We start from the raw sequence: 281,459 nt of genomic DNA on the forward strand, positions 1-281,459 counted from the left end.
AGTACGTGCAGACAGCTGAGGAGTGACACTCAGTTGCCCTGGAGGGCATGCATGACTCCATGATGGAGGCCCTTTGCCTAGAACCCATTCTATTTACAGAAGATTACATATAAGGAGATACTTTCTGATAGTGTGATCCAGCTCTGGGACATGAATTTAAGGGAGTGGTGAATGCTCCACCCTGAAGATTGTGATATGTTTTGGAAAAGACTGTCCGGAGTGAGCAGTTAAATATGAATAGATGACCTCTGGTTTCAAGCTGGTGTAACAGAATTGCTCAGCCCTGGCCACTGGACATGGGGTGGGGTTTTGGTAGCTTCAGGAGGAAGGACTGGGTCCTCTATGAATGGGTGTTGGGGTTGGATACATAGCTGCCACTTCTCTGCACAGCTCCTCACAGCTTTGCCTCATTTGCAAACATCTGAGGGATCAGTAAATATTAGTACATATGTATTGTCAGTAAATAGACTTTGTGAGAGCTGCCAACACCCGCTGGTGCTTTGTGCTTGTGCTGCTCCCTGGATCTTCCTCTCTGCCTCCTTGTCCTGAAGCCTCTTGGCATGGATTTGGGGACAGCCAGCTGTACTGAATGAGGGCTAGAAGACAAAGGAGAAAGGGGAAGGTAGCCTGCAAGGGATGAGCAAGTAGGTGTTGTAGCTGATTCCATTCTGTGCAGGAGATTCTCTTGCAGGATGTTTTTTGGAGATGGAATTTCTTGATCTGCATTTCAGTCAAAATGGATGTGGATATGAGGAAAGAGGGGAGGATGGCACATGATTTAGACAGAGGTGATCTAAGGTTGGGAAATGATACCACCCACAAATTAGGCCAAAATTCAACATTATGGTTATTAGAACCATGAATTTATATTGTACACTTCAAATTTAGCACAATTTCTTTGCTCTGTATCTTAAATAGACTCAGTTTTATTAAAATTTTTGTGATAAAATATTCACAACATAGACAATACCATTTTAACCATTGTCACATGTGCCATTCTGTGGCACTAAGTACATTCACGTTGTGTAACTGAGTCCAAGCTCATAGTGCTCACCACACGACAGGCCAATAAATCGAGAGATGAGTTGTTGGGGCGAGAGATAGCGACTTTATTTGGAAAGCCAGCAGACCGAGAAGATGGTGGACTAGGGTCCCGAAAAACCATCTTGCCTGAGTTAGAATTCAGGCTCCTTTCATACTAAAAGGGAAAGTAGCAAAGTCCTGGTTCTGGCCAGGCTCCAGAGGGCATGCGTTGCTTTCTTCCTTCCTGCAGTCATTCCCAGGTGGGCCTGGTCAGGATGTTTCCTGTGAGCTAAACAAAGATATTTTAGCTTAATGCCCATTACCTGGGAGGCAGGGTTCCAAGAGATGGGCCATTATGTATAATTTAAGCTTGCAGGTAGCATCCCTGTAGTGATTAACTTGTAGCAAAAGCAGAGATTACAAAGGTTAAAGTAAAAGAGATCCAACACGGAGTCAGGCTTGTTCTTCTCTATTACAGTTGCTGTGTGACCATCACCACCATCCACCTCCAGAACTTCTCATCCTCCCGCTCTATACCCATTAAACATGAAATCCCTATTTCCTTCCCTCTTAAGCCCCTGGCAACTACCATTCTACTTTCTGTCTGCATGAATTTGACTACTCTAGGAAACTCGAATTACAGGAATCATACAATAACTACCTCTTTGTGACTGGCTTATTTCACTTGGCATAATGTCTCCAAATTTCATCCATGTTGTAGCACATGACTCACTGTTTTTTTAATTAAACTATTTTCATAAGAGTGTCCTGCAAAACCTTATTTCTAGAAGTATCTCTACGTATAGATGAAGTAGATATCACCTCTAGTTTATACTGGAAGAAACCAAATTGTCTCCCTTCTTTCTTTTGGCAAGTCCCCATTTTGTTCTGGTATTCACTGGCCAGTTATGCACACAGGGAAGGGGCTACTCTTGGCCCCAGGAGTAACTCTTAATGCATTTGTGTCAATCACAGTAATTTCAGTTCTTTTGCCAATGACTAGTTTAGGGGATTAGTGAGTGATACACTTTTGGCTTATGAAACATGAGAGAAAGCTGATGCAAGGATTCTAGAAAGGGTTTCTTTGCTTTTACGAATACATACTTCCTGTTTTCTGCTTCTTGATATGGTGACCATGTATGTGGTTGATGCCTGGCGCTCAGCAGCCATCTCGCCACCACGAGACGAGTTAACCAAATCCCCCAGATGATACATTGAAGATGGCAGAGGGAGAGATGGAAGGAATCCGGATTCTTTATGATATGGATGAGCTTCTGAATTAATTAACTCTGGGACTCCCCAAGTTGCTATTTACATGAGATTATAAATTTCCTTATTATTTAAGCCACTTTTGAATTTTCTGTACTTGCAGCCAAAAGCATACAAATGACTTGTGAAGGATTGAAGCTAAACAGGAACCAGTGGGAGGGTAGAGCTCAGTGTTAGGGTGTGTGCTTAGCATGCACAAGGTCCTGGGTTCACTCTCCAGTGCCTCCATTTCTAAATAAATAAATAAACAGACCTAATTATCTCCCTTCCCACCAAAAAAAAAAAAAAAAAAAAACTAAACTAAACGGAACCAATGCAGAGGCCCCAGGTCTCACATACTTCTCCACTGGATGCTGCTACTGCCTCAGCATTGGTCTTTTTGCTATGAGATATCCCAACCTATTATATTTCTGATAGATATAATAGATGTAATATATTTCTGATATAATACAATATATATTTTATATATATATATAGGAACTGTTGGCTCTGGGAAGCAATTTCTGGAAAATTGAGTTTGATTTTGAGAAAAGAAAGGGGTGTAGGCACTGGATTAAATGAAGAAAGACACAACTAACAGAGTGACAATTGCCTAGTGAGTTGCAACCAGAAGGATGGTGAAAATGATATTTGGGAATGGCCCTTTGCATCATGATGGTCAGGTGGGGTGAGAAGGAATGAGAGAAAAAAAGCCAGCCAGTATGGCTGTAAGAGCCAGGGAGATTTTCTCTCCAATAGGAAACCCAGTAAATCTCAGAGGTGGCATGTGAGAAAGTGGAAGACAAGGGCATGATGTGCAGATGACCAGGTAAAGGGCTCTGAAACACTGCGAGGACAGAATGCTGATAGGGAACTGACATAATTATGATCGCACACTGAGCTTTGGTGCTCACTTAGGTTAAACCTGTTTCTTTGTTTCTTTGTTTTGCACTTTAAAAAAAAAAGAATATGTGCAAATGAACTTTTCAAAACTTGTTCATATTTGATGGCTGTAAGGGCTATAAAGTAACTTGATTGGGGTATTTTTCCCCCATCATATTAAATTTAAAAACAAAATACATCCCAAGCATTGATAGTGGGTAAGTATTTTTAATGAAATTGGTGGTTTTAGGAAGTAAACTTTTGTTTTGTTTGCATGTCCATTTTTTTTTTAATTTTGATGTTTGTCCTTTTTGCTTTACTTTATTTTATTTTAATTTCACAGTAGTGGTCATCAAAAGTTATGTTCCTTTGCTCATTTCATTTTTTTTTTTCCTCTGATAATTCAAGACTGGAACAAAAGTTTAAATGTTATTTATTTCAAGCAGTAATTTTTTTCTGTGTTGTTTTAAAATATGTGTTTGAAGTAATTATTCCACTTTTTTTCAGTGATCTTTTTTTATTCATCTGAATCCTGGAAGTTGATTCTCATTAATTATCAGATTCCATTGCTCTTACTTCCTCATAGATAGTAGGTACCAATGAAATGAAGCATTTGTGTTCTGATATCTAAGGCCGGTTACTATTCAGTTCTTCTCAGAGCATTTGGAAAGATTGTCTTAAATGGCTACCTAAGTTGAAACCCTATATAGAAGAAAACTATAATTGCAAGTAGGACGGAGTGGCCTAAATGGTATAGGAAATCAGACAGAATGCAGACTTCATAGTTTTGTGATTTTCCGTATATAAAATCTGTCCATTCCTACCTGGACAAGTCCCATGAAACAGTGGAAGCTTTTAAATAATTCCCTTACAGATGTTTTATTTAAGCAGGTAGCACAATCTACTAATGTTGTTTGATCTGTGTTTGTTATACTGGTTGTAATTAATTTTTTTAATTCATGACTAGCAGAAAATTTATTAAATTAACTAACTACATTCACCTTGTAAATTACTGTATAAAACTTGTTGACAATGCACTGACTTTAGAAAGATGTGAATGTATATAAATAGAGTGTAAATAAAATAGTGTTGATGTTCTGAAATATGAACTGTATAAAAAGTATTGGTAATTGTCTATGGAGTGTATCTGTTTATCTGTAACTATTATCCAAATAAATTAAATACTGTGGATGCAAAAAAAAAAAAAAGATTGCACTAGCTATTCTTTGTAGTCTACCCAGCAGACTTTCTTTTAGGCACGTGAGCTGGGCATGTGATTCAGGTTTGGACAATTATAGTTCTTCATCCTGCAGGCAACTTCCATCAGTCCAGGTGGTAAGCACATAACTCAAGGAAAGGCCAAAGTCCTTCCCTAGGAAATTATATACAGACGCTGAGAAAAACAAGGTGTTTTTTGCTAAGAGACAAAGAGAAGCAGAGATGAGCAAAAATGAAAGACAGATGAAAAAGAGGGAGATGGCCTTGAGTTCTCTGTGTTAGACCTCAAGGCCTAGGTTCCTACAGCCCTTGCTTTAAATCCATGAGCTATCCCAGTGTGGCAGGTTATATTTTCCAGAAGTGTCCACCACAATATATACTCTAATTACGGTGCAACACTGACCTTCCTTCCGTGGAGTGGTGGTGTCTATGTCCCCTCCCTTTGCACCTGGGCAGACCCTTGTGACCACTTGGAGCAAAACAGTATGGTGGAAGTCATGCCATGTGACATCTGACACTCAGTCATAAAAATGCCACACACCTCTGCTTTATTCTCTCGGGACATCTGATTTGGGAACCCAGGCACATGCTGAAAGAAGCCAATAGCCACGTGAAGAGGCCATGTATAGGGTCATGCCAAGAGCCCTAGATGAGGTCCCAGCAGGCAGCCAGCCTCAACCACCAGAAATGAGACATTTCCAGTTGAACCTAGCCATCAAATCATCCTTAGCCTTTGAGTCTTCCCAACTGAGGCTCCAGGCATCAAGGCACAGAGACAAGTTATCCCTAAGTATCCTCAATTTCTGACCTAAAGAGTCCATAAGCATAATAAAATGATAGTTTTATGCCACTAAGTTTTGGGATGGTTTGTTATGCAGCTATAATTAACAGGTGTGCCCAGTGTCCTCCTTAGCTGTATGAACCAATAAACTCTCTTTTTTGCTTAAGCTAGTTTGAATTGAGTTTCTATCGCTTGCAACTAAAAGAATCACGACTCATAAACCTTCTGGTCTGTAGATATTATCCACTCTTGCAAATCAGTTTCTCAATTTACAAAAAAAGTAATTTTTTTCACATGGTCTTCACAGAAAAAAGTGCAGAAAGGTAGCGAAAAGGAAGGAGGAGTCCGAATTAGGGCAAGGGCCTAAGAAAAGGGCCCTTTTCTTGTTTTCTTCATCTCATGACTCCATGGGAAATGACATGCACTATTTCCTCACTTGAGCAATTTCATTTCTCCGCTCCGGGCCGGGCGCCGGCCACTGACCTGCTGCGTGGCCTGGGACAGTCTCTGTACCTTGTTGGGTCTGCTTCCTTTTTTGAAGGGTAGTAGTGGAGGGCGCGACTTCTTTACCAGCAAAATGGGGGAATGGAGCTAGGTGTGATATTTATTAGTATTCCTTTTTTTTTAAGTTCTTCTGTTTCTTTTAGGTTTTTTTGGGGGGGGGTGATTAGGTTTATTTATTTGTTCTTAGAGGAGGGACTGGGGATTGAACCCAGGACCTTGTGCATGTCAAGCATGCGCTCTACCGCTTGAGCTATACCCTCCCCCACAACTAGTACTAAGCATTATGTTAGGTGTGGCCCACATATTCTCATTTGATCCCCACCATGTCCTTATGCAGGAGGTACTATTAGTCACTTCATGGTCCTTTCCTGGACTTTCTATCAACACTTGCTAAGCTCCTTCTCTTGTGCCTCTTACTCTCACACACTCGGAGGACACGACAAGGCACATGTGACAAATTCCTTCTTTTCAAGAAACTTATGTTCAGATTGGAAAGGTCAAGTGAAACTAGATGTTAAATCGTTATGATCTAAACCGAGCAGCACTGATCGCAGATGCAACAGGAGCCACATTTACGATCGATTGTCATGTGACAGATTACTGCAAATTTAGCAGCTTAAAACAACCCACATTTATTATCTCACACCATTCGTGGTCCAAGAATCCGGCTTCAGCTTTGCTGCGTCCTCTGCAGGGTCTCACAAGCCTGCAATCAAGGCACTGGCTGGGCTACGTTACTTAGCGGAGCCCAAGATCGCCTCCAAGCTCATGAGGTTGTTGGCAGGTTTTCTTGAGGACTGAGGGCCCCATTTTCTCTTGTCCACTAGGGGCGAGTCTCAGGCCCTAGAGGCTCCTGCAGCTCCCGGCCATGGGCCTTCTCCACTTGCAGTTCACAACATGGCAGCTTTCGTCTTCAGGGCCAGCAGGGGACCCTCACTCCAGTCAGCCAAGGAGTGTTACATAATGTACCTGCAACCCTGGGAGTGACACATCTTCACTTATTCTATTGCCTGGAAGTGAATTACAGGTTCCACCCACACTCAAGGGGAGGGGATTACACAAGCGTGTGAGTCACCAAGGGGAGATGGGGTCACTGGGAGCTGTATTTGCTGCAGGGATTTAGACAACAGAGAGGTCGGGGTGAACTGGAATCCTCAGGGGAGGCTTTATGGAGGGACTTAGGCTCGAGCTTGAAGGATGAGCATTTAGACCAGCAAAGAGGGAAGGAGAAGAGGCAGGACATCTAGGACCAAAGGACTACATGAGCAGTGGTGCAGGGTGGGGCTCTCCTGTACAGAAAACCAATGGAAGCCTGCTGACTCTGTACATCACAAAGGCAAGAAGGAACTGTGTTCTCCTTTAACCAAAAGGAAGCTGGATAGTGGAGAGACTTTCTGACTTTGGTGTCAGAAAATCTGGGTTCAAGATTCAGTTCTGCTATTAACTAGCAGTGTGCCTGGGGCCTGCCTAGTTTCTCATGAATGCTTCTGTTTACCTGGTTATTGTGAAGACTAGACAAACCCTTGGATGGCAAGTGCTCTGCAAACTTTCCAGGTCCTATTTCCAAAGGCAGCTTCTTCAACTTTGAAGGTCCCACTCTCTCTGGGTCCCCCAGCTCTCTGACTCTTCTTTCTCAGTCTCTCCCCTTTTCCTCTTGAAGTCTCCTAAATGGGGGGAAGAGGACATTCTCTGCATTCTGGCCCAAGTCGTTCTCTCATTTCACTACAGCTCTGCTTTGGGGCTCTCCACCACCAGCCAGGTCTGATGGCTCCCAAATCTGTGCTCTGGCCCAGACCCTTTTCCCTGATGCCGAACTCATGCATCTGACCAGTTACTGATCAATTCCTCTTGGATCTTCTGCAAGCCCCTCAAATCCAGCAGACCCCATACTGAATTCATTATCATCCCCCTGAAACCTTTTCTTCTTCCTTTTCATGCCTAGTCTTAACAAATCACACTGCCAAGTCAGGAATCTTGCATCAATCGTTCCTCCCCCATGCTCACACTGAGAGCCAAGGGGTTACTGAGTTTTTTCTCCAGTGAATCCTCCTCCATCACCACTGCCCTAGTTGGAGTCTCATCAATTTTCACCTGAATCACTGCAATCACTTCTTAACTGATCTTTCTGTCTCATTTTGTCTCCACACTTCCAACAGAATGAACTTTCTGAAGCACAACTTTGATAATACTGCTGCTCTGCTTAAAAGTGTCCAGAGGCCCCCAAATACTTTGGCATGAAATCCAAACTCCTGAGCACGATACTCAGTATATGAAGCCCTCCTGGATCTGATTCCTGCCCTCCTCCCGTCCCTCGGTGCCCCTTCCTCCCTGTCCCCTCTGCTCCAGGTTGCTGTTCTCTCACTCACTACGTTCTTTCAAATCCCTGGTGCCCTCACACCACTGTCCTCTGCCTGGGCTCCCTCATGGATGGATGATCCCTCAGCTCAGCTGTTCCGTTTTAAAGGCCTCTCCTATGTGCACTCTTAGCAGCTTGTTCAGGCCTCTGCACGGCTCTCATTACTTAGGAGGGCCAAGGCCTGTAGTGTAATTGCTTTTTTGTTTGCTGTCTCTCTGGCTAGATTGTGAGTTCTTGAGAGCAGGAACGGTGTCTCATTTTATTTTCTTATTTGGATGCTCCGATCACCTTTTCTTCCAATCCAATCCTTTCTAAGTATTTTCTGTATTTACTTTTTGAATAGGCAACACATTCATCTGTCTAAAAATTCAGAAGTTACAAAAAGGTAAAAGGTATAGTGAAAAGTCTATCCTGTCCTCACCCCACCGTTGTCCAGTCCCCCTCCTCAGAGGCAATCAGTGTTATCAGTTTCTTGCGAATAATTCTAGAGATGTAAACATATCTGTGGTTCCCTTTTATACAAAAGCGGCATCGTGTTCTGCAGACCGTGCTGCATCTTATTTTTGTTTAATTACGTACGGTGTCCATGAGATCATTCCACTTCAGTAAAGAGCTTCCTTATTCTTTATTTACAGTTATTCAGTTTTTCCTTGTGGCTATATCGTAATTTAACCAATGAACATTAAGTTATTCCCAATCTGTTGCAAATGCTAACTTCTGTTACAACGACTAACTTCACAAAAATGTCATTTCACACACGTGCGAGTGCGACAGGAGAATGAACTCCTAGAAGGGGCATTAACAGATCAAGGAGTACGTGCATTTGTGAGTCTGACCACGTCACACTGCCCTTGGTGGACCTTGTAGATACCATCTTATTTATCTTTGGATCCCTAGCCGCTATTACAGCACGTAGAACAGAGTAGGCATTCAGGACATTTTTGTTAAATAAACAAACAAAAAACCCAATTCTTTTAGTGGAAGCTCCCTTTTTCCTTTCTGTGATGCCTGGCTTTGTTGGATAAGTTCCTTTCCACCCAACGCTCAGTTCAAACCAAACTATTCAGGTTCAATCCAAATGCCATGATTAGTCTGGAGCAAAATTCTTATTCCAGCTTGTATTAAGTTTCATATTTGTTTAACTAATCAAGACCCCTCTTCATTAGCTTTCTTATAAAATCAGGTTATATTAATTTAATGTTCTAATATAATAATGTTGAATTCTCATCGCACGTTTTGTAAAACATCTTAATTATTCTACTGGGTTCCCCGCCTCCCTCACTGAGCAATTCCTGGAAACTTTTACACAGTCCATAAATTCTTTTAGGGGTTGCTTGTTGCTTTTACAAGTCATCAGGCCTCTGCAAATTAACTTTCACTGTTTTTTAACTATGTGTCCTTGTTGTTTTTTCTAGATTCATAGCTTATTAGCTGTGTGAGCTCTCTATGCTGGTTTATTCATCTATAAAGTAAAGGCCATTGAAGGGTTGTGAGGGTTAAGCAAGATTTTAAAGTGCTTAGAATAGTGTTTGGCACATAGTAATTTTGAGAGAGACAGTCCTTCATGGGTCTTTCATGCTTCTACCCATCTTCCTGGGTATGAAAAGAACGCAAGGCCCTGACTGCTCTTTACCAGGGTCATTTCTCAGGGTTATGTTTACAGTGAGCGACCTTCAGGGATGAAGTAATCTCTCTCTCCAGGACAAAGAATGGGATTGCTTACTGCTTCCTATAAAGTGATGGGTTCCCCAAGCTCAGTGTTCCTTAGCTGTCATGTAAGTCCACCAAGTGCACAGCATTCATCTGAGCCCTTCTGGTCATCTCCGTGGGACTTTAGTGGGTGAGAGAAATTGATACTAAAGTGTTGAAGCTCAAGTTGCTTCCCATGCTGTGAGTAATAGTCCTTTGTCTCTGGCCCAGGAGTCTTGCGTCTTTTATCAGCATCCACGGAACAGTAACAGACTAATTTATTAGCCTGTCAATAGGATAAAATCAAATACTAAGCTTGAGCATAAGTGTTTAAGAAAGCTATTTTTCATTATTTTTGCTCTTGCTCTTCTTACTTGCCTTTGTCAGGCAATCTGTACAGTATCTTTTAAGTTTGTGTTCAGGTAGGTAGCCAAAAAACATCAATTGCTGCCATTTGCAAAGAACTCTACTGGGCTGTTGGGGAAAACAAAATGAATTTCAAATAAAGATAACTGCAAAATCATTGCTCATACTGTATGTTACCACTTATATGTGGAATCTAAGAAATAAACTAGTGAATATAACAAAAAAGAAACAGACTCACAGATACAGAAAACAAACTAGTGGTTACTAGTAGGGAGAGGGAAGTGGGGAGGGGCAAGAGAGCAGTAGGGGATTAAGAGGTACAAACTACTATGTATAAATAAATAAGTTACAGGGATTTATGGTACAGCACATGGAATATAGCCAAATATTTTATAATAACTATAAATGGAGTGTAATCTTTAAAAATTGTGAATCACGGCTTATATACCTGAAACTTACATAATATTGTAAATCAACTTATATTTCAATAAAAAACATATATATGGATATTTAAAAACTACCCCCCCCAAAAAAACCCCCAAGTCATTGCTTAATTTATATTATTACTTTGCCACTCTAATATCCAGGTCTAAATCACTGAGAACATTGTTTCCTCTCCATATGATTTTTGCATAGTTGGGGCAGTTTTTATGTAGTTGCAATATATGAACAGAAAGTTGTGCAAAAATAATTGGGCCTTAGTTCCTGTTACCTAATAGCTGGATGACTTTGGTTCAGTTTCCTAATATATGAAATAGAGAAACGAATTCATGATCCAGTTGTCTCACAAGAATGTTGGGCCACGGAATAAAGTAATGTATGGAGACACGAAAAGTGCCGAGCAAACAAGATGTTATAATTTAAGACCTTATTGAATCACAAACGTAAATTTGTCTTAATATTACTGCTTTCAGAGGCTACGAAATGAAAGGAGAAAAATAAAACTTGCCGCACATCAACAGCTGAATCTGTCAGCTGCACTCAGGGCTAGGTTAGCAGCTCACCTTCCAACAGGAAAACTCCTAATTAGAGCAGAAAAGACGAACTACAACTCCCATCAGGCTTTGCGCCCGAACCGCGTTATATAACCTCACCTCCGGCCCGGGCCCAGCCCTCTCCCCGCCACTGTCCAGAAACTACATCTCCCAGGAGGCTCCACGGGGCCTAACCGTCCTCTTTTCCTCCCCGCCCCCTCCCTACCCTTTACCCGCGCCCGCGGCTCCTTGGCCAACTCGGGTCCCGCGGTCGGCGGAGCGGGCGCGCGCGCCGGGGGTCGCGCGGCTGCCGAGAAGGGCGTGCGCGCGCTGAGGGAGTGGAGGCGTAGGGGGGTGGGAGTACGGCTCGCTTGCTCGCAAGATGGCGGACGAGGACGGGGAAGGGATTCACCCCGCAGCCCCTCACAGGAACGGAGGTGGCGGCGGCGGTGGGGGTTCTGGGCTCCACTGCGCCGGGAACGGCGGCGGCGGAGGCGGTGGCCCGCGGGTCGTGCGAATCGTCAAGTCCGAGTCTGGCTACGGCTTCAACGTGCGGGGCCAAGTGAGCGAGGGCGGGCAACTGCGGAGCATCAACGGGGAGCTGTACGCCCCGCTGCAGCATGTGAGCGCCGTGCTGCCCGGGGGGGCGGCCGACCGGGCCGGGGTGCGCAAGGGGGACCGCATTCTGGAGGTGTGAGTATCGGGGCTGCCCGCCGCCCCACCCCACCCCATCCCCTCCGCCTGTCCGTGCATTTCCCCTCTCCCCCTGTCACCCTCAGGCCGAGCCGGCCCTCCCGACCCCCGCCCCTCCCTGGGGGTTGACCCTTTTACCTCCCCACGCCCTGGGTTTCTGGGACTCCCACCTCCCTCTCTATAATCTGCAGTGTCTGTCCCTGCGCCCCTACTGCTTTTACCCCTGCCTCCATTCCTTTGGCTTCTTTTCTGCCCCTTTGCGTCCGCCTTTGGCATGCTGCTTTCTGCTCCTCGGTGCCCCTCGCTTTCCTCATAATGAACCTCTCTCCTGACAGCATCTCCTTTTCTGACCCAGCCACTGTGTGTCATCCCCAAGTTCTCATCTTGAGCGTCATAGTTTGTTGTTCTCTACCACTCCTTTCAGCCACCGGGGACCGTCCGTTCTGCCCTCTAGACCAAGTGGGCAGGACCTTTGGTCTGCTCCTACTTTTCCTCCGAAAACGTCATCGCTCCACGATGCACTCCTGTTTGTTGGTTACCCTCTCCTTATGGTTAGATTTTTCTATCCTACCATGTGTCCCTTTCTTCCTCTCCTTCTTGTATTCATACTTCGAGAATACCTTCTTTTCTGACCCTGGCTGCTTTTTGGGGGGAGGGTGGTGGTGGTGGTGGTGATGGTGATGGTGTCTTTGACTATAGTTTCTCTTCACAGTAGTCCCCGTATTACAGCAGGATTTTGAATCTAGTGTCTCCATCTCTACATCTCTCTGAGAGCATCCCTGTTCCGGCCCCCGTCTTCACTCCTGCACGATACTCACACTTCTTTTTAGTCAGATTTATGGTAAAGCTATCCTTGGCTCCTGCTTCCCCACAGCCCCCCTTTTGGGTCTTTGATCTCCCCACTTTTTCAACACATGCCGTTTTCATTCTCTCTCCTACTCTGTCCTCTTGAGATCCCTCCCACGCCTGACTTTATCCAGTTCTTTCTCTCCTCTAGGTTGCTTTCCCTTCCTTCTCTTTTTAGGCCCCTTCTGCTGCTGCAACCCATCCTCTTTCCCTGCTGCAGTTCCTCCCCCTTCATACTCCTTCATCCTTACTTCCCTGCTGCATCCGTTAAAGCTTTGGCAGGTTGCTGCCTTGTCTTGCAGTTTCTTTGTAGACCTCCTCCACTCTTCTAACCCAGGTGTTACATTTGTGTTTTCATACTTTGTATTAAGGTTTATCTAGTGATTGCTGATTGGTAGGTGGTGCGTGCTCTCATTACCTCCATTCTCCTCAGAGGTCTTCCATCCTGTATCTCCTTACTGAATCTATCTTGTATATTCTTTTTTCACACTTTTGCCCTCATGAAGTCTTTCTCATTTTTAAATATTATTTTAACCGTAATTTCCACATCCTTCAGTCTTTCCTCTAGTAGAACAGTAGGTTTGCTCAAGGTTTCAAGGCGATAGTATTTTGAAGGGCCCATAGTGGAGTCTGCCCCTTCCTACTTCGCTGATGCCTCCTGCCCTTGTCCCTGACATTCTTACTCTGTGGTATACATTCGTTCTGTTTCCTCTGACCTTTCACCTCTAGAAAGAGAGCTCACCAGAGCAAGTGTTGGAGTTCTTACAGCTTTCCCCTGTCCTCTCTGTAAATAGATGAGTTCTTTTTCTGTTGATGTGCTACATACTCTTTTCTAGTATGCTTTGGCAGTGTATTCTTAATCTTTTGGAGGTCAGGGCATTCAGGTATAGAATGCGGTGATGGTCTTTTGCTTTGTATGTGGGCACCTAATTCTTTTCTTTCTAGACAACTCAAAACCTGTGGTTGGTGTTTTCTTCTGATAGATGCTCTTGGGATTGTCATTTTCCTTTCCCTTTGGAAGCTAACTTTGGATCCAGCTGTTTATTTTTAAATTTAAAGCTGAAATATTTATTTAAACTTATAAACTTCTAAATCATTTATTCTTTTTTGGAGCTAAAGGAACTAAACTGAAAGCTAAAGAAACTAAACTAATTCTGTAGAAGACAAAAGCTAATGTGATCAACCATTTCATATGTATATGCCAGCTAACATAGTTGGTGGCATCTTGCCTTTACTGCGGTTTTTGCATCAGAGTCCAGGTATAAACTAGGTACTGTAAAGGGGACCTCAGATGATTTCCAAGACAGGTAGAAGTTCTTGCATCAGGCCCAGGTTCCAGTCTAGGCTCATTCCTCCTTCTAGAGAGAAGACATTATTACATTTTGGCACATCCTTGTTGGTGAGTAGGGAACTTTATCTCTTTTAGTGGGCAGGGGAAAAAGAACACTCTGCTTAGAGAACCTTTCTCCGGAAGATAGTGATGATTGGACATCTGGCAATGGTTTCTCACCTTCCAGTTGTATTTTGATTTCCAGATTCTTTGAAGCTTCTCTGCTACTATAGTGAAAATAGTGATAGTTGCAACACAGAGCCAAGTGACTTAGTAAATTCTCTGGGTCCTTAACCAGGCAGGTTCTTTCTTTTACTTTCCCTTCTTCCAAAGTCTACATCTTCTCCTTAGGTTTTCAAGTAGGAGGAGGAAATCAGAGACCAAAAAGACATGATTCTTGAAGAATATCTGTGTCTGCTGCTTGTTTTGATCTTGGTTAGGTTGACGCTGACTTTCCTAAAGCATTCTTTAGGCAGTGCTTTTCTCTGTCTCTCACCCAAGTTCCTTAAATTAACCTCTCTGTTGTCCCAGGGAAGCTTTGCATGTTGATGAAGTGCCAGGCAGGGTCAGAGTAGGCATAGCTGGATTATTACTGCTGTGTAGATGTAGTTTGTATTGAGTCATAGGTGGATATCTGGACTTGATAATTGCTGTTTAAGACTTTGCTCTATTTTAGACATTTTCCTCCAATACATGAATTATTTTATTACAGATTTCATATATTACAGTAGTTTGGACAACTGAGGGAGGTTTGAAAGAACAGAGTAATTTTGAGATTTAGGAGAATACAAGCTTGGACAAAAGTAAGAGCATTATTTCTTTGCGTTTCTTTTAAAGTCTGCTTACCAAGGCCTTGTCCTCATTGAATCTTGAAACAGTTGTTAAACTAACCTCAATATGGTTTGGTTTGTCCTTTCTCCCTTCAAAACTGACTAGATTGTAACTGGTTTGGGAGTCGTGTTGCAGGACTTGGTACTGGAGTGTGAACAAGCCTTCTGGGCTCTAAATTTTACTGTAGGTGGAAAGTTTTCTTGAATAGCAATGTCAGTCTCCACCTTATAATTTTTTCCCAGTGTAACATAGTGAGTGCTTTCCCTTTGATGTGTGTATACCTGGAGGCTAATGCCTGACGGATGCTTTCAACAAACAGAAGCAAAATAAATATGTCTTTGCACTAATTATATAGTATGTGAAATAACATTTGACTTCAGGTTAATTTTCTTAAGGTTTAAGTAGTTCCAAAGGCTCTTGATTAATTTCTTGAGAGATGCCCTGAGGAGGGCTTAGGTGTGCAGTGGGTATGAGTTTGGTACTGTCTATATTTCTGAGGGCTAGTTTGCTCTGTCTCTGGTATTTGGGTAATGTGGTCTTTAATAAGCTCAGACTCTTGGTTGGCTTGCAAGCAATATAGTGATGGTATTTATGCTAGGCAGACAGTATATGCCTTATTTCTTGATAGGTGCAAGATAATGTACCTTCCCTTTGTTCAAGTTAAGTCATAAGAAAAATTACAGATGTGTGTGTCAATATATATATTTGTTGAGAGTTGATTTCAAAAACAAAAATCTCATGGGCACTCTTTTTTGTGGGGGGCTTCATTTTATGTAAAAATTTGAAGATCGTTGAATAAAAAGAGATTGGTGCTACAAGCAGTATTTTTACAAGTTAAAAAGTACCTTCTCAAGAGTTGCTTTCTCAACTGAAGCTGAATTGTAGTTGGTTTGGCTCTTCCAGGTAGACTTTGGAAATGGTGTTTGAAATCATGGTTATTGATCAAAGGAAGTTTTGATGGCAGTGATTCTCAAGCTTTAGTGAGCCTAGGATCACTGCTATGCTTGTCAAAATTATGGATTTGCGGGCTCACCCTTTAAGAGTTATGATTCAGTAGGTCTTGCATGGGGCCTAGAAGTTTATTTTTTTACTCCCTTACCAGGTATAGGTAACGCAGCCCCCGTACCCTCCCCAAACCTGAAGTGAAATTACGGGCCCTGAACTCTCAGTTCCTTTTATTGTCATGGTTATATAGAAAGTCACTAGCTAAGACTACACTAACAGAGTAATTTGTTAGGCTCTTGAAATGCCAGCCTTCAGGAAAATCACTTCAGTGGATAGTGGACTATTATATCAGATCATCTATACTTTATTTATTGAATCTTGCTTGAGCTGTTGTAATAAAGATGGGGTTGAGAGGTGGAACAAGTTAATAGTAATAATCATTTTACCACTTTGCAGTTTTTGTAGTATTAAAGTTTGCACAGTGTTTTGACATTTGATTTTTCACCATAACCTTGTGAGATGGGGAAACTGTAAGCTTCTTGATTGCAGGGACTACATCTGTGTTGTTTCCCTGGTCAGATACCTAGTGGCACATAGAAGGTATTCTTCCATAAATGCTTGCTGATTGAATGTTTAAGTATTACCTCTGTTTCATAAGAGAGGAAACTGGGTGTTGCAGTAACGAATGTTAACCAGAATTAATCCAGGTCTTTGGATTCTAAATCCAGTGTGTGTTTTGTTTCTTTATTTTCTCAGCTGGTCTTGACTGCTAATGGCCAACTATTCTTGACTGAGTAGTCACGTAAAATTCTTAAAATTCAGTCACATCTCTGTGAACTTGGATAGCAGCTGAACTTTGGTTCTGTTATTTTGGAATACAATTATGTTATATCTTTACTTACCCTGTCTCTTTTGCAGTGTTAAATTGGGTGGTAGACAGGAGACCATAACAGTCATTCTTTGTCCTTATATGTTGCTATCTTTACTCTGTTGGTTATCAGTGAAGAGAGCATGACAGTCACAATTGCAACCCCAAGAAATACTTTTAATTTCATAGGTAGTTGGGGTAGCAAAATAATAAAATAAAATTGAAAACAGCATTACCTTCGCCTTGGAAATCACTTGTGCAACATTGCTGTGAACAGGAACAAATCTTTTATTAGTCATATGAAGATTTGTCTGGGTCATTTAAGTTACTATGAAGAACAATTCTCTTTTCAGCCACCACTTTTCAGTTTGTTTCAGGTGAGGGTTTGTTACCATGCTCTCAAGGAAAATTATTGTGTAAGATAAGTCCCATTGGGAATACTTATGATCTGGTAGCTAGCAGAGAGACTCAGTTGACAAGCAAACATTTACGATTTATGATCACTGCACAGTGCTTTGGGAGCATGATCTGTGGTGAGTTTATTAGATGCTGGCATTACTGACAAAAAGGCTACTGTGGTGGTTTAGGTTAGAGTCAGCTGAGATCATTCTGTTCTTTAACTCTGCTACATAGATAATTTCTGTACTTCACTTGGGCAGTCCAGTGAGAACCCATGTTTGAGTGGTACAATTCCAGACCTGCATTTGTTTTGTTTTCTGAATGCTGATGGTGGCCCACTGCATTAATTTCATGACTCATTAAGTTGTAATCCACTGTTTGAAAAACAGTGATTTAGGGCATCGCTTTTCTGATACTGGCTCACTGATACCACCTCATACTCAGTTTGGTACCACAGTTAAGCACAACCTATGTGTAAAGTGCTTACTTGAGGCTCACGTGAGGTGCAGAGTCCCTGCACCCCTGCACTAGAAAAGCTCACACTGCAGTGGAGGAGGAACACGTAAACAATTTACTATGTTTAAAGCGAAATGAAATAATGGAGATAAATGAAAGACACAGTGGGAGTTTAGAGGTAAGAGTGAATATGCTTGAGAAGATTGGTGGGTAGATAGGTCATAGAAGGCTTTTAAACTGCGGTCAAAGGACAAGTATAATTTCAGTAGGCAGAGAAGGGGGCAGGATTTTATAGGCTGAGGAAACTGTGACCAAAGGGAGGAAGATGTGAAAAGTTCTTAGGATAACAAGGAATCTAAAGCTATTTGTTTGTAGACAATTGTGCTTGAAGTTAAATCAAACAGGGTTTTGATGCAGTGCTAAAAAGTTTGAATTTTATTCTGTTTTTGAGGTCAGAACAGAGTTGTATGTGCATTGATACCAAGTACTCCTGTGAATTTAGGTTTATTTAATTATTTACCTGAAGAGGTTGAATAACATTTCCAAGGCCAAAGAGGAAAATCACTGTTAGAATTAGAAGAATGTCAGAGCATCCACTCTCTTGGGCTGTCTTGTACTATATAAAGAAGGGAACTAAAGACAACTGAGCTCTAATGCCCAGAGCTGGGAACAGCTGCTGATGAGCTGGTTGCCTTTCACGTGTCTGTGTCCCACCTCACAGAGCAGTTCAGCCTCCCAGACACCCGCTTCTCTTTCTCTTATGTTTCACGTGACTGTGCTTACCGTTGTGTTTACATTTGGCAAGTTTGGTCCTTTGTGCTGCGGGCCCACTGTGCCCTGCCCTGCCTATTATGTTCTGTTCCAGCTGTACTTTCCTGCAAATCCATTCCTCTGATTTGAAGATGCCTCCTTTAATTTAAATCTTTAGTTTCAGCAAACAGCATGTTACTGAAGAGTTGAGGGAGACTGAAGACAGACAGGGAACTTAATATAGTACTTAGATTTATACCTGCAGTAAATCTGAAGGTATTCAAAATGAAAATTTGTACAAAGATCCTTTAAATTAGTTTAAGAATTGGTGGTGACCACAAAGTGAAATTTTGGGGGTTGGGGTGGGGGGAGGTAATTAGGTTTTTAAAAATTTATTTATTTTTCAATGGTGGTACTGGGAATTGAACCCAGCTCTACCAGTGAGCTACACCCTCCCCTGCACGGCAAAGTGAATTTTTGCTTTCTGTCAGTAATGTGAGGGGTACTTCAGAATTAAATTTTTTGATATGGTATTAGTCAAATGCTAGGTAGTACAGTACGTGTGTAGTCTCTTTTGTTTATTATTTATTGCTCCCTGCTAACTAACAACGTTCTCATACAACTGATGAAGTACACCTACCTGCAAGGGATTCAGGTTGCGCAGTGAGGTGCTCTATTTGAGTACTCTCATGTGTACTTCCTTCAGTGAACTTCCGTTGTTAGGAAAACATCTTTTAAAAAAATGATTTGTTTTTGCGTAAGCTATCTGAAACTGTGAGTGAGCTCTCAGAGCAAGACTAGAATGGCAGGCCTAGGTATTCTGTGGGCTTGAAACACACATAATTAGTTTACTTCTCTTTGGAAAAGTACAGAGCGGTCTTAGAGAGTCAGCTGCTCGCGTGGATTTTCTCCCAGCTGCATTCAAGAGGCTGATTACTCCTAGAACTATTCAGTGAGATTAACCAGGAAGTTGTCTCTCTCCCCTCTACCCACCAAGTGCCAGAGTACTTTTATATCTGTGTGTCTATCTAGCTCTACTTATTTAGTAAGTTTTGAAAATTGGGAGATTGAGAAACTTAATATTTGGAGATCTTGGAAAATGTGATGACCTCTGTGAAAGTTTTAGCAACTCCTTGCCCTCTTGTTGGTCAGTCTGATCATCTATAAAGTTTGTAATTTGTAAAGTGTATAGTGGGTCTGCTGAATGGACCATGCTGGTTACTTAACTCTTTTCACCTAATATTAGGATCACTTTGATTCTGGTAGGGTTAAAAAACTGTGTTTTAAATTGTTTTCTCAAGATATGTAACTTATATTTCTGTTTTCTTAGAAATGACAGTGAGTTTTGTTCTATCTGATGTTTTGAATCCAAGGAAATGTGACATTAAAGTTTCCTTTATGAATTATGTGCTGATAGATTATTTTAGATTTCCCTGTCCTACCCAGTTATCCTTTATGTTGCTGATTTGAAAAAGGTCTTACTGTTAACTTCTTACTCAGTGTGTTGAAATAGACTACAATTTACAGAAGCTGTGGTCTGTGTTCCTCAGCTTCCGAAAGAAATTGCCCAAATTTAATTTGGATTGAAGGATGGTATTTGATTGCTAAAAAGCCATATCACTTCATATCTCTCTTGTTATTAATCTCTAAGGCTGTCTACCATAGATGAAGGTATTTTGAGCTATTTTTCAGTAGTAGTAATAGATGTACACTTCTACTCACACTCAAATATATTACCTCTTTAAACTAATTGAATATTTAGGAAATGGGTGTTGGGATAGAGGGTGCAGGCTGTCACCCCAGAACAAACTTACTAGATCACACAAGGAATCATGCTTTCAATCACATTATTATAGTAATTTAGAAATAGCATTGAAACAGAACTTAAAAAAATTAAGATTCCTTCGTAGGCAATTTACCTGACTTTCAAACTAAGGTTGTTGATAAAGCAAGTAGATTTTATTCTTTAATTAACTTTCACTGCATAATACCAAATTAAAAACATGTGGGTGTTGTGTTTAATTTGGCCGTATAGGCAATGGTTCAAACTGTAGCAGATCTCAAAGTCTGAATTGATGTTGGGAAGTGATTTAGAACTGATTATATTTGTTTTGCTGGTGAATAATTGGGGGGCCCTCAAAAATAGTATGCGTAGGAGGCGAATGAGTTAGTCAGGTTAGGGAAACCATTATGGCTATCAGCAACTTTCCTATCTTTAGCTGACATTCAGTAGCCCACAGTGTGAAGAACCAGCCCAGTGTTTACATCCGGCTTTACATTTAAATTGAACTGTAGGATTGTTATATGCTGATGAAGTTTTTGAAGACAAAAACTGAGAAGTAAGCAAACAAAAAATCCCATCCAAACTAAATAAATTGATGTGTATTTGTATAGTGTCAGTATCAGAGCTTTCTTTAAGAGTGTGCTGGTGATACTTCAGCCTCTGCTGTGTGGGAAACCCATTGTGCTTAAAGTTCTCCTTCTGAGTGCGGTGCATTTAGTTTTTATGAGATAAAACAGTGTAATTACAATGGATTATTCTCAGAATTAACATAAAATAAAGGCTGCTTTTTAAATGTCAGCATATTTTCTGTCTTATTCCTTCTTACCTCATTTTGCTATTCTTGGAATCAATTTTTTTTAATTAATAAAAACAATTTATGTTTATTTTCTGTATATTTCAGTAAGAGAAAGCATAGCCTCACTTTGAAATTGCTTACATAATTGAATGCCATATTTTACTCTTAAGCTTTTTTTTTACATTTTTTTATAGAGTTATAGTCACTTTACAATGTTGTGTCAATTAAGCATTATTTTTACTGCTTCCTACAGTAGAAAACAAAATGATCACTAATACTAAAGTTTGAAAAAATGTAGAGGTTACATAATATTTTTAGTACTTCCCTCTAAAAAGTGAAACCAGTGTAAAAGTAAAAATAAGAGGAAATTATGGAGCCACATGAAGAAAAACCATTATTGTGTTTGTGTGCTAGCCTAATAATTTTTCTTCATTCATTCAGGGGAAAGTTTTAGTGAATGCTTACTACGTGACACACATGGTATTTAGACACTGGGGATAGGAAGCTGAATGACATGCAGTCCTCGCCCTAATGAATTTTAGGTTTGGTGGGGGATCCAGCAGCCTAAGGTCATTTGTTAAGCCCAGTTGACCTGAAGCCTCATTCCTCCTCCCCTAACCTCTTCCTCCCTGCCTCCCCACAGTGGGATGAACAAATTTAGAGCAGTTCCTCCAAGTCCCCATGAGTTCTGCCTTTAGTTGTCTAAACTAGTACATGCAAGTGCCCAGGGACTGTGTGCATATTAACAGGAGTCTCCCAGATGCAAAATGTACTAAAACTAGGAGGACTGTACAGTTTATCACTCAAACAGACATTTTTGAAAGTGAAAGGGGCCTGTTAATTATGCTGGGATAAAAGGTGTAAACTAGTGTCCTGGCAACCTAGAACACAGATCTATAGCCTTAATAGTTTTAATGTAGGAGGCTGTTTTAAAATTCTGAGACTGAAATTTTATATTCATTTAGGAGAGAAATGAACAAATTTGTTTTTATCCTTGGTTTTAAGTGGTTGCATTGGCCTTATAGGTTATTATCAGATAACAAATGAACTTTTCTTCTGAATAGCTTGATTTTAATTTAATTTTTATTTTTTAAATATCTTAAAGCCTTAAGCTTTATTATACTTTTTTCTTGAATGACAAATAAGATTCATTTATTAAGACATAAACCTACCTGCGTAGATTATATTTGTATACTATTACCTTGAAACTAGAAGGTTTGAGGAATCTATTACTCTTTCCCAAGTGATAAACCCTTGTTACTTGTGGCTGGAGATACTGAGTTTGAAGGACAAATGACCCTTATTTGTGCTTTTCCTGCCTCAGGCAGCGTTGTTTGTGAGTAGAACACCTAGCCAAGGGTGAAAAGTCCTGCTGGTGGTAAGCAGCTTATTTGACAAGCTGTTTACTCTTCCCCTCTTTGGGAAGGCAGGATGCTGATTGACATACCTCCCCATTTCTCAGCCCTGCCAGGGCCATACTTTATTGTTACTAACCCTCTTGTTTTGCCTGGTGTTAAATTTTTGGATGTAGGTACTTCAGAATATTGGTATAAATATTAAATGCTACTTTTGATACTTGAAAAAGTCAACAAAGGATTTGTCAAGTAGGGCTGTCCATAGAATGCGTAGCCTCCACTGTTACAGACATCCCCCACTACAGGGTGCATTTGTTACAATTGATGAGTCAACATTGACGTAACATTGTCCTTCAGAGTCCATAGTTCTAGAGTTTGCTCTTGGTGTTGTGCATTCTAAGGGTTTGGACAAATTTGTAATGACATGTATGTGCCATTACAGTATACAGAGTAGTTTCACTGCCCTAAAAATCCTCTGTGCTCTGTTTATTCATTCCTCCCATCAAGCCTTCTCCGCTACTGATCTTTTTACTGTCTCCATAGTTCTGCTGCTTCCTGACTGTCGTATCGCTGGAATTTTACAGTGTGTAGCCTTTTCTAGACTATCTTCTTTCACTTGGTAATACACATTTAAGTTTCCTTCATGTCTTCTCATGGCTTGATAGCTCATTTCTTTCTAGTGCTGAATAATATTCCTTTGTCTGGATCTACCAGTTTATTTATCCATTTCTCTACTGAAGGACATCTTGGTTGCTTCCAAGTTTTGGCATTTATGAATAAAGCTGCTTATAAACATCTGCGCAGGTTTTTGTGTGGACATTAAGTTTTTCACTCCTTTGTGTAAACACCAGGGAGCACAATTGCTGAATCCAGGTGGTAAGATACGTTAGTTTTATAGAAACCACCAAACTGCCTTCCAAAGTGGCTGTACTGTTTTGCATTCCCACCAGCAATGCATGACAGTGCCTGTTAATCCATACCCTTGCCAGCATTTGGTATTGTCAGTGTTTTGGATTTTGGTCATTCTAGTAGGTATGTAGTGGTATAAAATTCGTTTTAAAAATTATAATAGTAATATGTTAGTAATGTTAGAGAAAATTTGAAGACTTTTAAGGAGAAAAAAAATCACCCATTAGCTTGTCCTGACACAACTACTTTTCATATTTTCCCTGTCCTTTCTTATGCATTTGTTATGAAGTTAAAATCATACTGTTATATATAATTTGTAAGATTTATAGACTATTTTCTAGAACAGTTTGTGATTTACAGAAAAGTTGAACAGTAGTATAGAGAGTTCACACATATACCTCCCCTACCCCTGCCATATACAGTTTCTCCTATTATGAACATCTTACATTAGTATGGTTATTTATTAAATGTTTAACATTTGTTAAAATAAATGAACCAAAGTTGATGCATTACTACTGATTGAAGCCCATAGTTTATTCCAGTCTCCTAATGTCCTTCTGTTCAGGGGTCCTCACCAGGATACCACATTACTTAGTTGTCATTTCTTCTTAGGGTGATCTTGGCTGTGATGGTTTCTCAGTCTTCCCTTGTTTCTGATGACCTTGACACTTTTGAGAAATTCTAGTCAGGTAACATTATAGGATACCTGACTATTAGAATTTGGGTTTTATTTTTCATGATTAGACCGGAGTTTTGGGTTTTTGGAAGGACAGGCACAGAGGTCAAGTACCATTTTCATCAGTGCGTATGAAGGGTGCGTGCTGTCGTCATAACGTATGACTGCTGACCTCGGTCATCTGGCTGAAGCAGTGTTTGTCAGGTCTCTCTGCTTTAAAGTTATTCTCCTCTTCCTCTACCTCCTGTCACACTGTGCCCTCTGGATAGGCGTCACTGATGCAGCTCGCACTTAAGGAGCGAGGAGTTAGGCTCCCTCCTGTAGAATGTAGTATCTGTATGTAATTGGTTTGGAATTCTTCTGCATAGGAGAAGAATGTCTCTTATTAATGTATTAATGTATTGTCATTTATTTTCATTGGTATGGGCTCGTGGATATTTATTTTATACTTCGGGTTACATCATCTGATGCTGCCACTTTGTTTTGCTGCTCCAGTTCTAGAATTGGCCAGCGGTAGCTCGTTCAGTTGGTATCTGTGCCCTTTCGCCATACTCTCATCAATGTGTGTTTCTCTATTTTGTTTTGTTTCTGAGCACTCCTTGCTTTCTGGTAGTACAAAATGCTTCAGGCTCATACCGTATATTTCCTGCCCTGGTCCTAGAATCAACCATTTCTCCAAAGGGCACTTTTTCTTTTTACTGGAGAATGTTATTAGAAACCAAGATCTGGAAATTAGATTTGGTTCTTGCTACTAAGGTGTAGTTTCTTTCAGGCCCTCTCAGCTGACAGGACATAGAGATATATGTATTTATTAACCCCTGTACATATACATATCTATAAATGTTTCTGTATGTAACCATCTGTATTTGTGTTAAGTTAGACACAAGTTCTTACTGATGTCTCTGGCTTCACTTCATTACGGTATGGATGTTTTGTCCCCCTCCCCTTGACGATCTGTACATTTCCACCCCAACTGTGAGAAACCTGGTTCCCCACCCCCATCCACCATTCATTTACTTAATTGTTCAATTCCAGTATACGTTTATAGCAGTATCAGAATTGGTAACCTGTACCCCTGTGGGAAGCAATTGTTATTGACTAGAATACAGTACTTATGTGTGTGTGGCCTTTAATCTTACAGAATTATTCATTTTCAGTTACTTAAGCCTGTACCTTTTCCCCTTCAATGAGGTTTTTTGAAATAGATTTGAAATACAGTTAGATTCTCTTGTCACAACATAGAATTCTCTGAACCTACTGATTTTTTAAAAAGAGATTTTGCATGTATTCAGGTTTGCTCTTTGTGTTGTAAAGCTCTGTGGGTTTTGAAATGCATCATGTCATGTATGCAGTGTTACAGTATCATACCAGTTTCATTGCGGTGAAAATCCCCTGTGCTTCCCTTATTCGTCTTCCACCTCCCTCCAAGCCCCTGGATTAAGATTCCCCCATGTCTTTTTGTGGTTTGAGAGCTCATTTCTTTTTATAGCTGAATAATATTCCATTGTCTAGATGTACCCCAGTTTTGTTTATGCATTCACTTACAAAGGACATCTTGGTTGCTTCCAGTTTTTGGTAGTTATGAACAAAGCTGCTATAAACGTTCATGTGCAGATTTTTGTGTTAATATAAATTCTCATCTCAGTTGTGTAAATACCTAGGAGTGATTGCTGGATCTTGTGGTAAGACTATGTTTAGCTCTTTAAGAAACTGTCAAACTGTCTTCCAAAGTGGCTATGCTATTTTGCATTCCCACCGATAGTGAATGAGTTGCTGTTGCTCCACATCTTCACCAGCATTTGATATTATTGTGATTTTGGTTTTTTGTTTTGGATTTTAACTGTTTGAGTAGGTGTGTAATGGTATCTTGTTTTGATTTGCAATTGTCTGATGTTGAATGATGTTGAGTAACTTTTCCTATGCTTATTTGCTACATGTATATCTTCTTTGGTGAAGTGTCCAAATCTTTTGTCCATTTTTAAATTGGCTTGTTTGTTTTCTTATTGTTGAGTTTTAAGAGTTCTTTCATATTTTTTATACACATTCTTTATCAGATACGTGTTTTCCAAATATTTTCTCCCGATCTGTGGTTTGTTTTTTCATTCTCTTAACAGTGTCTTTTGCAAAACAGAAGTTTTAAATTTTAATGAATTTCATCTTAGCAATTTTTTTTTCATGGATCACGTTTTTATTGTCTAAAATCTCATTGTCATATTCAACATCGTTTAGATTTTCTCCTATGTCATCTTGTAGAAGTTGCATTTTTATAATCCACTTTTTAACATGGCATTGGCTCAAACATATTTCTAGATTATTTTATTCTTCATATTTATAATTTTTGTGATTGCTTTATAGTTAATCAAACTGTTTTGCAATAATTTTATTGACCATTCATTTTCACCTGTTGTTGGCTTTTTCTAAGAACAGAAATTTGGAAACAACTTAAATAATGATGAATATATTTTTGTCTTGCTTTTTCTGTGTTCAGGGTTATTTTATTTATTCTTTCAATAAATACTTGAGAGTGTTGTACAGGCCACTGCAAAGTTCTTGCCCTCACAGAGCTCATATTTTGATGATTTCCTTAGGATAAATCTTCAGTAAGGCCATTCTGAGTTGAAAGAATATGAATATTTTTATGATTTTAGGTGCATTTTACCAGTGAAATTGCTTTCCAAAGGGATTTTGCCGATTTATATAATCATTATCTCATTTTCTATGTAAGTTAACGTTAAATGTAATTGAGATAATAATTTTGTGCTTTTAAAATTATTGACCAGATTTGCTGTTCATTAGAAAAAGTGCAAACATTTTAGAGACCTTTGGCCATTTACTTTCTCTAGTTATACTTCTCTTATCCTGTCAATAAATTAGGTGTTTCAAAATGTAACATGCAAAATGTTATTTTTGAAACAAAATTCCAAAAAGTTCTTGATATTTAGTGGTCTGGAATTATACTTAGGTGCAGACACATTCAAGCTTGACTTCCTTTGTCTGTTTTCATTGCTTCTGCATGTCTGAATTGCTTATCTCAAGAGTTTAAGGGCAAAGTACAACATGATTGCTAAGACAATTAGTCAATAAAAATTTCTCTGACTTGATTGTTTGCCTAAGTAAGATAGCAAGGAGGCAGAGTTAAAGGAAATGGAGCCAAGTTAAGCCAGTCAGATGATTTAACTGCAAAATTAAAAAGGACACGTCTTTACATTTCAGTAGAGTGGTTTCTCCTTTTTTATAGTTTGGTGTCTAGTATAGCTGTACCCAACAACTGGGCAGTGAACCCGTGAAAAGTCAAAGGAAGTGTCTTTCTTTTGATGTGTCAGGGGACTGTTTCTCTCCAACTTGTAAGGTCTTCACCCAGTTTCCAGGAAGATATATTACAGAGAAGTTAGGGAGTTTGTTTAAAAGCTTGTATAATTGAAAATTTCAGATAGAAAAGCTATGTTACATTTGAAAAATTACCCGTAGTTCCATCCATAGTCACCCTAACTTAACTATTTTCATATTTTACATATTGTGCCTTTTTATGGGCAAAAATATCTCGTGTTCATAATCACAATGGACAATATTTTTATCTTTTAAAGGCAAAAACCCCAAACAATGTGTAGTCTTTGTTTTTTGCATATAACATAATATAGGGACTTTTTCATATTTACATATAGGCTTCTTAAATATTTTTAAGAGTTATATATATAGTCCATTTGCTTCATGTATTTCAGTGTCATTAAAAGTTTCCCTAATGTTAGATATTTGGCTGGACAAATTCTTTTTCAAATACTGTCAGAAGAAAATGCTTTACAGCCTTGTATGTTTAAAACAAGAGGATTCTAGGACTCTGAAAAACAAAATCTGAATTATATTTGCGATGTGATAGAATGGTGTTAATCAAGTACTGAGTGAATTTGACTTCTGTTTCTCACATGGCTTTAATAAACTTGAGAGAGATGCTGTTGCTCTCTGGCTTAACTTGACAGTCATCTGTTGCTGAGGTTCTTAACTACAGTAGGCTCGAAATATGTGTCGTCTTGTTTATGGGAGAAGAGGACAAAGGAGTAGTAGGGGTAAAACTAGCTCTAGCTTAAGTTTCTCTTCATTGCTTCCTTGGAATGGGCTTGTAAGACTTGGAAGTGTTGAATGTTTAGCTTATTTCCCACGAAGATACGAGAGGTGAAGGAAAAAAGATGTACTTTAATATCCATCAAATAATTTTGTGCTGTAGATATGTGTAGAGATTCATCTACTGGGCTCTTCCTAAAAACAAAAAGCATTCAACATTCAGAGTAACCTAGAAGTGGAATAGGGGTGGTTTCACTCTGCTGATGGGCTACTATTTTATGTTTACAAATGAGGATATTATATAATTTTATTTTAAAGTCAACTTTATTGTTTTAACTTGCATACAGCCAAATGCACACCTTTTAAGTGAGAGTTTTAAGTTTGAGAAAAGTATAGATCTATTTAACCATCACCCCAATCAAGATATAGAACACATGTGTTAGTTTAGAAAGCTTCCTTGTGTCTGTTGTTCCCCCTGCTCCAACCCCAACCCCTGTCCCAACCCCGACCCCTGTCCCTGACAACCACAGATCTGATTTCTGTCATTGTAGAATAGTTTTGTCTATTCTGGAACTTCAAATAAATGGAATCAAATCAATCAGACTCTTTTCTGTCTTGCTGCTTTGCTCAGTATGTTTCTGAGATTCATCCGTGTTGTAGATATCAGTAGTTTGGTCCTTTTTATTGCTGAGTAATACTCCATTGCATGAATATGCCACAATTTATCTGTTCACTTTTTGATAGACATTTGGCTGTTTTCAGTCTTGGACTGTTATGAATAAAGCTTCAGTGAACATTCAGCTACAGTTGTTTGTATGGACATGTTTTCATTTCTCTTGGGTAGACACCTAGGAGTAGAATTGCTAGGCCTGTAGTAAATGTTTGTTTAACATTACAGGAAACTGCCCGATTGTTTTTGCTTTATGTTCCCTTTACCAATGTGTGAGAATTCCAGTTTTTCCACATCCTTGGCAAAACTTCGTTTTCATTTTAAGTGTTCTACGAACATGTAGCCATTGTGTTTTAATCTACAAAATTGAAAAGTATATCCTACTGTTTGTAGTTGTAGGAATTTATTGTCTGTTTTTTACAGGCTTTCTGTGAGGGACTGATTACACTTTACTTTCTTGCGTGTCACAGGGCGTCAAAATAATATTCTGCTTACCACATAGAGTGATTTTTTCCTGTGGTATGTATAGTGATTGGCTCTGTCATGTTGCCATCCATACTTAGTTTCATTATGTACAACATCCTTCACAAACAGTATGTAAATCCCAACTATTTAGAGCTTTATTCTTACTTCTTGGGAGTGTCTGTATTAGCTTTGCAGTTTCCCCAGCTGGCTAACTTCAGTTGAATAAGACTTTTTTTTTTTTTTTTTTTAAATACCATAGATTGGATGGCTTAAACAGCAGCATTTGAATAAAAGTCTTTTTTAAAACCACTTCCTTGAGCTAAGTGAAAGGCTTTCAAATTTTGGTTTCGTGTAAAAAATGAGGGACATTTTATTAAAATTATCAAGTGTATCCTTACAGTGCTGAAGACACAGAGTAAATTGGGTATCATCTAGTTGCCTAAGGAAGCAAAAGTTTGGTCTTAGTTGAAGACTGTTGGATTTTTTTTGATAGCCTTCTCCCCCCTCACCTCCATTTCATTATGGAAAATTTCAAACATTCAGAAAAGTTCAAGAAATTGCACAGTGAATACCATATATCTACCACCTAGATTCTATAATTAACATTGTGCTGTATTTGTTTAATCACATATCAGTTGAAGATGTTTTGATGGTGTGTTTAAGCTGCTGCTTTTCTTTGTGGAAGAAGTCTAGATGCGTAGAACCGACTGGGCGGTAGTTAATTTTGTGAAGTGTAGGACTCGGTGGTTCTCTGATGTAGTACTTCTCTTAGGAAGGTGACTATCTTGTGATTTCTGTTATCATTGGTTGAGAGCTTAATCATTTATTTCCAAATGAATTGCACCTAGATTATGTTAGAAAGACAAAAGAAAAGCAAGGGAAATTGGCTGTAGAAAGTGTATCATCAGGAGGCCAAAATACTACCAACCTGCTTGCCCAACTGGTAGCAATACTATCACATGAGCAATTACCATTATTGAGTGATTACTGTGTTCCAGAGCTTTATCTCATTGTGGTCTTACAACAACTCCATTAGCTAAGGGTATTTTTAGCCCCATTTTATGGATTAAGAAACTGAGGCTTAGTAAGATTGAATCATTTACCCAATGTCTCATCTGTTAAACGGCACAATTGGTATGCAAACCCGAGTCTCTCTGACTCCCAAACCCGTGCTTTGAACCAGAAGTGTGTACTGCTGAAAGATTCCCTTTATTGCAGAATTTATATTTTTACATTCATGTCTTCAGAATTGGTCAAATTGGGCCACACCTAATTTGAGCCTGTTGTAGTAGTGTACTTGTGGAAAAGGGGATATCATATAAACCTTTTTTATGACTGTGAAGGCCTCTTAATTCTTGAGGAGGAACGGCCCTTTTTGAAATCAGATATCCTGGGGTTTTTACTGACCGCATTTCAGTTTCTGAAGAATGAAGGAATTTCCAGATTGTATTTAATTGTGGAATGTATAACATTCCTTCTGTAGTTAAACGAGATAAGTATTAGCAAGTATTTTTAGAATATGACACTGGTAGCTCTTTCCTGTTTTTTGGTTTGTTTGTTTTTGTTTTTTTTCAAGTGAAGGTATTGGGGATTGAACCCAGGGCCTTGTGCATGCTAAGCAGGTGCTGTACCACTGAGCTATTACCTTTTGCCCTTGTTTTTGTTTTTTAAAAGAGGATTTAGGGATGATAGCCAGTTAGAAGCTTGGCCTTAGTGATAAAGAAGTGAAACCTAAGTAAGTTTCCTTGCTCCTTGGCTGCTCTTGGAGTAAGCCTCACTTAAGTTTCTCTGCTGATTTTCAGGGCTTATTTCTGTGAGTGACCCAGGGAGCAGTGTATTCTAACTTGAAAACGGAATGGGTGGAAGTGTGCATTGAAAGCAGTAGTTCTTAACCTTCCTGGAGATTGCATACTCCTTTTTAAAATATTTTAAATTTAAATTTTATTTTTTAAGTGCAGGTACTGGTGATTGAACCCAGGACCTTGTACATGCTAAGCACACTCTCTGCCACTGAGCTATTACCCTTCCTTCTGCGCACGCCTTTTTGAAGCTGATGAAAACTGTGGACCTTCTTCCCAGAAAAAAAATGCACATATGCTGACTGGGACATTGTGCTGTACACCAGAAATCGACACATTGTAATTGACTGTACTTCAATTTTTAAAAAAAGCGTATATGCACACAAACATAATTTTACATACAAATTCTGTAGGTATTCATTGCCCCCCCCCAAGCCTTTCGATAGAGTAGCCCAGATTTAAAATTCTTTAAAGAGGAAAAATTAGGGAGCTGAAAAATAAGATTTGAGAATCAGTTCTTAAACTTTTTTCACAAACATACACCTCGTAAAATTGATTGTGCTAATATAAAAATTATATTTTAGTATCCAAAAATTATATTTTGTTCCATCTCTAAAGTGTTTTCCCCACTTTGTTAAGAAAAAAAATTAACAAGGATATTTGTCAGTAAGCTAAGATTCCTAGTGATAGATGAAATTCTCTATGTTGATTTTTAACTTTTGCTTTTTCAATTTTATTTCTTCTACCATCAAAACATTTTCTCAGAACTACTAATTAGATCAAAGATTTAGATAAAATCCCTTGCCATTCCCCAACTTTAGGTTTCCATTTTTTCTTTAACCAAAATCTCTTCATAACCAACAGATACATAACCCTTCTTTCCTTCGTATACCTTCTGAGTGAGTGTTCAGGCATTGTTCTTGGCAAGGTACATGTTTTATTATATTAATCTTCACAACAACCCTGTTAGGGACTTATTATTGTTCCTGTTTTATAGATGTGGAAAGCAGTGCTAAGAAAGGTTAAATGACTTGATTAAGACCAGTTCTGATACTAAAAGTCAGGACCAGGATTTGAACCCATGTAGGTCTAGCTCCAAAGCTCATTTTCTTTCTGTTTCACCATCCTGCTCAGTGATCAAAGAGCTGACCTTTTTTTTCCCCCCTGGTCACTGGTCTGACCAGATCTGAACTTTAAAAGCCCAAATTTCCATCAGTGGAGGGAACTCTTTATTTTCTTCTGTAGCAAACCAGTTGTAAAATTGCTGAATTTTTTTGTGTGTAAGTTAGACTTTAGGTTGTGAAATGTCAAGAGTGCTGAATTTACTGGCTAGATTGTTAAGCCTAAAATAAGGAAGGAGGCTTAGCTGGGTGATTTTTGCCTGTTCTGTTTATATAAATGGATGTTTCAGATACCATCCTCTGACAGGGACAATTCCAGTGATTGAAAAGTTTTGTGGAAGGCTTGTTATTAAACTTAGCATCATTTTCTGGAAGGAAAAACCTTAATAGTTTGGAACAGGACTGAAAAAGCGTATAACTCTGTAAAGAGTAGATGAGCTTTTATCCAACTGACTAAAGGCCAGGTGTGTATTTCCTAACCCTCCTGGGATAGCCATGGGAGGAAACCTCCAGGTCAGCCGCTGCCTGGTGGTTTTTGCTGAGATAGCTGGCTGGGTCAGCATTCTGGGAAGGCAGTGCAGTTTGCCGAGTGAATTTTGTGAGACTCAGCATCTCTCTTGACAAAATTATTGTTCTCCCAAACCTTGTCCTTTTCCTGGTTTCAGCCTTTATATACACAGTGGAACAGGAAGGAGAATGCGTAGGTTGGTTTACTATGTAACCTTAGCTGTACATTTTTTAGTTTGAACTGATTGCACAGGGCTTTAAGTGATAGGAAAAAAGAGCAGAAAAGAAGATAGATAGAATCCTAAGGTTAATTGAAGTGATTGGGAGAGCAAAGGGAGTTGGGTCAGATAATACAATTTTAGAGAGGTTATATTCTTGCCTTTTAGGAGAACCTAGTGTGTATGGAGATGTATACCATTTAATTCCCAAGGTGATGAAACTTGATATGAAGGAAAATTAAGTTGACTGATTTGAAGATATGGGGGAGAAATCAGATGTAAATGTAAAAGAATTATTCTAAGTCATACTTTTTTGAGTCTTTACAAATTAAGGGAGTGCATTTTGTGAAAATTTTCTTTTCACAGAATTCCTGATTCCCAGGAGGTTTAAAAAGGACAGAGAAGAGTTCAAATAGCAGGACTGTTAAAAGCCACATTATTGTCTTGTATACATGCTTAGTTAGGATGAGGAAATGGACTGTATAGCTTTAAAGGCTTTGTTTCCTCCTCAGCTTCACCCTCCTCATGTGTTTTCCTGAATCTGTGTGTGGGGTTCTAGCACAGAGGAAGGGTAGGTCCTCTCACCTGTTTCCATTTTTTCCCCCTGCCATAAGTTCACAGACACTTTTTCACATTATGGTTTGTAAAGACATAACAGCTTTTCTGGAACCAAATTGATCTTTTGATTTTATGGTTCATACTTCATGACCCTGGAGTGGGGGCAGGAGGGTAGAGATACAAGGTGTTTGGACCCTTCTGGTTTATGGGATTGTCTTTTTCCCTTTTTCCCCTTAGGAACGGCGTGAATGTTGAGGGGGCGACACACAAGCAGGTGGTGGACCTGATCCGAGCAGGCGAGAAGGAATTGATCTTGACAGTGTTATCTGTACCTCCTCATGAGGCAGACAACCTAGATCCCAGTGACGACTCGTTGGGACAATCATTTTATGATTACACAGAAAAGCAAGCAGTGCCCATATCGGTCCCCACATACAAACATGTGGAGCAGAATGGTGAGAAGTTCGTGGTGAGTGTCAGCCCAACTCGATCCTCAAACATCTAGCTTTTGTTTCTCTCAGTCTTATCACTTGTGATATGTACTAGCGCTAGAATAATGACTGCACCTAGGTTAGTTTGCCTACGAGGAAAGTCACGCACAGATGAAGGACACTGACCCTGATTTATTTCAGGGTTTGAACTACAGTAATGAAGAAGAGTCCTGTTTCTACTTAAGTATAATTCTGTTTGCTTGTAGACAGTTTTAAGTTTGCATTCTGGTCTGCTGTAATCGTGTGTGTGTTTGTTCTGTTTGTTCTTTGGTTGGTTGTCTGCCTCTTTGTTGATAGCAGTATGTTACTTACTGTTGACTCTATAAAGCTATACAGCAAGATTAATTTTAAAAGGTGGTATCTTTCAAAATATTTGGGTAATACAGAGTTTGTCCACGTCAGAACCTCATACATACCCCCCTCCACATCTTGTTCTTTTTCATTTTCTTTGGCAATATCTGTGTAAATGACTAACTCTGTCCTAATTATATTCTGAATGCAATTCACATGGGCTCTTTTCTACATTTCCAGTTTCTTGCTGTTGAAGATATGCAGGAGAGCCCATTTTGAATTCTGGATGATAAGTGCCAGTCCCTTTCCTGGATGCCTTTGTTTATTCTTCAAAACTTAATTGCAACTGATAGCCCAGTCTACTTAATTTTTCTCTTGGTTGCAGTATTCTTTATTTGCCTTTGATTATTTTGGGAGTGGTGGTATAGTGAGAAATTAATTAATCTTTGTGGAAGATGCAGTGGGTTCGTTAGAACGGATAATTGGCAGACAGACTGCATGTATTTAAAGCTGATCTGCTGACTGAAAGTTGCCATCTCTGAAACTGAGATTCGTCCCAACTATGGGAATGAGCCTTTGACTTCCTCAGTGACCCATTGGTAGTGGAGTAGCATATTGTTTAGCCCTCGTGTGTTTGTGTCTTTTGCAGTTTTTTCCTTGTTCATTTCATAGCATTGTGGTCAGAAAAGATGTTTGATATGATTTCAATCTTAAATTTACTGAGACTTGTTTTGTGGCCTTGCGTGTGATATGTTTTGAAGAATGTTCCATGTGCACTTGAACAGAATGTGTATTCTGTTGCTTTTTGATTAAATATTCTCTCTATATATTTGTTAAGTCCATCTGGTCTGATGTGTCATTTAGGCCAGTGTTTTATTATAGATTTTCTGTTTGGATGATCTGTCCATTGATGTAGGTGGGGTGGTAAAGTCCCCTCCTGTTACTGTGTTACTGTCAGTTTCTCCCTTTATGTCTGTTAATATTTGCTTTTTGTATTTAGGTGCTCCTATTTTGGGTGCATATATATTTATAATCGTTATATCTTCTACTTGGAGTGATTTGTTTATCATTATGTAATGTCCTTGTTTTTCTCTTACTATAGTCTTTGTTTTAAAGTCTGTTGTGTCTGATGTAAGTATTGCTAACCTGGCTTTCTTTATTTTCATTTGCATGGAATACCTTTTTCCATTCCTCACTTTCCATCTGTGTATGTCTTTAGATCTGAAGTGAGTCTCTTGTAGGCAGCATGTATATAGGTCTTGTTTTTGTATCCATTCAACAACTCTGTCTTTTGATTGGAGCATGTAGTCCATTTACATTTAAAGTAATTATTGATAGGTATGTACTTACTGCTATTTTATTAATTGTTTTGGGGTTTTATGGCTCTTTTTTATTCCTTCTTTTGCTCGCTTGTGATTTGATGACTATCTTTAGTCTTATGTTTGGATTCCTTTCTTTCCCTTTTGCATTTCTGTATCTATTATAGATTTGTGGTTTGTGGTTACCATGAAGTTTATGTATAGCAATCTATATATATGTGTGTATATGTGATTATTTTAGTTGCTGATCTATTAAGATCGAACACATTTAAATACTGCATTTTTACTCCTTGTCACATTTACTGTTTTTGACATCATATTTTACATCCTTTTTTTGGTGTGTATATATCCCTTAGCTGCTTATTGTGGATATAGATGATTTTGATACTTCCGTCTTTTAACCTTCCTACTAGCTTTATAAGTGGCTAATCAACTACCTTTATTGTATATTTGCCTTTATCAGTGATATTTTTCCTTTCATTATTTTGTATTTCTAGTTGTGGCCTTTTCTTTTCTGCATAGAGAAGTCCCTTTAACATTTCTTGTAAAGCTGGTTTCATGGTGCTAAACTCTTTTAGCTTTTGCTTGTCTGTAAAACTTTTATTTTTTATTGAAGTGTCGTTGATTTATAGTGTTTCAGGTGTACAGCAAAGCAATTCAGTTATACAGATACATACATATTGTAAAACTTTTGATCTATCTTTCACATCTGAATAGCTTTGCCAGGTAGGGTATTCTTGGTTGTAGGATTTTTTTCTTTCTTCACTTTAAATACATTGTGCCACTTCCTCCTGGCCTGTGGAATTTCTGCTGAAAAGTCTGCTGATAGCCTTATGTGAGTTCCCTTGTACATGACTGGTTGCTTTTCCCTTGCTGCTTTTAATATTCTCTCTTTGTCTTTATTTTAATTACAGTGTGTCTTGGTGTGATCCTCTTTGGGTTGATCTTGTCTGGGACTCTCTGTGCTTCCTGGACCTGGATGTCTGTTTCCTTTCCCAAGTTAGGGAAGTTTTCAGCTATTATATTTTCAGATATGTTCTCTGGACCTGTCTCTCTCTCTTCTCTTTCTGGGACCCCTATTAGGCAAATGTTATATGCTTGATGTTGTTCTAGAGGTTTCTTAAACTGTCCACAAAACAGCAATTTTTAAAAATTCTTTTTTCTTTTTTCTGTTCAGCTTGAGTGATTTCCACGACACTGTCTTCCAGTTTTCTGATGTTTCCTCTGTATCATCTAATCTACTATTGAGTCCTTCTAGTGTATTTTTAATTTTAGTATTCTAAAATTTATTCTTTATCTCTAGTTGGTTCTTCTTTATATTTTCTAACTCTTTGTTAGGAACTTCTGACTTCTCACTGTGTTCATCCAATCTACTCCCAAGTCCTTTGAGCATCTTTATGACCATTACCTTGAACTCTTTATTGTATAGATTGCTTATCTCCACTTCACTTAGTTCTTCTTCAGAGGTTTTATCTTGTTCCTTTGTTGGGAACATATTCCTCTGTTACCTCATTTTGCCTAATTCCATGTCTTATTTCTGTGTGTTTGGTAGGTTAGTATGTTTCTTGATCATGGAGAAGTGACCTTTTGTAGGTGATGCCTGTGAGCCAGCAGCATACTCCCCTCTGATCACCAGACCTGTATCCGTGGGGTGCCCTCTGTGTGGGCTGTGTGGGCACTTCTGTTGTGGCAGGCTGACTACTGTGGGTGCACTAGTAGGCATGCCACCTCCCTCCATCAGGTTGGTTGGCAGGCCCTGCCTAGTGCAGAAGCTGCCAGCTGCTGATGGGCGGGGCCGTGTCCTGCGAGGATTCTGGGGCTGATGTCAGCTTTCTAGTGGGTGAGGCTGGTTTCTGACTTGGCTGGCTGTGGGGTCTGGGGTTTCCCAGAGTTGATGTTGGCCCACTAGTGGTTGGGGCTAGATCCCTGGGCAACTGGCCAATAAATATATGAAGAGATAATGACCAACTTCTTTAGTAATTAGGGAAATGTAAATTAGGACCACAGTTAGAAATCTTTTCACACACACATTCCATTGGCAAAAATTAAGAGGATCTTTTTATATTATTACTGAAAGGAGTATAAATTGATGTAACCACTTTAGCTACAGTTTCGCATTATCTCTGTAGGTTGACTGTTCGTATACTTCGTAACCTTGCAGTTCCTCTCTTAGGTATATACCCAGGAGAGTCTCTGATATATGTACTGAAGGAGCATATGCAGAAATGTTCACGGCAGCATTGTTCACGGTAGCCAAAACCAAGAAATAGCTAAAACCCAGAGACACCCCAAAAGCCTGCCAACGGGAGAACAGCAATTATTTGAAAAGCAAAACAACAAAGTGTTATAATAACTTTTAATGAAAAAGAATATGAAAATGAATATATGTATATATGTATATATATGTGTGTGTGTGTATATATAGAAGTGTGTGTGCATGTGTGTGTATATATATATACGCGTGACTGGGACATTATGCTGTATACCAGAAATTGATACATTGCAACTGACTATACTTGAATTAAAAAAAAAACAAAAACAAAAAACAAAGTGTTAAATACAACAGGATAAACCATAAAGGTATATAACATTGTAGATGAGACTAAGTGAAAAAATAAGTCCCAAAGGGTCTCATTCTGCATGTAACTTTTTTTATAAAACCAAAATACCCTTTAAAAATTAAAATAAAAAATAAGAATATAAGGGTTACATATAAATGCAGGAAAAAACTATAAAAAGAAAAACAAGGAAATGATGAACCTCTTTGAGCATAATTTTTGGGAGTTAGAGAAGCAGGGAGATAGGATGAAGGAGGAAGAAACTTATGGTTAGAAATAAGTTTTTGTGAAGGTCTTAGCTTTTAGTTTACTTTTTACAGTGTTAAAAATAACTAAATTAAATATCCAAAGTCACCAAAATGAGATTATTATGAACCAAGGATTATGATTAATTCAGTTCTGTACACTTGAGGTCCAAATAAAACAAAGAAAATAGATATCATTTATGATCCACATTAGGGAAAACACACACACACACACACACACACACACACACTCACACACTCACACACTCTAAACCTAAGTAATTTAAGAGCGTGTTGTTGCCTTTATGCTGTTTTTCTTTCCAGGAAGGAGCCTAAATGCTTCAACATTTGAAAAAAAATCCTTAAGTTAAGGATCGCACACATTTCACCCAGAAATCAGCTAAGTGTGCTGTGTCTCCTTTTGCTGTTATGAGTAGCTTGTGAATAGCAAATGATGTGTCCTTTTGAAAATGAATTTTCAGCTAAAAGCACAATTAAATGGCAGGGTGGCATTGGAAATAATTTGTTGGTCATAATGTACATTGAGGATTCATCCAGATCAATATCATGAACCAGTTCAGTGTCTATTTGACATTTGGAAGCTGAACATGGGTGATATTGTCATGGCCAAAATGTCACCATTCTTTTTCTAATCACTTTTGAATTATATAAGAAGATTCTCTTTTGTGTGTTCAGTAGCACAATTCCTGTTGCTTACTAGAGGTTTGAGAAAATGAGAATATTTTAATATTCAGATCCTACATGGAGTGAGACATTACCATTTAAAAGCCTTAAAAAATCTGTAGATGGGGATTAAGGAACCAACAAAATAAAGATCTCTGATATCTGGAATTTTGGTTGTTGCTACTGAGTGCAGAGCCCAGGTGTTACTAGAGTTGCTTTCCCTGCAGTGGTTTGTGCCAATTGAAGAATTTATGTTACCATCTTCTGGCATTCACTCCACAAAATAAAGTCACAAGGATAAAGAGAGAAATGGCACGGTCTAGATTTTCAACATTTACATATTGAGAAATTTAGGAATTATCTCAAAGCTGAATTTTGAAACTTTGACTTGCAGAATCCAGAGAGACAAAATTAGATCACTGACCAGATAAGTTTTACACTTTCCCTATTCATAATTTATCTCTTTTCCTTGATTGGAGTCCAACTTAGCAAAGAGTATCTCAAGAGGGTCAAAACTTGTTACCCTCAGAAGCTGACTGCAGTCTAAACATTCCAGCTTGAAGTCTTGCAGGATATGGTCAGTTGGAGAAGACAGTGACCGGTAATCATTAAATTCAGTGTGCTATTGCAAGCTAGACAGATTTCTTCTGGTTCCGTGTATGAGCCAACCAGTTTGAGGGTTTAAATTAAGATGGAAAGATCCTAGAAGCATTGCCTGCCTGTGGGTATCTTTAGTTCCTATTTGATTGTATTCCCTTTCAAGTCCAGAGTGTGTGTACGTATGTGTGTGTGTGTGTGTGTGTGTGTGTATAATTTTTTTTTTAGTGGAGGTACTAGTGATTGAACCCAGGACCTTGTGCATGCTAAGCATGCATTCTGCCACTGAGCTGTCCCCATCCCCTGGAGAATATATTTTTTTAGCAGACATTTTCATTTGTAATGAGGCTGTGGTCATTTCTCATGGACCACGGACATTCATGAGTTGACTCAGCAGGGACTCAGTCATTTTCTTTGCAAATGGGTGTGTCTAAACCAGGGAAAAGAATACTAATGGATCTTGGTTAATTGTAAGGACAAGTGAAGAACAAAGCAGTCTCTGTTGTGATCTCTTTTTGTATGTTCCTCATTTGCTCAGCACAGTTAATTTAAAAATGGCTTGGCTTTTGTGGGAGCCATGCCTGCCTGCATTAAAGTATTACTGAATTGTTAGGCATCCTATTTATACTCCGTTCCCTTTGACGTCACATTTAAATGGGGAGGTGGGGTAGGTGAGAGGCTGTTTGATGTTACTCTTCTCACCTTATAAGAAACTAAAAGTTGAATTAATTTTTAGGGTTGAAATTGCCATAAAGGCCTCTCAAGTTGTAGGGTTCTTTCTCCCCAAGGGAGTGTTGTACTAGACTTGAGCTCATTTGAGTGATCAGCATTGAGGAAATGCGGTCGTCGTCTTTCTGTGCATCGTCAAAGACCTAAGTCTCCTCTTCCTTGGAAAAAGACATTGGGGAATGTCTTTAATCCAGCAGTGCCACTAAGCTAGATTTACCTCTCTTCCTTTTTCCTTGTGTGAGGAACTCACTAATTTTTAATACCAGAAGGGTTGCAGACTTGCTTTTTAAACAAAGGAATAGTGATGTTATTGAGAAACGTGGGAAATTTAGTTTGAGAATTAAGTATATAAGGCCAGATTGACTGAATAAGACTTCTTGAGACTGCCTGCCCTTAAAAGAACGTGTGGTCTTATCTGAGGGGAGGAATACTGGCCTTTTAATGCTTTTGAACTTTAGAAGGCAGTGATGGGAATACCTGGTAATATGTGTGATTCATTATAATCAGTTACAAATTTGAGTGAAAATCACAAGAGGAGAACTCATTGATCAGGATCATATACATTCCTGGACACTATTTGATAGTGATTAGAGGCTTTGCTTTTAAGTGGGGAACAATCATAGGAGGAGAGTTGTGGGAGAGAAGTTTTGAATGACTAAATTACTTTATTGTTGCATTTAATTCATACTTCCTAAATCACAGGAGGGAAAGATTTGAGGCTGAAGGAAAGGCTTTGGTGTATGCATTCTCAGGGACTACTCTTGATTACATGAGTAGATAACCTGTTCTGTGCACATTTTAATTTTTGAATGATTTTTACTAAGCCAGGAAGTGTGATTTGGGGCTAATTTTTCCATCTGCGTAATTTGATATGTTCTGAGAATACAAAGTCACTTAGATTGTTTGATGTTTTTGGATTATGCATCCCTCCACTTTCCTTTATGAGGGCACATATTTAAGAATTGCACATACATACATTCATTTCTTCTTCACATATTTACTGAGTGCCTACTATGTGCCAGGCCCTGTTCTGGAAGCTTGGCATGTATCTGTGAAGAATAGGCAAAAATCTGCCTATCTCCTTTTGAGGATTATTAACTGTTTATTGTTATGAGGAGGTCCTTAGGGTACATTTATTCTGCAGCTTTTTGTTAATCTTGTTTTAATGGTGGGAGGGAAAAGAGCAGAACTAGGGATATCTGATTTCAGGAAAGGACTTTTCGTAAAAATGATCTATTTGGTAACAAAAATGCTTCTATTGCTTGCATCATTTTTAGACCTTTTCTTTGGAAGTGTAAGTCACACACGAATATCAGTCACATTACTTTATAATCAGTTCTAGCTTTTTATATCTCTCTCCAAATTTGCTTGCTTGTTCATTCACTATATTTACCACATTGGCTTTGAATGATTTTTAACATTCTGAAAATAAAATATACCCATGAAAGTTGATAATTGCCTTTGAAGATATTTAAAACAGTGTGTTGGAGGTAATTTTAATAGTAAAAATAAGATCATGGTCTCTTAAAGGCAGTAGCCCTCTTTTTGTGCATGTAATTTCTGGCACGTTTATTAAAAGTAAGTCTTGTCTTACGGTGACCTTAAACATATATTCTCTGTAAAGTGCACAGCAAAATACACCTAACCGGCATCAGTCTGAGCCTGACTCTGGGTGATTCTGTGATCTGATCTGTAGTAAGTAAGCGTTTTCTGTTGTTGTTCCCCGTCACCAGGTATACAATGTTTACATGGCTGGGAGGCAGCTCTGTTCTAAGCGGTACCGGGAGTTTGCCATTCTGCACCAGAACCTGAAGAGAGAGTTTGCCAACTTTACATTTCCCCGACTTCCAGGGAAATGGCCATTCTCTTTATCAGAACAGCAGTTAGATGCCCGACGTCGGGGGTTGGAAGAATATCTAGAAAAAGGTAAGCCAGCCTGTTAAACTCCACTTTCTTGAGTAAACATGGGGTCTAGGTATGCATCACAGCTCCTAAACTGCAAGCTAAGGTTCCTGAAACTCAATAGGGAAAGTCAGTCAGGTTTTTGACTGTAAGTGTTGAATGATCTAAGCTTTGAAGCCAAGACTGAAATACTGTCTAGTACAGCAATTAATAGCCTATTTTTTGATGCTCCTAACACTTAACAATAGAAAAATGTGTAATTATTTTTAATGCATTAAGAACCTTTATTTATGGGGTTTATTATTTGCCAGGAAATACATACAGACTCATCAATATGCTGAATTGATTTGGGAATTAGGTGGGCAGTATTTAAGACATTTTTATTAAAATGATTCTTGGTTCACTGGCATATCCTACTTGAAAATTCCTTATTCCTCTTACAGGTGTGCACGGATAGGTTTGCTGAGTTGTAGGTAATCTAAAGTCTCCTTGTTCTATGCAGTTTATAGTTAGATGTATTAAAACTTACTTGTTATCTCAGGACTTCCAAACAATACATCAGGAGTCTGTGAACATGGATGCTGAAACATTCGTTTATCTAGAAAGGCAGGGAGAAATGACACAGATCTGAATAAGATGGTTCAGTTCGTGGCTCAGAGAGAGACCTTACTTTGCTACATTATAGAGTTGTGTAATTTGCTAGGTATGCAGTAGGCTTTTCTTTAAAATACTAATTTAACAGAATAATGGTCTTAGGTGGTACTTAGTAATTCTGTGTCCTTGTGTCCTTGTATAAGAACTAATTGACCTAGTTGAACTTTTTTTTTAAACTTTGCTGGAGAGCCTTATCCCTGAAGAAAAACCATTTCCCCTGTAGAAGGTAGTGAGACTTCATCTGTTTTTAGCTTTTTTCTAACATGGAATGGCCTCCAACATAGCCCTTGGGAAATGAAAAAGGGTACAATTTTTTTTTTAATAAAATGAAGCAAAATCATCAGTGTAATTTTCTATCCTCATGAGAGTATCAAGAAATTAACTCTCTTAGATTTAGATGATTACCTACCTTCTGCCTGTTTTCCTTTCCTTTCTCCTTCTCTCTCTCTCTTCTTTAGTTGTCATTGTTCTGAAGCTAAAATCAGTAAGATGAGATGAGGATGTGCTCAGCTTAATACTTAGTTACCTACCTATTTTTTTCCAAAGTGGCTTTAAATGCTTATGATGCTCTTATTGGCCTGCTCTTAGGCCAAATAGATATTTTTCTTTGTATTTTAATTTTGTGTTTGATTTATTCCTAATTCACCTTACCCTTGATCTGTTGTCTAGCTTGTTAGTAGTTAACACAAGACTATAAAGTTACTTTTATTTCTCTCTTTTTGGTGACTTCCTTTGTCTGTGTTTAATATTTTTAGCAATCTGTGTATTTTCATCGTATTATTCCTCTGTTTTAGTTCATGTTTATATAAATAAATATATATGTATATATTATAGTGCCTTTAAATATCATATGTCAGGGATGGCGTACTATCTCTAGCATTGTCTGCTACTGGGGATTTATACTTAGACCTTGATATGTTTTTGACTTTATATTCTTGATTTTAGGGCCTCATGCCAGATTCTGTCTTTGTTTTCTGTAGTGTGCTCAATACGAGTCATTGGTGAGAGTGACATCATGCAAGAATTCCTGTCAGAATCAGATGAGGTAGGTGGATGTCCACTACAGGGACTGTTTACCTCTTGGCACTTTGTGAGTGAAAATGAATTAAAGGTATCAGTCATGGATTGACTTTCCATAAATTCTCCAAATGACTATTTTTTCAGCTTCCCTTTCTTACGTGTCCTGCTTATCCTTCAAGGCCTAGTGCTAGGTCCACCGTCTCTTTGAATCTTTCCCTGATATTCAAGTCATCGATTTTTCACTCCACCAAGGACTTCTGCAGTCAGTACCGCTCAGTTATCACCTTGTTGCTGTCTCATTCTCTAATTTTTTATACATTTAATCAGATTATAACTTTGTATTTTTAGTTTACTAGAGTGAGCTACCTGTAGGTAAGAGCTAAATCTTTTTTTTTAGCTTTATTGAGGTATAACTGACAAATAGGAATTTTATGTATTTAGATATGCAATCTGCTATTTTGTTATCTGTATACATCGTGAAATGACCACCATAATCAAGCTGATTAACGTTACCATTTCTTCCATCACCTCGTTACCATTTCTTCCCCTCTTCTTCTCTCCCTCTTCCTTCCTTTCTTTCTTTACTTAAGATCTACCCTCTTAAGCAAATTTCAAATATCCAGTACAGTATTGTTAACTATGGTCACCATGCTGTACATTAGACCTTTAGAGTGAAAGCTAAATCTTGATCATCTTTATATTCCCTGTGCCTTACCAGAATGTCAGGCGTGTTGTAGGAGCTTAATAAATATAAATTGAATGGAAGGATGACTGTGTAATGCTACTACATTAAATAGTGTGTTATCCATTAATTATTTTAGGGTATATTTTAATTTTCCCAACTAGATTATAGATAGTTTCTTGCAGACAAGGGCTTATAACAAAGTAATGCTTAGGATGGTTTTAGGCAAAGAATAGAACTTTTTTTTCTTTCTTTTTTTGTTTTGTTTGTTTTCTGTTTTGAGGGGGAGTGGGGGAGGTAATTAGATTTATTGATTTATTAATATTATTATTTTTAATGGAGACACTGTACTGGGGATTGAACCCAGGACCTCAAGGACCTCATGCATGCTAAGCATGCGTTCTACCACTGAGCTATACCCTTCCCTCAGAACTTCTTTTAAAGTGGTAAATGAAGATGGACTTTTTCCTAAATAGTTTTTCTCTCTAATAAAAATTACAAGGTTGCAAATCTGTTACAGGAATGTGTTAATTATCAAAAGCAATAAGGGAGAAAGACTTATTTTGAATTAAGGAGGATAAGAATTATTTACTCTTTGCTAGAAGAGAATTGGGCATCACACTAATCCAGATTCCTGAGTTTCATCAGTTTTTCTTTCAAAAGTGTCATGATTATTTCAGGGTTCCAAAAGTGACTTCGGGGATAGCACGTGACCAATCCAGCAGGCCTAACCATTTAAAACCAGAGGTTATTTGTTGAAACTGCTGCTTTTGGTTGTTTTCTCTTCTCATTTGTGAGTTCTGAATTTTTGAAAGTAAGCCAAAAATCTCATCTGTGTTTGACCTAAATGCTTTCACATGTTTTCTGTTTTGAAATAGGAACACGCTGATGTCAGCATATTTCTTTCCTCCCTGTTCATCTTAAGGGTTAATGTCTGCTGCAGCCTAAAGTCAGCTTTATGACTTGTAATGTATTGACTTATGTCTTTTTTCCCTTTTTCAATGGAACTCACTTTCTCTCTCTCACAAGTTTAGTTGTTGTTTAGCTAGCATGTTGCAAGGAGAGTGAGGTCATAAATTCTTTTTCTGTGTCTTTTTCCCCAGAACTACAATGGCGTGTCCGACGTAGAGCTGAGAGTAGCATTACCAGATGGAACTACAGTTACAGTCAGGGTTAAAAAGAACAGTACTACAGACCAAGTATATCAGGTAAATTGAACTGAAACAGTAGGCTTGACATTGGATGGTTTAAATAAAGCTAAAGAAGGTGGATTAAATGAGTTAATACATATCAAGTGCTTGGAGTATCTGGCACATAGTAAGTTTATTAAATGTTAGCTACTACTGCTGATGTTATTATTAATGTGGAGTGCTTTGTTCTCACTGAAAGAAAGATGCAGTAAATATACCAAGTTGTAATGGTCATGATTACTCACCCCCCCACACCTTTTTAGTTGTAAAAAACTTAATAATGTACAAGAGATAGAATAGTACAATGAAGCTCTGTGTACTCATCACTCATTTAGTAATCAAGATTTTGCCATATTTGTGTTAGACATTTTTTCCCTTTTCCTTTGTTTAAATCTTTTAAAGCAAATTCTATTTTATTGCACTCTTGTATTATTTCAGTATACATCTCTAAAAAATATGGGTATTTTTCTTACATAAAAAATTAACAGTATCCAAAAAAATTAACAATTTCAAACCTAAAAAATTAACAAGACTTCCATGGTATTAACTAATAACAAATCCAGAGCCCAATTTTCCCAGTTGTCTAAAAGTGATTTTTAATAATTGGTTTGTTAAAATCTGGATCTACACAAGGTCCTTATGTCACATTTGGTTTTTATGTTTTTTAGTATCGGGCAGTCTCCCTTTCCCTCCCTTTCCTTCCCCAGCGTTTTTCCCCCATGTTACTGTTTTATTGCATAAATTGAGTCCGTGTCCTGTGGAATGTCCCACATTCTGAATTTATCTGTTTGTTTCTTTTGTCTGTTTGTGTCATTTAATAAGGCATTCTGCCTCTTACATTATCTATAAAAGGAATTTTGCTCTAGAAGCTTGATTAGATTCAGGTTCAGCCTCTTTTTATAAGAGTACTTCATAATCAGCGCTGTATACTTCATATTGCTTCTCAACAGGAAGAACGCAATATCTGGTTATCCACTTTTGGTGGTTAATCAGTAGTTTTAGGTGGTGATAACCTGATACACGCACTGTTCAGTTCTCCATTGGTCTTTTATCAAATGAGTGTATCACTGATGATTATGACCTTAGCTAGTGGCTTCATTAAGGGTTGCAAAGTGCTGATTTTCCAGTTCTCTCATTTCTTCACGGTTACTAACTAGAATTCTATGAAGAACTTTTCCTTATCAGCTAAGGCTATTTAGTTACCCTGAAATATAGTTTGTAGGAAAGAGGATAAATATTTAATTCTTTCCTTTTATTGCCAATTTTTGGCATAAAGAATTGGTGCCCTAGTTGATTCCAATGATGTCCAATGATATAATTATTTTACCTTTTAATATCATGTGGGGTTTTAGATGTACAACATGAGTTAATCAATAGCATGTATTATCTTTGTGGTGCTCACGTTGTCCTGTCTTTGATCAGTGGAAACTCCATGTCTGCTCCTATACTCTTTTGATGCCACCCATTTGTCTATGATAGAATCCTTGCTTTTCAGTACAGCAAGAAGTTCTGGGCTCTTCTTTGTATATTTCCTACACTAGCTCTAGAATTAGCCATTTTCCCGAGAAGTCTTGTTTGCTTTCGGTGAGAAATGGCACTTAAAGATCATTATCTGGGTGCTGGGTGTAATCATTACTTTTAGGCTTTTTCATTGGTCTTTAATCCTGATTTGATCAAGATTTTCAGGGAGACTAGCAGGTTTCTGGATATTAATGCTTATTTTTCCTTTGTAGCAAACACAAAATTTATCCCTCAAACATTTACTCGTTAACTGTATACCCTGGCAAAGGATAGGTACAGGATCTGAGATATTTCAGAAATTATAAAATGATGGATCGATTGCAAAGAAAATAATTTTATATAGCTTGCTGATGTTTCTGGGGTTTTTTGTTTTTTTCCAGTATTTTTCTATCTAGCAAGGCCTAATCTTTTGCACTTCTCCCCTTAACCCTGTTACTTAGACTTCTAACTATAAGCCATTTTTCAAACCTTGAGATGATTTCCGTTTCTATCCAGTGCAGTGTAGAATGGTAACTTAGAACACTGTCCATCTCCTACTTCACATCAGAGATGAACCTAGGTTTGATATGTGAGCAGATAAAGGAAGAAGGATGTACTCATACTTGGTTTACTGAGACACTGATACTCAGCAGTTTTCTCTTGTTTAACTAACACCTTATTTATACATATTGGGATTGATCTTCAAAAGAAATTTTGGTACTACTAGTTTGTGTTTTTTGCTTTGTTTTGTTATTTGTATGCAATTTTTTTGTATGTAATTTGTATGTAATATGTATGTCTTTTATTTCCATGTGGAGTCTTTCAATTTCTTTTTATTTGTCATGTTAGGACCTTAATTCCTAGAGAGAAGGACTAATACTTACTTAAAATGCCTCTGTTGTCCCAACATTTTGCTATTTTCATGTGGATAAAGATGATGGTAATTCTTAGGAAATGGAAGTCCCTGGCCTGAGACATGGATCATCTGAAAAATAAACAAGAATAATTTGTGAAGCAAAAAAAAATTGATAAGCTCAAGAACCAAAGAGATAAATCTTGTATGTTAACAGCCTATATTAAATGTAGGCTGGATATGTGAGTCTGTGTATTTAAGAATTTATGTTCTTCTTAAGATCAGTCCTTATAAAGCACATTTCTTGTAAGTTCTGTTAAAAAAGACTTACGAGATAAAGTCGTATTTCGGAGAGGAAAACCGATATTTAAGGAGAGACTATTATCAGCTTGAATTGGAGGGGAGAAACTCATATTTAGAGATCATAGCTGTGTGGGTAAAGACAGATTATTTTTCCCTCTTATTTCATGCATATGTGTGCATGTATACATACATGCATAGAAGAGTAGCTATGGACCATGAGTTTAGTTTGTATAAAACCAAAATGGCTACCAGCGAGGATGAGGGGTGTAGACACTCATTCTTATGGCAACTGTAGTGAAGATTCCAATTATCTGCTCCTGAGGATCACAGCCTCCAAGCAGCAGTCTGGGGGCCAGTGGGGTTTCCCCAGAACCTCATTTTCTCTAGTTATTCTTCCTGTCTGTGTATCATCTGAGCATAATTCCCTAATCATCCTGGAAGTTGTTATAAACCACCTAATGCCATCTAACAAATCCCTTCCTGCTTAAAGTTATGGGAATTAATTATGAGGACTGTAAATAAGTTCTCTGAGAGCATGTCTGAATAATATTTAGAAAATGATAAGACTCTTAGCCTTTCTTTGAAGGGAAGAATCATATCATACTTGTATTTATTGATTGATTTCAAAATACAGTAAGATCCTCTTGAAAAACAAAGCCTCTAAATAAGATTGTTGAACCTCTGTTTTATTATCAGCACAGGTATTTTAAGTTAAAGCTCTTTATTTTCTGGATAGAGGCTGGAATAAACTTCTTATCAGGTATAATTGAAAGTGAATTTAAAATTTACAATCACTCTTTTTTTTTAGTTGTGTGCTTTCTTGTCATCTGCCCTCATTCTCCCTACCCTCTCCAATCCATATCTGATGCTTGGAGTCAAAATAAATATGTCTATACAAGTTAAAAAAAAAAAAAAGAAACCAAGATGGCAGAAGTCCTCCCTTCTCCCCACTGTCTTGTCTTACAACACTGTCTGATCTAGTTTCCCTGAAACTAATCTGTCCTTCTTACACTTCAGGCTATTGCAGCAAAGGTTGGCATGGACAGTACAACAGTGAATTACTTTGCCTTATTTGAAGTGATCAATCATTCCTTTGGTAAGTGCCAGCGACTAATACCAAGTTTTATTTGGGGGTATTTTATTCTAATACTAATAGACTGAAGCTCCCCAAAACTGTCAAATTGAAACTGTTTGCCTAGAGAAGAGCTTGATGACAAGAGGCAATCCCAATGTTTCTAACAAGCAGACAGGATGAACCCCATTAAATCTAGGTGTCCAATCACTTTTTTCCTCCTTTGTAAGTGTAAGTTACTCGCACCCACACTGAAGCAGATACTTTCATGAGGTTCTTTTAAATTAGAGGTTCAAAATTAATATATTCCAATGAAACAGCCTTAAAAAGAAGGGATTTTCTATTTAGCTGTAAGTTGTTTTAGTGTACTTTATGCTTTTTGAAGATTTTTAAGAATAGCATTTTGTTTTCAGGAGTTAGAAGAAGATACAGTGATTAAAAGCCATTGCCTTAATGCATGTGTTTAAATTTCTGTGTGAATAGATACCCTCTTTGGAAGTTTTATTGCATGGTAACAGATTTTCTCTTATATATTATTTTATAAAAGCTTGGATGGTAGTCACGTTGGTTGCAATGAGACCACAAAGGGATGAAGTTGGAAGGCTTGCTTTGAATGGCATAGATTTCCTGTGGTTTGTGGGTCTTTCCCACATCATACATGCCAGAATGACAGATAATATTAATTGATCAGACCTTCCTCATAGAGAGAGAGGGATGAGGAAGACAGAACAATTTAGATTCCCCGTAAAGCAGCCATCGCCCTATTGTTCTTTATCTTCCCAACTCCCTACAGTCCAGTTAGGCAGATGTAAATGTTACAGATTGCCAAGGAATCTGGACACTTGGATTCTAATCTTATCCTTCTTTTCTAAGCTTTAGTTAACAAATAAAATAGGAAATATTAAATCTGTCTTTTGCAGTGTTATAAAGTCAAGTAAACATCAGTAGAAGAAAACAGCCTTTTTAAAGAAAAGCAACATAGGAATTAAAAGTGCTAGTGTTCTTCTAACCCCCATGCCCCCCCCCAAATAAAAACAATTTAAAAAAGTGCCAATGTTTTATCCTGTTGTGCCTTGTTAGGAAGAGGAAGTAAGTGTTACTCAGAGGACTCTTTTCACTTTGATAAATGTCTTAACTTGGGAGATGGGGAGAGCCTTTCAGTTCTTAACAGTAAAAGCAGTTCGTTGAGAACTGCCACTCTGAATGCACCATAGCTGGGTAAGAGGGGAGGCTTGCCTTAAAGATATTCAGTGGACATGGTGGTAACTTACCAGATAATGGATCAGATATTTTAACTGACTTTGGAGTAGGTGCTGTCTGCAGAGCCAGCATGCTGACTGAAGGTGTGTCCTTCAGGTGATAGATTTCAGTTAGTTTGAGGCTGGACTGGCCAGTCATAGCTAGAAGGCGTAGATTTGGTTAGACAAGTGGTCGTTTATGACCCCAAGGCAGAGCCCCTTGATGGATCTGAGCTGATGTTCTGGTTAATAATAACCTGCCATTCTTGATCTGATTTACACAGTTCATCCTAGGGAAATGCCCTATATATTTTTTCACTCTGGCTTTCTTTGTTTTGTCTTCTCTCCAGTTCGTAAGCTGGCACCTAATGAATTTCCTCATAAACTCTACGTTCAGAATTACACATCAGCTGTGCCAGGCACCTGCCTGACTATTCGAAAGTGGCTTTTTACCACAGAAGAAGAAATCCTCTTAAACGACAATGACCTTGCTGTTACCTACTTCTTTCATCAGGTGGGTGAACTGATCTTGCTGGAAAGGCCTGATTTCTTTTTCTGTTTGTATGTAGTGGGTAATTTGCCAATCCAGTGTGGATCTTTGAGTAAGCCGTTTGCCTCCTGGATCTTAGTAAAGTTTGTAAAATGTTCTACCCCATTTCACAAAATACAGGTTAAGAAGTGAAGATATTCTGGAGTTCAAAATGTATTTATAATTTTTTTAAAACAAGAGCAAGTGAGCATTATGGTGAGGTACCTTTTCAAAAATTTTTCGCCAGAAGTATACATACGCAGAGTTTAAAGCATCAAATGGTTCTACACAGGTTATTATGGAAAATGTCGGTTGCTCCCACTTGCCTTCTTTTTCTCTCTTTAGGCAGCTACTTTCACCTCTTCTAGCTTTGTTTTTTGTTGTTTGTTTGTTTTTACTTTTTTGTTGTTTGTTTGATTTTGTTTCATAGGTGCTTCCCTGTCTCTGTTACAACTTGCTTATATTTCTCCTGCTTGATGTTTCGGATCCTCGAAGCGTCCCTTCACCTCCTGCTGTAGACCTCAGCTCCATTTCCTCCCCAGCTCCCGCTGCAGACTCGTGCCTTTTCATCTCCCCTTTCCTGCTGTAGCCTTTGTAGCAGTATCTCATACCCAGCAGCTTTTCTGAACTCCCCTGTTGCTTCAGACAATTTTTTAAACAGTTTTGAGGTATAACTGACATACAATAAACTGTACATACTTAAATTTTATAATTTGATGAGGTTTTTTTTTTACCCTATTAACCGTTTTTAAATGTACAGTTCAGCAGTGTTGAGTATATTCACACTGTTGTGCAATGGATCTCCAGAACTTTTTCATCTTGCAAAATTGAAACTCTCTACCCATTAAACAGTTCATTTCCTACTCCTCTGCATCTGGCAACCACCGTTCTGCTTTCTGTGAATTTGACTACTTTAGATATCTCATGTGAGTGGGGTTGTACAGTATTTGTCTTGCATATTCCATTTAGCATATATGTCCTCAAGGCTCATTCATGTTGTAGCATATGACAGGATTTTCTTCCTTATTAAGGCTGAATGATGGTATTCCGTTGTATGTGTATATCACATTTTGTTTATCTGTGGATGGACATTTGGATTACTTTACCTCTTGGCTTTTATGAATAATGCTGTTATGAATATGGTAAATTCCTCTTCAAAATCCTGCTTTTAATATACCCAGGATTGGGATTGCTGGATCATATGGCAATTTATTTTTAATTTTTTGAGGACCCACCATACTGTTTTCCATAGCAGCTGCACCACTTTACATTTTCAGCAGTGCACAACAGCTCGAAATCAAAGCTGTTCAAATGAAAAAATGGCTTTTTGATTGACTAGGTAAACAATTGTGCCTTTTGGAAAATAATATTAAATTTTTTCACTTAATTTTAGTAATTTTTATATCACATTTTGATGGTGGGACTATCTCATGCATTACATCAATTCGAAGATGCCATCAATTGTAAAATGCACTATTATTTTATGTATTGCTGAGAGGAAAAAGCTACCAATTAAACGACATAGCATTGATTGTAAGATGCATCCCAATTTTAGGAATGACAAAATGTGTACTTTAGAATTGAGCAAATGTTAGATAATGAGCCTTTTCCTTAAAAAATTAGTAAGTTCAAAATCTATAGTAGGATATATTTGATTTCTGGCTAAACCTGGCAGATTAAACATACATTTAAACTGCTTCTTCCTGAAAGCTTGCTAAAATAATAGTAATGGATTGTAAGAAGTGTAAACCTGCAAGGACAATGAGAACAGGAGAGGAGACACAACAGATGAGAACGGTCAACAATTTTTAGAAAATGACTATTTGAATCAATCAACAAGGGTTTGGTGTTTGGTTATTGTGGAAGAATGGTGAGAGGCATGTGGAAAGTTACAAAGAAACGTGAGGTAGTTAACATCAGAGATAAAGAATGTACAAGAAAGGAAGTCCTAGTACAGTACATGACGAGGTGTGACCAGTGTCTGTATGCTTACAATAATGTACTGATTACAGTAATACTGAATATTGATTACAGTAATGAATACTGAATACTGATTTAATTATTATTGAGATGTTTCAAGGAAGAAGTAGTGAAGGTGTAGGGGTGATGTAAGAAAGCTAAAACTTAGTATTTTCAACACAGCAAATCAGCATTGTCTAAAATTGGTAAGTTAGGAATTAGCAGAATTAGGAATTTAGAATTATAAAAAAAATCACAAAAAACTGTTCACAGTGCTTAAAATATCTCTGGAATGAGACTGCGGGATCAGGAGATTGCGTATTACCAAGAAGTGCCTAATAAAAACATTTTTTAAAAACTATATACATCTTTTACTTTAAAATTTTTTTAATTAAGGGAAAAAGGAGTCTAGAGTGGCAGTATTTACGTTTCTCACTCAGGGATAGTCAAGCAATATAACCGTGATTAGAATGAGAGGATAGAATACTTTGCTGCCCCCCGACATGCGGGTAGTTCACGCAGAGTTGCTGGAGTAGATGTTCCCTCTGACCCACCTCTGCCCTGGGGAGACGTTCATCAATGTTTCAGTGCTGTTACTAGTCAGACCCAGTTCTAGGTATTGCGGAAACTGAATAGATAAACCAGTACTTATGTGTTTGTTTTCCCTCTTTACTTCTCTCCCAGCTTTTCAGTAACTGGTTTAAATGTGGCCTAGAGCAGCCAGGTCTTTTGGTGATATGTAACAGTGTTAGGTTCTTCAGGGCACTGGTGGCAGTTCTTACTGAGAATCCCCTCTGAATATAATCCTCTCTGCCTAAGTGAATCCTCACTTGAACGGCTTGGACTGGGGAGAGACTGGCATAATCTTTCCATTAGGCAGTCCCAGGCAGGACATTAATGTCCTTGTGTGGTTCTGAGAAGAATTTAACAGCTAAATGATGTTAATATCGGTGATACTAATAATAACTGTTTATAGGTACTTTACAAAACTGTTAACATCTGTTATCTCATTTTGTTGTCTGTCTACAAGGTGAGTATTATTCCTGTTTTATAGACTGAGAGGGTTTAAGTGACTTACTCAGGTGCGTATTGGCAGGTGACAGAGCTAGAAGTTGAACTGGTCCCTTGACTTCAATCCTTAATTCATTCTGTTATGCAGATAATCTCCCTGATAAGGCTATGGGGAATGATTTCTGCCTTAAGGAAATAGGCGGTCTTCTGATAAAGGCTCAGGTGGGCCCCTGCCTTGTGTCTGCACAGAGTTGTCCTGTCAGTAACTCCCTGTGGTTAGAGTCTAAATGCCCTGGACAAATGATTCTTTTTGTTCTTTTTTTCTCCCAAAGATCAGTTTCCCCTCCATTAGATTTTTAAAGTTGTTTGGGGGTGGAGCAAGGCTGAGCGGGAAGGGGACTTACGTTTCATGTAGCTGAGCCAGCAGTGGGTCAGAACTAGCATGTCAGATCTGGGCACCTTCGTGCCCATAAAAAGTCCTCTGGTACTTTTTCAGTTTGTCTTCTCAGATTTATCACTTTTTGTCTTCCAATTGCTACCACCCTAGTTTGAGATCTTGTTTCACTTCATGCTTAAAGTACCACGACATCGCGGAGCTCTCTTTATTTCATTCTCTCCTTGGTTTAAATCATTTAGCCCTCATACACAGATCAATCTTTCTTTAAAAAAACTATTTTTTATTCTTCATTTTAGCTCCCTACTGTCCTTAAGTCTAAATGCCTGTATGTGCTGTCTAGGATCCTTCACAATCTGTTAACCTGTCCATCCGGAATTATTTGTCATTGTCCCCTAACATGTATACTTTATTTAAATCAGGCAAATCTGTCTCTTAAATATACTATTTAAATTCAAACCCGTTTCTGTTTCCTTTCTTCAGCTTTTAGTTTCTTCTATTCAACCTACCGTTTGGGGTCCAGCCAAGACCTCCCTGATAAGTACGGTTAGCAACAAGCTCTCCTGTTCTGGGTGCATGCATCCCTCACTGTCTGTGTCACACACTTCTGCTGCTTCGTTGTTACCTTTAGCACAGTATTACATACTGTTCTTCAGTGTTCTCTAATTGTTTCATATGTATAAATCAACTGGAATTTAAATCTCTTAACACAAGAAACCAGATCCCTCATGTGTAGAACAATCCTTGATCACATACCAGACATTCTTTAAATGTTAGTTATTCCAGTAAATACACCTGTGTGGCAGAGTTCACTGGTGATGATGGTGGTCCAAAAGGATAGGAGTTACTCATTTCTGAAAATGAATCTGTGTATCTTTATTTTTGTCAAGGATGTACATGATAATAATTTTTACATTTCTTCCTTCCTTGCCTTTGTTCTGGGGAAAGGCTGTCGATGATGTGAAAAAAGGCTACATCAAAGCAGAGGAAAAGTCCTACCAGTTACAGAAGCTGTATGAACAAAGAAAAATGGTCATGGTAGGTTTATCTCTTAAGCCTGTTGGTCTAGTCATTTTTGAAGGATGTTGCAACCTGGTCAGTGGCTTAACTAATTTTAAAAAAGGGAGAGTTCATTTGTAAAGTCCATTGTGTTCCTCCATTTAGCACACAAAGAGTTTATTGTGTTACATAGAGGTATGTAACTTTATTATTAGTAATAACCAAACAGTATTCTTTTTGATTAAAAAAGTCCTAGAATAAAAGATGTGCAAAACATTAATGTGATAAAAATAAGATTCTGAATGAAGGTTTAGATGTTTAACATTAGAAATTATTTTAGTTGTGATTTAGCAATCGCGAAATCATTTGTTTTCACAACTCTCATCCCTGCAGTTGCTTTAACATTTATGCTCAATAGTGCCCTTGGTTAGTATGATGCCCTGGAGCCGTGCCATTTGATTCCATAGCTGCTAGCCTCTTGTGGCTATTTTAATTTAATTTTAAATTTAACTTAAATAAAATTTAAAATTTAATTCATCAGATGCACTTGCACATTTCAAGTGTTGAATAGCCATACGTGGCTAGCAGCTGCCATATTGGACAGCTCGGATGCAGAACCCTTGCATAGTTCTGCTCTGTTAAGTGCTGTGTCTCTGCTTTAATAACTGTCCTGTTTTTGACTTTACCTATCTTGTTGAATATCGAACATTTATAAACTATCCCAAGCCGTACCTGTCCTCTTCTCTTGCCTAAGGTGGGCCATCGTCTGAGTGGTGTGCCAATCACAGGAGGTAATTTAGGATATGTATTTAGCTACTCAAAATTTAATATGAAAGGAGAGTAGACAGGATAAGTTTATGTTTGAAATAATATAGCTACATCCTTATGCTAATATGTTTGAAAACAAATATTCCCTTTCCTTTTGGAAATTCTGTGTGTATGTACAATTTTAAGCATTTCTTCTCTATGCTTTAGGCAAATCCAGGAATGTAGAGATTGCCCACTTAAAGCTGAGAAATGCAACCTGACCTGAGAATCTCTGAAAACCTGAAGTGTCCCCGATAACACTTTACCTTAATGGAGCCTTTAAAATTACTGTTCACAGCTGTCATTTATTGAATACTTAATTATGTACTAAGTACCATGCTGGATATTTTTAAAGCTTACAGATAACTGTGTGGTATAGGTGCTATTATTATTATTTCCCTTTTTACAGAAGAAGAAACTCAGGCTCCTAGGGTTTAGTAATCTGCTTGAGTTCAAATAACTTGCTTCCAAGGTTATGTGGTTAGGAAGTGGTGGGGCCAGGATTCAAGCCCAGGGCAGTCTGAGAGTCAGTAGTTCAGAGAACTCTCTGGGTTAGTCTAGTAGCATTGTACCTGTGAGGGTCATAAATGACTCTTGATTTTGGTCCAGATGCTTTTAAGGAGACATACATGCTGTAGACCCAGGGGACAGTGGGGCTGAATGGGGACTGGTTGGTAATAGAGAAAGGCTCTGAGTTTCTATAAAATGACTGACTTTTCAAGTTTCCTTCAGCGTAAACATTTTATGAATCTGAGATTTGGAGTAGCTCTGTCCTCATCACTGAGGTCATTCTAACTTTTGATTAGGGAATACATGCGAGACACTAGCTCACTTTTCTTAGTTATAAGGATAGGTTCAGTTTCTACCCCTTAGGTACAGTGAAGTAGAGGGCTGGACTGAGTGGCATTTGGAGTTTTCTCTAGTCCTAGGAGTCTTGGTTGTAGTGTCTCTTCTGGCTTCATTTATATATATATATATATATATATATATTTTTTTTTTTTTTTTGCAGTGGGAGGTAATTAGGTTTATTTACTTTTTTTTTTTTAATGGAGGTACTGGTGATTGTACCCAGGACCTTGTGCATGCCAGGCATGCATTCTACCACTGAGCTGTAACCTCCCCCATATATCGTTTTTAAGTAGAAAAAACGAGCAGGATTGGAAGTATGGAGGTGGAAGCTAGAAGTAGGGTACAGAATCGTCTCAAGAGCCCTGTCGCAATGTAAGTGATGGATGCGAGGCGAGCATCAAGGTCTTCAGGCTGCTGAGTGAGAGGACTCGCTTTTCTTTTGTGTCGTCTCAGCAGCTCTTGACGGCGGTTTAGTTCCGTAGCAACACTGTCCCTTTCCTCTTTTCGTCTAGTACCTCAACATGCTAAGGACCTGCGAGGGCTACAATGAAATCATCTTCCCGCACTGTGCCTGCGACTCCAGGAGGAAGGGGCATGTAATCACAGCCATCAGCATTACGCACTTTAAACTGCATGCCTGCACTGAGGAGGGACAGCTGGAGGTGAGAGTTCGTGTAGCATGCATCCATCTGGGAAGTCGGGGGGCTGGGCCAGGAGCACTGGGGAGACTTTGATACTCAACTTGCTATGTTTTAGTTCCTACTTGGGGGGGGAAATGAAATCAAAACTGTTTTGACTGGAGTAGGTAAACAGGCACTGGATCCGCACTGTTCCTCACCCTGACTGGCTGCTTACACTGACTTTTCTTCTTCTGTCACAGTGTTTTCCCTGAAATGATGTAGACGTCTGTACTCATTTCTTTTCTGCTGCCTGGTTCAGAGCCATCCTATCTAAGCTCCCAGCGTTCTCACATGTGTGCTCTTGTTCTCGGTTGTTTAGAACCAGGTAATAGCATTTGAATGGGATGAGATGCAGCGGTGGGATACAGATGAAGAAGGAATGGCCTTCTGTTTTGAATATGCACGAGGAGAGAAGAAGCCTCGATGGGTTAAAATCTTCACCCCATATGTGAGTGGTGGATGGGGAAGCATGTTTGGGGAAAGTAGATTGGGCTTAAAGTTCTCCGTAAGCTAAATGCACAAGGGGAGATTGCTGTGCAGATGGCGGTTGTCTTGAGATCAGAACCTGTCTGAATCCCAGAGCCCCAGGTTCTTCCTGTCTTTTTTTTTGCTCAGGCCTGGGTAGGATTGCCAATTTCACATCCCTCCTGACTCACAATTACCACTAGAAGGAGCCAGAGAATAGCAGATGAGCCAGGCCTGGATTTTTATGGGGCTTGTTAAGGCTTTTCTCTAGGCTGAGCAAGTTTGAAAGGTGGAGTGACTGGGGCTTGAGTTCAAAGGCGGGTCCTGTGGTGTCTGGTCTTAAAAAGTCATTGAGTATGGTCCTTTTTTTTTCCAGTTCAATTACATGCATGAGTGCTTCGAGAGGGTGTTCTGCGAGCTCAAGTGGAGAAAAGAGGTAATTTCTAAATAATCTTGAATTGACTTTTTCATCTTTGTTTTTAAATTTATAGTCCTGTAGCCAAATACCTGGGACTCTCTCACCTCCATTTTTCGAGGAATATTAGTTGAGACCAGTTATCCCATGTGAGCCAGGAGACTCTTCCAGAGAGGTCATTAGCCTTGGATGCTAAACTGGTCAAAAAAGCCCTGCTGCTGCTGGTCTAGAGGGTGGCTCTTGGCTGCAGGCTGTTCCGTCTCATGACTCCGTGGACCCTCCTCAGCCTGTTTTTTTAATCAAATCTCCCTCCATGTTGTTCCTGACCCAGAAGGGCAGCTGTCCTCGGTTTTAGCCGTTCTGACCGGATGAGTCATGAAGGAGGTGTCTGGGCTAACCGCGAGTGTGCGTGTGTGAGGCGTGTTTGCTGCTGCTTTCCTGCTGTCGGTATATGCCAGTGCGGGAGCCGAATTTAGAAGATTCTGAATAATTAGCTACTTACTCTCAAAGAAAATGTTTCTGACGTTCAGAATGTAAAGTCAGGAACATGAAAATTTATATTCTTGATGTAGTAGAAAGAACACTGGGCTCGGGAATCAGACCTGGGTTCTCTCCCGGCTTTTTTTCCTCTCTGTGATTTTGGGCAAATCAGCTCCCCTGGCTCTCAGGTTTCTCATCTTTTCTCCCCTGTAAGAGGGGAAGGCCGAACCGAGTAATTGATATCCTAGGTCCTCAAAGGCTGTGATTCTCGGCGGGACATTTGATCAGGTGAAGAGGCCAGTCAGAGCGAGTCATGCAGTCGCACATTTCCCCTGTGAGGCGTTGTCTCTGGATGGGAGGAGATGTGGACACCGGAGGCTTCCCAGTAACTCTTCTGTTTTTCCTTTCAGAACATTTTCCAGATGGCGAGGTCACAGCAGAGGGACGTGGCCACCTAGCCTTTCGTTATTCTCTTCCCTTCTCTTCACCCTCATCCTCTTACCCTGTTCGTCTCCCATGTCAGACAGAGTAACCATTAACACAAAAGAAGAGAAAAAGGAAAAAAGTCATTATACTCAAAAGCCCTAAACTAAATATGATTAATAATCCCCTGAATGTCATGTCTCTGGAATTGAGCTGGTAGAGAACCACAGGCTGGTCAGCGCCAGGCGCCACCTGAGTTAAGACAGGAAGAGAAAGGAGCCCAGCCAGCGCGCCGGCGGCGGCTCTGTCCTCGCGCCTGGGCCTCGCACCAACACGCTCTCCTTGTGCTATATTTTTAAAACTGGAACTATGAACTCCATCCATTTGCACTGTTCAGACATATATATGTATGTATGTAAAAATTATATATACACAAATTAGCTGCACGTATATACATATATATATTTCTTTTTAAATTTCATATTGATGGCAGTACCTTTTTTAGCTTGTGTTTTTACACACCTTTCACTAGAATTCATGACTTCTCTCTTGCTCTCTTTATTTTGAAACAAACTTTAAAAAGGAAAAAAAAATTTACAGGGAAAATACCTCTCCTCATGAAGGACTCGAAAAGTTTACAACCTACTTGGGTTTTTCTCCCTTTTTTTGTATCGAGTGAAGATTCTGGATCATGGGTTGCCACAGAGTCTGAGGAGCAAGGAGCATAGTTTCTTTATCTTCCAAGAGGCTGCTGGGGAGGAGAAAGAGGTGTGTTTCTCAAGGACAGCAAGGCTGCAGATCTGCAGGGAGAGTCTAAGCACGGAGTGTGGTCTCTTGATTCCAAAACAGCTTTCCTGGCCCGTCTCTCTCTCTCTTCCTGCTTCCTGAGGGCCCCTTGTTTGCTTTCCTGCAGCTGGCCTAGAGCGACGGGGAGGGTGGGCTCGGGAGGTTGATGCCACAGGAACCTGAAACACTTTGTGGTTGTGATTTCTCATTTCCCTGCCATTTCTGAGGCAGGGATAGTGCCTGGGACCAGAGTTACAGCTGATACCTTTAGGCACGACGACTGGACTTGCATAGGGAGAAGGAAGGAAGAAATGCCCTGTAGTACATAAGCTTTTCCCTGCTCCATTCCTGACCAGTAACCACCCATAACTATTACATTCTCTGCGACTTCCGTGAACAGCTGTGTTGGGGAGGGATCTGCCGACATCTGCAAGGCCTTGGGGAAACTTGCAATGGGTCAGTGGTCTGTGCCGACCAAACCAGAGCCCATCCGAGCCAGCTGAGGACTCAGGAAGGAGTAGTAGGAGTGTGGTTGATTTGGGTTGGATCTCAGCTTTTAGTTAAAAGGAGACTGAAGGAAAACTTTTTTGTCCCTCAAAGAACTTCTCATCTGACTTTGCATTTAGACCTTGTGAGACCCAAGAGCTACATCCCAGGGTCTGGGGCCAGGGCTGACGGTGGTGGGGCAACCCCTAGGCTCCAAAGAGCTGGAGTCAGGCTCTAAGTGGGAGCTCTAAGTCAGGCTCTGATGCATCTGAGACACATTTTTGAGTCTTCTTTTCTTTTTTCCTTCTAAACAGAAACCTCCATAGGGTGATGTCTTGCTTTGTCTAACTGGGAGGCAACCGTAGTTGGTTTTAGTCAACTCCACTGAGCAGTGTTGGAGTGGTTTGACGTTTCTGTTTTTGTAACTTGTTTTGGCAGATCATCGTGAGGCCACTTTCTTTTTCTCACTCTGTCGTCCTGGCAGTCGCTTGCCCCAGGGGGTGTGGGATCATATAGGACATCCTGTCTTCCCTCCCCTTCTCCAAATCCCGGTGGAATCAGAGTGCAAAACGTAAGAATGCCGAGTGTTGAAAGCTGCATAGAGTGATCTCTGATTCGGAGGCTTTGACACAGAATTAACTTCTGACTTAAATGAATTTAACAGGGAGCCAAAGGGCCCTGGAAAGAAGATAGATTGATTGCCCTCTCCAAGATGCTGAAGAGACGTTTGGCACCAGCTTTGTTCAAACTTTAAAAATAGCAGCAGTTTGCTCCTATTCCCTCAGAGTGGGAGAGGAATGAGCAAATCCAGGAGCCCAAGGGAAACCCAGATGCTGGCCTCTGATGCGAGAGTAGCAAGGATACCCTCAGCGCGGACAGAGGCTGCTCCGATCCTGTGCTGACCCGGAACTCACTGGGTGCTTGGAGATCAGTGAGGGGCCTGTGGGTGGTTAGCCTACCGGCAGAATCTGTCTGGGAACAGCCCGTACTTGTTAGTGGCTGTACCACTAACCAAGCCCCCAGCTACAGTGAGAAGGGAGAAGGCGGGAAACCCTGGCGGACAGTACCTGCTTCTCTCCCACCAACGGCCCTGTGCCCTGCGCCGGAGGCCAAGCTCGGGGCTGTGGGGCTCGTAGGGTCAGGCTCTTCTTTGCAGGAAGCGGCGTTAGTGCGGTGCCCCTTCCCCCTTGTCTGTGCTTCCTTTCTCGCATCCCTACTGCCTTCTCAGCCCTGGGTTCTGCCCAGGGAGGCTTCTACTCAGTCTTCGTTTGCAGTTTGTCTTTGAGAAATGGAGGGGCTCTCCTTCTCCCCTGCTCTGCCCCAGCAGGGTCTTCCCGGTCTCCTGTGGTCCTTCCCTTCACGACGAAGACTTTTCTAACTTCTTTGGTAAAGGTTCAGAGATTTTTATGGATCAGGAAAAAAAGGGGGGTCCCTGAGAAACCTACCCCTGCAGGTAGAGCCCTGCTTTGGGTTTTCTGCTCTTTACATTTTTATTCTTCTCTCCGTTTTTGTGCCCTCCCCTTGAGCTAGGCCTGAGCTCGGCACAGGTGGGTGCCCAGGGCAGCTCCTGGGCCTGGACAGAGCTCTCAGGGCGGAATTAGATAAATGTTCAACATCCCCAGGCCTGGCCCATCTGGTTTCACCCTTTAGTTACCCAGGCCAGTAGCTTTGGGTCGTCCCCTCTTGTAGCCCCAAACCCAATGCTGGGAGCAGCAGTGTAGGCCACTAACAGGAGGTGACACCTCTCTCAGTTTCAGAATTTGCCAGCTTAGGGGCCTGGCTCTAAAAGGCAGTTTTCTTAAAGGGGACTGCTCCCTGGGTGACCTGGAGGGACAACTGTGCCCTCCCTTCTCTCCCTCGTGTTCTCTGGCTGGATTGCTTCAGCTGTAGAAACTATTTGTTCTTTTGGACCCCAACATACTGCTAGGTTCCTTCCAGATTCATTGTGTCACATTAGCTTCCTTTGGAGGGAAGGTTATGTTGACGAACACTCCAAGAGAGAGCAGAAGCAATGGAGGTGCTTCTTTGACTCCCCATCTTCCAGCTCCACCTTCTACCTTCCTCTTCCCCTAAACCTGAGCGCGTCATGCCAGGCCTCACTTGTACAGGACTGCGTCAGCTCACTCCTCAGTGCAAATCTAGGGTGTGTGGGAAGCTTAGGGCTCGGAGGGAGAACAGAATCCAAGAGGGGAGTGATACAGGGTGGAGGCACTTGGCCAACTGCTAAACTTGGACACCAGTTGTATATCATGCCCCCTTTTTAAGCCGGTGAGCTGGGCTTCAGTTTTCCCCAGGTCATGCACACTTTTAATTTATTTGAGAGAAACTCTAATTGTATTTTCACTGCAGTATCTTGTATTTTTTATTTGTGATTTAAGAAATGTGAAGAGAAAATACACCAACACATAATGGCTTAACAGTGTTTCTTTCATTCCTTGTTCTAGAGCTAACCACTCTAAAATTGTTTGGTAATGTCACTTAGTGTAATTAATTGTAACATATTCTTTTAAATAAATTGATTTATTGATGAAACTATTCTTTGGTTTCCTAGACTACAAATCCTTTGGGTTGTGTGGGAAGAAATGAAGGGGGACATCTGAGATTTGAGTTTGAAAGGTCAGTCTGAAAATGGGAAGGAGCGTCTAGCCAATTCTCCTGGGCGACTGGTGGGGTCGTCGTTTGGGGGCAGGCGATGGGGAAGGGTGGGGAAAGGAGAAGCTGGGAGGCCCCTGGGCCCACGTTCTCTTTCCAGTGGCTACTTTGAAAGTTTCTCCTTCTCCCTCAGCTCTCTGAGTCGGTTGCACCAGCCCACACAGACTCCCATGTTAAGGCTCACAGGACTTCCCTCCCTCAGCCTTGTCCAGTTAGGGCCTGGCCGAGCCCTTGGAACGGATCTTAGCACTGCCCTCCTGCCCCCAGCAACTTCTCTCTGGAATCTGAAATGGAAGATACATATTACCCCTTACAAATGCCAGCTCAGTGCTGTGCACCCTGGGCGGGTGTAATCGTGGCCCTGCGTGTTCTCTGCTTTTACCGAGGAATCTCAGACGCTGTGGTCTGAGTACCTGCTCTGCTCTGTGCACTGGTTTATGGGCTGAATCTGCTCTGGAAAGCTCAGCATTTGTGTTAGGCTGGATATTCTAAAATTATTTTTATAATCCTTCCTGTTTTATTATTTTACTCTCCTAGTCATGTGCCTTTGCTCCTTGGTTGAAGACTTTCAGAGCAAGGAGTAGCCTGACATTTTGTTTGGCAGATCGAGGGGAGACGCTGCTGTGGGCCTCTCCCTCGGGCATAGGGACTGAATAACTGTAATCTGATAAATATTACTATGCTAATGGGGGGAAGTGTTTTTTCTTCAACAAGGAAAGAATCCACAGAGAAGTAGAAAGTGGAACTCCAGACTTAGAGTTACAGAAGTTAAAAGTCAAATATTTATAGAATACTGTGTGCAGGGCATTGTGTTAGATACTGCAGTAGTACAAAAGCAAAGACAGAAACATTCTGCTAGCTTTCAGCCTCACAGAGGAGTGACCGTGGACCCCGCAGTGGAAGGGCTGAGTGCCGTAAGGCCTAGAAAAGAAGGGGAGAAAGACCTTTGGATGAAGGCACATGAGGAGATCTTCATGAAGAAAGTGGTGTTTCAGGTGAACTGTTTAGAAAGAGCAGGCTTTCGACAAGAAGGCACTCAGCACACTTTACTGAGCCATTATGTGCCAGACAATAGTAACTGGGGACGAAAAGACATTGTGGGGCGGGGAGGAGGGGGAGAAGCAAGCTTGTCCAGATGAACGGCAAATAGTCCTGTCTGATTAGAACGTAAGGTGTGGGTAGGAGTAAAACAGAAGATGAGCCTTTGGAGAGCCTTGAATGCCAGGTGAAGTGCCCTGCAGTAAAAGAAGAAAGAGCCAGAGCAGTTCTGTTGTTTTTCACCAGCTGCGGTTTAGAAACACTGATGTGTCAGGATGCACGCAGGAGGCTCGGTCTGTGAGCAGTGAGGGAGTGAGCAGTAAGAGGCCATGATGGCTGAAACAAGGGAAACGGATATGAGGGAAATTGTGGAAGTAAAATCCTTGGTGACTTAATACTAAACATTGAATTTATGTGAGAGTAGTAAAAGGCTCCTAAGGTTTTATGTCTAGGTGACTAAGAATGCAGATAATATTTAAAGTTGAAACTTTGGGGAAGAAAATACTTTAGCTTTGGACCTATTATGATTGAGGCGTGGGTGAGAAATCTAGATCTCAGAGTCCTGCAGTTAATTAATTATTTGCTGAGCACCTTCTAATATTCTGGGCACTGACCAGGATGGGGAGGGTACAGTGGTGACCAAGGCAGAGAAAATACCTGTGGATGAATTTGTAGAAGACAAGCGGCTTCCATGGAGAGCAGGTCGTGGGGGAGCGGGAGGGGAAATGGGGAGACGGGTGAGGAGGACGCTTCAAGCCTCAGTGGGTGGGGGTGACCTGGACGGTGCTGATGGCAGAGGAGACGGAGATGGAGAGTCAGATGTGAGTCGATCACCGACACGTTTGAGAGAACCAGTAGGGCTTTGCAGCTGGGCTGCGTATGAGAGGTGAGAGAAAGGGTGTGATCAAAGCATTGGCTGGAGTAGCCGCACTGTGGTGCTGCTTACTCGTGAGGAAGGCGGAGGGGGGAAGGCACGACTGAAACTGAGTTCAGGAGAAACATTAAGTTAGAAACACAAAGCTGAGGGTCATTTTCATCGAGCAGATGGGAGGATGCAACCCCGTTTATGGGGCGCAAGAGGAAGCTGAGAGACTGAAAGAGGGGCCAGAGAAGAACCCTAAGAACCAAGAGTTTGAACCAGGGCTGCTCAGATTCTCAGGTCTGGAGAAGAGATGAGTCTTGGCCATGAGTGGGAAATCCCTTCAGTCACAAATACAAGCAGCCAAGGCTGTGAAAGGCTTCGAAATTGTAGCAGGAGAACTGCAAGGCAAAGGAGACCCTGAAAGTCAGAGGGCATTAAGCTCCTGCAGGTCCAGCCCTTAGGAAATGGGGACACCTTGCGTAGCATTCATACATTTCAAAGCTCTGAAAACACGGGAGGGGGTGGGAATGCACTGAAGGGGTGATGGGGCTTTTCCTCTGCCACGTGCTCATCACCAGAGCCCCTCTTCACTGAGGATGTTTTTCTAAATGTCTGTTTTTGTTTCTAAAACTGGAAGGCTTCTCCCAGTCCCTGCTATTAACCTGTCAGCTCCACTCTTCTGCTCGAGAAGTTATTTTCCTTTACTCTTCTCTTTGTGCCGCCATTAACACGTGAACAGTAACTAGATTATTTTAGAAGAAACCGGTGCTGAGTTTCATCTTGCTTGGTGTGAAGTTAGGGGATCCTACTGTCATCATTTCTTGTTTCATGTGTGTTTCATTACTGAGGCCTCTTCTGCTCAGAAGAGATCTTAGTGAACTTCGGTAGCTAACAGAACTACCCCTCCTTTATATCCTTCCTACTGTATTTGAAGCCAGTATTATGCCCGAAAAATCTGTCTCCACACAAGAGACAAGTTAGGAGCCGCCTTTCCTGTCTCAGATGGCCTCTTGTGTTTTGCCATCAAAGGACCTGGAGAATCCCTCCCTGCCCAGAAGTTTTTTTTGTTTCCCCCAAAAGACCCTTCTGTGTCTTTTCCACCCCCATCATTCAGTATTGCTTCTCTGGAGAAAATCTGGCTGCAGCCTTGCAGTGAGCAGTGACAGACAATAAATGTAGTCTTCAGTGTTTGTGTGAGAGACTGCCATACTGAGGGGCTGTCTGAAATCTGGAAAGACACCAGGAAGGAGGAGACTTCCTAGTCCTTCCACCTCCCACATCCCAGGAGAACCCACCAGCCAGTAAATCACGCTGGGAGGTGCCCTTTGGTTTATACTCCACCTTCCATCTTTCTGTCCTGACCCACAAACTGTCATGAAGCCACAGTAAGCATCTCAGGGGAAGATTCATAATGTTAACACCAACTCCTGTTAAGGTCTTCCTCCTTACACACATCTCTTCCCATCTCTGACCACACACGCCCGCACGCCACGTGTGCTCACGCCCCCTCTGTCTCTGTTGAATTGAGACTGCAGGTGCTGCGTACTTGGCTCAGAACCCTGACTGGATTCTCTTCCTTCCCAGGGACTCCCATCCCTGATCTGCACCAACCCAAGAGGCTTTTTCCCCTGAAACAGTGTCTGCAGATACGTCTATGGTGCTGCACATGTTGCTTCTCTTTTCTAACTCTTCCCAGTTTGGGGCAGTTTAGGAGAAGGCAGAAGTATGCGGTGGAGGTGGGGATTCACCCATCCTTGTGCTCTCGCAGAGCAGCTCTGATGCGAGGCCAGGTCGGGGCTGGAATATGAGCAGGTTTATAAGCAGGAGGTGATAAGGGTGGGGTAGCAGGTAGCTGCCTAGAAGCACATGGCCCGTGTGTTGGGAAGTCAAAGGTGACACGTGTGAGCCCCTGACCCTCGCCCAAAAGCAGTTCACCGAGAGGAGTCCAGAAACTGGAGGGACCTTAGGTCTTACGCGTCCACCTTCTGCTTGGTCAGGGTCACCGCTCCAGCCTGCTGGGTGCTTCCTGGGACCTTTGCCTCGGGTCAGACACCAGGTATCTGAAGCTGTGAGGCAAGAGCGTCACCTGCCCTGCGGCCTGGGCTCCCCTCCTGCAGCTATGGCTGCCTTAGTCCCTTAGTGGTCCCAGGTAAGCTAACTGACCTCCAGACTCTCCATTTCTGTGTCTGTAAAATTATATCCTGCCTCACGGGGCAGTTGGGAGGTTAAGTGAGGAAATGCACGTTAAGGGCCTAGAACAGAACTACATGCAGAGCAGCTGCTGAGTGACAGGCGGCGGTGCAGCTAGCTCCTGGTCTCCCCGCTGGCCGCCTGCCGGGACAGCTCAGCGCGAACGAGGGGGAAGTGGGGTCCGGGATAAGGCTGCACACCCCGGCCTGCAGAGGGGCTGGGCTGGATACGAGAGAGAGGCCTGCTGAGCTGCTTGCTTCCCTCTGTGCCCAGCTCTGCAGAGCACTCCAGAATTAAGCCCCAGAGAAGGGCAGGATAGGATGACAAAGCTGTGACCCCGGCCTGGACACTGCTCAGAGGCAGGGATTGGGCCCTCCTGATGGAGTTTTCTCTCCCAAACCTCACTCCTCACTCACCTCCCCGTCCCCGGTGTGCACAGTCCCTTACCTTCAACCTTCCAAGACTCTTATTTGGTGCTTTTAAACTTTTTTCTTTATTTAGACAGAAAAGACCAACTCTTTAAAAGTAAAATGCAATAAATAAATAAGTTAAGCATAGAGAAGTGTCTGAAACTGACTCCCCGCTCTCCCCTTAACCACTCCCACCCCCACCCCATTTCTTTTCCCTAAAACCTCTTTCTAAAGAAAATGATCAGGTAATAAACCCCTTTAGCCCTCCCCACACCCCTCTTCCCAAATACCCAGTTACCCCCCAAAGCAAAGGGAGAAATCAAGAGAGAGAAAAAATCCAAGGGAAACATTGTCTAAACTCCCAGAAAGAGAGATGGCAGCGTCCGGCCGGGCCGGGCTGGGTAACGCACGGGTGGCAGTGGTATTTACACGGAGGGAACCAGCAGAGACTGTAAACATTTTTAGGGATTTGGGGGAGGTCTTTTCCTCGGAGGAGGAGGGTCTCTGTGGCTGACTGGCAGAGAGGCAGCCCTCAGGGCTCCCCCACACCCTCCTTAGAGGGGGCCCTTGGGGGAGGCAGTGAGTTTTAGGGCCGGGAGCCCAGGGTTCAGGGATATCCTACCTCTAAGCTGAGGGTGGCAGGGAGTGTGAGGACCAGCGTCTGAGAAGCCCCTAACGTGGGGCAGAGGCTGGGTGAGGGCTGGGGGGGGCGTGGGGGAGGCCCCGCTGCCCTCAGGGGCCGCATGGGTGGGACAGGCCCGCTGGTGGGGGGGCAGGTGCGAAAGCTGGGCACAGAAAGCCCATCACAGGAGCTCCAGCAGAAGGCAGGTACCCCCTGGAGCCTTCGAGCCTGTTCCTTGCTCCCTCACAAAGGCCAAAAGGGCACCTGGGAGGAAACAGGCCCTTCAGGGGAGGCAGGGTGGTGGGAGTGGGCCGGTGTCCTGTGCCCCCAGGGCCATGAAGCAGCGTTTGCCCCAGCACCCGATCAAGGCCCAGGGCAGATGTGCAGAGAGGGCTGGGGCCAGTCGTGGGGAGAAGGGGTGAGGTGCCCCTTCCTCTGGTGTGTCCAGACCTGTGAAGGAAGGAAACATGGGTGAAGCTGTGGGGAAGACGACAGCCACTGCAGGTCACAGGCCCCAGGGGGAAGAGTTAGCTGGGGTGGCTCAGGAAGGCAGGTCATCGGAAAGGCCTCAGTCCAAACTGAACCATCCGGCTCCCCAGCCATTCGACAAGGGGCAGGGATGGAGGGGATGGGACGGAGGGACTAATGATTCAAGAAACCAAAAGGATTAGGAAGGAGATATTCAAACAGCCCGTGAGAAAAAGAAAGACTGAAAGATATGGAGACCAGGACTCGAGGGGGAGAGAGGCAAAGAAATGAGACAACAAACAGGCAGGCAGAGGTGACTCGGAGGAAGGGAGGGGCACAGTGTATGGGCAGACACCTGGAAAAGAGCAAAGGGGCATCCGCAGAAGGGCGGCGGAGCAGGCCAGGGTGGAGCCAGGGCTGGGCTTGGGGCTGGAGTCTCGGGGGGGGGGGTGAGACCCCCCCCAGCCCCTAGGGGGTGCTCTCATTCCTTTTAGGAAAGGAACAAAGAAGCAAGAGAGAAGTGCACGGAACACAGACCACAGTCACCAACCACTGTTGACCAAGCACATCCCGCGAGCTGCCCCCAGCCCTGACCCTGGGCTGGGGGGGCGCTTCCCTCCGCGGCCCCCTCCCCAAATAACAAACAATCGGCTCCAAAGACAACACGCTCGTTCCATGCAACTTACAGGGGCCCGGAGCAGGGGTCCGGGGATGGGGGCTTCGGCCGACAATGGACACGGGCCCTGGGCTGGGGGGCCCCCAGGGTGGGGGGAGTTAAGCAGCCAGGATTGGGGGGAAAGGGGGAAAAACAGAAAATGTGGGTGTTGTTCTTGGGTTGTATTTTTTCAGGTGTTTGGTCCAAAGGAGAATTAAACAACACAAAAGTAATCAAAGGTCACAGCTCTGTAGCCATGAGCGTGGGGTGGCGGCAGGCAGCGGGGTGAAGGGGACCTGTTAAGTGAAATTCACAGGCAGTCCAGCGCTTCAGCCACCTCCACCTGAACTGAAGCTGCTTCCCAGAGGCCTGGTGCTCAGGCTCCCCCTAGTCTGCTCTGCACTGCCCACTGTCTCATGGGTCTACTGCTGTATGAGGGAAATCACCTGGGGTCCAGGGCGCTGGGACCTGATGTTCCCACTTCTCAGGAGAACAGATAATCCAGGAGCCGGTGATTCTAGGACCCTCTAGTACCCTAAACCAGCCCCCATTCCCCAAACCCTACTCCTCTTAACTCTACTCCAACCCAAAGGAAAACCAGAAAGAGAGACATACAAGACACATGGACACTGACCAGACAAACGAGACCAGATATTGGGGAGATCTAGGGAGTGGACACAGATATACACAGACTTGGCTCTCTCCGGGGTCAAGTGTGTATGTGTGTGTGTGTGTGTGTGTGTGAGGGAGAGATGGAAAGAGGAGGTGGGGGTTGGGGAGAGAGACTTGGATGATTGAAAAACAGCTGAGGAAGCTGCTCCAGATCCCTCCTTCAAGTGTCCAGAGTGAGGGGTGGGCATCCCTGCGAGTAGTGGGAAAGGTGGGGGGCAATCCAAGTGAGGGGCCCTGGCTGCAGTGGAGGGGCGGGGGGGCTGGAGAGGCCACGGGTTGGGAGCATGACCCACCTGGAGGCCCTCAGTAGGGCCGGTTGGCATCCTTAGGCCGCTTTAGCTGGACTTTGAGGCGCTTCATGCCAATCTGGAAACCGTTCATGGCCTGGATGGCAGCCTGGGCACTGGCCGGATTGTCGAAACTCACAAAGCCTGAGGTGAGAGGGGCATAAGGCCTGGCCCAGCCCCCTCACTCTCCTGTGCTTAGGGCCAAAGCCTGCTCTTTGCTTTCCGATCACCAGCCTACTTCCTCCAGGTCTTGAAACCCCAATGTCTAGAAGACTGCCCAGCACATCGTAGGCATTCAGTAATTGTTGATTGACAGTTGAGTGACTGAGTCCTGTCCAGCCTCTCTCACACCCCGGAATGTCCCTTTCAGCATTATTTTGAGAAGCAGCCCCTTCCTCAGCCTTGGTAGCTCTGAACCTGCCTTTTGAAACCTCCGCTCCAGACCTTACATGACTTCTAAAACCCAGAGGACAAGCATGTTCCCTTTCTCTCCCGAGGGGCTTTCAAAGAGTGAAGGCAACTGATCGCTGCTCCCTAAGCCTTCCTTCTGAAAACAGGACTTCCCCAGTTTCCGAGACTCTTTCCGCCCTCGTAGAGCATGGGTCTGACCAGTTCTTAGGGAGAACAGATGAAGCTGTGGTTTTCTGGAGGAAGAGATGGTCCTGGGCAGCAGCTGGTATGGAATGTTTGCAGGGTAAAGAATGGTTCTTTCTGACTCTTGGACAATCTGGATTTCAAATATTGGGCCCATTGCAACCATATTGCAACCATAAGTGCCTTCAAATGCATCAGACCTTGTCCTCACCTGGAGTTTGGCCAAAATGTGCCGTATTTTATCTTTTGAGTAGGGGAGGTAATTAGGCTTTTTCTTTCTTTCTTTTTTTAATGGAGGTACTGGGGATTGAACCCAGGACCCCATGCTTACTAAGCACTCACTCTACCACTGAGCTATACCCTCCCCACCCATATTTTATCTTTTGGATCATCATATTCTTACCAAAACACTTGCTCTGATTGGTGGCCCGGTCAACAAAGACTTTGGCTGAGATGACATGGCCAAAGGGGACAAACATCTGGAGGATCTCTGAGTCCGTGAACTCCTGGGGCAGGTGGTAGATAAAGATGTTGCAGCCGTCAGGGCCTGGGTGGCAGCAGAGACAGAAGGAAGGGCTCAGTGATTGAGAGACAGACTCAAGGTGCCAGGGACCAGGGAAGGCAGCCGCCAGCATGTGAGCCAGGGCGCCAGCCACCTCGTCCCCACCTGCTTTCATCCCCACATGTGGGGCCAGAGCTGGCCTTGGAGCCCACGGCAAGGGAGCCCCGTCCCGAAGGCGCTTGGCTGGCGGGCCCGCTCAGGCCATACCTTCCCGCTGCTGCTGCTGCTGCTGCTGCTGCTGCTGCTGCTGCTGCTGCTGCTGCTGTTGCTGCTGCTGCTGCTGCTGCTGGGGGGGAGGCGGGGGCTGCTGGGCCACCAGGGCAGGGGGCTGTGGGAACGCAGGCGCCACCAGGCTGTAGGCGGCTGGGTAGGCTGCTGGCAGGGAGAATAGAAAGAGCTAATGGGGCTCTGGGATGCCTGTGGCCCTGCCCCTCCAGCCAGCTCCGTCTCCCTTTCCCTAGCCCGGGCTGGTGGAGTGGACAGGGCTGAGAGGTGTCAGAAGAGCAGCTGCCTCAGACCCTGGATGCCCTGCTCCTATGGGGCATCCTCACAGGTGTGTCCTGTCAGTGAGTCTGAGCGGGTGGTTGGCCGGGAGCATGAAGCCCAGACCCCACTTCCGGGCGTCTTCTCCTCTCGCCATCCCTGGGCCAGCGCCTGGGCTGGGGCTCCTCACCTGTATAGTGCTGCATTCCCGCGTAGGCCTGCTGCAGGGGGTCCACCGGGGCCGCGGGGCTCTGGGCTGGGGAGAGCAGCACTGACCGTGAGAGTGGGGCTGGGCCACGGCTGGGAGCCCCACCAGTGCCTCTCAGAGCAGAGGCCAGGCAGGCCGGGAGGAGAGCCTCATCTGGGCACGGGGTGTGAAATGAGAGGGTGGGAATGCGCAGAACCGTGGGAAGAGGGGCGAGCCTGCATTAGCAAGATTTGAGTGTGTGAGAGGCTGTGAAACCCTGGATGAACCATTTCGCCTGTCTCAAGACAGAGCAGAGGAAAGCACCTTATAACCCCAACACCTGGAGAGGGAAGGCGTGTCATGGCTGCTGGCTGTGGGAGCGGTGGCTGGGATGGCTGCTGGGGAGAGGACGGGGCAGGCAGAGAACCCCACCTGGGTAGGGGTGAACCCCGTTGGGATACAGAGCATCAGGGGCAGGCTGCCCAGCAGGCTGGGTGGGCACCGGGCTGTAACCGTTGACGCCCAGGGCGGCAGGGATTGCAGAGACAGGCGTGGCGGCAATGGCAGGAGGGGTGCTGGTTCCTGGGGAGGAGAAAGCGGCAGAGACAGAGCAGAGAAGCAGACACACACACAAATGCAGAGAACCAGTCAGCAAGTCTGAGGACAGAGGGGAGGAAGCAGGCTGCTCTCTGAGCCCAGACCCCACGGCTTCCCTGAGTGATGCCCTGTGAGCTACCTCTCCCTGCCCCAACCAGGGGAAGCTCCCACACCTACCCCATTCGCACCCGGCCCAGCCCAGCCTGGGCCTTACCTGAGGATGGGGTGATGGGGGTGGCGATGAGGCCATTGGCATTGATGGCGGCCATGTGCTGCATCTGCACAGCAGCCATGGTGGCCATGGGGCTGAGGTAGGCACTGTGAGCCGCTACCAGGGCCGCCTGCTGCTGCATCAGCTGGGGCAGGGGGAGAGAGGAGAGTGGGGCCAGACCCCCTGCACCCGGGCCTGAATCCCTTCCCAACCCTGGGCCTTGGCTTTGGGAGGGTGGGGGCAGGACACAGGAGGCCAGGAGGAGATGGGGATGGGCATTGCTCACGGCCTGGGTGTAGGCGCTGTAGGCTCCAAACTGGAGAGCGATGGGGCTGAACATGCCCAGCTGGGTGGCCACCTGCTGCATTCGGCGGAGACCTCGCTCCTTCTCCGTGTCAGCAAACTTCACCACCAGGCTGGACGAGGCACCCTGGGCACGCGCCCCACATGCGGTCAGACGGAGAGAGTCAGGGTCTCTCCTCCCCAGAGCCCTCAGGACCTGGCCTCAGGTCCACCACACATGGCTTAGCCTCTTTGGGAGGGCAGCCATCATTAGGCCTATGTCAAATGGGGAGATTTTCATCCCACCCTCCCCCTGTGCCAGGGTGTGCAAGAGACTAGAAAAGGTGAAGGCATATTCTTGAAAAGGGAATGCAAAGGGCATCACTGGCTTCTCCATGAGGATTCTGAATTGGAAATCATCCCCAGGGTGCATCAGCCACAGCAAACAGTTTAATCTCAAGCTCATCTTGCCTTGTGGCTACCCCATGCCCTTAACTTACCCCCTGCCCCCATGCCCTAGTCCTCATGGTGTGCTCAGGGGGTGCAGCTCAAAGTTTAATGCCAGCCTATGCCAAATAAAAGCCAGCCTGGAACATTTGCGAGGATTGTCGTGGAATCCTAGGATCTAGAGTGCAGTTCTTTATCTGATGCTACGCCCTCTAGTCCAAGTCTCGCTGAGTGCTTGCCCAGCCTCTGCTGGAGAACCCCTGAGCTGTGGGAAGCTCACCTCCCTGGGAGCCATCTAGTTGCGTGTGAGAGGTTTGCCCTGCTGGGGAGCCCTCCACGAGAGCCATCAGTTGACCCACTGCTAATGTGCGGAGACAGCAGGATGAATGTGCAGAGGGCATGTGAGGCCTTGAAGCGACTGTCCCGATGCCCAGCCAATGCGGGTGGTGGGTACGGGAAGAGGTGAGAGATGAGGGAGAAGGCTGAGGGCTGGAGGAGGCAGGAGAAGAGAGTGAGGACATTTGGACTGAAGATGAGGGATAAGAGCCTGGGAGATGGTATTTGAAAGGTAAAGCTGTCCCTAAGATGTTTGATTCTTCCGCCAGAAACTTCTTGAATAAATTCAAAGACCCTGTCTAGAATGGGCTGCCCTGCCTGAGCCACAGTCTGGCGGGGGCCCAGTGAGACTGGAAGAGGCCGGAGGGCAGGGGCAGCAGGGCTCACCGGCAGAGTCCGGCTGCTGTGAAGGGTGTTGATGGCTGCTTGGGCCTCGGCGTGGGTCTGGAACTTCACAAAGGCGCAGCCTAGAGAGTTCAAGAGGGAGGAAGAGAGGGTGAGAGCCCACCCTGGAGGGCCCCTACAGTCCCCATTGCCCAAGGGACCAGGTGGGGCAGGAATGCAGAGGGCTTGGTGAGGGAGGGGGGTCAGTGGGCTACCTTTGCTGGTGCCATCTGGCCCCCGGAGCACAGTGCACTCATCTATGGTCCCAAAAGGCTCGAACATCTTCCGGACGTCTTCATCTGTCTGCTGCTTCCCTAGCATCCCCACAAAGAGCTTCCGGTCTTCTAGGGGGTAAGGCAGAGGAGAAGGGGCAGGTTCAGGGCCTCCTGGCTGCTTTCCCAGCCCTGTTCCAGCTTGGGACAGGCAGAGACCCCACTCCTTCACCTTCAGCTCCTCCCTGGAACTGCCCTCACCTTGGGGACAGACGGCTCTGGGCTGTGAACGGGGTGATGGTTAGGGAGCGGGGCACAGTTACGTAGGATGTGTATCCCAGTTCTGAAGGACTGACTTGCACGACACTCTGGGCCTCAGTTTTGCCATCTCTACAATGGGTTGGATCACATCCCCTCTGGCTATGCTGACTCCTTTGCGCATCTTGACTGGAAACCCTTCAGAATTCTCAGACTTTCTTTTTCAAGAAAGACTGCCTCTCAGCTACTTCAGGCCCTGGGCTTGAGGATCGAGGGAGGAAGACTGAGTCAAGGTACAGAACCTACCTCCTCGGCTCTCGCTGTCGGCTGGCTTGACCTGGATCGGCCTGTTCATCTAAAGGAAAGAAGAGAAGGCAACTGCTGGGGACCTCCTCCGAACACCCCAAGAGCCCTCCTGGGGCCAGGACCTGCGGAGAGGCTACAGGGAGTGAGCCCAGGCCCAGCCCCCTAAACTGCTAATGAGAAGGAAAGAATGGGGCTTGATCTTGTTTCGGATTAGGCCCTGAGGGGATCAAAGGTGGTGGAAGGAGAGGCTGTAGAGGAGGATGCTTATGGGGTACGACCCCAAGCTCAGGTGAAACCCCAGAAGATTTGGCCCAGGAGAGCAGGGCTGCCCACAGGACCCAGATCCTGAGATAGAGTTCAGCCAAGGGCTATTCAGCAAGAGCCGCCTCAGTTCTACAAAGTAGGAGCAACAGAGGCCACCCCATCAAGCAGCCCCAAGGAAGGCTCTAGACTGAGGGAGACCCCACAGATGCCCCAACTTCCTTCTGACCCCTAGAGGTGTGTCTGCCTCTCTTTCTGCCCCTCTACACCCCTTGACCCCAGGGGGAAGGCACTTGGGCAGCACAAAGGGAGCAGATGCCCAGTCTCCGTGGCAACGGGAGAATGCGCGCTATGGCAACCGCCCACTCAGCCTGATTTATCCGTCCCCGTCGCCCTGGCGACCGTGGTGACGTCATCACTTCTGCTGCTTCACACACCCAGAGAAGGAGTGGGGAGGGGGGTGGGAACAGGGTATGCTGTGGGGGTAGGATTTGGTGGGGGCTGGGAGGTGGGGGAGGGGCCCAGGGGAGCTTCCAGATCCTGGAGGGAGGTGGTGAGCAGGCCCTGCCCGGGCCATGCTGTCCCGGCTCCTGCCTTCCTCCTCCAGATCAAATCCTTGATGTCTCACTGCTGAGACAGCTCTAAAAGAGGAATTGCTGTCCCGTGCTCTTTTGAGATTCTCTCGGTATCCGGAAGTCCTCCAGAGATCTACCCTCTCCCCTACTCCTGAAGCATCTCCCTTTGTTCGGCCTCCAGTGGAAATGCAGACAGCCCCAGTTCCGCTTTCCATGTTCCTGACTGGTGAGAGGACTTGGGAATGACTCCTGCAGGTTGATTTCCTTAACCAGAGTGGGGAGCATCTTAGGAACTGGAGAGGGAGGGGAAGGACTCAGTATCTCATGTCTGAATATATTTTGCTTTTGAAGACTTTGACCGCTGGGGTCACATCTGGTCACCCAAATCATCTGATGGCGGAACGGCACTAGTTCTAGTGACCAAAAAGAAACAAACAAACCGAAGAAAACTTTCTTTTACATTCTGAGAGTGGGGCCAAAGTTACCCTCAGGAAAGGCACTGGACTTCCAGGACTGGCCCTGCCACTCTTGGACAAGTCATTCCTCTCCTCTAGGCATCAGCTTTCTCATCTATAAAATGGGCTGGATCAGGCGGTCTTGAGTCAGTTATTCTAGCCTTGGAGACTTTGGAGGTCAGCACTTAGCACAGAGAAGTGCAGAAATGATAGTTGCCCCTGCCCCTTCTCACACTGCACCCAGTCCCCAGGTGTCAGATCATGCCAGTTGGCCTGACTGGACTCTGCTGGTGAGGTATCCCAGCCCTGGATCGATCTAGGCCCCACCTCGACCAGTACTCCCTCCCTGGCCACCCCTCCCCCCAATCTCTGGATCTGAGAGCAGCTGGTGGGGGAGGGGGTAACAGTCACACAAATCCGCTGGCCAATCTGCCCCAGCTTTATCCTCCACCAATCTGGGATTATCCCATCGTTGGTTCTATCTCCTCAGGAGTGTGTGTGTGTGCATGTGTATGTGTGTGTGTCTGTGTGTGCAGCAAGGGGTGTACGCCTTCTCTCCTGTACTCTTGCCAAAGCAATTAGGAAGTCCCCTCACAGGCATCTGAGCAGCCAGCCCCCCAGCCCCGCTGCAGGAGAGGCCAACTCTGAACAGGAGGCATGGAGTCACGGCATCAGGGAATTCTTCTGCTTGTATTAACCCCTTTCCAACAGGCCCCTGGGGATTTACTGTTCCAGTTGGGGATGGGGGACCTGGGACCCAGAGAGAAAGGATGGCGTTCCCTCCCTGCAAGGCTCCTGGGCACAAAAATAGCGTATCAGTAAATCTCCACAGCTGATATGGATTCACACAAACACACACACGAGTGCACAGATCACAGCCCAGACCATGTTGGTGGAAGGCTCCCCTGACTCCCTCATGGACAGCCTCCTCCCTCAATGGCCTCTAGTGCCCGGTCCCCAGCCTCTCTTTTTCTGGCCTGGCACTTCCTGTGGGAAGCTCAGCCTTTGTTAGCTTAGCTGGGGCACACCTGCCGCCTCCCCTGAGTCCAGCTGGGCCCTGTTTACCTGGCAACCTGGCTCTGGGCGCCTCTCTTCCCTAACTACCACCCACCAGGTGATAAGCCCTCCCCAGGGCCTCCCAAAGAAGAGGAGGCTATTTATACTCCAATCTCTGAGACCCTTCACCAACACGGTCACTTGTAAGTCTTTCCCTGTCACCAATAGCAAAGACCCCACTGCAAAGAGCTCCCCGCACCCACAAAATCTAATTCTCCTGAGGGCACAGGCCTGGTACCCTGTCACTCTCTTGTGCCCAGTGTCCCAGGCCACATACGGGTCCTCTCCACTGAGCCAGAGTCCACCTGCTCAACAGTGAGCTGACGGGGAGGCCCGTGCCCCGAGAGTGGGTTTTTGGCCCTAGTAGAGGAGGGAAGGGCAGGCCAGACAGGGGGCGTCCCTCACACCGCCACCTCCAGGAGGCCACATTCTGCTTGCAGGGAGAATCCAGGGACCTGTGACAGAGCCTCTCCTGGAAATCTTAGGGGAGAGAGAAGGAAATGGGGCCTGGCTCCCCTCTCCCTGTGGCCCAAAGCAGCACCTGAATATGGTGGCACCTTCCGGATTCTGGGGTGACCAAGATGGGGAGGGCATGAAGATTAGAGGGACTAGGAGGGACTTCCCAACACAATTGTGCGAAAGATGGCACATTGGACGGACACACACACACACACACACACACACACACACACACTCAGTGACTGTCTGAGGGGAAACAATGCTGCCAGGAAGGCAGGTGGCTGAGAAAAGACCTGAGGGCACAAAGGGTCAGGCCGAGCTTGGTTACAGACATCTGTCCCTTAAACTACCCTGCTCTGCTCCCCCAAACCCCCAGTATGGGGGCCCCTTGGAGGATGGAACCCCTCACTGCTTTCCTACTAAAGCCTCTGTCAGGTGCTGCTGGATTCTGTCCCCTGGGGCAAGGGCCAAAGTGGAGAACGCAGCATCACCTGGGAGCTTGGGGCAGGGCTAGACAATTTTTAACCCCGGGCACCCTTCTCGCTCTCCTCTGGCCCTGGGCCTCACTTCCTCAGGAAGAGGAAGCAGTGCCTTTCCACACTCAGGATGGAGCCCTGCCTGAGCCACACAGGCGGCTGGAGGGGGATGGAGCCAGGGCAGAAGCCCCCAGCTGGCACAGATGTTCCCCCTGCAGTGCCCCCGTCTCTGCCTTCTCCTTCATCCTCTCTGGTTTCCTCAGGAGCTCTGAGAGGTAGGAGGACAGCAGACACAGACAGAGGAGCAGCAGTGGAGATGAGAACTGTCGATTTCTGAAGGGCCTCCCCAGACGAAAGGAGAGTAAGGAGAGTTGCGAGGTCGTGCGATGGGAACCAGGCTTCCCAGGGATGTGTGTGCACACGTGCTCACACACACCGCGCGCTCACACACACATGCACGTGCTCCTTGGAGCCTGAGCCTACTCACACATGCACGGATCCTAAATTCTGTGGGCGATGGCTGTTCTAGGCTGCCTTGCCCCCAGCCGGGATAATACAGTGGGGTAAAGTCAGGATGCTGGCAGTGGGTCTGCTTTCCCAGTGGTACTCGGGGTGGGGGGCCACAGAGGGGCAGGTCACAGACTGATGGAGGGTTCGAAGGTGAGAGTGGTGGAAGTAGTTCTAATTTTCTTAAATTCCCCCCACCCTCTTTCCCATCTGTTTTGTCTGTTTCCCTCCCAGGAAATGCTGGAGAATCAGCCTTGATCTCCATTTCCTACAAGGGGGAAGGAGCAGAGGATGTGACAGGTGTGTCTCCGGCACTCAGACTGTGTTTAGCAAATGCTGGCTGGAGGGAAGGATGGAGCTGGCTCTCAGGAGGTACTTTCTGAGGGAGACAACAGAAGCAGGTAGGTACTGAAAGGGAAGAGCACAGCCTTTCCCCCCAGGATGCAGAACTGAGGGGCAATCTGAGATTCTTTATTCCTGCCCTTGCCAGCCCAGGTCTGGGACAAGCTGCAAGGCTGGCTGGGAAGAAGACAAAGAGCTCTGACCTTGTAGGTGGGAGGCCACATCAGAGGCCACGCCTGCTTCCCTGGGCACACTTGGCGGGGTCAGGCCTGACCCTCCGCAGTGATGTCTGCCTCTGCCCTTGCTTGCCGCCTCCTTCCCTACAGGGCTTACTCCCAGCCCAGGCCCAACAGGCCCCGATCCACCCTGACGCCCTGTGGCACTGTTCCCGCAGCTCTTCCTCAGGGACGCGAGGTGAGCCTGTCCGAGCTCAGAAGTCAGCACAGAGATGCCAGTCCAGCAGGCACCAGCTGCCCATCTCAGGCTGCAGGCACCCTTCCCCCATCTCACAGATTTCCTCCCCAGAGCCACAAAAGAGTGCCTAGCGCCTCCTGCTCACTCTGCCCCACACTTGGTGTCCAAAGTCTTCTCCCCACGCCTCCCAACCAGCTAAGTCCTCCCTCTATGTGTTGTCCCAAGGGCAGCTGGAAAGTGGGAAAGGGGCCGCCTCTGTTCTTTGCGAAGGTCACGTTTACTCTGCTAATCGCTGTTTTCCTTCTCTCCTGGTGAGGAGAAATGCATGCAGCTACAACAAGGAAGGGGGGTGCTAGAAGGAGGGAGGGACTGCCTGGTGATGAGAGCAGGTGGAAAATACACTCAGTGTCTTGGGAAGGCGGTGCCCCTTCTAAGGCCCTTCTCAGCCCCCTGGCCCTGGAAAGGCCGGGACTCACCCCTGGAAGCGTCTTCTGTTCGTGCAGGGCGCTCTGGGCCTTCAGGGCTGAATCGCGGGCACAGTATGTCAGGAAGGCACATCCTGAGGAGGAGCAGGGGCAGAGAGACCGGGTCGGGGGGGGGGGTGAGTCCTCGGTCTCCCCTCCCTAAGAGGCTCCCCTCCACGAGACTGAGGACTGGGAAGCTTGTCCCTTCTTGCCACCTTCTGTCTGTTGGGGTGGGGAGGTGTCTGAGGGGGGTAAACATTGTGCCCCAGGGGGTCTCTGGGCTGATGAGCGTGGGGCAGAGACCTAGAGACCAGGAGGCTTAAATGGAGGGGGTGGTGGAAGAGGAAGGATGCTTGGGCTGTCAGGAGCCCGGGCTTTGTGTGGGGGGAGGAGAAAGGGGCATGTGATCTCAGACAAGTACTTGTAGTATGGTTTTCTCTCTTCCTTAGCTGATCTCCTTTCCCCTTTCTCTTCTGCCTCCACCTCCCTCCATCTTGGTCATCATCACCCCTCTCCTCCCCCATTTTCCCTATTTCCTCCTCTCTCTCCAGCTCCACGGGAGGCAGTGGCGGGTGAGAGTGGAATAGAAAAGGAAAGAGAAGAGCAGGTAGTGGGAACTCCCTGGGCGGGTGGAGGGGAGGCGGTGTGGCCCCTCTGGCTCCCAGCGCAGGGAGCTGTCCAAGTCCTGACCCCGGGGCCTGACCCTGCTTATCTGCACAGCCCTTAGGCCTGAGGCATATCCTCTCTTCACCCCCAACTCTCTTAACTTTCGAGTCCCCTACACTTTCCAGATTGATCTTTACCACCCTCTGTCCTTCGTACACTGTTTCCCAGGTCCCTTTCTTTAGTTCTGGAGCTGCCCTGCCCAGTCCACGTCCATCCACTCTTTCCAGGTTGAGGTCCACTCTGTGTCCTGACCCCCATCCCAATAGTATCTGAGGCTACTGAGACTCAGTCTTGTGTGCTTGCGCACGCGCGCGCGCGCACACACACACACACACACACACACACACACACACACACACACACACCCCTGCCCAGTTGCTTATCTCCCAAACCAGCTCTCTGTTCAGCCTTCCTTAAGTTCATCCACAACATCATCCCCCTCAGCTCTGGGATCCACATCTCTGCAGCCCCCTTGACACCTCTTCCCCCAAAGAGGCTCTCCTTGGTCCTCCATCCAGAGTCCCCTGGTCACCCTGAGTTCTCTTCTAGCTCCCTCATCCACACTCCCCAGTCCCTGAACTCTTTTCCTTCCAGATCCACCTTTTCCAGCCATTCCATCCCTCCAGCTTAGCTTCCCCTCTCCTCCCAGCCTCCCAGCCTCCCAGCCCACTCCCTGAAGCCTCTCCAGCCTGGCCTGACCCCTCACCCTTGTGCAGCCCGGTGTACTTGTCCTTGATGACAGTCAGCTCGAAGATCCGACCAAACTGTTCGAAGATGGGTTTCAGGTCCTTTTCCTCCAGATGCCTCGGGATCTGCCCCACAAACAGCTTGATGGCATCCGGCTCCTTCATTGGGGCGGCCCAAGAGGAGTGGCCGAGGGGAGCAGGGAGAGGCCCAAAGCCAGGGGGAGCTGCCCAGCAAGGAAGCAAGTGGCCCGGGCCAGGGCCCAGCCTGGGGCTGGCTTTCCCTTTGGCCCCCAACCACAGTGCTGAGCAGAGGGGCAGCTCTTCACACAAAGGAGGCCCAGAGAGTTGAGGGCTAAGGGTCAGGGGTCTAGGCAGACGCTGTCATGCCACCAGGGGGCATAGCCCAAACAAACGATCTCCCTCCCAGAGATCTGGCAAATATCCCAGGATGGGAGGCAATGTGGCCAAGACCTGGGGTTAGGGTGGTAGCAAGGGTGCTGGGAATTGGGGTTTAAGATAAGAGCTGGAGGTGAAGGAAAGGGCCTGAGGAGGGAGAGGGGGATGGAGGCTGAGGGGTTAGAGGCCTGGTATGGTTGCCAGCAGCGTCAGTGTTGGGTAGGGGGGGCACTCCTGATGTGGGGCAGGTGGAGCTCTCGTTGGCTTCCCTGGGAGGACACCTCCCCTGTGGCTGATCCTTCTGCTGGGTCCGAAGATCCCTGATGCCAGATGCTTGATCTCTGATGGCGGCAGGGCTCCGGGGTCCCTTTTGCCCTGCAGCCCCCCTTCAGGTCCTCCCCTCAGCCCCCCTCCCACCCCCACCCCGGTCCCCGGGCCTGGACTGATGCTGGCTTCTCCCGCCGCTGGGGCTGCCTGCTTTCTCGGTCACCTGGGTCCCGGAGCTCTGCTCTCCGGCCGCGCTCTCCTCAACAAAAACCTCCCCCCTCCACACCCCCTCCCCACTCCCACCTCCTTTCCCCTGACATCAGTGATGTCAGTCTCAGGGGTGGAATACAAATTCTCTACCCTGGAGAGGGACGCACAATCCAGACAAGAGCCACGCCCTCTTTCTATCTGCTTCCTCCCTGACTCCCTTCCCACCCCCAGAAGAGCAGCTGGTCCTGTTGATAATAACCCTTCCCCCATCTTACTCCCCAATCACGAGTTGTGTAAGGCGCTAAGATGGAGAATTTATAGAGGAGCCCTAAGGTGGGGTCCATTGTTCCGGGGGCTGGAGCTGTCCCCGGTGCTGGAAGAGAGGACCCAGGAGAGGGGAGGCGGGGGAGGAAGGGAGGGGAGCCGGCATCTGGGGAGACTGAGAGTGGAGAGCCAAGGAAAACCAGCGGAAAGAAGATGGCATAGGGACAGTGGGCAGGTTGGGAGTGAGGAGAAGGGTGTAGCTGGTCGGGGGCGGGGGGAGGGGAAGCAGGTGTCAGAGCCTGGGGGAAAGGGCAGAAGAGACCCAGAGAGAAAGACAGAAAGAAGGGAGAGCAGGGTGAGATACATGCGGAGAGAGAACTGTGTGGTTTCCAGAAAAGGAACCAAGACAAACCCTATCTTGCTGGCATTTGCCAACGCCCCCTTTACGCCCTCTGGGGGGTTTGTGTGTATAAGTGCATGGGCAGGGAGGCAGTGGTGACAGCGGGAGCTCTCACTTGTAAGCTCCTGGAAGACCAAGACACCATTTGATACAACATTTTACTGTTCAGAGTGTCTAACACAGTGTCTTGTTCACATGTAGTAGGCACTCAACAAATATTTCTCGAATTAACAGTCAAATGCAGAGAACCTTTGATGGAGTAGATTCCTAATTCCTTCAGTGGGCAGAACCACAGCTGTCAAGCTCCCCTTTAGGGCAGAGGAAACCCAATTACTCCTTCCTTCCACCCCACCTTAGGTTCTCTGAGTGGGAGTCTCTAATTGAGTCAGGTAACAAAGAGGGATGGGTGAAGCATGTTTGGGGGCCGTTACTCCCCTGAACAGCTATGCTTCTATAGATGATCATTTGGCTTCATTATGTTGAGGGAGATGGACTGCTCCATGCCCTGGGCTCACTCACAGCTCCACCTCAATGCAGGGAGTATCTGTTGACATCAAACCTCCTGGACAGGGCAGCCCTTGCTTGCCATCAAGTGTTCACCAACCTGGGCTCACAGCTTTTGTGGAACACCCTGCTTCCTATCATTCTTTCATCCCAGAATGGGGCTGATGTCTCCACAGTGGTGCTGGTGTCTCTGAAATATGTCCCACCTGAATCCCAGCAGCCCCTATGCCTCTGCTATTTGGGCGGGCAGGCTTCTCTTCCGGAAGGGAAGTAATAGTAATATCACTTAGAGGACTATTCTGGTATCAGTCTGTGTCACAGGCACCATTCCAAGTGCTTTATATTTACTAATTTGTTTAACCATCAGCACAAACCTATGACATAGGTTCTAGCCTTCTCTGAGTAAAGATGAGGAAACCAAGGCACAAAGAAATTAAATGACTTGCCTAAGGTCACTCACTAGAAAGAGGTCCAGCTAAGAGTGGAGACCGGACAGTCTGGCTCCAAGTTCATGCATTTAACTCCCACAACAAATCTCCTGGTGGGAATGGACAGAGTAGCTGAGCCTGGCCTTTCTTCCTCTTGTGTCTTCATTTGAGCCCTGGATGAGAGATATCCTTCCCTCTGCTGCTTGATTGTCCATTAACCACCTTCCATCCTTCCTTAGCCTCATTTTCTGTGTCCTGAAGCCACATTCTGACAGGTATGCATGTTTGAGTGAGTGAGTGTGTGTGTGTGTGTGTGTGTGTGTGTGTGTGTGTGTGTGTGTGTAGACATGATTACACTTACAGTATGGATGCCAGGTTCTCTCAGTAGGGTCCTCTAAAATGGGTGGTGGTGGGAGATGGTAGAGGACTCAGTGCTGGCTGGTCAGAATATATGATCACAGTGTCAGGAAGTCAAGAGTGCAAACACATCTGGAAAGTAACTTTCCACTCATCTCCCCCACCCCCACTGCTCCTTCTCTTGCCTCCTAATCTGATCTTGGTATTTATGGAGATGCTAAACAGATCACGCCCTCTGAGGATGGAGCCTAGGAAGACCCCATGGCCTTGTTGATCTCATTACTCTGTGTCTTGTCAGCAGATCTGCCGCCCTGCTGCTCATTCAGGCTTGGGGCTAATCATATTAATTGAAATATTAAACATTCACAAAAATGAATTATAATGAACTCCCCTCACTCCTCCTCTCAGTCAGCAGTTGAGGAGACAGCTGCAGGCAGCAGACCACCTCCAATCCTTTGCTTCATTCATGATCCTCAGATGGAGGGTTTCGGCGTGAGAGGAGAGGCAGAGTTTAGGGGAGAAGCCATGGGAGCTCTCTTCAGGCCTTCCCTGCTGGGTGACTGTGGGCACATCTCTGTTTTCCTTTTAGGCTGTGGGGGAGGGGAGCCCTGTGAGGTAAAGAGGAGGCGGGGGCGGAAAACTGACTCAGAGGCCCTACTGGGGAGTTGCTTTCCAGGAAGAAATGAGGCTCCCAACCCCTAGTTTCTCCAAGGAAGTTTCTCTGCCCACCATCCCAAGCTCACCTTCTTTTTTATTTTTCTGCCCTTAGTGCTAAGGTGCCCTACATTAAAATATTGACTTTACACAGAGAGAGCTCACTCTTGGTTTTAGATTCCTGGGAAATGAGAAATGCTGAATAATTGGGATACTTTTCAGAAAGGACAAAATGTAGTGATGGTATGTGTGGGCAGAGTGGCTAGTCACCAAATACTTGTTGGCCTCACTAATTGACAGCAGAGCGAAGACATCTGCAGCAGAATTTATGAGAGTGTGCAAAGAGCTGATTATACTTCCTTCCTTCAAGTGGCTTCCACCTCAAATGGAGAGGTAAGACAGGCCAACACAGTTTACAATAGTGAGAACTATCATATGCCAGTAAAAAAATGAAAGTAGCCTCTCTCATTGACACATATGTGTATTTGGGGTTTGGGCCATGGGTTGTGGTCAGTCAGGAAAGGCTTGATTGATTTTCAAAGCACAAGAAGATCATAGCCTAACAGAAGGAGGGCCTTCATTATTTTATTCGTGGTGGGGTGGGAAATGGAAGGAATTGTGCATGCATATGCGTGTGTGTGTGTGTGTGTGTGTGTAGATTTGCCAGTCCACACCAGCACTGTTTAATATAATGTAAGCCATATATATAATTTAAACATTTTTCATAGCCACATTAAAAAAAGTGACAAGAAAAAGTGAAATTACTTTTAATTATATATTTTATTTAACTAATATATCCAAAATATTATTCAACATGTTTATATGACATATCCAAAATATTCAACATATAATCAATGTAAGAATTATTAATGAGATAGTTTACATTTTTTTAATACTAAGTCTTGAAAATCCACTGAGGATTTTACACTTACAGCTTATCTGACACTTAAATAGCAAATTTCAAAAGCTTAATAGCCACAAGTAGCTTGTGGTGACCACACCGGATGGTGCAAACCTAGAGGGTCTGCCACCACTTCTGTGAGGTGGAGTGGGGGAAAGAGACAGGTCCCTGGTCAGTAGGAATGATCACCCCTGATTAACCTCTGCTCCTATCTAAAAAAATCACTTCTGACAGATGGCAGCTTATCTACCTCTCACTATTAACTCTCGCTCCAAAAAACAACCAAAATGATTACTAACCCAGATGGGGTTTCTGGGGAGAGGCTTGTAGCCCACTATCTAATCTACCTCTTGAGGTTTTTTCCTGGCTTTGGAACTGCGAACATTTTCACTTCTTTTCCTCAGTCTTTTCTGAGAAGGATAGAGGCAGACCACCACCGAGATACCACTCCCAGGCCATGGCCTAACGCTAGGCTTGTTTCTTATGCTCTTTCCTTTCTCCTTGGGCAGCTGTTCACAAATCTGAAAAAACAGCCTCCTTTCAGACTCTCTTCTCGGTCTCTCAGAAGGCCTCTGTGGGGCATGATCTCTGGGGGTGTAGAAACTCAGCATTTGTGTGTATTGTCAAACAGCCTCCTGCCCTTTCTAGGTGCTATTTTCAGCTCTCTGGCTTTCTGTCTCACATTTTCTTCTTAATTAGATAGCAGAAGAACACATCTTGAAGACCAACTGCCTTCCTCCTCCTCTACTCAATTGGGAGTGAGAGAAATGATTTAGAATTTATGACGCTCAAGTTAATCTATACAATAAAGTCAGTCCAAGAAGGGATGCTTCTGGCAGGATGTCCCCAGGTCCTTTCCAGCATTTTTAGTCTGAGAACATGGTTCATTTCATCCTGTGGGGTGTTTCATGTTGTGTTAAGAATCTAAGACTTCAGTGTCAAGTGTCTACAGGACAGATGGAGGGATTTGGCTTCTGGGCCAAAGGAAAGAGAAGAGGCCTAGATTCTCTTTCCCTACTACTAGGCTTTAAGTGAGAGGGTCAGGAACCAGATTCTGGGAGACACTGCCTTAGGAATCCCTTCTCCAGTTTTGCTCTAGAGCTAAAGAAAAAACTATTTGATGTTGAATGGGGTCAAGCAGAGGGGCTTATTTTCATATGCAATCAAGCCGGGAATTCAGTCCCCAAATCTGAGGACGGGGATCATTCACAGACCCTTTGGAGCTTACCCCTCGACTTCAGAGTGGCCTCCATATTGCTTCCCTCGGCCCCGCCCCACGGCTGGAGAGGGCCGGGCTTGGGGGCGGGGCCAGGCCGGGGGCGGGTCCTCACCGGCCGCGCCGCGCGTTGCCTTGACGACCGCGACAAGATGGCGACCCTGCCGGGCGGGATTCAGGGGCTGGAACCCGAAGCTCTGAGCCCTGAGCAGCTGGAGCAGCTGCGCGGCTTCAAGGTGGGTGCGGCCCCGACCCCCGCCTCCTTCAGAGTGCAGCTCCCCCACGGTAAGGGCCCCAGACAGGGAGAAGCGCCCTGAGGGAAGGGGCTCGGGTGCCTGTTCCCAGAGAGAGGGGCGGAAGGCTGGGGAGGGGGACTCCCCCGGCGGACCCCGGGGATTCTGGGGTCCTGAACAGAGCCCTGCAGGCACCTGAAAGTGCAGAAAGAACTAAAGCAGGATTGGGCCAGAGAAATGGAGCGAAATGACTGCCGGATCCATGAATTTAGATGCAAACAAGAACTGCCCAACGGTAGCCATCCGAACTTAGTTGTGACCCTGAAGCATGAGCAGGAGGCAACTTGGAATGTTGATCTGTAAGAAGACAGAGGGCTTGAATTTTCAAACATGCTGGGAAGAGGCCCGGGTTAAATGTGCACGGTGTTTCCCCAAGCCCTTCACACCTCCAGGGCTTGAACCCTGAAATCGGCTCCTCATGGAGCATGACCCTTTGCTCTTGCCCCCCCCCAGATTCAGACCCGGATTACTAATGAAAAGTACCTAAGGACCCACAAAGAAGTGGAGTTGCTCATAAGTGGTTTCTTCAGGTAGGTGGTTTTCCAGACTGGCCTTGAGCAAACAGTGAACATTTCTACCAAAGCTTGTTGGGAATAGACGAGTGTGAGTGGCCTCTTCTTTCTTTAAACACTCCTTGTTGTTTCCTTTAAGGTCTGAAGGTTAGAAAATAACCCGAGATTGAATTTTTCCAATGCTGGGGTTTGTGACATCCCAGGTTTTCTTGTCTCTAGAGGTTTCCTTCAGTTATCTCTAAGTTCTCAAAAATATTGATATTCATTCACTTTAATTTTTTTAACAGAGGTACTGGGAATTGAACCCAGGATCTGGAGCATGCTAAGCATGTGCTCTACCACCAGGTTATTACCCTCCCACCAATATTCATTTACTTTGGCTGTAGGGATAAATACATACCTTCTGACACCTGGAAGTGGGAATTTGGCATTGAGAAACTCAGCAGGCAGACATTGGGTGTAGAACGCTTTTCTCCATCAGAGGAGTTTAACAAGATCAGAAGAACTTAAAAAAATTCAGATGTCTGGCCTTTCTCTACCTGATAACTTTGTTGTAGAAAGACTCCAAGGGTTGGAAGCCACTCCCCTGTAAGTTGAGGGGAAAAGAAGACCATTTTCCACTATATCCTGGAGCATGTTTTTCCTTCTGCCACACTGCCTTTCAGCATGGTATTTGCTTAAATGGAAAATTTTCCTAATGGGATGAAAAACAAAGAACTTAGGGAAAAAAATCATGGAGCAGAAATGGATGAAAACAATAGAGCTCTCTCAAATACTGTTTGGCTACAGACAAATGGACAAGATTTAAATAATAATGGCTTCCACTTCCAGGCGGTGTGTTGGTTTTCTGCATTACCAGTTATCACATTGTATTGTAATTGCATTGTCCATCTTCTTTTGCTCTCTGGACCAAAGCTCTGGGCTGGTGGAGCCATGTTTGTGTCCCCAGTGCCTGCTGAGTGTATGGCATCTTGGTACACTTTTGCTGATCCTCCCAGCAGCTCTCCAAAAGACAGTTTATTATTGTTTCTATATTACAGGTGGAGAGTGAAATGCCTTCCCCAAGGTCCTGAACTAGGATCCAAACCCCTGGTTTCTCCGTGTGTTGCACTGTAGGCACACAGGAGCTGGGGAGCCAGACCTAGGGCTCTCCTTTGTCTTTTCAAAAGTAGGCCTGGAGGGCTGTTTTTTTTCTAGGCCCCTTTGTTTTTCCTAGATCTCACTGTTCTTCATTTTTTTAGCCATTTTTCCAGTGGCAGCAGATTCCCAGAGGGCAGATGGGGGAAGGGGAAAGAGAAAATGGAAATCTATTTGTGAAGTTTGGTTTTTTTGGGGCCAGGGGTAAGGCTTGGGCAAAAGATGGTTTCGAGGTCCTCTGTCAGTGTCAGCCCTGGGGATCAGGCCATCACTGCCTGTACCTTTTCTTCTAAAGGGAAATAAAGGATGACATCTTTCCTGTCCTGGGGAGCTTACAATCCAAGTTAGGAATGATTCCAGCAGGGAGATTGGGAATGGACGGTAAAGCCTGAATCAAATCACCATTTGCAATGTTCACAAACAAAAGGACTAGAACCCTTGAGAGTGGTGAATGAAGAGGGTGTTATTTAGTCACATGGCAGGGATGGCCTGACGTCTCTGCCCAGGAACAGTTTCCAGGAGGAGCTGGGTGTCTGCGAGGACAGCCCCAGTCATCTTCCCTTTCCTTCCTTATCATTCCCCTCCGCATGCCAGGTAGGCCACCAGACTTTTCCTTTTGCTGTCCCTGAACCTCCCCTCATGAAATCCTCCTGGCCCCTTTTAGGCTTCTCTGTTTCTGGGGTAGAGGTGGGGAGGGGAGAAGTGTTTGAAGTTTGAGGGCTTGCTTTTGGGGTTTTTTTTGGCGTGATTGTTATTTCCTTTGGACGATGCCAGAATGAACCAGAATCAGCCCCTCATCTGTACTGGATGCTTCAGATGGCCCTTCCTGTGAGAGAAGAGGAAGGGGGAGGAGGGGACAGAACCCTGGGCAGCAAGCCTGTGCTCACCTGTTCAGCAGGTCTCAGCTCTAGATTTATTCCAAGCCATGAGAAGCCCCCAAACAGTTTTTGCTGGGAAGCCAGCTCCCCACTTGGGGTTTCCAGATCCTAATGATTTATGGCCACTCAGCCACAGCCCTCTCGTCTGTGCTCATATATACAGTGTACAGAACTCTTAATACGTTGAATTTTGGACCTGAAAAATGGAAGGAGTAGGGATCTAACTTATTTTGGGCACCCAGAGATCTCAGGTTTTAGGTTGGAGATACGATAACTAAGTGAAATTGTGGAAAGGCTTCATTTGATGTTTTTGTAAACAGCCAGGCTGATGGATCTTCCCAAACCATAGCACTGACCATGTCATTCCTTGTCTGGAAAAGCCTCCAAATCCACAATATTGCCTTTTTTTTTCTTTTTTTAACATTCTGTTGAAATATGAAATGCAGAAAAGTGGCATATCCTACACTGGATGGATTTTCACAGGCTGAGAACACACATGGTACAAGTGTCCAGATCAAGAACTAGAACTTGACCGGCACCTCAGACCCTTTGTGGCCCCTTCCAGTCACTCCCTCCAGAAAGGTGGCCAGCATCTTGACTTCTCACAGCACAGATTTGTTTTCCCTTTTTTGTACTTTATGTAAATGGGAGTCTGCAGTAGGGCTCTTCTGTGCCTGGCTTCTCCTGCTTGGCAGTGTCTTGTGGATCCTCCATTCTCATTGCTGCCTAGTATTCCACTGTGTGGCTCTCCCACTCTTTAGTTATCCTTTCCCATTGTCCTTTGAATGGAGTATAAATGTCCCTCCTTGGCCTTCATGGCCCCTCCATAGTAAGCCCTCCTTCGCTTCCGCGCACACGCCCCCTACTCCAGCCAGACCGGGCCCCTCCCATCACTCCACCGGCCTCGGCCTTGAGCAGGGGCGTGGCTCTCCTTGAGAGCCCTTCTGGGCCCTGGGGAAACCTGCCCTAGAGCCGTTCACCGTCTGCAGCGCCTGGGCCTCTGCTCCTGCTGCTCCCCTGGTCTGCACTGCTCTTGTCCCTCAGCTCTCGGGTGCCAGCTGCTCTGTGAGGAGTCGGGGTCTTGCTCCGGGCCACCTCCCTCTCCCCTCTGATCTCCCCGCTCACTGTGACTTAAAACCCTCTTGTAGCACTTCCTGGAGGTCACCTGGCCTTTTGGACATTTGGGAACTTACTCGTTCCCTTTTACTTGACTAATTTCTTTGAGGTGGGGCTATAGTTTATCTTTTTTAAATCAATTCCTCATATCATATAGTGACTTACACATAATTTGTGCTTAATAATTCTCAAAATGAATTGAAGGAGAATAAGGGAAGCAAAATTCTTGAAGCCTGGGAAGCAGGGGCCCCCTGGGCGGGCAAGGCAGCCGTGGCCCCGAGCACTGGCCTTGGCACCACAGGACCCGGGCCTCCTCTCCTTTATTTGCTTGCTTTATGAACTTGGACAAATGATTAACCTTTTGAAAGCTTGGCTCCTTCACGTGTAAGACGGGGCACAGTCACTGCTGTTTCACAGGGTTGTAGAGTGAGGGAGTATTCATGAACATGCTTGATGGGCCATGGAGCTTCGTGCTTTGAGGCACCTTCGGCTTCCCAGTGTTGTCGCAGCGCCCACTGTGCTGCAGGCAGCAGCCATCCCCAGTCCGTCTTCTCAGCTTTGTGCATTGTGCCCTCCCCCGCCCGGTGGCAGTCCCTGGTCAGCCTTCATCAGGAGGTTGTGGGTCGCATATCTGACCCCCGACACGGGAGCCCCTCCAGGACCAGGCAGCAGCCTCCTTGTTGTGCGGCATGGCCTTGGCGTGGTCTGGTCGTGAGCAGTGTTTGCTGGGTGAGTGACAAGCTTCACCTGCTGCAGCACAGCTGTCTTGTGAGGGGAGCATTCCCTCAGCTTCTTGCCACTTCCAGTGTGTCTCACTCCCGGCCTCAGATCCTGACTTGAAGGAAAATCCCGAGTGCAGGGGTCCCTGTCAGGAGTCCCTGGCCCTCTGCCAGCCACCATGGGTGTCTCGGGCCATCCGCCTGATGGCACGGGACCCTTCTCCCCTTATCCCTTGATGTTTTCCAGAGAAATGTTTTTGAAAAGACCAGACAACATTCAAGAATTTGCTGCAGGTGAGTAGGGCGGCGTCTGTTTTGGGCTTTTGATAAACCAGCGCAAGGAGTGTTGCTGTGAGTTTAAACCTGGAGGAGCCCAGGATTCTCCCTGCAGAGTCTGGGGCACTTCTTTCCCGAGGTCTCCCAAGGGAGCTTTTTTCGAAAGGCTCTTTCCTCCATTGTCATTTCCTTAAAATGAGGACAGATAAGAAATGAGGCAGAACTTCCTCGTGGTGAGGGTTGTTAAGAATTTTGAGATCCCCAAGGGAACAGACTGGCAGCTCTTTCCCTGGGAATCTTAAAGCATGGTTCTCAGCCCTGGTTTCACATTAAAACCACCTGGGGAGCTCTTAAAACATACCAATGCCCGGGCCCACCCCTGGAGGTTTGTATTTTATTAGTCCGGGGTGGGGCCTGGCATCTATAGTTTTAAAGGCTCCCCAGGTGATTCTAATGGGCTCTGCTGCCCTGAGATGGCTTAAGGTCAATGGTATTTAAAGGGAAGGGGCTGAGTTGGATGATTTCTTGGGTCCTGTTAGCCCTGGGAGTCAGTTACAGCCTGAAGCTGTTTCTAACTGAGTCTCAGTACGTCTTTGCTGCCACAGCAGATGCTGCCTCTGATTCACATTATGCTGGAAGTATAAAAACCCTCTTCTGTCGTCAGCCTGCGAGGGCCTGGCTCTCCTCTTAGAGGATATTCTCAGAGAGGGCGTGATGTCTCAGAGACGAGAGCTGGCAGGCCCAGTTGAGACAAGAATAACACTTGGTATTTATTCAGGCCCCGAGATGGGCCGGGAGCAGAAAGCCGGAGACTCCCTCAGCCCTCCGATGGCTTCCTGTGCGTCAGCAAGCTGACAAAGGGCAGGGCGGTGTGGAGGGGACAGGAGCGGTCTGTCCTGCCTGGGAACGCTTGAGCCAGAGACTCAGAACTGTGGGTGGGGGGTGGGCAGGGGGAGTCAGTGACCTTGGGATTTGCTGTGACATCTTATATCATGTCGTAAAGCAGGGCCACCAGTAAAAGTCCTGCTAAGACAGAGCCGTTCTAACTTTTTTAGCAGAGTAAGCTGTCTCCCTCCCAGTCTTTCCCCCTTGGGTTTAGATGATTTCTTTTTGATTCTTATCCCAGACTATTTCACGGATCCAAGACTTCCCAACAAGATTCACATGCAGCTAATTAAGGAGAAGAAAGCAGCTTAATTAGCAAAAATCATGATGCTCAGCTGTTGAGAGAGACCAGAAAGAATCCAGCCTCGGGTGGGTGTTAACCTCGCTTGCAGACAGAGGCTTCTTTAGTCGTGTGAGAATAAGCACCACCTCCTCGGCCCAGGGTGTGAAAGAAACCAAATGGAGACGCCGCAGAGAGGTCCCATGCAAGTGCCGAGTTTTCCTGACACCGCTTTGGGGAGTTAGGGACTGTGAAGAGAGGCCCAGGGTGTGGCCAGCATGTCTGCGGCAGGGAGACCCTGGCCGGTTAGCCTAGTGACGGGGTTAGGAGAATGGAAGTGGGACTAGTCCCTGGGGAGAGAGAGTGATGGGGAGATGGGGGTGAGGTCAGTCGTATCAGGACCTCCTCTCACGCTGCAGAATTCCAGAGTGCTCCTGCAGGGGGCCTAGTCCTGTGTCCTTGGTGGTGGGAGCAGAGGGGCTCCCCACTGCTTCTGGAAAGAGAGGGCAGCCTCCCTAGTTGCTTCTGGATTGGGCGCTCTACTGCCCCCCTCATGGTCAAACCAGGCCCCGCTGTGAGGGCCATCGCACATTTTCCAAGCAGGGTTTCTGAAATGATTTCGAAGCTTGGGATTTTTAGATGCGAGGTGGGAAAAAGCCACACTCCTGATTTAGCAGCACCCTTTCTGTTTCGCAGGGTCATCTGGAAGCAAAAGAGCCCTGTTGCCACGTGTGGGTTCCAGGCCGCCTTGGACTGTGTCTGCTGTGGCAAAGGCTTTTAAAGATACTCATTAAAAACAGACCTTCCTCCTGCTCTCTCTGCTTTATTTCACTCGGAAGGAGAAGACATGCTTCATGGGAGGGCTGCTCTGCCCCTGCTCTGAGCCGGTAGGTAGCAGGCCTGTTTCTCTGTCCGTGGCAGCAGCCTCTCAGCTAGGTCAGCGGGCTGTTTCCACATGTGCCTCAACCCCTGTAGTCCCTGTCCCTCCAGGCCCCTCACTCCCAGGCCAGGACCAGAGAACGAACAGGGCTGGGGATCCCGCGAGGCCCACAGCTGGTCGTGGTGGTACAGAAACAGGCAGAGTCCACACTTGCGAGGTGGCTTTTGTTTTTTCTTTATCTTACCTCCTGGGGTACTGTACAGAGTGGGCAGGTGATGATTAACTTTTATTTCCGTAGAAGCAACAACAAGAGGAACTGGGCTGGAAGGGCGGCCAGAGAGAATGAGATTAGACATAGAAAACCCATTCAGGGTCATGAATATTGTGAAATACGAGCCTAATGGGTGGCTCAGATGGTGGACTTTGTTCTTGAGGATTTTTAAGAACAAGCCGCCCATCCATTTGATTTTCAGCTCAGAGGCAGGAGAATGGACCAGATGGCCTTATGAAGGCCTTTGCAGGCCGAGGAGGCGTGTGTGTGTGTGTCCTACCTCACAGGCGCCGCTGTAGGAAAGACCTCTCACCTGTGTGTCACTGGCCAGCTTCACCAAGGCAGCAGAAGCACCAGACAACACAGACGGAAGCAGGGGCTGTGTCATCTTCATTTCCCTTATCTCTGCTGTCTTGTTCCCAGCTTCCGTCACCTGCAGTAGCAGAAAGGGCAACAAAATGGGCCGTTTAGAGAACTATTAAAACTGCATGTAATAAGCTGTGGAATATTTTAAGTCCTTTCAGCATCACACTTCAGTGGCTGTGGCTCGGACGGTGGGGTATCCCTGATTAGCAAATCCAAATGAAGTCTTCAGCCAAACACATATCTCTCAGGGCCTCTGTTGTGAAGTGTTATATTAGACATTCTTGGAACCTTTCGTGGGAGGAGAGGCCTGCAACAGTGTTGGGAGGGAGCAGAGTGTTTTTCAGGGTGCTTGAGTGTGATTTAATACTGTGAGAGTGCAGTGGCTCATGCTTGGGGAGGTTCCTGGTAGAAATAAGAAATGCATTTCATTTAAGATATATTTCAAATCCTTCCTGAGTAAGGAATACATTTAACACGTGGTCTTAACGCACCTGCTTTGCGTGAGAGAGTGCTCGGTCCTGGGGGTGAGGCAGCGGGGTCGTCCCTGCTGGGCAGTGGCTCGTGCTCTGGGAGACGGGCTGCTTTTCTCCCTGAGCCTGAGCTGTCTGAATGTCTCACCTTTTAGACTGAAGGCTCCACCAGGGCAGGGACCAAATCTAGAAATCAGACTTGTTCACTGTTGAGTTCCCAGCTCCTAGCACAGTGTCTGAGCATAGCAAGCACTCAGGGTGCATTTGTGGAGAGAACGAATGCTTGTGTACCTGAAGGAGCAATCACACTGCGTCGATCGCCATCAAGACCGTTGTATACACCTGTGATGGAAGTAGGGCCATGAAGTGGGAGGAGGTGGGAGGAAGAGCACCCGTCTGCCTGTGGAGCGAGGGAAGCCTCACGGAAACTGGCACGCGGCGCGTAAGAACGGGTTGGCCAGCCCATGTGGGGAGTCGCGTGGGGTACTCAGGGTATCTCGGTGCTTCTGTCCTGCTGAGCAGGATGGTGGTGGCCCGCAGATTCTCATGACCTCTTTCTTCCTTGCTTCGAAAGCAGGAGGCAGCAAGAGAAAAGGAAAGGGGAGCAGCCGCTGGGTCAGTCCCAAAGCAGTGTCTGCTGTTCCCTCCCTCCCTGACTCACTCTCCATGGTGTAGCTAGAACGATCTTTCAAGAAACCTAAATCAGTAAGTTATTCTCCTACCTACAACCCTTTAGTGGTCTTCATGCACTCAAAATCCAGGTGGCTTTCCTGGGGCCGTGGAGCTTCACCAGGGCCCTCACCTGTCAGACGTCATCTGCCCTTTGCCTCCCACCTCACTGGGCTCTAGCCACACCAGTCTTTTCTCTCCTCCCCACAAGTGCCAAGGTGGCCCCCAATTCAGGGCTTTTGAACTTTGCCTGGGGTTCTCTTACCCAGAACCTCATGGAACTAGTGGTCCAGGTTGGGATGCTTTGTGCTGACAGAGGGAGAAAACCCTGCCAAGCAAATGGGCCGTGTTTTTCTCATGTAGCAAGTCCACAGGGGGCGGCTCCTAGTGTTGGTTCCGGACCTGCCTCTCTGCAGTGTCCTCCCTTCCCCTCACAGTCAGAGGAGGAGCAGGAGGACCAGAGAAGGACTGTGCCAGTGTGCTGGACTTTCTTTTCAGGGAAGCAAAAGCTTCCCCAGGACACCCTCTCCACCTCCCAACTCCTACTGACATCTTGTTAGCCAGACCTTGTACGTGGCCCCCTCTTGAAGGGAGGCTGGTAAACTGAGGATTCAGCCAGTGAACAGTGAAGCCCTCGCTTGTCACTGCCTCAGAGAGTCCTTTCCTAAGGATCCAACTGAAGTAGCTTCTTCCCCCAAACATTTTTAAATAGTTACTTTAAAAAAATTCCCCACCCCCCAGCCATTCTGTCATATCACTCCATTTTGTTTTCTTCACAACACCTGTCACTGTCTGATATTATCTTGTTTGCTTATTTTCTTGTTACTGTCTGTGGCCCTGGGGACCGTGAGCCCCAGTGAGAGCAGGCCTGGTCAGTCTTGTGCATCACCGCAAAGCCAGTGCCCGCAGCTGTGCCCGGCGAGGGTGGCAACTCAGTGCACACTTGCTGAATGGTTGCATAGATGAGTGGATGGTGGTTAGAAGCTGACTGCAGGGTGAGGGCTTGATGGGTGAAGGGGCATGAAAACAGGAGAGGGAGGCTCGATGTCTTAAGGAGGAAGGAACAGGGCTTGTGATCTGAATGGAGTGGATTATATGGGGGGTGTAGACTGTAGACTGACTGCCAGGTTTCTTGCGGGGACAAGGATGGGGCTGAGAGGATCACTTGCTAATGCAGAAGGGAAGGTGATAGGGGCAGGGGAAGCGGGGAGATGAGTTTAAACTAAAAGGTTTCCACTGGTTTGCAACTGGGTCGTGGATAATATTAATATGACTAGCTAGCTTCAGTGGGGTTGGCAGAAGTCAGACTGCAGTGGACTTAACAGTGACTGTGAGATGGGGACTGGGAGTGGATGCACACGGCCTGTGGGCATGACCGTCTAGGAGCCCAGCTGGGAGAGGAGGATGGAGGAAGGGTGGTGGTTAGGAGGGGAAGCGGCGTGGAGTGAGCGCGCGCTTTTATAATAGGAGGCGCTTGAGCATCCAGGGATCTGACATTTCCCATCTCTTTGGATCAGTTTTACTTTTAGGCTAAAAAAACGTTAGGAGCTTCTTGGAAATGTTGTGCAGCTTGGCCCCAATATTGAGAAATGAGGGGGACTAATAGGCCTAAATTTGCCACCACGTGACCTCGAGGGGCCTCTCCGTGCCAGGCTCCTCGTCCTCACAATTGGAGCAGAAGCTCTCTCAGGCCGGCAGCAAGGGTGGCCGCGGGCTGGCGCTCACGCGGTGGGGCGGGAGGGCGGGTGGGCAGCGGCTGGAAAGTGGGGCGCCCTCCCTCGCTGGACGGGCCTCTGCCCCCCTCTCCTGGGCGGGCCGCCGCGCGGAGGACGCCGTTCCAGGCCCGCGCGGGCCCGCGGGAGGGAGGGACACGGGCTCGGAGTCGGAGACCGTCCACAGGGTGCCGATCCCTAGAAGGGGAAGTTTCTTCGGAAGTTACAAAATCCAGGGCCTTCTCTCTGGCAGTGCTGCTTCCCGGGCTTCTTAGATGTGTCCTTCTTGAAGGCGTCCGAAGAAAGAAGCCTGGCCAAGCTGATGATTCATTCATTTGTTCACTTATTCACTCATTTGTTCAACAAATATTAGGGTATATTATGTACTCAGGACGCAAAGTTTTGGAAGTAAGACACGCTTTCTTTTTCCTCAGGGGACTCATAGTCTAGTGAGTGGAGACAGATCATAGACGATTATAATCCTTTTCAAAACCGAAACGATGAGAGAAACGTGCAAGCCGTTCCGCGTGCGCGGAGGGCACCCGACCGGTGCCGTGGAGGCGGGCGGGCTCGGTGAGGGGCGGCCAGAAAACATCTCCCAAGGTGGGAGCTGAATGCCGACAGGTGAATAAATAGGAGTTACGGGCACCAGGTTACTGTCTAATACCGTATCTCCCGGTTATTAAATCTGAAGGGCAAGTCTTGTTTCTTCCAAGGAAACTTTTCCCTGAAGTCTTCACTCACTGTTTTCTCAGTGTCTCGGTGTCTCTTAGGGCCTTGGTTTTCGTATCTGTGAACAAGAGGGACATGGGACTAGGTTTTACTTGTGAGCATCGTTGTCATGACTGATATCTGTGAATGCTAACGTTTGCTCTGTGAAAACCCCTCCCGGGGAGCAGGCTGACACATGCAGACCTCGAAGTTTTGCAGCATCCACTGGAAGATTCTGCTTTAATCCAAAAGAACCAAGTGTGCTCTGCATACAGTAGCTTCTCACTAAATGCTTGCTGAAAAGGCATGGGCTCTCGGCCCTCAGAGCGCTCCCGCTGTCCCCTTGGGCGGCGGAATTTCTTCGTCTGTGAGGGGAGGACATGGCCCCTGGGGACTTGTTGTGCCGGCTGTCGTTGCACACTCAGGCACCGGAGCCACATCGCCCACGCAGGCTTTCAGAGGCGGCGGTGGCTGTGCAGTGAGGTGGCCAAACGGAGTTTAAGCCGGCACAGGGGCCAGGGCCCTGAGGGCGGGCACAAGGAGAGACAGTCGCGAGTCTCACCCTGGTGAGAAGAGGGGACACACCAAAATTAAACGCAAGTTGACATGCTGAAGTTTAAGACTGTTTAGTTTGAGACTGAAGACTTAGAGCTTTCTCGAGAAAGCCTCCTCAGGGCCCGGCACAACGGTACAGCTTTCACACTTCTGGCCCGCCTCTCACAGGCCCCAGGTGGCCTGGACTCTGGGGCAGGTCCTCCTGGGGCAGGACCTCACAAAGTCTCCTGTTCTTTGGTCACTGGGCTGGAGAAGTGACAGCACAGAGCCCGCTAAGAATGGCAGCGATGAGCTGCCTCTGGGGACTGGCAGAGCCGTCCCAGCAGCTGCCTGGCAGCTGCAGGGCAGGTTAATTGTTCAGTTAGGATGTGCCTGAAAACTAAGTCTGATGGGAAGAGGCTGGTTACTGCACTTTGTTTCCACACTTCATGACTAGAGAAGTGAAACCAGATGCCAAAGGGGAGGGCTGAATCACAGCATTTCTTCACGTAGAAATTGCCTTAGAGACCAGCCAGCCCAGTCTTATTTTACAGATGAAGAAACTTTTCCACAGATGACAGAGTGGCAGAGGGGGCTGACACCCTCCTGATTTCCAATCTCATGTGATGCCAGGATTTCACGCTAGGAAAAAAAATACCCAGAATTGTTTAGCTTGGAAACAAAAAATGGCCAGACGACAGTTCAGAAACATGGACCTAGTGTACGTCTGGGTAATTCACCTGTCATCCTTACTGCAGGTGAGGTCAAAATTCATTCATTTATTCAACAGCCGTTTTGAGTACCGGTTCTCTCTCCCTCAAGGTCTTTTCCATCTCCATGATTTTCATTTTTCAATTTGCTGTTTTGTACATTGTCTTGCACTAGATGTTATGGGAAGATCTGTTGAGTGTAAAGAAGGGTGGTCCTCTCCTTAAAGAGGAGGCAGGATGCAGAGTGTGCTCTTGATCCATGTGTTCAGTAGGTTATGGCAGTGTTAGGGCTGACATAAGATCCTAACACAATGTCTATTTGGTTTTGGAATATACAGATTTTTCCCCTCAGCTGACAACCCTTCTAATAGTAAAGTGACTGACTGTGAGATCCCACACACTGAACCGTCTAGGAGGGGAGAGAAGTTGTCTATACTGTCCTCGGTGAGAAGTACCAAAAAAAATGTGTCCTGCTTCTTATATTTAAAGGTCCTATAATGGAAGTTACGGTGCACCATCCAGATACCTCTTTTCAGGACTGAAGCACGCAATCCTGTGGCCTTCCCTCCTGCCCGAGGTGCTGGGAATTTTAGGGGCTAACAGTTCTAAGCTGAGACCCTCTAGGAATTGCCCTCAACTGAAAAATCATTTAAGGTAGTGCCCATCTTGAGACAGCCTGTATTCACTGGTCAGTGTGGGAGTAAAAAGGTTCATTCCATCGCCTCTGTGGGGGACAGCCCTGAAGGGTCACCACAGCTCCAGAGCTGCTCCTGTCCAGCCCTGTGGCTTTCACTTTCTCACAGGTGTTGTCGACCCTTAGCACACCCTAAGGAACCTCCTTTACTCAAATCTCCATCTCAAAGTATGTTTCCCAGGGAACCCAAAGTTAGTGCCAAGAGTACTGAGGAAACAGATTCTAAAATGTGATTTTAAAGCCAAATCACTTGCTGGCCAACTGGCAGTGAGGACCCCACCACTGGTGGCAGGGAGAGCATGGATGGCCCTGGCACGCTGGGTCAGTGCCCTTGTTGAAACTTTCACTAGTGGTGAACCGGGCTGGGGTCCTGGCGGGAGGGAACGCATTAGTTGGGGAAATATATCAGGTTTGAGAAGTTATAAAGACAATGTGATTGGAAGGCTGTTAGTGCACTGGAGACAGACAGTGAAAGGTGGAGGGTGACTGATCATGAACTGAAGGCTAACTGTGAAAGCCAGAGGCCCTCTTTGGCAATTTATGAGCCTAGAGGACCCAAAAAGCTGAGAATAAGGTCCAGGGTTTAATTATAAGGGTAGCAGAGCTCTAGGTAAGTTTGAATTCTTAACTCTGGCAGGTTTATTGGGAAGGGGTGAGACCCTGAGACATGGAATGGGACATCTGGGTTGATACTTTAAAAAAATCTTGAATCTCCAAATTCTTGCACATCCTTTGGGCCTGCAAAAGCACCCACTTATCCCTGTTAAAGGCTATCACTCCTCCCTTGTTTCAAGATGATGCAGAGGCCTCTGCCTTGCAAGACAATGCATGGTCCTTTCAAGATCTGCTCCCACCTCCTCTCCTGGCCTCCAGACCGATAGCTAGGATTAAGTGCAACAGACCCAGGTAAGAGCCCCATGAGGAAGACTAGGCCTTGGAGGCACTGGAGAGCCTGGCCAGGATGTATGGCTGGAGATGGGAGAGGATGTGTGGGACTGGATTCTGAGGTTACTGGATCAAGGAGGGTGGACATTGTTTGGTGAGGGAGAGTATACGGATATGGGAGCACCCTCCTGTAAGGCAGGACTTAATACTATGACAAGGACCCGAAGAGATGTTGCTAATACTCTGATAGGATGACTCTTGGGAACTTGGAGAAAGACACGTGCATATTAGGTGAAGCAGAAATGCTAGAGCTGCCTTGGTGTATATGATGGAAGGAAGCCTCAAAAAGGTGGGCACGTTAGAGTGAATATGCCAGATGTATGTGCTGCATAAAAGCCAGAAAAGTCACCAAATGATTATGGTCTATCAGAAGGCCCAAAGGGTATTCTATTTACTGATGTGAGAAAGGGTGTGCTGGTGAGACAAGCACCAGTGTCACTAGGAGCTCAGGGATGGCCTTGCTCTGTAGGCCAGGACTGACTGTCCCAGAACCAGGGTCGCCGACAGTCCTGGGGGTGAGAGGAGCTGCCAGGGCAGGAGGGGGATGCGTCGTCATCGAAGTCAGTGTGGCTGAATTACTGTACTGAGCGGGAATGCTGGAGAGGCAGCTGGGTTCTGACTGGCAGAGAGCTCTGGAGATCATTCATGGAACATAGCTTTCCTGAGAACAAGGTAGCGAGCATTCAGGAAGGATACTGACCAATCTGTACAATTAAAGGTGATCAGGAATGGATGATCAGGAAGCTGAGGGCAGCCACCCTGATAGAAAGTTATAGTTCCCTGTTTCTACACCTGAGCCAACTTAAAAAAATAAATCTTTATAGAGGTATAATTTATTTGCATTAAAATTCACCAATTTAAAACACCTTTAATAAGTTTTTGAAATTTATATAGCTGTTCAACCATCACTACAAGATATGTAACATTTCTGTTATCCCATGACATTCTCTTGTGCCCAGCGGTTTGCTGGAGCCAACATACACCACCTAGTGAGATCCAGGTGCACCGCTCCCCTACCCGGTGTTCAGTGATGTCACATTGGTAATGTGAAGCTGGCAATGGAAGGGGTATTTATAGAAACTGGCAAATGCTACAAGTCAGGGCTCCCTCCCCACCAAAAGCTGGTTGCTGACATTTACCAGTCCATCACTACTCATGCCCCTGTGCAGTCAATCCTCATCCAAAGCTCTGGCTCCTAGCCAACATGGGTATTTTGTCACCAGAGTTTTGGCTTTTTAATAATTCCACATAAATGGAATCATACATCATGTATTCTTTTGTGTCCAACTTCTTTCATGTAGCATATTTTTAGATTTATCAGTGTTGTGCGTATCATTAGCTTGTTCCTTTACCTTGGTGAGTACTGTTCCATTCTTTATGCATCGGTTGATGGCCATTTGGGTTGTTTCCATTTGGGGGAATAAAGCTCCTATGAACATTAAATGTATCATTAGTAACTTTTCATTTCTCTTTAGTAAATACCTGGGGTTGGTACTGCTGACTTATATGGTAAGTGTATATTTAACTTTGTAAGGAATTGGCCAAATTCTTTTCCAAAGTGGCTTCCCCACTTTGTACTCCTACCAGCAACGTATGGCCAGTGTGTCTATCCTCACCAGCATTTGCTGTCATAATCTTCATTTCTGCCATTCTGACAGGTGTAGGTCGTATCTCACTGTGGTTTTAATTTGCGTTTCTCTGATGGCTAATTATGTTGAACATCTTTTCATGTGCTTCCTTTCCCTGAATATATCCTTTTTGGTGAAATATATGTTCACAGCTTTTTCCCATTTTCTTACTGGATTATTTGTGGGGTTTTTTGTTTGTTTGTTTTGTTTGTTTTTGAGTATGAGAGTTCTCTTTACTTAGATACATGTTAGAGAAATGGTTTGCAAATACTGTTCCCCAGAAGCTTGTCTTTTCACATGGGCTTTCCAGGAGCACAAGTTTTTAATTTTGATGAGGTCCAAATTCTTGACTTTTCCTTTGATGGAGCATGCTTTTGGTGTCAAATTTAAGGATTCTTTGTCTAATCCTAGATCTTGAAGATTTTCTCCTTTAAAAAAAAAAGCTTTATAGTTTTACAGTTTTCATTAAATCTGTGGCCATTCTGAGTTAATTTTTGAGTAAGGCGTTAGATTGAGGTTGACTTTCTCTTTTGCCTGTGGCTGTCTGCATTACTCCAGCATCGTTTGTTGAAAAGGCTATCTTTCCTCCATTGAATTGCTTTGGTACTTTTGTCCAAAAAATAAGTTGGGCATATTTGTGTGGGTCCGTTTCTGGGATCTCTGTTCTGTTCCACTGATTGATGTGTCTACCCTCCAGCTGTAAAACACAGCATTGATTGTTGTTGTGCATAATAAATCTTAAAATTGGGTAGCCTGATTCCTTACACTTTATTGTCTTTTTAGAAATTATTTTACCCATTCTAGTTCCGTTGCTTTCCATATCAATTTTAGAATAATATTGTGTATGCCTACAAAAATTGTGGGGATTCTGAAGGTAATTTCATTAAACCTGCATATCAATTTGGGGAAGGATTGACATCTTTACTAAATTGAGTCTTTTGATCCATGAACACAGAATGTCTCTCCATTTACTTAGATATTTGATATTTTTCAATCAACATTGTATAGTTTTAGCGTATAAATCTGTATTTGTTTGGTTACTTATACTTAAGTAATTTTCTGAGCAATTGTAAATAGTATTTTTAATTTTGCTGTCCACAAGGGTGTGTGTGTGTGTGTATTTGTTTCTAGGAGGTTTTTTTCTTTTTGGTAGATTCATTGAGATTGTCTACATAGAAAATTGTGGCATCTGCAAATGGGAACAGTTTTATTTTTTCTTTTCTAATCCATATGCCTTTTTACTTCTCTTTCTTGCCTTACTGCACTGTCTAGAACCGCCAGCACTATGTTGGACAAGAGGTGATGGCAGATATATTTGCCTTATTCCTCATCTTCAGAGAAAAGCAACTCACTCAGACTTTCACCATTAAGTATAATGTTAGCTGTAGGCTCTGTAGGTGTTCTTGTCAAGCTGAAGTTGTTTCCCTGTATTCCTATTTTTCTGAGAGTCTTTTTTTTTTTTTAATGATGAGTGGGTGTTGAATTTGGTCAAATGATTCTTTTGAATCACTTGATATGATCATGTGATCTTTAGAGTCTTAATATAGTGGATTACATGGATTGATTTTTGAATATTGAACCAGACTTTCATCCCTGGAATAAACTCCACTTGAGAATGGTGTATAAATCTTTTTATGCATTGGTAAAATCTATTTGCTGATACTTTGTTAAGGATTTTTGGATGTATATTCATGAGAGATATCGGTCTGTACTTTCTTTGTACTGTTGTGGTCTGTTTCCACCGCCCTCCCCGCAAACCGCCGCCTCGAGTAATATTAGCTTCATAAAATGAATTGGGAAGTATTCTCTCCTTTTCTGTTTTGCGAAAGAAACTATAGAATTGGTGTTAATTCTTCCCTAAACATTTGGTTGAATTCTCCAGAGAAACTACCTGGGCCTGGAGAATTCTGAGGGGTGGGGGGAGACGGGGGCAGCTGTAAATTATTTATTCAGTTTGCTTAATTGTTATAGGTCTATTCAAATGATGTATTTCATATTGGGTTAGTTGTGATAATTTGTTTTTCAAGGATTTAATCTGGTTTGTCGAAGTTCTTAAATTTATGTGCATAGAGTTCATAGTGTTCCCTTATCTTTTTTATATTTGTGAAGTCTTTAGTGACATGCCATGTTTCATTCCTGTATTTGTAATTTATGTCTTTTTCTTGGCACTTTTCCTAGTGGTTTGTCAATTTTACTGATTTTTTCTCAAAGAATCAGCTCTTTGTTTCATTGACATTTTCTATTGTTTTTCTTTTGTAAGTTTCACTGATTTCTGTTCTTTTATTTTCTTGTTCATGCTTGCTGTGGGTTTAGTTTGGTCTTTTTCTAGGTTCTTGAGGTGGGAGTTTAAATGACTGGCTGTAGACCTTTCTTCTTTTCTTCCGTGTGCATTTGGTGCTGTGATTTCCCCTCAGCACTGCTTTAGCTGTGTGCCATAAACTTGGTATGTTGTGTTTTCATTTTTATTCACTTCAGTGTATTTAAATTTTTCTTTTCTTGAGATGTCCTATTGACCTGTAGGTCATTGAGAAGTGTATTGTTCAGTTTCTAAGTATTTGAAGATTTTCCTCCTATCCTTCCTATTTTGAGTCCATGGTGGTCAGAGAACACATTCTGTTTGATTCAATTCTTTTCAATTTTAATTGAGATTATTTTTATGGTCCAGAATATGGTCTATGTATATGTTCTGTGGGAGAATTTAAAAAATATGTATTCTGCTGCTGTTGGGTAGACTGCTCTATAAATGTTGATAAAGTCCTGTTGGTCGATGGTGTTGAATTCTTCTGTATCTTTGCTGATTTTCTGTCTAGTTGTTCTATCAGCTATTGAGAGAGGGGTATTGAAGCCTCCAACTATAATACGACTATGTTGAGAGATTTTTAAAAAATTGGAATCTGGACACTTGTATTATGAGGCTCTGAATCTTAATTTAAAACTTGTTTTAACTGACTTCTTAACATTGCTTTGGCACAGGACGGGGAGGTAGGTCTTCATTGCTGATCGGTGGAATTTCAGATTTCTCACTGCACTTCCATTGACACACAAGGGATATGGAGCGTCTCTTTACTGTTAGGCGGGGGTGTGGGTTCCAGCTCCCCAGCTGGTCTCCGCTGGTTATGTGGTGGATGTGGCCTCATTACTGCCGGGTAACAGTGAAAGTCCTGACTCTCCACTAGGCCTCCTCTGACTCAACCCTGCAGGAAGGAAGAAGGGTGCCTCTTTTCTGCCAGGTTCCCTGCTGACACCGTGGTCTTTACTGACACCAGGGATAGGGACGAGGACTCATTACTGGCTGGTGGGGAGAAAAGCTGTAGTTCCCTACTTGGCCAGGGTGGCACAGATGTTGGGGTGACTTGTTATAACCTTGAGAGGGTGGGAGTCTGGGTTCCCCGCTTAGCCTTGGCGTGGCGGGGGTAGGGCCACAGTGCTGTCTGCGGTGTTTGGCTAGTGTGGAGCAGTTATTGTCTAAAAGTTGTGTCTTGCTGGGCTGCTGCGTTCCTTCGGCTGCAGGAGCAGGCTTTCATGGAGCTTATTATTATTTATTTAACCTGTGCCCCAACTTGGCATTTCCAAGTTGCTGGTTTCTCCAGCTCCAAGTCTGGGATAAATGAGGCAAAAAGAAAACCCAAGGCACTCACTGCAGCATTGTTCCTTGGGTCCTGAGTTTCCTAGACAGTCTGCTTTCCTCTTTCCAGCTTTCAAAGTCATCTTATATTTGTTTTAAATATAATTTTCAGGCTTCATAGTTGTATTAGGAATTGTGAAGTATATCTATTCCATCTTCCTGGAAGTAGAAGTTCCATCAGTGTATTTTTTAGGTCAGATTCTGTATTTTTCACCTCTAGAAATTCCATTTGGGTCTTATATTCCATTTCTCTCACATTTTTGTTTACCTTTATAGTCTTGAGTATATGAAGCATATTTATAGCTATTTTAATATCCTGTCTTCTAATTCCACCCCATCATATCTAAGATGGTTTCTCTTGGTTTTTGGTAACATTTTTCTGTCTCTCTTTGTCTCTTTTTTTGTGGTAATATTTGATTTGCTATCAGACATCATGAATTTTATGTTGTTTAGTGCTAGATTTTGCTGCATTTCTTTCATGAGTGTTGGTCTTGGTTCTGGAATACTTGATAGCAGTTTGAGCCTTTCAAGGCTCGCTTTCAAGCTCTGCATGGTGGTTCCAGAGTAGCATTTATTCAAATGGCCTTTTGAGGACTCTACCTGGTGCTCTATGTATTACAAGATGTACCCACACTGGCTGCCAGGAACACAAACAAAACATTCCCAATATTGTGAGCTCTGGGAATTGTTTGGCTTACTGCTGTCTGGTGTCCCCCCCGCCCCCCACCCCAAGCCTTATGAAGTTTCATCCCATGCGTGCACAGGTTAGTATTCAAAGATTTCAGTAGAGGAGCCACGGTGGAAGCTACGCACGGGCCCCACATCATGGGCCCGCCAAGCTGACCTGGCTCCAGCTGTTGTGACTGACGGTCCGTCTCGCTAGCAACAGGCACCAACCCTGAGCTCCTGACACGTCTCCCTTCCTCAAGGAAACCATCTAGCCACCTGGTAAGTTGATTACATTGAGTCTCTGCTGTCCTGAAAGGGGCAGTTCCATCCTGACCTGAATTGATGTGTGTTAAAGGTATGGGTTTACCTTTCCTACCACCATCATTCAAGGGCTTACAGGATATTTGATCCATTGGCACAAAGTGTTGCATAAAATTGCGTTGGACCAAGAGACCCACATTTTAGCAAGGAGGTACAGCACTGGGTACATGACAATAGGATCCATGTCTGATCACACACCGTACTACCCAGAAGCAACCCACCTGATAGAACAATGGAACATCTTGTTGAAGAAACAGCTGAGACACCAGCTTGGAGATATGATACTCTGTAAAGATGAGACACCATCCTCCAGGATGCAGTATATACCCTGGATCAATAGCCAACCTAGAGTGCTGTCCCCAAGTAAAAGATATGGGTCTGGGATACAGGGGTTGGATGTAGGAGCAGCCCCTTCACAGCCAACATCCTCAGTGATCCTACTGGAGGACCCTGCCTCCTCAACTCCAGGCTCTGAGGATTTAGAAGTCCTGCTTCCCAGGAGGAGACTATTTCTACCAGTGGACAGACACACCAAGTCTTACTGTACTTTAAGCTATGGCTGCCACCAGATTACTTCAGATCACTACTAAGAGACAGAGATTAAGAAAAGGAATCACTATCCTGGCAGGATAAACGGACAAGTTTAACCATGACCTGAGAAAGACATGATGACCAGGTACCTTATCAGGCAGCCCATTTGGATCAATAAAAGTATAAACTGAGGGCATGGGGGTGGGGGAGGAATCTAGAATGGGTAGTAGAGGAGGAGGTAAGTACCAGTCGCAGACTTAAGCTACAGCAGCAGGGGTTGTGGTGGGTCCCAAATCTTCCTCTTTTAATTTTCCCAGGAAAAGAGGCCCACCAGAATCCTGAAGGGGTCATTTTAACGGGCTTGGCACAGTAGGTAAGCTCAAATAGGATGACAGAAACCAATCTCTCTGAACTTTTACTAAGGACAGCAGTAGAGTCAATGGTCTCGTCTTTATCCTTCCTAAATTGCAAAATCTTACATATTTGAGTGAGTCTGGCACAATCGACTTGTCAACAGTTGGTCTTTTTCTCCCCCAGGAACAGACCTTGAACTTACGCAGAACTATCTACTTACCTCACCTCCCATTTCATAATTACCTAATGACTAGCCCTATTATCTTAACCTTGGTCTGGGAACCAAGGTATTTTCTTTTTCAAAATTTCAGGAGATGATTTAAGAAACAGAAGTTCCCTTTTTAAGCTGCTTTTATCCCAGCTTCATTTTCTCTAACAATTACCCTTAGGCCTTATTCAGATCTTCTTAGAAAAGTAGACCCCACTGTGCTTATTTGTACTGCAGACGTTATCAATATACCTCCTGGGAATACGTTTTAAGCCCACAGGCATATCAGCTTGAGTAGTTTGCCCATAGCAACTGTGGGATGCAGCCTGCAAATGTATTCTTGTCTTCCTTTTTTGCTGCAAACCCCAGTGGCACAAGAGGACATCCTACTTGGAGGTTCTGTCCCCAGTCTACTCAACTCCAGTAAACAACACCTAAAAAGAATACAACCTCTTTATTTCTCCCTAGGATACAAATGTTCAGTTTGGATAAGAATGCGCTAGCTCTTCCATTTGTTCCACTGAATTCCAGTGGAGGAAGAGGCTAAACGGATCTAGACTCTTTTGGTCTATTAACACAGCTTATCAAATCTACAGCCTGGTACTCCTGGAGCAGGACTGCCACAGTGAGGCCAGCTGTGCTTAACGGTTGAAGATGAAGATGGCAAATATGGACAATTCAACATGTATGTGCGTGCCTGTGTCCAGTGTCTCCATATGCTCGCTCAAATTCCATATTTGGTCAGAGCTGGGAGCGATATCACAGTGCTGGTCCGTCTTTGCTCCTCTGGTTCTGCTTCGCTGCTTTCGAGGGAGTAAAGGTTCAGATCGTCTGGGAACTGGTGGGGGCCATTCCCCTGGCAGCTTGCTGGGCTAACCAGTACTTGTATCTTTTGGTCTTGGGCCTCTCAAAGTTCACCACAGACATAGGTACCCGCACGGTGTCAAGTCCATTTACCTATACACAAAACAGGAAGCCTCAGAGATCAGCTGAGCAGGTAAGAACTAATACCATCCAACCCCAGCTTTCCACCCCGTGAGAAAAAGGAGACAGTCCGTGAAACACTCACCGTCACCTCACACCAGTACTCGCCCCGCTGTGTGATGGGCTCTTCTGGTAACTTCAGTGCATGTGGGGCGACCACAACACCAAGCTGCAAAAAAATTCACAGCCAAAAGGCACTCTGTTACAGGGCTGCCACTCTAGGCAACCTCAGAAAGAGGAGCTAGGTCTTCATGTACAGGGATGAAAAAACCTGGGGAGGTGACTCTGGATGGTCCCACGAGAGGACACAAACCTCCACAGACAGTGGCAGAGAAACTCAGTACTGATTGCTCAGAAAGGGAGGTGGATTCGCAAAGAGAAACAGGGCTTGAGAGAAAAATCACTTCATCCACAAAAGTAAAAATTCTCCAGTGAGTCACATTTCCCCAGGTTTCCCCTAGCGAGAGAAAATAAACGATACCACCATCTTTTCCTATCAGTCTTCAATTTTATGTGACCATCCTCAATCCTTAAGTCATTTTGCTCTCACAACCCTGCAAACCAACCAAGAACACTTGCCTGAACTCCAGCTGATGATCACACACTTTCCTAAAAAAAGGCTCAATCCTGGGCCTCCTTTCCAGGGGTAGCTTCCGCCCTCAGGGGTATAGAGGTGTTTGGGAACACTCACATTTTTGAGGAAGTGGCGAGCAACTATTTCAGGGTTTAGCTCCCATTTGACATTGTTCTTCATCCCCACCTCCAGGTGACAACTTCTCAGAAATTTCACTGTCTGAGAGGAATTAAATACAGGATGGTTTAGAGTTAGAATCAAAGGAGAGGCAAGAGGCACAAGAACTGAGAGTTCAGGAAAAGCACAATTTCTGCCTCACAGCCAAGACAGGTGAGAAGATGAATAGGAAAGACAGAACATTCTTACTGTTTCAAGGCTGATTATTATGGAAAAATGTTTTTTGTGACACTCTGGAGGAGAATGCTGCCTATACCTGGCTGTTCCTAAGCAAGGAGAAATCGGCCAACTCAAAATGAGGCTGATCAGTGGGGGCCACTGGCACATCTCAGGGTGGAATGATTTTCACAGGCTGTTGTAACCCAATGTTCTGGCCCTTCAGTCCCACCCCTGCACCGTTAGTGGTCCCTCCCTGCTCACAGAATGAACTATAAATTCATGAGCTGAGGACTCAAAATGTTTTGTAAATCCTGCCCCACCAACCTTTCCAGTCATTTATTTCTTAATATATAAGTCCTGCTTTAGCTAGACCAGTCTACTTTCTATTTTAAAACATGCTTTAACTGAGATATCACCTCATACTTGTCAGAATGGCTGTCATCAAAAGAACACAACAAATGCTGGTGAGAATGTGAAGAAAAGGGAACCCTCATACACTGTTGATAGGAATGTAAGTTGGTGCAGGAACTGTGGAAAATAGTATGGAGGTTTCTCAAAAAACTAAAAACAGAACTGCCATATGACCCAGCAATTCCACTCCTGGATATACAGCCAAAAAAACCCCAAAACACTAATTCAAAAAGATACATGAACCCCAATGTTCACAGCAGCATTATTTATAATTGCCAAGATATGGAAGCAACGTAAGTGTTGCTTAGGAAGAAACTTAAGTATTCATCCACAGATGAATGAATAAAGGGGTGTGTGTGTGTGTGTTGGAATATTACTCAGCCATAAAAAAGAACAAAAACTTGCCATCTGCAGCAACATGGGTGGACTTGGAGGACATGCTAAGTGAAATAAGTCAAAGACCAATACTGTATGATATCACTTATATGTGGAATCCAAAAAATACAACAAACTAGTAAATTTAATAAAAAACAGACCGACAGATATAGATGACTAGTGGTTACCAGTGGGGAGGAGGGAGGGACACTGTAGGGGTGGGAGAGTGGGAGGTACAAACTATTGGGTGTACCATAGGCTACAAGAATATATTGTACAACATGGGGAATAGAGCTAGTATTTTGTAATAACTGTAAATGGGGTATAACCTTTAAACATTGTATTAAAAAACATGCTTTAACTATCTACTTATACTTTTTCTCCCTTAAAAATAACTTTCCAACCCTCCTGGCCTATGCAAAGCCTACTAACCCTACAAGGCCCAGTTCAATCCCATCTGAAGAAAAAAAAAAACCTTCCCAATACATCTTGGTCCGTGTCACTCATAATTTACTGCCCTGAGTTTATGTATCACTTTCTTGTGTGTGATGTTCTCTCCAGCTTGTCTGTAAACACACTTGAAGGCAGAGCCGTCATCTCACACTTTTCCATAGATTCCCCTGGTGTCCAGGTTGGGGCCTCCCTCAATAAGCTAGGGCACTTCACCCAACAGGTCAGGATCTCCCAAGAGGTCTCAATACCACACCCTTCCCCTTGCCTCTACACTGCGCCTGAAATCAGAAGACTTCAAGGAAATCAAGAAGCCTTTCAGGAAGAGATTGGTGACTCCTGTAGGTGACCAATAAATAAAGACTTTCTATGTTTCTACTTACCGCCTCACCTGCCTTGGTCTGGATCTTCTCTAATCTTCCTTCTTGCCTCAGCTAGGGAAAAAAGTTAATGGAAAAAAAAAAAACAAAACAGATGAGTCCATGGAAACTAGTAACAAACTCTTACTATGCCGGGCTTCTGATTTCCTGTTCTTCTAGTTCCTACTTCATTTTCAAATTAAATATCAAAGGGACAAAAGTTGCTAGAGAAAATCTTAAGGTTTTAATTCCTTCATGTCCCTCTGCCTTCTTTTGAGCTCACCAATTTCTCCTCCTCAAATAGCTTCTTATTTTCAGGAGATGCATATACAGCCAGTCCTTGAGGAAGTAGTCGATTACGGCCCACATATTTCTTCACTGAGACCAGGTCACCTCGGACTCCAAGTTCTGCCAACAGAGAACAGAGTCACTGGATGAGAATTATCTAGCAGTCCCTATAGAGAAGATGACAATCAGAGAATAAAGGACCTTTTATTTTCTCAGTGTTTATTCTTCCTAGAAAAAATATCAATATTCGCTAGGAACAACACTTAGGAGACTTCTAATTCACTTCTTTAGGGCCTGATTTAGAAACTTAACATTCCCTGTACAAAATGAGGCATTGTTCCATCACGGGATGTCAGTATCTGCGGCACATACTGTCAGGCCTCTCTCCCCCAACACAATTATGTTGCTGCATTCATGTTCTACTTTTCCACGTAGGAGACCAATGTCACAACCACAGTGCTTTTTATGGCTCCCTTGTCTCACACATAGAAGTGATCATTCCCACAAAGTAGGGAAAGGGCAGAAAAAAGTTGATGCCAAACAGGACCAGTCTGAGATAGGAAGTACTTGTGCCCAGGCCTTACCCTCCACCGACTGCGTGAGGATGAGCTCCAGGTTGTCTTTGGGCCGGTGTTTCGTGTCCTCCACCAGCTTGTAGACGCGATGCCGCCGGTGCAGGCGTGGCTTCCGGCCCTCTCCCGCTAGCGGAACCTTCCACCAGCGCTCCACAATGACCGTGCCCTGGAGGCCGGGGGAGCGGGGGTCAGCGAGTCTCCCGCGAGACGCCTTCTCCGGCCGCCAGCACTTCAAGGAAAGCCCACCATCCCCAGCCTGGGGCCCCGCCAGGTCTCCACGCGCCCCCGGAAACAAGGCTGGGCTTTAAATAGCTCCACCAGGGTCAAAGAGCCCCAGAGCTCAGATCCGGCCCTCACCCGATTGTGAGAGAGGCTGAAGTCGCGCTCCGGGCCGGGGACGCCCCCTTCACGTCGCGGGCGGAGGAGCTCCCGAACTCCTCCCCGCAGCAGCCGCTCAGCGCCGGTCCGCAGCACAGCCCGGCCCGGGGCGGCCCACGCGGCCGCCGCCATGTTCTCGGGCGCGAAGAGAGACCCAGAAGGGCCCCGGCGCCGGCAGCAGGGAAGGCCCCCGCCGGCTGCCCGCGGCGCGCCTGAGCCGGCGCGGCTCTGCCTGGGCTGAGCCAGGGGAAGCCCGGCCCGGGGCGGGGAACGGGACCTGGCCGGCTCGCGGCTGCCCCCGTGAGACCAGGGATTGGGGTGAATGCTCCACGAGTCAGCATTTCCCCCACTCCCTTCTCCCTATTTCTTTTCTGGGGAGGGCCACCCATAGCAAGTGACAGCTAGTGGAATGACGGTTAGGCGGTTTGACACCGGAAAAGACAACCTCTCCCTCTTGGCTTCACTTTAAATGGAGGCTTTGACTTCGCTCTAGCAGCTCTGAGGCCTCTTCCAGTTCTAACATTCTGTGATAAGTGGATGCTGAGGGGCGAGGGTGCTGCTCTCACTTTTTCCCTTACGTCAGCTCCATCTAAAAGTGGCGGAAGGATGGGATCCTCTGAAAAGCTATGCCAACCTCAGAAGTCGCATAACACTTAACTGTCACACTGCAGTATTTAGGCTCCTATTTAAAGAATTCTAAGTCACAAGGGAGACGGTTCCCTCTGCGGAGGGTCCCAGTACTGGGGAGTAAACTATATAAATGGAATGAATTGGGTCTGTTTGGCAGAAGAGATTTATGGGAAAATGCTCTATGCATCATGTTACTTGATCTATAAACAGCTTTTGACCAGTAATCCCTCCTCCTAATTAGACTTTCTTTACTTAGCTTTTAAGATACCAGTTTGTTTTTGTTTTCTCCCTACTTCAGCATTTTTCAGTTTCTTTTGCTGATTTCTCTTTTCCTCCCCACTTCTTAGAGTGCCCCCAGGACTCAGTCTTTGGATCTTTACCCTTCTCAGGATACACACTCACCCTTGATGATCTCATTCAGCTTAATGGCTTAAAGTACCATTAGTACGCCAATAACTTCAAATTTTCGTCTCCATCGTAGCCTTCTAAACTCTCGACACGAATATTCAACTGCTTGTCATCTTCCCCTGACATTGTCTAATGGACAATTCAAAGTTAACATGCTCCAAACTAAACCTATCTCTGTCCCCTGCCCCAAACTCCCTCACTTGCAGCCTTTCTCCTCTCAGTTGATGGCAACTCCACATTCTTTCAGTTCTTGGATTCAACTTCTCTCCTACTCCAGGAAATCCTTTGGCTGCTACCTTTATACTGTTTCCATAATCCAGCCACATCCCATCACCTACCTCCAACACTCCACCCTGGAATAAGACACTATCTTTCTCTGGATTACTGCTGTAGTCTAATGAATACCTTTCATTGCTCTACAGTTTACTCGCAACAGTCAGAATCTTTAAAACCTAAGTCAGACCATGTCTCTTCCACACAAAACCTGCAATGACTTTCCCCTTTACTCAGAGTGAAAGAAAAAGGCCATACACATATATCTGGAGGGAACTCTAATTTGAAAAGATACACGCATCCCAGTGTTCAAAGAAGCACTATATACAACAGCCAAGACATGGAAGCAACCTGAATATCCATTGATATATGACTGGATAAAGAAGCTGTGGTATATTTATACAATGGAATACTACTCAGCCATAGAAAAGAATAAAATAATGCCATTTCCAGCAACATGGATGGACCTGGAGATTGTCATTCTAAGGGAAGTAAGCCAGAAAGAGAAAGAAAAATACCATATAATATCACTCATTTTGGAATTTAAAAAAAAGAAAAAAAGAGGACATTAATGAATTCATCTACAAAACAGAAGCAGACTCTTGGAGAGTAACCAACCTTATGGTTACCAGGAGAAAGAGGGTGGGAAGGGATAAACTTGGGAGTTTAGAGATTTGTAAATTTTAACCACTATATATAAAAGTAGGTAAAAAAATTTCTTCTATACAGCATAGGGAACTATATTCAATATCTTGTTATAACCTTTAATGAAACTGAGTATGAAAACAAATATATGTATATAGATACATGACTGGGACTTTATGCTGTACACCAGAAATTGATACATTGTAACTGACTACATTTCAATTAAAATAATAATTTTTAAAAAGGCCATACAAGGTCTACAAGGGCCTGTGTGATCCAGTCTCATTAGCTCTGACTTCTTCTACTCTCTCTGTAGCTTATACCACTCCATCCACAGTGGACTCCTGGCTGTTTCTTGAAAACACTTTCCTTCTCCATAGGGCTGCTGCGCTGGCTGTGGCTTTGACTCAGGATGCTCTTATCCCCAGATGCTGGCTTGGCCTAACTCCCTCACCCACTTCAAGCCTTTAATTAAATGTCACCTTTTCAATGAGGCCTACTCAGATCACCCCGTTTATTACTGCAACCTGCCTCCCCACCCCCCACTCCTGATCCTTGTTTATTCCACCATATTTTCCTCCATAGCAGCTATTATCTAACACACTAAATAATTTTATGTTTGTTCTTCACTGTTAGAAGATATGTTCCAAGGGGGCAGGGATCTTTGTTTTGTTAGCTGGTGTATCACAAGCACCTAGAATAGTGCCTGGCTCATAGTAGGCCCTCAATAAATAATAAATGGATGAATGAATGAATATGCAGAGGTCTCAAACTGACGGCCCCGGAACCAAATTTTTCTCACAATGTTTTTTTTTTTTAATCAACATTTTTTTTTATTGAGTTAGCCAAAATTTAAAACAATTTGGAGAGATTTACCACAAAAATCTGTTTTTCCAGTTTCTGTTGAAAAACCTTACGATCTGATACCACTGAGTCTGTATTCCTACATGGCAACTGGATGGAGCCGAGCTGTGTCATTCCTTTCTGGATGTGAGCTTTCCATTTTGCTTCAGCCCCACTAATTCCCATTAGCTGTCCAGGCCCCTGGAAGTGTTTAATTTGCAATTTTTACCCTATAAGGCAATGAGAAAGTTCAATGACGGTGGCACCACTGGGTTATTAAGTATAGGGATGATGATAAAAATATTGAACTAATAGGAACCGGGAACCAACCAATCAGGTCAGATGCTGGACCAGGGCCTTAGAAGCCCCCTACAGTGGCAGACTCAAACCCTTTAGTTGCTGACGTGGGTATGCATATACCCCTGCCAGAGAGGGGTCCACATTGGGTGGGTGTGTGTTCAGCCAGGGCTGTTTACCAACTTGCACAGAAACTGAAGTATTTTAACCTCTGGTACAGCTGTGAAGTGCACACTAGTAGAATAGGAGCCTTGGTTAAGGGGGTAGGGGAGCAGCAGAGTGGAGTCCTGAAGTGACATCAGGGCTAGCCCCTTGTCTGTGTCATAGTGCTCACCGGGTCACAATGGACCAGGATGCCTGAACCTCTGCCACCGATCTCTGAACCTCACTTTGCCGCAGGGAGGCACTGAACTAAGAAACTGCCTTGTTACAGGTCACGCCCCTCTGTCTACTCCCTTTCTTATATCAAGAGGGGAAAAACACGGAACTACCTCTACCCGATCTGGTCACCATACGCCTATTACCTTTACTGTTACAAATACCAGATCACCCTCCGGGAAAAGATGCTGCCTTGTTATAAAAGGTAATTGTTTTCATCTCTATTTGTAGTTGTTTATATAAATTGTAAAGAAAAATAAAAGTATTTGAAAGGCCCTCCCAAGGAGTAAAATAGCAAAACAGGATGGAAGGCTGACATGGAACTGTAAACTTTTTCTATCTGGCTAGCTTGGGAAAATGGAAACAGACTGGTTCATGTAAGATACAGAAGGTAGTGCCAGAGCCTGGCTGTGTGTACCTGGAAGTTATGAATCTCTCCCCATTTCGGACTCAGAGATAAACTAATTTGGGCCTCTTTTTCCCAACCAGCATCACTTATAAGGAACAGGAGGACCTAACACTCCGGCCCCGTTGCTGCCTTCAGTGCTCCTGAGTCCCTAGTAGGCCCTCAGGTGGGCAGAAGCACCAAGCAGGCAGATCACGACCAGCTTAAAGAACTCTATTCGGTAAGTGGACTGTGAGCTGGTGCTGTGACGTGGCAGTCCCTTGCTTGCTGTGATGTCACCTTACACAGGGACAGTAGCTAGTTGGAAAATGAGTCACAGAAAGTTAGAGCTAGGCAAGACCTTGGAGCTCATGTGTAAAAGCTACTTTATAGACAACGATTCTGGTCCAGAGATCTTAAGGCAAGGTTCTAGGGCTGGTGGTGAAAAGCAGAATGGGAAAAAAGGAAGTGGGTACAAAAATGGGCTGTATTAAGACTTCGGGGACATAAAGCTGTTTAGATGCTAATTTCAAGGACTAGAACCCAAAACTCCTGCACTTGCCTTTGTATCATATCCCAGTAACACGCCTGAGTATGAGCTCTGCATTTTAAGAAATGGGAGAATTTAGAGAAAACTCATGATGGGAAAAAGAAGAGTATTATCAATGAGACAATAAATAGATTGCACAGCTTTGTTTAAAGTATAACCTCTCTGATGCAAATATAAGTTTCTGAACAGTTAGTGCACCCTTGAGTGAGGCCAGCCAGTGGCAATACTGCATTGACTGCAGATGCCATATTGTCTGATATCAAGGGAGAACTCCAATGATAAGGACAGAATTAGGTCCTAGGACTAAGGGACACTGAGTAAGGCCTTGGCTCTAATTCTCCCAGTCTCCCTATCAGCCCCCTCCTTGTTTCCACAGACATACTCAAATTGGCCCGAGATCTGATTTGAGGGTTGGGTGAGCACAGAAACAGACTGCTACTCTCATTTTTACTCCTTTTCTAGGCTGGGAACCTGACGGTGCTGACTACTGACCCCCTGCTTCACCAGGACCCAGTGCAACTAGACTTCCACTTCCGCCTCACCCCCCAGACCTCTGCCCACTGGCACGGCCTTCTTTGTGACCACAGGCTTTTCCTGGATATCCCATATCGGGCCTTGGATCAAGGCAACCGGGAAAGGTGACTGAGCCTGGATGGGGGACAGGGGAGGGAAGAGGTAGGGGATTTCACCCTTATCATGTCATAATCAGGTAGTGAGTATGCTAACCAGCGAGGACTTAGTCAGGAGCTGGACACATTCAAACCACTGAACTGGCATGCAGACAAACCTGTGAGCTGAGCCTGGGGTTCACAGGACAAAAGCCCAGGGAGGGTTGCCCAGCTGATTCAGAAACACAAGTGGGGATCCATAAATTGTTGAAAGGAAGTGCCCTCCCACTGTTTGTCTTTATGGAGTGGCCCCTTCTCCCCGGGGCCCCTTCCGTGGCATAGGTGTCAGGCCAGTAGTGTATAGTCCTTTGGCTTCAGAGAAAAATCTATTAACCTAGTTTAGCAACTTTCATTGCCTTACTTGGGTCAGGAAAAACTGAGCAATAAGATTTCTTCTGCTCCAGTAGGCATCTGCGGGATTTTGAGCTTGCTAAACATTATATTAACCGTGATTTTCTGCTCTGGTCCCTAGTTTGACTGCAACACTGGAGTACGTGGAGGAGAAGACCAATGTGGACTCCGTGTTTGTAAACTTCCAAAACAACCGGAATGACAGAGGTGGGGATCTGCTCTGTCCTTCTAGGCCCTGTTCCTGAAGCAGCTGACAGCGACTTTTCCTTTGTAGGAGACCTTCCCCTCACTCTTTAAAAAAGGGCATGCTCATGTATTCCAGGGATTCACCACCACCCCCAACTCCCTGCCAAGGAACCAAAGCACCTAGCAATCTGTTCATTCAAGTTATAACTGGACAATCAGGAAGGCCCTGCAGGTAGATTTCAGAAGCTAGACTGAAGGAGCATTGGTGAATTACACAGAAGCCATTCAAGGGATGTGGCTGGTAGGATAGAAAGGATCTCAAACGCATTAAGCACCTACAGTGTGAAAGGGTCTGGCATAAGACCAGGATAGGAATATATTTAACCAGATGTGAGATGCACATTACAGAAACTATACCTCTTCCCTCAGGGAGTTGACTATACCATCATTGTGTTAACACTTCATAAACCTTTCATTTGATTTAAATTCTTTGAGGAAAGTTCTGTGATCCTCACTTTACAAACGAGAAAATCAAAGTTCAGAAGGGTTAATTTGCAGAACATTACAAAGCTAAGTGCTGAAGCCAGGGCTAAAGCCTAGGTCTGTTTGACTCCAAAACACATCATCCTAATGCCTGTGCGACACCGCTTCCCCCAGTCATTCCCTAGTGGAAGAAGCCAAGTCTAGGCGGATTGCTGTATTGAGCTTCAGCATGATCTAACCTGTTCTCTCCTCTCACAGGTGCCCTGCTACGGGCCTTCAGCTACTTGGGCTTTGAGATAGTCAGACCAGGTCACCCAGCCCTTCCTCCCTGGGACAATGTCATCTTTATGGTGTATCCCCTGGAAAGGGACCTTGGCCACCCGCCCAGTGAGCCCCCCTGAACATGCTTATTCTGCTCTGGGAGGGGCTGGGGGCCTGATAAATGAGAACCAGAGGCCCCGGATGTGATTCAGGACACCTCCCATCTTAGGAATAAAGGGTAGTGCAATCCTCAAGTGTTTGCTGTTTCTTATGGTGGTGGTGGGGAATGGTGCGGTTGGCTGGAGTGAAAATGAGCCTTGAGCTGAACTCACTGTAGGACAAACATTTAATGACTGAAAAGATCAGAGGGACCTGAGCCAGAGAGGAAAAGGACTCAAGGATTTTTAGCTTTTGCCTTCCCCTGCCCCACAGCCATTTCTCCACTTATTCTAACCATCTACTGAGCACCTGCCAGGAGCCAAGAACCAAGCGCTAGGGAGTTCAGAAAGATTTAGGCCTTGTTGGGCAATTTTCATCCATATATTTTGGCTCAAATTGAAGGCAAATGCTAATTCCTTCTCTTTGATGTGGAGGAAATCAGAAGTACATGGATCCTGTAGTTTTGCCTCAAGGGGAGGATTTCAACAGATGAAATAGGAAGCATGACGAGAGCATTCCAGGAAGCAGGAAAAGTGCAGCATTGTACTGTTAGAATAAAGACCCCATCGGAATGGGATGTAAACTGACAAGGCTCAAAGGCCGCATTAAAGGAACAGGCTTTCATACAGAGTAACAAGCTGCAGCTGGGAATGAGACACTACTGATTTTCCAGAGCAAGAAGTCCCGTGAACGCTTTGCATCAAAGGAGTTCCCTTCCTAGGAGTAAAGGCTGAGGAAAGTGGGGCCCAGCTGGCCGCACAACCCTGCCGTAGAGCAGTTCCAGCCGCAGGGCTGCGCCTGCTGCAGAGTGTGCAGCACAGCCAAGTCTGAAACGTCACGTCAGTGGCGGCCCTTGATTCCTCCAGGACCAGCCAAGCTGCTCATCAAAAATGCACCTTCACAGAAACCTTTCTGCTCGTTGGTACTGAGATTTTCTGAGATAATAAATCTTGAAAATTGTTGTCTATGGGAAAATAGTTGCCATGTAGTATGTGGGTAGACACTGCTAATTCCTCGATTTAAAAAAATCCTCCATATGGCATCCTTATATACTGGTTTTAAGTTTTCCACTTTACCATGCTCATCTTAAAAAAATACTCATTTACCATTCTACCACGTTACATTAATATTTACTTTCAAGTAACCTTCACAATTCTCACCGGATCCTCACGATACTGTCAGAAACGGAGAGATACTATACAAGGAAACAGGCTCCATAAATTCACAGCAAAGATCTATTCCTAGAACCCAGGTTTCTAGAATCCTAATCCATCCCTTTAAGGTGGGGTTTTACACAGCCTAACCTAAACTGGTTCTGAAGTTACTTTATGATGGGTGCGCGAGCAGGACACCTGTTTCCCAGACGGGCCCCTCTGTGTGAGGTGTCCAGCAATTTTCAGCAGATTTCAGTTAAGATACCCATAGGCTTGCTTCCACCTTGTGATTCAACCAGCACTTAGTTTTAGGTAATTTTCTTGAGAACTTTATTCAGCAAAGAATCTCTCAAATGATTTAAACAGCTACATATGTTCTCTCTCTCTCCGTGGCTCTGTGTGTACATATATATGTATTATAGACACTATACTAGCAATTTAGAATAGTTGCCTCTCTCCTTGTCTACTTGTATTTTAACTGAAGTTTACAGGGAAATAGCTGGAGCACTGTTTCAAAAAACTTGACTCCAATAACATTAACAGTTGAGGCTGGGAGGCAGTATTCTCTTCCCACTTCCTAAAGCTTTTTAATGTAACTATACTGATTTTTGCTTTTGCCTCCTGACTCAACTGCCATCTTTGAGTTCACCACTCAAATACCCCTTAACCAGAGTCACCTGATGAGGTGAGTCAGAAGTCTGCAGAATCATCTCTTCCAATGACCAAATGCTGGCTGTTTCTCAGCCTCAAAAAGAACACAGCCTAGCAGCAGTGTGCACTATGACTGGCAGAGGGGAACGAGCGGGATACTGAGCAGCCTGGAAGGAGGGCAGCAGTATTCAGACACTGCAAGTGGGCGAGGAGGTGGTGGGAAGGGGCATGTGTTTGTCTCCCTCCACCCCACATGCTTTCTGGTAGTCCAGTGGAAGGAGAAAATGCATTTGGTCCACAGCAAGCCAGATCATGTATATAATAAAGGAAGGACTGCATAGATCTCTTTATCATAGGCTCTTCTCTCCAGGCACCAAATCTTATGCCAAATCCTGCCAAAGACACAAAGATACAAAAAGCTTGAAAGGGCTCAATCTGAAAGTAAAGCTGCAGGAAAGCAGCTGCAGAGAAGCAGTAGTAAGACAGACTATGGGGGAAGAGACTAAAACAAGGCCCCCGCTGGCACCCTCCTCATTACTTTCCTGTTGCTACAGACAGATGACAGCTCTACTCACAGCAAAGCAGATGGTGGGGGGAGCTGAAGCTGGTTTCAAAGCAAGTAGTCATCTTCAAGGTTATCATCACCAGACATAGAGGCAGCCTCTATTCAGCAGAAATGAGAGAAAGTTAGAGACTGCTCTAATTTAGCAGGCACTGCCACTGAAGCTCAGGGGAAAGAATGGGCTTCTTGGTATTTAATGACCACCTTGCTTAAGAGGTAAGCCCTAACAACCTCCCTAGTTTGGAGAGACATTAAGAAATGGTAACAAAAAAAAAAAGAAACAAAGAAACAAAGAAAAAGAAAAAAGAAAAGAAAAGAAAAAGAGAAGAGAAAAGAAGAGGAAAAAGAAAAAGAAAGAAATGGTAACTTCCAAAGCTTCCCTAGGGAGCGAACGCCGTCTGTACCTGATAAGCTGAGGCAGGACGGGGTGTTTGGTATCTCTCCAGGGCTCTTCTTGGTCTCAGGGAGCATGCTGCTGAGAGAGACATCTGTTTCTGCAGCCTGAAGGGAGAAAATAAGAGAAAAAGAATGTGTTTGGCTGGTGGGAAAGGAGAGGCCACCCCATCATTTTGCTCACAGAATCTGGGTCAGGCAGATTTTTGGCTGCTGAGAGGGACACAATGCCTCCTTTGATCAACTAGCGGAGCAACTCAGTCCTTAAGAGTGCTCCCTACGAACTGCCTACAAACCGCATGCATGATGAGAAGCCCGCATGTCTCGAGGCACCATATTTGCTCCAAAGCAGCCCCCTGAAGGACTACAATGGCTCCCTTACCACATCATGCAACATTCCTGGGACAGTTCTGTTTTCTTCCACGTCTTCAGGAAGCTCAACTGCGTATCCTTTACGAACTAATTCTAACCCAACATCAAGTTTCTGAAAAGAAAAATGAAAAGGGAATGATATCTCTGAAGGAAGGGCAAGTCAGAGGAAATCAGGCAGAAGCGCTAGGATTGATGCTTTAAAGCGTTCCTTTGATGGTTCAGTAAGCAGGATCTTATGAGGTAGAAATATTATCAGATAAGGGTTTCTGGGAAAGAAAGTAGAGACAATTAATATTACTGAAGAGACAGTGAGCCATGAGTGAACCCCAATCTTACCTTCCCATTGCTAGTATCATATAAGTAGATCTTGGGCCAAGTTGAGATCCCAGACTGGACATAACTAGAGATCTTGGCCACCAGGGGTTTCCAGTCAGCACAGTGAGTGAGTCTGTCAAACTCATCCAAAGCTTCTTCTTCCCATTGTTCACCTGACAAAAGATCAGAGAGCGCACTCCACCTAGGAAGGCTCAGAGCTGATGGGGGTGGGATGATGGGAACCGGAGGGAAACGGGAACTACCACCATCTATTCCAAAAGTCACCTATGTCTGCCTGCCTGGCAAGTTTCTGGCTGTTGCTTTCTAGCACTGGCAAGGAAAAGGCACCTGAACCCCCACAACTCAAAAAGCCTGGGAATGTGAGTATCCCCACCATGTGCTCTGTGAAGTTATTCTATCTGGAGCGAGGTCAATAGGTGGTGTGACCAATGTACCTGAGGGGGCGATCCGTGCCAAACTACACTCTATTGCTTGAAATGGAAGGCTTAGGAAGTCACTCCTAAAGTGAAAGAAATTGAAGTTAGAATCCTAGTGCCAGAAGGGCCTTCTTATGTTCATTGCTTCTAGACAGCACCAATTAACCGAGCAGGAATAGATAATCATCTGATCTCTGTAAAGAGGTTCTCTTCCAAATCCACCCTGGTGATGAGTGCCGACAGCTCACCATCCTACAGCCAGGACTGAGTCACCAGGTGGGACTCCAGCATGACTCCACCCTGGTCCCCACACCGACCTGAGCACTCTGAGGTCCCTCAGTGGGCAATCTCCATTATCTCCAAAGTCAACGAAGTAGAGGTCCAGGTTTCCATTCTCTAAGGTCCCAAGGACCCGGGCTCGATACCAGGAACCATTTGTAGGTAAAGGTGCTGCAACAATGTCTCCTACATGCACAGTCAAGTCTTCAGGCTACACAAAGGGATGAGGAGTTAGGAGGGGGCAGTTAGGAAGGGGCAGGCTGAAAACTAAACAGTGAATACATCAGAAGGAAGAAAGAACCAGCAGCTGCTCCACAGGAAAGGGAAGACAGTATGTCACAATGAAAAAGATATGCTCCTTTCATCAAACTCCTGCCCTGTCCCTATGAAAACTCACCAGACTGTTTTCATAGTGTTGGGTCATCTCACTGACAAGCTTATCCAATTGCAGGCTGCGGGAGCCAATGATCTGGATCCAGAAGTGGTTAGGATGTTCAGAGGCAGAGACATAGACTTCGAGGAATTCATCAGCATGGAAACTGAAGTCTGGACTGGGGACTAAACACAGGGATAAGCAAGTTAAGCTGCAGAAACTACCATCCACTGTGGTGACTTACCAGAATCATCTGGGTTGAAATGGGGAGACTGGATCAGTGGGGGGTGAGAGGTACAAATACCAAGTGGCTATTACCATTTAAAAATGGCTAGGGGGACAAATGGATGAATTATACAAAACATCCTGAAGAAAGGCAGTAAGCTATGTTCTGTTCCTTTCTATGTAACTGAGTAATGAGAGTTTATTCACATTTTGGGCCATCTGCCATGTATTCAAATCAGTCACCAATTACAATGAAGGGAAATCCCCATATGCTAGCTGCAGTACGGACCAGGGAAAGACACATGGACAGACATGCACCTGTTCCAGATCCCATTCTACCACTGAGTCATTATGTGACCTTGGACAAGTCTATGAACCTCTTAGGGGCCCTGGTCCTCCCTGCCCATCCCAGTACCTATGCATAGAAGAAAAAGTCCATGGCCTTTTCATTCTTCTTGAATGGTGAAAAGTTTTAAAAACAGTAATAAGACAGGAAAAAAAATAGGACTCAGTATATTCTACTTGTTTAAATAAGTATGTTTGGAGAAAGAATATCATGTAAATTCAATTACCTGACGTACTACACAGAGACTGGTTTCCTGTGAGCTAGCATGTTTCTATATTGTTCTCTATAATTAGCTGGTTTGTATTCAGAAAAATATTTGTGTTTACTACTAACCCAAGTAAAACATTACCAGAGTCATATCTGTGATTAAAGACTTGTAAGTACAGTCAAGAAAATAGAAACTATTTTTTTTTACTGTTTCTTATCTTGGGTTATCTAAGCCAGTATTTCTATCTTCTTTTCTTTGGCTAATGGGTTCCCTCTTTGTTACATACTTTCAAACATGGACATCTCTGGACTGGTCTGGGCTCCAGACTTCTGAAAGCTGTCGTCATTAGGTTTCTCCCAGGAGCCTTCTTTCGGCCCTACAACAGCCATGTCACCACCTCCTCTGTGGGGAGGAACTGCCAGTGGTGCTGCCTGCTCCAAGCGACTACCAGTGTTCTTCCATAATGCCGGCTCCCCGGCTCCACCTGTCTCTGTCACTTCCTCTCTTCTTATGCTGATTGGCTGCTTGCGTGGGACTCTGGTTTCTGCAGAATGAGCAATTCTCTTCCTGAGTTCTTCATCTTCTGAAACTTTCTCCAGTATCAAATGCTGTGGAAAATAAGAAGGGATGATATTCATGTGGCCAGATACTGACCCAGGATGGAGCAAAGGGTTCTCATTCGTATAGTTCAAAACTATCAGCTACTTACCTTGGCTGCCGCCACTTCCTTCTGTGTTCCTGAGATTTTTATAAGTCTTGACAGCAGCAATGTCCCCTCTGATTCTTTGTCACAGGTAATTTTGGCTCCTGAGGCCTTACAGATAGAACGAATTGTCTCTCCGCCCCTTCCTGCATTGAATAATACATAAAAACCTATCCTTCCCTCTGGTTAACCTTAACTACTAGAGATATCACTATTTTGTATGTACTAGAAGAGGAGAGCCAGTTCTCATTTTCAAGCTAAACAGAATGTAAGATATTGAATGGAAAGCAAGAGCTACTGAAATCCTTATAGTATAATCATTATAGTAAATCCTTACTATAATGGATTATTTGCTCTATCCATTTAAATTCTACACATTAGCTAGGTTAACATGGTCACGTTGCTTCCATTTTTTGGCCACTCAGCACACTTTACATCCCCACTTCATTAGAAGATAATCCTAAATGGTGTGTGAAACATTTGACTAAGGACAGGACATTTCTCTGCCTCTAACAGCAGCATAAGGAATGCTCTAGAGGAGAACATAATAGGTGCTCTATAGAGCACTGTCTTGAAAGATCTGGGATAAAATGAGCATCCTTAGCTTCCCTCTTAAAAATCTAATATGAGTTCAGTACATTTACCTGAACCCTCTGGAACCTATCTGTAAGGTTCAGATCATACAACTTCTTGACATAGTAAGTTTTGCTTTACCACTGGTTCCTTAAAAAAGTAATGCTCTGGTCTCAATGTCCCTGTTTTTCTCAACAAGGTGAAGGCGAAGTAGGCCAGGAAAAACCCTTGGGAAGGTGTGAAAGAAAGGAAAAGGTAAACAAAAAAGGAAACAGCAGAGGAAGCTGTCCAGTGGTACCTATGATTCTGCCCACAGATCTCTGGGGAACTGAGAGCTGCTCAGACACTGGGGTATTCTCTGTCAGGATCTGATGAATTGCTGCTTTGGCCTTGCACACCTGAACAGGAAAACCACTGATAAGCAGCACCCGCTCATCTCCTACATCCTCTGTGTCCACATCGATCCGAGCACCTGTCTGTTTTCGCAGCTGCAGAGAAAAGGATACAGGGCAGTAAGCTCTGGAAGAGCTCCCATCTGGGTCAGCTAAGGATACCCTAAACCTAACCCTGGAGGTAGATGGAACTGGACCCAGTCAATCAGGGTGCTATAAATAGTCCTCAGTGTACTTCCATGTACTTATGGAAGAAGGTTAGAGACAAAGGTAACTCCAAATAGCAATTAATTAAAAAGTTTGTCTAGAACGCTCTTTCCCCCTAATCTGATTTGGATTAGAGAATCAATTATTTTATTTTCTTGACATTCCAACCAAACAACAGAAGATGGTAAAAAGAAATCAGGCAGCAATTAAATATTTACTATCAATTAATGAGAGTTCACAATTCCATAGCAGAAAAGGAGGATTCAAGCTATATCAAGCTGAGAACCATCCAATTAAAAAAAATCGCCATTTCAAGCTAAGGCATCCATTCTCTAGGGAGTAGAAGTACTCAGCTCTAGAGGGAGAATAACACAGTTAGCTAAAAAGTTCCTGTAGTTTTCTGTTTAAAATATACATAGTGTGAGTGGATTTTATGGAACTGGGGTAGAGGAGTGAAAGTAGAATGAGCCCCTGGGAAAGCCACTGCCTGCTCACATACTTACCTGTTTAATATTGGCTCCTTGCCGGCCAATGATGAGCTTCACAGCCTCCTGGGGGACCCGCATCTCTATCTCGATGTCGTCCTCCCCAACAAATGTCAGCCGCTCTTCTGCATGGATCATGGCTCATCAGATCAGGTGTAGATAATACCCAAAGCTACTACCAGCCTTTCCCTGAATCTAGCTTTCAAAGAGACAGGGATGCAAGAGAAACTGAGGGTCTCAACCATAAAAGAGAAGGAAAAGTAGCATTTGAGTGGGAATTAGAAGGTCCTGGAAGACCAGGAGATGTGTATTCTCTCTGGCATACTGTTTTCAAATGCTAAAATGGGAGAAAAAACATATGGCTCTGCAAGGAAGGGGTGCTGGATTCTGGGCAAACTATTTTTCCCAAGGCATGACTCCTGGAGAAGAATGAAGGCTAGAAGTTGCCTGAGGAGTGCACTAGTCTCAGAACGTCTCTTTTTGTATGTATATCATTTCTCTAGGACCTATTCTCTATGTCCAGCCTTTGGGGAAACTGGACCCCACAGGCAGCCTTCTAACAACTAAACAGAAAGAGCATATTCTAAAAAGGGTACAAATATTTAAAGAATAGAGAGAAAGAACCCACTGCAGTGTTGGCGTCTCTGAAGGGAACAGGTCAATCAAATTATAAAGTGAATTCTTTATTTTGGAGACTAGCTTCACATTAGCAACAAAGAAAAGAAGACACCAAATAGCTTCAGTCAAAGATCCCTCACAGAAAGCCAATGGCCTCAACAAACGATACTCAGTCTAGAAGGGAAGTTTTCAATTTAACAAGGTCAGAACACAGCCTAAACATTTCCACATGCACAGCCACAGGATTCACATACCTCTGCTTTCCCTGTATCTGCGGTACAGGATATAGGCGATCGTTGCACTGGCTGGGATCCCGAGGCCCAGTGCTACTTTCTGAATAGTGGACAAACTTGTCCAAGAAGTCCGTTCAGTGGACATTTTCTGCTGTACTCTCACATCCTGAAACAAGCAAATGAAGGAAAAGGAGCTTTCACGTAACTTCTATGACTGGCAGAGAGAATGGGAACACATTACAGTATTATTAAGAAGACCACTACTGCCTGCTTTCCCACTTCAGGGGCTTGACTAGTCTCAGTCTGCGTCACGTGAGCTCTCAGGGTATTTCTGAAAAGTTAGCTAAGAGACACACACACACATACACAATTAGACAGAGTGATCCTTCTCCCTCCTCAATCCCCCCACAGACCTATACACTGAACACAGTTTTAGAAGACAAAGGAACAAAAATTTAGTAAATGATTCAAATATTAAATATTTAGGTTTCATGTCAAACTATTTAAAGTTCCTTATATGTACCCTTCTATGCCTCCAGGCCTGTCCAGAAGCGGTTGTACCTGCAGGGAACGGCCTCCCAGGCCTAGTTTTAGGCTTTGCCACTTCTACTTCTCTTTCTTGGAAGTACAGTCAGTGTACTGTCTGTTCTCCTTATTCCTACATACTGCCCAACTAACGCTGAAAGGGTGGGCTCTGTCCTACTCCCTCACCGAAACGGCAGCTTCCCAGGTAATCAACCCAGACGGCATGAATAAGCCTTATCTGGTCTTACTTCTGTGCCCTCTTTTCCATGGTTTCTCCCACTTAGCTGGAAGGGCCTTCTGAGTTTTGAGCTCGTCTCCCAGTGGCCTGTCTATTGCTATTGTCACTCGGCTCTCTTTGGGCCATTTTATCCATACTTGCAGCTTCAAGTACTACCTAAAGGCTAATGACTGCAACGCTGTACCTGGATTGATTCAGAAGCTCATCAAATCTCTTTTAGAACACTGCAATGGCCTCTTGCCATTAGTTTCTGACACTGAATCTCTCTCTCTTTTTTCATTTTGTTTTTAATTCAGTTATAGTCAGTTTGACACTGTATCTTCATTTTGCGGCCAAGGATATTTTAACATGTCTCTCACTGTATTTCCTTATTCCATAGACTTTCTCATCCTCCCAGTTATTTCATACCATCTCTGCTCAAACCTCTAGTGCTTCCTTCTCCATCCTCCCTCTCAACTGATGCCTTTGCTTCCTATTTCACTGAGAAAGTAAAGCATTCAGAAAAAATGTTAATTTCCAATCTTACTCACCTACCTCCACCTGTGCCTGAATATTCTATCTTTCCTCCTGTGGCCACCTCTGAACTGTCACTGCTCCCAGCACTGAAGTCTTTCACAAAAGTGTTGCTCTCCTTCCTTCCCCTGCATCATTAATGCTTTCCTCTCTACTGAATCTTTCCATCAGAGAAACATGCTATTATTATTTCTCCTTTCTCAAAGTTCTTCAATTCCACTTATTCCTCCAAATATTTCTTTCTTTCCTTCCTTTTAAAGAAAGACTCGAGTGTCAATACTCCTGTGCTCAATTTCTCTTCTTGAATCCACTCTTACAGCTCTTGTCAAGATCACTGGTGACTTTAGTTTGCTACATCCAATTGTCAATTCTCAGTCCTCACTTTACCCAACAGCTCCCTCCCCCAGTATCTGGCATAGGCGGTGACTCCCTCTTTTCTTGATGCTTCCTTCGCTTGGCTTACACAACAGCACACTTGCCTGGTTTTCCTTTTCCTCTTCTGGCCGCTCCATCAGTCTCCTTTTTCTAATCTCTAAACCCTGGAGGGCTCCAGGGCTCTGTCCTTTGTCCTCTTTCTTCCACCTCACTTCTTTGGTGATTTCATCAAGTCTCATTCAGTCTTGGCTTTAAATCCCATCTATATGCTGATAATTCCCAAATCCATAGATCCAGTTAGGACATTTCTCCTGAACTCCAGGTTGTATATCCAACTGCTTATAAGATGTCTCCATTTGAAGTTCAATAGGCATCTCAAACTTAACAAGTACAACACCTAGCTTCAGATCTCATACCCTGCCTGTAGACTTTGCCATCTCAGGAAATGGCAACTCCATTCTTTCAGTTCCTTGGCTAAAACTCTTACTCTTTGTCCGCTCACACAGCACATCCATCCTGTTAGCAAATCCTGTGTATTATCCAGAATCTGACCACTTTTTACCTCTCCACTGCTATGACCACCATCTGCTCTAAACCATCATTATCTCTTGCCTAAATTACTGCAACTGCTTCTTAATTATGTCCCTGCTTTGCTATTGTCCATTCAGTTTATTCTCAACACAACAGCTGGAGTAAGTCAAATAATGTTATTCATCTGCTCAAAACCTTCCATGGCTTTCCATTTCACTACAATTAAAAGCCAAAATCATTACAATGACCTGCAAGGTCTTCATTTTGATGGTCCCCTCATCAGAAGGTAAATTCCCCAAGGTAGAAATTTTGTTTTGTTTCTCAGTACTTAGCACAGAATGGCCACTCAAATATTTGGTCGATAACCATTTGCTGAATGAATGAATACATTTCCTCTTATTCTTCAGTAACTTCATTTGCCTACACATAAACTGATTAGTGGCACAAAAGGTCCTTTAATAACCTAATTTCTGCTTATCATCTTCACAGCACACAATATTCTAATCCCACCTCTAACCAGGGGAACAGGATGTGCTCGCTTCTGTATCCTTGCTCTGACACATATCACTTCTGTCTTCCTCCTTAGCCCATCTGGCGTCTCTTGCAAAATCCTATTCCTTCTTCAAGTCTTAGCTCTACCACCCCCTCTTTTTCTAAGGCCTTTGGGATTTTCCCCAGCTAATTTAGGGTGAGTTTCTCCTTAGCTCATGCTACTCTGTGAACGATACCACCGTGACAGCATTTGCTCACACTGTATACAATTGTTAATCCGTTAGGGACAGGGAGTCCTCTAGACTGCTGGCTTCACCAGTGCAGTTCAGCCACCCTTGCTAGGCACTTCTATGTGCTAGATGCTACTGTGGCACTAAGGACACAAAGGTGAAAAGATAAATTTATTGAGTAGCCAGTATGCCACCAGGCATTTTACATTATTTCATTCAATCTTCATACAATACTGTAAGCTAGGAAATATCAACCCCAGTTTTACAAAGGAGTACATGCTTAAAGACGTTACATAACATCTTATCCAGACTTTGGGTATTATTTGCATATTACAAACCTTTTAAAGGGACTTTAGGACACACACACCCCCCCACCACCATTTTTATCTAAACTCTCATGGGAATACTACCTGGTGTCTGTATTCTTTATTTTGGTCAAAATGTCCAATTCAAAATTAGTAACAAACATACTGGTGGAAAACAGTATAGGTGGCCAAAAAAACCTAAAGACAATGTCTATTTCTCAATATTATGATCTAGTAGAATAAAATACAATGGGACTTTTAACAAGATTTGCTTTAAAATGAATGAGGAAATGTAATTTATGCTATAACTTGCCAAAATTCAATCCAAATGATTATGACAGCCAAGAAAAAAATGTTTTTCACCTCTAAAAAATCTCTTAGTATCCTAGTAAGGCTAAGAATATACTCATTAATAAAGGACCTACTTAGTAATAAAACTTTGGTTCTAAAAAATTAAAATAAAATAATAAAACTTTGGCTGTAAACGTACCTTTCCTAAAAGTCTTTCAGGAAGAGTGATGAAGGAAAGGAGACCTAGCACAAAAATCTCATTCCAAGGAGTAGATAAAAATCACAGAGACTGCAGGCAGATTTCTCACTACTGTCAGAGAACCAAGTTTTTACATTCGGCCTCAGAGAGCTTTAACCAGAAGAAATGAAGAAAGTTCTTCAGAGAACTACCAGAAGTTTACCAAATCTATTTTTTCTAGCCAAGTTTTAAACAAATTTAACCCACTCTCTTGCCCAGACTCATAGCCTGAAGAGAAAAACAATCTTTTATTACCTTGGTAAGGGACTCTTTTCAAGTGTCTTGTTATCCCAGGTAATTAGTTACTAAGTAGATCCAGTATACATATGGTCTCCAACTTAAGATGGTTTGGCTTAACGATTTTTGACTTTACAATGGTGTAAAGGTGAAACACGTTCAGTAGAAACCATACTTGAATACTGCTCTTTTCCCAGGCTAGCAACATGTGGTATGATACTCTCTCAGGATGGTAGACAGCGATAGCAAACTGCAGCTCCCTGTCAGCCACAGCATCACAAGGGTAAACAAACAATATACTTACAACTATTCTGGTTTTCACTTTTAGTACTCAATAAATTACATGTGATGAAATAAAAACTCGTATCCTAAGTTCTAAGGCAAATCAAGGATAATTTACACTTAAAAAAACTTCTCTGCCTACTTGGCCTCCTCTCTTCCTCCTACTGTGCACTGCGTATCTGCACGATGCATCAACCAAACCTCCCAGTTGGCAGAAATTCCTGCTCAATCACGAAGAGCAACACTTGTGGGGAGCTAGGCTCAGAAGCAGCACACCTTTGATCCACCACATGGTACTCAGAAAGTTGTAGATTATATCTCACATCTGAATTAGGCTGCCAAATTGATAATGGGAAATTGTTCCTCAAAGGCCAAAGAGCTTCCATGCAGACAGCTACCTACAGAAATACCAATGAGATTTATGTATGCTTGCAATACTTCATTGAGAATTAGAGGAAATCCCACCCTGAAATGGCCAAGATTGGGATCTCTTTTTGGCATTCCAAAATTGATTTTTTGTGTTCAGTTAAAGCCGGCAGTCTCCTGGATCTCTGCCTGCACAGTCTACTGGAAATAACTGTGGTAAGAGCTTCTTTTTTTCAAAAATTAGGTTAGCAGGGAGAAATATTTGTATAGGATTAGTTCCTTGAATCCTCTGAATTGGAAAAACTTCCCAATTGTTAAATCTTTAGAGAACTCTCATCTCAAACTACTGTACGCATTTTAATTGATATGCAGAAGCCCCCAAAGGCTCCAAAATTTCAAAGTAGCCTTATTCAAAGATTTGCTGTAGAAGGCTAATGAAAGATTAATGATATAAAAGGCACCTAAAACTTTACTGCTCCCCTCTGTCCTCCTTTGAGTACCCATTCTAGTAATCCTCTGTCTGAATTACCTTTCCACTCTGAAGACACTATGGTTGCCTTCAGAAATGGGACTACCTGAGGCTGTAGACCATCGCTAAATAATTTCTTAAACCCAAGGAGGATCCTCAAAAAATGTTTGTAAATTGACAACACTGTAAACTGACTATACTTCAATAAAAAAGAATGCAAAGTTTGTAAATGGAATATCAAGATGAGAGGCTATCAGTCTGAATAAACTGACCATCGCTAATATTCAGAGCCTGATAGGAATTTTTTTGGGGGGGAGGGCCCTTCTCCCCTAAGCTAGTTGAGAAAAAGTAATATTCCAACAGGTGAATGGGTATGTCAGTCTTTTTTTTTTTTTTTTTTTTTTTTTATCATTGAGGTGGCCACCCAATTCTTTGAGGAATTAGTAACAACCGCCCTTGTTTAAAAATCTTAAAAGTGCCTTCTCCATAAATATTTATAAAAAGGGTTTAGCCATCTAAACAGGTTTCTTTGATTTGTTCCATATGCCAGAAACCCAATTTTAATCTAACCACTTATAACTGATGGGTTCAATATCACTGTACCTGATTCATGGCTGATATTTTGGAATGAAAACTATGAGGTGTCTGTTTGTATGTATCTATTTATAAAAAGGGTTTAGCCATCTAAACAGGTTTGTGTGTTGTAAATGTGCGGTATTGCCAAAATTAACTTGTAAAAGAACTCTATTTAATTGGCTTAAAGGAAATTAAGCACTTACATACTCAGAAATACAAAATAAACTGGCCAGAATGAATTTCTGGCTCCTGTGATCTTGTAAGCAAATAGGACAGGAGGTCCCCTGGAGAAAGAGAACCAGGCATGGCATTCTTGACAGAAGAGAAGCCATTCTGGCCAAGGCCATTTTGCGATCTAAGCCTGGCCACAATGCTAGTCTTTGAACAGGTCTCAGTAATGAATGATCTTCAGGGAACAAAAGAATACAGAAACAACTGTTATTAGGCAAGAGAAGTTAACAATAGCAAAAATAATAGGTCAATTGTAAAGACTTCCAGTTCTGTTTCAATGATAAAGATTAGCCTGAAGCACTCAACCACCGGATCAACTGGCACCTAAGGGAAGATGCTGACCTTTTCTGACCTTGTGACTTCAATCAACTAAAGCTTGAACTCTCAATCACCCAAGACCATTCATGAATATACAGGTACTCTTAGCTTAAAACTTCTCCAATTTTGCTGTTGGGGAACCATTGCTTTGGGAAAGATTCCTGATGTTCTTCTTACTTTCTGCAAGTAATAAATCCTCCTGATCCTTGGCTTGGCTGTGTCTTTTACCTCAACACCCACTAAGAGATGAACCCAGTTTTTAGGCAACAATCTGGGAGATATTCAGTGTTGAAGTAATATCTGGTATTAAAGTTAGCTTAAGCTTGTTTGTTTAATTGATAATACATGTCGTTAGAGTCATCAAAATTAAATATAATACTTTTATTGTACCTAGGTTTACTAGAAATCCAATAAGAACCAATTATATCTGCTACAAAGTTTGTCAGAAAGAAAAATAACTTGATATGATTAAACTTTTAAGTAAATAAAAGAGAGGTAAATGAAGTAAGAGCTTTTAGGTAAGTGCTTTAAGAATAATTGTTTTGGGAACGTCTAAAATAAAAGTGTCTCTGGACTTTGGTAACTTGAAACTTTATAGAGTTTTGCTAAATTAAGTTAAATGATGGAAGTCTACTGAATATCTAGATCATTCTCAAATAAAGTGAGATACTGAAATATTAGTAACTGAATACAGACTTCCTTTTACAAAGAAACTAAAGATATTTGGAACTATTAATATGTTTAGTGCCACATTAGGACATTTTCTGTAAAAAAAAAAAAAAAAAGCATGTTGTTTTCTAGAAACCATAAATAGTGTTTATAAGCCTGCCAACCTACAGAATGCTAACGTAAAAGAGTTAATAATTGCCTACCTCTTAGTTTTCACTAAAAATTAAGGTTTTTAAGACCTGAGAATTCTAATATGTAATTTAAGCTCCAAGAATAATAAGGGAAACATTTCAGTATATGAGGAAAATTAGAGGTGTGTTTTCAGGAAAAAAGAAGGTATGAGAAATGGAAATACATTTCTGTACTTGCCTTTGTGATCTTTTATTGTCACCCAGGTGAAGTGACTAAATATTGCTCCACAGTGACCTATGATCAGATCCTAATCGACCAAGAATTAAACATTTTTTATTTTGATATTTTTGACCATAGACTCGACTCCCCTCACTTCCCCCCAGAAACCTCGTGCAAAGTGAGGACCCTTGGAGACACTCAGAAATGTACACTAGTTTTCTTTAGATCTTGGGTGAAGAGTTTTGTTTTTTTAAGCATGTCACATTTGCTAATTAGTATTGTCAATGTTTTCCACAGTAAATATGTATTACTAATACAAAAAAAATGTTTTTGGATATTATAAACTTTCCAAAGATCAAATTCTAAATGAAGTTCATTCGACCTCTAGGTAGCTTTGAGGCTTTCCAAAGGGTCCCTGGAAGACCTCAGAATGTTTTCCTCTCCATCTCAGAAGACAGAATAACCCTTTATACTAGGCTTCATTGCTATTGGTTCCATGGTACTCCAAACATCCCTTCACACACATGCATTGCTTGTAATTCTTGATTAAGGACTATGTCTGTAGAGAGAATGAATTGAAGGCAGCAACAGCGGGTGTAGGGAGACTAATTCAGAGGCTAGTCCAGGTGTCGATGGAGTGAAGTAGATGGTTTAGAGAGTTTTCACAGGTAGAATACACAAGACCTAGCAACTGATTCATGGAAAGTTTAGAGGGTGAGCCAAGGAGCTGGAGATGGTGGTGTCTGAGATAGAATATTGAATATTGGTGGTGGAGGGGATGTGGGTGGCAGGAAGATGAAGGTCTGTGACATGGATAAATTTATTGCGTGACTTCTATTTGAACCAAAAACTAAATTTTACTAACTCCTCTTCAGATACTAGAAATCTGGTTTGTGCTAATTATCAGCTGATGTCTCAAATGAATATCTACTTGATTAATATTAATCAAGTATAGTTTTATGTACAATTTACATACCCTTTCACACTGTTAAGTTTAAGAAATATAAAGTGGGAAAAATATGAATGAAATGAGAATAACTGCATAGTACTAAATGCTAGCTTGTGTTTGACTTTATTTCTTCAAACTGAATGTGAAAAGGAGACTAGAACTTAAGACCATAGCTCCTAGGGGAAGCTAGGTAAAGAGGAGACATGTGGATCATTTTAAGGTTGAGAAATGTAGCTAGACAACAGTTTTCAGTAAAAGCTAACTTTGAAATTTCCTGACATTTGTATTAAGCAGTTGCTATCAACTATCTGATACGCGTAACTAAGGCTTACTTTTATATTGTCATTTCAAAAACACAGTTAGGAGTCAAATCCACTTTGTGAGCTCCGTGGGGTCACGGATCCATCATTCCAGTACCTAACAACCAGAACCTACGAAGTACTTAAAACAGTGATAGGTTTGTTGAACTGACGTAGGTCATTCAATTTTCTCATCCTTGCTACATTTATTTTTAAACCAATGAATGAAAAAAAGCCTCCACCCATTTCTGTCAAGTTGAGGAAAGAGTCTTGCAGTTTTGACACGGGAGTCTTGAGCCAAAACCCACGAAGCTATTTGCATTAAGTAAACAGGGAAACTGGAAAAACAAACAAAAAGCCCCCCAATTTATTATCCTGACGACGTAAACAGTCATCCTACTAGAGGTAATTAAAGAAAAAGCTGCGGAAAATAAAAAGCAAACTGATGGTGGTTGTCAGTCTCAAAAAGGACCAGTCGAAGAGTCCAAACTGGCTTGTGGCAAACCCTCTCGCCCGGGTGCAAGGGTCCGTTGTGGCTCAACCCTGGGGCCGGCGCATTTTCTCTGGATACGGTTACCAGCCCCGAGGAGGGGGAGAGCTGCCCCTACACAGCGCCTCCCCACCCGGGGCCCAGACGCCGGCCCCCGGGCCCCACACCCTCGCCTCGCCTGGCGGCGCGTCCCTTCCCTCAGCCTCACAAGTTTGCCTCCTCGTTGCCAGAGGCGCCCTTGGCCCAGGCTCTCCACTCCCCAACCTCCGCTCGCGGTCCCCGCCCTTACCGCTTCTCGAGTCAGCCGTCGCGCGCCGCCTCGCACCTCACCCCAGCGGCCGTCGCCTCCTCTTACTCTCACGGGTACCCTGAGCCCCGCCGACCTGGCTTCAGACGCCACTTCCCCGCCCCCGCAGCCCTCCCGCACCAATCAACGCCCGGCCCGCAGCCCGACCAATCAGCCTTCCCATTTACAACCAATCCTCGTGCTGGCTGACCCTGAGCGACGGCGCTGCCGAGTGCTGATACCCAATTACCCGGATGGAATTGTAAGCCGGCCCACCAGGTCAGCCAATAGGCTCCAGGGAAAGCAGACGTAGTTAATTGAGTAGCACCTGCTGAGTATTAAACAGCCAATTAGAAGCTCACAGAGTCCTCCCAGTCCCCCTCTAGGCCAGTTACCGAGGAGGCGTCCGCTTCTCAAGCCTACGGGAAAATTAAAGCTCCCAAGGTGCGAAAGGATGGAATCACTCAGCCATATCACCGTGTGTACAAAATTAGTACCTTTGTACTAAGCCAGTGCCACCCCACAACCCAGTGACGTTCGGGGAAACCGCCTCCTGATGGGTGATGCTCCGCTACTTGGCGTTTCTTCTGCTATCTTTTGCCTCGATTGGTCCCCACGCCGTGACAGGCACTTAAGAGAAACGGAAACCTTTTTTTTTTTTTTTTTTGGTGGGAGGTCATTAAATAGGCTTCGTAAAGATGGAGAGAAAGCCAAGGGGAAAGGACTGCGCGTCAGAGGGTGAGGGCCCACTCTATTCCTCTGCCGAGGGGTGAACAGACGATGACAACCGACACGGCAGCAAGACGGTTGGAGAGGGACCCGAGTTCGGAGCACCCGGTGGTGGTAAGGGGGCTGCGGGTAGTGCTGGCGTTAGGGGCGCACCCTTCCTGGGGATTAAAGGGAGACGGGTCGGGGAGACAGGCGCGAAGGCGCAAGCCGCGGGTGGGGGCTGTTTCTGTGGGGGCGAGAAGGGAGGTGGGTTTCTGCGGGCAGCCGTTTGCTCTGGAAGAGTGCATTCCAGCCGCCGTCTGGGTCCTTGGACCGTTGGGGACGGTTGGGCCCTGCTACTGACTCTGCGCGGCGAGGAGACTCGAGAGCCGGACCCTGGCCCTTCCCCGCCCCGCTCTAGGGGCTCGCCCGCTGCGCTCCTTGTACGGTGGGGCTCTTTCGCCCCAGCTCCTGTCACAATGCCCGGCGTATGATAAGCACTCCGTAAATGTTTGTTGGGCAAATCCAAGATTATATCTTGGGTCAGCTAAGGCGATGCCATTAGCCCTCAGGTTTTCCGTTTGTATTGGTTTATGTGTTTTGTTTTATTATTAATTTCTATAATATATACTAGTAATCACATACTATTATTTTATTGTTAATGTTTTATAATATATGTTAATTTTATCAATCGTTTTGTATTATTATTATGTGTTTTGAGTAAGTAATATATGCACATGCTACAAAGGAACAAAAGGTCTCTCTTCCCTCAGAGGCAACCGGTTTTACCAGATTCTTGTGGATTTTTCACAAAATATTCTATAGCAAACATGCATATATTAAATATGTTTTTATGTATGTTACCATGTTATACATACTATTTTGCAGTGTCCTTTCATATAGTCTAGATATCTTTCCATTAGCTGCACAGAGGAGTCTGCCTCATAGTTAAGTTTCATATTAAGCCTGAGGGGTGTATTAAGATATATTCAACCAGTCCTTTAACATGATATTGATGCACAAGTGCATTTCATTTGGCTCTTGTATATCTGTACAATAAATACTTAGGGCTGCAAATATTAAGTCTGAGAAGTGCATGCATTGCTTTTTCATTTGGATAGATACAATTTAATAAATTCTCTTTCTCCCACAAAGATTTTTCTCATTTTCATCCCACCAGCAGTGCTTGAAGAGTTTTGGTAAGTATAGTATTGCCAAATTGCCTTCAGCAAAAGTTTTACCAATTTTCTCTCCCATCAGCAAACTTCTACAGCCTGATATCAAACTTTTTGTTTTTAGACAATCTGATAGTGTAAAGGGTATCCCTCACTGCTATTTTTATTTTCATTTCTCTTACAAGTTTCAGCATCTTTTAATATGTTTAAGTGGCAGTTGTAGTCTGATTTCTGTAATTTGTTCATTCACTATGTTCATATTTTTATTGGTTATCAGATCTTTAATATTTGCTCTTTGCTCATATATAGGTTAAAAATATTTTCTCCTTTTCCCAGTTTGTTCTTTGACTTTTTACTTTGTTTATAGTGACTTTTTTTTGCTATGCAACTATTTTTTCTTTTTATGTAGTTGATTTTGTTGGCATTTTCTTTGATAACTTCTAGGTTTCATATCATATTTAGAAAACGCTCTTACTACCTAAGATCATTCTGAAATTATCCTATGTTTTCTTTAAATACTTTTATAAGTATCTTTTTGTGTATGTAAATATTTAGTTCACCTGGAATTTATTTTGGTATTAAGGTGTGAGACAGAGATCCAATTTTATTTTGTTTTATCCAACCCTTATTGAATAACCCACATTTTCTCCATTGTTTTATTTTATTTTTTTCTCCATTGCGTTTTTTTTAAAAGGTCACCAGGCTGCCGCTTCAATATCAGAAACACACACAAGATGCAGGGCATTTGCCTAACAAATGAAGAGAAATAGGGAAAGAACTTTTTATGTGCAGATTCCAGGAAGGCAGATTACAAACAGCAAATCTGAGTGTCTCTTAATCACACTTCAAGCCACTTGAAATATAAAAAGGTAATTGTTTTACTTTAGAAAATGCCTTTGAAAGTTCACTTTTTTTTTTTTTTTAAACTACTGCAGGACATTAACTGAAATAGAAATCCTGCAGAATTTGGGTAGGGGAAAAAAGCCTTACCAATATTATGAAAATACTTTTTATGAAATGGTTTCAAGGATTGTGAACTTGGCAGATAAAATATAACAGGCATTGAAAATACTTTTACCAAAGGAAATCTATTGATGCAAATTAAGTATATTTATAAACCCAAAGACTAGGTAGAAAATTTCTAACAGTATAACAAATGTGCTTTCTATTAGTTGGATTATTGAAAGCAAAACAGTTGTAACGTATGTATCTCATTTGAGTAGCAGAAGGTTGTCAAATACTCATAGAAAAGCAGCTTTTGAAACTCATTATGTGTTATAATAATGCATGTTTCTCCAAAAATTACTTTTGAAAGTCTAAAGCTCTCTACTTGATAAAACTATAAGATGTCTGTGTATTTATATGGTGATAGAAATTGCAAAAGGCTTTATACTATTAAATATACATACGAAATTAAAATCTTCCCAGTCCGAGGATTCCTGTAAAATTTACCCTTTTTTGTACAATTTGGCAATGCTAAATTACAGATCTACAGAAAATATATTAACCAACCAACCATTGTTTCATTAGAAACTGCACCAAATCCAATGTCAAAAACATTACTTTTCTAGGATGAAATGTCCTATTACGTACAAAAAGAATTGCTGTTTGGAATTTGCCACAATCTGTTAAAAACAGCAATTTATTCTCCATTGTTTTTTAATGTTACCTTTTATAAGATCCAAATTGTCATATGTATTTGGGTCTATTTCTGGGTTTTTCATGTTCCATTGATTTCTCTATTCAATTCTAGTACCATACTGTTTTTTAAAATTGATGTACATTATGCATTTTAAACCAAAATTTTAAAAATTGATATATGATATACATACAGAAAAGTGCACAAATGAAAGGCATGTACGTTGATAAATTTTCAAAAATGGAACCTTCAAAAATGGAAATTTTCATTTCATTTGTGTAACCAATACCCAGATCAAGAAATCGAACGTTACCAGCACATCTGAAGTCGCCCTTGTATCACTTCCCAGTCACTACTCCTCTCAAGGGTAAAGAAACACTCTTCTGATTCCTAATAGCAAAAACTAGTTTTGCTTGTTTTGTTTTTTTATGTAAAGAGAATCACACGGTGTGTACTCTTTTGTGTCTGGCTTCTTTTGTTCAACATTATTTTTGTGAGATTCAGCCATATTGTTGTGTATAGTTTTAGTCCATTCATTCTCACTACTGTGTAAGTGTTATACTGTGGGAATGTAGCACAGTTTACTTTTTGATTTATACTGATGCCATTTTGATTAGAATCACATGATTTTAGATTATACCTGAGGGAGAATTGTTGTATTTATGATATAGAATCTTCCTATAAACAGGCATAACTCATCAATGTCTCAGTAGTAGCATTTTAAAGTTTTTGTCATATAAAATTTACAAAGTTATTTCTAGGTGTTTGAGCGCCTTAATTGCTATAGCTACTTTTAGTTTTAAACAGGTAAAAGGATAATTCAGACCCAAAGAGGAATGCCCGTCGTTGCAGTAAAAGGCACAGGCTTGTTTTATGGGCCTATCGTCTTCCAGCACCAGTGGGAGGTGGTGGCAAAAAAGAGGAAATGAAGGGGAAGCCCAAAAAGAGGGGTTAAAAATTTAAAAACCATAGGAATAATTAATCAGATTAGTGAAAAGCCAGGTGTAATCACTTTTCCTGGAAATGTTTGGCAGGAGGGTTGACTTCTAATTGGTCGGGTAGTGAGGTTGGGGAGTAGAAGGGATACCTTTAGGTGAGATGATTCCAGACTCACTCTCAAGTCACTGTGTGTTTGGGATTTGTCACCTCATTCCCCCTCTAAGAGCTCGAATCAGGATGAAAAGACTGAGTTGTGAGAAGCTGGGTTCGGGTGCATTGTGATTTCTTTATTGTCACCTCTAGTTTCAGAGTCCATTCTGCTTCCTTAAAGGGTGTTCTGAACAAGATGCAGGTGGCAGTTGGTGAAACCAGTTACAAAGTGTGAGTTGCCCAGAGAGTCCAGTGGACAGGTGTTTCCACTCAGTACATCAAAGCAGGAAAGTAGACTTTAGCCAGAGGGCTGGGCAGCAGGGGTTCTCAAACACAGCAGCCTAGTTCCAGGGCACTGGCTGCTTGTGGAGTTCCCGTCCTGGACAACATGCAGACAATTCATCCAAGTGATTTTCAGCTATCTGAGGTTTTGGAAAACAGCACACTCCCTTTGCCTATTGTAGGAGTCACCCCTTCTTCTCCTGTCACTCAAGGCTCTTCACCAGAAGCTAGTGTCTAGGAGCATTGGCCTCACTGTCAGAAATTACGCTGGTGCTATGCTCCAGTCTTTGGATCAGATTGATGAATTGTGGCAGGTGTCCTAGGGGAGAGGTATTCCCCTCAGCCTCTCTGGCCACCACCATCTAGCTCTAAGTCTTCCTACTTAATTCCTCTTTACAAAACAGTTTGGAGGAGAGTCCCTGGTCTCAGATGCTCTTCAGCCTGAATCCCCACCACCTTCACTTCTTAGAGCGGAAGTCCTACCCCAAGTCTCCTCCCTCTCGCTGAGAGATGAATGCTGGGAGGAGAAGGGGAGCGGGCCGGGAGAAGCTGGAGGCAACAGTGTGCCTCTTTACAGAGTCCATCCTGTCACCTAATCTTACCTGTGCAGTTGTCTGTGTCACACTGTAGTCCTTCCCAGCCTTTTCTCCTCACCTCTAAAGGACCCTGGAGGGCACAGGCAACCTAAGCCTTCAGCTTTTCCCCTTGCCGCCTGAGGCTTCTCACAGCAGAGGCTAGGTGTAAAATATACATGGGATTTCAGAGACCTAATATGGAAAAATAATGTAAGATATTATTACTCATTTTTATATTGATAACATTGAAATGATAATAGTTTGGGCACATTGGATTAAATAAAATATAGTATTAAAATTAATTGTATCTGTTTCTTTTGCTTCTTTAATGTGATACTAGAAGATCTGAAATCACATTTGTAACTCACATTCTGTTTCTACTGGGCTGCTCTGGAGAGTGTGGGCAGCAGCATCTCCCAGTCCAGACACATGTCATCTGTCCCACTGACTCAGGGGCTTCCCAGAGAAGCTTTCTCTGAACAGCAATGCTGCTCTGCCCTTTTCTGCATTGCAGTGTGGACAACTAGAATGAGATCCTCTGGTACCTGACCCTCAAGTCCCAACCTAATCTGCTGGTGGAAGGTTTTGGAGATGAGGGAGAGGGTTGTGTCCTGAGGAGACCTTTCTGGTGTCTTATAAGCTGGAAAGTGGAGGTTGATGTTAAGAGAACTGTGTGTGCGTGGTCAGGGGCAGGGCTGGAGGCTTGGGGACACCCAGCCTCTCTCTCCAAGCTGCTGGGTTCTCACGTTCACCTCTGGCCCCACCCCCGTATTCCCACCTCTGCCCCACTGAAGAGCTTGCCTGCTGGTGAAGTCCTGCGGGCTGTTGCCTTATGGCGCCAGCTTCTCTCACCTGTCAGGGACAGTTTGGGCTGGGAATCTTCTACTGAGTGGCGTCTCCTCAGAGCAAGGACAACAGCAGCAGAAATGGCTAGGAAGCTCATGATGCCTGCGTACTGTCGGGTGAGGGGAGACTGGGGGCTCCTGAGGGTAGAGGAGAACTAAGGACACTGTGCAGATGCTGCTGCAGAGAGAGAGAGGAGGGGAGGGGAGGTTCCCGGACCACGTGACTCCCCACTTCTTAGCCCCTCCCCCTGCTCCTTCCTCTCCCCGCCTCCTCCTCCCCTTCCGATGATCCTGAGGCTGCTGCCTAGTCGCTTGAGCTCGCGGCATCTCCACTTTTTCTGGCTCTGCTTTGTCCTCTCTTTGAGGCACACTCAGAGGCAATCAGCATCTCCTCCTCCCACTCCACCTGTGCATCTAGGGTCTCGATGTGACAGTGACCTCCATCCAGGGACAGCTTCCCACTGGGGCTGCACTAAACACGGAACAAGGGGAGACTGCTGAGGGACAGTGGGAATTAACCAGGCGGGCAGTTCCTGCTGCTCCCACTTCCCCCCACTTGTCACTACAGCTTGCAGTGCCCCTCCCACCTTGTTCCTCCAAACCTGGTCCTGCTGTGTTCTGGGCCTCTCTCCTTTGACAGCTGCGGGTTCTTGCTTTTGTTAGTCATTTTCTAGGAGTTCTGTTGCTTTGCATTGAGGGTACTAGGGATCTTCAGGACAGGAATGGTAGGGAGATCCCAACAGAATGAGAAAGAAGGGAAGAAGCTGGGGGTCCTGGGTTGGCATTTCTGCAGAGGGTTCCTTGGAAGGCAGAGGATCTCTCTTCTAAGTCCAGAGACGGAGAGTGCAGGGGAAGGGCTGACACTGAAATGGGCTGGCCTTGCTGATCTCTCCAGGCATGGTGGGCAGCCTCTTGCATAAACCCCTTAGATTCAGGCACGGCCATTGGGATACAGGCTCAGTGGGCAGGCAGGGTAGGAAGGGGAAGTTCTGACAGAGATAAGGGGTGGAAAAGATTGATGTAAAGAAAACTCCAGAGATCACATAGAGTTATGGCTGCTACTGCCATGGCCTTTTGGCAGCAGGTTTAATAATGTGACAGACAGAGGCAGGTTGTGGGGGCTCATGCAGATCCAGTGCCGGTGTGTAGTCTGTCCTCCGCCCTCCCCACTGGCACCCTCTTCTTAGCCTGAGGTTCCTTGCATCTGGGGAGGGGACAGAGCAGAAAAGAGAGGGAGACCGCCTGGTTGAGGAGCAGAGACTCCAAGAAGCGAGTGCCACTTTCCAGCCCCACTTCTGAAATAATCTTTTATTTGTGGTTGGCAATTGGTATTGGTTATTAAGAGTATGTGTAAGTGTGTAAGTGTCTGTGAAGAAAGCCTGGTACTGAGGCTAGCAGACTGGAGGGTTATATTTCCTGCTTTGCGTGTGGTGGGGGGAGGGCTGGACTGTCTACAGGGCCTACACCCTCCGCTCCCTGGGACCCTCAGGGAAGAGATGAGTGCGAAAGCACGAGGAGGGAGACTCTATCGAGGGGCAGCATTAGCTGCTGGCATGATGCGGGCGGAGGTGTGGGAGATCTGTGCTGTTGAGGACTAGGTTCTGGTCCAAGCAGCCTTGGTTCTCTTCCCCTTTGGTATCTGAAGCTGGCTTGGATGGGTCCCCAGTGTGGAAGAAAAGGTCAGAAGAGCTTGGCAGTGACCCGGTTGCCCCCAGAATTCTTATCCCCAGAGGTCCGAGGTGGCACAAAGTCAAAGGTCACATGATGTTTGACCCGGCCTTTGCCCTTGCTCCAGAGGGCAATGAGGCCAAAGCAGAGGGTTACTGAGGTGAGGAAGGGGAGGAAACCGACTGCCAGCACCATAGCTACGCCTCTGCTATCCAGAAAGAAAGGCTGTGGGATCCCTGGCATGGTGATGTTGGGGTCAGAGAGAGTGCCATTTGGTGGTTCAACTTGGATAACTTCCAGCCAGGTCCTCAGGGAGTCATTCCCAGCGACATTGCTGACCACACAGACATAAGCCCCTCTATCCCGTAGCTGCACGGAGCGGATCTCCAGTGTCCCATCCTCCAGAACCCTTATTCTCCCGGCCCTTCCCAGCCAAGCCCCCTGAGGCCTCATCCAGGAGACGGTGGGGGCTGGGTCTCCATCTCCAGAGCAAGAGAAAACAGCGTGCCCCCCCTCCTCTGCAATGACCCATCGTGGCCCGGACTTTCGGATCAGGGCTGGTTGGCAGGTGAAGTGCCCCGGAGGTAGGATGTCTGAAAACTCCCTCAGGCTCTTCCCCTGGACATGCCGGGGGCCGGCGCAGGCAGGGGGGGACGTGCCAAAGTCCAGGCGGTGGCGGAGCCTGAGCAGCCAGAGGAGGCGGCAGTCACAGGTCAGAGGGTTGCCAGACAGCCTCAGGGTGACCAGTTTGTCTGGAGAAGGGAAGGCTGCTTCCTCCAGGGTTTGAAGGGCATTATCTGCCACGTCCAGGAGGTGGAAGGCAGTCAGGCCATGGAAGGCGTGGGCAGCGATGGAGGTGAGGCACGCCCCCGACAGCCGGAGCTCCTGGAGCCGCACCAGGGGACTGAGCCTCCGGGCCGGGATGGCTGAGATGGGGTTGTGAGACAGGTCCAGCACCCTGAGGAAGCTCAGGTGGCGCAGCGCTTGGAAGGGCACCGAGCTCAGGTTGCAGCGGGTGACGGCCAGGCTGCTAAGGTTGAGCCCAGCCAGGCTCCCGGGCTCCAGAGCCTCCAGGGATGGCCAGTGGTGGATCTCCAGCTCCCGTAGCTGCCCCAGCCCCCGGAGCGCCCCTGACAGCAGCCTCTCAATATCCAGTTCTCGGAGCCTTAGGGCCGCCAGCGCTGGGAGGCGGGCCAGGGCCAGGCCAGGCACGGTGCTGAGGTTACAGCGCTCCAGGGTGAGGGCGCTCAGCGCGGCCAGCCCTGCAAAGGCTCCCGGAGCCACGAACACCAGGTGGTTGTCCCCGACCTCCAGCTGCTGGAGGCTGCCTAGCTCCCTGAAAGCTCCATCAAGGAAGAGGACAATCTGGTTGAGGCGAAGGTCCAGGAGCGTGAGGGCAGGCAGGCCCGAGAAGACCCCGGGCCCCATAATTCGCAGCCGATTGCCCTGCAGCCTCAGGGTGAGCAGGCTCTGCAGGCCATGGAAGGCCCCCGGCTCGAGGGTGGACAGCTGGTTGTAGCTGAGATCCAGTTCCTGGAGCAGGCCCAGGCGGGACAGCATTCCCCGCTGAAGCCCCCACAGACGGTTCCCACTCAGGTCCAGGAGCTCGGTGTCTAGTGGGAGTCCCCCTGGTACAGCCTCTAGTCGCCGGTGGCCGCACAGCACTGCCCGGGGTTGGGAGGTGCAATCACACACAGCAGGGCAGCCGCCGCTGCTCCCCCCAGGCAGGAGGAGCAGGAAAAAGAGGGGGGGCCACGGGGGCCAGGCTTGCTTTGGAGCTGTGGCCACAGCCATTCCCTCTTCAGTCCTGGAATAGATGACATGGCCCTTTTTGGAAAGTGGCTTCAGATGATGGGGACCCTGGACTTCCCTGGGCCTCCTTAGAGGAGAGAGAGATTTGAGCTGTCCATCTCAGCATGGCCAGCAGGCAGGGTGCTGGTGCACACCTCCCTGGAGCCTCCTGGAGCTCCTCTTTGAGGAAATGGTACTTTCCTCCCCCTCCCAGCCCTGGGTAACAGGCCAAGTGCTTACTTGCTCATGGAACCCTAGTCAAGTGGGGTAAGTTTTATGGAATGAGACAGGAAGCAGCAGGGAAGTAACTTTGAGTTTCCTTGTGTCTGTGAGATCCAGAAATGCCTCAGGTCCCTTCTCCCCGATAGCTGCTCTGTCCCTCTCTGCCCACCCTTCTTCTCCCATATTATCTACCCACAGCATTGTCTAAGCTCAGGGGGATCCCATCTTTGGATCCTAATTGGAGAGAGGCCTTACCTTAACTAAGTCATCCAAGGCTGGGAAGCATATGGGCCTCAGCTCAGCCCCCCAGGCTCCACTTACTGCCTCTGTGCCATCTTCCAGCCTGGCCCAGGGCCTGAGGCCACAGGCTAACAAGATCCAGTCTCCCCAGAACGCCTGGTGGACGACAGCCAGGCTGCACAGGAGCCAAGGCACAGGGTGCAGGAAGCACACGAATCCCTCACAAGAGCCCCAAGGGCAACCCCTCCTCCCCTACAGATGACATCGGGGTATGTGAGGGACCCAAGGGGTGCCCAAGTTTTGTTGCTTGGTCCCCAGACTCAGGCGTCTCTCGTATCCCTCCTTCATGATCGGTTTTGCTTTTTATGATTTTTTTCTCTTTTTTCTTTATGGGGGGGAGGTAATTGGGTTTATTTATTTACACTTGGAGAAGGTACTGGGGATTGAACCCAGGACCTCGTGCATGCTTAGCATGCGCTCTACCACTGAGCTATACCCTCCCCCCCCTTCATGATGTTTTGATTCAAGCCTAATGTGTGAGTCTCAGGGAGATCTCCTGTCCCCTTTGGCCTCTACTGCCTGAGCAATATGCAAGAAACGGATTGTGAGCCAGGGAGGCATAGGTAAGTGAGGAGAGACAGCACCTGGGATCCCTTGGCTGGCACAGCAGATCTCTGGGCACAGGCTGTGTGCACAGCCTATCAATTTAAAGTAGGTTTCTGGGTGCCAGAGGCCTGGGCAACATCAGGAAGATGGTGAATATGATGACCACTGGAGCCTGACCGAGGTGATGGAGACGAGGTCTCATAGACTCACTGGTTCAGCGACAACCCAGACCCCACGGGAGGAGAGGTATTGGAATTGGCAAGAGATGGCTAAAGAGATAGGACAAGAACCAACAGACGCTCTGTGAGAGGCAGGATGCCTGGGTTTCTTTCTAGCTGCAGATCCCAGGTACCTCTGACCTTTCAGGCCTCAGGTTTTCCGGGCCCTACAGGGTCAGCTCTCTACTACATAGTCCATTTTCTCCCACGTGGAACTTAGGGGAGGCAGTGTAAGAGATGGGGTGATTGCTTCCCCTCTCCTTCCCACTCTACACCATCTTCTAAAAGGACCATGCTGGTGGCTACCCTAGAGCTGCTTTGGAGGACTGTAGTAGTTGGGAAACTGAAGAAAGGCCAAAAGAGCAGAGGAAGGTAGAACACCATTCTGAGGCTTGGGCATGAGAAAAACTGGCACGGCAGAGGCTGCTGCCCAGACTCCTCTGTTTCTATCTCAACCTAACAGGGATCTACAGCATGCTAAGAGTTCTCCAGGGAGACAAATGTCCCAGCTTCCTTCATTCTCCCTGTGCCTGTTCAGGGAAGTCCCCCTGGCAGCTAGCTCTTTATTACTACTGCTGCAGTTCTTGCTCATCCTTTTTACTCTGCATTCAGCAAAAGTGCAGTGAAGCGTGTAACCCAGCTTCCTTCCTTCCCACTCCTGTGAGTGTCCTCTTAGTCTCCAAATGCCTGCTGGGCCAGGGGCTGGGGGATCCGGCCCCCTTCTCTTTAGGTGGCTAATGTAATTACGAACTTTTCTGGCCATTCTCCATGGCTACGGGGTTGGCTTCTGGCCACTTTGCAGGAAGAGCTCAGTGTCAGAACCACTTCTTTCTCTCCTCATATGGGCTGGGGTCCGGGGCATCACCCCTCAAGGAACAGGATGCTTTCTTCTTTTTGTCTCTGTGTGGTAGTCCAGAGACACATTTGATCCTGGATATTCTCTTTAAAGCAGACATGAGTGAGGCACAGGAACCTACATGGGGCGGGGGCTCTTAGAAGAAACATTTCTGGAATATCCATGCTGATTGCAGAAAAACCCTTCCCAGAGGTAGAGAGAGCACCTGGGAAATGGAGGGAGGTCTCCTTGGAGTCCTTCCCCCTTAAGGGTACCTGGGACATCTTAGTTTTCCTGTCAAAGTCCTGTGGGACCAGGATCAATGGTTGCCTGTGAGTGGGGTGGGCACAAACCTTCTAGCCTTGACAGGTCTGGCCTTGGCTCTGAGAATGTTATGGAGAAGGGCAGCTGCAGCTCTGGGACAGGAGGAGGGGGCACTTACCAGGGAAGCTGGAGGGTGGCATCAAGTTGGGTACTGCATCCGTCCAGGGCTGGGGGCCGTCCCATTCAGGCTGCGCCTCCCCTGTGTGCCTCACTCCCCGATGCCTGCCTGCCTGCCTGCCGGGTCGCCTGCCCGCCCACCGGCCCGCCTGCACTCCGCTGCTGCTGCTGCAGCCGCTGCTGCCAAGACCGAGGTAGAGAAAAGAGCCAGAAAGCATTTCTCCTTTTTTTTTTTCCTCTCTCTCTTTTTAAACCAGGCAAGAATGAGTCTGCAGCAACCCTGTTGGTGCAAAATAAATAAATAAAGCCACCAGGGAGGGCTGCAGCAAGCGCCACTACCGATGGCAGTGGAGGGGAGGGAGCGCAGGGGGAGGGTCTGGAGCCTCTGGGGCGAGCAGTGGAAGCGGCTGGGCAGTGAGACGGGGTCTCTTGGACATCCTGACTGTCCTCTGGGGAGCTCTGGGGCCAGGCACTTTCTGTAGGCTGTCAGTCTCCCAGATGCGGGGCAATTCCGTGCAACCTCTCATTCTAAATGTCCCCTGTGGGCATCATTCGTGGGGAAAGTTCTCAGTCCAGAACACCAGCTGTGGAGCTTAGTTTGAGATTGCTTGGGGGTGGGGGTGGGGGTGGGGAGTTGCTGAGGATCAGCTCTCACGCCTCACTGAGGGGCTTGCTTAGGGTGGGGGCCAGAATCCTTACAATGCTGATGGCTGGCTGGGCTGGACACCTGGGTCCTCAGGCAGGGATGAAAGTAAAGAGCAGCACGCAGGTAAACTTAATTAAGGCTTCCCTACCCCGACACACACACCTCTTGCCTTTGAAATCATTTTATAAAGAACTGCACAGGTTGGGGTTTCTGTTTACCCTACCCTAAGAAGGGAAAAAAAAAAAAAAAAAAACAACCATCCCTACCACCTGCTGTTTATCCCTCTGAGGAGGGCTCACAGCTACTTTTATAAAGCCAAGAGAGCACTTGGGCAAGATCACGGCTGGAGAAACAGGCCTCCTTCTCCTGGAGTTGGGGGTACACAGGCACAGAGTGGTGGAATTGTGTCTGCTTCCTTTCTCCACGAGAAGAGCAGGGCTTGGGGGAGGGGGCCCACAGTCCTCCGAGGGTCTGTCCTTGGCCTCCTGACTGACCTGTGTCCAGCCATCTCTGCTTCTCTTGGGGTTTCTTGTGACAGAAGACAGCTGGGGCTGGGTTAGAGTTTGCGCCACCCCAGGTCTAAGATAGGTGAACTGGGACACCATAGAAATATTCTGGGGTCCCTCAGGATTGGGACTTCCTTGAGGCCACTAAGTTCCTCTGAGCTGTGATCTCAAGGAAGGCAGAGATTGTGTCAGATTAAATGTGTCTACTGAGCTTCATGACTGCAGGTTATGTATGTGTTTCATGTGTATGTGGACGTGTGATCAGGTTTGCGTAAACACTGAAGTCCGTTTTTAAAGTGCACATAAGAGGTTTGAGTTCTAACTCTCTCTGTCTCTTGTCTGCCTCTTGGACTTCATCATACCCATCCCTATACCCAAATCCTGTAAAAATATTAGCCCCAGCCTCTTAATCCTGTCCCATCCTTACCCACCACATATTCAGTTTTTTATAGACCCCAGGGTGCCCAACCATTTCCTTGCTGAGCTGGGAGGAAGGGGGAAGACAGAAAATCTAAAGACTTAGATTCAAGTTCTACGCAGGTGCTTCTGGGCTCTGGCACCAGTCTCTGAGCTTCATGCATTGCCCCAGCCAAAGCCCCCTGGGAAATGCAATGAGGTATTTCAAAGGCCTATTTGTAGCTTCTGAGCACACAGTTGACTTCCATTTGTCCAGGATGCCCTGGATCCCCCTGCTGTCCTGAGGACACCTACGTCCTTCTGGAAGTCCTTGTATCCCACCCCAGGCCTCTCAGAAGTTGCGGGTGATGGGGCTGAGAAAGGGGCCAGGACAAAGCTTCGGCTGGAGACGATGTTCCTCCATCCCCGCCCTCTGGCCCTTGGCCTGCTGCCAGGCAGGCCTGCAGGCAGAAAATCAGTCTCAGCATTTGCTCACCCTGCCCCTGCCCCCCCTCCCACAACAGGCAGGGACCACCCTCCAGGGGGCAAGGAAAGGAAAAGGCTGAGAGTGGGAGGGGGTCCAGGGAGGTGATCCAGCAGGTTCCAGGGAAGGGAAGGGAATTTCTCCTCCAGGTCACTTGGACAGCCCCTCAGGTGACTCGACTTCAGTGCTGAAGAGTTCTTTGTAGAGTGGAGGGAAAGCAGCTTGGACCACGATGGGGTGGAGATGCTGGAAGGTTTGCAGCTTTTCCATGTGCTGGCTACACAGGCTCCGAAGCTTCCCCTTGGGTGGCAGCTGGAGATGGGTTCACAGGGAGAGAGCGTCAGCCCTCTCCCCAGAGCAGAGCAGTCCTCTCATCCTTCCTGGGCTGGGAGAACCCTCCTTGCTTTCTCCCTGTGCCCCTGGCACTTGTGGAACAGCCAGGTCCTACTGGTAGGGGTAGGGATGTGTTCCGGGAACTGGAGGGAAGTGAGAACCGCTGTGGGACAGGTGCATGTTTTCTGGCTGAAGCCCCTAAATCATGTCCCTGCTACTCCTAGAATGAGCTGTGTTAAAGACGCTGTCACTCACACGTTGTGCTTTTATAATAGTGAGATTCCGTGACTCTCTATTATATGCGCAGTTACGGGCCTCTTTGCCTTTGCTGGTACTGCTCCCTGCTACTGGAATGCTTTCCAGTTCTTCTGTGCTTGGCTAATTCTTACCTTCAGGTGTCACCTCCTCTGGGAATATTTCCTTTAACTATCTCCTGGAAGAAGGGCTCTTCATTTGGGCTTCCCTCTGTGTAGCACTTAAACCACATTTTAGGAAAAAGATGCAGTTTGTCTTCCCATCCTAGATTTAAGTTTTTTGGGTAGTCTCTCTCTCTCTCTCCTCCTCCTCCTACTCTCCCTCCCTCCCTCCCTCCCTCTCAGTATCCTCTGTATCTATCAAACTGCTTGGCACATGGCAAGTGCCCAATAACTGTTTATTCGGACTGAGCAATTTCCAAGCAGGCACCCAACACTGTAAATAGTAAACAACACTGCCGGCACTCAGCCGGAGGGGAGTGGAAAGGCCCAGAGACTGATGGGGAGACAGAGGGAGGGAGACCTCACTGGAGAAAGGCTGGGAAAACCATTTATCTTCTGCAGTTCCTCGTATAACCAAGTGAGGCTTAAAAATAGCTCTCACCAGCCGCTGCCCCCTTCCCCTCAGCTTAGTTACCTAGGAAAGGGACAGGCAGAGAAGAGCAGGCAGCATGGGATCCCTTGACATCTCTTGAATTCATTCCCTTTTCATTCCTACTGCTTTATTTTGAGTCTGTCTTTGCTGTTGCAATAGCTTCATTCATTCATTCATTCATTCACTCAACAGATACTGAGATCCTACTCTGTTGGGCACTGTGGTGGGCTGTAGGGGTCCATCAGTGAATAAAATAACTCTCTGCCTTTATTAATTGTATACCCTAATGAGGGAGCTGGAAAATAAATGTGTCATATAATTTCTTTAAAAAGGAATAAAACAGGGTGATCGGTAGGGGGCTTTTTGTAGGGGGTAGTCTAGGAAAACCTCTCCAGCATGAAGGGATGGGGCAAGTCACTTGGAAAACCAGGGGAAGAACCTTCCAGGCAGCCAGAAAAGCAGGTACGAAAGTATCTAGGCTTGATGTGTTCAAGGAGTAGCAGGGAGGCCAGTGTTCTTGGGACGGGCGATCGAGGGGGCAGAGAAAGGAGACGAGGTGAGGAAATGTGTCGGGGGTCAAACCACGAGACCAGTGGGCCAGGACACAGACTCTAGATTTGATTCTCAGCATTGTAGGCTGCTCCAGGAGCACGGAGAACAGTGCGGTGTGGCTGCTGGAGGCCAGACAGGTGGAGCAGGGGTCCAGTAAGGCGGCCTCTCTAATGGTCCAAGTGAGAACTGACAGTGAGGGCGTGACAGTGGGGAGGTGCTGTATTCTGAAGTTGGAGCCAGCCAGATTTGTTTCCAAACTGCTCTCCCAAGTTCTCCTCCTTCCAACCTATTCTAGCAGACTGCAAGGTTTTTTAGGGCAGAGACTTTTGTTGAAGTCATTGCTGTATTCTCAGCACCTAGCACAGGGCCCGGCACATGGCAAGGGCTCATTGCTTGGACCATTATGTAAAGGGTTCCTTTCCACTGATTCCAAATTAAATTGCCTGAATAATAGCTCTGATGATAACATTACTCTAGCCTTCGGTGTGCTCCACTGCCTGGAAATAAAGTCTTAACTCTTTAATATGGCATTGAAAGTCCTCTCTGATTTGCTCCTTGACCTAATTTTCAAGTTTGTCTTCTGCTAATTCCCTGCCCCCATCAATCTATCCCAACTCCTGATCTAACACTTTAGTCAAAATGTTCCACTAGCTGGTCTCCGTCTGTGTATTATCCTGCCTCCTGATTTCTGCTTGTATTGCACCCTAAGCCTGGCACGCCTGCCCCACCCCCCTGAATGCTTGTACACGTTTCATGGCCTAGTTTAAATGCCACCTTTTCTGGGAAGTATTTATGATCCACTCCTTTTACCCCCATGTTATTTTTAATCCCTGTTCCATGCTCTCGCATTTCCCGCAATATCTCTTATTGTAGAAATGTATCCGGGGCAGAGGGATACGCTAGAAAGGGCACTAGGATTCAACCTTGCATTTATCACTTATAATTGCATAAACTGGGACAAGTCATTTGTGTCTCCTTATCACTACGGGGAGATTTTTAACACCTGCCTTATCAACTGAGTTGCCACGAGGATGAGCATATCTGGGAAAGCGCTTTGTTAACTGCATGATTGTTGTATCACATATCACATATCACATATCACATTCAACTCTAGAGTCATTGGTAGACGAGTCTCTTCTTCACAGATTAAAAACTCTTGGTGGGGCAAGGACGGCATCTCTGTATCTTTCCACTCCAGTACCAGCAGGTGCTGGGTAAGCGGTGGTGCTATTAAACTGAATTGTTCCCTCCCAATTCCAGGCTCCCTAACTTTCCATCTTTACATACATGGAAGTGACTGCTCAGTCCCCTCGTCCCCAGGCTGTTGCAAGTTCTCTCACACAAGCTGGCCCTCAAGCACTTCGTCCTCTGGATCCTCAGACCCTGGTCCTCACCAGCCCCCGTGTCACACATCTGGCACTGGGCCTGACCTCCTCTGTCCCAGAGACTGCTCCTACCTTTGCCAGGATGGCTTGGCGATGAGTCTTGCAGAGATGGTGATGAAAGGCCAGCTCCAGATTGTACTGCAGCTGCTCTACTTTCCTTTTCTCTTGGAGCCCTGGCCGGTCTGAAGGAGGGGCGAGACCACAGCGAGAACAAGAAAGAACATGGAGGTTAACTTCCACCAAAAGGGTGTGCCATTTTGGATATCTGTGCTGGATAGAGGCCGTCTCAGCTGAGCGAGAGAGTGAAAATGAGTGAGTGAGTGAGTGAGTGAGTGTGTGTGTGTGTGTGTCTTGGTTTGATAATGGTAAGTTCTGGGGCCTTAAGCTTGGCTGGCTTTCTACAAGGAAAACTGGAGAGCGATAAAAGGGATGAGAACTTATAATCTCCCAACTCCAAGCTGCCTTCTCCCTGGTACCCTGATATTTCTCACAACCCATTCAGTGCTAGGCTCTAAAACTCTGCCATAGGGGAAGAAAAAAAAAAAGATTGGGAGAGAGCACCCTGTCCCCACTGCCACCCAGCAAGGATGGCCCCTGATAGGAGATGGCCTTCGTGAAGCCACCCAGGCTAGCCTCGGGACCTCTGCATCAGTCTGTGGCTAACTTCAGCAAACCGCCTTTTGCCCTGACTCCATAAAGTAGCCTGAAGTCATGTTTTAAGTCTTTATTTCCAGTTCAAGGGGCACACTTAGGTCTCTACCCACTGGCAGAATCAGAAGACTGATAATCTTGGTCTGCAGACGCAGGTTAGCAGCTCAACCCACTTCCTTGGGTTCCCTGAATCCTTCGCATTCCGCTGGCTCCCCTAGCCCACTCCATTCTTGTGCCATGATGGCGCAGTCTAAAAATGAGTTCATACGGAGAAGTGACTCTCAAGCTTGGTAGCACATTATAGTCACTCAAGAGAGGCTGTTAAAAACTCTGGTGTTCCGGCTGCACCCCAGATCGATGACCTCAGAGACACTGGGAGGGGGACCAGGCAGCAATCCCAGGCAGTTTTTAAAGTTCCCCAGGTGACTCTGTGGGTGGCCACGATGGAATCACAAGCTGACTGCTTTCTCTCAGGGAAGTGGCTCACTTCCTCTCATACTCAAGTCCCCCCACCTCCTCGGTCCCACCTGTGCTGCTCTTTGCCTTCTCTCAGTCCTCTGAGTCTTCAGCTCATTTTATTTCACGGCCAGGTCGGATGGGGCTCATTCTGCTCTATAAAGCAACTTCCCAGATTTAACCACAAGCGAAGGCCCAGACTCTTCAGTACCTGCCGTGCCCCCACCACCTGAATGTCCCTTCCCCAGGCCCAGTGACACTCACTGGCACTGACGAGGATGAGGGCTGTGTAGAGGGCAATCTCGTCCTCGGAAAAGCGCAGGGCGCTCAGGGAGTGGGAGAAGTCAAAGATGGAGCTGACAAGCTCGCTGCAGCCTGACGGGGCGGAGAGGAAAGAATGAGCAAGGTGGCCGAGGCTGCGCTGCCCCGGACACCCGCCCCTCGGGAACAGAGGGGCCAATTTGTGCTGAAAAGAGGGTGCCCTGGGTCTCAGAGACTTGGATGGGGTTGGCATCGGACTCCTCTCTCTCATTTCCCCCTGCCCCTCACCCAAGGCTCGGAACAGCTCCACGCCACCGTATTTGCCTTCAAAAAAGACTGTGTGGTTGTCAGCGTTGTAGGCCCGGCACATCCTGACCAGCACCACTTCCATTGCTCCTGGGGAGTGGGGAGAATGCAGGCACAGTGTCAAATGGAGCCTGGAGTCTGTCTCTGTCCCTTTTAATGTCCTAGTTCCCTTGGGACACCTCCCTCCCCTCAGCCCTGCCCGGTCCACATCTGTCCCCAGTGGCCCCCAGGCCTGCCCGCTCTCCCTGGGCACCTGCTTTGAGTAGCACGATCTGGTCGTTCTGGCAGAGCTCCATAAAACCTGAGAGCCTCTTAGCGAACTCCACCACGTACTGAATGGCCTCGGTGAGGCGGTGGGCACAGCGTTCCCACATCTCCCACATTGACTGCATGGAAGGAGGAGGGTCCCACTGTAGGGGGAGGGTCCCTCTTTATGACTCTGGGACCCCCGCAAGCCCCTGGGAACCCAGATGGATAAACTGAAGGGGTTAGATTCTCAACCCCCACTTTCTCAGGACCAGTGTTTTAGACTGTTCTTAGCACAAATGCACACTCCATGTTCATTCCTGTCGCTCGGTCACACTGAGCGCCCACCAGCCACTGGCACTGAGTTAGCTGTGGGAGGGATCCATAAACTTCTGAGATACAGCTTTGCCCTCCAAGAGTTCGCATCGTGTCGAGGTGAGTAGGACACACCCAAGTTCAGTGCAGATGGGTGTTTGTAGCGCAGGGGTTGTCAGGGTGTGATGAAAGGGACAGAACAAGCTCTAGAGCCCAGTGGATCTGAATTTGCCTTTGGCTCCACTGCTTTGTGATATGGAGTGAGTCTATGAATTCGCCTGAGCTCAGTTTCCCAGTCCATTAAAAACAGAAGCAAATGCCAACCTCACAGGTCGGTTGTTTTAAGGGTCAAGGATAATTTATGTAAAGCATTTAGCACAGTGCCTGGCAGAGAAGGAGTGTTTAACAAATGGCAATTGGAATTCTGACTATTGTCATTGATGAGGAGGAGGAAGGAGAGTCTGCCCAGGGCTGCACACCAAGGTCTGGGTGGTGGAGGAGGTAGGATGGAGGCCGGGTAAAATGTTCATAGGCAGGAGCTAAGGAAAAGCTCTCATCCACCTGCTAGGGTACGTGCTTTTTAAAAGCATGTACATGCTCGTGTCTTTCTGTGATTCCCTGCCTCGCCCCGGCCCACTTGTGTGTGTGGGTGGCCGGCGCTGGACTCCCTCCGGCGGTGGTGGGATGTCCTCCCTTCCCAGCATGATCTCCTGGCCTCACCTTCCTCTGGTAGCCGGCCACCTCCTCTCGTGAGAAGATGTTGGAGCGCTGCCGTAGCAGGTCCTCCAGCCGCAGCTGACACGTCTCTCGGTAGGACTTACAAACGTTCTGCACCAGGTGCTCTGGGGCCAGAGGAGGAAGGCAGGGGCTCAAGCTCAGCCAGCTCCTACCCTACCCAGACAAAGGGCACTCCTCTGCCTGGCCTACCCCTCCCTGCCTGCCCCCGCCACCCTGGGCGTGTGTGATTTACATGGGGGGCTGACTAGGGCTCTTCTCCTGGAAGCCCCTCCTTCGATGTCCCAGCCCCTCTGTCTCCCGAGTTGCTCACCCATCTCTGTCAGGGAGGCATAGGGTGCCTCTGGGGTGCTGCAGAAACTGGGGCTGCAGTAGCTGTCCGGACCCCGTCCTGGTTCCCCAAGCCCAGGATGCCTGGGGTCCGCAAAATGGAGTCCACACCTGTCTGGGGCCCGCTGGTTACTGGTGCCAAGGAAGTCCTCTCCGCCCTCAGCCTTGACCCTCTCAGGGCTGTATTGTAGGTGGTACGAGGCCCCGTTGAGCCCAGCCTTGGCCAAGCTGTTGGAGTAGGAGGGCCCACAGGCTGGAGCTCTCAGGAGGCCAGGGGGACAGGCCGAGGCCTCAGGCAGGTCAGGTGAGGAGCCCAGGGGCAGCTGCCCATCCGGGAGCCCCAAGGTGCAGGCAAGGGGGTCTGCTCCCTGGGCCCCTGCAGGAGGGGTCCTGACGGCTTGTTCCCGTTGCTCCTGCAGCCGCCGCTGCAGCTGTTTCTGCACCTCAGCGTGCAGGCTGTCCCTCTGCTTCTTGGACATGCGGCCGAACTTGACAGCTGCAAGAGGTCCGGGGATCAGGAGTGTTTGAGGCAGGAGGACAGGGCACAGGGCAGAGTCAACAGGCCTTTTGATCATTATAGGACTATCCTGTCGCTTCCTGAATAGCTGACTCCAAGCAGAGCTTCTCTCCGTCTTGCCCTGGAGCCTCCCTTTAGGGCACTTTTGTTTGAGACCCCCTCCCCTCCTCACTCCCGTTTGCCACAGGGCTCTGTGCAGCCCAGGCATTCTGGTCTCCTGAGCAAACACTCCTTGCTCGAAACCAACTTCCAGCAGTGGCAGAATTCAAGCAACGAGCCTGGACTGAGGGTTCTGGCCTCTTGAGCCGAGGTTGGGGGTGGCCGAGTCGGGGGCCTTAAGCTGTATCAGGGTCACCGCGCCTGCCTCGGAGGGCCAGAGGAAGAGGGTGGCTGAGAACACGGGTCTCCCTGTGGTCAGGCGGGCAGGCTCCCTGTGACCTAGATACTCACCACAGCCCAACCCAGGCTCCGCGGCTCGTTTCTGAACATCCTCTTCTGCTCTCTCTTTCCTGCCTCTTCACTCGCCCTACCGCCCCTCCCAGGTGTGGGGGCACAGCCCCTCGCCCCGCCTGCCCCTTTGCAACCCTGCATGTTTCCTTTCACTTTGTTATTTTGGGCGCTGAAAAGTGCTGACAGGCTCCTTCTGGCTCCTCATCACCTTGTGCCTCCCCCAGCCCCACCCTGGGCTCCTTCTGTGGTGTCTTGGGGGGGCAGTTTGGGGGCTGGAGAAGGGGCAGTGACTGAGGAAGGTGGAGAAAGCACCAGGAACGTCCATCCTCCCCACCCTCAAGCCTTTGGGGCTGTTCCCAGGTGGACTCTGGTCCCCAGGCCAGGGATGGGGGACTAGGGAGGGAGATGGAGCTGGAACTGGAGTGACGGGGCTGGAGGGAAAGGCGTGGACCGTTGATGGTATCTGGGCCACAGGGGAGTGGGGTGAGGAGAATCCATCCCGAGGAAGGAGAAATTGAAGAGTCTGGGACCTTAGAAAAAGGAGGGTGGTTCTAGCAGAGCCTGAAGTTGGGGACTGCAAAGACCCTTGACGAGGGTGGCGTGCCCCCCATAAGCCCCCAGCGCCCGCCAGTGGACAGTGGAAGAGACAAGGGCCCTCCGGAGAGAGGGATGGAGAGCAGAGCTCTGGGAGGGCGTTTTTACAGGTTAACCCCTGTCTGGCACAGCAGGCCGGCTGCTCCCTTGGGGACTCCAGGGAAGCCACAGGGGGCTGCCCGCTTGGCCTCACCATCTCGGGACATGCCCAGCGCCAAGCATTTCTGCAGGCGGCAGTGCTGGCACCGGTTTCGGCTGGTGCGGTCGATGGGGCAGTTCTGCTGACGGGTGCAGGAGTAGGCCACGTTACATTGCTGGCTCCGGCGGAAGAAACCCTGGGGGAGGCAGGTGGAGACCAAGACTGCTGATCCTGGCCAGGCCCAGCTCAGCCCTGAGAGCCTCCAACCTGCAAGATCTGGCCCCAGCTTTTCCAGATCCTAGCATCCCTTCGTTTTTTTCTCCTCCATTTCTTGGTGTAATTGTAATCTGTCCAGCGAACACTTCCCCAGCTGAAGACAAGGTGCTCCTGTGCGCAGGGCACTCCTGGTAATGGGCAGCCCCAGCAGCTCCCTGGCTGCCTCAGGAGACCAGCCCTGCAGTCAGAACAAAGGCCACTGAGCCCCCTCTTGTATCTGAAGAGGCTGTGTGTGTGTAAGCGCACTCACCTTGCACCCCTCACAGGTGATTACCCCGTAATGGATCCCAGATGACTTGTCCCCACAGATTTTGCAAGGGATCACTTCGATTTGTGCTGGAAGAGAAAGAGCTGAGGTCAGCCCTGGCGCATCCTACCCCTGTACCTGGGCAGCAGGCACGGGGCATGGTGCTTCCCCCTGCTTTTTCCTACCCTGCTCCAGCTTGCTGTTTCCCTCTTGCAAGATGGAAGAAGGAGTGAAGTGCCAAATGCCACTCAGGAAAGGGTCTGCGGAGGCCGTTTGTGTTTTGCGGGGCAGCTGGGGTGGTATCAGCTCTATGGGGGCAGGGAAAGCAGCTGCAGAGAGGCCACCTGCTCAGCCCTTCAAGATGAAAAGCTCTGCTTGCCTCCCTCCCGCCTGAGGGACCTGGGAGTCCTCACTACTTCACAACACCTGCTTCCCGCCCAGGGGGCTTCCTCTGTGCCACCCGCCTCAGTGGGGCTCAGTCTCCAGGGGTAGAGTGTGGGGCATGGCAGGAAGATGTGGGGCACCAGGCAGGAAGCCCCCTGGGGGCCAGGTAGAGATGCCAGCCATCCTCAGGCAGGCAGCAGAGGCTCAGGGAGGGGCTGTACGGAGTCCAGGGGACAAGAGGGCAGGGTCCACGCAGTGAGGCCCAGAGACAGCAGGGAGAAGCTGAGATGGAGCTCAGGAGAGTGGCGTCAATACAGCAGGGCTCCTAGGTTCCTGGCCTCAGAGCAGAGGGTGGCTCTGCATGTCTCAGCACGTGAGCCTCTGCATCCAGTTATGTGCACACAAAGCATGAATGTCAACACTGGCTGGGGCTGGAGACCATCTCGTTCAACCTCTTTCATTTCCTTTACAGATGAAGGAATAGGCCAGATGAGGCTCAGGTTCACACAGCTAGTTTACCCAGGAGCTGGGTCCATATCCCAGTTCCCCATAGCTTTCCATTTTGTTGTTGTGTGTACATGACTTTGGGGGTACACACATCAGAGGGCGTGCTGGATGCTTGAAGGTCAGCTCATGTGTATGTGTGTATGTACGCATGAAAGGTACATGAGATTTGTCAGCCAGTGGGTGTATCGGCTTGAGCCAGCGTGCCCAAGTGCAAATGGGTGTTAGTGTTTGTTCACCGGGTGCCAGGATCCCCTCTCTCCCCTGAGATCATTGTAACCTATGCCAGCCCCCTGCCTTCACTGTGGTTGGTTGCTGGCCCCAGGTTCATCTCTTGTTTTGCCCCATCCTGGTCAATGCCCACAGGTCTCCGCTGAGTTTCAGGCACCAGCCAATGGCCTTCCCCCAGCCCATCTTTGGAGGAAATGGGCAGAGTTGGGGTCCCTACTGTTTGAGATATTTTTAGCACTTCTAAGGCCCTGTGGGTCACTTCTCTGCCATCGCTGACCTGCTGCCTTCCCTCTGAGGGGGAAAGCTGGGGGTGGAGTATAAAAGTGGTCTAGGACCCCTTTCTCATCTCTGACACTTCTCCCTTTCATATCCCACCCTGAGGGTCAGACGAAGCAGCATCCTGTCTATATGGCAAATCCACATTCCTGTGAGCTCTCCTCTGGCCCAGGCTTGGACCCTGGATGTGTGTAGGACCTGTTGATGAGGTGGGGAGCGTGACCATGGCTTGCCCACCACTCCCCGAAATATTGCTTCCATCATCCTTAAACCATTATCCCCTCAGGCTAACCTTGAGCTGAGTCAGAGTAAGCAGCTGCCTCCTCATGGGGGACAGGCCCCCCGGGGTATCTGAAATTCCTCTGTTAGAATTCAAGTCTTTCCCCCTCCCCTAGCCCCACCTAGTCTGCCCAACACCCTCACAGTAAGCTGTGATCACCCAGGAAAGATAGCAAGTGAGCCTTCAGATTCTTTCCAGTAAATTAAGAGCAGATTGGAATGTGCGGCGGGAAGAGAGAACAAGAGGGGATTGGGCACCTGGAAAAGAGGCAGAGAATGTGGGGACACCTGCACATGAGGCCACTTGGATTCTCTAAGTCTCAGTTCCCCTGTAGGTAAAATCGGGGGGAAGCACAGCATTGCCCGTGCATGGGGTGACGGGCGATAGCACGGGAGGTCCGTGGTGTCACATGAGGAGAGCACAGCTCAGCCATGAGGGCTCCACGTGCTGGTACAACCCGCGCAGAACCCAGAGGGCATCTGAGGCCCAAGAGAAGCACTTGCGCCCTATAGAGTCTGCTCTTGCCTCTCCCCGACACCTTCCCCCTCCAACGCTGTGGGATCGCTCTCCTCAGTGGCCCTAAGCCCAGAGAGGGCAGAAACCAACATGGGTCACCCAAAAAAGCAAGCAGGAGGGAGACTAGGCCAAGCCACAGTGGGAACTCGGGCCCCAGCCCAGCAGTCAGCCACAGGCCTCCCTGCCTCTTCCCTTCTCCAGGAGCCACATCCGTGTGCGTGTGTACGCCGACCACACGGGTGACCCAGACACATCTCTCTGCCCCATGGCCTGACCCACTGCTGGTCCCGGCCCTAGGACCTCACAATAGTGTCACCAAATCTTGCCCTTCTCTTAGGACAATGTGGCCAGCCATTGACCCCCTTCACAAACACCCATGTTTGGGGGATGCCAGAGATTGGACCCCAGCCACAAGGCCAGCCACTCGCTCATGCTCCCCAGCCATAGTCCAAGGCAGAGGTACACAGTGAGACAGGCCCACAGCATCAGCGGTTCCGTGCTACAGGGTCAGACCCTCTAGCCTCTGAGGTAGAGAGACCAAGAAGTTTGTGACCAGGAGACAACAGAGACAGACCCAGAGATGGAGAGATAGCCACAGAAACACAGAAAAACCTACACTCATGTCCTGGCCCCATGCCCAACCCCTGGCCCTGTCAGCACTGTCAGGCCCTCTCACCCTACTCCTCCCTCCTTGCTCTGCCACCTGCACCCCTGCAATGCCATCTACCCAGAACCTCAAAGAGAAAATACTGGTGGGCAGGAGTGTGACTTGTGGAGGAGGGGAGGGGAGAGAATGGGAAGGGGACTGGCCAGGTGGCGGTGGGGCGAGCAGGAGCTGAAAAACACCTCGGATACCTCACCTTCAAACCTCCCCCTTGAGCCCAGTTCCCGAAGCAGCAGCTGGTGGGAACCCAGATTGGGGAGGGGAGCTGAGTAATCACAGGATTACTCAAGCTGTTGCCCGGGAGCTTGGCCTGCCAGGAACTTACCATCTCAAGGCTTGAGGGTGCCAGGAACTAGAACCAAGCAGAGGTCAGGAACCTCTAGGCCAGCCCCTGCAGCACGGCTCCCACAGCAGCCCTCACTCGGCCCGCCCTCACCTGCTGCTTCGGGGAGATCTTTGAATCTCACTGCAGCTCTCACCCAGGGCCCAGCAAAGGAAACCCTCTAATTCCAAGGACAGAGAAACACTCATGTACACATAATACCTCTTGAAACCACCTAGTGACTGGATGACTCTAGACCCTTGAGTCTCAAACAAGATCACCTAGGGATCTTGTTAAAAGGAGGTCTGAGGGGGGCCCAGGTTCTGTATTTGAACAAGCTCTCCGTTGGTGCCCAAGCTTGCTGGTCCTCACCCTACACTTCTGAGTAGCAAGCTTTTAGTCCCTCTTTGTGCTTTTGCACCAGGCGCCTCTTCCTGGGGCGTAAGGGTGGGGTTGCTAGTCTCTTCCCCAGCTCATCCTTGCTTCTTCCCTGCCATTGTCCAGTGTGACCTCTAAAATGTCACTCTGACACAGTAATAGGAAAAGAAAATGAATGTCATCTGACTGCTTTGGGGATTGAAGGATCCTCAGGGAACTTCCTCTGAGTACTTCCTATGCGGAGAAATACGGTAGAGACAAAGTAGGCGCCCCTCCCTCCAGCCTCCTCTAATCTCACCCTCCTCACAGCTGCGAGATTCATTGATAGCGCTCTTTGACTGTATCCAGGGCCTGGCCCTGTGCCACCTTAGGAAGCCAGCCCTAGGCCCTGTCCAGGTGCCCTGTGCCACAGAGAGGAAGTGGTGGGAGCAAAGGAGGGGCTGCAACCCAGGGGGATCTCTCCTCAAACCCCAGAACCACCCGCATCTCCTCCTGGCGCCCGTCAGTCTAGGGGACTTCTCTTTCTCTCTTCTTTTCTCCAGTGGACGTTGGTTAAGGGGGGGATAATTACGACAGAGTGGTGTTGGCTGAATTCTTTCTCCGGGCCAGGCTTTACACACATTTTTCATTTAATGATCACAACAACTCTGTGAAATAGATACTACTTGTCCCCACTTTACAGATGAGAAAACTGAGTCCAGGAGCAAGTAAGTGGCTTGACTAAGGTTACACAGCCAGAAGTGGCAGATCTGGCATGTGAACCCAGGTCTCTGTAACCTGAGAGCCACTGTCCTCAACCACTGAGCCATACATTCTGTAAGGATGACATCCAAAGGCACTGGGCAGAGTGGAATGGGGGACAAGGTTACTGACTGCAGGGTAAATTGTGATGTGAGGGGGATGGGCGAGGACTGGAATTCAGGAAGGACACCCGTGGAACTAAAGCCAGGACTCATGTCTAGTCTAAAGGTCTAGAGAGACATTATTCCCTCTGTCCCACGCCTTCCTCTGTGGTGCCAGGGCCCTCTTGCTTTTACCCATTTCTCAGGGGAGACTTCTAAGGCCAGGGAGGAACGGCTCACTCATCCCACCAGAGATCCTGACTTGGGACTCCTCAGGAGACCACAGCTCCCTTGGGGTGCGGACGGGCATTCACACATCTTGGTAGGCCTCTCTGCCGAAATGAATGAGTGAGTGGGAAAGAGGAATGCATCTCTTTTCTTAGCTTAGGCCCCCTCTCCCCACGACCAAAACTCAGTCTCTCTCCCCACGGAGACCACAGCTCTGGCCAGGGGTCCCCCATGTACCCCAGCCTGTTACCAGCCTCCCTCCTTTCTCAGCTCTCCGTTCCCGCAGCTTCTGCAAAGCTGGAAACCACTGCGGGGCCACCCGCCGCAGGGGAGCAGGAGGGGGAGGGCTGGGCAGGGGTCAAGAGAGAAGCAGTTGCACCTGGTGAATGCTCCTCCCTGCCCATGGCGAGAATTTTCTGCTGATACACCCAGATCCCAGGGCTGAGAAAGTAGTGAAGCTAAAACTCAGGTGGGCGAGGAAGAGTCTGGGGTTTTGAAAAGCCACGAAAGGCAGCCAGCCACCTGAAACCCCCTCCTGGTGCCCCCGCCACCCCCACAGTCTGGGACAGGAGAAAGGAGGGGAAACAAAAAAACTGAGTGAAAACAACCAGTAGATGGGGGAGGGGATGAATCACCAGGAGGAAGCTCTGAGGAGTGGGAGCCCAGACGTCACAATCAGTGGCCTTCCCTGCCTCTGGGGCTGCATCTCCTTTCCAGCCTTCCCTCTCCCCAAAAAGATATTGCCATCCTTTCTGAGCCCAGAGTCTCACGGAAGGGGTAGCATTGCAGCAGCAGGAGGAGTGGAGACTAGATCTCAGAAAGGACTGGCCAGTGGAGGGCAGGAAGAGACCCCAGGGCTGCCTTTCTTGGAGAGCTCTTAGCCTGGGAAAGTCCCTGTTCCCTGTTTGAGTCAGGGGCTCAGAGGCAGGGGAGAGGGAGGGCGCCCCTGAGGGGGGCGGCCACACAGACTCCCACGTTTCACTGTGAAGGGACAAGCTCGGGATGCTCTGACTTCTAGCTCCTTGGGCTGGGGGTGTTTGGGAGTTCTGCTGAGGATGGGAGGAGAGGGAAAGGTGAAGGTGCAGGAGTGATGTGAGGCAGGGGGAGGCCCTTTGAACGTGGTGGTGGCTGGCGCTCACTGGGGGGTTAGGGCAGTCCCCCCCCATCAGAGGAGACCCCCACTCCTGCCTACCAGCCCGGGAGGATGCCCTGTAGAGCCGCCCAGTGTCTGCCTCCTGCAGCCCCGGGGACTCCTGCCCTCCTGCCCGGCTCTGAGGCACACCACATCATTGTTTCCCAGGGTGGATTTGCTGATTTGAGGCCACTTCTGGGAAGACCGGTCTGCTAACCTTTGCTGCTAATGGGAAGAAGCTAGAAGGGAAACTGAAGCTCCAAGAGGCCCTTCTTCCTGTGGAAGGTTTTGGCTCCTCTCCCCTCATCCCCGACCCAGCCCAGCTCACACACCGGCGCTGGGGTCTCGTCTCCGGCCTAGCGGTGGGGCTCTTCCCTTTCTTCAGCCTCTTCTCCACGAACCCTCATACCCTTGGACCCTAGGGGAGAGCTGAGTTCCTGTCACTGTGCTTGGGGGTGCCTCACTCAGGGACTAGGAGTCTCTCCTTTGTCCTGGGCCCTCAGAACTGGGAGCCTCTCCAAAGCTGGTTTTGTTTTTAAATTCAGCTTACTTGTTTTGCAGAGGAGGAGACAAAGGCGCAATGACTTGCCTAAGGCTACAAGGCGAGTCAGTGACAGAGGTGGCACCAGAACCTGGTCTTTAGACCCTCAGCCCACGGGTCTTTCCAGGACCCAATGTGGCCTCCCTTTTGTGGGCTGTGGGAAGACCCTGGGTTGGGACTGGGGCTGCCTCAGGCCACAAGGGCATGGGGCTTCCCTTTGCTTCCTTCGCCCTGTGCACTGAGAGGTTCTCTGGCTTCCCTGCCCACCCTTGCTCTGCTAGAAGGCACAGGGACCCTAGGCACCTGCCCACCAGCTGTTGGCCCATGGCTCCAAGCCCGGAAAGGAATGAAGCTGAAGGCTTTTTGCTCCCATGTCCACTGCCTCATCCCTCTCATCAAATGGGTGCCTGAACCTGGGATGGGATGGACGGGGACACACACACACACACACACCTGGGAATCTAGTCGGTCCTCATGTTCCTGCACTGGGCAGAGAGTGTGGTGGCTCAGAGGCCTGGAGGTGGGGCTCTGACCCCCTCTGCCTGCTAACCTCGCTTTACCCTCACTGTCCTGCTGCTTCAGGGCACAGTAACTCCTCTGGCCTCCTTTCTCATCCCACTCTCAGGCAGTTTGCAGGCGTGGAGGGAACCACTGTAGTGGGAGCCAGGAGAGTGAGTTCAGGCTGCCTATTCATTACCAGCCTCCACCTACTATAGCTGTGTGATCTGGAGAGAAGCACTAGGCCTCTCGGGGTCACAGTCTCTTTCTCTAAGATGAGAGGCACTGTGCCTCAGATACTCTTGGAGATCCTTTCCAGAGGAGTTCCTCAACAGTCCCTTTACTGAGGGAACTGCTTGGGAAGTGAGACTCCCCAACTACTACATCCATCTCCCAACAGACCTTGGCCTTGACCTGGACACACTCTGCCAGGGAAGAGCACTCAGCTTTGCTCACGCTGCTCCCAAGACGCCCCTCCTCTCTAGAGGGCCCGGGGTTGACAACGGGACCCAGGCTTCCCCGCTCCCAGGTGGCCCCATTCACTTACTTCTCATGACTGAGTCGTGGGCTTTGCTGCCTGGGCGGTCTGTCCTTCTCAGCAGGGGTGGTCCAGGGATGGGGCGCAGCTGGCAGCTGGGTTGGGGCGAGGCCCTCTCAGCAGAGCCTCAGCCCACAGCTCTGCACCTAGCTCTCCCCCAGTGCTTCTGGGCAGGGGGGTTTAAGCTCCACACCATACAGGTGGCCAAGTGACAACCCCCCCAACTCCCCCACTTCCCACCCCCCTGGGATGCAGCGGTAGGATGACAGGCGCCCCATGTGGCCAATCTGGGCCTGGGGCAGGGTGTGAGGGGCGGGGCAGCCAATCACAGGGGGTGTTGGAAAATTCCAAAACCACATGCGACAGCCACACACCGGTAAAAGCTGTTTCCACCCGCCAGGTTAGTTCTGGCTGGGGAGGAATGGAGCTCACATGAGCCTGGGGCCAGGTTCCTACTCCCCCTCCCCAATGAGGACCCCCGAGCCTGACCCTCTTTGCCAGGTGACTCCAGGGACAGGGATGTTTCTAAAGGTAAGTCACAGAATATCTGCCTGGGGCGGTGGCGTGTGCCATCTGCGACCCTGTGGACTACCAAAGGCCGTGCTCAGTGAAATGCAGCCTGGGAGGCTGCCCCACCGCCCACCATGCTCACACCCTCCCTACGACAGGGTGCACGCCCTGAGCTAGGGAGTAAATGATAATAGTAGCAGTAATAATCATCAGACAAATGCCACCAGCAGTAGAAGGTGTTAGTCCTTCAGAAATGCCCCCAGGAGCAAAACTGCTGAAATTGGAAAGTAGATGATGGTGATGATGCTTGCTACATGCCAGAAATGGTTCCTAATGTTTTGTATGGATTGTCTAATCCTCACAAAATACTTTATGGGATAGGTGCCATTATCCCTATTTCAAAGATGAGGAAAGTGAGGCACAGAGAGGTTGAGTAACTTCCCCAAGGTCACTTAGCTAGCAAAGTAGTGGGGTCAGGATTCAAATTCAGGCAGTTTGGCTCCAGATCCCACTTGAGGAGTGGAAAGATTTCTCTGGTTCAGGTCTGCTTATGAGGGTGTCTCAGCCTGGGAGGTCTCCTGGCATGTGAGCCTCTCTATAGAGTTTCTTGGCCTGAAGGTCCTTCTGAGGGACCAGTCAATTTCAGAGGCCCTCTCAGCCTCATATCTGCTCTGTGGGGTGCCTCAGCCTGAGGGTTCCCTCTTCAGGGCCCCTTAGTAATCAGGACCCCTCTTGGCCTTAGGGTCTCTCCTGGACTCCTCCCTTCTTGGGGTTATCTTGGACCCCCTTCCAGAGCCCATTTTTCAGAACCTCTAGGCCTGGGGGAGGCATTAATCTCCTGGATTCTCTAAGCCAGCCTCCTAAGAGGTCTCTCATCCTGCTGGGACTCCAACGGCTCCTCCGCCTCCTGCAGGCCTTTTCCTGCTGGCCTTCCCCGGGCTCTCAGGAGCTGGGCAGTGGATTGAATAGGGCTGTCAGCCTGTGTCCTACTGAGGACACTCATGGGTGGGGGTGGCCTGGGGGTATGGTTGCACAAGGCTAGTGGGTTGGGGAGGGGATACAGGGTGTGGTCCTGGCCGAGGTTTCTGTGGTAAGGGGTTAAGGGTAGGAATAGAGTTTAGCCTCTTCTAGTTCCAGATGCTCCGAAAGTCCCCCTTCTCCCCCCACCCACATAAGGTCCCTGGCTCCCCCTCCCTCTAACTCGCTCGCGTCACTCCTTGACCCGCTTTCCTCCCGAGGCCCTGCTCAGCATTTCCGTGGGGCCCTGTGGCTAGGGGCAGATGAGGTACCGATCAGGATTGTGCTGAGCAAAGCAACCCCCCACTCAGAAGGACGTAGCATCTTGGTGGCCCCCCAGCCCCGCTCTGACCAGCTCAGGGAGGAGGGTGATGCTGTTGCCCTTTGAGATCTCTCTGCTTGGAACAAGGCGCTCTAGGCAATTTTGGCAGCAGGAGGAGCCACAGTGAGCTCTCAAGAGGAACTGGGAGGCAATCCTAGAAAGGGTTATGGAGAAATGCAGGTGGCCTGTCCTGCCCCAGAGTGGTCCTCATCAATTCAAGGAACCTATGCTTAGAAGGCCTTCCCCAGAGTGCCCTCAGGCTGGTAAGGGCTCGTTGATGGGACACAAGCTTTGGGACTGAGGAGCAGTGGGTGCATTTCCTGGAGGAGTAGCCTCTCCCACAAACTAGGAGGGGAGATCTGATGTGCTGAGAGGTGCCTAGAGAGGATGCTTACTTACTAGTATCCATTGGGAAGTCCTTCCTGAGCTCTAACCCCTTTCTCACATGCTGTAGCCTCAGTCTTTCAGGGCCCCAGGACTCAGAGTGTTCCTATCCATGTGTTTCCTTCAGAGATGAAGCCTTTCCTGCTCTCCAGCCCTGCACAGCCTGCCCCCAGGCTTGTTCGCACCTCGGGATGTGTTAACCACAGAGATGAACACCAAACCTGGCTCTGCTGCCCGCAAAGCCTGGTGCAGGCTCCCTGAGTCCCTGAGGCACCCCTGCCTCCTCACCTCTCCTTTCCCTGGACCAGCGGCCTGACCCACTCCCTTGCATCTCTTGTGCCCCTGCCCAGCACCTCCCTCTCCTGATTCCCTCACTGTTCTCTCCTTGTTTCTTGCAATGTTTCCTCTCACTCTTCAGGCTTCTTCCTTATCTCCTCCCATTGCCCTGATCTTGAGGCTTCTTCACCTCTCCCCCTCCTTTCCTCGTCTCTGCATCTCCTCTGTTTTTCTAGGCTCCACCTCCTTCCAGGCCCGGCCATCTCTGCTTGGCTCCTCCATCTCTGTGCAACACATGTGCCTTTCTTTTACGCGGACCTCCCAGGGCCCTTGCTGAATTCCTTGCCATCTCTCCACATCCCCAGTTCTTGCCCCAACTCTCTACTCACAGGTGTGGGTCTTCTTTGCAGCCAGCAGCTCTGTAAAGAGAGGGGGTCAGGACCAAAAGTTGAAGACCACAGAGGACAGAGAGACACCCGCCAATGCCTGGGCCCCCATCCCCATCCCATTCCTTCCCAGAAGAATGTTGTGTCTGAGGATGAGATGGCCCCACCCTCCATAGCACCCCTCTCTTCGTTCTCTGCCTTCCAGTCACAAGAGGCCTCACAAGAGCCACAAGTGCCGGCTCCCCACTACTCTGGGATTTCCCCACACTATTCCTTCTTCCTGGAATGCCCCTTCCTTGCTCCACCTCAGTCTAGCCAACTTCTCATCCCCCAAGTTCCCGATTATGTCCTTTCTTAGAGAAGCTCTGCACGCCCCCTACCCTGCCCTGGTGCTCACACACTCAGCACCGGGCATTCGACTTCCTGGCACTCACCACATCATCTCTCTACTATAGTTGTGTCATTATGTGTGAAACGGGGCTTTCCTGCTAGACACTAAGCCCTATGGAGGCAGGGGCTGTGTCTGTCTTGTTCACCTTGTTATTCTGTAGTGCCTGCCCCGTTAGAGGTGCACAGTAAATATCCTGCAGCCAGAATTAAATCTCTTGGTTGCTTATTTGTGCCTGCAAGCACCTGGGAATTCCAGAGGTGTAGGGGTTGAGAGTAGGGGAGTGAGGATGTTAGGAGGAAGAGGATGGGGAGAGCTGTAAGCACAGACCCTGCTCTGCCTTCTGCGGGCTCTGGCTCCGCTTGCAGAGGAAGCAATCCCTTCCTGTTGCTGTGTGTGGCTGGTCCCGGTGGCGAGCAGGCAGTCGGGAGCACCAGCAGGCTAATGAGGGGTGGGCAGGGAGGCACAGACCTCCAGAGGGACAGCTGCTGAGGGGAAAGCCTTATCTAGAGCATCGCTGGCGGGGAGGGGGTGTCATTCATTCACATGATCAGCTTTTATTAAACACCTACCAAGGGAGCCCCTGGGAGGAGGCTTTCCCTGCTAGACTTTGGTGCATTTCCTACAGCCACACAGCAGCCCCTCACAGAGCACAGGGCCAGTCTTTAGTTTCAGAAAACACTGCAGGCCTGCATTATGCCCACTACAGTTACCCTAACCTCTGACTCTGCTCTCCTGTTATTTTTCACCTTCTGCTTGTCCAATCATGGACACCTCCGCCCTGCATCCCCCTCCATCCCTACACTGTCCCTCTGCCCAGGTGATGCTCCCCACTAGCAGGCTTCCTCCATTGGGCTGAGTGGAGGTGAGTGGTCTTGAAGGCCTGGGCTCTGCTGGGCTGTGGTGGGGGAAAGACTGCCCAGCGAGGGAGTGGCTCCATCCGGGCCCTCCCATCTCCCCCAAGATTCTGCATGGCCCCACCCAGCTTCCTCCCCGAAGAGGCACCATCTCTCTGGCCCCTAGCCTTGCACTTCAGAGGAGTCCTGGGGTGGGGGTGCTCCTCTTGCTCGCCCTGGCAGTGGAGTTCTTCCTCCACCAGGTGGCCCTGGAGCTTTCCCCCTCAGTGCTCACACCTGACCAAGTGGCAGTGGGATCCTGCAGACAGGGTCTCTGAGTCAGGTCATTCATGGAGCCAAGGACTACCTGACTCTCTTGTCCCCCGATGCCCCTAGCTGGGTGCCCACACTCTGCAGAAATGAAGCCCCATGCCCCCGGGCCAGGGGGAAGGAAAGTGCTGGGCTGGTGGGTGCGGGCGGCAGACAGGGAGCTGTTGCTCTTTTCCCAGACCCTTTGTCATCCTTAAAGGCAGGAGAGCTTCCTCCGTTGGTGAGTGAAGTGGCCAGCCTCCCAGCCACTGCTGCCCAGGGGCCCAGCCTGATGAGCAGTGTCGCCTCTCCTCCCAGAGGGTTCTCACACTGGGGAGGGCCTGCCCACGTGCTGCCCCTTCCCTCCCTCTGGCTTCCGGGCCTCTGCTCTTCCCCCCATCCCACCTGTCTCTTCCTTCTTCAGTTCTCCCTTTCTTTCCCATCCATGTGCCTCCTCTCTCTCCAACTTCCTATTTCTCCTCCTCTGTCATGTCCCCAGCCCCTCCTCCTGTTTCTCCTTCAGTTTCTACCAAGACCTGTCCCGTTGTCTCACTGGCCTGCCTTCCTCTGCCAACCCGTTTCTCTCTCTTTCTCCCTTCTCTTGCCCCTCCTCCCCTCCTCACTTTCCGACCAGTCTCTTCCCATCTCTCTCTCTCCTCTGAACCTCCTGGCAGCCCCTTCCACCTGCCTGCAGGGCTGTAGGGCCTCTTACCCTGCGAGGCTTGGTGGTGTCTCTGTGGGGCTCTGTCCATGGGGCAACTCCCTTGGTGCCGTCCTTGCTGCCCTGGCTGCCCAGGAGGGCAGGGAGCAGGGCCCAGGGGAGGGAGGAGGGAGGAGGGAGGAGGGAGGGAGCACCTGGCCCGGCAGCAGACAGGGGAAAGGAGTGGCTGGCAGAGCATCCTGGCATCAGGAGGGGGACAAGGGGAGAGAGAGAAGCAACACAGTTTGGAGCCTTGAGGAGAAACAGGATAGGTGATGGGAAGGGGGCTAGCATTTATTGATCACCTACTGTGTGCTGGGCCCCTTGCTGGTCACTCTAGGAAAATCCATGATTTTCTTCAATCCTCCCAACATCCACCATGAGGCAAGCGCAGTTCCTCCAGACAACTATCCAGTGCTCGTAAGCTATGTGATGCTCAAAGATTGTCACGACTCGCCCAAGGGCTTGCACAAGGACAGGAAGTGCCTGACCTGTGATTTGAACCCAGGTCTTTGTGACTTTAGAATCATTCACTTTCTATTTGACAAAGACAGGTGGCAGGAACGGGGGAGTTGGGGAGCAGAGAGACGAAGACAGAATGGCTTATTTGGGGGGGGGGGTGCCTCTTCTCCAGGACAATGTCAGATTCATCCCAGTGGTTCTCGAGTTTCTTGAGGTCTCTGCCAGCTTAGCTTCTGCCCTTTGCTGTCCTTCCCTAGAATTCCCTTGCTCCCTGGTGCCTCCACATAGTCCTGGTCTGCTGGGGCCAGGGGCAGGCCTGGAGGAGTGTGCAGAGGCTGAGGAACAATGGGAGAGCAGAGGAGAGGAGACACGCTACACTGAGCCAGCTGCAGGAGAGAGGCCCCCAGGCTGAGCAGGACCCCTGGGACCTGCACTGAGGAAGGGCTCTGCAGAGAGCCACAGGGTACGACCTCCAGGTCCTGGATGTCACTAATTTCCTGCACAGCCTTGGCCCAGGGTTTGATTAGCTGGGCCTGGCTCTCCTGGTTACCCAACAGGCCGGCTGGCCAGGGGCCAGGCTGCAGTGGGGAGGCTCCCTGGCACCTCCTCCTGCTCTCAATCCCAGCTGGTAAACAGCAGAGCAGGGGACAGCCACGCCTCAGCCTCGTGACTGCAGCCCACTCCCCCCAACCTGGTGCACGTGGCGCCTGGCGTGGAGCGGGCAGGCAGCTGTCCCTTCCCTTCCCTGCCCTCCCATCTCGCCATCATCCAATCGTGCCCCACCCTGGAACTTCATACTCTGCTATCAGCACCTCCATTCCAGGGGAGCCCCCAGGGTCTCCCAAGGGCTGCAGCTTAAGGGACAAAGGTTAGAAGTAGAGAAGGACTTTCTAACTCCTAGGATGGTTGACAGAGGGGTAGGGAGTGAGGAAGAGTGGAGTGGAAACTTTTGGGGACCTTCTTGTACCGAGAGTCTGAGGGCGTGTGTCTGTGTCTCTGAGCCTCTTCTGATTATCCCCGTGTCCTTTTGGTAAATGCATGGCCCACGCGTCTGTGTACACTTCTCTGCACAGAACAGGATGTTGGTCTGTTTTGGGGCTCAGCCCCTTGGGCAGGCTTGGAGTAAGAAGCAAAGCTCTCTGAAGCACCGCCCAGCCCAATGGCCAGCTGACAAGTAGAGCCGGCAAGAGGCAGAGGGGCAGGGCTGCAGAGAGCGTTAGGCCCGTGTGGCTCCGCTCTCCCCCTCCCCGCCCGTGACTGGCTTTGCATCCACTCAGTATCCTCCATCTGTGTCTCTCCCTGCCAACTTCTCCCCGCCTATGGCTTTTCTGTTTTCTGTGCCTCTGTAGCTCATCCCCTTCTCTCTTTTCTCCTCTTTTAAGCCTCTCTTCCTGTGACTCTGGGTCTCTCGGGACCCTTCCTGCCCTCCCAAAGGTGGGCACAGAGTAGAAGCCCTGCAGAGCGCCTGAGGATGGGCACTTGGCCCTGGCATCATGCCAGGCAGTCCTGCCTGCCCCAGATACCACAGGTCCGGCTGCCTCTCCCAGCCACGCCACTTCGCGCCACTGTGTAAGGTAGGGAGGAAGTTGGGTTGGGAAGACAGGGTCCTGGCCTCTGGGCCTAAGCTAGTCACATGCTTCCTAGACATTCTCTACCCCTTCCTTGCCCTAGGCATGGATGGCTGGGTCCTGTCTCCCGGGGCAAGCAGTTCCCTTGGTCATCCTTTTGGGAAGTTCCCCCTCATGCCTGACCTTCCCCGCTCTGGGTCCCATGCAGCCCCTCTTCTGGAGGAGTCAGTCCTTTCAAAGCAGGGCAGTGGTTATTTCCTCCTCAAATACATTCTCACGTTCTTATGCAAGGAAGAGGCTGATAGAGATCAGAGAATCATTTCACCCCCCACGTGCCCAAGTACCCTTATCAGGCCAGGGAATCTCAACCCAGGGGGCAAGCAGCCTGGAGGGGGGGCAGGGTGGTGGCAGTGGCTTGGAACTGAGGAGCAGTCACCAACTTCTCTTTCCCGTCCTCCCCACCCCCTAAACCACAGAAACCACTTAAAGCTCAGTGCAAGCCTGCCCCTCTTGGGAGGGCCTGGGGTGTAAAGGTGGAAAGTATGTGGGTCCTGGGCAGCCTGCGTGCCACATATCAGCCCAGCTCTATCTTTCTCGAGGGCCACCTGCTCTGGGAAGCCTAATCAGTGATTCAGTGGAGGATTTGGGTCCTCCCTAGGAGGTCTGTGCCTGGGGAGACCTCAACCCACTGGAGTGACTCAGAGAGGGGGCTGTACCCCACCCCCTCCCTCAACCATTAAAAAAAAGACATCTTAGGCTTTACAAATATCTGTAGATCTCACAGTTGACACCCCTCCCCTTTCCGGTCACAAAGGCCACTGTGGGTGGAGGCACTAGTGGGAGTTTGACCCCAGCTCCTGGCCCTGAACTTTCCATGTGACCTGCCTGTACCACTTATCTGTCAATTAACATTTGTGGTCACTTAGGCTTGGACGCAGCAAGGAGGGCTGAAAAGCAGGAGCTCTGATTTTTGGAGCCAAAAGACTTGGATAAGAATGTAGCCTGCTATCTATTAGTCCTCAGTTACCACATTGTTAAAAAGGGGACAGTAATATCTGTCCTGACTTGTGTCTGTGAACATACTTTGAGGCCAGAGCAGTCTGCACACAGGAGGGGTTCTTAAGACCTTGTTTGCCCCCAGGACATGCTTCTGTGGCTTTAGCTAGTGAGGAAGTTCCTCCAGGGACATTGTGGCCCCCATCATGTGGAAACAGGTCACAGTGGTGGACACTGACTGAACAGCTCCTGGGTGAAGTGAATTGAATTCCCACCTCACAGGCTCCACTGAGCAGCAGGTGGGGTAGGGGGTCTGGATGCAGCCACAGTCCTAAACCTTCCCTGCAGCCAGGGCTGATCCCCAGGCAAGTTTACCTAACCTCTCTGATCTGTCTCCTGCGTACAATGGAAAGAGGACCCACCTTACTGTGCGGTCGCAACGATGGACTGGCATAACAAGTAACGTACAGGACCTACTGGTACTAAGGACTGTGGTTAAAAAGAGATGTTTTGGTCCCTCCCTCCCTTTTTTCATTCCTATATTTGTCCCTTCTTCTCGTCACCTGACTCCCTATGCCCTTGTCTTGCTTTATTTTCTTCTGTGACATATTACCAAGTAACACTTCTACATGTTACTTACTCATTTTGCCACTTGTCTGGTCTCTGTGTCTGTTTCGATCGCTCTGGTGTCCAGAGCCCAGCGCCTCCTGGAGCTCCCTAAGTATTTGTTGAAGGAATGCATGAATGAAGGGTGTTGGGCTGCACCCTGCAGGCCTGGCTTCAGGACCAAAGAAAGATCCCAGGGTCAGCAACAAAGACATCAGTGGTTTAATGAGCAGGGGGATCTCACATGTCTGAAGCAAGGTCCTGGGGCGACTCCCTGCCACGTGGGGCGGAGAGCAGGCAGGACACAGTGGCAGGCTTTGCAACTAGGGGCAGGGGGGTTAGCAGTTTCAGGGGGAGTTGACGTCAGGTTGGCTCATTGTTTACCAGGGAAACCAGCAGAGGGGCACACCTCTCACCACCCTTTTGGTAAGAATAATCACTGGCTGAAATCTGGGGCAAGTACATAGGAAGGTCAGTCATGTGAGTAGGATACGGGTCGAACAGACACTGGTCGAGTAGGGGATGTACAGAGAGCAAGAGAACAGCCACCATGAGTGGCCTGACCACACAAAGGGTAAATTACCACTGCTTTTCTTTCCAGCTACTTTCAAATGGGCATCAAATCCAGTTGCTCACCAAAGGTTGTTAGGGGAGACTTGGGGCTGAAGTAGGACAGTACAAGGGACAGAGCTGGACCTACAGGTGGGCTTCACAGGCTGAGAAGATTGGAGAGCTATCCCCCTAGGGAAAGAGATGACCTGGCTGGGAGGTGGCAGCTGGTACTTAGGGACATTACACTGCGGTGAGTAAGAGCCTAAACTCCAGGGCCAGGCTCTCTGGGCTTGAATCCTAGTTATACTCTTCACTGAATGAATAAAACCCAAGGTCACGTTGGATAACAATATTAACAATAGTACTTAACCCTCATGGGAATGGCTGAAACGCTGTTGAAAGTTTCTTGCGTGGTGATCTCTGCATAGCTGGTAGTACTTACTATTATTTGGTCAATGCTACCACCTGGTGGACATCTGGAGCAAGATTTTCCTGGCCTGGGCCTGGGCCTGGGGCTACGGTCAGGGGGTGGGAAAAGGAACTGAGGAGTGTTCTGAATGGAGGTGTGTGTTATGCTCGCATTGTTCATGCTGAGGTTCACCTGCATCCAGCAGGCTTGGCCCTGGTTAGGGGCACTGGGCAAAATGAGAAGAAGCCCACGAGGAAAGATTGGCCCGGTGCGTCCCTTCCTCCTTCCCTCTTGCCCTTCCTTCTTTCCTCCTCCAAGCCTGGCCTGAGCCAAGAGGAAGCAGCTCCAGCGAAGGTGGGGTGAGAGAAAAGAAGGTCACTGCTGACGTCAGGGACATTCAGGTAAGAGGGAAATACAACGTGACCTACATTTCTCTATCTTCCACACTACCCCCTACTCACTCGGGTAGACTTCTGGGCAACCGTGAGAACAGCTCTCATACTCTCTCTTCTTCCCCCAAGACCTCAACCCCTGGGACATAATATCTTGGTCTTTTGGTACCCAAGTGCGTCTCTGGCTCTTGCTCTAGCTTTATTCCCCAGGGTGGCACAGGTGTGGAAGGGAAGAGAGAGAGGACACCTAGAAGCATTGTGCGCTAGTCTGACATCCCCTGCCTCACTCAAGGCAAAGAAATTTCATCCCTCTTCAGCACAGATGTGAGTGTGAGTAGGACTGTAGATGGGTGGGGGAGTGCTGATTTCCCATGTGCGGCCCCAAGGAACCCCCAGGGGAAGTGGCTTCTGTTGGTTTCAATCATAGAGCTTTTTCTGGAGTGACTCAGTGATTGGAGGGCCCCCTGAAGGGGTAGGGGCCTTGTTGAACAGGAAACCTAGGACCTACCCAGCCCAGATCTACTGAACTAGTGTCAGTGTCTCTTGGGGATGGAGCCCAGGATTCTTTCTGCATGTGTAAATGAGCTCATCTAGGATTTCTGATGTCTGCTTATTCTGATGTTCATTCAAGTTTGAGAACCACTGCTTAAGGTCCTCTCCAGTTCGGACCACCTGAACGAGCTTCCTCCACCCCTCCTGTGACCAGGGCATAGGGAAGAGGATGGGCTGCAGATCTGAACAAGGAGAGAGATCCTGCTAGAGAGAGACATTTTATTAGCAAAAATAAATACATGCCGGGCAGATGGAAAGAATGAGGACTGCAGAGCGGGTGGGGACCTCCTGAGGAAGAGACAGTCTCTCAGTCTACAGGCTGAGATGGGCAGGCGCCAGGGAGGCCCCGGGACCTAGCCCACCGCCTAAGGGGGGCAGCAGGGCTATAAGAGGCGTCTCACACTCCCCCAGCAGCACGTCCCTGCGGAACCCTGCGCCCCTATCCAGCACCTTGGCCTTCAGACTTCGGGCGGCCAGGTCTGGCGGGCCGAGCCCATCGAAGAAGAAGTCCTCATTGAAGATGGGGTTGGCGCTGCATTTGACCACGCGGCTCCGCTGGGCCTGCGGCCGGGCGCGCGGCCGCAGCCTCAGCACCACGCAGCAGCCGCCGCCGCCGCTCCCGGGGCCAGCCCGCGACAGGGGCAGGCCCTCGGCGCTCACCAGGCGCAGCCGCAGCCTCCCGGGCCCGGCCTGGTACTCGGCGGAGAGCCGTAGCTGCCCGCCCCGGGGCCGGAGGCGCAGCACGCTCTCCTTGGTCGGCCGCAGCTGGCAGCACAAGAAGTCGAGGTGGAAGAGCGGCGGCGCGGGCGGCCCGGCGCGGCGCGGCGCGGGCGGGCTGGCGTCTGCCGAGCTCGCCTCCTGCGGGCACGGCGAGCGCGGCCTGGGCGGCCGGGGCCGGTCGGGGCCTGGCCGCGGCGAGCCGAAGGGCGACGAATCGGGCGACGAGGCCGTATCACTGTCGGGGGCCCAGCAGAGGCGAAGGTCCGGGGCGGAGACGTGCAGCCGGGACTGGGCCGGGGGCAGCCCGCCGGAGCGGGCGGCCGGCGGCCGGTGGAACAGGGACTCGCGCCGCCGCGTGTGCGGGCTCTCGGGCAGGAAGGCCCAGCCTTCGCGGCCCGCCAGGTGCGGCAACGAACAGGCCGAGGGGAGGCCGCGCCTGCCCGCGTCGCGCCCGCCGAGGGGCTCGGCGTCGCCTGGGTCCGGGAGCCGAGGCGGGATGAAGAACTGCGGGATGCAATCGGGGGTGAGGACGTTGGGGCAGGTGCGCGCGAGCGAGCCCGGGGTGCGGCGCTTAAGAAACAGGCTGGAGGGCGCCCACCGGGCGTCGGGCTCCGCGGCCCCTAGCCTATAGCCAGCTTTCTCCAAGAGCCACATGCGGTGGGCTGGGAGTGCTGAAAGTCCGATTTCCACGAAGCCGAGAGGGGCCAAATCCAGCGTCTTGGGTTAAGGCCTGGGCGAGGAGAGAAGAGCCTGCGGTGGGTGATGCTGCAAACGTACACCGGGTGGTCCGCCAACCCCTCCTCCGTTGGCCCACGGGGCTCACGGGCCTCGTGTTTGAGCAGGAAAAACAAAGGGCGGCAAAGTCAGGGTGCCCGGGAAGAAATAGAGGGAGCCCAGGGCTAGACAGTCACATTTTCAGATCAGGCCTCCAGCATCCGACTACACAGACCCTCCCATTGGTACTAAAGATGTCTACCCACGTCAGAGTTAGAAGGTCTAACACACCTACTAGAGCCCTAGGCTATTAAGAGAATAGAGTAACACCGCGGTATTAAAAGGTCTGTAGTCACAAACACCCACCCAGATCCGGAACCCAGCTTATATATACACATGTTCCCCCTGAAGAGACACCGCGGCCCTCGGCGGGCTCAACGCTTTCTTCGCTGCCCATTCCGAAGACTCTTAAGACACGGGCTCTTCTACAAAGTCTGATATGGCGCCCCTCGGGGCTCCTCCCCCGCCCCCCCTCCCACCCTCGCCGCGGGCTGCCCTTCCCTGCGCCGCAAGTTTGTCCAGGCTGAGCCATCCTTCGGCCCTGGCCCCACCTGCCTCCTATTGCTCCTCCCTCGCCTTTTCGAGTCGTTCCAGGCCAGAAGCAGACTCGCTGCACAGTTGGCTGCTTCCTTGCGAGCACCCAGGCCGGTTCAAGAAGACGCACCTCTCGGGGGCGCAGAATCCCACCCCTCGTCTGCCCTGACCGTCCTGCTCCGTGCCTCCCGGTCCTACCTCATCCCGAGTCTGCAGCGCGGCCCGGCTGTTGGGCCGCCCCTCCCACTCTCCACTCCTTTTCTCCCTAGGAAACCACTGAGCACAAAGGCAGCATTGATTCTCCGCCACCCCCTGAGCTGACTCCGGGAGGCCCCGCCGCCGCGCGCTTACCGCACCGCCTCGCCGCAACCCAGGGAGCGCGATGTTCCGATTTTCTGCCTGGGAGTCGGAGCCCACAGCAACAGTCGGGCGCCCAGAGAGCAGGCCTCACCTGTGGGCCGCCTCTGGGTCCTGGCCTCTGGCCAGGAAGCGTTCAGAGCCCGGAGGGGAACAGCTTCCTCTCCAGCTTACTACCCCAGTCCAGTCCTTCTGGGAGGAGCTGGCAGGGGCCTCCGTTGCCTACGTACCACTTTTCCTGGATAAACACAGCTCTGTCTCTGTGGCCATCAGCCCGGCCTTCTTAACTCCTTCCTTCAGGTTTCTAGCGGCAAGCCAGCGCTGTGCCCTGGGGCCTTCTCTGGGAGTTGGGGAGGGCGGCAAGGAAGAGGGAGGCGGCCGTTAGTGGGCAGTGGCCTCCATCCCTCTGTGCTACTCTGGCTCCACCTCAGCCCTCCTGGGTGAAGCCCACAGCCATGGCCACACAGACGGTATCTTCTGCAAAGCCGTCTTTGCTGGAATCCTGCCTTGGCCCTGGTTGCACCCTTCTGGAACCATCCCAATTGCTTCCAGACAGAATGCCTTGCAGTGACTAGTTCTCTGAATTACACGGGACCAAGGAAAAGTGACCAGGCTCAAGATTTCTGGACATAGAGACACTGAGGGCAGAGCTTTTTCCATCAGGGAGTCGAGGTCAGGCTGGTCTGTGGCCCCATCCCCCCATCCTTGTCAGAAGTGGGTTAAACTGTACACATGGAGGGTGTCTCCCTCTTCCTTCTCCTGATTGAAGGCAGATCCTCAGAAGCACAGGCCACCACTTACAAGATGAGACCATCAACTGTACTCCAGGTACGTTCACTATCCTTCATTCCCTCCTTAGGATATTTGCATAAACAAGTTCCTCTCTTAGGACTCCCCCACCCTCCTTCATTCTTCCCATCTGGAGGCCTCCACCGACACCCTCCCAATGAAATTAGAGGCTTCTGTTGTCTACTTTCACAGTACCCCGTTCTTTTCCTTAATGGCACTGTTCATAGTAGTTGTTTTTTTTTTTTCTAGAGTTTATTTACGTAATTATTTAATGTCTTCCTCCGTTATTGGATGGTAAGCATCACAAAGACAGTGCTTAGAACAAGGCAGGTGCTTTTCAGGATTTGTTGAGTGAATGAATGATATTAAGCAGAACTGTATCTGAATCAGTTCATTTATCCCTTCACGGTGCTGGGTCCTGGGGATACACAGAAGGGGAAGCAGCCTGAGGGGAGAGACATGCAGTAACAAAGGCAGCAGCAAGACAAGTTGTGAAATTCGGGGAACAAACCAGGGGATTATTTTAACATCTGATGCTTGAGGGTTTTGAGGGGGCAAATGTTTCTTTTATGGAGATTTTTGGTGACATCCAGACCCTCCGATCCTGTGGCTTGTGACTCTGCTCAGCCCTGGTGTCATTTCTAGGGAGGGTGGTGTGTATGGAGTGCTGCAGCCACGCAGTCACAGCTGTGGCACCTGTCAGCTGGGTTGGAGGGCTGAGCTCTGCGACTTACTAGCTGTGTCACCTCTGATGTGCAACTTAATCTCTCTGGGCTTCACCTTTCCTATCTGGAAAATGGAGAGAAAATACCTAACTCTCAGAGTTGACATGAAGATTACATAAGACAACACACGGGCATCAGTTAGGCTGACTTCTGCTGAAAGTACACAAAAACAGAAACCTCAACTCAATCTAACCTGACAATAAGGACATTTCTGGCTTCTCTGATAAGAAGTCCAGAGGGAGGGTAGGATTCAGGGGAGTCTGATTCTGTGGCTTCATTCATTCTTTCATTCATTCATCTGTCCATGGTTATTGACTACCTACTGTGTGCCAGGCACTGTATACTGAACTCTGGGGATACAGCAGTGAGAAAACAGAGAAATCTCCTGGGAAGATGGACTTTATACTTTAGTGGGGGAGAAAGACAAGAGATAAGAATAAATTAGTAAAAAGTACAGTTTATTAGTTTATTAGATGGGAATCATCAGGGGAGAAAATTAAAGTCAGGGAGGATCATAGAGGGTGTCAGGAGAGCATACAATTTTATCTTCTTCCTAACCAAAAATATTTTAATATAGGAATCAACGTGTGAACATTGAGGTGGTAAAATTAAGGTTACAAACATGAGATAAATATCTAATAATATACTTCTGATTTAATGGAAAACAATGGTTGTGACAGTCATGTTTAACACCTTGGTTAAGTAAAGAGACAAATGGGCAGGGGTGTCACAGAAGTATGCAAACATTTAACAGTTCAAATAATCCTTGGCCCTTCTGAGAAAATGCAGATGGCAAATATGTGGCAAGTATTTCTGTAAATGGTGGTTTCAGTCCATTAGTGATCATTCTGTTCATGCATTTAAAGGAACTGCGAGTGCTTCTGAGCACTGAAAACTAGATTCAAAGTAAGTCTTTGCCTCAACTCCAGTACGACTGTTTTGACTTTCTTCTTTCTCTTGACTGCACAGGAAGGATAGAGTACCTTTCCCTTCTTCTCTTGGGAGTGTTTAAATTAAGATTAGGCCCTTCTTGAGCATGAATAAAAGACAAGAGGTTTTTGGTATACAATGATTAGACTCTGGGTTTAATTGGTTATCAAAGGCAACTGTAAAAGCACAAAAGGAGACAGGATTTTTACATGAGCATATGGGGGAGGGCATAGTTGGTTTCCTTAAGATTTCTGACTATGGCCTCTAGCGTGTCTCCAGCTTTTGGAGGGCACTGGATCAAGGACTTTTAAATCCATGTCAACCAATCCTTTGCCCATTATTCAAGATTGATGGTTTAGGAAGTGCGTGGTCTCGTTGCTAGAAGGAGAACATGGTCCACCCGCCTCTCCACCACTGCTGAATTTGTGTCCAGCTCTCCGACCCTGTTCCGGGCCACAGAAGGTGCATTCTCTCTGATGCCCGGAACCCCCAGCCCCAGTCCCGGATCCTGGAATCTTAGCTTAGGTCTGAACTTGAGTTCTTCACTTGTCAGTATGAGGGACACAGACTCATCCTGCCTGCCTCTGCCCATGCTCCTTTCAAACTGAGGCAGTGGCTACTAGCTACTTATCAAACCCATGTCCATTTTTTCTACAACATAGAGTTAGACCATGTTCTCCAGCCAAACTCTCTTGTAATTCGGTGGGGTCTCGTGACTGAGGAAACACTTTGAGGTTTGCTCCCCAAACCTCCCTTGTGATTCTCTTTTCTCATCAACACCGAGGATGACTTTGGAAATCACATGTTAAAGATGACAGAGCTTTCGTCAAGCCAGGTTCCTAAATGACTCCTAGACACCCAAAACTAGACTTTATATGAGTGAAAAGTTCATTCTACTTAAGATGAGGATTAGGCTATGAAGATGCAAAGGTTTATCTTTGGCATCACCATACTTAATAATGAGGTCCTTTATGATATGTCCCTTGGGGCTCTCATTCTTTGGTAAAACTTCTCTAATCCTTGACCTCTTCCTGGACGTCCCCTCTACCTACTGGCCTGGCTGGAATGCTGCCTATCTCTGTGCAAGCTGCTTGGTTTTCCACCCACTCCTCCACAGGCCCGGAGGAGGTACAAGCTTCTGGGTGGTCATTGCCTCCGCCAGTCCATTGTTCTCCCTCACATCAGACTTTTCCTCCTTGTAAGCGGGTACCAGCCATGGTGCTCTTTCATCCTTTACCGCTGTTCTTACCTGTCTCATCCGCCGTTGCCCTTAGGTCTTGCCAGCTGACTCACACCTTTCTTTCACTTCAGGTTGGTGCCACTTCAGATGTCTGGTTTTCACCAGCAGCTGGGCCTTCCACATACCTTGGCCCACATATACTTGGTCAATTTGTTTTCCTGATCCCCAATATGGCTTATCCAAATCATTGCCCTTCCTTCAGACCTCTTTCCCCACTGGTGGCTTTGCCTCCAATTTCACTGAGGAAGTCGAGGTGCTCTGGCATGCATCCCCTCAACCTCCCATCCTGCTCTGCACCCCTCCACTCCTTCCTTTTGGTCTCAGACTCACGTTGATGCTCTCCTGTGACTCCTGTCTCCACTTGTGCTCTTGATCCACCTCTAAGACCAGATAGCTGTTCTGCTGGATGACATCTCTCTCCATCCTAGACTTTCAGCCTCTCTCCACTGGCTCCTTCCAAAGCAATTTATAAATATACACAAATCTTTCCTTAAATAACACAACATAACAACAACAAAATTCCTAGAAAGAATCACCTAGGTTCATTTTGTCATTCTCATTTATTTTTTCATGCACCAGAAACTGGATTTTGCTCCGATATTTTGACAAAGGAGACCACCACCTTCTTTACTGCCAAATCCAAAAGCCTCTTTTTAGTTCCCATCTGCCTTGCCTTCTCTGTAGCATTTGATACTGCTGAATTCCCCCTCTTAAGGATGGTCCTTATCTTGTTCTTGGCCTCCTCAGTGGGTCACTGATTCTCTGCCCCAGCTTTAAGGCTTAGTGTGATCAAAGGTTCTGCCTTTGACCCCTCTCTCTGTCCTTCCTTTCTTTCCCCTCCCGTCATTCTCATGCCTCCCACCTCCTCTTCACTTTCATCCTGCATAATCCATTCCCAGGGGTTCCATGTCAGTTTTTATATTGATGACTTACAAACTGAGTCAGTGTCTCATCAATCCTGAGTTTCACGTTATAATATGTAGGTTCCTGCTGGTGCTCACCACCTGGGGGAAGTTCCACGGGCGCTTCAATCTCAGTGCATGTGAAACTGAGCTCATTCTACTCCCCAACCTTCCAGCTCTGCCACCTGGAACCAGCAAGCTGGAAACGTGGAGTCATCCTCAGGAGTTCCCCTTCACAGATCCACTTTTCACAATTAATGGCAAAGTCCTATACTCTTCCATTTGTGACAGTTTCCACATTTCTCACCTTCATGGCTTTGAACCATGTCACATTCTTACTGTCACTAGTTTGGGGCCCTGCAGCGGTCTCCCAACCAGTGCTGCCACCTTCAATCTTGCTGACCTCTTACTGCCACCAGCATCATCTTTCTGAAAAACAAAACTTTTATGTCACTGCCCTAGCCCAAACCCTTTCAAGGCTCCCTGTTGCCTACAAGACAAAGTCCAGGCTCCACTGCAGGGTTTATGAAGACCCCCGTGGCCTGCACCTGCTGCCACCCTCTTCTCCTCCCCTCAGCTCCTGCCCTGCTCAACACCTTGCTGTTCTCCACAGTCTCTGTGCTCTTTCGCCCTTCTGTGCCTTTGCTCAGACCAGTCCCTCCTCTTGGAATACCCTCCTCTCACGCGTCTGCCTGGTGGACACTATTTAACTTTTGAGATTCAGTTCAAGCACAGCTTCCTCTTGAAAGCCTTTTCTGATCGCTTTCACAGAGTAGAGTTGACCTCTCCTCCCTCTGTCTGCGCTGCACCTACAATCAGAGCCATGCTGGTGTGTGAGGAGCTCATGGGCTGCCCTGCCCCCGGCCCACAGCTGTGTATCTCGAGGCCAGGGGCCCTGTCTTTCATCGCTGGGTGCTTGGCGCCTCACCCAGTGCCAAGTACCGGGCAGGTCTCAGGACATCTCTTCTTTTGTTGCTGAAGGGGAAGGTGGGTATGTGGGAGGATTTTGATTTCCAACTACAGAAGAGTCTTGGACTGAGAATGGGGCTGCAGACTTTATTTACACAGAAAAAAGTGCCCTCTTCCTCATGTCACCAGGTACTTCCAGGGCACCGCTTCCTGCCCTGCGGGGGGCCCCAGGCGGCAGGGCAGTCAGTGGTGTGCTCTCCTGCAGCCACAGTCGCTCTTATTGGGGTGACTCTTCTTCCAGCTGCATCTGGAGGAAAACACCTGCAAGAGAAGAGTGAGCCAGAGCAGGTGGTGGGCACTTGATGGGGTGCTCAGAGCATTTGCACCCCGTTACTTAGGACCTGGGTCCTGTCCTTGTGGTGCAGTTTGGGCCACTCATACATAGAAAAAAAATCCTAGTTGGGTTCCCCTTCACTTTGTCTGTGTCTGCAGCAGGTGACCAACCCCACTCTAAAAAGCTGGGCCCCAGCTTGGGACTGGATCCCTAGCGTTTGTTCTGGGCTTGGTGGTGGCAGGATGGGGCCTGGGGCTGAGGCTGAGGACCTCTTTACCTGAGGCTTTGGCATAAACTGTCTGCTGGTCTCTGCTCTGGATGATGCAGGACAGGTACATCTTCTGGTCCTCAATCTTTTCCACATTGATGTTCAGCACAGCCAGAGAGCCCACTGGGACAAAGCTGGGAGAGGAAGCGGCTTAGCCCCTCACATGAACCCCTGGCCCCCATCCCTCCACTGCTCTGCCCCATCCTTCTCTTCACACCCCCCCACCCCCCGCCTCAGGGACTCAAGTGGCTCCGGGCTTCGGGCTCACCTGCCAGCTACCAGAGTCAGGCAGCAGAACTTTTCTGGCCAAGGACCAGAGGCCTGTGTGGCAGCGAGCTGGGGAAGGAGAGTGACAGACAGGGCTTCTGTGCCCCAACACAGGATGGCTGCCCCCTCAGTGGTGAAAAGGGCTATGACTTTGGCCAACACCCCAAGGATCCACACTTACTTTTTGTACTTGATACTGAAGTTTAATGTGAACAGCCCCTCTCCGGCCAGGTAAGCAGTTTTAGAAAACGCCTCATCCGTCATGGTTGCCAGGGACCCTCCGTGGGCAAACCTGGGGGTGGGGGCAGGGAACAAGGCCAAGGCTGGAATCACCCCACCTATCTTTCCCTAGGAAAGGCAAGGACACAGATCTGGATCCTGCCTGATCAAACCAGTCAAAATCAGCTGAGTTTTCTTCCACGTTGCTACAGCATGTGTTAGCAATCACTGATATAATTATTTTATTTCACCAGGAAAAATTTGTTTTTCTGATAGTTAATGGAAAACCTTTTCTTTGATTCATCACCTAATTGCTGGTAGCAATCACTGTAATTTGGAGAGGTGCATCCTACAAGGAATGGAAAAGCCCCTGAACTTGCTGGCTTTAGTCTCGAAGTCATGGCCTTGGGCCACACTCTCACCTCACCAGTCACTATGTTGAGGCCAGTGTTGAGCCCACATTTTCAAGATGAGTAAAATGTGAAAGTTAACTTAGGACCATAAAGTGCTGACAGGATGGAAGCGTGAGCAGTGCTGCCCGTGGAAAGCCGAGAGCCGGCTTCAGCAGCATACTGCAAACCTTTGCTTTCTATAAGGTGTGTAAAATTCTCATTCTTATCTGTGTAAGCTGACCTTCATGCCAAAGCTCCCTTGCTGGTTAAGTTGGGGAAAATAGGAAGGCATCCAACTTTCGAATGCAGATGACATGAAACAGAGTTGAGTTTTTGATTTTCAAAAGCACGATCCTGCTTCTCCATGGACCAGGCCAGCTGTGCCTGCTGTACCACCGTGGGTTACTCAGCTGCTCCTGCCGCCAGGGGGCTTCCCGCACCCTTGCTTCCCCCTCCCTTGGGTGGAAAGAGCTGGGGACCTTGCAACCTGCACCTACCTGGTTTTACTCCGTGCTCCACCATCACTACCTATTTGATCTTGAGCAAGTTGCTAAACCTTTCTGAGCCCTAGTTTTCCCACTGTGAATTATGAATAAAGATAATTTCTATCTCATCAAATCAAATGAGGTAATGTTTACAAAACTTCAGGTATGCTTCTAGTCACTTCCCTTCCCTCATTGCTTGAAAAAGAGGGAGTTGCTGCCAAAGATCCCTAAACCTGCTCGCCCTCATCCTCACTGGCCAGGCAAGGGACCCTCTGGCAAGTGTGTAGTTGCTGCAGTGTAGCTCTTGGTCAGCCACGAACCTACCCCTCCTAGGGGTTGAGTGAGTACTTTTGAGATGATAGAAAATACATATATTGGTCTCTGCCCCTGATTCCTGGCACAGAGCTCCTGAAACCCTTATAATTTCCTGGGAGTGTCTTTTGTTCTAATGACTCTGGGTGGCTCCTGGTTGAGGGCTGGTCACCAGAAAGGCCAAGCCATAATTAGAAGCTTGGAATTTTCAGTCCTCCCTCTACCCACCCCATTCTCTTGAGAAGGGTGAATGGCTGAAAATGGAGTTAATGATTGATCATACCTATGTGATGAAGCCTCCATAAAAATCCCAGAAGTATTGGGTTCAGAGAGCTTCCAGGTTGGTGAACACATCCACGCTGGGAGGGTGATGCACCCCAACTCCACAAGGATGGAAACTCCTGCACTTGGGACCCTCTCAGACCTCACCCTGTGGGTCTCTTCCATCTGGATGTTCATCCTTTATCCTATCTTTAATGAACCGGTAAATGTAAGTAAGTGTTTCCCTGAGTTCTGTGAGCTGTTCTAATAAATTAATCCAACCAGAGGAGAGGGTTGTGGGAACCACCAGTTGCAGCCGAATCTGCCAGAAGTTGTGGGTAACCTGGGACCTACTGCTTGCACTTGGCATCTGAAGAAGGGTCAGGGCAGCCTTGTGGGATTGAGCCCTTAATTTGTGGGATCTGACACTATCTCCAGGTAGATAGTGTTAGAATCGAGTTAAATTTTAGGACACCCAGCTGGTGTAAAGAGAATTGCTTGTTGTGGGGAAAAACCCTCTCACATTTGGCGATCAGAAGTGTCAGAAGGGAAGTATTCTGTGTGAGAGCAAAGAAGACACAAAGGAAAGAAAGATGGCAGGGAAGACCTGGGTTTTTCTTTGCACAGGAGACAGACCGAACTGGGTTTTTCTAATTCAGCACTTGTCTCTTCTCTGGACTTTCTCCATCCACTGGTCTCAGTGTTGGATGGTCTTCCTCTACCTTTCCTGCCCCACCTCCTTGAGCCATTAAATAAAAATCAGCCACACTCCACCCCTGTGTGCCCCTGCCTTCTTATGGGTTTTCCTTCTTTGAAGGGGGTGATCCATGGCCTGGGTAGGACTCTGACCTAGTCCCCCAGTATCTGCGTGCACCAGTGTGGAAATCAGAGTCCCCATGGAAGATGCCTTTGGGGCGGCCAAGTTGACCAAGGGCTGCAGTCTGAAATCTATGGCCTGCAGAGGCGCTGACATCTAATTAAGCTCTTTGAATTCTGTTTAACTGCAACTGAGTCTCTCTCAGGCTTTGGGACCCTAAAGCTGCTCCTTCCCCCTCCTCTCTCCGCTCCCTTGCAGGAACTCTGACACCAACAATAGCCTTCAGTGACTGTCTCAAGCAGGAACATAGATAAACAAGTTTATACTGTACAGCACAGGGAACTATATTCGATATCTTGTAGTAGCTTATGGTGAAAAAGAACATGAAAACGAATATATGTATACTCATATATGACTGAAGCATTGTGCTGGCCACCAGAAATTGACACAACGTTGTACGCTGACTATACTTCAGTGAAAAATAAAAAAAAGCAGGAACAGGGATAGAGAAAGCAGACGGCCTTGGACTTGGTGACCCAGTGTCCTGAGGCAAGAGGCGTAGGGCCAGCCTAATTTCCATTGTGGATGTATTTATGTCCAGTGTGAGTTCTTTCCTGGGGTCTGTTCTCAGTTTGAAGGCAGCAGAATACAGTGGAGGAAGCAATGGACTTGGAGTCCCAACTCCTGGATTGGAATCCTGGACCTGACCTTGAATCAAGCCTGTGTTACCTTGGTAAGATGCCTTACCTCTGTGTGCCTCAGACTGCTCCTAGGTCAAACATGAGGTTTAGATAGATGGTGTCTGATAGCTATGTTGTGCTTTACAGTTTATGAGCCCATACACACAGGCCCATAATATCATATCTCTCAGCCACTCTGGAAGCTAGATACTATTGCCCCAAGTTTTAGATAAGGAGACTGAAGGCCAGAGGTACAAATGGCCTACATGGGGTGTCTAGGCCCACAGTGGCAGAACATCACTGGAAGCCTGGCTCCTAATTCCAGATCTTGTCCTCTTCCAAGTCTACCACATCCTTCTCAAAGTGGCTTCCAAGACTCCGTCTTACTGGAAAATTCTCAGACCTGAGTAAGGAGGCGCTCCTTATGTGCACAATGGGGACTGGACCAGATGACCTAGGATGTCCTTCCAGACCTGATACCATGAGACTAAAGCCCAGTGTCCCCCATTCCCCACCCAGCTCCTTGGAGGGAGGTACAGACTCCAGGGGCTGGTTATGCCTGAGTGACCAGCTGAGCCAAGCGCAGGAAGCAATCAGAGATGTCCACCCTGGCTCTGCCTGTGGCCTTACCCTGGGATCCCCTCCAGATAGGGGCCTGGTTGGAAAAGACAGACGGACTTCTTCTCCCTCGGATGGAAAAAGATGACATACTCATAGCCTTGTCCTTCCACTTCAGTGCACCTGGTGATGATGCGCCAGTCATTTTTGTCTGGGGAGAGATGGGCAGTGTCACAGCAGAAGAGAGTGCCTAAGGATGTGGGTTGAGCCTGCCTCAGGTATAGATGAGGAGAGAACCAGAACAAACAGGCTGTGCCCCCAGGGAGCCTTTAAGAGAACAGCAGAGGCACCGCCCTGTCTTCAGGGAACCCTGTCTGAGAGGGGCACAGAACAGTCCTCAGGGAGCCCTGGTTCTGAAGTGGAAGAAAATTTTCCTCAGGGAGCCCTTCATGTGGAAGGAGAAAAACTCAGTAAGTTTCTTTCTTGGGGGTAGAGACAGGATCAGAAGCTGTCAGGACTTTAAGACACCTTAACCATTGAAAATTAAGATTTAAGACATGTAATTCATATATAATTCAAAACAACAACAGTACTAAACAGGAAAATAAATTCAGAAGAGCCCACTAAGGTTCTTATTTTTCACCCAGGGACCTACAAGAACTATATCCTTTTTGGGTAGAAACCAATTTCTTTAAAAATTTTTCGTACACCTGTTTTTGTATTTTTGTTTGTTTGTTTTGTTGCTGTTCTGTTAACCCACAGCAGTCTGACTACTGTAGCACTCACTTGTGCTCGGGCAGGAGGAACACATACATGAATGAGAGACAAGCACGCACACGCACACGCACAGGCACACGCAGAGAGATGGAAGTAGAAAGCGCCATCACTCTGACCTGGTGGAGAGCCGCCTGGGCCCGGCAGGTCAGGGTCAGTACGCCAGCGCCTGCAGTGGGCGATGGGGGCGTGTCCTGAGGCCTTTTGTGGGTGGGGAGGACTTGGGAGAAGGCTTCGACAGGAAGGGAAGAAGACCCTGCGAGAAGGAAGACGCGCAGGGAGCTGAGCTGGTGGCTCTCCAGCAGGTGCTCTCTGGGCTGGGAGCAGAGGCAGCTGCTAGGGTGTGCTCCGTTCAGAGGGGAGGAGGAGAGCCAGGGACCTGATGGGACACTTTCCTCCTCCACCTGCCTGGGCCTGCAGCATGAGGGGTGGAGGTAGCAGAAGGAACTTCTGCCTGAGAATTGGCACCATTTTCTAGGCTTAGTCTTGCTAGCTCTGCACTCACATAAAGATAACAAGTTGCAGAATAGAGAGTAACATTTGTTTTGTTGGAGGTTTTGCAGGACCATCATGACCTGACCCACAGGGACAGCGGCAAGAGCAGAGAGTTCCTACAGCAAGAAATTTGCAACAACCAACCACACCCCCTCCCCTTTTCTTGTATAAAAAGAGCCTGTATTCTGACTTGAGGAGGATGGTTCTCCAAGACATTAGTCTGCCATCCTCTCTGTCTGCCAGCTTTCCAAATAAAGTCGCTATTCCTTGCCCCAACACCTTGTCTCCTGACTTACTGGCCTGTTGTGCGGGGAGCAGAACCAGTTTGGACTTGGTAACACATGTAGATTTCCTTCTGGAGAGTCCTTGAACACAGAGAAAGGGGCTGGCTGAACTGACCCGGGTGGGCTGGGTTGCATGTGTGCCAATTGGCCCTCTCTGGCCAGGCCTTACCTGAGGTAACCTCTAATCCCAATGGGAGCTTGAACCCCTGGATGTGGTGTCTGTTGGACTTGAAGGAGGGCACTTTGACCCAGTCATCAGTCTTGGTCTTCTCCAGAAATTCGTGGTACAGGCTTAGCATGTCTGGACACCAGCTAGCATTGGGAAGGGCATAATCCTTCAGATCTGCCTTTGGCCGACAGAATCTTGAGACCTGGGCAGGAAAAATCAGGGAGACTAGACAGCTTCCTGGGAGGGGGGCTGCTGCTTGGGCTGTGGGACCTCTAGGTAGTATGCTCCTGGGTTCTTGGGCTCCTTAATCCCTTCTGCCAGTGTAGACTTGAAGGAAATGGCCCCCGGGGACTCCTGTGGGTGACCAGGCAAGGGGATGCTAACATGCAAAGGAAGGGAAGGAAAAAGATTGGGACCGACAAGTAGAGGCATGCTGCTCTGTGGTGGTGTATTATAATTGTCTTGTTTTAAAACTTGTGAGCTGTTTTTTAAGGCTGAGAATAGCTAGTATTAATTAGCCCCACTATACAGATGGGGAAACTGAGGAAATATGGCTAAGGTTGTCAAGCTTGTGAGTGTGAGAGCTGGTGATCAGACTAGAGCTCATTCTGAGACACTATCCACCCTAGGGGGTGCGACCACAGGTGAGGACCGTTGTTACCATCCCATCACCTCAGAGGCTACTCCAGCTCTGTCTGCAGCTGAGGGCCTGCCCGGGAAAGGGTGGCTCCTTTGAAACATGTTTTAGGCACCCATGGTGATGTGGTAACATCTGCGGGATGAGGCAGAGTCCTCTATGGCGCCAGATGCTCAAGCACCAATCACAACCACAGGCAGTAAGACAACTGCTTGCTGGGACCATCCACAGGGTCCTCCCCCTGGGGCCAACACAACTCAGCTGCAATAGTCTGAGTCCCATAGGAGGAGAGTGTTTAGTGGCCACACAAGATCCAGATAAGGATGACAGTATCCTGGCAGTCTTAGTTCGGGGCTACTTGGTTTCCTTTGCCAAATCAAATAGCTCCAGACAAACTGCGCACCTGCCCTGGTCACAGCCTGGGAAGAGGAGGTTTGGGGTGCTGCTTATACCCTTAGCCCCCAGGAGAAGGGCTCAGCCCATCTCGCTGAGCTAGGAACTCACTCACCCGTAAGTCTGTGGAGGATCCGAACGCTGAGGCAGGGTTGATTCTGGGCAGGAGGAGGGGGGCACGAAGAAGGGCTCTGTGGCGCCCAAGTCCTGCTGCCACCTGGAAGCCTCGCCTGATCATGGCTGAGCACTGGAATCAGAGTCCGCAGGGCTGCTGATTGAATCCCGAGGAAGCAGCAAGGTGAGTGAGCGCTTTTTAATTGCACCTTGGGGCTGTCGGTGTAGCCACCTCTCGTTCTAGTCTCCTCTCTCTCCCAAGGCTTTTATTAGCGAGTTTCCAATGATTAGGCAAGGCTGGGGTAGTTTTATTCAACACCCACAGATGCTTAGGGCCTTTAGCTGGTGCCAAGCCCCACCCAGCACTTGGGGAGGGCCTTACAGTGCTTGGGCATGAATGCACAGCAGGACTGGCCTAAGTTCAGAAAGAAATATTTGCCAAAGGAGCAAAAGAAGCACATAATTAAACAGTATAGAGTACACATGAAGCTTTGCAGAGCTGCCCTAGATTTTTTTTCTGGGGAAAATCCAACAAAATTCCCAGAAAGGTAAGAGAGATCTGATTCTTGATTGAAGGGTGTTGGTGGAGTGTCTGTGCATGTTGGTGGAGCTTTTGTGGCATGTGCTTTGCAGCAAGACTCTGAAAACTCTGGTGTGATCCTGGGACTCAGAAAACCAACTCACAGCCTTCGGACATTCCCTTCTTCTATTTCACACACAGGGCAGCACAGTGAAGCCTCCACTTACTGGTCTCTGGTGAGAATGGGGTTGGAGGGGAAGGAAGGCCTTGGGAGGCGAGGCCAGAAAATCATTCAGGGAGGAAGCAGCTTAGCAAGGGCACTCTGTGCTGTGGCAACCCCAGGGAGGGGATGATACCAGCAGACAGTGCTGGGAGGGAGGTGGGGAGCGGGACAGTGGAGGCTTTGTCTGTGATGAGCCTGGAGAGGAGACAGTTCTGAGTGTGGGAGTGGTGAGTAGCGCTCAGCCTGTGTCTGCAAGGCTGTGGACTTTTGTTTGGTGGCATTGTTTCTTTTCTTTTCTTTTTTTATTGAAGTATAGACAGTTACAATGTGTCAATTTCTGGTATACAGCATAATGCCCTAGTCATACATATACAAATGTACATTTGTTTTCATATTCTTTTTCATTAGAGATTATTACAAGGTATTGAATGTAGTCCCCTGTGCTACGTGGTATTACTTCTTGATTGAATTAAAACTGCCCATTTTCAACTAAAAGTCCCAGTTTTTAATTCATTAGAATAAAGCATGAAAAAAAAAAAAAAAGAATAAAGCATGTTCTAGGCGGGGAGGGTATAGCCCAGTGGTAGGGTGTGTGCTCAGCATGCACGAGGTCCTGGGTTCAATCCCCAGCACCTCCACTGAAAATAAATAAATAAGTAAATAAATAAGCCTAACTACCTCCCCCACCAAAAAAGAAAAGAAAAAGAACAAAGCATGTTCTAAAGGTCAGAACTATGCAAAGGTGGAATTAGAGCTAAGATGATGATATTTTGGCAGATTCTGAAAGATCAGGCTGGTTTAATTTGGAAGTTTAAAGGTTTTGTCTCACCTTCTGTATTTGGTGGCCCTAGAAGACTAGAATATAAATATTTTCCTTACCTCCTGTGAAGGTTTGAATGAAACTTCTTCAAGGACTAGGGGGACCCAGTGTTTTGGTTGATTCAGTCTCTATGTCTAACCATAACTATCCGAATTAATTGTCAACATTTAACAACAGGGAGTTTCATATAAAACAGAAGTCCAAGGATCTCCAGGTAAGTGGGAAGACCTGGCAGCAGGGCATCTTCATTCCTATGCAGGAGCAGTGGGCTGGAGCTGATGCTCTGTGCCCTCTAGCTTGCCCCAGGCCTCCCCTGGTACTGGGCATTCCTTCCTTCATTCCTTCTGCCAGCCTCGATGTGTGATGCTTGGTTTGGGAAATGGAATTAGAGGAGGAGACAGGAGAGAAAAGAGGAATCTTACAAAGGGCAGATGAACTGAAGAGCAGGCTGAGGAAAGGGGAGCAGGGAGAAGGCTGGGAGTTGATCTCAGGAAGGTTACCCCAGGAGGAGGCAGGGGCTATGCTCCCAAGAAGAGTCAGTAGCTGAACCTGGGAAAGGAAATTCTTGTTTCCTCGCCTGAGTTCATTCCCTGGTTCCTGACACAGAGCTCCCAAATCCCTGGGAGTTTCTTGGGTGCTAGGAGTACTTCTGTTCTAATGAGGTGACTCTGGGTGGGCTGTGGACAGCCTCAGGATGGGGGCTAGTCGCCAGAAAGACCAAGCCATGATTAGAAGCTTGGAATTCTCAGTCTTGCCTCCCATCCTTCAGGAAGTGGGCAGGGATTGGAGACTGAGTTAATGATCCATCATCCTATGTGATGAAACCGCCATAAAAATCCCAGAAGTACAAGGTTTGGAGAGCTTCCTGGCTGGCACACCCTAATTCCACGGGGAAAGAAACTCTTGCACTCTGGATCCCCCTAGACCTTGCCCTGTGGATCTCTTCTTCTGGCTGTTCATCTGTATCCTTTATCCTTTCCTTCATTTTATAGTAAGCTGGGAAACGTGAGTGACAGTGAGTGTTTCTCTGAGTTTGGTGAGCCGTTGTAGCCAACAATCAATTCCGAGGAGAGGGGTCATGGGAGCCTCTGATTTGCAGGCAAGTCAGATAGAACTTGTGGGTAACTTGGGGCCCGGTTACTGGCAACTGTGGTGATTTCCAGGGTTCAGCTGGACACTGTGGTTCAGGGACATACAGAGGAATTGAAGCAATATGGTTGAGATGATCAACCTTTGTTTCCCGGCTGGGAAGGAGGAGGAGATCTGGCGATGCCTGTGATATTTAAGCACAGATATAATGGGATCAAGGGTGTGGCAGGTGGAAGGTAACTAGAAAGATATCTGAGGAGAACGTTTATGGTGATGGCAAAACTGTGTGTGTGTGGGTGCTGAATTCTGGCAGCTGGAGGATGGAGGAAGGTGGTTGTGTGAGGCCATCTAGGAAGAGAAAGATTAGGATTGTGGAGAGCACTCTCTTTCCCCCCGTTCTGATTCCTTTCCCACCATTTCACATATCTCGTCACATATCCTACGTGTATGCTGGGACTACAGCTATCCAGGGCTGTGGAAAAGTGCTTGACTAGTGCCCGGAACGTGGGTTTTGGCCACAGCCCTTCTCCTTCTGTATGGACTCAGCTCAGAGAGAACGAAGCACCCTCGGCTGAGAGAAGAAACTTTTCGTCACACCTGGATTCTCTGGAGAAGCGATTAGGAACCAGAAGGAAGTCAGTCAGTGAAGGTTCCGCACAATTCAGAACTTCTGTTGGGTTCTTATCTAGCTTGTTGCCTGCCTGTTGCCTTTCCTGTTTGGGACCCTGTCGGGGAATGTTGAACCTGGGGGCTTCTCTCGCCAAGATATGACATGTCCCCAGAAGCCCATCCTGGGCCTGACCGGGCACGCAGGAGAACCAGCTATGGTGAGCTGGTAAGTGCCCAGCAGCTCCTGGCGGGGAGGGGAGGCTCTGACTGGTAGCATTTGCAAATTCTGTGGTGTGAAGATTCCCATGGTGGTGGCTGATTTCAAGCTACCAATATGAAACCACTGACCCTGACTGTGAAGGTGGGAAAAGGTGTGCACGAGCTGGTTGACCCTGGGTCCAGCACACCGCTGAACTAGAAACTTCTCTGGCTTGGAGCCAGCTACAGGGGTCACCAAGGCCGTGGTAGGTTCAACCGATCACTTCTTGGTCCCGCGTCCTTTCAAATTAAACTCGCGCGCATGTCTCTCTTTTGTAATTCGCTCCCCTCACAAGACAAACTCTGCGGTAGCATTTAGCCTCCCCAACCTGCCCTCCTCCCTTGCTGCCCGCCAAACAAGTTCATAGGACATTTTTTGTTTAAAGATTTTTGTTTGTTTGTCTCAAGATATTTAAAGAGGAAAATTATAACATTTCCAGAAATTGCACAAAGTCGTCCTCATCTCGGGGGGCCCAGGAAGCCCTCTCAGCTCACTCTGGACGAGTGGTGGAACTGCCCCGATGGCCCGCAGGGCTGGCCGCCGGCTCCCTGCTGCGATGAGGGGGCTCCTGGCACTCTGGAGTGGCTCTGTCCGGGATGGCCCCCACCTGGCCTTTCTAGATGAGGGAGGAACTTCCCGGTAGCCTTGCTAGGCGCCATTGCTACTGTGCCCGCTGGGACTCAAACCCCGTCCGAGGGCTTGGCGCTGTAGGCTCGGCTGCCCGTTTCCCTCACCGTTCATGGCTGATCTCCAGGCTCCTGCCTAGGCTGGCCCCTGCCCTCAGGGAAACTTAGTTTTTTGACCTGCCTGCGAGCTAAATGTCAGAGGGCAGGCTGGGCAGGAGCAGCTGTGCAGAGCAGAGAGCGACAGGCAAATGTGAGGGTTCTCAGAGGTGGCTGCCCTGGCTCTGTTCTGTTTAGGAGTTGCCACAATAGAACACAGGCCCAGTTTCCAACTCTTCCCATGTTTCCAGAAAAGCCAGCACAAATCCAGACTTCTATGTGAAGTCTTCTAACTTGCAAATGTTGCATATAATGTATAGAAATTTTGCATGAGCCAAATCAAACGTCTCTGATTGGCTCTTGTCCTACAGGCTGCTGACCACACCACCCGGTTGTAAGCTCCTTCCTGGGCCTTTCTCACGTCGCCCTTCCAGAGCTCTTGTGCTTGTCTGCCCAGGACCTCTTCTGTCTTAATCGTCACATGTTGGAACTCATGTTGGGTCTTTATGCTGCTTCAGGGCTTTTGCTTTATCCAATTTTCCCCCCTTAACAGAGGCACTGGGGATTGAGCCCAGGACCTCAAGCCCGCTAAGCACTCACTCACCTCTACCCCACAGTTTCTAAGATTCTTGGTCTTTGCTGCGGGTGGGAAGTGTTCATTGGAAGCTCTGCCTCAGACTAGTCAAGACAGGAGAAAAACCTGTCTTCACCAAACCTGGGGCACAGGATGAAGTGATTGTTAAGTGCTCTGCCCAGAGGGGTCCTGGATGGTGGGCTGATGGGATGCCCACCTGGGTGAAGAAAAACACAGGGAGGGCAGGGCTGTGGCAGAGGACCCCGCACCCAGGGAGCTGAGCAGCTGCTGAGCAGGCCCTGGCTCCAAGTGCAGCTGCCTGGTGTGGTCACCGGGCTGGAAGAGCAGGGTCCCAGCAGAGTACAGGGGCCAGGACAGAGGGCAACCTTGAACTCCCCCCCAGAAATGTGAGAGCTCCCCACACTGCTCGGCTGGAACTGAGTTCCTATCTGTGGAATGCTAAGAGGCAGAGAGAGGCAGGACTTCAAAGCTCAGAAAGTGACAAATCCTGAAGGGTGTGTGCGTGCACGTATGCTCAGGTGGGGCTCGTGGGCCTGGCCAGGCCTGCATCTGAAATACCCTTCCGCAAACCCAGACAATCACTTGAAGGATAGTACCTTCAAACCAATAGGACAGTCACAGGACGTCACTGGCATCTACTGTCCCAGCTTGGGGTACAAAGTAAGGCTACATTTCTTTTTAAAAAGCATATTAAATGACTGACCCCTACCCCCATGATATCCTGAGCTTCCTTCTCCCCTGAAAACTCTCAAACAGGGTTTCACTAACTGTTGAACCAGCTCAGGAGCCAATCTCGTGAGCCCTCCAAGTACAGCTGATGGCGGTATCACCGACCGCTGCCAGATGCCCAGGACTCCCGCCCCCTTCCTCTGGGCCATGGGCGTCCTGGGGGTGGAGTGTGTTCACACAGGATGACCAGATGGGTTTGCAACCAAGTCTGTGGCCCTGATGGGGCAGTGGTCCAGCTGATCAGTCACGGAGGGGTGAAGGTGGGGTGAGAGCTGTGAAGGCAAGTCCTTATAGGTCCCCAGGAGGGATCACCGCAGGTCGTGGGAGCAGATGGAGGCTGATGCTCGCTAAGTGATTCAGCTCCCAAGTGGCTCCCAGAAGCCCTGAACACTGTCCCTCTCAGGGGAGTCTCCCAAGACTCTCCCGCCTCCTGCCCACCTCTGTGCTTCCCAAGAAAGCAGCCCTCACCTTTGTTGGGCAATTTCCCCTGCTACACCCATAGTCACCCTCCTCGGCCTCCCCTCTCCCCAGCCAGCCCTCAGACCTCCACTTAGTCTGGTGGGAGGCCCATTTCTTCTCGGTATTCTTCCCTCTTTCACAAGACTTCCCAGAGCCCACAAAACCCAGCCAGAAAGATTAGCATCTGAAAAACTGGTTCTTCCTTCCCTGGGGGCTGGTAGGACTCTATCCTCATACTTCTGGGGGATTAGTGGGGGAGGCTGGCATTCCATTCTTTGAGTGCTGTGAAAAAATTAAGTTTCATATTAAACCGGGCTAACCATGGATTCCCTCCTCCAAGCCAGGCTATCCTGGAGCACCTGGCTCTGGGGTTCTGCTCTAGGCGCTGTCTCTTAAGACAGAGAAAGAACCCATTGGGAGGTTCCCTTCCTTCCTGCTTCTGTGGTTCCTGGCCTTCAGTGGGGCAGGGGACCTCGAGAGATGTGGCCTCCTCTCCCGTCCATAGCTGGGCACGGGGTACTGGACACACAGCCTCGCCACCGTGCCTTGGTGGCCCTGTCAGCGAAGCACAATGTTGTTGCAGCTCTGTAACAGAGAAAGTCTCATGCCTGCCCTGGTGCCCTCTGCTACATTCAGCTGTCCCGGTTCCCAGACACTTTGGATCTCAGCACTTCACTCCCTGCCCCCACCTCTGGCAACTGCACCTCCAGAGTTACCAGCTGTTTTAGTGCATGCACAGGTGTGCACACACGCACACAGGCACATGCATGCACATACATACACACTTTGCTTGCCCGCCCATTCACATTTACACATACACTCACACTCACGTATCCATGCACACATATGTACTCACACACACTCATGTACACAGATGTGTGTAAACACACTCAGAAACACACATGTGTACACACACATGCACACAACACACACATGGGTGTATGTTTACACATAAACATTCACACACATGCATGGCTACTCATATATACTTGTACTCATGTATATATGATATACACACAGGTGCACACACACTCTCACCAACATACACAGATGAAGGCACGCTCACATGCATGCGTACAGAGACAAATGCAGATGCATGCACACACAGCGTAATGCAGTATTCACATACGTGCATGCTCACTCACGGACTCACAGAAATACCACACATGTACACGTGTGCACACACTCTCACACACATGCACACACTCACCTGTTCACATTTTACGTTATTGAGAGTTATTGCCCCGTGCATTGCTCATCATGTTTAGAGTTTTGCTTCTCTTTTAAAATGTAAATATTCCAACAAAGAGTCACAATGTAAGCAGTTATTTTACTTCTTAAATTAAGTAAGACCCTAAAAGTAGGTTTTGATGAAAAGAGGAACAAACTTGAGTCTGAGATTATGGAAGAAAATTACTCTGGATGTGCGATTTTGCCAGGTATCCCTTCCCTGAAGGGACATGGCTGGACCAGGCAGACTGACTTCTTCATAGGTGAAGCCCAGAGAACCCTCAGACTGAGTCTGGAGGTGCCTTCAAAGAGCCTTTGGTCTAAGTCCCTCATCTCATAGAGGAGGAAACTCAAGTTCACTGAGGTTAATCAGCCTCATTCATTGTATTTCTAAAACACATCTTAATCCACTTCCCTCACCTGTCATCCACTTACGTGCACCTTCCTTAGACCAATGTATATGGTCAAAGGAATGAGGAGTTATGACTAAGGCTGGTCAAGTGCCTGCCCCGGTGCCAGGGGTGTGATTGGTCCCCGTCTCCTATAGGATCAGATGAATCGTGGAAGGGCTGTCTGCCAAGTTAGCATAGTTCCATTACCAGAAAACAGGCAGGAAGGAATGCTAGACAGACAAAAAACAACTGATGTCCATGACAGACAAAAAAACAATTGATCTCAAAAAAACAAACAAACAAAAAACAACAAAAATTGATGTCCATGGCTGTATTTTAGCAATAGCCCAGAAGTTTCTGCCCCAGAGATGAATAGAAATAAACAAAGAAGTCAGTCATGATGGGCAGGTGTGGCTGAGGTGGCATGTCCCCACGGTGAAGATTGGGTTTTGGGAGAGAAGGGTTGAATGGAGACAAAGAGGAAAGAGGAGTAAAATCAGCTCTCTGCTGAGGCTCATTTAGAAATGCTGTGGTTCAGAGGTTTTCACTCTGGGGTTCTTCAGGAAAGTGGGAAGGTTTGTGGGACGTTCACAAATGGCTGAGGACAGGGTGACTTTATGGAAGTAATTTTTTTTTTTCACATTTTAGATATGGGTGAGGGGGATATTATTCCTGGGGCTTGACTTCAGTACTTTTCCTTTTGTTACATTTATCCTTACCCGTTATTGTGGATTTATTTTTTCCTGAGAACAATAAGGCACTTTAGAGGGAATCAACGGCCAAGTGGCCGAGTGCTTCTCCTCATCAAATTTGTTTCATATGTATTCCTGAAGCAGCTAATGTGCAATTAGAGACAATTAGCTACAACTCTATTACATCCATCCCCAGTCCTTTACACTTTTACTTACTTATTATTGTTATGATTTCAGAGGGTCTTTTTTCTGATCCTAAAATGGACACTAATAATATCCCACTATCAAATTTTGCCCTATTGTCAAAACTTTATCAATTTCTTGATTGAACTATCATTCTTTTATAAAATATAAAGTTTTCAAAATTCAAGTTTGAAAACTCTGGCCATAAGTCAGTGATAAAAGAAATCTCTTCCACTTTGTGCTTTCTCCAGGACCTCTTGCCGTGGCCTAGCACTTGCCCCATCACACTTTTATACACTTCAGTGCCCGAGTTTGTAATAACACGGGGACAGTAAATCCCAGTGTTGGAACCTTGGGATCTGGTCTGGAGTCAGGAGTTCCCAGATACAAATCCCAGGTTTTCCTCAGCTTCCTCATCTGTGAAATGGGAATGATCAGAGTACCAACTTCATAGGGGGATTGTGTGATTTGTACACCCATAAACTAAGGCTATCAGTATCATCTAAGAAGGAAAGGAGGTGAGGCAAATAATGTGTTTACACAATGCCTGGAAAATTGTAATTTTATATATAGCTACCACTTTTTTCACAATACTTGTACTGTAGTAGGCTTGAATCACTCTAGAGAAGACTTATGGGCCAATTCATCTTGGTTTCATTCATGCATACAGCTGCATGACTCTGCATGTCACCTTGAACATTGCTTCTCCCCTATAGTAACTTTAGACACCATTAGCTGAGAAGGAAAAAGCCTTGCATTAAAATCTATTGTACATGTGCTTGTAAAGATTCTTTGAGGTCAATGTAAATCACTGCTATCTGGAAGCTGACAGCCCTCAGCTTCTGGCTCTCTTCCTTCCCCGTCCCCTTCTGCACTTGGCTAGACTGCCAAGCCCTGGAAGTGATGCAGGAAAACAGACGTGGAGCATGAGAAGGGCTGTGTCCCAGGTCTTGGTTGAGCCCCTGGGATGTCTCCCACCAAGCATGGGTCCTTGGCTTCGCACAGGGAAGAATTCAAGAGCGAGCCACAGTTGAGTAAAGGTAGGTTTATTCAGAGAGATACATTGAAAGGCAAGAGAAAGGCCAAGAGGTGTGGGGGCTGGGTGATCAGATTAAAGGTAGGTACATACTCCATAGACAGAGTGTGGGCCGTCTCTGAAGAGGGAGAGAGAGGGGCGGCCACGAGGTGTCGTGTTGCTGGTTTTTATGTGCTTGGTGGCTTCATGTGCTAATAAGTGGAAGGACCAGTCTAAGGGGAAGGGGCTGGGATTCCCAGGAAGTTGGCCGTTTCCCACCCTTCGACCTTTTGTGGCTAGCCTTGGGACTGCCATGGTGCCTGTGGGCATGTTATTCACCTTGTTAATACATTACAGTGGGCATATAATGAAGTTCAAGATCTGCTAGAAGCTAAATCTCTCATCATCCTGAGCCTCAAGGCCTACTGGGAGTTGAATCTTCCACCATTTTGATGTTAACTGCGGTGGCATTCCTTGAGTGGCTGTGCCCTGCCCCCTTCCTGTCTCAGAAGCACAAGGCCGAGGGCATGAAAGGAGGTGAGTGAATTGCCCACAGCTGGAGCCCTGCTGCATCCTGCCTGGGAGGTGGGCCATCCTTTGGTAGCCCACCTGTTACTTAGCCACCTCCATATCAGATCGTGGTATCAGTATCACACTGCTTGTGTTCCAGTAAATATCATTTTATTGAACAATGGCCCCAAAGCACAGAGTAGTGATACTGGCAATTTGGATATGCCCAAGAGAATTGCCAAAGAGATAGTGCCTCCTTTAAGTGAAAAGGTGAAAGTTCTCAACTTGATAAGGAAAGAAAAAAAAATCATAGGCTGACATTGCTCAGATCTATGGTAAGAATGAATCTTGTATCTATGAAATTATGAAGAAGGAAAAAGGAATTTGTGCTAGTTTGCTGTTGTACCTCAAACTGCGCCAACGTATGGCCACAGTGCATGGCAAGTGCTTAAAGATGGAAAAGGCATTAAATTTGTACAGTAGATATTTTGAGACAGACCACATTCACGTAACTTTTATTACAGTATGTTAATTTACTGTTCTAGCTTATTGTTAGGTATTGTTGTTAATCTCTTATTGCACCTAATTTATAAATTAAACTTTATCATGGATGTATGTATAGGAAGACACATACGCAGGGTTCAGTGCTACCTGAGGTTCCAGGCATCTACTGGGGGTCTTGAAATGTACCCCCCCCACGGAGAAGGGGGACTACCCTTTATTACCCGTGACTGTTTTTGTGCTACAATTGTGAAGGAAAAGCTGGGCTGGTCTAACAAGATAACACAAGTCTAGGAATGTGAAGGAGAGGCTGGGCTGGTCTAACAAGATAACTCACAAATCTAAGTATCGGAATACTGATCTAAGTTCTGCTGGACTAACTTGTAAATCTAGGTTAATTAGTGTTGGTTTGCTGTTCATGTTTTTTTGCTAGCCAGCTGGGTTTTCAAAGATACATATCTGGCTTTGGAATGTTGGTTTGCTGCCTCCCTGCCTCCACTTTTGTGATAATGATGCTGCTAAAGCTGATCCATGCCTATTGGCCGAATACCCCAAGCTTGTACTTTACCCTATAAAACCTCATGCACATGTCTTGGAGGTGCTCAGAGCTTCGGAGCAGAAGCCCCTCTGAGCCCGCCGGCGTAATACATCTCAGTACTCCAACCCTCCGAGTGCTGCTTGTTTCTTGGCTGGCCTGTCACTTCCGTAACACAATGTCACAGCTGAGTAGTTGTCACAGAGACTGTATGCCCTACAAACCTAAAATATTTATTATCTGGTTCTTTTAAGATGAAGTTTGCTGACCTCTGCCCTGTTCAAATAGCGGAATTGACTAGGTAGAGTTGTGTAAAGATGTTAAAGAAAAAAATAAAGACCAGTTTGTTCCTGCTCCACAGTTCCTTTACCTCAAGGAAAAGATTTAAGTAGTTTTATTAAGGATTTGAGATTAAGACATCAATGGGAAAACTTTCTCTTTTTTTAAAAACATTTTTTATTGAGTTATAGTCATTTTACAATGTTGTGTCAAATTCTAGTGTAGAGAACAATTTTTCAGTTATATGTGAACATCCATATATTCATTGTCACATTTTTTTTGGCTGTGATCTGGTTTCTTATTGTCAGATAATTAAACAGTTTGGTAAGATTCAGATCAGAGTACTGAAAGGTTTTTGAGAGTTAAAGACAAATGGAATGAATTTCTGCTATTCAGAATGGCTGTAGCCTTGGAAGAACCTGGCTGAGAAGGAATAGAAGTAAATGAAAACTTTTCAAAGTCTTTTGCTTAGGGAATTTTAATTTCTTCTGAGCAATAAATTAAACAAGACCTAAGAAATAAACATTTATCACAAACACAAGATTAATACATTTTCCAGCCCACTTAATTTTTTAACAATCATATGGTTTGCAATGATACTGAATTATTTTAATTCAGTATCATTGCAAACCATATTTTTGTTTTCCCTAGAAACACCTTATTATAATAGTATTTTAAGATCAATGAAACAGATTATGCCAGTCAGTTTCATCCTTGTAATGCAACTGACAAAGGACTCCTGGTAATGTAACTGACAGCATCTGCTGTTTCCTTGTGTTTGTTTTTAGTTTGCTTTAGGCTACTTTGATTTTACAAAACACCTACATTCGTACCCCTTTTTGCTAACTGAAAGAAATCAGAAGGGAATTTTCACTTTTATGAAAAAAGTTGAAAAGCAAAAATAACATTCAGTGTTTGCTTCGCAGGGAGCATTTCAGAGGCAGTGGGTACCCCAGCGGGCACCCAGGGCAGCAGTGAGAGTGGCGCCACCAACTCCTTTCCAGGGAACTGCACTCAGCATCTCGGCATCAAGCAGCCACAGCTTTAAGCTGTGTCTGTGAGCATCTGTGCTTTATCTCAGTTCATTAGCAAGATGTGTTCTTAGGTAATTGTTTCCTCGCTTTACGCTATTTCATCGTAAGAAAGCTCTTCATAGGGACACTCTACTTTAGGATATTGGGGGAAACTTGTACCTTTTGAGGAACCACCAAATTGTTTTCCATAGCAACTGCACCATTTTATATTCTGACCAAAAATGTAGGAGGGCTCCCATTTCTCCACAATCTTGCCAACACTTGTTAATTTCCATTAAAAAATTATAGTCATCTCAGTGAGTATAAAGTGTTGTTTTGTTATGATTTCCTTAAGCACCAAAGATGTTGAACATCTTTTAATATGCTTGTTGGCAATTTGTGTATCTTCTTTGGAGAAATGTCTATTCAAGCCCTTTACTAATTTTTAAATTGTGGAGTTTTTTGGTTGAGTTTTAAGAATTTCTTTATATATCCTGGATACTAAACCCTTATCAAATACATGATTTGCAATCATTTTCTCTCATTCTGTAGGTTACCTTTTCACTTTCTTGATAGTGTCCCTTGATCCACATAAGTTTAAAATTTTCATGAAGTCTTAAATGCTGCAACTTTGCTGAATTCATTTATTAACTCTAGTTTTTTTGGTGGATTCTTTGGGATTATCTATTAATCTCTAAATTCACCTTGACTTGTCTAAAGTTCTGTTATGGGTTGAATTGTGTCCCCCGACAAAAGGTATGTTGAAGTCCTAACCCCTAGTACCTCATAATGTGGCTTTATTTGGAAATAGGGTCTTTGTAGAGGTAATCAAGTTAAAAGGAGTCATTAAGGTGGGCCCTACCAATATGACTGGTGTCCTTACAAAAAGGTGAAATCTGGACAGAGGCAAAACAATTCAAAGACACACAAGAGAATGCCATGTGAAGATGGAGGATTGGAGTTATGCATCTACAAGCCATGAAGATAGGCTACCAAAAGCCAGGAGAGAGGCATGGAGCAGTTTCTTCCCTAGTGCCTGCAGAGGGAGCATGGCCTTGCTGATACCTTGATTTTGGATTTCTAATCTTCAAAACTGTGAGACAGTGAGTTTGTTATTTTAAGTCACCCAGCGTGTGGACTTTGTTGTGGCAGCCCTAATGCTATGGTCTGAACATTTGTGTCCCCCCAGAATTCATATGTTGAAATCCTAATGCCCCATGGGATGATATTAGTAGGTGAGGCCTCTGGGAGGTATTTAAGGTGTAGCCCTCACTAATGGGATTAGTGTCCTCATAAAAGAGGATCCACAGGGGTCTCTAGCTCCTTCCACCATGTAAGGACACAGTGAGAAGGTGCCAGACAGAAACCAATAAGCAGGCCCTCACCAGAAGGTGACTATGCCAGCATCTTGTTCTTGGACCTTCCATTTTAACTCATTTTAACTATGGGCAATAAATTTCTGTTGTTTATAAGCTACCTAGTCTGTGGTATTTAGTTATAGCAGCCCAAAAGGATTAAGACACTTAGGAAATGAATACAGGCTCCTTCCAGTAATGATAAACTATGCTGCTAGTAAGATATAGTAACACAGCCTATGTTAAAATGGCACAGTGGTTTAATTCCTAGAATCCAAGACAACAGATGTGAGGTATCCAATCCTACAGGAACTAGTTGTGTTTCCTACTGCAGCCAGAAAGATTTGTTTAGATACAATAAAGTTAGTTTTGTAATCTATAATGCATGTGCATGTGTGCCTGCACACACACACACACAGACACTCATGCACCCACAAATTTATTCCTTTCTTTGGCTTTTTGGCATCTCTAAGTTTGTGATAAAAATTTCAATATGAATTTTTTTCTGGTCTGCAGTGGGTCAGATATCACGCCTGTGCAGCTTTAAGGAACCCATTCAAATTTTAGAAGAACCAGACACTTCTCCTGAGGAGAGAGAAAGAATTGCTGACACTCTCACAGGGATTGTCTCTGTGCTAAAAGTTTGGAAGATGGAAGTGGAACTCCTGGAATTGTGTTCAGAAGACTTGTTCAGGAAGATCAGTGTTAGCAGGCTTCACCCTATGCGGGACTCAACGGTGGGTGAGTAGAGCAGGGCGGGGGACAACTGCTTCATCTGGAGGAGGAAGAGCCTTACGCAGATTGGTGTGGAATTCACCGGAAGCTCTTTTATGTCAAACTTTTTTCAGGATCCAGCTTTATAAATAAGCCTAAACAAACAAAATGACAAAAGATTATTATAAGTCAACTGACTTCAATTTGATGGAACTTCTCTAAGTAGAAATATATCTATAAAGAAAAGCACTTCGATTCATATTTGTACCTTCAGGCTATCTGCCCACTCTCATTTCTCAGTCAAATTAAGAATCAGCTTTTGACTATCACAATACTGTATTATCTCTCCTGGGTAACGAGGTCCTCCACCACGTGGTCATTTCATGGACCATTACCACTTCCATTAGAGATAGTCAGGGGAGTGAAAGGAAGTGAAATTACAATGGAGCCATCCGGTGCCTTTATGACACTGAGAGGTTTAGTGAGACAGGAAGTATAAACCATAGCCTGGAATGGAGTTTTAAACTGACTGTGGATTCAAATTATTCATGATCTCCTTCCTGCTCCTTTTATCCACCATTACTACAAACAGCTGACACTTAGGGGAAAAACGAATTTCTTAAACAAGATACAAAAAGCATTAACCATAAAGGAAAAAAATTAATAAATGTGACTACCTTAACATTAAAAACTTCTGTACATAAACAAGATAAGTTAAAGAAATAACAGACAACTTACATACTGGAAGGAGCTGTATGTAGCTTATATAGCCAAAAGAGATTAGTTTAATATCAGATAGTTAAAGAACTACTATAAATCAGTTAAAAAAAAAAGAAAAACAATAAAAGAGGCTAAATGGCGAGGGGGAGGGTAGAGCTCAGTGGTAGAGCACGTGCCTAGCATGCACGAGGTCCTGGGTTCAATCCCTAGAACCTCCACCCACACACACAAAGGCTGAACAAACAGGAATTTCACAGAATAGGAAAAAAATGTAGTCAATAAATATGTGAAGAGATGCTCAACTCCATAGGTAATCATGGAAATTAAGATTATACTGAGATACCATTTTATAATCATTGGATTGGTAAAAATCAAGAAGTTTGACTTTACCAATTGCTAGAGAAGATAGGGATCAACAGAATCTCACATATTGCTGGTGGGAACATGATTTGGTACAGCTTTAGAAAACAATCTGGCATTCCCCTGGGGGGCTGAACACTCTCATACCTACAACCCAGAAATTCGACTACAAAGTACATGCCAAGCTCTTGCCCATATACACCAGCAGGGGACGTAAGCAAGAGTGTTCACAGCAGCCCCATTCATAATAGTCAGAGGCCCACCATTAGTCATACAGTGGAATCCTATACAGCAGTGAATGAGCAAACTGCACAGCCAACAACACGGGTGACCCTCAGTAACATGAAACCGAGTGGAAACAAATCAAGCTGCAGGAAAGCATACACAGCACAATCTCCTTTCTACAAAGCTCAAAAACAAGCAACTAAACAATATATCACTTAATTGATAAGACTTAGAAAATAAAAAATAACAAGGCACAAAGGAATAGAAATCATAAAACTTTAGATCAGAGTTACCTCTGGAGGGAAAACAGGAGGATGAGATGAAGAAAAGTCATTCGGTAGGGATATAATATTACTAAGACTGGGTCTTGTTGGATGGTAGGTATCAGGATGTTTATCATGAAATTAGAAAGATAAATAAATTAGTGAGTAAGTAATGTATCATCCATGTACCAGTAATGACTCTGTGTCCTAAATCAAGGATTCCAGTGAACCCAAACAAGTCTGTCAAGGTCCATCAAATAAGAAAGAATAAAAACAAACAAAAAGTACTGGTTATCTAAGTTAACTTCTTTAAGTCTGAAGCTACTGAAGGGGAGGCTTCCAGGACCCCTCACTTGCAAGGGCCCTGGGAGAGCCGGGGGCTGCGCAGTGTTCAAGGGCGCAGTTAGGAAGTACTTCCATGGCAGCACTTCTGGTAAACTGCCTCTAGAGATGGCAGAGGCAAGGGACCTGCATTTCCAAGGCAGTGGAATGTTCTGATTTCTTTTTTCATTTAAAATAAATACTCACTTTTGTACCCAATATTGCATTTTTTCCCTAGAATTTCTTAAACTGTATAAGCTTCTAGGCTTCACAAAACCTCTCTCCTCACTGGGAATCAATACACAGAACCACTTTCACAAGGTACACAAGGGCGTACAATGAACTCTCCCTCCCAACCTCCTGGTCCCTCGCCCAGAGGCAACCAGTGGTGATGTGCGTGGCCTTCTTGGAAGTGTATGCAGTATGAATATATAGAGAGATTTTCCCTTCCCTCCTGCTTATTAGTTTTTATTCTGGAATAATTTCAAGCTTACAGAAAAATCTGAGACTACTACAAAGAACTGTTTCTTCCTGAACCGCTGAAGAGTAACTCGCCAAAATGTGAGCAAAATGACAATGTGCAACAGCATTTGTCCTTACAAATCATTGTCACCACAACAGTACTGGCAAAAGGCAAAGACTGAGAAAACTCCAATCCAACTCCAATCCCACACCGCAGGGTTCAGGTCTGCTCTCTTTCTGCATCTAGAACACCTCTGACATGAGAGATCTGGCTCCCATCACAGCTGCCAGCCCATGCGGATGCTCCCCACTGGGACTCCTTCCTTCCCCTACCTGGGCTCTGACATCCTGTGCTGGGCCACTCCCCTGAGCAACACCCTCCACTCCACTCAGACTCCCATACAGGGCTGGGCTGTTGCCGCCACCCCGCCCTGGGGCCTCCCCCTCATCACCAAGCCTACCATGTCTGACTCCACCTAACGGCTTTAGAAATATTTAGGAAGGAAGGAGGTAGAAAAGGAGAAGAGAATGGGAAGAACCTCTCTCTTTTTTCTACACTAATGATAACAGACTACATTCACTGTCCTGTATCTTGTGTCTTCCATTCAATGTGCAGTAATGAGATAGCTGCATACCATACATGAAGAGTTCTCTTATTCTTACTTACGGCACCACAATATTCCAAAACATTTTTATGGCAGACATAATATAGCTTATGGATGAACTGAAGTCTCTAACCAGTCTCCTATTGGTAGATATCTATGTTCTGTCTACCTTTTGCTGTTCCAAGCAACACTGCATGAATAACACAATTACTGGATCTGTAGAGCAACCTTACATGCTGCAACGTCGCACACATGTTAGTACACCTGTGTGATAAAATCCTGGGGATGGCTCAAAGGGTTCAAGACTGTAATTCTGAGAGATACTGGCAAACAGCCCTCTACCAGCAATGTAGAAAGAACACCTTGTTCTTTGTATGACAGAGAATTAAGAATTTCTCGGTATGTGTGGGTTATAAAACCAAAATGAAACAAAACAAAACAAAAACCCCAAAATAAAAAAACCCAAACCAAACTAAGCCAAACCCAAACTAGAGAGTGGCAGCTTCTTACCTGTTGCATCTGAGTGTAGGGTCTTCTCATCAACACTTCGAACATTACAGGAAACAAACACTTTCCTTCCCTCAACTTTATCAAGTTGGCTACTGATCACAACAACAGAACAAAGGGGGATAGGACTGCAGAAGAAAAAAAAAAAAAAGAGAAAAATCAGCTCTTATCAGATTTATGTAAACCTGAGAAATGATCAAGTACATGACAGGGGTAGAGATTTATGATGCCTGCTACCAGTGGATGCTATCTTAGATAAAACATTCCTGAAAGGGGCTGACGCCAGCAGCCGCTCACACCCTCTTCCTCCCAAGCACCACTGCTCTCAGGTGGCTCCCGGGTATCTGGTCCCAGACTGTTCTTGTGGGTTAGGCTCAAAGAGGTCATCAGGGATTCCAGCTCTGTAATTACAGAGGCTGACTCATCTCAGAGGAGCTGAAATCCTTTAAAGAAATGGAAACACGACCATGGGATGGTTCCAGTCAGCTTTTCTCATTTTCTCTGTCATAATCAAAATTTTTCACCCAATCCCTTTTAGAGTAACTGTCACTAGAAGGACACCCAGTAACAACAAACTGCGGGTAACAGCTTTACGTGCTAAATTACTGCTGATCGACAGAAATTTCTGTGGTGATAGAAATGTTCCACGTCTGGAACGTCCAATGTGGTAGCCACAGGAGCACTCAAAATGTGGCTGTTGTGAATGAGAAACTGAACCTTTAAATTTATTTAACTACAATTAATTTATATTTAAATTTATATAGCTATATGTGTCTAGTGGCTACAGTCACCTTTGGGAATCCTAGAGATACAGTACCATAAGAAAAAGGTATCTTTAAAGGTAAAATTTTAGTTGGTAGAAACATAATAAGGAGCAGGGAGATGTGCTTCATGCTCCTATAGTACCACCATGTGGATGAAGGAACCACTCTACGTGGAAGGGAAATTACCACTCTGATTACCCCTCTGCACAGTTTTTGTGCCCATTAGTTTTTCCTTATCCTCTTTTTGTTTTTAATTGAAGTACAGTCAATTACAATGTGTCCTCTTGATGGGACACCTGAGCTTTGACAATTCAGGATTTACTAAGACCCAGGGGACATTAGGTGTTCGTGCTTGTCCAGCGTCTCCTTTTACTACTAACTTTACTCCCTTCATTTATCCATCTGTCCTACCCCTCACCACATGCTCTCATTCATACCCTTACACTTCCCTTTCTTTGGGGAATCACCCCCAGTTTTAGAGCATGTAGGTTGACTGGTTGTGCAGGTGGGCACAGGCTGAAACAGTCAATCCTGGAACTCGTGCTGGAGCCCGTGGGGCTGGGTTTTTTTCTGCTGGAGTTGCTAGCCTTGCAAGATACAAGTCTGCCTGGTAGCCGTTGTGGCACTGCCTTGGGAAAGGCTACCTGAGGATGCAGCAGACCCGGAGGAAACCACGGCTGAGACACAGGCACAGATTCCTAATGGCATCATTGAATACCTGCACCTAGCCACACCTATCTTCTCAACCACACAAGCAATGTTTCTTTTTTCCTTAAGCTATTGTGAAATAAGAGATCTATTCCTTACAATGAAAAATTCCTTGATTAATAAGAGAAAGTAAGAGAAAACATCATTTCTCTTTGGACAAAATACAAAATAATAACTATGTTTATAGAGTATCATTTTCTAAATGAAACTAATATTTAGGCACAGATTAGTTTGACTGGCATAGAAAACAGGCTTCAGATCATTTTCCTGAATCCAGTTTTGCTAGAAAACTTAGTTAGATTTGTGTTAGAGGCAAAAAGAATATAATAAAGATAAAAGCAAATTTTAAAAATAAAGGAGAAAACACACGTATAAAAACAGAGAGGCTTAAAAAGCCCAAAGGTGGCTCTTTGAAAAGGCTAACAATCTCTGGCAAGATAGATCAAGAAGAATGAGAGAGAATTAAAATAAATACTGGGTCCAAAAAGGACATAACTACATATTTAACTGAGGTAAGAAAAAAACAGAGAACACTATGAATAACTTCATATCAATATACTTGAAAACTTGGATGAAATTCAGAAAAAATGTAATCAAAATTGACAAAAAAGGATCAGAAAGCTTGAATAGTTGAATAAAGAAGACACAGAGGCCCTAAGAGGATAGAGAAGCCACACTCAGGAAGGAGTCCGAATCTTTGACTCATTTTAGGGGTAAGTCCCTCACTGACTTTGACACACAAGAGAATATGTAAACAAAAAAGCCTATTGATTTAAGTAGGTAAAATGTACGGGTTGTAATAGTATCCACTGCTACCGCAACTAATCAAATACAATTCAAAAGATTTTTCCTTATTTTTGACTTCTAATTTAACGTGGGGAGAACTTGGCCTGTAAGATTCCGATTCTTTACAATATATTGTGATCTGACTTATGACCTATTATCTATGATCAATTTTTGTGAATGTTCCATGTGCGCTTGGAAAGAATGTATTTTTCTCTGATTACTGGATATAGGGTTCTACATATGTCCAATAAATCATACTTATTATCTTGTGGTATTTTAATTCTTTAAAAAAATTTTTCTTTTGGTCTGCTTTACCAATAACTGACAACAGTGTGCTGGAATATCCATGAAATCCACAAAACTGATTAAGTGACAGTGGATTAATTTCTTCCCATGATTCTACTAATTTTGTTTATATACTTTCAAGTTATTTTATTTTGTACACACTGAATTAGAATTGTCACTATCTGCTGTTGAACCAAATCTTTTCTTATGAAGTAGTCTTCTCTACCCCCAATATTACTTTTTCGACAATTTATTTTTTTCCCCTGGTATTTCACCTTTCTTCTGGTTAGCTTTTGACTAGCGCATTTTCCCTTCCATTTAAAGTTTTCTGTGTCATGTTTTAGACATGTCTCATATAAACAGTTTATAGCTTTTTATATTTTAAAACTCAATTTTATAATCTTATTTCTTTGAGCTGATGGTTGGTGCATTTATATTTAGTGTAACTAGTGATTTATTAAGACTTATTTCTACCATCTTATTTTGGTGCTCTATTTGACTCACTTTGTGGTGATTTTTTTTCTCTTTCTTTCACTTTTAAATTACATTTTTCTAATTATTTATTTACTTAGTTGTTTGGTTTTTACTCTTCTACTGGTTAGGCTTTAGTTATACACACTGATTTTCTATTATTTTAATCCCCTCACCAATGAAGAATACAAATATTAACTATGTTTACCTCATCCCCAAACTACATGCTATTTTTGTCCAGTATTTTAGTTGTCCTTTTAAAATTTCCCCAGAATATAGACATTGATATTATTTACATCTAGACTTTGTCTGGGTTTATGTTACCAACATATTTACTGATGTATTTGCTCATTATTTTTTCTTTCATCCTCCCGTCTGGTGGGATTACTTTCCTTCTTTCTGAAGTATATCCTTTATAAGTTCCCTAGGTATTAGCCTGTGGTTTGTAAACTTTCTCCATTTTCGTTTAAATAAAAATGTCTTTATTTTGCCCTCATTTCTGAACTTTAGTTTTTGCTGAGAGCATAATTCTAGGTTACATGTGTCTTTCAGCACTTTGAAGATATTTTAACTTCTCGCCTCCACTGTTGCTGATAAGAAGCATACTGCCAGAGTAAACGTGCCCTTTTGCTTCTAAGAGGCAAGACTACTCTTTATGGGTAATCTTTTGTCTCTGACTGCTTTTAAGATCTCTTTGCCTTCAGTGTTCTGTAATTTCTCTATAATAGCTCAAGACATGCATTTATTTTTATTTACCTTGCTTGATATATGCTGTACTTTCTGTATCTGTGGCTCATGATTTTCTTTAGTGCTAGAATATGCTTACCCATCATCTCTTCAAATACGAGATCTCTTCCAGTCATTCTACTGTCTCCCTCTAGGACTCTAGGACTCCCTCTAGGATCAGAGTATATTCGGGCTTTTTATTTATCCTTTTAACTTAACCTCTTTTTTATGTTTTTCACCTCTCTTTCTCTCTATGCTGGATTCAGGTTAATTTTTTCAATTCTACATTTCTGTTCATTTTCAGCTGTGTATAAATAGCCCTTTAACTTATCTACTGAGGTATTTTCATTTTTAAACAATTACATTTTCATTTCTAGGAGTTTTAGGTTCTATGGCAGATCTGTTAATTTTTTTTTGCAGCGGGGAGGGGTAATTAGGTTTATTTATTTTACTTATTTTTAGAGGAGGTACTGGGGATTGAACCCAGGACCTTGTGCATGCTAAGCATGCGCTCTACCGCTTGAAGCTATACCCTCCCCCCTGTTAATAATTTTTATAGTTTCTTATTGCTTTCTCTTTTTGTGATTCCATCTTTTATTTCTTTAAACATCTCATACATAGTTCTTTTATACTGTATATCTAATTATCATGATATCTCAAGCCTCTGAGGGTCTAAGTCCATTATTTATTGTTTCTGCTGATTCTCACTTATGGTGGTTTATTTCCTTGTGTATTTGGCACAGGATCTAGTTGTTCTGAAGGAGGAAATGTCCTTCAGAATTTCTTGTCTGCCATGTTGCATGAAGAAGTCTAACCCAGACCTCCCCAACTAATAGGCCATGAATGAGTTATAGAAATGTTGAGATACTGATCCTTTCATCTGGCTAGCCACCACTAACCACTAATCATTAACTGCTTTGTCTATTCATCTTAATGTGCTAAGCATAAGAAAATAAATCAAGTGTGACATTTAGATCAGAGGGCTGGAAAGTATTTGAGCTGATTAAGAAGCAGTCTTGCTTCTTAGAAGTAGGAGGGTAGGGAGGAACGGTATAGCTCAGTGGTAGAGCACGTGCTTAACATGCATGAGGTCCTGGGTTCAACCTCCAGTACCTCCATTAAAAAAAAAGTAATAATAAATAAGTAAACCTAATTACCTCTCTTTCCCCCAACCCCCCAAAAAAGTAGGAGGGTGGACTAAGAAACCTGATGATTAATTGACACTATAAATTATCTTCAATTAATTTTTAATCCCAGGTGGTTGTCTCTAGTATGCTACAGGGTCATCAACTGATTAGATTAAATATATTTTAAAAATTATTATTATGACTCTAACAACTTTATATGAAAATATAGGGTCTGATAAATATTAAGTTCTAGACTACTTACCCAAAGTTTTATTCTGTTCTATAATCATCAATTAAAAGAAGAGAAGGGAGGCTGTGCATTGCAGTGAAGAATACCAGACTTAGGCTCAGAAGACTGAGTTCTAACCTTGACTGTTTTCTCCTTATCCATGTGACTTCAGGTAAAACTTACTTTTAGCAAGTTTTCTAATTGTGGATAACAAATGAACAGCAAAGTAACCTTATGTGGACGGCCTGTGGATGGGACAAATGGGACTACAACAAACTTAAACTTCTGTGCATCAAAGAACACAATCAACAGAGTAAAAAAGCAGTCTACAAAATGGGAGAAAATATTTGCAAATCACTTATCTGATAAGGGGTTAACATCCGAAATATATAAAGAACTCTTACAACTCAACAACAACAAAAAAACAAAAACCCAACTAAAAACTTGAGTGAAGGACTTGAATATTTCTCTAAAGATGATATGCAAATGGCCAAGAAGCATACGACAAGATGCTAAATGTCACTAAGCATTAGAAATGTGCAAATCAAAGCACAGTGAGGTATCACCTCACACTCATTAGGATGGCTACCATAAAAAAAAACAATAAGTGCTGTTGAAGAAGTGAAGAAATTGGAATCCTTCACTGCTGGTAGGAATTTAAAGTGGTGCAGTAGCTATGGAAAATAGTATAGTGGTTTTTCAAAAAATTAATAATAGAATCACCATATAATCTAGCAATCCCACTTCTGGGTATATATCCAAAAGAATTGAAAGCAAGATCTCACAGAGATATCTGTACACCCATGTTCATTACAGCATTATTCAATAGTCAAGAGGTAGAAGCAGCCCAAATATACATCAACAAACGAATGGGTAGACACAATGTGGTATATACATACAATGGAATATTATTCAGCCTTAAAGGGGAAGGAAATTATATTATATGCTCCAATATGGTTGAACCTTGAGGACATACGGTCTGTGAAATAAGCCAGTCACAAAGAGACAAATAACTGTATGATTCCACTTATGTGAAGTAACTGCAGTAGTCAAATTAACAGCAACAGAAAGTAGAATTATGGCTGCCAGAGGCTGAGCAAATGGGGACATGAAGTGTTATTGTTTAATGGGTAAAGAGTATCAGTTTTGTAAGGTGAAAAAGTTCTAGAGATCTGTTTCACAGCAATGTAAATATATTTAACATTACTGAACTTTTCATTTAAAAAAGGTTAAGATGGTAAATTTTATGTCTTTTTTTAACCACAACTAGAAATTAAATTTTTTTTAAATATAAGGCACAAAAAATGTTAAATTAAAAATATCCGAGTGAACTCATGACCTTATTAAACATTAATAACTTTCTAGCTCTGACACTGTAAGAGCCCAGCAGCAAGGTCATCCTGCCCACTATGAGAACACATGTGGAACAATTTAATATTTTTCTGGTTTTAGGAGTAGCTATTCCGTGTCTTGGCACAGACGTAACCTATTGTTGTTAGAAATAGAAGTAATGATAATAACAACAATGTTAATGATAAAAAGTAATAAGGAGCTAACACTTACTGCAACTTGTTCTGTGGCCAGATACTGTCCTATGTGCTTTTCATGGATTAATCATTCACTGCTATGACCCTATGAGGTGGGTATTCTTATCCTCTTTTTAAAGATGAGGACATCAAAGCACAGAGAGGTTAAGTAACTTGTCAAAGGTCACATAGCTAGTAAGTGGCAAAATGAGCACTTGAACCTATTCCAAAGTCTTTCCTGTTAACTAGTGATTATACTGTCTCTCAGGAGACAAAGGTACTTAAAAGCTGTTTGGATAGAACATAAAGGACAAGGAGCCAGTCTAATGAGACTTCTATAGGGCAAATGTAATTTAAACACAGAGAAGAGGGTGATAATCACAGCTAACCACATTACAGAAAGTTCCTATTGATTCTCAAAAAAGGGAAAAGTCAGCACAAGGAGTACAAAACCATAGCTATGATTCAAGGATAACTATGATAGGCTAGGTAGGCTAGGTTTAACTTCTAAAGCAGTTTACACATAGGGAACAGTGTTGACAAGCAAGTGTTTCTTCTATGAAGTATATATCTGTCTTATATGTATTACTCTGTGGAAGTAGGAGATGGTAAGACACAGAGTAAGAGGTGTACACAGGTCAGCTTTGGGCAGGTTGCATTCAAAGAATTATGCTTACACACGTCATGGCAGAAGCAATGCTTTTCTTAGTGGTAAAGTGTGGGTAGAGGTAGAGGATACCTATGTTCATCAGGGAGTCTTCCATGTGTTAGTCCAAAGGGCTTCAGAGTCTGCATGAACTGAGGATATGCAAAGATTTGTACAGCCCTTAGCATCCCCATCAGGGCTATTACCTCTTATGTCCCCCTAAAGTGCATGAGGTGCAGGTGAGCTGATGAGCTGACGGGTGAAAAGAGCATTTAGGCACATTCAGTGGATTTACATCAATGGATATATGCCATGTGGAGGTTCATACTCCTGCACAATCTCCCTAAAAAACCCCAATAACCCCCTCCCCAACACAATAGGCAGAGAGCTGTGAGGAAGCCAAACAATTCCAGAAAATGCCGGGATCATACCCTTAAAAGAAAGGACTGATTACAGAAAGCAACCAGCTAGAAAGGTGAGTGTCTTGCCCAGGTGAATATCCCTGAAAGAAAACTGCACAGACTCTTGTCCTACCTCCTGGGAGATGGAACCTCTGCCATTAAATGAGATGCATTTAATTGTACGTAAGCAGTACACCAAGGCAGAATATATACGACTAAGACACACTAGACTTAGATACTAAATAAGGGGAAGTACCAGGCTGTAAGCACAGGTGTAGATTTGGAAGGTGACTGACACAGCAAGGAAACCTCAGCTCCAAGAGCGGCTCAGACTCATGAATTCAGGGTTATGCTCCAATCGCAGTCAGAGGCAAAATCCTGTCCCATCAAGGATCACCAGTTTGACAGCCTACAACCTACAAATTTGGCTGACCTGAGTTGGTTTCTTTAGAATCTGACATAATCACTAGAAGCCTGGGGAGGTTATAAGAATGAGTATTCTAGCCTCAGGAAAATATAAGTATCGACAACCCGAGGAAATTAATCAAACCCAGAATGAAAAAATTTTAATAGGTTAAATGTAGGTGAAATAGTAGGTTTTGTAATCATGGAGAAAATTTTGCACTTCGAAGAGACTACCATACTAGGCTTGTTATTTTCTTTACTGGATTATTTAGTAAAACTTGATTACGTATTTTTTTCTTTTTTGTGGGGGGTAGGCTTATTTATTTATTTTTAGAGGAGGTACTAGGGATTGAACCCAGGACTTCATGCATGCTAAGCATGTGCTCTACCACTTGAGCTATACCCTCCCCATCAATTATGTTTTTAATCAATGCTTCAGTATTTAAAATAATTTATACTGTATAATTTGTAAGTTTGGATTTATGAATATGTCTGGTTATGTTAGTTGCTGAAGCTGAATTTATTTGAGGTGATAATGATGCCAATTAAGGGAACATTCTCCCCATCCTCCTTATTGCTAATGAGATTAAATGGATGTGTTGCATAGCACTTCCAGGAAGTCTCTTTGAAAGAGAGAAGACAGCACTTCTTCTTCCCTTCCTCAGTCCTGCTGTCCAGGTCATGTGATGGCTCTTGCTACCACTCTGGACTTTGAAAAGATGAACTGGAAGGAGCCTGCATCTCGGAACCAGGGAGCTACCATACCAGATTTCTTTTACATGATAAATTTCTTTCTTGCTTAAGTCATTTTCATTTTGAAGTTATTATTATTGGCAGCCAGGGAAGAAAAACTTAAAGCATTGGCCTCTAATTCATTCAGAGTGTGTGTGTGTGTGTGTGTGTGTGTGTGTGTATGTATGTGTGTGTTTGTGTGTGTACATGGTAAGAAGCAGAGAGAAGCACTCCAAGAAAAAAGAAAAGGAGGCAAGGGGCTTTGTCTAACTTTTTTCTCACTGGGCCTGCAGGTAAATAGACCAGGAGTTGGGAACTATGTCTCACTGGCCAGCTGCCTGTTTTGTAAATAAAGTTTTATTTATATGGATATAGCTGTGGACATAGCTATTGTCTGTGGCTGCTTTTGTGCTACAGTGGCAGAGCTCAGTGGTTGTACCAGAGACTTTATGGCCTGTGAAGCACAAAACATTTACAGAAAGTTTTGCTGACCCCTGGTATAAACTAATGGTATTTGCTAGGGGGAAGAATGCTTTTCTATAGCATGCCATGAGCAGGATAAGCCGAGCTAAGTGTTACTGACATTAAATATAATCAATGAAGTATGCTTCCCCTCTCCGTGACTGCCATATAAGCCACACAACTCTATCGGGTACGATGTGAAGATGTTCTGTAACCTGCATGCTTCCTGTGTAAGGTAACAGCCCACAGAACCGCATTAGCGATCTCATCTATCGAACTCTGTCCTTAAACTCTGTTCTTAAACTCTATTCTACCCTTTCCCTCTCCCTCTGCCTATGCCAGTATCCATACCATCTGACTGACTGTCGGGGTACAGCTGTATGACTGAAGAACTAAGTAAGATCGTGCTGAGCTTTGTGATGGATACCAAACTTACCTTGCTGCCCTTTTATTTCTTTGTGTGAAGTTAGGTAAAACTTAAGTTTTGTTATGTACTGGATGTTGGTGCTCCACTCAGATCCCCTACAATCCTCTTTTCACCTTTGTTTTTGTTTTTTGAACATTTTCCTTAGAGCCTGCTTTGCTCAAACACAGAGAGCAAGAAGTGCCCAGGAATTCATGGTCCCCAGGACAGCCCTTATCCTGCGACGAAGTACGAGAGACTATGAAGACTCCGGCTCCCTTGCTGAGGTAGGGACGACACTGAGGCACACATTTCACTCCAGACTTCTTTGAGTGACTAGGCTGAAGCTACCTTTTGCACGACCGATTGTCTAACCTTGGCTGGCTTCTTCCTCTTCCCTGTCCTTCTCCCACTCCCTTCATGGTTTCCTTCAGAAGCGCTTCCTTAATAAACACTTGCACAGAAATCCTTGTCTCAGGGTCCACTGCTGCGGAGCCTAAATTATGAAACCTAAGAAGTAAAGGCTACCCGTGAATTTACCTTTTAAAATTGATGTTGAGATTGGCAGTCATGAAAAGTCCCATACATGAAATTGTACACACACCAAGAGTAGTATCGATCATTGTTGCAAGGGCACCTCCATGAAGGAATCTAATTACAATGGGAAGGGAAGAGAAATGTATTCAGAAATTCTGAAAACAGCCCCTTAAGAGAGAAAGATGATCCAAGCATCCCATATAATTCATCTCCGAACTTAGTCCATGTTCAGTGTACTGAATGTCAAACTATATCCATGTTCCCAACTTTATTTTGTTCATAGTATAATACTATAATATTGTAATAAAGCCAGAACTTAATGATAATCAGATCACAAGTAAGCATAAAGCTAAAATGCAATTCAGAAAATTTATATTATGTTTCTCTTAAACTAAATATACATCACTGTTTAAGAATGTAGGAAATGCAGATAAACAGAAGAAAAAGAAATTAAAAATTATAAGGGCTACAATCCCACCATCGAGTGACAAGCTACACTTAACATGTTAGTAATACTCTCAGAGTATAGTCTGTTGCTCTATGTCCTATGCTTTTGTCATTTAATAATTTATGGTAAACATCTATCCACGTCAATAAGTATGTATCTGCATTACTACTTTAATGCCTTCATTGTACTGTGGACACATGGGGGTGCTGCGAGATGACAATCTCTTAGATCCACATTTCTAGGCTATCATTCTTACCCAGGTGGTCCTTCTAGATAAGGACCTCCTTGAAACAAGCAAACCGTCCTTTTCTCATCTTCATTATAGAACATCGCATATTCAAAGCCTTGGCCAACCTCATAGCTTCTGGTGAAGGGCCGGGCCTGTGACAGCTGGTCTTCTTTCACAGGCTTTGAGTCTGCAGGCAAATGAAGTGAATGGGCACGTGAGAAACACGCATGAGGAAAATGCCATGACAGAGCTAAACATGTGTGCCCTGCTAAAATCGCAGGTCAGTGGATGACTGATTAAAATGTCAACCAGGTGCAAACTGAAGGGAATAGAAGGGTGCCAAAGAAACAGAATGTAGTTAATCTTTTGCTCCTGTGGAATTAGTCTACCTGGGGACATAGTAAAATAAATGAAATCAAAACAAAGTACTTACACATGGGAGTCAGAAAATACAGTACATAAATGGTAAGGGTATACTGAATAAAATAATAAGGTATAGATAGAAACCCTTCTTAGAATAAGCATGGTTTAATTGGGATTTAAAGAAAATGAACAATGCAACAGTACAGTAGTTTTATTTTTGTTTCATTTATTTCTTCAGCAAATATTGAAGTATCTACCAGGAGGAAACTGAGGCAAGGAAAGGTAAAGTAACTTGCCCAAGGTCACACAGCTTTAAATTGTGGAACCAGAATGTGAACCAATTCACTAAATCATTAAATTAGGAAGTTGTTACTGCTGAAAGAAATTGAAGATAACACAAACAGGTGGAAAGATATACTGTGTTCTTGGATTGGAAGAATTACTGTTGTTAAAATGACCATACTACCCAAGGCAATCTACGGATTCAGTGTAATCCCTATCAAAATACCAATAGCATTTTTCACAGAAGTAGAAGAACTAATTTTAAAATGTGTGTAGAAAACACCAAAGACCCCGAATAGCCAAAACAATCTTGAGAAAGAAGAACAGAGCTGGAAGAATCACACCCCCTGACTTCAGACTATACTACAAAGCTACCGTAATCAAAACAGTATGGTACTGGCACAATAATAAGACACATAGGTCAATGGAACAGAATAGAGAGCCTAGAAATAAACACCCACTTACAGTCAATTGATCTGCAACAAACGAGACAAGACTATACAATGGAAAAAAGATAGTCTCTTCAGTAAGTGGTGCTGGGAAAATTGGATAGCTACCTGTAAAAGAATGCAATTAGAATGTCCTCTAACACCACATATAAAAATAAACTCAAAATGGATTAAATACCTAAGTGTAAGACTGGATAACATAAATACTCCCAGAAGAAAACATAGGTAGAACACTCTTTGACATAAATTGTAGCAGTATTTTTTGGATTCATCTCCTAAAGCAAAGGAACTAAAAGCAAAAGTAAACAAATGGGGCCTAATTAAACTTAAAAGCTTTTGCACAGCAAAGGAAACCAACAACAAAACAAAAAGACAACCTATTAAACTGGAGAAAGTATTTGCAAGTAATATGACTGATAAGGGGTTAAATCCAAAATATATAAATAGTTCATACAACTCAATATCAAAAACAAGACAAAACAAAACACCAACAGACTGAAAAATGGGCAGATGAACTGAACTGACATTTTTCCAAAGAGGAAATGCAGATGGCCAATAGGCACATGAAAAGATGCTCAACATAGCTAATCATCAGAGAAATGCAAATCAAAACCACAATGAGATACCACCTCACACCTGTCAGAATGGCTGTCATCAAAAAGAACAAATAACAAATGTTGGTTAGGCTGTGGAGAAAGGAAACCCTTGTACACTGCTCGTGGAATGTAAGTTGGTGCAGCCACTGTGGAAAACAGTATGGAAGTTTATAAAAAAATTAAAAATATAACTACCATATGACCCACCAATCCTACTACTGGATATATATCTGAAAAAACCAAAAACACTACTTTGAAAAGATACATGTACCCCAATGGTCATAGCAGCATTATCTACAATTGCCATATATATAATGGAATACATATAAAAATAAGTATATATACATATATATATAGTGGATTACTACTCAGCCATAAAAATGGAATTTTGCCATTTGCAGCAATGTGGATGGACTTAGAGGGCATTATGCTAAGTGAAATAAGTCAGACAGAGAAAGACAAATACTGTATGATATCACTTACATGTAGAATCTAAAAAATACAACTAGTGAACATAACAAAAAAAGAAATAGACTCAGATACAGAGAATAAATTAGTGGTTACCAGTGGGCAGAGGGAAGGGGGAAGGGGCAACATAGGGGCAGGGGATTAAGAGGTACAAACTATTAGGTACAAAATAAGCTACAACGATATATTGTACAACATGAGGAATATAGCCAATACGCTATAATAACTATAAATGAAGTATAACCTTTAAAAATTGTGAACCACTATATTGTACATATGTAACTTACATAATAAAGGAAAAAAATAGGACGTTGTCAGCTTTTGGGTGGCCTCTAAAGCCATGAGACTGAATGAAATTACCAACAGAGTACAGAGAAGGAGTAAGTACTAAGGACTGAGCCATGGGGCACCCTAACATTAAGAATGTGAAGATAAGGAGGAACCAGCAAGAGAAACTATAAAGGAGGCACCAATGAAATACAAGAATGTGGTGTCCTGGAAGCCAAGTGCAAGGAGAAAGTTGTCATTAGCTGTGCCAAAAGCTGAGCAAAGTCATTGGTTAACAATATGAAGGTCACCAGTGAAAGTAGTTCTGATGGAGTGGTGAGAGTGGGGGTTTGACTGGAGAGGGCTGAAGAGAGACCAGGAAGAGAGAAAGGCAGTTGTGGCCTGTTGTAGCTAGAGAAAAATCTAGCAGAGAGGGATGTCCTTAAGGAGACCAAAGGGATGTAACGCAGCGCACAAAAAGAAGGCTTGGCCTCTGCAGGAGTATGGTCAGTTCACATGGGAAAAGCAGAGTATCAGACACAGATGCAGGGAAGAGGGTAAATGAGACGGGGGCGGGGGGGGGGGAACTTGGCAGCTCTCTTCTGATTGCTTTTATTTTCTCTTAGCGAAACAGGAGGTAAGATCAGCTGAGAGTGAGGCTTGAGAAAAAGTAGGTAGGAAATAGTCATTTAGGAGGGCAGGAGAGTGAGTGGAAGAGGGAAAAATGAAAAATGATTGTCAGGCAACGTTAATGGCCCACTTGAGGTCATTTTTTAAAAAACCATCACAATACCCAAACTACTACCTAAAGATGTGGTTAGATGAGTAAAAGGTAATGAGTAAATTAGGAAATAACTGTAACAGCTTCATGAAGTCAGGGACCCTATCTGTGTATTCAGGCCTATTTCAGGAATGCAATGCTCAACAGGAGGTCAGAGATTTTAGGTAAAAAAAATAAAACAAGTTGAGTACCTTAAACAGGCCCCCTCATGTGTTTCCTGCCTTCCTTCTTCCCTCTCTTCTTACAAATATGTATAAGGCACTTACTATGTATCAGGTACTGTTCTACACACTGAAGATACAGTCGGGAATAAAACATTAAAAAATCTCTGTCCTCATGAAGCAAACACTTTAGTGGTGAGAGACAAACCAATAAATAAACACAAACCATGTCAGATGGTGATAAGTGCTAGGGAAAAAATAAATGTACCGTAATAAATGCATATTATTAAGTGAAAGAAAACAATCTGAAAGGATACATACTATACGTATTTCAGGAAAGCCAAAACTACGGAGTAAAAAGATGAGTGGTTGCCAAGGGTTCAGGGTGGAGGAGGGAGATGAATGGGTGGAGCACAAGCAGATCTGAAGGCGGTGGAAATATTCAGTATGATACTGTAATGACACATGTCATTAAACATTTGTCAAAACCCACAAAGTATAACACAAAGAGTGAACCCTAATGTAAATTAAGGGCTTTAATGTATCAATACTGTCTCATCACTGATAAAAAATGTACTTTACTATTGCAAGCTGTTAATAATATGGAAAGCTGGTGGAGAGGATTAAGGGGTATACGGGGACTTCGTACTTTCTACTTTTTTTTTTTATAAACCTGAAACTACTGAAAAAAAAAAGTCTATTAATTAAAAAGCACACACACCCACAGGACAGGAAGTGCAATATGTATGTTACAGGTGGGGTGGTTTGCTTTGGGAGTTTACAGTCTGGGAGATGAGGGGGTGACCTGAGTGTTCTAAGCTTCTTAAGGGTGACAGCCATATATAAATGGTAACAGGAGGTTAGTGATGACAGCCTCAAGACAGAAAGGTGATGAGAATGTGGGAGAGGGGTGGCATTCTGGGGCCCTTTCTTTACTTCTGCTAATGGTGATGAGGATGCCATGGTGGAGGCAGTCTTATTATTGGCAGTAGACTTTATGCTCTCCCACAATCTGCAAAATTTATTGCAATTTCTGGCCTATAAAACTGGAGAATACAGCAAACCTATCCTCCCTTTCTTAAGTGGTAACTAATGCTTTAATCTGTTCTTGGTTTTATATTTGATATTTAAATAGTCTTTATGGAAGAGTAGCTGTTCCTACCGAGAAAATAGGTCTTGAAGCTGTGAATCCTTTGAGGAACTTTACATTCAGATGAAGGCAAATGTTTCCAGGAGCCGTCTTCACATTTCTTCATGAACTGGTCAAAGAGGAGTCTTAAATCCTTGCTCCAGCTGGGGTTGGGAAGAGAACGGTCTTTATGAATGACTTTCTCAGTAGAAAATGACCTCTAAAAGACAGAGAGGAGAAAAGGGAGAGTAATGGGAGGTACAACACATTCTTCTATTTTCTAAGACTATCTTGCAGCTTTTCCTCTTCCCAAAAGCTTGTCATTTTGAAGTAGAAGCAAATTTTCAGGATCACCTGGTCTACCCTCCTTGGCAGAAATGGGAGACTGAGAGAGGGTGAATGATTTACTCAATGTCATCCAAGTAGCTATTGGCAGAGTCAGCATTAAGCCCAGGTCTGCAGACCCCCTTCTTTTTTTCAAAACTGAATCAAGCACAGGTGAGCCAGGCACTGGTGATAAAGAGAGATGAAGGACAGACATTTTCCTCCAGGTAGAAAGTGCTACAAGTAGGGTACACACAGGAAGCCAGAGCACAGGGGAGAGGTATTCATCATAGAGTTGGTGTTCGCGGGCGGGGGAGGATGTTCATTGACTTGAGTCTTGATTAGACATGCAGAAATTAACCAGCTGGAAAGAGCACTGCAGGCAAAGGAGCCCCATGTGCAAAAACAAGGAGGCATGAAACAGTTTTAAGGGGCCTTACAACAACCATATTAAGTAGGTACTAATTATTATCCACATTTTACAAATGATGAAACTTAGGCCTCAAAGAAGCTTGGCATTGTTGCAGTGCAAAGGGAGGAGCAGATGGTTGCAGGGATGTAGGCAAGGACCTGCCTGTGAGAAGCTTCCACACTAAGTTCCCTGGTTTGAATCACATCTGCAGTGCTCTCAGAGGGACTTCAAACGGGAGAGTGACAAGATCAGATCTAGCCATAATATGAAAGATAGTGGGAGTAACCAAGACTGGAATGAGAGGGCTCTGTTTGGAGGCTATTGGAGTAACCCAGGTGAAAAATTACAAGCGCATGAAGCAGAACGTGGTCACTATTTGGATAAGGAAGCATACAAGAGCCAATCCCAGGTTTCTGAATTGTGCAATAGAGTGGGTGTCAGAGCCAAATGCCCAGAAAGAGAATACAAAGAAAGAGGAGGAGGAGGTGGGAGGGGACAAGTGCTTCGTGTCATAGTAACTATGGCTTCCACCATTTTTACTTCTGCAGAAATCTTGGAACATTAATATCACAGAAGCTATCAACTCTAAGGCATTCTCCTTCCAGGGACCCTTATCAATTCATTTAGATTCAATGTACCTACAGCACTTGGACTGCACCCCAGGGGAGAGGGAGGTACATTTACTGTGATGGAAGAACCAGCCAACCAGCCTTCTGCTGACACCTGGGTTGGCTCTGATCCTGGCCTGATGATAAGAATTCAGGGAGCCTGTCTCAAGAACTCTGTGGAACTAAACTTTCTGGCTGAACAAAAGGAAGTCTTGACTTCATGAGGGAAAATGTCAGTAGGGTCAAGACCACTCTAGTCCCTAGCCCAGTATTTGTACTTTGTTTTTTCTTATGTTTTTGACTGGCTCGTACCTTCAGAACCCAGCTCAGAAAATTTGGGAAGGAAAGAAAAGAAAAAAAAAAATTAAAACCCACTTATTATCTCTCCATCTTACTATAACCAATGGTAAAATTTAGATGTATTTCCTCCAAGTATCTTTATATGTAGTTCTTCTTAATAAACTTGTAATCTCAGTACAGAATTTTTCCTTCTGCTTCACCACTTAGTTATTTAGTATTCACTTTCTCATGTCCTTAATCTCAGTTATCACCATTTTCAACAGAAAAATAGTCCTTTAAAATGATACGCTATAATTTACTTAACCATTTAAATTGTACTGTAAATTGTTTCCAGGTTTTTGCTGCTTTAAATGAAAAGGATCATTGGAACATTATGAATATAGCCTTTTCTCTATTATTGGATTATTTCCTTAGAATCCAGTCCCAATCATGTAGTTTTAAAAACACATGAATTTTGGAAGTAAGCTAACAAAAAGACACAATTAGTCACAAATTAATATGTACTGACCAATACACGTCAGTTTGAGAGGTGGAACAGGACGTGTAGACTCTGGAGTTGTGGATTTGGGCGCACTTCATCCATAGGTCTTATCCTAAATAGGCAACTCGAGGTTTGATCAGTTCTAGCATCCTTTTATGGACCAGACTTTTAGGAATTGGAATGACTCCCTTAACTGTGGGCTCTCCTACCTGATTTTAAATTCTGAACGTCTAGGGGATTCGGCTAAATGCAACAAACTTTTCTGAGCCCTACTATATGCCGTGGTTCTGTTCCAGGCAAGAGAGAGAGAAGACTTAGGCCCTACCCTCAAGTGCTTCCAGCCTTGAGTGTGAAAAATGCTGCAGGCTTTCTGCCAGGTGAAGACACAGTGAAGACAGCCATCCATGATCCAGCAAGCAGATCCTCACCAAACACTAGAATCTGCAGGCACCTGGACCTTGGACTTCCAGCATCCAGAACTGTGAGAAACAAATATTTGTGGCTTAATTCCCCAGTCTATCGCTACTTAAACAGGCTGAGACATACTTAGTAGGTAGTGTTCCACGTAGTTCTTAGGCAGGAAAAAGCAAAATAAAACAACTAAAAACTGAGGAGGCAGCCAATGACTGAGTTTTGGGAAACTGAGGCCTCGGTGAGAAGGTTCCAAGGCTTGTCCTAAGCGAGGAAACAGCTGGAGTTGGAAGAAATAGTGTCTGTTTGGTAGAAGGCCTACCTCCCAGGGACCAGACAGCAATCCTACTGACATAACCTCAGTGGATCAAAACAATCCCTCAACTGCCCCAGGCCAGTTCCTGTGGCTCCTGGTGGAATTCACTCAGCAGATCAGGATCCAGTAAATATAAAAGGTCTGGTCCTTGGGTGGGGAGCTGCATCCTGGAAGAGGCTGCTGAAAACTGCTCCTTCTGCTAGTGCTAAGCGAGGCCCTATGGCAGCAGTAACGGCCCCCTCAGAAGACCCCTGGGACCTGAGAGCCAGCCCCAAAGTCAAGGGCCTTAAGACAGACCTGGAGACCAGCTCAGATGGAAAGCCAGCTTGCCATCAGAAGACCATCCCCAAAGCTCACCTAACTTTCGTTATCGACTGTGCTCATGGGAAACAGCTCTCCCCAGCAGCGCCCCCAGCACCACCCCGAGCTCCGAGTCCCAACCTAGGACCTGTCATCCCTCCAATGAAGACCTACATCTTGTTCTGTGGGGGAAACCAGCCTCATCTGACTCAGGAGGCACCCACAGGTGATGGGGGCCTTGCCTAGGCCACGGGCACCCTGCCACCCTGCAGAGAGACTGTGACCCCAGCTGCCTCCCAAGCCAACCCACCCTCCCTCCTGGAGGTTCCTGAAGCCAAGGGGAGCCCCGTGAAGAGGTCTTCAGCTTGGGGAAGTCATACGCTCACTTAAAGCCCTCTCCTCCTGTGTCTGTGCACAGGCTGATTGACCGAAAGGGGCTGGCTGTGGGAGGAAGGGGCTGGCACCCCAGGCTCCGAGGCCCAGTGGATGCAATTTCCCGGGCCCACTCCCTCTTCCCCAGCCAAACAGAAGTCTTTCGTGCCTGAGCCACGGAAGGGACATCAGATCCCTAAAGGCCATCTGAAACGGGACACACTCAACAGTACTCTATGTACTCCTTCCTCTCTCTTTGTTAGCCTTTCAGCGGAAGCAGGGTAAGGTACTGCCACATAGAAAGAGACTAACTCATTCCCGAAGCAAATTCTAATGTAGCATCTTCCATGTGCCGGGCCCTGCAAAGCCAAGAGAAGATACAGCTTTCTTGGAGCTAGTATTCTTGGAGATGGGGGAGAAAGGTTAAACAACTGAATAAAGATGATTTTGAACAGTGGGAAAAAAAATGCTACAATAGAAGTAGATACAGACACAGAAGGAGTGACTTTCAGGAAAAACTTCAAAAAGTGAGGACTGATTGAGTGATTTCTAGAGGATAAAAACTTTACTAGGGAAAGAACAGGAGGACTGCTCCAAGCAAAGGGACAGAGAGACGAAACGACCGTATGACATGTTGGGGAACTGCTAGGATTTTGGTCTTCGTGGATGTAAGGTGCAAAGAGAACAGCAGCAAGATGGAGATGGCAAAGTAGAAGAGGGTGACACCACAAAGGCCCTTTGGCTTTAACGCAGGCTTAGATTTCATTTTCTGGGTCAATGTTCCCAAAGGCCAAAAGGAAAGATGATTTAAGTTGGCACAAGGACAATGATACACGTATTTTTAAATGCATATTATAAAAGGACATAAATAGCACATCACACTTGTGATTTCATAAATATTATTGCTTAGGATAAAGAATTTAATTAATTAGTTAATTAAAGAAAGGATGTCTTTAAAGAATCATGAAGGTGATACTTGAGTGACAAAAATATTTTTCCACTGTGAGGAGCCAAAAGGAGTTTTCAGCAAAGCAGTAACATGAACTTAGGTTTTAGACAGCTCCCTCTGATGTTAGGGATGAATTGCAAGGTGAGAAGCAATGGTAGGGAAACCAGTTAAAGGACTGTTGCAGAAGTCCAGGAGATATGGTCAGAAGCTGAACTTGGTAGAGAGGAATGAAAACAAAGATTTAAGACATATTTAGGATACTGGGACCAAGGGATGTGAATAGTGACTGATTGTGGGGGAAGAGAAAGTAGAAGAGTCTTGGATGATTCCTGAATTGTGAAGATGAGTGGATAGAAGGAAAAGAAAGAGGAGGTTTTTATTAGTGACCATGTGCATGTCAAGAGGAAGAAAGTAGGAGTGGGACTGTTAATTTTAGTTTGGGGCATGTTGAGTTTAGGACCACGGATGAAAATATGATGTTATGAGAAATAAAAATCATGAAACTTTCAGTCCAAGGAGATGAGAACTAAGACATACTTGAAGTAAAGGCACCTGGACTTGGTGCACGAGGCAGAAATGTTAGGGATAATCATTATCTTTTGTTGCCCTGAATAGAGAAAAGGTCTTGCTTGATCTTTGGTTTGTGTGTTTTTCAAGTGGGACTTGTTAAGCTACAACTTTATGAGACTCCTTTTAAGATTAAGTCACTGAACTGAATGAAGCATGATTTATAAAGCCTATAAATACTACTGTTATAAAGCCATTAAATACTATTAAATGTTCTCAACACATATTATAAGACACCAACATATAATTAAAGAAACAGATTTATCTTTGCTGTGAGATTAGCACAAGATGTTATCTTTTCCAAAGTACAAGCTGGTACAGGATTAATAACCAACCTGCACTCATTATTCTTTAAAAGTAAGCTACAGTAGCTTCTAGTTCTTGCTCAAGACAGAGCTGTTCCCTCCTCTATGTTCCCTTTGTACACATTATTTTTAAATTTTGCACTTTCATTCCTTTTTCCCAAACTAGACTGTGAGCTCCTTGCGAGAAAGGGTTGTTTCTTATTCATCTTTTTTTAAAAACATTTTTAAATTGAGTTATAGTCATTTTACAGTGTTGTGTCAAATTCCAGTGTAGAGCACAATTTTCAGTCATACATGAACATAGATATATTCATTGTCACATTCTCTTTGGCTGTGAGCCACCACACGATCCTGTTAATATTTCCCTGAGCTACACAGTACAATCTTGTTTATCTATTCCACATTTTGAAATCCCAGTCTGTCCCTTCCCACCCCCCCCCCGTCCCCTTCTTATTTATATTTATACTGTTAGTAACCAATGTCTGCCACGTTGTTCGTGCTTAATTAACATTAATTGAATACATCAACGAATCACAACGTAGGGATGTAAGAACAGGCAATGTTTATTTAATACTCTGCTGTTAAACACTTGCGTAATCTCAGTTAAATGTTGTAACAACCTTTAAAGGTGGGGAAACTGGTTTGCAGAGGGCGAGATTAGCTGATGAGCAGAGAACTCGGTTTGAATGCTTGGAAGAGGGTATACCCTTCTCCCGATGGTATTAAGTAATGGTTGTGCGCCAGACTGGTCAGGTTCAGATCCCAACTCTACTGCATGTTTTCTACGTGACCTTGTTTAAGTCACAACCTTTAATATCAGTAGAGGCACTCCTTGGCCTGCTGGCCTGGTTCAAGCATCCTGCACACTGCTTCAAAACGGAGTCACCCTCCTGTCCAGTCGCTTATGGTTTGAATCTCAAGACTTAAAAGACTCGGTGACTCTGTTTAACATTGATGCCTTTTATTCTGAGGTCAGTTGGCTGTGGAAATGGATAAACAGCTGAACACATTCGCTCTCTCACGCCTGTTCGGGACGGAATGGCCTCGCCCTCCGCCCCCTCCGGCCGCCCGGCGCCGGGACTCACCCGCGCGGGTCCCGGGTCCCTCGCCGGCCGGGGCGCGCCTCCCCGCGCGGCTCGCAGGGCGCTGAGCGTGCGCGGTCGCGCGGCGCAGCTCCTCAGCATGGCTCCCAGCACACGGGGGCCTCCGGCCGCGAGCGCAGCGGCGAGCCCGGGGCCACGAGAAGAGATGACTCACCCAGGGACCCGCCCCGCTCTTCTTTTAAAACTGAGGGGAGCGGAGGGCGAAGCCTGGCGGGGAGGCTCCCTGCCTCTAAGGGGCAGTTGGAAGGAGGGGCGTGAAGGCCGGCGGGGCATCCGCCTTTCCGTCCCGTAAGGCCTTTCGCTCTGCGCTGGCGCCGGAGCCACTTCCCGCCACAACTGTAATGCATCGCGAGAGCGGCTGGAGTTGGTGCACGGCGTCGGGGGCCCAGCGGTCTAGGCAGGGCGAGGGGCCCGCCCCTCAGTCCCGGAGCCCTAGTCAGCCCTTCAGCGCCTTTCTCAGCCCGTCTCAGCCCCTCAGCGCCCTTTTCAGCCCTTCTCAGCCCGCGTGCTGCGAGTGGATGAAGCCGGTCGAATGCTGCGCTTTATGTTTCCCAAGTATTTTTCCCTTCCGCCGAAGACTTAAGGCCCTCGGGCGAGTAGGAGTGCACACAGTGGATTGTAGGAATAAAGTATTTTCTTGTAGGCCATGGACAAGTCCCTGGGATCAGATTGGGATTGGTTTACAGAGAACCTTCTGAGTGCAAAGGGCATTTATTGGCTTAAAAAGCTAGTTTCTCTGCCTCTTGTGCCATCCACCCCCACGCTCCCCACCCCCCCCCCAGGCTTCTGGCTGAGCTAGAAGTCCTTAAGTCTGGCTTTTTCAAATAGAAATCGCAGCAACACCTGAAGGGTACATTCAATTTTAGCTTTGGAGACGAGTCTGAGCTCACTCCCACTCCATCGCTTAACACTTGTACACTCTCCCGTTGTACCTGGCCTCTGGTTCCTTCATCTTTGATTTACTAAAAATAATAGAGCAAGTTTTACTTGTTGCCAGGACCTGCTCTCTCAGAATTAGTCACGAAGTTAGAAGTTACCTCAGTTTACCTAGTATTCCGCAACTCAAGTTACTTGGTACTCCTCTTGCAAAGCAAGTAGCCTCAGGCCAGTGGTGTGCTGAAGCCGGCTTGTACAGACTTGTGGGAGCAGACTTAAAATTTCAAGATATTTGGCTAGCCAATTCTTTAACACTGCCATTATTACAATTTATATTACGTAAGCTTGCAATTAAATAAACTATATTAAAAAAATGAAGGTACTGTTGTCAACCCTACTGAATGGTCTGCAAGGGCCCTTCTGTCCAGTGTCCTTGGAGCCAATAGAATGAAATCTAGTTCGGTTCAGAAGCAAAGGAAAGCTTTATTCTTTGATCAAAGAATGGAGAGGTACGAGCTTGTGCTCCAGCTTAAAAGCTGCCGCAAAAGCCTTTGGCAGGACTGCTTTGTAGGGTCCTTGTCATCAGGGACGGGGAACGGGCGGGGTTCTTGCAGTCCCACGCAGGCGTGCTGCTCATGCTCCAGATCACAGTGCGGGAGGGGAGCGGGGCGGGCGGCAGAGTCTCTGCACACCTCCCGCGGCCACCATCTTGAACTGCCGTGTCCTGCGCAGCTCCTCTGCACGCCGTCCCCCAAACTGAGGTGTGGGGTGCAGCCATTGCTCACTAGAACTCCGGTCTGAACTGCTGGGTGCAGGACCTCTGCATGCGGTACCCTGTGAACAAGTGAAACTAGACTAAGCACAAAGGAAAAGAAAAAGGTTAGACTTGATTTTATTTCCCAGATTCTAGTTTTATTTCCCAGGAATTATTAATGGGCTTTGCTGGTGACAGTATTACATACTAAAATCTGTAACTGCCTAATGATTTTACTGCATTTTACTATTGTATGTGCTTTTGACTGCATTTGTATGATGGGCACATATCTTCCCAATGTTTCATTCAGTCACGTCACAGTGGTAGCTTGAAATTGGCTGATTAGGAGTATACTGCAAACGAGGGCCTTTCTCTCTCCCTTTATTAAACATTTACCAATATACCACAGTCCTAGTCTATCCTGAAGTGAAGTGTTAAGACTCTAAGGATTACTAGAATAACAGGTTACTAGAATTGCTTACCGTCAGAACATCATTAGGTAACACTTTCCCACCAACTCAGCTCTGTAACTACTCACACAGTAAAGGTGAGACTAGCGGCATCATTATTGAGAGATTTATTGGAGATAAATGGACTTGGCTTTGGGCTTGGGTCTAAGTTCAGAGAGCCCCCTTTTACTTTGTGTGTGTTCGTGTATGTGTGTGCGATTAGTATTAGATATTTTTCTTGATTACATGAACTTTTCCATCAGTTTGTCAGTAGGAAAGAATGCCTGGATATATATTAAGCCCACAATAGTAACTGGAGGAAAGATATAGCAGTCTAAGACCAAGGGAGTTTGAGAGAGAAGGCATGTAAGAGTGACTCTTAAACTGAAGATGATCAGGCCTAAGGGGTGGCTGTTGATTTTTTGTAGTTTTAGCAGACTGTAATCTCATGGCCTCCTCCATCCCCAACCCATATTCTCTCTGTCTCACTTGTCTTCTCTTCAGTATGGTATTCCAGTTCCCTGAGGTCAGGGACAGTGCCAAATTGTCTTGTTAAGTGTAGTACTCCTTTTAATAACTCACCCACATTGCTTCAATACTTGTTTGGCATCAAGAGCCCAAAGTATCTTTGGTGTCTATTGTCTTACCATGTGGTGCATGCAGATAGAGGCACATTGTAAAACAAACCCCTAAATCCAGATGATTCTGTTAATGAATAAGAAGAGCGTTTATACAGAAAACTTAAAATTGTATATATGTATGAATTACAATGTAGTTAGAGTCAATCAAAACCCATAAATAGACTACAGTCCTGCTAAGATGGTATTGTCAATTCTTCTAGGTCAATTGCATTCAGTATAACTTTCAGATTTTTCAGGTAGTGGCAATGCATCTGGCTCAGTCACCAAAACTCTCACCTATTTCCCTCACCAGATACTCATCTGAGGTAGTCATGTTAACAACACATAGAAAGGCCTGGTCAAATTTTGAGGGAGATGGGGCAGGTGACAATCTAGGAATAGGACTGGAAGTCCAAAGAAGGGAAGAGTTGTTCTTTGGTGTTTGTGAGTCTTAGGCAAGGAATAAATTTTCAACCTTGTTTTTTATAGAACTATGCTTTAACTAAATATTGTAAACAGCCTTATTGAGGTATAATGGATATATAATAAATTGCATGTATTTAAAGTATATGGTTTGGTAAATTTTGATTCACATACATGCCTGTGAAACCATCACTACCATCAAGATAATGAGCAAATCTGTCACAGGCTTCCTCATGCCCTTGCTGTGTGCTGTGTAATTTCCAGGTGTTGTAAGTAATAAAACTTAATTTTTTTCAAAGTTCCCTAATGACTATCGCTGAAGGTCTTTTTGCGATCATAAGAAACCCAGGGGCTGGTCCAATTATAACATTGGTTATGGGCTGAGCTTGGCACAAAACACTGCTGAACTGTTTTTCAAAATGATTGCACCATTTTACATTCCCAATAACAGTGAATGAAGGTTTCAATTCTTGCACATCCTTGCTAACATTTTGTATGGTCAGTGTTTTTAATTTAGAGCCATTCTAACTGAAAGTGTGGGTGGCATTTTATTGTGGTTTTAACTGGCATTTTCCTAAGGACAAATACTGTTGAACATCTTTTTGAGTGCTTATTTGCCATCTGTATATCTTCTTTGGTGGAATATCTGTTCAAATATTTTGCCCACTGAAAAAATGAATTATTTGTATTCTTTTTTGGATATAGGTCCATTATTAGATACGTACTTTGCAAAATTTTTTCTCCTAGTCAGTGGCTTGACTTCATTCTATTAAGTGTCTTTCAAAGAACAAAAGTTTTAAATTTTAATCGGGTCCAATCTGTCATGTTTTTCTTTTGTGGATTGTGCTTCTGGTGTCATAGCTAAGAAATCTTGGCCTAACCCAATGTCACAAACTCCTTCTTCTGGAAGTTTTATAGACTTAGGTTTTATGTTTAGGTCTAAGATCCACCTTGAGTTAATTTTTGTATATGATATGAAGTAGGAATTGAAGAGATTTTGTTTGTCTGTTGTTGTTTTTTTACACGTGGATATCCATTTATTCCAGTACCTTTCTCAATCCAGTTGTCCTTGCGCCTGGCTAACAAACTGGTTACCCATTTTTATATATTGGTCTAGACTCTCTATTCCGAACCATGGATCTCGTTACTTTTCTTGATGCTGATATTATACTGTCTTGATTCCTGTAGCTTTGTGATCAGTTTTGAAATTATTTTCAACTTTGTTTTTCTTTTTCAAAATTGAGTTGGCTATTCTAGATATTTTGCATTTCTGTATAAATTTTAGAATAAACTTGTCAGTGTCTACAAAACCCTGCCTGGATTTTTTTTTTTTAAAGTGATTTTTATTTTTATTTATTTATTTATTTATTTATTTAACATTTTTTCCCTGCCTGGATTTTGAATTGACATCTTAGCAAACTGAGTCTTCTCATGAACAAGTTATATCTCGTGAACAAGTCTTCTCATAAACATGTTATATTTCTCTGTTTATTTAAATCTTCTATAATTTCCCTCAGCTATGTATTGTAGTACTGGTCTTGTACATCTTTTGTCATATTTACCTTTAAGCATTTCACATGTATTGATGCTATTGTAAATAATATTTTTAATTTAAATCCCTGATTGTTCATTGCTTGCATATAGAAATACGATTACTTTTTATATATTTATCTTATAGCTGCAAACTCGCTAAACTCACTAGTTCTAGTAACTTTTAAATAGAGTCCTTAGATTTGCTACATAGACGATCATGTTAGAGTATGGTTTTACTTTTTCCTTTACTGTCTGGACAGCTTTTCTTTCCTTTTTGCCTTACTGTGTGGCTAGAGCCTCCAGTACAATGTTGAACAGTAGTGATGAAAGCAGATATCCTTGTCTTGTTGCTAGTATCTTAGGGGGAAAGTATTCAATCTTTTGCCACTGAATACAAAATTAGCTATAGATTTTTGCAGCTGCTCATAAACATGGGAGACATTCCTCCCATGCCTGTTTGCTAAGAGTTTTTATTAGGAATGGATGTTGGATTTAGTCAAATGCTTTTTATGCATCTGTTGAGATGATCGTGTGGTTTCCTTTTTAAATTGTTTAATATTTGAATTATCCTGATTGATTTTTTAAAGGGGGGAGGTAATTAGGTTTATTTATTTGTTTTTAGAGGAGGTACTTGGGATTGAATCCAGGACCTCATGCATGCTAAGCATGCGCTCTACCACTTGAGCTATACCCTCACCCCCACCCCCAACCCATTGATTTTTTTAATATGAAATTAACCTTGCTTTCCTGTGATAAACCACATGAGGGCTATTGGTCTGTACTTTTCTTGTAATATACTTTTTTGGTTGTGATATTAGAGTAATGTCGGCCTCATGGAACAAGTCAGGAAATATTACTCTCTCTTCAATTTTCTGGAAGAGTTTGTGTAGAACTGGCTTTTTTTTTTTTTTTTTCCTTAAATGTTTGATAAAATTCACTAGTGAAGGTATCTGGGCATAGCGTTTGCTTTGTAGGGAGGCTTTTAACCACACATTCAATTTCTTTGATAGATGCAGGACTATTTCACTCATGTATTTCTTCTTTAGAGTTTGAACTTTAAGTTTATAGTTTAGAGTTTAATTTATGGTTGTCTACCTTCAAGTGACACTATACTATATACTATATGAACCTTGCAATAGTATACTTTCATTTCTTCCCTCCTGGCCTGTATGTTCTTTTTATCAAGCATTTTACTTTTATAATGTTAAAACCCCAAATGCATTGTTATTATTTCTGTTTAGGCAGTCATTTATCACTGAAAGAGTTTTAAATAACAAGAAAAAAATCCTGTTTAGTTACCCTTGTAGTTATCATTTCTGTGCTCCTCATTCCTTTGTGGAAATCCAGATTTCCATCTGGTATCACTTTCTTCTGCCTGAGAACTTCTTAAATTTCTTGCAGCGTATGTCTATGTACGTGGTGTAGTTTCTTGTAGTGTGTAGTGTGGTAATGAATCCTTTCAGTTTTCACGTGTTTGAATATATAGTTATGTTGCTGTCACTTTTGAAAGATTTCTTGCTGAGTATGTAATTCTATGTTGACAGGTTTTTCTTTCAGTATTTCAAGGCATTGCTCGACTATATTCTCATTTGCACTGTTTCTGATGAGAAGCCTGATGGCATCCTTATTTTAATCTATACACAAGGTGTCTGTTTTTCTTCTAGATGCTTCTAAGGTCTTCTCTTCATTACTGTTTTTCTGGTTGTTGCTGTTTTTGGCTTTTTAGCTATTTGGTTATGCTGTGCCTTGGTTTTTTTTTTTTCATATTTCTTGTATTTGGGGTTCATTGGGATTCTTGGATCTGTGGATTTATAGTTTTCTTTAAATTTGAAAAAATTTTGGTTGTTATTTCTCCAACTATATTTTCAGTTCTCTCCTTTATCCCCCCCTTTTTTAGGGACTCCGAGTACTTGTGTCTCAGGCCGCTTAATATTGTCTCGCAGCCCACTGATGCTCCTTTTTTTCTTTTTAAATTTCACTTAAAAAATTGTCTTTTCTCTGTTTCATTTTGGATAGTTTATATTGCCGTACTTTCAAGCTGACTAATCTTTTCTTCTAAATGATATAATCTGCTGTTAAATCCCATCCAGTGTGTTTTTCATCTAAGACATTGTAACTTTTACTCTAAAAGTTTGATTTGGGTCTTTTTTTATACCTACTATATCTCTACTTGACCTACTGAACTTACAGATTATCGAATACAGGTGTAATAACTGTTCTAATGTCATTTTATGCCATTTCTAACATCTGTGTCAGTTCTGGGTTGGTTTTCATTGGCTGATTTTTCTCTTCAGTATGGGTTGCATTTTCCTGAACCTCTGCGTATCTAGTAATCTTTGTTTACTTTCTTTCTTACTTCCATGGAGGTTCTGAGGATTGAATCTAGGACCTCCGGCATGCTAAGGATGTACTCTACCCCTGGGCTATACCCACCACCCTGGTAATCTGTGTTTTGATGAAGAAGAATTGAATGCCAGATGTTGTAATTTTTAATCCTCTAAATCTTGAGCTTTGCTCTGGAATGCAGTTAATTTACTTGGAAACAGTATGATCTTTTTGAGTCTTGCTTTTAAGATTTGTTAGGAAGGACCAGAGCAGGGGTGAGTCTAGAGCAAGCTTTTTCAACCTCAGTGCTGTTGACATTTTGGACCAGGTAATGCTGTTTTCAGGGGGCTGTCCTCTTGTGCACTGTGGGATATTTACTAGTGTCCCTGGCCTTCCCACTAGATGCTAGTAGCAACTTGCCCCTAGTCCTGATAAGCCAAAAACGTTTCCAGACATTACCAAATGTCCCCTGGGGGAGAGGAGCAAATTTACCACTGGTTGAGAACCATAGATCAAGGGCTAATTATTTCCCACTACTGAAGAAAGACCTTTGTGAATACTCTATCCAGTGCTGTATGAATCATGAGGTTTTCCAGTCCGAGCTGTTAGAACAGGCTCTCTTCCTGGCTCTGTGAGTGCCGGGCACGGTTTACTCTCATTCTTTCAATAGTTGCCTCCCCAGCATCTGTAGGGTAGTTTTCTCTCACGCAGGCACCAAGCAGTACTCTGAATACCCTCCACAGATCTCTAGAGTTTTTCTCTGTGCAGATCTCTCCTCTCTAGCACTCTGTTCTGTGAACACTAGCCATCTTGGGCTCCCCATACTCTCAGCTGCACTTTCGCAATTCAGGGAGTCCAACGGGTTCACCTGGGTTCCCCTCAGGCTGTGTGGCAGCCTGGGAACCCCAAGTTCATTGCAGGGCTCTTTTGTCACTTGTTTCCACTCTCTCAGGGATCACTGTCCTTCATTGTTTGATGTCCAGTGTCTTGAAAATTGTTTTCTCATATATTTTGTGTGTGCGTTGTTGGTTATTTTGGGGGGTGGGGTGGGGACAGTATTCTTTGAAGTGAAAGGATGAATTTAGTCCTTGTTACTGCATCTTGGACAACAAGCAGGTCCTTTAATTTTTAACCTTAGACTGGGTGCTCTAATTCCTGGTAAACTTTTTTCCCCAGTCTGGTAAATTTTTACACTGCATTTTTTAAAATTGCAAATTTAGACTTTGTAAAACAGAAGTCAGAATAAACATGAATGAGTAAGCTATAGTGGACGTTAGATATCCTCAAGAATCAAGTTTCAAGACCTTCACTATGCAATATCTCGTAATAACCTATAATGGAAAAGAATCTGAGAAAGAGTGTATATACACACACACACGCATGTGAATCACTTTGCCGTACACCTCAAACGACCGCAACCATAAATTAACTATTCTTCAATGAAAAAAAAAGAGCTTCACATATCTCCAAATTTTCCAATATTACCATTGAGGGGGAGCAGAATACATGACGCCAAAGAATACCACTTTGGCATGTGGATTATTTTGAGCTGATGACAGACAAGGCCCGAAGACCCAGGAAGAGCTGCTTACCTTCCCGTTAACTGCCTAAAAGAATTTAGGTTGTAACCAGAAGAGAGCTAGTACCAAAGATAAGTTTTATGTCAGAGAGACATATCTCCATGGCATAGAAAACATTTGTTTACCAAACATTGGCTCTTTTAACCTTCCTGAGAATCGTCTTCCTCCCCTTTGAAGCTCCAGACCCCTCCTCCTTCTCCTTAGCTGAGGGGAACATATAAGCCTCAACTGCCTGAGTATCTTAGGGTTTCATGTCTTTGTACTTTTTCAATTTAAATAATGGTGTTTTAAAAATATTTTTGTGGGGGGAAGGAGGAGGAAGTGAGGTTTGTTTGTTTGTTTGTTTATTTTAATGGAGGTCCTGGGGATTGAATGAGGGACCCTGTGCGTGCTCAGCGCGTGCTCTACTCCTGAGCTATATCCTTCCCGTTTAATAGTGTTAACATGTATCCCGCTGATCACCACTTCACTTCTGAATTTTAAGTTAACTTCTGAACTTATGCGTAACCTGTATGACAATAAGATGCTGCCTCGTGTAATATTTCTTGCTGAATTTCTCTCGGATTTCCTGTCATAGGACTCTTCCTCAGGGAGGATGTATTCTTGAATTGTTAGCCTCAGGGCAGTGCAACAAAGTGAGATGCTGGATGGGTGAGGGTACGGAGTGGGAGAAGGGTGACTGAAAGGGGAGGCTGGAAAGCAGACTGCAGGCTCATTTTCAGGCAGATGCAGTTCGTTTGCATCATGACTATTTTGCGTGGTATCTAGAATTGTGTGGTTCTTGAAGTGATTTTAATCACATAGGGGAGAGGGAGAGTTCTGCCTCGGATGGCCAGGTAGGTGTTGTCATTTCCGAACCATCGTGTAGACCGTCACATAGAACTAGCCATACAGGTCCCCTTCCAGTTCCAGGGACACCCCAGGCTCTTTGCTGCCTCAGGGTCTTCGTGTATATTGTTCCTCGCCTGGCAGTTCCCTTTCACCCCGTTCTCTACCTGGCCAACTCCTACGAATTCTTTGGTGTCAGCATAATTGTCACTTTCTTAGTGAAGCCTTCCTTGGCCAAAGTGTTCACTGTGTCAGACACTATGCTAAGTGTTTTATATACAATGTTATTTAATCTGAATTAGGTCCTCATTAAATTCTCCCATAATATCTGGAACTTTTCCTTTAACGCTCTTATCATAGTTTGTAATGACGTATATAGTTGTGTGCCTCCGTCAGGAGACTGTAAGCTTTCTCCACGTCTCTTTGGCTCACGCTGCACCCCTAGTGCCTAGTGTGGTAACTGACAGGTCATAGGCGCTCAGAAAACAGTTGCTGAATGAACAAATGGATGGGAAACATTTAGAAAGAAGGCTGGGGCTTTTCTGTTCCCCTCTGTCACCCCTCTTTAGGTTATCTCATGAATTCCCATGGATTTAAACACCATCCTTACACTGATGCTCCCAACTTTTTATGTCTAATCGAAAGTTCTCTTTACTTAATCATTAGGGTAATTGTGTGAAATAACTGTTATTATCCTTAGTTTATAGATGAAATAGCTGGGGAAACGTACATGTTCCAGTGCCATCCTCACATGTAGGGCTTCACAGATGTTACAGTGCATCCCTAGGAAGGTTCTCCGGTCTTGTTCTCACTAGAGAATGCTGGATCAGTCTTTTTCAACACTGCTTTCGTTGAATTCAGAGTTAAAGACTCCCGTAAGATTTGTCATCTGGATTGGTGGATTCCACAAAACTGTTAAAGATTCTGGTAATGAGTAGGATCCTTTGCACTGGATAAACAACATTCTTTATAGAATTCTGATTCAAGAAAGCTTCTTTTGCCTTGGTAGGCTATGCGTAATTAAAATCACCATTTACAAATACTTAGAAATGCCCAATACAAATTTTAAGGCACCAACATATGACAAAAACAAATCTCCTGTAGTTGTGGGGTTACTGTAGGTCATACTTCCTTTACTCTTGGATAAAGCCATTTAGGATTAGACAGTAATCCAAATGCCTTAAGAATCTTGAAAAGGAAAGCTACAATAGATCAACAGTGACACTGTCCCTGTGTGCGTTACTAAATCCCTGAACAGTTGAAGTCTGAGTTAAGTCTTGAGGGGCAAAGAGACGTTGGACCAGAAATGAAGCAGGAGAGGACATTGCAGGTGCAGGGTATCCAGGAGTCATTCTCCAGGCCAGAGAACAGCATAGGGTCGCTCAGATTCAGGGAACTACCAACAGTTTCTGTGGGGTTTGGGCATCGGTTAGGACAGGGATGTAGGGAGAGATGAGGCTGGAGAAGCAGGCAGGGCCTTTAAGATCCTGAAGGATCATTACCGTCCGTACTTCTGTGCTGGGGGTTTACTCTGTGGGCAGCGGGAGCCAAGGAGGACTGTTAGCAGAGGAGTGACATCTGATTGCTATTTCAGAAAGATCATGATGGAAGCTCTCAAAATTGCATTGGAATCAGAGATACACTTGAGATTCTGTGAAGGTGGGTGGGAGTGAAGGGATCTGGTAATGGATGAGACCGAGGGGATGGGAGAGAGGAGGACTCAGGAAGTCACCAGGTTTCTGAGCTTAGATGGGGGATGGTGGAAGGTACCCTTCAAAGTGGGAAAAAAGAAGTATGCCTGGGGGCAGAGGGAAGAAAGGTGGACTGTGTTTTAGAGATACCTGTGGAGATGTCCAGTGAGCAAACAGAAAAGCCAGGAACTTGAGAGAGAGAGCGCCTAGAGAATACCGTTTGATTTAATGGCAACATGCTAGAGACCTCAGCAGGAGCTGTCTAGGGGAAGTGACGCTGGAGGCCAGACTGGAGGGCGCCGGGAGAAGTGAGTGGGAGGTGAGCAAACGCCTGTGGACAGAAACAGACTGACTGCTCTCCAGAAACCTTACCCCTGAGGAGAGAGGGCAGCAGCTAGGGGCGAAGAAAGGATAATTTATTTTTTTTAAATAAGGGTCCTTCTTTTTGGGTCATCTTTTTTTTTTTTTTTTTAAATACAGAGAAAATATCGACTGTACATGCCAAGAAAATTCTACAAGACAGAAGCTATAAAAATAAAAACTTGTCAGCCTGCTTTTTGACCAGACTCCTGAGCTGTGGGCCTGGCATCTACCATTAAGCACTCTCCACATCTGGCCCATTTCTGTTTATAAACCTGCTCAAGCCTCTTTCACCCAAAACAACAAGCAATAAGGATAGTGGAAACCCTCACTCCTGTGCCACTAACCCATTGCTACCCCTTCTTTTTTCTACCACAGCCAAGGTTCTCGCACCCACACACCCACACACAAACCCCACATTTTCCAACTCATTATATTCTGGCCTGAGGGACTATTGAATTGTCATTCACAACTACCAAATTCAGAGGATATTTGTCAAGCCTTAACTTTTACGATCTTTTTATGGCAGTTAACAGCATTGATCACCACTTTCCTTTAACTTCCTTTTTTCTTGATTTCTTCAACATTAACTCATCCAAGTTTAATTCCTGTGTTTCTGGAAATTTGCTTTTTTTGTGAAATCATTTACTTTCTCATTAAATTTTGGGGCATCTGTCCTTGGCCCTCTTTCCTTTTCACATGGCATGATCTGGTAACCTTAATTACTCTTTAACTACATTGTGGTAAAAGGCTTGGATTCAAATTGGACTCTGTCCCTTCCTGGGTGACTGAGTGGTTTTTTCAAACAATGACCAAGTCTCCAGTTTTCTGATACCAACTGGATATTCTATAATTTAATTCAATTATGACTCCAACTATCTGGAGTCACTATAGATCCCATGGATTAAGGGCTCAGGCCCACAAGACTGCCCCCACTTCAGATGCCAGATGCAAATAGGGTGCCCAGGTTACCTCTACTTCTGCCTGGATGACTATAAATTCAGGGATTCTCATGCCCCCCTCCCTGCACTCCCTCATACCAATTCAATAATTCATAGAACTCAGGAAAGCGTATACTTATATTATTTTAATTTTATTAAAATTTTTATTATAAAGGATACAACTCAGGGACAGCCAAGTGCAAGGTGCGGGGTGAGGGTGAGAGGGTGGTGGGGGTTGGTGCAGAGCTTTAATGCTCTCTCAGCACACTCTCCTCCCAGCACATCAATTCACCAACTTAGACTCTCCCCTAAACCTTGTCAGAGTTTTTAATCGAGGCTTCATTATGTAAGCACAGTTAATTTCACTGGCCATTGGTGATTGAAGTTAATCTCCAACACCTCTCCCCTCTCCAAGGTCAGAGGGTGTTCTGAAAGTTCCAACCCTCTAATCACAGGGTTGGTTCCCAGACCTGAAGATGCCTAGGACTCTGCCCCGAGTAACTTCATTAGCATAAATTCAGGTATGGTTGAAAAGGGCTTGTTATAAATAACAAAAGACACTATCACTCAGGAAATTCCCTTTATATCTAGGGTATTAGACTCTTTTTCCATGTCTGGTTGTTCTTTCTATCTCCTTTGAAAGTTCGTCCTTTTTTATTAAGCCATTAAATGTTGGAGATCTTTAAAATGTGTTTGGTTCAGTCATTCATCTATTTCTTGAGTTTATTCAACAAAGTGTTTATAGAACCGTTACTATATGTCAGGTTCTCTTCTAAGAGCTGGGATATAGCAGTGAACAAAACATACCAAAAAATTTAAAAAGTCTTTTATGGATGTTATGGTGCACCCCTCAGAAGGTTCTGCGAATGGTTCTCATTGTAGAATGCTGGCCTGGTCTTTCTCAGGATTACTTTTGTTGAGTTCAGAGTTAGAAGATGATCAGAACCAAGGGGGAAAAATTACTAGAATGGGATTGGGTTATAATTAAATAGGTTAGTCAGAGTAAGGCCTCCCTGAAAAGATGACATTTAAACAAAGACTTGATGAAAATGAGGGAGCTAGTCATTTGGGTATTTGGGAGGACAATAAGTGCTAACGTCCTGAGGTGGGAGTATGCCTGGTTTTTCAAGGAATATCAAAGAGGCTACTATGGCTACATCAAAGTGAATGAACGGGGGAATAATATGGAAAGAGCTAATGAAGGCCAAATTACATAGAGCTTTGTGGGTCATTGTAAAGATTTTGGCTCTTACTCTGAGTGAGACAGGGCACCATTGGAGGGTTTTGAGTAGAGCAGGGACATGATCTGACTTACAGGAAGTAACTTCACAGTGTTACTCAGGCCATTAGGTAAAGAAGAGGCAGAGAGGGGTCCTCTCTTCCCTCTGCCCACAAACCAATTTCTTTGCTATCTGATCTTGGAAAGCAGTTTCCACTACCCAAGCCCAGACATCTGGATGGGATCCTGACCCCTCCTTCTCTCCTGTGCCGTACATCCAGTCAGTTAACACTAATCAGGGAGGCCAGTTAGGGAGTTATTTCTGTAATCTAGATGAGAGAGGATGTTGGCTTGGACCAGGGTGGGAGTGATAGAGGTAGTGACTCCAGAGGTAGTTGAAAGTAAATGCAACAGGATCTGCTGATGAATTGCAAGTGGGATGTGAGAGCAGGAAAGAAGTTAGGATGATACCAAGGATTTTGGCCTGAGTAACTGGAATTGCCCACAACTGAGATGGGGCAGATAGTAAGAGGAGCAGGTTTAGGGAAGAAGATCAGGGATTCAATTTCAGATGCATTAGGTTTGAGACAGATAGACCCATGCAATAAAATAGAGCACAAAGACACAGACCACGTGTACATGGATACCTGATGTACAACAAAGGTGTCATTGCAATATAGCAGGGAAAATACGGCCTTTTCAACAAATGGTGCTGGATCCATTGGACGGCTGGTGGGAAAAATGAGCCTTGACTCTATTACATCCCATACACAAAAGTCAATTCCAGATGTATTGTAGATATAAGTATGAAAGGTACAAGAATAAAACTTGTAAAAAAATAACATGGAAGAAGATCTTCATGACTTTAGAGTAGAGGCAATATTTCTTAACAAGATACAAAAATCCCTAACTATAAAGGAAATACATTGATAAATTGAACTTCATGGTAGTTACAAATTTTTTATTAATTGAAAGATACCAGTAAGAGTAAAAAGGCAAGTCTCAGAGTCAGAGCAGATATTTGCAAAAACATACATCTGATGAAGGACTTTAAGTGTATAAAGAATTCCTACATGTCAAAAAGGAAAAGTCTGCACAAGACTTGATCAGGCACATCAAAAAAGATGGTATCCAAATGGTTAGTAAGCAAATAAAAGGACACTCAGTTTTCTTAGTCATTAGGGAAATGCAAATGAACTGGTACACATCTATCACAACAGCTACTAAAAAACCCTGACAATACCAAATTTTGGTAAGGAAGTGGAGCAGCTGGAATCCTCACGTTCAGCTAATAAGAGTTTAAATTGATAACAACCACTTTGGAAAACTGTTTGGCAGCAGCTCCGAAGACTGAACGTGTCCATTCCTTGTGACCCAGCAATTCCACTCCGAGGGAATATACCCAACAGAAGTGAGTGAAGGAGACAAGGAAAAGGCTATCCAGAGTAGCCTCTTTTACAGTAACCCTGAAGTGGAAGCAACCCAAATATCCGCCAGCAGCAGAACGGATAAATTGTGGTGAACTCACAGTTTCTTTACTGCAATGATAAAGAACGGACTTTGCCTCACACAGCAGCCTGGTCAATGTCACAAACATAATGTTGAGAGAAAAAAGCTAGACACACAAGGGTAGATTTAAGTTTCATTTATACAACCTTCAAAAACAGGCCAAGCTAATTGAAACTGATAGAACCCAAGATGGTGTTAACTTTCGGGAGGTAACATGGTTACTGATAAGGACAGGGCACAAGGGAGTCTACAAGGATGCTGGTAATGTTCCGCTTCTTGAAATGGGTGGTGGTTACGTGGATGTATCCATTTGTATAAACCCACTGAGATGCACTTTAGATTTGTATTATATTCTTAATATCTTGCAGCTCATTGCAGCTTTGATCTCTTTTGTGGGTACGTCTTTCCAGCATACTCCATTGTTTGTAGGGATGTTATTCTGTTCTTTACTCCTTTTTCTTTTTTTTTTTTTAACATAACTTTATGAGGATTCAGCCTAAATCCTTTTTTTGTTGCTGATTTTTATGTCGTTTTCTTGAACGTTTAGAATGAGGCAGGAAAGCTTTTCTAACTTCACAGAGCTCCCTCTGCATTTTGGTATAATGTTAAAAATATGAAGCCTGCATTCTGAGATTTGTGGGATCTGTTCTGTACATTGATCAGGACCTTTGTCTCCTCTCGCTTGTCCCTGTCCTGCTCAGTTTTGATTTTACTCCCTGCTTTCTTCTCTCCAGCAGGGGGCCCCATGCTGGAAGGAAGCCCTGGGAAATGAGTTCTGAGAGTTAGTAGGGGCCAGACTGCCCCAGCCCTCACCCCTACTCCCCACGGTCTTTACTGGGGGCCCCTTGCACTCACCTAGTATTGGAGAGAGCAAACTCTTTTCCACTTTTCAGCTGCGCCTCCGTACCTGTTGCTGTTTTGGAGTTCTGTTCAGGGTCCACCAGCCACTGTCCCATTTCTTTCTTCCTTCTTACACTGATGCTGATATCGTGCAGGTTTGGTGACTGTTGATTTGTCCCCGCTTCCCTTTGTTTTGGGGTTCACGGGGATACTTTAACATCAAGGCTTCATCGTGAATGTCCACAGGGTTTGGTTTTGCTTTCTAGTTGCTTGTCTGTTTTTATGTGAGGATTCAGAGACCCTGAAAAAACTGTGCTGATGCCACCATCTTCCCAGAATCTCCTATGTGTGTATTTTCCTGTGTGTGTATATGTATTAAATAGACTTGGTTTTTTAGAGACGTATTAGGGTCACAGAAAAGTTGAACAGAAAGTACAGAGAGTTCCCACATACTCCCTCTCTCCCAGCTGCCCTGCTATTAACATTGCGTTAGTGGTACATTTGTTAAAATTGACGAACCAGTAGTGTTGCAGTAACTAAAGTCCATAATTTACATTTGACTTCACTCGTCATGTTGTATAATTATATGATATTTGACAAATGTATAATGTATGCTGTCTTTCCGGAGTAAAAAAGGAGAACCACCCTCTGCTTAGAAGCAGGTGACCTTTTTCTAGTGCTGAGACCTGAAGACATGAATTCACACAGAGGTTCTCACAGAGGGGATTCTACATAATGCCTTGAATAACATCCTCAATGACGCCCTTCTGTAAAGACAGGAAAGCCTCACAGGGCTCCCCCGTGTGACATCTCGCAGTATAAGCAATGGGACCGAAGTCCAGAGAAAGCAAGTCGAGGGGAACGGAAGAGACTCACCTGGGGACGCAAAACAGTATAGTACAGGCACACAGCTTTCTGATAATCTGGCCTAATTCAGAAGGCAACGCACACACAAACCTCGTTTTATTGTGCTTCATGGATGTTGCTTTTTTTTTTTTAAACACATTGAAGGGATGTAGCAACCCTCCGCTGAGCACGTGTTAGTGTCATTTTCCCAGCAGCGTTTGTTCACTTCTTTTCTCTGTGTCACATTTTGGTAATTCTTGAAATATTTCAAACCTTTGCGTTATTTAATATATTTGTTTTGGTGCTCTGCGATCCGTGATCTTTGGTGTTACTATTGCAAAAAGACTACGACTTGCTAAAGGCTCAGGTGATGGATAGCATTTTTTAGCAATAACGTATTTTCTGATTAAGGTTTTTTTTTTAGACATGACGCTGTTGCACATTGACTTGACTACAGTATAGTGTAAAATGCCTTTTATATGCACTGGGAAACCAAAAAGTTCATGGGACCCACTTCATTGTGATATTTATTTTATTGCAGTATTTTCTTTATTGTAGTGGTCTGGAGTCAAACCTGCAGAATCTCTGAGATTTTTTCTGTGACTTACATATACTTCAGATAATCCTACATAAAATTTTTAATAGATACTGAGAAGCAACACCAGCATCATAGAGCTGTTTGCTTATTAGATATTCTTTCTGCAGTGCATGACTTTGTTATTATTATTATTACTGGCTTGAGAAACTATAAGCCTGGGTTTTAAGGCTGATATTCTGTATGAGGATAGGTGGGTTCTAAGCATGGTTAATAGTCTGTCGTGTGAAACCTCCGTAGGTGAGTGCTCTGCCAAGTTTCTAGGGCTGCGAGACAAAAGCACTATGAGTTCTAAGGGGCTTCCTGGAAGATAGGGTGCGAGTCACACCGAGGAGGCTGCTTTCTCCTGAGGGGGCTGGCGGCTGCAGGAAGCATGGGCTCCACCTGAAGGATTTCGCACTGCAGCGCAGCAGCCAAGGAGACCACAATTGTCTTTAGTACGGAGGGTAGGCCAAGACACAGCCGGAGAGACAGAGACAGAGGGATAGAGGAAAATAAAGAACCTAAGACTACTATTTAAGTTTTCTTGATTTCTGGCATCACAAGGGATATAGAGCTCTTGACAATACAGGTTTGTCCTTAGAACGAGGTAATGAAAGCTCCACTTGCTGAGGGGCCCCCTGGTAGTAGATGCCGAGCGAGGGAGGCACTTTATACCCATCATACCCCATTTAAGCCTCTCGCAGGAACCCTCCAAGGCCTACTTGATATCTCCATCTTAAAGGTGAAGAAATAGCTCCTTGAGATTAATGGACTCTCCCAGGATCACACAGTTAGTTACAGAGCAGGAATTCAAACCCAAATCTTTCTGGCAAGGTTCATGCATTTCAACCAAATCACAGCTAAGTACACTCCTGGGCTTTTATAAGTCACGCTGAAATCTCTCGTTTCACAAGTATGGAGAATGCCAAGGCATAATCTCAATATCATTCCTGGGAACATACACTTATTGAAGCCTGTAGTTGCTCTATCTCATTGCTGGACCCAGGCGTCTATGTAAAGGTTAAGTAAGGTCTGGTAAGTCCCATTAAAATAAAAGAGAAAGCAGAAGTTTGTATTCTACGTCTATGAGTCTGTTTTTGTTTTACTTGTGGTTGCCAGGGTGGGAAGGGACAGACTGAGAGTTTGAAATTTGTAGATACTGACAGGCATATGTAGAAAAGATAAACAAGATTATACTGTATAGCACAGGGAAACATATACAAGATCTTGTGGTAGCTCACAGCGAAAAAGAATGCGACAATGAATATAAGTATGTTCATGTATAACTGAAAACTTGTGCTCTACACTGGAAATTGACACAACATTGTAAACCGACTGTAACTCAATAAAAAAAGAGAGAGAGAGAGACAGAGAGAAAGAAAAAAGACAAAGCAGGTAGCCTTGAGGGCCTGCAGGGGGCATCAGAGGCCCACTGAGCCTTAAGACTCACTTTAGCACAATTCACAACGAAGCCAAAGGGCACTGTGACCAGGGGTGTCGCTCAGTGTGGGGATGTGGGGCAGGAATAAAAAGGAAGTGAAGCTGACGGACGGACGGAAGGAGGACCAGATGTGTCAGTCTGCTCCCTGCTGTTTTCCTACCACATTTGTCTTCCTTTTCTTTTTACATTTTTTTGCTTTGTTTTCGTGTTCTTTCAGCTTCCTTCCTAATCCTGTCCACCATAATTGCATTTTGCTTCTTACTTTAACTTAGCTTCTTTATTCCTTATAATTCACTCTCCTCCCTACTCCTTTTCCCTTACCTTTGGATTATTTCTCTTAAGAACCTCAAACTTATCTTAGAATGTACTCATTTAAAATTGTCTCTATACATGTAAACTAAAGATAACATAACAGCAGCACTGATAGTGTAAATAAATACTACCAAGAGAGGAGAGTGCTACGTGCTGATAGGTGCTCACTGGGGTTTTTTTGGGGGAGGGTGGCACTGAATTAAAATTACATGGAATTGAAAAGAACAGCAATACCTATGCCTTAGTTTGGAAAACAGGGAAAGTTTAACAAAGGTGCTTTCAACTGAGATATATTGAGATTGTGATTTTTTATGTTTTAGAGAGAACTTTTCAGTGATCTAACTTCACATAACTACTTCCTGCAATCCAAAAATATTTATGAACTCAGGCAGCCTCGCACACACATACATAAAAGGTAGTAAGCATTAAATTCTGTTTAGACTCATGGACTCATAGGTTGTTAAAGCTGAATGTGGCCTCAGAGAGCATCTAGTCACCCCCCTTTCTCCTCCGGGGTGACTGGGAATCTCCTTGAGACCAAGGACAAGGTCCCATTCTTTGGCTCCGTTAAGCCCAGTCCAGACCCTCGTCAGTAGCAGGTGTTCTAGAAAGACTGGAATGAGAGCACTTGAGGCCCAGAGAGATGACCGATTCTTATAGCTTCATATAGCAAGTCTGTTGTGGAGCCGGGCCTCAGACCGGGGTCCCCTGACCCTTGCTCGCTGGTCTAGCTTGTCCATCTCAAGTCACTGCAGCACCACCTTGCACTCTTCATTTGCCCATTTGAATTTAAACCCAGCTGTGGGCTGTGTTTGTGCATCTGTCTGTATTCTGAATTTTGCTCTTTTCATTTAATAATACTTTATATTTTCAGGTGCATTGGTTGCCTATCGCAGATGATCTATTGCAGATATAACAAATACCGCAAATTTAGCAGTTTAAACAGTATAAATATATTGTTAGCTTAGAGATCTGTAGATTAGAAGTCTAACATGGGTCCCACTGGGCTAAAATCAAGCTGTCAGAAGGACTGTTTTCCTTTCTAGAGGCTCTGTGGAAAATTTTGTTTCTTTGAGCTTTCCAGCTTCTAGCAGCCACTCACATTCCGTGGCTCATGGCCCCTTTCTTCCATCTTCAAAGTCAGCAATGTTGCATCTTTCTGTACCTTTCTTTGATAATAACATCTTCTTGACTCTCACTTTTCTGCCTCTGTCCTCCACTTTTAAGGACTCTTGTGACCACACTGGACACACCATTGAGCACACCTGGATAATTCCTAGTTTAAGGTCAGCTGATTAGTAAACTTAATTCCATCTGCAACCTTAACTCCCCTTTACTATGTTATCTAAGACACTCATAGGTTCGGGGATTAGGACGTGGACATCTTGGTGGGGGGCATTAGTCTGTCTACTACATCAAGTACCAGCGTAGTTAACATACTTATCATCTTTTTGATTAGATAAAGAATTTGTTGTTTGCATAATCTGTCAGTTAATGAATCCCCCCCCCCTTTTTTTTTGGTGCAGGAAAGGTAATTAGGTTTATTTATTTAATTAAATGGAGGTACTGGGGATTGAACCCAGGACCTTGTACATGCTAGGCATGTACTCTACCATTGAGCTATACCCTCCCCTCTTTGAATTCCCTATTAATAGTGGGTTCTGTGAGTATGATCTTTCCATCACTTATGGTCCAACATCCCCTTTCACAACAAATACTTCGTAATGCTTCCATTGCTTTCCTGAAACAAAATTCATAGATAATATAACATCTATACACATAACTTTAAAAAGCAATCTAATATCCAAAAAGTCATATAAAAGAGAAATAAAAGGGAAGTAATTTATAACAAAAAAGTCTCAATTACAATATGTAATTACTCAGGCATAGCTCCCTTAGAAGACATGGTGATGGAATAAGAATCTCGCGAGCACACTTAGCATCACTATGATCACAGTAGCCGCAGACACTGGCTGATGTGGGTGTGCTGGTGGCCCAACTTGTTGGTCATCTAATGTTACAAAATGTGAACAATTCTTAGGAAGGTTCTGAACAGCATGAAATTTAGCTTCACTTGATTTACATGATAGTTACATTCCTGGACAATTCAGTAATATTTAAGCTGTGCAAAAAATACTTTGCATTCATATGTAAAATGGAATGAGGCTCCAGGTTCAGATAATCAAAGTTTTTCACCTGCATGAAGACTGGAAGGATATGTGAAGTTGTGTAGGACCCGGGGTAGGGTAGTTCATCGTTGCACGGACCCATGAATTGTAGAACATCTAGTATCTAACCCCAACCCTAACCCTAACCCACTGAGTGCTGGCAGTGCTCGCCAATCATTCTGACAACCACGTGAAACCTAACGAAACCAAAGTAAAACAGAACACCACATTTGTAAATTCCCCAGACACTTTCTAGAGGGGCCATCATCCTTGATGAGAAACCCTGTTGATGGGGTCAGCACTTTGGGTTACCAGTGATTTTCTTTCTTTTTTATTTTTTTAAAATTATTTATGTATTTATTTTTTTACCAGTGATTTTCACTGAGAGAGATAATAGTACATTTAACATTTATTGAGTACTAATTATCTGCCATCCACTGTTGTAAATATTTAATCATTTAAGCTCATTTAATCCTCACAACAACCTTATGATGTAGGGTCTAGAATTATTCCCAGTTTACAGATGGGGGACTTGAAGCTTATCAAGTTTAGGCAATTTATTCAAGAAAACCTAGCTAGTAAGTAAAGAAATTGGAAATCAAACCTGGGCAGTCTTCTGCCAGAGCCCGTGTGAATAACCATTGCTCCCCACTGCTTTATGGTAGAAGCTGGTCAGTCTTTAATGACTTTAATAGTGGTTCCGTTAAAATTTACCAGAGTGTCCTAAGCTCATCTGACCAAGCCTGCTGCTGGGAAGTTGATCAAGGTAGTCGACTCCCTTTCTAGCTGTCCCGCCTCATTTCTTACTTATATGCACACACACAGACACACCACAGTCACATTTTTCTTCCCCTCTGTGGAAGGAATGATGATATCATGGCTCCTGCAGATCTGTGGATGATGATAGTAAGGGCTGGTGACAATGAGTCAGGGTCCATTCACTGGAAAGATCATTATGTGTGTGTGTGTATTGTATTTTCACCACGGATGTAGTAACTTGGCTACAGTTGCTTGGTAACTATTCACTGTTACAAATAATTTTTAAAAATTGAAATTGGCTCTGGTAAAAGTCCACACAGACTTTTTCCACCCCTTTTGCAGTGTCTGGTTCTCACTACTGTCATGGGAAAACAAAAATCTGACAGCCCTCTGTGCTTTATCTTTCCCCTTACTCCTCCCTTGTGTTTGGCAGCCACCCTAACAGTCTTTATGTCAAATTTTGCAAGTTCAGACATTTGAATGCATGGCATGGAATTGCTTCACACTACCTATTTTTAGATATTTATCGGTAAAACTCTAACACTGCTCCTTCACTAAAGGGTAAGTATTAAATAAATTTTGTGTTTGGAGTGGTCAACATGCTACCACACTGAATTTGAATATTGTAGCACCCCTAGTCTGAGAAGTGGGCTTGATGGAATCCCAGGACTTTAGGCCCGAGGTACCAGCTGAGCCCCACCCCTCAGCTGGAGCGCTTGGCTGCCTAAGGGCAAATCCTGAGGTGTACTTGCTGTGGGACCTCGGGTAAGTTCCTCAAAGTCTTCAAGAGTCAGTTTTCTCATCTGTGGGTGGAGATAGTACTAGTCCCTACTCAGTGTTGTTCCGGGGGATGAAGTGAGGTGATGGGTGCACAACAGCCAGGCCAGTGGGCACCCAAGCGAGTAATAACGTGGAACATTAGCTTATTATTATGAGTGCTCCACGGTCACCAAACCTTCAAAGGTCAGAAGCAGGTATGCAGGGGGTGTCATCAGTGGCCAGAGGTTGTGAATTATCAGCCTGGACACATTTGGTCATCCATGCAGTCCATCCATGCATGATCTTGCTTGTTTCAGCCCATGTCTCCATCTTACTGGAGTCATAAATCCACTATCCTCCCATATCCCAAACCCCCTTACCTCGCTTAAAGCCAGTCAGAAGTCTGTTGCCCTGTCCCTTCGTGCTCACAGCCCCTTCCTCAATAAAAGACCCTGCACGTTTACACTTGGACACACAGGCACCTCTTGTCTGTGCGGCCTGCTGTTGGCTGTAGCAGCGCACTTATTAAAACTTGTCCTTTGTTCTTAAATTTTTCCTTGCCTTTGGTAAATTCTTTTTACCAACCTGCATTACCAGCCTGCCACTAAGTGTCCCCCAGCAAACCTAGGGACAGAGAATAAAAGGTAACTTGCTCAGTCCCAGAGCTAGTAAACGGCAGAGGTGGGCTATGAGCCCAAGCAGCCCAGCTGCAGGCTCTGCATTCAGATGGTGAGACAAATTTCCGGCAGTCACATTTTGCTGACCTCTATGGGGCAGGCCTCATGTGGTGACAGGCCAGCTCACTTGCTTATCGTGGCACAGCCGTTTTGCATCATGACACAGCACAATGCTGTAAGCCCACAGGACCTTCATGTTACCGTCAAGGACCCGAATTAGAGCTAAGAAAACTGTTAGTCAACAATGACAGAATACTTAAATCAGTACCTAAAAAGTGATTAAATTTAACGCTCAGTTTGCTTTTGCATTTAGGTTCAACCAACCCTCCACTCTTGGCTGCGCAGTAAACGAATGTGTTCATTGCCTCCTTTTTCATCTTGAGTCTCAAGTAATGGCTCTGGACCCAGAGCTAATAGCCCTTTCCTGAGTTCAAGCGACTCAAGCAGCAGATGGGGGTGCCTGGCAAACGAGGGCATAAGGCTGTCCTGGGTGTCCCCGGTGGCCCTCTGTTGGTTGGCTAGTTTCTGCGAGTTGTGTTTCCCGAAATGGTGGTGGGCTTGTGCTGATCTGTCCCCAGCAGAGCCCCCCTTGTGATGAGGGCTGGGATTTGTGAGATGCCTGGCCGAAGTGGGCGGGACCTGTGGTTGTGCAAGAGTGAAGCTGCCAGGTGTAAGGAGGGGTTTAGGTGGACTGGCATCAAACACAGAGCTTTCTCTATGCATTTGTGAGTCGAACATACCCGTCCCGCTAGCCGGGTCTCTGCTATAACCACAGTGCTTGCTTACTTAGCAGTTAACTGTCAAATTAGAAGTCCATCCTGTTTCAGTCTTGAAAGCCTTCATATAATTTGACTTTAGTTGGCAAAACAAACCAACCAACAAAAACACAACCAAACAACTTGTGAGGATCCTTCGGTAGTCAGATAGAGCGGTCGTGAGTGTAGGTCCTTTGAATCAGGTGGCCTGAGTTTGAGTCCTGGCTCTGTTAACTGACTGGTTGTATAACTGTAAGCTCTGGTGTCTCAGTTTTTTCATCTGTAAAAGAGGAATAATAATAATGAGCGTCTCACAGTAAAACATCAATAATTATCATTATCTCTGCTTTCCGTCTTCCTCAGGTAGTACAGTGTTGTCTGTGACTGATGGCTCACGGCAGAGACATATTTTTGTTAACAAAATTAAGAAGTTTTTTTTGTTAACAAAAAGTTAATGTAGGCCTCTCTCCCTCTTCGGAGACGGCCCACATTCTGTCTATGGAATGTGTACCTACTTTTAATCTGAGCACCCAACCCTGACACCTTGTGGCCTTTCTCTTGCCTTTCAATGTATCTCTCTGAATAAATCTATCTTTACTCAAAAAAAAAAAAAAAAGTTAATTGTGCTATTTTGGGTCTCTTTCTTCACTTTTTGCCTCTTGCACTGCTGTATGACAGCTCTCTGGTACCAAATGGCCTTTTCCTATGATTAATATTTTAAATCTATAACTGGTCAAACAGATACCAAAAAAACAACAAAAAAGCGGTAGTACTTAATCTAACCACACCCAAGTGAGGGCAGATGCTGGGCTGTTGCCATGGTGATGCTGAGTATTTTGTACAACACTTGGCCTGGGGGACAGGTGATGAGTCATCCTCACAGCTGGGTGTGGGGAGGGCAACTGCTTTCAATTACAACCACAAGCCAGACCAACAGTTGAGCTGGGAGACTCCCCTGTTTCCCGCAGTAAATCAGAGACATCTCAGATCTGGGGCTTTGGCTGCACACATGGTTCATTCGTCATGTGAACATGTTCTCTTATTTTCTTCCTCTGGGTAGAAGAAACTATAGGTACCCTTTTGCTCTTCCACGTATATCAAGAAACTGCAAACTTAGTTCTTATAAAAATAAAAATAAGGTCTGTTTTCCCATGCAGTCTTGACACAGCTAAACCTAGGAAAAGGCTTCTCGTGAGCGGCTTCTCTCACTCCCTGTCTCTTCTCACGTGCTTATTGTCTGTAAGTAAAGCATGCTGAAATGTAGTATTCGGCGGTTTTTTTTAGTAGGCGTTAAGCACATGGGAGGATATTTCTCAGATAGAAATGTTTGAACCACTACAGGCATCGTAATTTCAGGATGGAAACACTGTACCAGATATGACCCCTCTGGAATTTACTAGCTGGCTGAAGTCAGTAAATCAGCATCACAGAAGCTAAGAAGCAGAGTTACAAGCTATCTATCCCCCAATAGGGATGTGCCGTGAGCCTCCACTAGTTAGTTTAAGTTACCGTTGCTCAGTCATCAGTGACCATGCATCGCACATTGGGCAGGAGCAGGGGTTACACACGCCCTCTAGGAATGACATGCTAATAAACGGCAACCTCTCAATCACCCAGCAGGTCTTGCTGAGCTGTTGCTGTGCCCAGGGCCTTCATGCTAGGCCAGAAGCAGGGATAGAAACACTCTAAAACACAGCTTTTACCTTCTGGGAGTTTCTGATCTATGTGAGAGAAGACAAAAAAGCGAGGGGGAAAAAGCAGGAAAAAATAACTAGCAATAATATGATGCACAAGGTAATACAGAATGGATCGTGTCAGCAATGGGCAATACGCGTGTGGAAGAGAGCAAGATCACCAGGGGCTGAGGCGAAGGCAGGTGAGGTCTGAGATGAGCCTTGAAGGATGGGTAGAGGAGCGGGAGAGGGCGCTCAGGAAGGGGACATGCAGCGGATGGGGCTCAGCCCTGGAACCTGGTCTAGGTAAGGATGTTAGCACAGGCCACAGGAGGATCAGAAACTGGGGACAAGACAAGGCGTTGGTGTGCAGTGTTATTAGCATATAGTGGTGGGGGGTGGTCAGCAGCACAGAGTGGATTTTGGAGCCAAACAAAACTACGAGAGTCATGTAGAATCCAAAGAGGGCTATTTGAAAAATTGAGTGTTATGGCCCTGTCAAGCAAGGGAAAGATGAGAAGAAAACAAAATTTGGTCAACTTAAATCATGCAATAAAGTGCAAAAGTTTACAATGTAATTCCATCAAGTGCAAAAGATCTGATGAATTGGCATTATGACATTACAGCAACTTGAGAGCCAAGTGGAAGTTCTCATTAATAGAAAAAAAAGGAAAAAGAAAAGTGAAATATACCAAATCTACAAAGGCAGTTTTAAAATATTTAAGAGCATTTAATTAATTTGTGAAGGCACGCCTTAAAAGTGACTGTTGAATTGTGCTTGATTAATAACTAGAATATGATGATCTATACTAGAAATACTGGGCTTTAAAATTTAACTTTAATAAACCAAATATTAATCTTAAAAACCAAAGCATCTGTAAATAGTTTTTTTCTGTGCACAACTACTGCTTTGGAGGAAGCCAACAACCTCACTTGATGTGGGGCAGGTTTTGGGAACAGACCTTCCGGGGAGGAAGACTGTGGCTGCCACTGAAGAGCAGGGATGGCTGCAGACCCAGCATAGTGTGCAGGGGGTCCAGGGTGGGCCAAAGGTGGGGTGCACCAGGAGAGGGGAGGGACTTTAGTCCCTCGAGGCATGGAGAGGAAGAGGAACCAGTGACAGCGTAGGACCAGGGCCGGAAATGGAGTCAGCTGTCAGACGTTCTAAGTGGCAGAAATTCTTCTCTCTCAAGGTAGGTGAGCACAGGGAAAAAGAGTTTCTTTTAAGGAAGGCAATGTGGAAATCCAGCTAAATATTTTGTTTTTGCTTTGCATCCGATGAAACCCTATATAATCATGAATAAAAGTGATACTGGTCTCTTTGTTGTATTGGATGCTAATTATCACTAATCTGGATCTTGAAGTAGAATTCAGTGTGCTTTACTAAGAGCTGGCCGAAATTCAGAGACTTGGTGTAAAGCCCATGAGAACAGGAGAGCTCTGAACAGACAATACTGATTTGGGCCCCGCTGCAGACCAGTTGAGTCAGAACCCCTGGGGTGGGGACCTGGCATCATTGTTTTATGCACACCCGGGACTGGGAACCACCAGTGTGGTGGGAACCATGTCGTGAACTGGAAGCCCGAAGACCCGTTTCCGAGTCCCTGCTCTGAAATAGTTCACTGTGTATTCTCAGGGAAGTCATTTTAACTCCCGGTGTGTTTGCTTCACTAAATAAGGTCGGCCCCTAACTGGATCCCACATTCTGTGACTCAGTGAGGACAAACTACCTTCTTTTTTAGCCCAGATACTGACCTGTCCGTAACCACAACCCCGTGGCCCACTCATCCTGGAGGAATTTCATACAGGAAAGAAGAGGCTAGCAGTCACTCCAGAGACAAGCAGGGACTTTTATAGCTGATCAGGAAAACAAGTGAGAAAAGAAAAGAAATTACAGCAACCACAAAAGCAGAATCACCTCCCTTGGCTTGTCTGCATCCGTGTTTCTAAAGTGAACTCGAACAGGCGGAGAACGACTGGCTGGCAGGTGGAGGCGGATGTCTCGCACTAGTTCTCTATTGCTGCTGTTAACACATTACCACAGACTTAGCAGCGAAAACAACACAAATGCCTTACCTTACAGTTCTGCAGGTTGGAAGTGTGACATGGTCTCCTGGGGCTGAGAGCCAGGTGTCCAGGCTGTGTTCCTTTCCGGAGGCTCCGGGGCGGACTTGTTTCCTTCCTCACGTGGGTGGTGGGCAGAGCTTAGCTCCTTGCTGCTGTAGGACTGTGTCCCCGAAGCCTTGCTGGCTGTCAGCTGAGGGCTGCTCTAGAGACCACTCACACTTCTGGACTCACGCCCCACTTCCTCCCTCTTCAAAGCCAGCAACGGTAGGTTGAGTCCCCCTTGCCCTTGCAATCTCTCCTCCTTCTGCCCTCTCTTCTCTCTAACCCAGCCAGGAAAGTTTCTCTGCTTCTAAGGACTGTTGTGATAAAACTAAGCCTATGCAGATAATCCAAAGTAATCTCCCTATTTTAACCTTAATCCCATCTGCAGAGTCCCAAGGGGGAGGAATAGCTCAAGTGGTAGAGCACATGCTTAGCAAGCATGAGGTCCCGAGTTCAATCCCCAGTACGTATCTCCTCTAAGAATAATAAATAAATCTAATTACCTCCTCCCACCAAAAAAAAAAACCAACCCCAAACAAACAAACAAAAAACCCATCTGCAGAGTCCCTTTTGCCATGTAAAATAACATATTAACAGGTTCCAAGGATTGGGATGAGGACATGGGAGGAACATGGGAAGAGCAGGCCTTATTCTGCCCACACTATGCCTCCAGGTGAAGATTTTTTAAAAAGATAAGAAACAGGAGTGGGAGCTCCTGGTACAGGCTAGGTCTAAGGTTTATTTTCAGAATCACTGCATATTGATCCTGCAGGGGATGGAAATATTTGTCTGATGTAAATGGTTTCCCAGAGTAGGTAGAGGGGAATCCCAGACAGTTTGAATGTTAGATCTTGTCTTTCTTTTTAGTTCAGGGATAAGAAAACAGCATGTCTAGTTCTATTAGTGTGTATTCTTTGAGAGCCGATATCAAGGGCTGAAAACACCCTCCCCTCCGGGCAGAGCTTTTCATCCCTGTCCCGCGGAATTCTCTGCTTTTCTAGGGATCCTTTTTAGAAGGGAAGTCTGGTCCTGTCGGTCATGCGTAATCTGCTTCCAGCTCATCTTCTTCAGCACTAACAAAATTAAGGATTGGAATTTGGGGCATTGACAAAAGTGAATGAAAGAAACCGCAAAAAAGATGAACAGATCCTCCAAATACTTAGGATCTGAACTCTAAGTTAGGCTTTGAACTCTAATACAAGAAGGGCAAAGATGTATTCGTTCAATAAATATTTATTGGGTGCCCACTGTGTGCAAGACATGACCAGTCCAAAGATCTCTGAGAGGAAGCAGCAGGGCGTTGTTCTAATCAAAACAGGCATAGAGCCAACTCCGTGTTCCTGTGAAAGGACTGGCCTTGTTGATTTGGAGCGTGTGCACCGCCCACAATTGTTTAATGACAGACAGGAATCTGAGTCTCCGAAGAGTTATGTCCCTTAATTATACAGTCGATTAATTATTCAAAAAGTTGTTTCCACCTTCCAGCAGGAGGAAAAAAGATACTGTTTTTGACTTTTTCTTAGCTTTCTTAGGAGCATTTTTTTCTGGCAGAGAAAGGAAACAGATTTTGTTTTGAAGAGAATGGAAATACTGCATTCCAGTGCTTTCCACTCTGCTGGTTCTGATAAGTGGAATTTGGGAAACGTTGCTGGAAAAAAAAAAGATTTTTCCTAGTCTTCCATTAAAACGTTGTGCGTGATTTTCTCTATGTTAATTTAACAGTGTTTTTTATTTGAAACATTTCGGTTCCGGATATTGCAGTGTACCAGAGTGGAAAGAGCACAGACAAGAGGTACAAATGGGCCTGGATCCAAACCCAGCCTTGCCACTCCTAGGTTATATCTTATTTTGTGAGTCACTTAACCTTTCTGAAGTTTTGATTTCCGTATGAGGGAAATGAGATAATATCCACCCGTATCAGCCAGGGTTCTTGGTTTATAACAACAGAAACCATCTACACATTTAATTGCACACATAAGCAGATAAGGATTTATTAAAAGGGGTATTGGATAACTCACAGAATCTTGAGAAAGAAAAATGCACAGGAACAGGGGAGGCCAGGCAGCTGCCAGGACCACAGCGGAAGGATGTTACAGAGTCATCTGGTGGAAGCAGTGAGGCCCTGTAGCTACAAGGATGCTGCTGACACTGGGCACTGGATGCTGGCTGGTACTCTTGCCCTTTCTGCTCTTGGAAACTCAGGATGCTGTCCTCCTGCCCTGCCACCAATTCAGTGGATGCTCTGCAGTCTCTGACTATCATCACTAACTTCCAATTTAATGTTTGGGGCAAGGTGTGTCTGCTTGGAGAATTTAGGTCATCTGCTATTCTCTAGCAGTGAAGGAGTCTGAGAAAGCAAGTATGTAGTATTTCAGCTTCAGTAGTGAAAGGTGGGCTCTCCCTATCCACCCAAACTCCAAGACTAGAAAATTCCCAAACATAGCAGGGTGATCCAGATGCCAGGAAGCAAAAAATACCCACTCCACTGCACAGTCCTTGGAATGGAATTCCCTGTTCTGTTCATATTGGTCTGATTGCTTTGACCCTCAGATCTTCCCTTCATTGGGTTCTTTATTCCACGTGACCACAGGTAAGAATTTAATTAGCAGAGATATTCATAGTTCCTGCTTCTCTGGGTCACTAGCTTCTGATTCAAGTCTGGAGCAGTCTATCTGATAGGTGGCCCAGGTCTCCTGCTAACTCCTAGATGTAAGGGAGCCTTAGAAAGTGATTACCTGGCTTTCCAGCCTGTTAGAGGGAGCCAGACTGCCTCCAGCAAGACTCCTAAGATAGGGAATTCCTCAAATGTGTGCGGGGAGTTCCTTTGCTGAGCAACCTAAAGCCTGTCCAGGGTCTCCTACACTTCCTTATGAGGGTGTTAGGGAGATTCAAAAAGATGATATATATAAAGCATCTAAAATGGTACCCGGTACTTATTACATCTCAATCAACATTGTTTCCTAGCATCTCCCTGGTTACAAAAATTAGTAAAACTGAGCCATGAAGGATAGAACTGTGAATATATAGTTAAACTCAAGCACTGAAATTACGACATGTGATTTAGATCAAAGTTTACTAGGCAGGCTAGGGAAAGTTATATTAAGACATTGTCTTCTGATACTTAGAAAACTTCTGTTTTTAGTATAAATACTGATATTTTACTTGAGAAAAAATGTAAACATAGTTGTCCCTTGGTATCTATAGGGGAATTGGTTCCAGGACCAGAGGTACCAAAATCTGCAGTTGCTCAAGTCCTTGACATAAAATGGCATAGTACAGTCAGCCCTCCGTACCTGCAGATGGGGAACTTGCAAATACCAGAGGGCTGACTGCATTCACTTTTTTCCTAAAAGTTCTTTTTCTTTTTCTTTTTAATGGAAATGTTGGGAATTGGACTCAGGACCTCGTGATGCTAAGCATGTGCTCTGCCACTGAGATATTACTCTCCTCTCTAAAAGTTTTTTTTAATAAAACCAGTTAATCTGTTTTTATCTGGTTCTTATTTTAAAATGACGAAAAAACTAAACAAAATTTAAACCTATCTTCATCCATAGAAAGTTGTTTAGACTGGACATGGATTCTCTACTGTGTTGATTTCTCATTTGACAGAAACTCACTCCCGCTTGCTGTTCCGCCTGGGGGTCTGAGTTGGTTCTACACGTTTGGTTTTAACTTATGAATATGTAATTAAAAAGTATAGCAAAAATAAGAAAATACTGTTTTGACTCCCCAGCTGAATCTGAGAAATTGTTCATGAATTTTCTAGTCATAAGGCGCATTGAAATTAGAGTTCCCAGAATCATATTTATTGGCTTGGAAATATTATCTTCCTCTTTTGGCTTCCATAGTCAGCAAAAGAATGTTACCACCCAAGATTCACTCTGCAAGACTTGTGATTCCTTCACATATATATACATGCATTAATTCATCATCAAACATTTATTGAGTTCCTAGTACATATTGGATATTTTAGGCTCTGAAAATACAGTGATGAAAAGACTTGGTCCCTGAACTTAAGGAGTTCACAATCTAATAGGTAAGATAGATGTTTAAAGCTAGTAATTGTAGTGTAGTGTGATGGTCAATGTACGTACAAAGAAAAGTGGTAGCTCAAAGGAGGAATGGCTAATAGTTGGGAGTGGGGGTGGATTCACAGAGAAGGAGCGACTTGAGCTGAATCTCGAAGAATAATATAAATATGCCCCAGGAGAAGGGCAGAGGGCACTTGAGACAGAGTCACGGCACGTGCACGGGTGTGAAGGCGCAGAGTTGCCTGATGCTTTAGGGGAAGTGCAGGTAGTTCGGAGCATAGTGTGGGAGGGGGGTGGCAGGAGATGAGGTTGGAGGGGTAGATTAAAGCCAGAGCTTGGCGGGGCTTGGATGCCATGCTGAGGAAGTTACACTTCATCCTAAATGTACTAGAGAGCCATTGATGTGATTTAAATAGGGCAGGTCTGAATTTAGAGCAGTTATTCTGAAAGGAAAGTGTATAATCAATGGGAAGTGGAGGTGGAGGCTGGAACAGAGTGAATTTGGAAGCCAGGAAATCAACAAGGGCAGAGAATATTGCTGTGGTGTTTGTGAGAGAAGCTAGCAATGGCCGTCTTTTTTTTTTTTTTTTTTTTTCTTTTTGGTGAGGGGAGTTAATTGGACTTATTTATTTTTAGAGAAGGTACTGAAGAGGTACTGGGGATTGCACCCAGGACCTTGTCCATGCTAAGCGTGCTCTCTACCACTTGAGCTATACCTTCCCCCTGCAATGGCCATCTTTGATTCCATCCCCCTTCACTATGATGAAGGTCTTGTAGCTGTACTAGTAAGGGTTCAGTTTCCTGTGGCAGGATGGCAGGGGCAGTGAGCTGACCACTGAAGACCTATGCTCCCCTGTCATGGGTAGAACAGTTGTTGGGAAGCAGATGCCCAGCCAGGAGCTCCATTAGCAAGTCCCTGACCTTGCAGCCTGGTGGGGACGTGTGACTGGTTCTCAGCAGAGGAACGTAAATGGAAGGGAACGTGTTTACATCAGGGCCAAGGCAGTTAAATATCGGATGCGAGCTCCTTTGTTTTCTCTGTCTTCCCTCTTTGCCTCCTCCCCCTTGCTGACCAAAGTCCCTGAGTTACCGCTTGAAAGAGAGCTGCCAGGCCTGATTGGACTTTATTGTGCAGTTGACTCAGCAGTTAACCTGCTCTGATACAGCCTGTCTGTTCTGTTGCCAAATTACAGAAATTTGTTATTAGACTTTGAGGACCTGCTGCTCACTTATTAGGGCTAACTGAAAATCAGTTCACGAATTGTGAATTACTTTGACAATGATACTGTCCATCGACCTACATAATTTGTGCCCTATTTATTGAAAGCTATCTCCATGATATCTGGAGTTGGAGCTTGGTCCATTCTGTGTTTGACAGAATGACTCAGGCGACAACCAGAAGGAAGTTGAACAGTGTCATCTCATGCTGCTTCTCTGGACTGTGTCCTGCCAGTTTGGCTAAGTTATGCTGTAGCTTTTTGAGCCCTGCTTTAATTCTTTCCTTTTGATTTCCACAGATATTTTTTGGCAACTGTCATGTGTCAGGCCTAGTCATAAAATTTTACTTTGTACCTAGAACTGTGCTAGATTATTCTGGTGAAGTAATGAATAAGTGCTCCTGAAATTTAGTGAGTATTGGTGGAGGCAGAGAATTAAGGAAACTTTGACAAAATGATATGATAAGTGCTACATTTTAGAAGAACAGGATGCCTTGAGAGAAGATAGAAGAAACACACATTGTGAACTTGGGAATTTAGGAAGGCTTCCTGGAAGAAGTGACATTTAAGCAGATGTTTCAAGGTTGAAAAGGATGAAGAGTAGGAGAAAGAGTATTCTAGAGGGGGAAGATAGTATATGCAAAGGCTTAATTAAAGGAGTGAGAGCATTATTTGGATGCACCACAGTTTATTTATCCCTTCACCTACTGAAGGACATCTTGGTTGCTTCCAAATTTTACCAGCTATAAATAAAGCTGCTGTAAATATCCATGTGTAGGTTTTTGTGCAGACATAAGTTTTTCAACATCTTTGGGTAAATACCAAAGAGCATGATTGTTGGAGCGCATGGTTAGAGTATGCTTAGTTTGATAAGAAACCTCTAAACTGCCTTCCACTTTTGCATTCCCACCAGCAATGAATAGAGTTCCTGTTGCTCCACATTCTCGCGAGGATTTGGTGTTATCAGTGTTCCAAATTTTGGCCATTCTGATAGGCATAAAGTGGTAGCTAATCTTGGTTTTAATTTTAATTTCCCTGATGACATATGATGTGGAGCATTTTTTTCTTATGCTTATTTGCCATCTATATACTTTCTTTCGTGCGATATCTGTTAAAGTCTTTGGCCCATTTTTTAATGGGCTGTTTGTTTTCTGATTGTTGAGTTTAAGAGTTCTTTGAATATTTTGGATAACACAGTCCCTTATAAGATATGTCTTTTGCAAATATTTTTTCCCAGTCTGTGGCTTGTCTTTTTTCTCTTTTAACAGTATCTGCTTATAGAACAGAAAAATTTAATTTTAATAAAGTCCAGCTTGTCAATTCTTTTTTTCATGGATTGTACCTTTGGTGATATATGTAAAGAGTCACTGCTAAACTTAAGGTCATCTGAAATTTCTCCTACGCTATCTTCTAGGGGATTTATAGTTCTGCATATTACATTTAGATGTGTGACCCATTTTAAGTTGATTTTTGTGAAGCATGTAAGGTCTGTTTCTAGATTTCTTTTATGTATGTGGATGTTCAGTTGTTCCAGCACCATTTGTTGAAGAGACTATCTTTGCTCCGTTGTATTGACTTTGCTCCTTGGTCAAAGATCAGTTGACTATATATACATGGGGGTCTATTTCTGGGCTTTCTATTCTGTTCCATTTATCTATTTGTCTGTTCTTTCACCAGTACCACACAGTCTTGATTAGTGTAGCTTTACAGTAATTCTTGAAGTTGGGTAGTGTCAGTCCTCCAACTTTCTTCTTCAATATTGTGCTATACTGGGTCTTTGCCTCTCCATATAAACTTTAGAATCTGTTGTTAGCCACAAAACAACTTGGCTGGGACTTTAATTAGGATTGCATTGAATCTATAGATCAAGCTGGGAAGAACTAACATCTTTTTTTTTCCTTGAAGTATAGTTGATTTATAATATTATGTTAGTTTCAGGTGTGCAACATAGTAATTTGATTTTTTTAGATTATACTCCATACAAAGTTATTGTAAAATATTGCCTATGTTCCCTGTGCTGTACATTACAGCCTTATAACTTAATTATTTTATATCTAGTAGTTTGTTCCTTCCAATCCCCTCACCTGTTTTGCTTCTCCCTCCACTCCTCTCCCCTCTGGTAACCACTAATTTATTCTCTGTATCTGCGATTCTTTTTCTGTTTCATTTGTTCATTTGTTTTATTTTTTAGATTCCACTATAAATGAAAATATACCGAATTTGTTTTTCTCTGTCTGACTTATTTCACTAAGCATAATACCCTCCAGGTCCAGAAGAACTGACATCTTGACAGTATTGAGTCTTCCTATTCATGAATGTGGAATATTTCTCCATTTATTCTAGTTCTTCTTTGATTTCTTTTATCAAAGTTTTGTAGTTTTCCTTTTACAGATCTTGTACATATTTTGTTAGATTTGTACCTAAGTATTTCATTTTAGTGGGTTGCTATTGTAAATGGCATTGTATTTTTAATTTCAAATTCCACATGTTCATTGCTGGCATATAGGAAAGAATTTACTTTTATATATTAACCTTGTATCCTGCAACTTTGCTATAAGCAATTATTAGTTCTAGGAGGTTTTGTTGATTCTTTTGAGTTTTCTACATACATGATTATGTCATCTGCAACAGTTTTATTTCTTTCTTCCCAATCTGTATACCTTTTAGTTCATTTTCTTGTTTTGTTGCATTAGCTAGGACTTCCTGTGTGAAGTTGAAAAGTGGTGGTGAGAAGGGACATCCTGCCTATTCCTGATCTCAGTGGGAAAGTTACTTAATTCTCACCATTAATTATGATGTTAATTGTAGGTTTTTTGGTAGATATTCTTTGTCAAGTTGAGAAAGTTCATATCTATTCCTAGTTTACTGATAGCTTTTATCATGATAGGTGTTGAATTTTGTCAAATGCTCTTCCTTCTTTCCTTCCTTCCTTCTTTCCTTCCTTCCTTCCTTCCTTCCTTCCTTCCTTCCTTTCCTTTCTTTCTTTCTTTCTTTCTTTCTTTCTTTCTTTCTTTCTTTCTTTCTTTCTTTCTTTCTTTCTTTCTTTCTTTCTTTCTTTCTTTCTTTCTTTCTTTCCTTTCTTTCTTTCTTTCTTTCTTTCTTTCTTTCTTTCTTTCTTTCTTTCTTTCTTTCTTTCTTTCTTTCTTTCTTTCTTTCTTTCTTTCTTTCTTTCTTTCTTTCTTTCTTTCTTTCTTTCTTTCTTTCTTTCTTTCTTTCTTTCTTTCTTTCTTTCTTTCTTTCTTTCCTTGTTAGTGGAGATATTAGGGATTCTTTTTCTAATTTCCTAAAATGGAAGCTTAAATGATTGACTTCTTTTCTTTTCTAATATATAATTCAGTGCTATAAATTTCCCTCTGAGCACCTCTTTCACTGCATCCCACAAATTTTGATAAGTTATGTTTTTATTTTCATTTATTCAAAATATTTTAAAATTTTGCTTGAGGTTTCTTTTTTGACACATGCATTATTTAGAAGCGTTTCATTTAATTTCCATGTATTTTAGGATTTTCCAGCTATCTTTCTCTTAATTGATTTCTAGTTTAATTTCACTGTGGTCTGAGAGTGGACACTGTATGATTTCTGTTCTTACAATTTGTTAAGGTGTGTTTTATGGCCCAGAATGTGGTCTATCTTGGTGAATGTTCCACGTGAGCTTGAAAAGAATGTGTAATCTGTTGTTGGATGAAGTCGTCTATAGACGTCATTTATATTTGGTTGATTGATGGACCTGCTGAATTCAGCTATGTCCTTATTGATTTTTTTCCTGCTGCATAATTAATAACATTGTTGCTATTATTATTTTGAGCAACTTATTTTCAGGCAGATCAGTTAAGGACAAGAAAAATAAAAGCTGTAATATTATCTTTGTTTATTCCTTTTCTGTGCCCTCCCTTTCTTCCTTCCTTCCTTCCTTTCTCTCTTTCTTTCTTTCTTTCTTTCTTTCTTTCTTTCTTTCTTTCTTTCTTTCTTTCTTTCTTTCTTTCTTTCTTTCTTTCTTTCTTTCTTTCTTTCTTTCTTTCTTTCTTTCTTTCTTCCTTCCTTCCTTCCTTCCTTCCTTCCTTCCTTCCTTCCTTCCTTCCTATCCCAGTTTCTGACCTATGTAATTTTCCTTCTCCCTAAAGAACTTATTTCAACATTTTTTGCAAGGCAGACCTACTGGCAACAAATTCCTTTACTTTTTTATTTTCTGAGAAAATCTTTATTTCTCCTTCACTTTTGAAGGGTAATTTCATAAGGTACAGAACTCTAGGAAGGCGTTTTTTTTTTTAATTCAGTTATAGTCATTTTACAATGTTGTGTCAAATTCCAGTTAGAGCACAATTTTTCAGTTATACATGAACATACATATATTCACTGTCGCACTTTTTTCGCTGTGAGCTACCACAGATCTTGTATAGATTTCCCTGTGCTATACAGTATAATCTTGTTTATCTATTCTACATATGCCTGTCAGTATCTACAAATTTTGAAAGGTGTTTTTTGAGAATCAAGTCTAGTCATTCTTCTCATTAGAGACCAGCAGTCCCTGCCTGCAAGGCAGTATCATAATTGTTTAAGAGCCCGCACTCAGGAGCCAGACTTTCTGGGATCAGATTCCGGCTTTGCTATTTACAGGTCCTGTAACCTTGAGCAAGTTACTCAGCCTCTCTGTGCCTCCGTTTTCTCCTGTGTAAAATGGAGACAAGAAGAGAATCTATCTCTAGGATTAAGTCTCTGGCACCTAGGACAATGCTTGGCATATACTTGGCACTATATAAATATAGACTATCATTAGTCCTGCAACTCTTTCTTAATTTAAGTTTAGGAGTCTGAACGGAGAAGGAAAAAAATCCTGGTAGACAGGTTATATGCCAGGGGATATTACAAAGCCTCGTAGTTCACTTTCCAACCGGCAGGTCCCCCCCTTCCCTTAAGCTACATGAAGCAACGCTTTGTTGAAGGAGCAAGAGCTTTGGAGTCAGAAGGACTTGGGCTCGGTTCTTACTTCACCACCTGCTCTGTGGCCTTGAGCAAGTTACTTGGCCTCTTTAAGCTTCAGTTTTCTCCTCTGTAACACGAACCCAATTATATCCATGTGGTGAGATTGTTAGGAGGAATAAAGGAGATGATTTTAAAAACAAGCATGTTGGTGCTCCGCAGCCACACACACACAGGCCGAAGCAAGGTTGTTTATTCTAGCCAACTCTTGCTCAGGAAGGAAAGTCAGACCTTTGGTACCGAGTTGGCCAAACATTAACTAAGGGCAGCCTCTTTCACTAGATCTCTACCAAATGGCACCACATATGTGTTCCAGTAAAAGCTGTTTCCGCTCTGGCTTATCAAGTCATAAAACAAGAACACTACTAAATTTCAGTCATTTTCAGGGCACTTCCTATGGGGAACTTAAGCTTTCAAAATACTGTGGGCAAATGAGCATCACAGTTTGGGTTCCAAGCAGCTAGGAGTCAGAAGACCTAGGTCCTCCTCTGTGACTGTGAGCAAGTAATCCAACTTTCCTGGGTCAGTTGGAAAGTGGGGAAAACAGTACCCATCCTGGAGAGCTTTGTTAAGTTTTAAATGGCGTAATATCTAACCTACACTGATTCTTTCTTGCTTTTCTCCTTTTAAAGTGGATTACACATCCCTCTTCCCCTCCTAGCTTAATCCCTCCTCCTGTGCTCTGGTTCTCATTCCTTCCTGACGTCTCAGAGATTTTACTCCATCAGTCATCTACTCTCTCCTAGATCTTCTTTCCATCATTTCTTCTGCCGGCTCATTCGGTTGCCAGTGTTTAGGTTCTTGCCTCATCGCAGAAAGAATTCAGAGACAAGACACGGTGGTTAAGGAAGTAAGGTGGGGATTTATTAAGGGATGGATAGTACACTCTCAAGGGGAAAGCAGGCAGGCTCAGGTGAGCGGCTGCCCTGAGTTTCTCTTGTTGATTGATTACATAGAGTGTAAAAAATGAATGGGCAGAAGATTCACTGGGGAGGGAAGGGTATGGGGAAGAACATCTTTTAATGAGCCTAGAAGATTGTCTTGGATGAGGTTATTAGTAGACTGGACATGGCTGAGGAAAGAATCTGACTTCTGATTTCTTCCCTGGCTACTCAGTAGTTATTTGGCTAAAGGCATCGACTTCAGCGTCAGACCTGGGTGGGAATCACAGCTCTACCACTTAAAAAGTTGTGTGACTTTGGACAAATTAACTTCTCTACAGCGCAGTTTCTTCATCTGTAATATGGGGAAGTAAGAATACTCAACTCGAAGAATCGCTGTGAGGATTAAATGAGATAAAGCATATTAGGAACTCTGCCAATAGAAAATGGGCAATAGATGGTACCCAGTCTTATCAATATGTCATAAAGTTGACAATAACAGGAAGGATTTAAGCACAGGTCTGCTTGACATTAACTGTTGGACCAACTACCTCCCAAGTGTCCTCATCACGGTGCTCAAAAGCCCCTCCCTCATGGTTCTGTGATGATGTCAATGGACGTCTCAATCTTCTGTCCGCTCAAGCGCTCCTTTGGCTCCTCCCTCTCCCTGTTCCCACTGTGATGAGTGGTCAGTGCTGAGAAGGCGGAACCAGGCCCAGACTGAGAGTTGGAGGCCAGTGGGGGAGGGAGAAGAGCCCAAAACCTGGTCCGTGAAGTGTAAGTGGAGGCCACAGGAATGGACAAGGTCACACATACCTGACCCACAGTGTTGGTGGCAGGTCCCAGCAGGGAATATGCAAAATGTGTGGGCTAATGCCAGGTCCCAGTTAGGATTTGGTTTAGACAAATTCTCATATATAATGATTCACGGCAGTTGGGCTTCTTTTGGAAGTTTGCCACCCAGCCCTGAGCCCCAGGGGTTAAGCTTGCATAGATTTTAAAAGTGCATCTAATACTTCTATTTTCTATCCATTTAAATCAGGCATTGAGTCTTGTTACATTTTTGAAAGACCTTTTTTTTGGATTTTTTTGGGGGTAGTTAGGTTTATTTAATTTACTTGTTTGTTTTTAACAGAAGTACTGGAAATTGAACCCAGGACCTCATGTGTGCTAAGTACGCGCTCTACCAATGAGCCGTGCCCTCCCTCGTTCTTCAGCCTGAGAATGCGTGGCGGGAGTGCTGCCCCCTAGGAGGCTGCAGTAGTGTGAAAGGGCCTCGATTTCTCAGGGTGGTCCTGGAAAGTCTATGTTAATGAGAGAAGTCGGGATGGTTAACATGTAAAGTGCGGGTGTGCTTCAGTCGTAAAGGTAAAGTGGGGCTGTAAATAAGAGCAGGAACAAAGAGGTCGGACGCTGGGGGATGGGGGAGTGAGGAGTCCAGAGGGTTGGGGTAAGTGGTGGGGGTCAAAAGGCAGAAAGGGTGTCAGGATGCTGGAAGCTTGCCACGTGGGGCCGTTTGCATGGCATGGGCTTGCCAGTGTGGGCTTCTCAAATAGGCCCTCCAAAGTGCTGTCAGAGGAAAATGAACACCTGCGTGTGTGTGTGTGTGTGTGTGTGTGTGTGTGTGTGTTGGGGGATATCCAAAAAGTGCAGCCAAAAGGAACACCCTGTAGGGGGGAAGTTTTCTTAGAAGTCCTATGTTTTACACTGACCATCTATTTCAATACGAAACTCTTTTAAATGACTCCATCAAGTAAAGTGAGCGCTCCAGAAAACTGCTCCCCGCTTAGGCTGTAACTTGAGTAAACTCTGCCACTGCCCCTCACCAACCCCCTTGGCCGCAGTGTGAGAAGCACAGGCTTAGGGGACCCTGGAAATGAGATGTTTGCATCCACCTCATCCTCATATTCCTGCCTCGAGTGCTCTAGTCCAAACCTTAACTTCTCTGACTCAGATTATTATAATAGACACATAAAACCTTTTAAAAAAAGTTAAGCTTTAATTATTAAAAACAATACATATTTACTAAAGACAGGAAAATTCTTAAAAATATTTTTTAAAGGCAACAGATTATTTTTTAAAGTATAATTTTATAAATTTTTTTGTATCTTTACATGGATTCAAACTCTAATGATACAAAAGGACACATAAATAGTCTCCTCCCAATTCCTGTTCCCCAGGGGGGCCTGTTCGTTCTAGGAAGCATCCAGTTTCATCAGCTGTTTGTATATTTTTCTGGAGGTTTTTTTTTTTTGCATATTTAAGTCATTATGCACATATATTCCCTCCTGTCATTTCCCCACAAATGGTAGTTTAATAGATGTACAGATGGACAGATGCACACTATTCTGTACTTTATTTTTCACTCTAGCACTGTGTCTTGGAGACCATTCCAGATCAGTACATTGAGATCTTCCTCAGTTTTTTCATGAATGCCCAGTTAGCAGTAGACTCTTACTTGGGTCTCTCTCTAGTCTCTCCCACATCTGTCATTTTTGTGTCACCTTAATTGTCCTGAAATACACCCCTCCTTCGCTGAAACACCTTGATCAAACCTACCTGCAGCCCCCACCCCCATTAGCTGCGGGAAGTCCATGCCCTTACCCCGCCCGACAGCCCGCCCGTCTGGGGTCCCAGCCGCCCAGGCCTCTCACAGCTCCTCCACTCGCTCCGTTCCTTCTTGCCTTTCCCACATTTTCTGTGTGTTCCTCTCTGCTTTTCCCAGCCTGCCCTGCCCAAAGTGGATCTTCCTCCCGGTCCTTTCTGGCCAACGTCCTTCCTCCATGAGCCCCCAGCCCTCAGAGCTGGCCCCACCGGAGCTGCTGCTTTACCCCATGTTTATCCCACACGCTGTCGTGTGCTGTTGCTGCGATGCCCGCAGCTCTCGCCCCGCCAGACTGTAGACCCTTTGCTGGCCAGTGACCGCATTCTCTGTGTCATTCGCTTTACTTCCTGCAGTGCTTTAAATCACACCGTTGAAAGGAAATTTCAGCTTTTGTAAAATTTGTAAGAAGGCCAAGAAAACTGGCTCTGTGTGCTGACTCACCCGGGATGGGTAGGACAGGGCAGAGTCCTCCCTGCAGAGACCAAAGCTGAATCATCTCCCTCCTCCTAGAAAAACAGGCTCGAGGCTAAGTGCTATTAATGCTCAGCAGAGCCTTGATGGATGTGCCCAGAAGAGGGTGAAAGGAACAGGCTGAACCTTTGTGGGAAGAACCTGCAATGCAGGGGCTGCTCATTGACTAGTGGCTTTGGGTGACGTGACAGATAGGATTTTGACATTGAGCAGTACAAGGTCTGTGTCCAGAGAGCTAACTGAAATATCTTTTTCCACGTTTAGTCAATCTTATTGAAAGGATGATGTATTAATGTTAAAGGCAACTTTAGTAACATGACCACAAAAAGGGATTGCCTTTTCATAACCCCTTCCAGACTTTGCCCTAAAAAAACACCGGGTAGCTACAGTCAGAGTGAACATACCATTTTGCAGCTCAGTGGGAATCTTGGTGGGAAATAAAATGAATTCGTGTTCTGTGGAGAGAGCTTTCTCAACCGGACCTTGCGGCCCGACATCTTCCTTCTCTGTTCTCAGGGCTTCTTAGAAAGATAAACAAAAATCCCCACCTGGCTTTATCTTCTGTAAGCTGGAATGCGATTGGAATGAGGGAGCTGTAGGAAAGCGAGCAGAACATTCACAGGAACACATTTTTCTGCCGATTACCTCCCCCCTACCCCACCCAGAGGCTCATCTCTGTCTCCCAAAGGAGTAGAGATAACCCAAACCTTAGATTTGTATTGTTTAATCCAGTGACCTCACCCACCGTACTTCCCTTGTCATTTACTGTTTCCCAGTTACCATTCTCTCATCACCTCCTACCTTCCCTGTCCCACCTACACGCGCTTCCTCACGTGAGCACACTCCACTCCCGCCTGCTGACCGTGCCCAGATGCTCTTTGCTCTGGATGTTCTTCTGTGCTGTCATTACCACGTCCGGAGATGCAGAAGGAAACGGTGAAAAACCTTAGAAGGTCTAGGTTCAGACTGCCTGCACAACTTACGGGCTCTGTGCCCTGGGCAAATCGCCTGTGCAGTAATAGCACCCACCTCGTAAGTTGCTGGGAGGAGCAAAGTGTGACTGTTTGCAAAGCACTAGAACAGAACCTGGATTGCAGTAAGAGCTCAGTATGTATTAGCCATTATCCAAATTTTTTCTAATCTTCAAAGGCAAGATTCTACTTCTGACACAGAATCTTCTCTGACTAGTCTTGCCCCGCCCACAGTGATCTCTTACCCTTTTGAATGTTTAACATGTTTGATATTTAATTTACTCCTACTTTGACACAGCTGCAGAGTAGAAAGAAAGACGGTATCTGAGTTCAAATCTTGACATTGCCACTAACTTTGAGAGCATTACTTGAGTCTTAGTTTTGTCATCTTTGAATGGATATCATAATACCTTAACAGGGTTATTGTGAGGACTAAATATAATGCTTAAGAAGTATCTCATATAGGTCTTGACTCATGGTAGACCCTAAATAAATACACATGCTCTTTTTAAAAATATTATTTGGAATTTTGTTTTCTAGGTTGTAAAAGTAGAATTACTGTAGAAAATTTGGATAACATAGCAGTGTGTAGAGAAGAAAATAAAAATAACCCCATAAACCTCTTCCTGGAGACAGCTTTTTCCCCAGCTAGCAATTCTTACCTTGGAAACTGAAACACAGGTGGGTGTATTTCTTTTGGTCTTTTTCTGTGTGTCTGTGCAGACACGCATATTTAAAAAAGAAAGGAAATCCGTTATATACCAATTTTGCTGTCTGTTTTGCTTTACATAGACAAGTCCCCATCTTATTTAATATTCCTCAAAGTCATGGTTTTTGTGAGTCATACAGTATCTCATGTACATCTAGACTTACTTAACCACAACTGTATTGTTGCACAAAGAGGTTGTATTCAGGATTTAACTCTTCTAAAGAATACCGCATCAAATATCTTTGTATGTAAGGAAACCATAAACAAAAATAAAAGACAACCTATGGAATGGGGGAAAATATTTGCAAACGTTGTGCATGACAAAGGATTCATTTCCAAAATATATAAACAGCTCATATAGTTCAATATCAAAAACAAACAAAAAACCCAATCAAAAAATGAGCAGAACACCTAAATACACATTTCTCCAAAGAAGACATACAGATGCTCAACATTGCTAATTATTAGAGAAATTCAAGTCAAAACTATAATGAGGTATCACCTCACACCAATCAGAATGGCCATCATCGAAAAGTCTACAAATAATAAATGCTGGAGAGGGTGTGAAAAAAGGAAACCCTCCTACACTGTTGGTGGGAATGTAAATTGGTGCAGCCACTATGGAAAACAATATGGAGGCTCCTTAAAAAATTAAAAATGGAGTTACCATATGATCTAGCAATCCTATCCTGGGCATATATCTAGAGAAAGTCTAATTCATGTACCCCAATGTTCAGAGCATCACTATTTATAATAGCCAAGACATGGAAGCAACCTAAGTGTCCATTGACAGATGAATGGATAAAGAAGATATGAGATATATGTGTATCTATAATGGAATATTACTCAGCCATAAAAAAGAATAAAATCGTATCATTTGCAGCAACATAGACGGACCTAGAGATTATCATACTAAGTGAAATAAGTCAGACAGAAAAGACAAATACCATATGATATCACTTATATGTGGACTCTAAAAAAAAAGATATAAAATGAACTTATTTACAAAACAGAAACAGACTCACAGACATAGAAAACAAATTTAGAATTACCAGAAGGGAAAGAGTGGGGAGGGATAAATAAGGAGTTTGGGATTAGCAGATACAAACTACTATAAATGAAGTAGATAAACAACCAGGTCCTACTATATAGCACAGGAAAGTATTTAAATATCTTGTAATAACCTATAATGGAAAGGAATCTGAAAAAGAACACACACACACACACACACACTCATATATGTATAACTGAATCACTTTGCTGTATAGCTGAAACATTGTAAATCAACTATACTTCAATAAAAACAAAACCAAAAAACTAAGTATCTCTATATATGAATCTTTGTCACTATCTTTGATTATTTTGTTAAGATAAATGCCTAGGAATAGAAACACTAGATCCAAAGAAAACGTACCTACTGCCAACATTTGCCTCCTTGGAAAGCTGAATAAATTGTATTCTTACCAACAGTGACTAAGGGTGTCCATCACATCTTACCTTTGCCTCTTCTGTTGTGTTGCTGTTTAACTTTTTACTGTTTCATCTATTATCTTTCAACCAGATTGTGAGCTCCTTGAGCAGGCTCTGTTCTCTTTTTTATATCTTCCAACAGAACTTTTCTTGGTGTCATTCTCATAGTAGTCCTTGTAAATACTTGCCAAATGAATGCATTTCTGTTCACAACTATCCCTCTGTGTTTTAGAGCCGGGGAAGGTACGTGGACAGTCACTTTAAATTGGTCATATTGAGAGAGGGGTCTACATAATTGCCCTTGGTCTCGCACTGAGATGAGGTGGGTAGAAAAGTATTAAATCACAGGTAACTGGCTCATGTTCAGGGTCCAAGAGAGAAAATGAGGTTATTCAGGGTCAGCTTTGCAACGGGTTTGAAACTGACTTTCTGTACTGCTATCCATTCTTCCTTCCTAACTGGGTGCGGAGAGGGGCGGGATCTGCTTTTACAACTCAGCCATGTGGCAGAATGATTGGAATTTTCCGGTTGGTTCTTCTTGATGGCTTTTGGCATAACTGCAGCTTTGCCCCTGGGGAACCATTAGGCTTCGGCCCCTAAAGCCTAGATGGCTGTTTCAGCAGGTCAGACTGTGGGAGCCGTGTGTTTTTGTTGGCAAGAAGAGCCATGTAGGATTTCAAACCATAAATTCCCATTTTTTTTTTCCCCTTGTACCAGCTCCCTACTAAATGCTTTGAGCCATGGGGCTAAAGTGAGAAGTGTGTTATTGTTCCCTTCCCTTCCCAGCCCAACACACACAGACACACGCACACAGACACACGCACCCCCCCCCCCCCCCCCCCCCGCCAAATACAGTGACCCAGATGGTTCCCTGGCACTGGGCACCTATCTGAATGCCAGAGCGTCTGAGGCCATCTTCTGGGAAAAATACATGACTTTAGAAGTGTTTTGAATCCACATACCCACTGTGAAGCTGGGCTGACACTTCCTTTCCCCTACCCTCCAGAACTCTCCTGGGATGGTTCTCTTTCTGTTTTCAGTTGAAGAGGCTTAGATATGAAAGCTTGCTATGGGTTGGGGAACATCTAAGCTCATAATGTCCCAGTGTTACAATTTCACCTGCCCATTTGTGAATTGAACATCAATTTTATAACCCCTGGTAAACACAGTTTTCTCAGGAGGCAGGCTGTGTAAACTAAAAGGGCAAATCCAGGCTGATATGCGTTCTCAAGGAGAGAGACGGTTTGCCCGACCGTGATGGGGCAGCTTGCTTTTCTGTTCCCAGCAGCTGTCAGAAGTTATCTTTTAGGGCCTCTTTCCCTCAGGACAGTAGTTTCTTTAATCTATGGGTTGGAAGACTTCTCTTAGGATTGTCACTGTGGCAGATATGGTGGACCAGCATGCCAACTCCTAGTCTGCAGAGGCTGGAAAATGTGAAACTTTCATTTCCCAGACACCCTTGCAGTTAGGGTTTGATGTAATTGAGATTCTGCGAATTAGATGCACGTCTATGAGATATGGATATGGGAACCATTTTCCCCCACTTTATCCTTTTCTACTTTATTACTTCAAATTAACAACCACAATAAAGCTCAAAAGAGTCCGGTATTTACACAGGAAAAAAATACAAAACTTCCCCCCAAATTCTTCAATAATTTTTTCAGTTTTTTAAAATTACAGAGTAATAAAAAGCTTTGCTCTTTAATTTAAAAAAAAAGGAAAAGGGAAAAGGGGAAACAGGTGAATAAATTAGGAAATACACACAAGGAAAGAACAAACAAAAATAAAGATGGGTGTTAACTAGGAGGGATGGATAAATCCAGTGCCCAGCCCCAACCCCAGGCTTCTCCTCAGAGGCAGAACGCAGAGAGATGGGAACCCCAGGTGAATGTTAGGACCAGGGAATTAATTTATAACCCAGGAGCCAGATACTTTCTGGAAGCAGTCTCCAAAGATTCTGCCCTAAGTCCAGGAAAGGGGGACCCCAGGCTGATGACAGTCTCGGGGTCAGTGGTGACAAGGACCCTTTGTGCCCTTCTTGAGGGACAAGGAAGTCACCGCCCACCCCCATGCATGTCCCTGTTAGGGGGATGCGAACAGGAAGTTGGCCTGGCAAGTGGGCGGCCCACCTGCTGTCGTGGGAGGTACAGGTCAGAGATGCAGGGAAAGAGAGGCAGGGCGATGGGTGTGCTTGTTAGTGTGGACTCTGCTGTGCATTGTGTGGTTCTGGAGCTGCT

The 281,459-nt window shown here is 45.2% G+C and overlaps 11 protein-coding genes, 3 long non-coding RNA genes, 2 other non-coding genes and 1 pseudogene across 35 annotated transcripts; 6 read left to right on the forward strand and 11 right to left on the reverse strand.

Moving 5' to 3' along the window:
• Positions 1–5,843: 5,843 nt before the first annotated feature.
• Positions 5,844–5,917, reverse strand: TRNAV-GAC (transfer RNA valine (anticodon GAC)). The gene has a single exon. It is a non-coding gene; the product is annotated as a tRNA-Val (tRNA).
• Positions 5,918–11,264: 5,347 nt separating this feature from the next.
• Positions 11,265–79,550, forward strand: SNX27 (sorting nexin 27). 2 transcript variants are annotated; one of them, XM_064477759.1, is made up of 12 exons: positions 11,265–11,734; positions 33,310–33,541; positions 41,720–41,912; positions 43,523–43,587; positions 45,348–45,452; positions 49,108–49,186; positions 50,751–50,914; positions 55,242–55,331; positions 57,461–57,610; positions 57,948–58,076; positions 58,470–58,529; positions 79,422–79,550. In XM_064477759.1, exons 1-12 carry the CDS (start codon positions 11,424–11,426, stop codon positions 79,443–79,445), a joined length of 1,602 nt encoding a protein of 533 aa, XP_064333829.1. In that variant the 5' UTR covers positions 11,265–11,423; the 3' UTR covers positions 79,446–79,550. The 2 variants fall into 2 exon arrangements, with proteins under 2 accessions (XP_064333829.1, XP_031292274.2); XM_031436414.2 differs by lacking the exon at positions 79,422–79,550 and adding an exon at positions 59,399–63,218 and having other exon boundaries at positions 11,266–11,734.
• Positions 68,577–82,691, reverse strand: CELF3 (CUGBP Elav-like family member 3). 10 transcript variants are annotated; one of them, XR_010377453.1, is made up of 14 exons: positions 81,780–82,600; positions 80,420–80,502; positions 75,399–75,447; positions 74,838–74,966; positions 74,626–74,705; positions 73,460–73,603; positions 73,177–73,318; positions 72,798–72,947; positions 72,369–72,434; positions 71,903–72,070; positions 71,537–71,680; positions 70,546–70,683; positions 69,612–69,876; positions 68,577–68,907 (listed from the first exon to the last, which is right to left on the reverse strand). XR_010377453.1 is itself a non-coding variant. In XM_031436413.2 (14 exons), exons 4-13 carry the CDS (start codon positions 75,445–75,447, stop codon positions 70,556–70,558), a joined length of 1,197 nt encoding a protein of 398 aa, XP_031292273.2. In that variant the 5' UTR covers positions 80,420–80,502; positions 81,780–81,885; positions 82,646–82,691; the 3' UTR covers positions 68,577–68,907; positions 70,546–70,555. The 10 variants fall into 10 exon arrangements, 9 of the variants coding, with proteins under 9 accessions (XP_031292273.2, XP_031292272.2, XP_031292268.2 ...); XM_031436413.2 differs by lacking the exon at positions 69,612–69,876 and adding an exon at positions 82,646–82,691 and having other exon boundaries at positions 74,838–74,963; positions 81,780–81,885; XM_031436412.2 differs by lacking the exon at positions 69,612–69,876 and adding an exon at positions 82,646–82,691 and having other exon boundaries at positions 81,780–81,885.
• TRNAT-AGU (transfer RNA threonine (anticodon AGU)) lies at positions 71,426–71,498 on the reverse strand. Its single transcript has one exon. It is a non-coding gene; the product is annotated as a tRNA-Thr (tRNA).
• Positions 79,464–94,265, forward strand: RIIAD1 (regulatory subunit of type II PKA R-subunit domain containing 1). The gene is made up of 8 exons (XM_064477761.1): positions 79,464–79,588; positions 80,959–81,014; positions 85,540–85,632; positions 87,353–87,592; positions 88,103–88,179; positions 92,259–92,305; positions 93,414–93,541; positions 94,149–94,265. The coding sequence occupies exons 1-7, from the start codon at positions 79,540–79,542 to the stop codon at positions 93,482–93,484; spliced, it is 633 nt and encodes a 210-aa protein (XP_064333831.1). The 5' UTR covers positions 79,464–79,539; the 3' UTR covers positions 93,485–93,541; positions 94,149–94,265.
• Positions 94,266–109,189: 14,924 nt separating this feature from the next.
• Positions 109,190–113,644, reverse strand: MRPL9 (mitochondrial ribosomal protein L9). The gene is made up of 7 exons (XM_010996791.3): positions 113,460–113,644; positions 113,112–113,268; positions 112,523–112,647; positions 112,264–112,314; positions 110,426–110,527; positions 109,820–109,903; positions 109,190–109,707 (listed from the first exon to the last, which is right to left on the reverse strand). Exons 1-7 carry the CDS (start codon positions 113,610–113,612, stop codon positions 109,573–109,575), a joined length of 807 nt encoding a protein of 268 aa, XP_010995093.3. The 5' UTR covers positions 113,613–113,644; the 3' UTR covers positions 109,190–109,572.
• OAZ3 (ornithine decarboxylase antizyme 3) lies at positions 113,611–119,978 on the forward strand. Its single transcript, XM_031436405.2, is given in 7 exon segments — positions 113,611–113,700; positions 116,993–117,159; positions 117,444–117,504; positions 117,506–117,580; positions 118,352–118,527; positions 119,030–119,115; positions 119,836–119,978. Coding segments are annotated over 7 exon segments (798 nt in total).
• A 188-nt stretch (positions 119,979–120,166) lies between these two features.
• TDRKH (tudor and KH domain containing) lies at positions 120,167–137,907 on the reverse strand. Of its 4 annotated transcripts, none has more exons than XM_010996793.3 (14): positions 137,788–137,905; positions 128,545–128,689; positions 127,691–127,797; positions 126,987–127,076; positions 126,022–126,126; positions 125,599–125,920; positions 124,558–124,718; positions 124,199–124,371; positions 123,900–123,964; positions 123,466–123,617; positions 123,140–123,241; positions 122,769–122,865; positions 122,378–122,465; positions 122,062–122,194 (listed from the first exon to the last, which is right to left on the reverse strand). In XM_010996793.3, exons 2-13 carry the CDS (start codon positions 128,666–128,668, stop codon positions 122,413–122,415), a joined length of 1,551 nt encoding a protein of 516 aa, XP_010995095.1. In that variant the 5' UTR covers positions 128,669–128,689; positions 137,788–137,905; the 3' UTR covers positions 122,062–122,194; positions 122,378–122,412. The 4 variants fall into 4 exon arrangements, with proteins under 4 accessions (XP_031292264.2, XP_031292262.2, XP_010995095.1 ...); XM_010996792.3 differs by having other exon boundaries at positions 126,022–126,161; positions 126,887–127,076; XM_031436404.2 differs by lacking the exon at positions 122,378–122,465 and having other exon boundaries at positions 120,167–122,194; positions 137,788–137,907.
• Positions 137,908–140,132: 2,225 nt separating this feature from the next.
• On the forward strand, positions 140,133–143,550 carry LOC135318968 (uncharacterized). Its single transcript, XR_010377454.1, has 2 exons — positions 140,133–140,536; positions 141,600–143,550. It is a non-coding gene; the product is annotated as an uncharacterized LOC135318968 (long non-coding RNA).
• A 1,632-nt stretch (positions 143,551–145,182) lies between these two features.
• LINGO4 (leucine rich repeat and Ig domain containing 4) lies at positions 145,183–148,372 on the reverse strand. The gene has a single exon (XM_031436399.2). It carries the CDS (start codon positions 147,557–147,559, stop codon positions 145,778–145,780), a length of 1,782 nt encoding a protein of 593 aa, XP_031292259.1. The 5' UTR covers positions 147,560–148,372; the 3' UTR covers positions 145,183–145,777.
• A 2,557-nt stretch (positions 148,373–150,929) lies between these two features.
• On the reverse strand, positions 150,930–173,367 carry RORC (RAR related orphan receptor C). Of its 6 annotated transcripts, none has more exons than XM_031436396.2 (11): positions 173,267–173,367; positions 171,025–171,054; positions 160,796–160,881; positions 160,324–160,465; positions 158,553–159,065; positions 158,225–158,346; positions 157,197–157,329; positions 156,962–157,033; positions 156,641–156,751; positions 155,342–155,451; positions 150,930–152,462 (listed from the first exon to the last, which is right to left on the reverse strand). In XM_031436396.2, exons 1-11 carry the CDS (start codon positions 173,304–173,306, stop codon positions 152,301–152,303), a joined length of 1,521 nt encoding a protein of 506 aa, XP_031292256.2. In that variant the 5' UTR covers positions 173,307–173,367; the 3' UTR covers positions 150,930–152,300. The 6 variants fall into 6 exon arrangements, with proteins under 6 accessions (XP_031292256.2, XP_064333835.1, XP_064333834.1 ...); XM_064477765.1 differs by having other exon boundaries at positions 168,136–171,054; positions 173,267–173,341; XM_064477764.1 differs by having other exon boundaries at positions 156,926–157,033; positions 168,136–171,054; positions 173,267–173,341.
• A 5,630-nt stretch (positions 173,368–178,997) lies between these two features.
• On the reverse strand, positions 178,998–180,920 carry C2CD4D (C2 calcium dependent domain containing 4D). Its single transcript, XM_064477767.1, has 2 exons — positions 180,837–180,920; positions 178,998–180,241 (listed from the first exon to the last, which is right to left on the reverse strand). Exon 2 carries the CDS (start codon positions 180,163–180,165, stop codon positions 179,104–179,106), a length of 1,062 nt encoding a protein of 353 aa, XP_064333837.1. The 5' UTR covers positions 180,166–180,241; positions 180,837–180,920; the 3' UTR covers positions 178,998–179,103.
• A 90-nt stretch (positions 180,921–181,010) lies between these two features.
• On the forward strand, positions 181,011–192,802 carry LOC116148145 (uncharacterized). Its single transcript, XR_004131660.2, has 3 exons — positions 181,011–182,004; positions 190,658–190,759; positions 192,593–192,802. It is a non-coding gene; the product is annotated as an uncharacterized LOC116148145 (long non-coding RNA).
• Positions 186,692–194,401, reverse strand: THEM5 (thioesterase superfamily member 5). Its single transcript, XM_010996801.3, has 6 exons — positions 194,132–194,401; positions 192,987–193,188; positions 191,337–191,475; positions 187,722–187,832; positions 187,283–187,407; positions 186,692–186,992 (listed from the first exon to the last, which is right to left on the reverse strand). The coding sequence occupies exons 1-6, from the start codon at positions 194,252–194,254 to the stop codon at positions 186,949–186,951; spliced, it is 744 nt and encodes a 247-aa protein (XP_010995103.1). The 5' UTR covers positions 194,255–194,401; the 3' UTR covers positions 186,692–186,948.
• A 13,701-nt stretch (positions 194,402–208,102) lies between these two features.
• THEM4 (thioesterase superfamily member 4) lies at positions 208,103–234,155 on the reverse strand. Of its 2 annotated transcripts, none has more exons than XM_031436388.2 (6): positions 233,849–234,155; positions 227,452–227,638; positions 222,950–223,109; positions 222,249–222,359; positions 212,041–212,165; positions 208,103–208,729 (listed from the first exon to the last, which is right to left on the reverse strand). In XM_031436388.2, the coding sequence occupies exons 1-6, from the start codon at positions 233,945–233,947 to the stop codon at positions 208,689–208,691; spliced, it is 723 nt and encodes a 240-aa protein (XP_031292248.2). In that variant the 5' UTR covers positions 233,948–234,155; the 3' UTR covers positions 208,103–208,688. The 2 variants fall into 2 exon arrangements, with proteins under 2 accessions (XP_031292248.2, XP_064333838.1); XM_064477768.1 differs by lacking the exon at positions 233,849–234,155 and adding an exon at positions 229,869–229,993.
• On the forward strand, positions 230,468–230,997 carry LOC105105332 (steroid receptor-associated and regulated protein-like; annotated as a pseudogene).
• A 38,802-nt stretch (positions 234,156–272,957) lies between the features above and the next one.
• Positions 272,958–279,196, reverse strand: LOC105105327 (uncharacterized). The gene is made up of 3 exons (XR_010377456.1): positions 279,167–279,196; positions 276,477–277,758; positions 272,958–273,392 (listed from the first exon to the last, which is right to left on the reverse strand). It is a non-coding gene; the product is annotated as an uncharacterized LOC105105327 (long non-coding RNA).
• Between the last annotated feature and the right edge of the window lie 2,263 nt (positions 279,197–281,459).

Source organism: Camelus dromedarius, chromosome 23 (assembly GCF_036321535.1).
Source record: "Camelus dromedarius isolate mCamDro1 chromosome 23, mCamDro1.pat, whole genome shotgun sequence".
Lineage (NCBI taxonomy): Eukaryota > Metazoa > Chordata > Mammalia > Artiodactyla > Camelidae > Camelus > Camelus dromedarius.

Coding starts and splice junctions, on each gene's coding strand:
- SNX27 (XM_031436414.2), top strand. CDS start 11,424: ATGGCGGACGAGGACGGGGAAGGGATTCACCCCGCAGCCCCTCACAGG. Junction 45,453..49,107: donor CTACAGACCAAGTATATCAG/GTAAATTGAACT, acceptor CTTACACTTCAG/GCTATTGCAGCAAAGGTTGG. Junction 58,077..58,469: donor TTAAAATCTTCACCCCATAT/GTGAGTGGTGGA, acceptor TTTTTTTTCCAG/TTCAATTACATGCATGAGTG.
- RIIAD1 (XM_064477761.1), top strand. CDS start 79,540: ATGGAGCTGGCTCTCAGGAGGTACTTTCTGAGGGAGACAACAGAAGCA. Junction 85,633..87,352: donor CTTCCACCTCAAATGGAGAG/GTAAGACAGGCC, acceptor GATCATTCACAG/ACCCTTTGGAGCTTACCCCT. Junction 87,593..88,102: donor AGCAGCTGCGCGGCTTCAAG/GTGGGTGCGGCC, acceptor GCCCCCCCCCAG/ATTCAGACCCGGATTACTAA.
- CELF3 (XM_064477760.1), bottom strand. CDS start 81,924: ATGAAGGAGCCGGATGCCATCAAGCTGTTTGTGGGGCAGATCCCGAGG. Junction 72,071..72,368: donor GGGAATGCAGCACTATACAG/GTGAGGAGCCCC, acceptor TCTCCCTGCCAG/CAGCCTACCCAGCCGCCTAC. Junction 70,684..71,536: donor CAATCAGAGCAAGTGTTTTG/GTAAGAATATGA, acceptor CTCTCACCTCAG/GCTTTGTGAGTTTCGACAAT.
- MRPL9 (XM_010996791.3), bottom strand. CDS start 113,612: ATGGCGGCGGCCGCGTGGGCCGCCCCGGGCCGGGCTGTGCTGCGGACC. Junction 113,269..113,459: donor TCAGCCTCTCTCACAATCGG/GTGAGGGCCGGA, acceptor CCCGGCCTCCAG/GGCACGGTCATTGTGGAGCG. Junction 112,648..113,111: donor CCTCACGCAGTCGGTGGAGG/GTAAGGCCTGGG, acceptor CTCTGTTGGCAG/AACTTGGAGTCCGAGGTGAC.
- TDRKH (XM_031436402.2), bottom strand. CDS start 128,668: ATGTCCACTGAACGGACTTCTTGGACAAGTTTGTCCACTATTCAGAAA. Junction 126,162..126,886: donor ATCTGTGGGCAGAATCATAG/GTACCACTGGAC, acceptor TATTCAATGCAG/GAAGGGGCGGAGAGACAATT. Junction 122,195..122,768: donor GTCCTGCCTCAGCTTATCAG/GTACAGACGGCG, acceptor TGTCTTTGGCAG/GATTTGGCATAAGATTTGGT.
- LINGO4 (XM_031436399.2), bottom strand. CDS start 147,559: ATGGCTGTGGCCACAGCTCCAAAGCAAGCCTGGCCCCCGTGGCCCCCC.
- RORC (XM_064477762.1), bottom strand. CDS start 173,306: ATGGACAGAGCCCCACAGAGACACCACCAAGCCTCGCAGG. Junction 171,055..173,266: donor ACACCACCAAGCCTCGCAGG/GTAAGAGGCCCT, acceptor CTCTCTTTACAG/AGCTGCTGGCTGCAAAGAAG. Junction 160,882..171,024: donor TGCAAAGAAGACCCACACCT/GTGAGTAGAGAG, acceptor TTTCTCTTCCAG/CACAAATCGAAGTGATCCCT.
- C2CD4D (XM_064477767.1), bottom strand. CDS start 180,165: ATGTGGCTCTTGGAGAAAGCTGGCTATAGGCTAGGGGCCGCGGAGCCC.
- THEM5 (XM_010996801.3), bottom strand. CDS start 194,254: ATGATCAGGCGAGGCTTCCAGGTGGCAGCAGGACTTGGGCGCCACAGA. Junction 193,189..194,131: donor GATCCTCCACAGACTTACGG/GTGAGTGAGTTC, acceptor TTTCCTGCCCAG/GTCTCAAGATTCTGTCGGCC. Junction 191,476..192,986: donor GGGATTAGAGGTTACCTCAG/GTAAGGCCTGGC, acceptor ATCTCTCCCCAG/ACAAAAATGACTGGCGCATC.
- THEM4 (XM_031436388.2), bottom strand. CDS start 233,947: ATGCTGAGGAGCTGCGCCGCGCGACCGCGCACGCTCAGCGCCCTGCGA. Junction 227,639..233,848: donor GGGACCCGGGACCCGCGCGG/GTGAGTCCCGGC, acceptor TCTGTCTTTTAG/AGGTCATTTTCTACTGAGAA. Junction 222,360..222,949: donor TATCTAGAAGGACCACCTGG/GTAAGAATGATA, acceptor CATTGTAATTAG/ATTCCTTCATGGAGGTGCCC.